At 41.3% G+C, this 243793-nt stretch overlaps 2 protein-coding genes across 7 annotated transcripts; one reads left to right on the top strand and one right to left on the bottom strand.

The window, feature by feature from the left end:
• Positions 1–10367: 10367 nt before the first annotated feature.
• Positions 10368–120761, bottom strand: tln2b (talin 2b). Of its 6 annotated transcripts, none has more exons than XM_061678107.1 (57): positions 120678–120761; positions 79134–79304; positions 78943–79040; positions 78677–78806; positions 76814–76969; positions 75767–75909; positions 68710–68837; positions 68355–68418; positions 68079–68183; positions 63651–63806; positions 62892–62993; positions 62722–62798; positions 61248–61431; positions 59760–59873; positions 59261–59369; positions 58073–58278; positions 57230–57328; positions 56681–56848; positions 55827–56121; positions 54720–54886; positions 53946–54074; positions 52993–53106; positions 52717–52830; positions 52472–52606; positions 52142–52270; positions 51924–52026; positions 50653–50861; positions 47493–47612; positions 47134–47331; positions 46529–46668; positions 45855–45948; positions 45411–45500; positions 45175–45297; positions 41874–42017; positions 41333–41518; positions 41064–41204; positions 40231–40412; positions 36178–36310; positions 35967–36068; positions 35685–35855; positions 33615–33761; positions 32241–32342; positions 32036–32155; positions 31191–31337; positions 27928–28094; positions 27237–27420; positions 26291–26416; positions 25491–25607; positions 25041–25226; positions 22956–23063; positions 22205–22310; positions 21162–21286; positions 18398–18523; positions 18098–18160; positions 17827–18009; positions 17629–17754; positions 10368–14276 (listed from the first exon to the last, which is right to left on the bottom strand). In XM_061678107.1, exons 2-57 carry the CDS (start codon positions 79267–79269, stop codon positions 14148–14150), a joined length of 7656 nt encoding a protein of 2551 aa, XP_061534091.1. In that variant the 5' UTR covers positions 79270–79304; positions 120678–120761; the 3' UTR covers positions 10368–14147. The 6 variants fall into 6 exon arrangements, with proteins under 6 accessions (XP_061534091.1, XP_061534092.1, XP_061534089.1 ...); XM_061678108.1 differs by lacking the exon at positions 120678–120761 and adding an exon at positions 96033–96097; XM_061678105.1 differs by lacking the exon at positions 120678–120761 and adding an exon at positions 84299–84508.
• On the top strand, positions 120194–125296 carry c2cd4a (C2 calcium dependent domain containing 4A). Its single transcript, XM_061678112.1, has 3 exons — positions 120194–120665; positions 123739–123847; positions 123945–125296. The coding sequence occupies exon 3, from the start codon at positions 123974–123976 to the stop codon at positions 125294–125296; it is 1323 nt and encodes a 440-aa protein (XP_061534096.1). The 5' UTR covers positions 120194–120665; positions 123739–123847; positions 123945–123973.
• The last annotated feature ends 118497 nt before the right edge of the window (positions 125297–243793 follow it).

The raw sequence follows: 243793 nt of genomic DNA, 5'->3' as shown, positions 1-243793 counted from the left end.
AAGGTGTAACTCAAAGAGAATACTGCAGTGGCGCTGCCTGATGGTTATAGTACATACAGTACTGTATGAGGATTGTTGAATCTTTGATATTATTATTCTTGTCTGCTGCCACTGTCCACATTGTTGCTTTGCCTGAATTTCCCCATTTCGGAACTAATAAACATATATTCAATTGAGTACAATTCAGTCAGTTCAACTTTATTCCAGTAAATTAATTCAGAATCAAGCTAACATTGCAGTTTGGGGCCTTTAAGGAGTTAACTTCCTTGGCTCTGAAGGTCAAATTGTTCCTCTGCAGGTGCTCCATTGAAGATGGTGAGCATCTGCCAAGAATGTTTTTTTTTTTTTTAAATTTTTTTAACACGGTACAAGTGAAATGTCATTAAATGAGACGATCTGTCATCCCTCACATTGTTCAGAGGATTTTTTTTGCTTGCCAAGAATAAAGAACAAGAGGTCCAGTTTTTGTTTTATGTGCACGCTCTATTTGAAGCATCCTGCCAAGACAACATAAAGGCTCACTGACAGAAATAGGAATACATATGAACCTTTTGGCACAATTTACGCTGATGTAGCATTAATGACTCGACTCATTGTAACTATGTCTACCTTTTCTAGGGGTCAAAAATGTACAGATACAATTTAAATGTTTTGTAGGTAATCAACGGCATAGGGGGCTAGGTGTATGTTACAGGTGAGACTTTTATTAGGGAGGGCTTTATTTATATAACGCATCCTTCCATTTTATATAGCACTTGTGCCCATTAGGGTCACAGGTGAACTGGAGCCTAGTCGAACTCACTTTGGGCGAGAGGCGGGGTCAGAGACTGGTTGCCAGCTAATCATAGGGCACATCTAGACAAACAACAATTTGCCCTGACATTCACACCTATTGACTATTTTACAGTCTGCAGTGAACCTGACATGCATGTTTTTGGAATGCTGGAAGAAGCTGCGGTACTCGGAGAAAACCCAGCAAAGCACATACATTGAACATGTAAACTCCACAAGGGCGGGCCTGAGCTGAGATTCTAAACCTGGACCTCTCCACTAACCAGAACACAATCTATTGTATAATGCATTTTTATAAAATATATTAAGATCATTATATCAGCATTATTTATAACATATATTAATATCATTCATTTTCTATACCACCTGTCCTCATTAGGGTCACATGTATTATTGTATTTACGTAATATTACAAATGTATATATTTAAAAACATTTACTATAATAACAATAAGAATGTTTGTGATGATAATAATATCGATTCAAAGATGTGTCAAGTCTCTACACGTTAAACACGTTAATGTCAGCTTTGGCAGGTCCTGCTGTTCTGGTTATGGGCAGAGTCCGCAAAGTTCAAAATGGGCGAAGCAGTTAACACATAAATGCCTGTGTGCAGTGACGATGACCTGAGGTCATGACAGTTACCACCTGTTAGAGGTGTTTATTTGGGGAGTGGTGCATACATTTCAAGTGGACCATCTGGTGATCATTTGAAACACCATTCAATGAGAAAACCTGCCAACATTTAGAGCGACTTTGATTAACCCCAAATGAAGTTCAGATGTTCCGGAAGCTTTTCCCTGCCATTTTTGTAGACACATCTTACAGCACAAGCCATAGTCCACAGAGAGCTTCCACAGCATCAGAAGCATCTCATTGTTAAAATGTACTCGTCGAGAGAAGGTTGGGAAATAATTCCCGAAGTATTAAATATACAATGGAACACAGTGAAGACAGTCATCAAGTGGAGAAAATATGGAGCAGCTGTGACATTACCAAGAACTGTAAGTCCCTCCAAAATTGATGATAAGACTCGAAGAAAACTAGTCAGCTCGGCTTCCAAGACGCCGAGAGCAACATTGAAGGAGCTGCAGGAATTCCTGGCAAGTACTGGCTGTTTCGTACATGTGGCAACAATTTGCCATCTTCTTCATATGTCTGGGCTTTGGGGTCGGGTGGCAAGACAGAACCCTTATCTTCCAAAGAAAAAAAAAAACCCATCCCAATCATGTAAGAAAATCTGTTATGGTCTGATGAAACCAAGGTAAAACTCATTGGTGATAATTCCAAAAGGCTGCAACTAGGGTCTCAGTCAAGGTGGAGGGAATTATGAACAGTTCCAAATACCAGTCAGTGTTAGCACAATACCTTCAGGCTTCAGGAAAAAAGTACGAGAACATCAGAACTTTATTTGGTGTTATTCAATGACACTTTAAATGGTGGCAGGTGTGTGCTGACTCCCATTTAACATAAGTTTGAATGTGATTGTTTAATTCTGAACACACACATCCCCAATGATAAGAGGGTGTGCACATTTGTGCAACCACATTATCTCAGTTGTTTATTTATACTTCCGCTTTTTCCTCTCTACAACTCAATTGGAAAAAAATGAAATCCTTTTTTTCCCCCCAATTGAATTGTCTCTACAATTTAAAGAGAAAGACAAAGAGATTTCAGTTATAGGTCACATTACTAGTGGAAAAAAGTTGGAAATGATTTCTTGGTTTGATTGTTTTATGTAATAAAAACAACGTTTGAATAGGTGTCTGTAGACATTTTAAAGCCACCGTATGTTCCTCAGCTGGAACGGTACAAAACCAGGATAATTGACAAGACAACATCTGCTTAAAGTAAAACTAAACATTTTCTTTTTATCTGAGCATGTGTTGATTTAAATGAGAAGGTTGGTTAAATGAGTTGTAGGACTACACAGTTTTGACTGTAGAGTCTGGATTTTAGAGTGGACACACACAAAAAAAAGAAATCTACAAAAAAAGGCTGAGCTTTGCAGTAACAAGACCCAAAGTGAAGCTTGCCAGTGCTGCAGACACAAAATGTGCAGAGAGGTCATGATGGTGAAATATTTGTGGCCTCTGGAGGGGGGACTCCGCCCACACTGTTTGTTTGTGTTCCTCCCCAACAGATGGGGACACATCGAGAAGCAGGAATGTCGGCCATATCTGATGCTGCTCACTCGGCTTTGACCGAGAGTGCTGAAGGAATAGGAGGAATTGGGGGGGTTCATTGGAGGGGAACTGTCATGATTCATTTAAGACTCACGCAGCACTCAGGAGTCCTGGCGGAAAATTAAATTCCAGACCTGACAGAGCGGGTTAGCAAAAATCTCTCTTTTAAGCATTTATTTGTATGCAGGGATGGTCAAAAGAGAGGTAAAAATAAGGATTAAGTAATTTGTAACTGATAAAAAACTTTTCTCATTTTGTTTATATAGACAAAAACAGCATTTTGAAAATAACTCTCAAAGTAGACGTTTTTGAAAATGACACTGTTATTGTGACAACACACGTTTTAACGGGAATTTAAATAATCTGTCACCATCACAAAACCTTTAACTGTACATGCAGTGTTTTAAGTAACATTCTTAATGATCATACAAGAGTAAAAAATTGCCAATAAAAATATTTAAAAAATGTATAATACTGTATAGGCGGCACAGAGGACGACTGGTTAGCACATCTGCCTCACAGTTCTGAGGACCTGAGTTCAAATCCGGCCTCGCCTGTGTGGAGGTTGCACGTTCTCCCCGTGCCTGCGTGAGTTTTTTCCCGGGCACTCTTGTTTCCTGCCACCTCTCAAAAACTTGCATGGTAGGTTAATGGAAGACTCTAAATTGCCCGTGGGTGTGAATGTGAGTGCGAATGGTTGTTTGTTTATATGTGCCCTGCGATTGGCTGGCAACCAGTTCAGGGTTTACCCCGCCTCTCACCTGAAGACAGCTGGGATAGGCTCCAGCATACCCGCGACCCTAGTGAGAATAAACGGTCTAGAAAATGGATGGATGGATAATGCTGTATTTTATACATATATATATATATATATATATATATATATATATATATATATATATATATAAAATCAATCCATTTGTCCTCTTTCGGTTCATGGGTAAGCTGGAGCCAAGAATTAAACCCTGAACTCCAGAACTCACACATGCTAACTACTTGGCCACCATTCTTTAAAAGTAATGTTATAAAATAAAATAAAGCTACTCACCCTTTGACGACGTGTGGTTGTGGCTTTTAACGAAGTGGAAAGGGAAGACCACAACCCTAACTGTCAAGTGTAAAAAGAAATGATCTACTGTTTAGTCAACCTTAAACCTTAAAACCAACGAATTGTGTACGTAACTCAGATGATGTAGTAAAGAACATGCAGAGGCAGCAGTACTGTACTGCTTTAGAGGTGAGTCCCTTCACATTAACAGCTCACTCTGTTGCGGTCTCACGAAATATGTTACCTGCGAGTTGTCAGAGTAGTAACGTTTCCAAATTTAGAATTTTTAAGTTACTTACAAACAACTACTTACTACTACATAGAACACTTTTTACATTTTAAACCAGTATGTCGATAAAGTGTGACTTAACTGTCTTAAACCATCAAATAGAAACAAACAAACCGAAACCATCAATACATCATCCTCCACAAAGAGGCTGATTATTAAATGTATTATTCATGTGTGCAGATCGATACGGATGTGTTTTGCTGAAGTTGGGTGAAGCAAGTTTTGCTATGACCAACCCGTTACATTAAAAAAAAATGTTAATACAAACTGCCAATGTCATCGAGGATGAATTTTGAAATCTAATTGGCTGAAGAAACTGTCCCATTGCTAATATAGTTTAAATACATCGACCAGCAATTCTGATTGTGAAAGCCGTGGCAGATTAAATTGAAATGGCAGCACACAGAGGCTGAAATCTGATTGGACAAAAAAATCCAACACCCACGTACACACACTGGAAGCAGTGCAGCCAAGAGTAACGCTACACAATGAAGAGAATCAATTAATTCAAGTTCATTCAACAAATATCACAATTTAGGTGGTAAGCGTAAGCCCGACTTACTGTCTTTTGCACTTGGCGACAGCGCCCCCCCCCCCACCCTCTTACAGTCTAATTATTGCCACACGCGCACAATGGTGGTGTATCTCACAGGAGCACAGCATCTTGTTGAAAGCTCTCTTTAAATATTTGCCTTCAATCATTTACTTCTGGTGTCACGGGCCGAGAAGTTTCAGTGTTTGCGTGCTAAGGGAGACGCTTTCATATAGAGTATGTGTCCATATATGGACTCTGTGTCTTTCTCTCACTGTGTATAAGCCAGACAGGCAGCAGAGACAGTGGAGTCTTGCAGGGACCCTTTGTGCGATCCAAAAGACAATCTGTGCTTGATATTTCTTTCCACTCCAGAGGGCTGTAAAATGTCTTGACGTGCACTTCAAACCAACTGGAGGATGAGGATGATTTGCTTCCGCCTGTGTTTATTTTGAAGCTATGTCAAAATTGTTTTGGGCAACGAAGTCATCTTAAGCGGGGTGCACAGATACTGAAAACTGAGATGAATTTGAGCGTTTCCCCACCTTGCGATTAAAGTCAGCAAAGGCCCGATTATTGGATGCCTCTAAAAGATTATCTTGACTGATTATCCTGCATGTTGTGTGTGCTGAAGGTTAGTTTTCCTCTGCTGATTTGCTCGGAAAATGTTGAACAAACTCAGTATTACGAAACGCAAATGACAAATGATTGCCACTCTGGTTTGGGGGGAGGAGACTCTCGATTGTGGGTGGACATATTGTGTGAGCAGTAAGCACACTTGTCGATTTTACTTCCCATCGTTTGTGGGCTCGCTCACATTTAAAAAAATCGCTTATGATGTTGTCTGTATGTGTGTAATCCCAATTAAAAGAGTGATGAGCGACCCTCATCAAAACATCCCCAAAGTACATTTTTAGTCAGCGATCTTTTCTTGATTTATAAAAGGAAGTGGACATGGCCACACAAATTACCCTCACTTTGCGTGAAGCATGGCCTTTAGATGTTGTGTGGGAAACAAAGGCGATGGAGACATTCCAATGTGGTTTTGTGTGGACAGCGAGTGGGCCGTGGTGGTTTGGCCGCACCGAGGAACGCCCACGTCTCCACTCCACCTGCATTCTTACAGTGAAGCCTGCCTGCAGTCACGTTTGATCGCCTGGCGTGACCGTTCAAAAGAAAAAGAAAAAAGTCAGGCCTAGACAGTGCGCGGTTAGTCAGCTTGGAAATAAAACAACAGATGGAACATCCATCCATCCATCCATTTTCTGAGCCGCTTCTCTTCACTAGGGTCGCGGGCGTGCTGGAGCCTATCCCAGCTATCATCAGTTTGCAGCAATTGCATTACCCATTCAGAAGAGTAACACAAAAAAAGATGTAGAAACCGCACCACATTGAACGCATCAGTCGGAACGAGACAAGTCAACAAAAAACAATAATGGAGAACGATGGCTTTTGTATTTACGTCTCAGCATGTCACTGCTGGTTACGGTAAGAATTTAATTTGAGGAGAGACTAAGGGGGCGTGGGGGGATCACGGTGGACTAAAGGTTAACACGGCTGCCTCACAGTTCTGACGTTCAGAATTTGAATCTAGTCTCAGGCTCTCGCGTGGAATTTGCATGTTCTCCTTCCTTTCCTGTGCGTACGTGTGGTTTTCCCATGTACTTTGGTTTCCTCCCACATTGCAATAACATGCGTCGTAGGTTCACTGAAGACTAAGTTGTCCATATGTGTGAATGTAAGTGCGCCCAGTGATTGGCTGGCGACCAGTTCAGGGTGTACTGTAGTTTCTCTCACCCAAAATTGAGGACTCTAAAGTGTGCACTGGCTGAGCAAACTGTGACATGACGAAGAAAAAATTCCTATTAAATACCGGTATATCAATTTATTGTCATGAAATACACAATACGAAATACTTTGTAGAGTTTACTCAAATTCACACTTTAGTTGCTGAGAAACAGTAATATTGAAAATCTTTTCAGTCGATGGATGTGGAGGGGCTCATAACTAGGCTTGCCTTGGGCCCCCAAATGACTACATATGGCCGTGATTACATATGTTGGCATTGTTTAGTAAATTGCCATTGAAAGATAAGTTGGACTGCAGGACACCCGCTAAGAGAGAGGAGTACTGTGTACTGTGTTTTCCTGGTATGCTGCTACTTGTTGGGGACCTTACAGTTAAGTGAAGACACGCTGCTATGCCCACACAGTATCTTCTCCTGAACATCAGCACCGCTGCGCGCGGGCCCACTCTTTGTTCCACCTCTAAAAGGGGCGTGGTGGCCACAGACTGACGGTCATCTAACAAGCCTCAAGCAAAGTTTCCAAATTAAGACTTAAGAAGGTTCGGAAGGACTGAGTGTTGCATTTCACTGTGCTGTGATTTATATCCCAGGAGGTGCTGCAGATCAGTTCCAGTCAGCACCAAGGTTCGTCTCTGGTCCACACACCACCTTTCAGCACTGATTTGTAAAACAAAACAAAACAAAACAAAAAAAAAAAACATAAAACATATCTGATATCAAGAGGAATCCTGTTAGAACTCAACTATGGGATAAATGGGGGTCAAATGAAATGGTTTAATAGATATTCCTTCTGTTACTTGTCCAAATTTAGCTAGGGAGGTTTAAGTCTCAGCTCTGTCCCAATATAGACCTGCTGTCATTGCTGACATGCTTGCTAAGGAAGCCTACTGCGCACACATAGCAGAAGACGGGCCGCCACCAACTCACGCCCTTCACACGGAAGTGCCCCCCCCCCCCCCCGCCCCCCCCCCCGCTCGTTATCTGGCGGAAACTGGAAATTATGCATGACGCTGGCACTACATAAAGAATGTTGGAAAGCCTTCGTGCAATTTGACACTCGCAATAATGATATTTGATAGGGAACAATCGAGTAGCAGCACCACAGAGACTCATGTTACAACCTCCTCCTAAATCCAAGCCTTTCCTCTGGCCTTTTACTATGCTCCATAAAGCAGAGGAGCTACAGTACAGTATGTGACCAACGCATTGCTGGATGACCTAAAATAGTCATGAGCTCCAGACCCGAGAAATAAGACGCTCCATCAGCTGATGAATATTGGGTTTATCTTGGGAGTGCATTGCTTCAATGGAATGTGACTTCGTTTGAGCGCAATGACCTCACGCTCTTGAAGTTACAAGGTTCCTTCATGCAGAATGCCAAACACAGTGCCACTGTATCCGTAGTGTATTTACTTGGTCTACTTGGTCTTTTTCTAAACAGTTTTTGTGCCTCCTCTATGCGCTACACTATGTTTTGGGTTTGCAACAACTTCCTGGACAAAATAGACTGAAAGCCAAACAGTGCTACTTGTCGGCTGGAAAATTCCTTGGCTCGCCACAGGACAAGTATCTTCACACAAGAATTTAGCAGGATTAAATGTGAAAAGGAGGCAGCACGGCTGCTAGTGGTTAACACGACTCTCTTACAGTTCTGAGGCTCAAATCCCGGCGGAGGCCTTTTTGTGTGGAGTCTGTGGGTACTCTGACTTCCTCACACATTCCAAAAACATGCACTGAAGAAGCTAAATCGTTCATAGGTGTGAATGTGAGTACAAATGGGTGTTTGTCTATGTGCCCTGCGAAAACAAAATAGACAAAGAACATTTTTTGGAACAACCACATTGTTTGTGGTGGTGGTGGGGGGGCATGGTGCTTGAGAACAATTTTAGGGGGGGCTTCACCCCCCCCTAAAATAGGTCTAGCGCAGTGATTTCCAACCTTTATGAAGCCAAGGCACACATTTTACAATTGAAAAATCTCACGGCACACCGACAAACAAAAAGTGGATACATTACCGTAATTACTGTGTGTACTTCCTGCCATACAATAGAAGAGCATTTATTTGTTCTGTCTGTCACTATGCCTCACTGGCATAGATAGATGAACATCCATCCATCCATCCATCCATTTTCTGAGCCGCTTATCCTCACTAGGGTCGCGGGTGTGCTGGAGCTTATCCCAGCTATCATCGGGCAGGAGGCGGGGTACACCCTGAACTGGTTGCCAGCCAATCGCAGGGCACATACAAAAACAAACAGCCATTCGCATCCACATTCACACCTACGAGCAATTTAGAGTCTCCAATTAATGCATGTTTTTTTGGGATGTGGGAGGAAACCGGAGTGCCCGGAGAAAACCCACGCAGGCACGAGGAGAACATGCAAACTCCACACGGGCCGGGCGGGGATTTGAACCCCGGTCCTCAGAACTGTGAGGCAGACGCTCTAACCAGGCTAGCTGGCAACCAGTACAGGGTGTACCCCGCCTCCTGCCCGATGATAGCTGGGATAGGCTCCAGCGCTCCCGCGACCCTTGTGAGGATAAGCGGCTCAGATAATGGATGGATGGATGGACACCTGGAGCGCGCTCACGGCACACTGGTTGAGTCACTGGTCTCGCGACACCACTGCTGTACATCTAAAATAATTACAAAATGTATTTTCAAAAAACTGAGGTGAATAAAGGTTTCCTCCAAATAAGGTCTGATTTGAGAACATATCACATTAACCTGCTTTAGAAATGGTCAGCTGACTACAGATTGCTCTTGTTTTTGTTTGGTATCACCTTTGACAGGAAGTATAGGAAGTAGTACAGTATAGGAAGAATTTATTAGAAGTTATTCTTACTCATCATCCTCTGATTCTTCTGAATGCGGCCCACAAAAAAGTATGGACATCCCTGGCTTCATCTCCTCCTCTATTTTCGTTGATGCTCGCTGAACTAAGCTCTAGTGACTTATGCCGAGGTCTCATGATGTCATACAGAGGTTTTGTAAATTTAGTCAATTTTGGTTGAATTCTGAATTGCCCCGTTTCATGGGCGTTTGAATAGTGTGTTTTAAATGCCTCGAACCTTTCACCCTCCAAAATTTGTGACTCAGAATACTAACATTTGGTTGTTGTCTTTTATTAAATTACCAAACAAGAACACAGCTAAATTGAATGTGATTTCTCTCCACAGAGAAAAAAAAAAGCTGCCAAACATCCCACTGAGAGAGAGAGGTGATTCCTACTAACACATGGCGTCACTTGCTCCTCTCCGCTGTGTCTGCTGCTTGGCCTTGAATGAGGGCACACAACCAAATATGGTGTTCACGGGAATGTCTCAGGAGACAATGAGACAACACTCAACATCCTTTACAAGCCCTGCACCTTCCCACGTGCCTGCCATTATGCTAGCACCCCAATATGGGAGAAGAAAATGTAAACAAAAAGATTTAAGATTATTAATTGGAGCATCATGAAGTGGTGTGGCGCATGAGCTCATCAATGGTTCAAACATCAATATGGGAATGAGTGCATGATGGCCTCGGCGTTGGACAAAGAAGAAGGGAAAAAAGCACATCTAATAAGTCTATATTTGGTCTGACTTGCCAATGTTTCCACTGGAAGGACTTTAATCCAAGGTCAACTTCACGGAACAATGCTGACACCTGGTGGAAAGAATGCAAAAAGCTGTCCAAATCATCATAATAATTAAAAAAAAATCTGCAGATCTGCTTGATTTTTATTTTTATTTTGTGATAAATACAAAAAATATTTTTGTGACCAGATAAATATCATACGTAGAGCATCAAGTCATCAAACTAAACGCGGTTTAGCACAACACCTATTCATAACACAATCACCTTCCTGCCCCACCATTTGCTTGAATATTTGCACAAACCATTCAGACAATAAATACACAGTGCTGGGCAAACATACTGGCCTATCACTAGTTTGGTTGTTTTAGCAAACTCTTTTTAATAGATGCCATCATGACTCAAATGGGGAAACAAGTCCAAACAGAATATTATAAATAGAACGGAATAAAATCAAGCAACGACAACAACAACAACAACATCAACAACAACAACAAAACAAGACAGAAAACAAAACAAAATGAAATAAGATTAAAAGAGAAAAAAACAATAAAAAAGTAAACTGAATCCAAATATTTGTCGAAGGTAGATATGGGCTTCTACCAAAAAAAAAAAAAAAAAAAAAAAAAAGACATCTGTATTTTTGTATTTGTCCCGTATCCAAATGACAACAATGTAAGTGGTCATTAAAACAACAAAGCTAGTGTCAGCCTCAGACATTTTGCCCAGTACTGTCTGTCAGGATAATTCTTACTTGTAAAAACAGACATTTTAAAGTGGTTCGATGACAGACAAGGAAACAAGAACAGCCCAACTTCATGATTTTTTTTTTTTTTCAAACAACTTCTCATAACTTCAAACACAAACATGCTCAAGGAATGCAGTTAGTATTCCATCATAGTTTCTAAATCCCAAGGTATCCATGACAGCAATATAGGCAGGTATAGGCCAGCAGCCAAGGCATTGGATCGTATGGCAAAGGACTCCTCTTGTTGCGCTCAGGCCTTGATGGAGATTGGCAAAAATGTTCTCAAGGCTCAAGGCCCAACCGGGACTCATCTTCAGCTGCTTGCACGACACACTCGAGTAAGGCACTAAGACACAACGCAGGAGATAACCTGCTTGGAAATTCCCAATAAATATGACTTACTGAACCGGGCTTCTGAACCAGAGCTTTAGTTGGTTACCTTTTCACTGTGTGAAGGAATGTCTAAGACTCAAAACAACCGAAGCTTTATGAAGCAATTTCAGTGCATCCAATAGGCTCATTTCATTCAAGATAACATAAAGTCAGTCCCTGTAACAGTGCAAGACCTCCATCATCACCCTGTAACAGTGCAAGACCTCCATCATCAGCTCGCCAGTGTATCGATACAGTGAGTCTACATGAACGTGAGTGACCATTGAGGATAAATGTGGATGCTATGTGCTCTTATGAGATTGTGACGGTAATCATTGTTAATGTAAATATTTGACAAATAAGTCCTTACACTCTATATTTAAAATGCACAATCCTCACAAAAGGTTATCCTGTGAAATTTCAAGATGAGCGTAAAATGCTGGATAACCTTTACAGGTGAACTTATGGTGGTAACTTTATCTAAAATTTAGAATGCAAATGTGCAACTTGCTGTTCTCTAACAAGGAGCTGAACAGCAACATTCATAACAGGTACATGAGCCATGAAAATTTCAAAGACATCCACTTCTATGCCTTTCTGTGACTCTTCCAGTCATTCTACATCGCTGTTGCAATCTGCTGATAACACCGTGACACTCTAACAGCACAGGACACTTCCCTCTGAGAACATACTTGGCAATGGTGAGGTGATGTCGATCAATTGTTTGGTTGGCTTAGTCTCATGATGTCAAAATGTGAACAGCATGTTTAAATACCAATTCTGATTGTATTCTTCTGCCACTTCTTCTGTGTACTGGTCAATTCATGGATTGAACACCTGTGAATTTAGCAATCAAGCTCTGTGTAGAAAACAGCAGTTGTTTCAAAAAGTATGGAAACATTGGACATGTGCATTCAAAAATTTAAGGAAGGCCAAATTAAATTCACCTGTAAATCCTACAGAGCATTTTAGGCATGTCGTGATATGTCATCCCAAAGCCGAATATCCCTAACTTTTTGTGAGTAGTGTACGACCAAGACACATTTTGAAATCTATTCTAATCATTATAGTCTAAAACTGGTCACATGTACATGCCAGTGATGCAAAATCAAAGCTTGTTCTCGTAAAACTTTTCAAAATGTTTTACACAAAGTAATGCACAGGATTCAGTAAAAGCCGTCATAGTTACAGGTCATTTGAAAAAAAAGATTTGTTTTCTCAAACAAATAAATGTTATGAAAGTGAAATGTCCTTTTAAAGAAGGCAACATAGAGTTTTCATGGCAAAATATAATAATTTCCCCATATGTCAGCATACAGTATTTGCCATTTAGTTTTTTTTTGGCGCATGTTGCCGCATTGGTCTGCGCATGCAACTGGGCTTACACGATGCTCGTATTGCTCTTATATTTTTGCTAGAAAATAGTTCATTTGGAATACAATACAGTATAGTATATATAGTATTTTATTGTCGCACCTCCTACCTACTAAATTACTCATGATGACATATTGCTAATCACTACTTTGTAATTACTTGTGCCTTGCAAATTTTGCTGATAGCTTGCAGGTATTTTTATTTGCTATAAATACAGCGAAACCTCCGAAAGCCCTTGAGGTCGTAGAATTTGAAGGAGAAATGGTGAAAATACACATCTTAAGTCGCACATGCACAGTTGTTGTCATTAACAGTGGTGAACCTATTTTTATTTAATGTAACTTCCATATGGGTTTTGTGATAGCGAAAATTCTACTTCCATTATAGCCATTATTACAAATCAGAGGTTGACCAGAATCCCAGGACAAATTATGTTCGACCTTAGAGGGTTCACTGTAATACTTATTGTATTGTTATTAGTGCAAAAAATATAAGTTTGAACATGACAGATAATGCCAACATGATTGTTGCACTGCTCTGTGTGAGTTGGCAATTTATTTTTATTTTTTTAAGATGGAGTGAAGTGATAAGCAAGCAGATCATTTTTGGTCACAACAAGACACAACTTTCTTGTTCACTCTTTAAGAAAAACTACTTTCTTTTAAAATATCAATCCAGAATGAATATATATTCTTTTTTTTTTTAGGTTTGCTGGCATCTCCAAAGTTCACATCAGAAGGATTGTTTTCCAAAACACTATAAATCTATTTTGATTATTCTGAGACAGAAAATGGTACACAACAGAACGGCATTGCAAGGTCTTTTTTTCATTCTTTTTTTTTTTTTTTTTTTTTAAATGTGGCATTTATCGCGTTTTGGAACGAGCGCTTCATTTTAATATCATATTAATAAGTGACATTATGCTCTACTACTGTATTGGTTAGTAGCTTCATTGATATGTATAAATTTGATGGTGCGTGCGAGCCAGTGGTGAAGTGAGAGATCCCCCTCCTGCCTTTGTTTTGGTCCTTTAAAATATCATAAGCGAAGCTATGGACCCTTAGCTTTACTCTGCCACGATCATCTGGTCACTACTATTTGCTCATTGACTACAAAACATTCAGTAACAATGATAGATTTAGAACTTCTGCATTCTTCACGTCATTTTTGGAACGGTAATGATGCAGTAACACTCACAAAGCGACGTTTCTCACGCGACTTAATCGTGCTATCTCAAACATTGCCATTATTTACTAAATGTCAGCACACGCACACACGCACGCACAAATACACGACAAAGCACAGGCACTTGGTTGTCTTACCAAACAGGCCTGTTTCAAGTGCTGTATAATCCTCGGTTACATGAGAGTAAAAAAGAGCCAATGGCGCTGGCGTGACAGCGTCCCATCTTGGCCGCCCGTCAACCTTCGTCCTCCCTCAGCTCGGTGGGCAAGAACTTGTACTGCTGCTGTCGGATCTGAGCCAGCTTCTTCCGGGCTTCTTCCAGCTCGCGCTCCTTCCTCAGCATCTCCTCCTGAGCCGCAATGATCTGACGAGGAGAGGAGACAAACAGCTGACACGTTTGCTGTGTGGACAGTGACAATGGCTTCTATCCATCTATTTTCTATAGTACCATAATTTCTCACGTATAATGCGCACCCATGTATAATGCGCACCCCCAAAGTTGACCTAAAAATTCTGGAAAACCCTTCTACCTCTGTATAATGCATTTTTACAATGCATGATTTTGCTTCTACCCATATGATCAAAACGAAGTATTTTTTCAAAGAATTATTCTGAAGTTAAGCACTTTATTTGAACATGTAATACTTTTTTTAATTTACTTGCTCTTATTTTGAAATTCACAGCCTTACTTTTATTTAGTAAATGAGAAAAAACCCAGTTGTGCTCATATGTTTGATGACCCAGGCAGAATTTGTGAGATGGGTACAATTCTTTAAAGAAAAAATGAAGGGCGAGGCGAAACACATTTACTTTTATTTATCCATCCATCCATCCATTTTCTGAGCCACTTCTCCTCACTAGGGTCGTGGGCGTGCTGGAGCCTATCCCAGCTGTCATCGGGCAGGAGGCGGGGTACATCCTGAAATGGTTGCCAGCCAATCGCAGGGCACATACAAACAAACAACCATTTGCACTTACAGTCACACCTACGGGCAATTTAGAGTATCCAATTAAGGCATGTTTTTGGGATGTGGGAGGAAACCGGAGTGCCCGGAGAAAACCCACACAGGCACGGGGAGAACATGCAAACTCCACACAGGCGGGGCCGGGGATTGAACCCGGGTCCTCAAAACTGTGAGGCTGACGTGCTAACCAGTCGGCCACCATGCCGCCTTTTATTTTAATGGGATTCAAATTAATCAGAATCAGAATCAGAATCATCTTTATTTGCCAAGTATGTCCAAAACACACAAGGAATTTGTCTCCGGTAGTTGGAGCCGCTCTAGTACAACAAACAGTCAATTTACAGAACACTTTGGGGACATAAAGACATAGACAAAAATGCAAAAAGATGCAGAGTCCTCTAGCACTTAGAGCAGTTCGAACGACTAATATTGCAATAGTCCGGTGCAATGACCATTGTGCAAAGGGCGCTGAGACTTCAAGGAGTGTATGCGGTTTAAAGTGACGAGTAGTGCGATCATCTGGGACAATGTCGGTTGTGCAAATGTTACAGATACTCCTCAATCAGTGTGCAAATGGAGCAGATGCTACTCTGGCATGAGTGGCCAGTATATGCAAATAGTGCAGCATGGCGAGACAACTACAGTGAGTGCACAAGTAATACATAATTGGCCCCACAGAAATGTGACAACGAACTCAAGTCAAAAAATTGCCAGCTTGTTGTAATGGAATTATAGGTTAGGTGTTTAAGAAGTTGATCGATCAAGCATTTCAGAAAAGCATTATCATTAAACAAAACATAACCACAAAGAAATGAATGATGGTTGTCGTTCAGTCATATTAAAAAAAACAACAACAATATTTCACAAATTCTGCCAGGGTATGTAAACTTATGAGCACAACTGTACATATATGCACTCATATACCCTGTCATATTGGAATGAAAGTGTAGGCTACACCTTTCTCATAACCTCTAGGTGGCGGTGACATTGGAATGAACGTGTACAGCTTTTTCATAACCTCTAGATGGCAGCATACATTTATATAATGTGACAGTTTTTTTTAACCCATTTTCCCCTATACCTATGTACAATGCACATTATTGAATTTTGACAATTTTTTTGGGAAAAAAATTCGCATTATGCACAAGAAATTACGGTATTTGTCCTCATTTCCCAATATTCCAAGCAAATGGGAGGCCGACAGAACAGAGATTACAATTAAAATTTTCCCGATTTTTACCCATTACAGTTTATGATGGCTTCATATTTATCCTTGCATCCAATTTCTATAACACATGAGGGTCATGAGTGAGCTGGAGCCTATCTCTGCTGACTTTGGCTGAGAGGCAAGTACACCACCTTTACTGGTCGTCAGCCAATTGCAGGGCACACTGACATTGATACCAACAGACGATTTAGAGCAGGGTTATCAAACTCATTTTTGTCGCGGGCCACATTGTAGTTATGGCTTCCCTCGGAGGGCCGTTGTGACTGTGAACCCAAATAAAATATTGTCTCATATAATCACATGTACACAACAAATTGATGGATAACTAGTTTTAAAATCAGAAGCCAATAAAAAAATTTCAACTACTATTACATTTACTTCAAGGAGGTTATTGGTAACATAAAATGCTTGCAATATGTGAACATTATACAAGTAAAGACACCAATTTTGGTATTTTCACAAGAAACATGAAGTCGACACACATGAGTTGCTTTTGCGGGCCACAGAAAATGTTGTTACGGGCCGGATCTGGCCCCCGGGCCATCAGTTTGACATCTGTGATTCAGAGTCTTCAATTAATCTGTTTTTGGAATGTGGGGGGAGACTGGAGTACATGGAGAAAAACCACGCGAGCACAGGGAGAACATGCAAACTCCACACAGGAAGGCCTGAGCTGAGATTCAAACCTCTCAACCTCAGAAGTGTGAGGTGGACGTGCAAACTACTAGTTGTGCCTGTAAGCTGCTTGTAAAGACAAATTTAACAGCTGAACATACACTAAACAGCTCTGCAGTGGTGGATGATAATCATTGAACTTCTCTGAAACTATTTTGACTTCATGTATGTACCGTAGAAAGCAACAAATCACCATTATACACAAAGTCTTCCAATACAAAATTCCCAAAAATAATGATAAGCTTTTTCAAAGAAGCCTTCAAGAAAAGTGAAATTTTGAAGCTGAGTACGTGTAATTAATTTCCTAAACTCAAAAGTATTAAGATTAAGCAAGTAATATGCACAAATTTGGCACTTTGCAACATATTGTCCTGACATTTAGCACTACGGGGAGTCCTCGGTTTAGGGCGGAGTTTCATTCATAAAGATGGTATGTAGTCAGACTGCACTGTACTGTATAATTACAGTAAATATGAGATATGAAAACCACTTGGGAGGCCATAAATATGAAACAATGAGTGTAGCTTCTTCTCCCACATGACGACGTATTCTTATGCTTCATAAAGTAACCGAGTTCATTGCACACATTTCGGAGCTGAGGAACCGCTGTATATTACTTTCATATAATACAGAGTTGGGTTCATGTGGCTAAAGTAAAGCACATTATTTTCATAAAACAAAACTAAAATATAAAATGTCGTACATGTATGACAGTTATAGTGTTTGCAACAGATGATCGAAACCAGGGGTCCTTTATCATGTAACCTATACGACTGCTAAATTCTTGGGACAACAGGCTGCACTTAAAATAACTTCTAACACAACATAAGCATGTCTGTATGTCTCACCTGAGCGATACCTCCAACAAATTTGGTCTTGACGACCACACTGTCATCTTCTGTCTTTTCAAAGGCTGCCTTCTGTGCCGCCTTCACCAGGTTGTCCGAGGCTCGCTTCACTGCGTTACCAGCAGCCTTTAGAAAGTAGAAGACGATGTGGCAGAATTAGTATGCGCACTTTTAAAGCCTTGCAGCAGCATGTCGTACCTGTAGTCTCTTCATGGCCTCAGAATCCTGGTCCGCCTTCACCTTGCAGGCCACCAGCAGCTGAGCTGTGGAGGCAGCCACCTGCTTGGCTGAGCAGATGAGTTTCTCCTCGCTGGCCTGACCCTGCACGGAGGCGTTGGCCGCCTCGCACAGGTTACTGGTGGCCGCGGCGACCATCCGGGCCTACAGCAAGTGGCGCATCCAAAAAAGCTCACACTCCGTAGGGTCTGGGTTTAGTTTGTCTGATAGAGGGTAAGACATCAATACTCACCGCGGATATGAGTCCCTGCGACCACTGGCCATCATCCACCGCATTGGCTAGATTGGATCCAACCTGAGATTGACATTGGGTAAATTAGGGATTCCCAACCACTGTGAAATTATCCAATTGCACATAATTGGCCCCAAAATTTATATTTATTTACAACAAATAATGTATCTTTTTTTCTTCCATGTATGCCAGCGACGTATTGCGATGAAAGGCTTTTCCTCTAGATGGCCTCAATACAGACGCTCCCTCGCGAAATCAACATCGGCGACTTTGAAGCCTATTGAGCGACGTTGGACTGACCTTGCCCTGTGCCACCAGCTCTCTTTGAGCTGCTGATGCAGACTTGACAAGAGCGCTGGTCGCTGCAGCGATGGACTTCGCTGCTTCGAGAATCTGCTCCTCGAAATCCAGCGTCTCGTCTGCCTGCTGGAAGTCAAAGGGGAGCGAAATTCAGACAAATATTACATGACATTCTCAGTATGAACATTATATGAGGCCTTATTACAGCTACATGGACTTCAATTAGATCCCCACGTTCATTAGCAGTGACAAGAGTATAGTAATGGGAAACATTAACTGGTTCAATTATGGGTTATTGTAATGCGCAATTATGGATATGTATGTCATTTACTGTAAGTTCTATCATTTTCTTTTGTTTTTTGTTTCACAGTACAGTGGACCCCTGCATATTGGCAGTTCAGCATTCGAGAATACACCTATTTGTAAACCCTTTTTTGGAATCTATCCCGTTATTTGCAGAAACAATCGCTTATTTAAACATTTTTCTTTTACCCGATTCCCTGCTTATTTGCATTTCTTTCATATTTTTTCATGGCAATTATATTATAAGGAATTTACATTTTTTCGTGGATTTTCACTATTCGCAGCCGTGCTCGGTCCCTATCGTCCACAGTTTGCCGTCTTAAAATGTGTTCGCCTCTGTTGGTTATTGCGAGTTTGATTTATTCCTCAAACAGTTGAACTTATTGTGTGTGGGAACTATGCATACAAATACTTGGGTGAAGCTTAATAAAGTAACCGTAATTAAATAGTGTATCTACACACCAAACACATTTGTAACCAAAAGCAGGATGATATATAAAATATGTTCGAACTAAAATAATAAAAAATATACATATATAACTCATTGGCGGCACGGTGGACGACTGGTTAGAGCGTCAGCCTCACAGTTCTGAGGACCCGGGTTCAATCCCCGGTCCGGCCTGTATGGAGTTTGCATGTTCTCCCCGTGCCTGCGTGGGTTTTCTCCGGGCACTCCGGTTTCCTCCCACATCCCAAAAACATGCATCAATTGGAGACTCTAAATTGCCCGTAGGTGTGACTGTGAGTGTGAATGGTTGTTTGTTTCTATGTGCCCTGCGATTGGCTGGCAACCAGTTCAGGGTGTACCCCGCCTCCTGCCCGATGACAGCTGGGATAGGCTCCAGCACGCCCGCGACCCTAGTGAGGAGAAGCGGCTCAGAAAATGGATGGATGGATATAACTCATTAACCATACAAACAATATCCAGAATTTTGCATACAATTTCTTAAAATTCTCCCCAAACAATCAAAATTTGTAACCTTAGTGTCTTTGTCTTTGAATGACCGCACAGGACCTGAACTAAACATGATCAGTTCAGGGACCGTCAAGGAAAGGTCACATGATTGTGTACCTAGACTCTCCAGAAACACAAAAGGCACAGGTGGCAGGAGACATGGCGGGACACTGTAGGAATATGTTTGATATATAGTTGGACTGAATAACAACCTAATATATCAAACATATCAGACAGAGCCCTGCAGAGAAGTCTTCCAGGTCTACAAAGGCTCTGAGAGGGGTCGGGAGGCAAGGAGACATGCATGCCGGGGTGAGAGAACCAAACTGCGCCCAACCACCCCCCTGCCCTGCTAAGGGTGAGAACAGATGTGGCGCGGAGAGGAGAGGAGAGGGAGTAAAGAGGATTAAAACGGTTGGATGGAGGCGACACTGGGACGAAATCAGGGCGCTATTTTATGGAGTCGTTTCCTCTTGAAATTACACAGGAGTTGCCACTTTACTAGTTCTGCCTCGAGACAAAATAATTCGGTTAGAACTAACTGAAACATCAATGAGGAGGACTCAAATTAAGTGAAACATTATCTTGATTCTGAAAATAGAGGACATTCAGTCGTTAGGGATTCAATTAAGAAACATCTCGAACTATTTCCCCCTTAAATGGTCTTTGCATGCATCCAATGAGATCACTAGAGGGAGACACTGACATCTACAAGAGGGAAAAAGCCTTTTACTCACTAATCTCCTTTTGTATGAAAAAAACAAAAACAGAAGCCAGATAATAAATGCCCTCATGGAATTAGAGTATGAGACAGAGCATTACGGTTTTTATTAAAAGTGGGCTGACCTAAATATGCGTTCCTTCATATGACACAGACAGGACGTTGATCTGACAATTACTGAGTGCACTAGAAGAAGTAAATGGGAAGTAGGAAAGCACAAAATGGAGATGCAAGAGGGATTAAACTATACTAAAAACAAAACACACAATCATGTCATTGCACGTCACACACAAACAACAGGATTTAATCATCTCCCATCTCCTTTCTCAATACAGTTAAGTAGGCAATACCACAGCATTGAAGGGGGGAATACTCAGCTTAGTTTTTAAATGAGAAACACTGCAATAAAACAAAAGAAATACATTTATGAAGAGGGAGGGCCTCTCTTTAGGAAAAAGGGTCACGACAGTCCATCGCACCCATTTAAACCCAGTTCAATTTAAGCTTGAGAACCCCGCAGGGTAATTACGTCACTTGGCAACGGAGCTCAAAATAAAAAATGTTGAACAACGTTTACAGAGGACCAGCTGTGTGAATCAGAACAAAGAAACATTCATCAGCAGAGATAGCAGCATTGAAAGAGAAGACAATGTCACCTTTTCCTACGGTGGGGCAATGTGGCTGCTTGCTGACTAATCGCAAAAAAAAAACAAAGAGAAGAAAAAGCTTTGTGTGTACGCCTGTGAGTTTGTGTGGGTGGAAAGGGCCGAGAAGGGCACATCTACCTTGGGCTTGGCTCGGGGCTTCAGCTGCTCTAGTTTCTTGGCCGCAGCTTCAATGGACGCCGCCGCTCCGAGGAGCTCGCTCTCTGCGATGACAGTCGGGTCCTCGGGGTCCACACACTCTGATCCTGAAAGGCACCAGCACGGTTTTCTTCGAGCGCTGACTCACCTTTTATTTCACAACACACTCCAAGTGATGCTCAGGTTTGCGTGCTTGCAATGCCTCAAAGTTAAATACGAGACACGAAAGGAAGCAATTCACTTTTGATGGGCCTTTTTACAGAGGTCTATAAAACACAGCACTTTGGGAACAGCTTGGTAGGGCAGATGGGACCGTGTTTTCCTAGATTACGTTGAGCTCGGGGGAAATCTTGCCCTGCACCCCCCATCTTTCCAGCCATATATACTCCTCTACCCCTTTCAGACTCTATGAAAGTTGATCCAGGGAAGAAAACACACCATAGCCCACTTACCTCCATCTGAGGCAGCAAGGGAAGAAGAGGGGTGAAGGAAAGAGAAAGCACATGGAAGGTTAGAGAGATGAAGTAGATAGCCCCAGCGGGTCTTGCTCTACACTCTGAAATGTAATTCTCATTCAAACACAATCAATTACTGCTGTCAGACGCAGCAGTGCAGCTTCACGCCAACATATTTGTGTCATAACTGCAGTTGAGCTTAATTTGGAGCAATTTTGCACAGCAACCAATTTCAATATTCTAATGTGATTGTAGTGACCTGACTCAGACAGATTGTAGTGCATCGCTGATGCGCTGTGACAAACAGTGATATTATTCATGCACAAAGGATTAGCACTCTTTCTAGTTAATCGCTTGCATCTCTGCAATCCTGTTTATGAAATTGAGTTCATAATGGGAATCTTTGGCAGATTTTCCCCACGGTGTTGATAATGTCTCACTGTCAACATACAAGGTTCAACTTTTACAGAGGAAAGTGAGTCAACACCTGGAATATTAAACACCACAAAGCTAATTGTGTTGTGTAGGTATGGGAGTTTGCGAGCATATGTATGCGGCGGTCAGGCCCACCCTTCATGGACTCGGCTGTCTGGATGAGCTCCGTCACACTTGCCGCCACGTGCTTCGAATGGATGCCCAGTTGATGCTTCTGCTCCAACGTGGGCTTCTGCAGCACCTGAACACACACACAGCAGTACATATGGGTGAAAAAAACAAACATTCGAATCTCAGGTCCAGCCTTCCTGTGTGGAGTTTGCATGTTCTCAGTGTGCTTGTGTGGGTTTTGTCCAGACACTTCGGCTTCCCCCAATATTCCAATAAAATGGGAGCATAGGTGCGAATGTCAGTGTGAATGTTTGTGTATACCAGTATGTGCCCTGCGATGGACTAGCGACCAGTCCAGGGTCTACGCCTCCTCTCACCCAGAGAATGTATGGATGGATGATAATTGAGTAGGAAATCCGGAGTGCACAAAGAATTAGGAACACTCAAGAAGAATCAGTAGTAATTGTGTCCTGTAGAGGGCAGTTTTTGACATTAATAGATGCCCCCCCCAAATAAATTCATTTTAAAAAGCACCGTTACAATAAAACATTAAACTCAAGCTATGACCAATGCTGTGCTGGAAATGGTAGATGATGCAAGTAGAGATGATTAAAGAATTAAAAAAAAAATCCAAGCTGAAGATTTCAGTATATTAATCTGGTGTGTATGATCTGTTGAACGTGTGCTGCTGAATGCAACACAGAGCCACTTATAATCTAAAGCAGCATGTACATACAAACTTCAAATACAACAAATCTGACAGTCTCATTCCAACCTGTAGGACTTGTTCCAAAAGGTTGACATATCCCGTAGTGCATTCCGAGCCGTACTGCAGGGCCTTGCTTTTTAAGTCCTCACTCACTTCTGTATGGTGTGCCGCTTTCTGAATCGAGAGAGAAAACAAAGGATTCTGGGAAACATTTAAAGGAGACCAAAATAAATGCCTCCCAGTGGGATGTCACGCAGCTCAAAATATCAAGGAGGGAATGAAGACAATTTTTTTGAAATAAGCACTAATATTTGCAGTACTTTTCGGCATATCATTGCAATCCATAAAAAAAAACATCAGAAGATAATGAAATACATTTACTGTATACAGTATATTACAACCCCAATTCCAATGAAGTGTGTTAAACATTGTTAAACATAATTGTGTTAAACATAAATAAAAACAGAATACAATGATTAGCAAATCATTTTCAACCTACACTTAATTGAATACACTACAAAGACAAGATATTGAATGTTCAAACTGATAAACGTTATTGTTTTTAGCAAATAATAATGAACTTAGAATTTTATGGCTGTAACATGTTCCAAAAAAGCTGGGACAGGTGACAAAAAAGACTGAGAAAGTTGAGGAATGCTCATCAAACACCTGTTTGGAACATTCCACAAGTGAACAGGCTAATTGGAAACAGGTGGGTGCCACGATTGGGTATAAAAGGAGCTTCCCTGAATTGCTCAGTCGTTCACAAGGAAAGATGGGGCGAGGTTCACCTCTTTGTGAACAAGTGTGTGAGAAAATAGTCGAACAGTTTAAGGACAATGTTCCTCAACGTACAATTGCAAGGAATTTAGGGATTTCATCATCTATGGTCCATAATATCATCAAAAGGTTCAGAGAATCTGGAGAAATCACTGCATGTAAGCGGCAAGGCCGAAAAGCAACATTGAATGCCCCGTGAACTTCGATCCCTCGGGTGGCACTGAATCAACAAAAAACCGACATCAATGTGGAAAGGATATCACCACATGGGCTCAGGAACACTTCAGAAAACCAATGTCAGTAAATACAGTTCGGCGCAACATCCTTAAGTGCAACTTGAAACTGTACTATGCAAAGCAAAAACCATTTATCAACAACACCCAGAAACGCCGCCAGCTTCGCTTGGGCCGAGCTCATCTAAGATGGACTGATGCAAAGTCGAAAAGTGTTCTGTGGTCCGACGAGTCCACATTTCAAATTGTTTTTGGAAATTGTGGCCGTCGTGTCCTCCGGGCCAAAGAGGAAAAGAACCATTCCGACTGTTATGGACGCAAAGTTCAAAAGCCAGCATCTGTGATGGTATGGGGCTGTGTTAGTGCCAATGGCATGGGTAACGTACACATCTGTGAAGGCACCATTAATGCTGACAGGTACATACAGGTTTTGGAGAAACATACGCTGCCATCCAAGCAACGTCTTTTTCATGGACGCCCCTGCTTATATCAGCAAGACAATGCCAAACCACATTCTGCCCGTGTTACAACAGCGTGGCTTTGTAGTGATAGACTGCAGGTACTAGACTGCCCTGCCTGAAGTCCAGACCTGTCTCCCATTGAAAATGTGTGGCCCATTATGAAGCGTAAAATACGACAACGGATTCCCCGGACTGTTGAACAGCTAAAGCTGTACATCAAGCAAGAATGGGAAAGAATTCCACCTACAAAGCTTCAACAATTAGTGTCCTCAGTTCCCAAACGTTTATTGAGTATTGTTAAAAGAAAAGCTGATGTAACAGTAGTAAACATGACACTGTCCCATCTTATTTGGAACGTGTTGCAGCCATAAAATTCTAAGTTAATGATTATTTGCTAAAAACAATTAAGTTTATCAGTTTGGACATTAAATATCTTGTCTTTGTAGTGTATTCAATTAAATATAGGTCCAACATGATTCGCAAATCATTTATGTTTAACACAACGTCCCAACTTCATTGGAATTGGGGTTGTAATTAAATCTGTAGTAAATCACATTTGTCTGATGTTTGTAGTCATACATCGTATTCTGCAGGTGACATGAGTGGCTTAGAGTGTAAAGTGGCAAACTGGGCCTGCACTGGTCTGTGCGTGTGTAAGTTCTCATTTGGCCTCGAACCTTGCAGGCTGTCAGCATATCAGAGATAGCTTTGCGGCTCAGGTTGGCCGTGGCGATCACGTCCTCTTGCTGAGCAGAGTTGCCCGCTGCCACGGCCTTGGCCGTCGCCATGGTGATGCCCTTTGTCACGCGGATGAACTCCTCAGGTGTGGTGGACTTGTCCGGGACTTCCTTCGACAGGAATACCTGATGGAGATGAGTCATACACATGATAGTGAGGAACAGACATGCTCTCATGTAAAGCTGCAGAAATAAAATATATACATACACAGTGGATGATAAGATTTGTAAAACACACAATGGCTGTGAGGAATTGAGCTGGATAAAGAGAGCAGTTGTTGGGATTCTGAATAATAGACAAATATCGCTGACCCACTTTAAGGCCGATTCACTGCGAGGCTACGTTTCATCACCAAAAAAGACTAGATCCGGACTGTCAGGAAGTCTTACTGTCAGCTCTTGCTTGATGAACTCAATGGTGGCCTCCAGTGCCCTCGTCCCGCGAGTGGCTTCATCTTCCACTGCCTTCACCGTTTTAAGAAGAGACGTCACGTTGGTGACCATGACCTGTCAAATAAGGGGAGTCAAGGGGATGAGGGTTATTATCAAACCAGGAGGTGGTGCTCTTTCTCCTTAAATACAGAACATATGCTCACAAAATAATTGGTGCATTTTTTTTCTGAATGTGCTTATTTTATTATAATTGCACAGCTTATAATGAAACCGAAAACAGAACATAATTCAGTGAGCATTCATGATCGCCTTTTTTTAATGACAGCCAATTTGGAAATTTTTTTATTTTTCTCGAGTTGATAGATTTTGAACAGGCCCCTGTCACCTTCCGCAACAGGAGCCTTACAGGTTGGTAATGTGAGCAAATGCACAGCAGGACTTTCAGAGGGTCCCATGTTTGGGGTAAAGGGAGGCACCATATGTTGGAAGAACAGCCCCAATCTGTCGATGGGACCGAGACCCTGGGTGGGCCTCATTCTAATTAGATGAAAAGCACTAGAAACCATATGCATCAGTTAAAGTTACATGAGGAAGTTTGTGTGTATGACAGCTGTGAGAAAGACAAATACTGTCTTTCTCTCGTTTCTTGCCCGGGTTGTTCAATGCACTGATGTAAACTGAGAGAGTTCTGGTGTGTACTTCAAAACCCACTGCAACCCACCTGTACCAGTGTTGAAATGGATAAATATCACCAACAGATATGGCAGCCATTTGTTCGACTGGCCTGCTCCTTTTACCTTAGCGGCGCCTTTGAGCTGATACATGGACGGGTCATCGGCAGGCTTGCCTGCGGCACACTTAGTGGCGCTGATGAGTTCGGCCAGAGCCTTGGCCACGTCGCGCACTGCGTTTATCAGAACCACCTGAGGAGATGAAGCTGGAATCAATAAAACACAACGGTGCGAGCAGAGACTCATCACACTAGCCTGGGGAGAGGATTTCCTCGTGTAGCATTTTTCACTCCCATCAAGTCATGATATACTGAGTGGGCGAGATGAAGTTGTATGTCAAAGGCCTGTTTTGGACTCTTGGCAGACTCTTGCCTTGCCCTTCTCCTTGATTAGTCTGATTGTATTTAGTTCTTTTAATCAGGTTTTCCACTAGTGTGTTTTCCTGTCAATCAGCTCTTTACCTCTGTCTCATCTTCTTGATGAGTCAATGTATTGAGTTCATTCAACCAGGATTGTTTCATTGTTGCTTTTGGTGCCAACCTGTGTCTCATTTTTTAAATTAGTCAGAATGTATTAAGTTCTTCTAACAAGTCAGTTGTCTATGAGTCACGTGCCTGCCCTTGTCTCCCAACTTTGGCTTTGTGTTTTAGTTCTTTTAATTGGGTTTCCTCAATACTGTCTACCTATTAGCTGCCCTTGTGTCCCCCTCTTGTGTCTCACCTTTGCTTCCCCTTGTTCATCTGTCTCAGGTTGAGTCTGAGTATAACGGTTTTTCAAACCAGATTTGCAGTTGTCTTTTTCCTTGCCTATTACCTCCCTGCCTGCCCTTGACTTGTTCATCTGTCTCGAGATGAATCTGAGTGAATTTTTTAAACCAGTTTGCCAGTTGTCTGTGTCCTTGCCTAAATCATCATATTTGAGAGAAGAACACAAAGTATAGTAATATGGCTCTGCGACTACATCATTTTGCAATAATATCAAATAAGCAGAATTTACATGCTTTACAGGTCACCTGTGTCTCGGGGTCCTCGGAGCCCATGCTTGTCGCTCCCAGTTTGACCACCTCTGTGAGCTGTGTGATGGTCTTGGCTGAGGACTGGGCAGCCTGGGCCAACTTCTCCTGGCTGGATGCGGCTCCAGCAACTAGTAGCTTGGTGTCCTCCACCAGCGCCTTGGCTGTCTTCAAAATGCTTTCCCTGGGAGATGAGGAATACTGTCACCGTCAGCACTCTCATTACATTCAGGAACAAGCTCTTTGAAATTCAGGTGCGATTTTTGGTCAGCATCTTCAGTTGTCTGTTTCCTTCCAGTCCTGTGCTTCTCCTGGGTGAGTCACTCAGAGAAAATAGAAAACTGGCATTTGTTGAGAACCCCCCCCAGCAGATACAATCTCTTTGTTTGAGTCCACATAACAAAATAAAACCATTTTGCACAGCACTATGGTGTTAAGGGTCATCGGGAAGCTGGAGCATATCCAACTTGATTTAGGGTGACAGTAGCTACAGTAGTGAGTTTGCTACTCACCCTTGAATCAGAGAACCTAACCTAACTTAGCTACACAGCCCAGAGAGAAAATATTTAATAATGCAAAAGGTGATTTTGCAAGACTTCTTGCTCCTTGTAGCAGTGCTAACCACTCTTCCACTGTACTTATACTGAATGTCCTTATTTGCATGATTAATACGTGATAAGGTCACAGACACCTGTGGTCAGCAAAGGACTCCTCATTCTCAGGGTTTAGTGTTCCCGCCGAGGCGAACATGATGGTCGTGTCCAGGTCAGCGATGATGCCAGAAACAGCACTTGCTGCTGTGATACATGCCTGAGTGCCTTTGTTGCCCGCCTGCAGCGCCGACAGCACCAGTGACACCTGCAACACGAAAAGCGTTGCATAACTACATAACAATCATAAGACACTTCATTAGACACACATTACACTTCCACAGTCTGATGCAAAGTCTGTGGTAGAAGAAAAGCTGTCCCGGCCATTTATCTGTCAATCCATCAGTCTATCTGTGACACAAGCATCGCTTTAAATAAGTTCAACCAAAAGGTTATTTATTCTGTTAAAGCTCTTATTTTGTGGTTAAAATGTGGTTTAAGAATTTCATAACCAGCAAAAGGGAACACAAGAAATATCAGTGATGAGGTACTCCCTTTTTAATTATACTTATTATAAAGTGGTACCAAACCATTGAATTGAATTGATTGATTGATTTGATACCTCTTTACAGTGTCAATCAACGCTCAAATGTACTATTTTTTCTTTAAAAATATTTTTTTTTCACACAGGTCTTTTATTGAAGAGCATTACAGGGCAGTGTACCGAACGTGACGGACATATCAGTAAATTAGTATATGGTCGACACTTAATATGAAAGTGATATTATGATTGATTGAGCTTTTAACGGTTTGAACAATTTCGTAAATGCTTAAGATAAGTGTTCTAGCTGGATAAATGGCAGAAGATGGGAGTGAGGAATGGAGGCAAGGTTAAACATGCATTAAATCCGAGTGCACTACAATCAAAACAAATTGATGAGCCATACCCCGCAAGTAACATAGCTCTGCCAGCATATCTCTCATAAGCAAACCGAGAGCCCCGAGAGGACCTCTTGAACGAGGCACAAGATTCATATCAGCAAGTGTGAGAACTCAAATTTGTCAAGTTGGGTAAGAGCGTTGAATTAAATCACAGTCTTCTAGTGGAATAGAATTACTAATGTGTGACTAGCAATGCTCCTTGCTGCCAGGGTCATAGCAGGGACACATTAGAATTACTATTCAGTGCGCAGTGGTGCAGGATAGCTTTACTTTCATGACCTGCATTACCGGTGCGGTAAAGTCCTTTTTTTTCGTCACCCAAAATTACATATGACATTTATATTCGACTAACCTTTTACAAATTTAAGACTAACGTTATTACTTCTTCATCAGATGATATAAAGAGCAGCCGGTTTTACATGAAGCGTCACATATTACAGCAATAACAAAGTAAACCGTATGCATTAACTACCAGATTAAGGTTTCATTAAAATCAGAGAAGCGTAACATCAGCCGAGAGGGAACATTTTACTTTTCTCGGCAGATCCAGAAAACCACACAAAAAAATAAAGGATCCAATTAAGGAGGTACTGTAGATCAGAATCAAAATAATAATTTTTGTTTTCGTTGACCTTGGCTGAGAGGTAGTCACTGAATGATATCTTTATTATTTAAATTTGCAGTGGTGTGCAACTGCCGTGCATCACACTTACCCTATATGCAGAGCTGTGCAAAAGTATTGACCCCCTTCTCAAATTTTTGTATAGTTTTAAGATCATCAAACAAATATAAATATCAGACAAAGATAACCCAAGTAAACATAAAATGCAGTTTTTAAATGTTGATTTTATTTATTAAGGAAAAAATAAATAAATCAAAGATACCTAGCCCTGTGTGCAAAAGTAATGCCCCCCTAAACCTTATAACTGGCTGGGGCATCCTCAGCAACACCAACTGCAATCAAGTGTTTTCTATAACTGGCAAAGAGCCTTTCACATCTCTGTGGAGATACTTTGGCCCACTCTTTCTTCCTGAATTGTTTTAATTCATCAACATCGGAAGGTTTTCATGCATGAACGGCCTTCATGCCACAGCATTTCAATTGGATTCAAGCCCAGGCTTTGACTAGGCCACTCCAAACCCTTCCTTTTTTTTCGTGTGCGTTTTCGTGTGTTTTCGTGTTTTAAGCCATTCAGAAGTTGACTTGGTGGTATTTTGGATCGTTGTGCTGCTGCAGAACCCAATTGTGCTTCAGCTTGAGGTCACAAACTGATGGCTGAACATTGTACTTCAGGATTTTTTGGTAAAGAGCAAATTAATGGTTCCATCAATTACAGCAAGTCATCCAGGAGAAAAGCAGCCCCAGACCATCACACTACCACCGTGTTTGAAAGTTAGATTGATGCTCTTTTTCTGACATTCTGCATTACATTTACACCAGATATAACACATACCTTCCAAAAAGTTACATTTCTGTCTCCTTAGTCCATCGAATATTTCCCCAAAAGTCTTGGGTATCATTCAGATGTTTTTTTTGTTGTTTTTTTGCAAAAGTAAGACGAGCCTTATGTTTAGTCAGCAGTGGTTTTTGCCTTGGATGCCAATTTTGCCAATTCCCTTCCTTATGGTGTCGTCATGAACACTGACCTTAACTGGGGCAAGGGAGGCCAGCAGTTTTTCAGATGTTGTGCTGGGTTCCTTTGTGATCCTCCTGGATGAGTCGTTGCTGTGCTCTTGGGTTAATATTTGTTGGACAACCACACCTGGGAAGGTTCACCACTGTTCCATGTTTTCTCCATTTGTGGATAATGGCTCTCACCAAAGTTCGGTACAATCATAAAAGCTTTAGAAATGGCTTTCTTTTTGGACTGATAGATGTCATTTGCATTATTTCTCATCTGTTCTTAAATTTCTTTGAATCGTTGCATTTTGTTGCAGCTTTTCGAGATCTTTCGGCCAACTTCATTTTGTCAAACAGCTTCTATCTAAGTGATGTCTTAATTGAGCAGGCCTGGAGGTAATGAGGCTTTGGTGTGTTCAGTGAAAATGAAGCAAAAAATGTGATTAGCCACAGTTAATTCATGATTCAACAAGGTGGGGGTGGGGCATTACTTTTTCACACAGGGCTCACATAGAGCTGAATAGTTTTTTCCTCAATAAACAAGATCACCATTTAAAAACTGCATTTTATGTTTCCTTGGGTTATCATTGTCTGATAGTTACAATACATTTGTTTGAAGATCTTAAACATTCAAGTGAGGAAACGATGCAAAAATCTATGAATTTGAGAAGAAGAATACTTTTTCACGGCACTGGAGCTACATGAGCGGCACAAAATATTTAAACGACCTCTATGCAAATCAAACAGTAAAACAGTGCCACTGAGAGAAAAAAGAAAAAAGATACTTGACCAGTGTGGTACCTTTTCAGTGACTGCACGTGCACACTCGATGAGCTCTCTTTTGGAGAAGCTGTCTGTGGGGCTGAGCTGCAAGGCTCCAGCTTTCTGGACCAGGTAAATACAGCCATGACCCAGCTCTTGCACACGTGTCTTGATCTGGAAACCAACCTGAAAGCATAGCCAGTCATTGGTTCCCATACAATCATTGTGTGTGTGTGTGTGTTTAGTGTGCCTCTGTGTTGAAATGTTTTTGTATTGTATTCTGGATTGACCTTTAATTACGATTCTGTATTACTGGTGATTATAATTGTGTTGTAAGAACCCCCTCGAAAATGAGATGATGCATCTCAAAGGACTATCCTTGAAGCAAATAACTAAATAATACACTTTTCTTTTACCCAGCATGGAAGATGATGTAAAACACTCTTTAAAGAAAGCTGGCAGTACCATTTAATTTCTAGACTGAGATACATGGGTGGGTGGGTGCTCTTTCATAAGCATCACTGTAGGCTTTTAGACTTGTCGAGGCAATGTGTCGCTATGGTAACCAGTAGGGTTTGCAGCAGCCTGTTATGTACAAGTTACTGATAAGAGCTGTGAGCTTATTAGGGTGATGTTTCCACACATAGCTTTCCTGCAGACAACAGAGGAAACTTTTAAGAAATGACTGTGTGGGTGCTTAGAGTGACAGATGCTTTTACTTTGATCTCAAAGATGGAGAGTCATATCACAGAGCAAATATCTGCCTTAACCAGTGTGTGAGCAAAAATATCTGAAAGCCTTTTGGGTCCAAAAAGCTGCTATTCCAAAGTGATATTTCAGAAGGCACTCTCCTTTTTTTGGAGAGACACTGCATGCCGTCTGACCTCTTCATGCTCTGCTGTGGCTGCAGCGAGGCGCCCTTGGTGTGCAAGCTGCCCATAGTCCACCGTCGCCTGAGAGGCAAGGCCGCCGAGCTCTTCGGGGCAGGTCACTGACTTGGTCATCTAGTCAGAGCGAGAGGGAGGGAGCCTCTTCAGCTAATGAGCATCTCTGACGCTTAACAATCATCAGAACGGAAAAGGCACTCACCATCTCCTGTGCTGTGATGGCAATGGCCTTGGAGAACTTCACCATCGTGGTCTGGTAGTCCACAAAGGAACCCTCAGGTTCAGGAGGTGTTCCTTCATCCAGCTATGAAGATCAAGAATGTCATTATTTTCATTTAGACATACCACATTCTTTCATTCTCTATTCTATTAGGTTTTACACCAGCTCTGCTCTACAAGCTGTAGATATCGGCATAATGTCAGTATAATAATAATATAATTCACATTGTACATTTTGCACGCAAACTATAATTTGTAAACAAAGCCACATGCGTGACGATCGTTGCTCCCATTGGACAAAAATGACGAGGGCGGGACAAACCAAAGACCCAGAGATGACCACGGCAGCTTTGTTCTGCAAGTTTGCGCTGTTATTAGAAAATAATTTGGAGCATCCTATACCAGGGTAGGAAGAGCAGCTCATTCAATGAAAGTGTTGCAACGTTCTATTTCTAATTTTGGAACGCTGTCTACAAATGCGTGCTGCCACAACATGCAAGGAGTTGCGTTGCTAAGCAAAAGACGGCGGATCAGGTATGACGTACAACATTCACTATCTTTATAAGCTGTGGGTTATTGACTTGTTGGGTTTGATCGAGGCTGGTTTATATTCAAACAACAAACGAACCGCACCGAGTCAGTTTTGAAGCGGACCATGACCACCTCAAAAAGTAAGTTTTGGAGCAGTTGTTTGGCGCGCACACCTACACAAAAGACCCAGGAGGAAACGAACTGTGGTTCGTTTAAAGTAGACCAAATTTGGCAGGTCAGAATGTACCCTAAATACAGTTCTTGATTTGCTCACGAACTGAAATAATTTAAGAGCCAAGTAGACACACTCCTTCCCACTTCCTTAGGTAGACCTGGACTATATAATGAGACCCAAAGCAAGATCTGTCAAAAACTGTGATTATAATGTTTAGTTTTTTTAACTCACTGCATCATACGGAAGGTGTTTCTCATATTTTGCCCACTGTCATATACCAAATTAAGCGAACCAACCAACCAACCAACCAACCAATCAACCAACCAACCAACCAACCAGAAAGTGCTTTTAGTTTGATGAGGTACAGTTTTTTCCCCAAAATTAAATTGTTTGCTCATTAAATTGTGCAGATGTTGCTAAAGAAGTGTGCGGTGAGTGTGTATAGTGTCAATTATTAACCTCCAAGTCAACACAGTCACGTATCCCAGCAGGCGTGAGTGACTGCTCATGCTTTATCATCATTTGCCTGAGGATATTAAATGGTTTATCCATAGGAATAATGAGAGTCAGAGATAAGGAGACATTTCAAACATGCCTGCTGTGAAACCATTGGGACAAATGAGGTTGGGAACAAGCGTGGGAACTCCTCACCCTGCCCATGGCCTCGGCTATGGACTCCACCATGCCCCCGACCATGCCCCCTTCGCTGGCCGCCTCATTCAAAGTCACCATGATGTCGTCCACAGCCTCTTTCATCAGCTGGGCCGCTTCTGAGATTGCATCGTGGGTGTGTGAAGCCTGGGGATGTCGATGATTAAAACCAAAGTTACTATAGCTCATATTGAGCTGGAGTATTCTTTGAGGCTGCTGTAATAGCTATATAAGAGCATATTGTTTCTCTAATGGACGCAGACGTTCTTCATCAGGCAAGCAGGCCATTTTTTAAACAAGAGAGAAAATGCTGAACCTGCCAAACAAATGAAGTACACACTGGTAATGGTAAAAATGATATACAAGAGTGACTCCACTGGGTTTGACTTCTACTTTGATCTTGTATACACAGACTGTGTAACACTAAAGGCAGACTGGGCCAATTACTTTAAGTGTATACTGTCTGCATCATTAGAGCACGGAAGAAGAGCCGCTATACCTTGACAGGTCCCAATAAAACTTGGTAACAACTGACTTATAGCTGCACATAAGACAGAAAGGAAATTCATGGATTAAGAGTATCTTCTTTGTCTCCTGGCAGGGAAGGAGCCCAAGCTAGTGTGTGAGGTTGAGAAGTTCCGACTAGACATAGTTGGGTTCGCCTCCACTCACAGCTTGGGCTCTGGTACCAGTCCTCTCGAGAGGGGTTGGACTTCCACTCTGGAGTTGCCCATAGTGAGTGGCGCCGAGCAGGTGTGGGTATACTTATTGCCCCCCGACGAGAGGGTAGCCTCAATCCGCCTTCGGGTGGGGGGACGGGTCTTGACTGTTGTTTGAGCCGAAGGAGCAAACAGCAGTTCAGAGGACTCACCCTTTTTGGAGTCCTTGGAGGGCGTGCTGGAGAGCGCTCCCACTGGGGACTCCATTGTTCTGCTGGGGGACTTAAATGCTCAGGTGGGCAATGACAGTGAGATCTGGAAGGGTGTGATTGGGAGGAACCCCCCCCCCCGGTCAGAACCCATCATGGATTGTCCATAATGAACACCATGTTCAAGCATGAGGGTGTCCAAATGTGCACTTGGCACCAGGACACCCCCAACATATTGTGAGGGTCTGCTGGGAACGTCTGGCATAATCCCCTGTCAGAAGGAGTTTCAACTTCCACCTCCGAGAGAACTTTGCTCACGTTCCAGGGGAGGTGGGGGACATTGAGTCCGAGTGGACCATGTTTCACGCCTCCATTGCTGAGCCGGCTGACTGGAGCTGTGGGCGTAAGGTGGTTGGTGCCTCTCGTGGCGGCAACCCCCAAACCTGTTGGTGGACACTAGCGGTGAGGGATGCTGTCAAGCTAAAGAAGGAGTTCTGTCTGGCATTTTTGGCCTGTGGCTGGCCAAGTGGAATGCAGCTTCGGTGGTCGCTGAGAGCGTGGGAGGAGTTCGGTGAGGCCATTGAGAACAACCTCCGGACGACTTCGAAGAAATTCTGGTCCAGCATCCGGCGTCTCAGGAGGGGGAAGCAGTGCATCATCAACACTCTGTATAGTGGGGATAGGGCGCTGCTGACCTTGTTGTGAGTCGGTGGGGAGAATACTTCGAAAATCTCCTCTATTCTGGGATCTCTGAGGTGGGCTCGCCTATCTCTGGGGTTGAGGTCACCGAGGTGGTTAAAAAGCTCCTCAGTGGCAAGGCCCCACCGGTAGATGAGATTTGCCTGGAGTTCCTAAAGGCTCTAGATGTTGTGGGGCTGTCCTGGTTGACACGCCTCTGCAACATCGCTTGGACATCGGGGACAGTGCCTCTGGATTGGCAGACTGGGGTGGTGGTCCCCCTTTTTAGGAAGGGGGGCCAGAGGGATAATCCAACCTCGGATAAGCGGAAGAAATGGATGGATGAAAAACATTTACGAACAATAAAATACTTCCCCGAAAAAGTGTTTATTTGCGTCAGTGTGGGACACGGCTTTCGACACCTGTGCAAATAGTCAGAATGGTACCACCTCTGCCTCAATTTGAGCCAGGAAAAACCCTGCACATACATTCAATCAAGATGAGTGCAATGGACTGCTTATTACCTTTGGGTTGCCACCACCTTCCTTGGCAGCGTAAAGCATCTGCAGGGCAGACTCTGAGAGAGTCTTGGTCTGGTCCAGAATGGTCATTTGCTGTTGGTGGTCTTGCAGTTTGGAGGTCAGGCCAACTGATGCTACAATAAGTGGATCAAAGTAGCTGGCCAGCTGAGTCACCTAGGTGAAATAAGGTTATAGGAGAGTCACACAGGGAAGGATTGGTGGACAAGATAGAGTTGTATTTATCTAAATCTATTAGGGAAAAGGGATATATAATCAGAGCTGCACCTTGTGTCCCAGCTGGGCAGCTTCACCCCTGGCGGCTGTGGAGACAGGATCAATCAGATGCCCAATCTCTTGCACGGATGAAGTCAGCTGTTCCTGTAGTGCCTGGTGATTTACAAAGGCAGAGCGAATTATGGTATAAATCACAACAGAAAGACTACAGATCCTATTAAGCTCTTTCTCTCAGACAAGACAGAGCTGATGGGTTGCTTACTTCCATGGAGATATCATCTCTGCAGGGCAGGGTCTGTCCAACAGCAGCCAAGGAAGCTTGCTCAATGTCCCGGATACATTTATTGATGCTATCTATAGAGTAATCACACTCCTTCTGTCCTGGTGCCTTGTCCCTAGGGGGGAGAAAGTTTGAAAAATCTAGGCCCTCCTGTTCCATGTGGGTGCAAACAAGTGTTGAATTTTTAATACTGTATTAAATATATAACATATTAAAATTCAAGACTGAAAAAACAACAACTTGTTAGTCGTGTTTAATAGTTTTTTTTAAAAAAAGCAGCATACACTGGTTTATCAGAACCTGTTTGTTTAAACCATGTAACAAGTGATGTGTGAAGACTACAAACTGAAGGGAGCTTCACATTGCCTTCTTGGACTCCTGTCATTTGTGAGGTTGCCTAGCAACAGTGGAGCCCAGCCGTCTGCTCTCATACCCTAACTGGTTCGTGGCTGTACCTCATAGTCAATTAACACAGTTAACTTAAATTTTAATTGAAATTTCCCAGACTGTCTTACTATTCCTGAAAGGTATCAGCAATCATTGACTCCATCCCTTAAGGGTTGAATAATACTTACAAGGATAGAAACCTGGTCTGATCTAAAAAAGTTGGGCTCGACCTTTGATAAAATATGTTACTATTCTAATCATAAAAGCTGTCACACAGCTGTGAAGTGCAAATGACAATGACAAATTAGGAATGTTCAGCAACACAAAAGAATACAAGGCTCGGAAAAAGAACCTGAATCATACAAATATTGCTGAGAGGAATAAGATGTTGCAGTTTGTCATATTTTACATTTCCATCCATCTATCCATTTTCTTCAGCTGAGCCGAGGTCAAGTCGCAGGGGCAGTAGCTTTAGTAGGGAAGCCCAGACTTGTTTGCCTGGAACACCTCACCAGGGAGGCGTCGAGGAGGCATCCTAATTAGATGCCCGAGCCACCTCATCTGGCTCCTCTGAATGCGGAGGAGCAGCGGCTGTACTCTGAGCCCCTCCCGGATGACCGAGCTTCTCACCCTATCTCGAAGGGAGAGCCCCAACACCCTGCGAAGGAAACTCATGTTGTCCGCTTCTATCCGGGATCTTGTTCTTTCGGTCATGACCCAGAGCTCATGACCATAGGTGAGGGTAGGAATGTAGATCGACCGGTAACTTGAGAGCGTCTTTCTGCTTAGCTCCTTCTTCACTACATGGGACCGATACAAAGTCTGCATCACTGCAGACGCGGGACCGATCTGCCTGTTTGGACTCCCGTTCCATTCGTCCCTCACTCGTGAAAAAGACCCGAAGATACTTGAACTCCTCCACTCGGGGCAGGATCTCATCCTCGACATGGAGAGGGCACGACACCCTTTTCCGACCGAGGACCATGGTCTCAGATTTGGAGGGGCTGATTTTCATCCCAACTGCTTCACACTCAGCTGCGAACCACTCCAGTGAGAGTTGGAGATCACGACTTGATGAAGCCAGCAAAACCACATCAGCTGCAAAAAGTAATACCGAGGTCACCAAACTGGACCTCCGCTACGCCCCAGCTGTGCCGAGAAATTCTGTCCACAAAAGTTATGAACAGAATCGGTGACAAAGGGCAGCCTTGGCGGAGCCCAAACCTCACTGGAAACGAATCCGACTGACTGTCAGCAAACTCTGACACTGGTCGTACAGGGAGTTCGGTACCTCATACTCCCGAAGCACCCCTCACAGGACTCCCCAAGGGACACGGTGAAACGCTTTCGCCAAGTCCACAAACGCATGTAGACTGGTTGGGCGCACTCCCATGCACTCTCGAGGACCCTGCCGTGGGTGTAGAGCTAGTCAACTGTTCCACGGCCACGACGAAGACAAAAATGCTCCTCCTGAATCTGTGATTCGACTTCCCGACGGACCGTCCTCTCCAGCACCGCTGAATAGACCTTACCAGGGAGGCTGAGTGTGATCCCCCTGTAGTTGGAACACACCCTCCGGTCCCCCTTCTTTAAAAGGGGGCCCACCACCTCAAACTGCCAATCCAAAGGCACTGTCCTCAATGTGCACGCAACGTTGCAAAGGTGTGTCAACCAGGACAACACCACAACATCCAGAGCCTTTAGGAACTCGCCACCGAGGAGCTTTTTAACCACCTCGGTGACCTCAACCCCAGAGATAGGAGAGCCCGCCTCAGAGACGCCAGACTCTGCTTCCTCATGGGATGGCGTCGGTGGAATTGAGGAGGTCTTCGAAGTCTTCTCCCCACTGACTCACAACGTCCCGAGTCGAGGTCAGCAGCGCCACAAACCCCACTATACCACGGTGTTGATGGTGCACTGCTTCCCCGTCCTGAGACGCCGGATGGTGGACCAGAATTTCCTCGAAGCCGCCCGGAAATTGTTCTCCATGGCCTCACTGAACTTTTTGCCTCAGCGACCACCAAAGCTGCATTCCGCTTGGCCAGCCGGTACCCATCAGCTGCCTCAGGAGTCCCACAGGCCAAAAAGGCCCGATAGGACTCATCCTTCACCGCTGGTGTCCACCAACGGGTTCAGCGGTTGCCACCATGACAGGCACCAATCACATTACGGCCACAGTTCCAGTCGGTCGGCTCAGCAATGGGGGCGCAGAACATGGTCCACTCAGGCTCAGTGTCACCCGGCTACCCCGGGACGTGGGTGAGGTTCTGCCGGAGGAGGGAGTTGAAACTCCTTCTGACAGGGGATTCTGCCAGATGTTCCCAGCAGACCCTCACAATACATTTGGGCCTGCCATGTTATTCCCCCACCATCGGAGCCAACACACTACCAGGTGGTGATCAGTTGTCAGCTCTGCCCCTCTCATCACCCAAGTGCCCAAAATATACGGCTGCCAGTCCGATCACACGGCCACAAAGTCGATCATTGAACTGTGTCCTAGGGTTTCCTGGTGCCAAATTCACTTATTGACACCATTTTGCTTGAACATGATGTTCGTTAGTGACAATCTGTGACGAGCACAGAAGTCCAATAAAAGAACAGCGCCTGGGTTCTGATTGGCAGGGCCGTTCCTCCCAATCACGCCCTTTAAGGTCACGCTGTCATTGCCTACGTGAGCATTGAAATCCCACAGCATAACGATGGAGTCCCAAATGGGAGTGCTCTCCAGCACTCTCTCCAAGGACTCTAAAAAGGGTGAGTACTCTGAACTGCTGTTTGGTAAATAGGGACAAACAACAGTCAGGACCCGTGCCCCCACCCGAAGGCAGAGGGAGGCTACACTCTCGTCCACCAGAGTGAACCCCAATGTACAGGTGTCAAGCCGGGGTGCAACAAGTATACCCACACCTGCTCGGCGCCTCTCACCGTGGTCAACTCCAGAGTGGAAGAGAGTCCAACCCCTCTCGAGAGGACTGGTACCAGATCTTAAGCTGTGTGTGGAAGCGGGCCCGACTATTTCTAGTCGGAACTTCTCTACCAGCTCAGGCTCCTTCCCTGCCAGAAGGAGCCTGAGCACACACCACATCCCTAGAGCCAGCTTCTATAGCCTGGGATCAGATCGGTGCCTTTGCCCCACTGCCCAGCGAATACTGCACCCGTCCCCTATGGCCCCTCCCACAGGTGGTGAGCCACTGGGAAGGGGGACCCACATTACCATTTTGGGCTGTGCCCGGTCACCCGCTCGCCTTCGAGCCCCACCTCCAGGCCTGGCTCCAGAGGGGGGTCCTTGTGACCCATGTCCTGGCAAGGGAAAACGTCTTCCAGTATTTTTATACATCATAGGGGACTTTGGAGCCGTACTTTTGTCTGGTCTCTCAACTACAGCAGGACCTGTTTGTCATGGGTGACCCTGCCAGGGGCATAAAGCCCCAGACAACTTAGCTCCTTACCACCATGATAAGGTGACAGTTTAAAGAGGGTTATTTTCCCTTTGTTAAATTTGAATTGGTTGTTTTGTTTTTTCTACTAAGTACCTCAGTTTAGTTTGGTGCTATTATGTTTTTTGTTTGATTTATTCACACCTCTAAATTAACAGGACAAATGTGTTTGAATAATTGAATGAAAAAAGAAAATGGGTTTGAAACCAACCTAATGGAAGTGATGAGGCTCTTGATGGAGTCAGAAACTGTTCTTGAGTGACCAGCTAGTATAGACCAAGTGGGGGGATCTTTGGGGTTGAGGACCAACGACCGTGCTGTTTCTAAGAGGTAAGTGGAGCTATCAAGCATGGAGCGGGCTGAACGAACAATCGGCTCCTGGGCGACTGAACCCTGTGGAAAAGTCAACATTGGAGGAGATGAAATAACAGCTATGGTTTAAGGCTAACAGTGAGGATCTAGCTAGTTTGGTATGACAATGTTTTTAATATTCCTTATACTATGGCTGAAAGATCAAGTGAGCAATTGAACTGAGAGATGAGATTAGAAAGACATCTTTACAGAGACACAGGAAGAAACACCTTCAGTCTTTATGATGCGAAGCAAAGCCTCTGTCAACAATTAGATTAACAAGATGAAGATTAGAGCAGCTGTAATGGCGTGAGTGCTGTTAAACACTGCCCTTCAACAGATTACAGCCATAAAGCTTTCAGAGGACTGTGCGAGGACTTTTCCACTCTGATTGAAAACATAAAAATGCATCTTTGTGATCCGTTTCTCGACATTACAAGAAAAGAGAAAATCAACTCCCAATTCCCAGAACATTTACAGCACAAACCTTTTCGTAATGTTTATTTTTAGGGCTATTTTAAGCAACTAGCTGTGACACCCTCAATAGGATGACATTTAGTAATACAACCTTTCTGAAAATAGAAGCACTTATCAAGCACTGAGATCCATTTCAGGCAAAAAGTGTTTGCGCAGCAGGAGAAGTGAAATTACATACATTTGGCATTCTAAGCAGGCATTTCAATGACTGGTTACCTCGTTGCTGATTTGAGCTGGGATACTCGCAAAATCAGGGTTGTTGGCAAAGGTAGACAGGTTTTCTACAGCCTCAAGGAGCGGAGTGGTAGCAATTCGACATTTATTTCTGTTGTCTTCAGAAAAATCTCCATCTAGAGCCTAAAAACAAGACATTCCATATGAACCTATGACAATCTATCACACGTAATTGCTGGATGGATCGACTTTTACACAGAACTACTCACGTGACGAAATAGATTTAGTATGGTAACAAATTCACACTCAACATTTTGATCAGTTGGGGAGTTGACCTTGATGGTCTTGACCAGGTTGGCGGTGGTGTTGGCCACCTCTTTGGCTGACTGAACAAACTGTCTCCGAGCAACAGGGTTGGAGGTCTTTGAGGACGCAAGGCGGCAGGTATTACACAAAGCTGATGTGTGCTTCGCTACAATCGTTGCTGCAGACAAGACCTGACAAACCAAAGGACACCATGGAGAGTTGTATACAATTGGAATGCATTTTCACGATTAATTGTCCAAACCAGTTTGGGCAAACCTTTGTGCTAAAGGGTCACATTTTATTTTTACTCATTTAATAATTCCTTCGAATTGTTATGTTTTTATTTTGAAATGATTTAACTATAATAAATTCACCAATAATTTAATGAACAGCTTCACCAATAATTTAATGAACCGCTACAACAAATATTACAGGGTTGTTGATAATGTAAATGCTGGGTGGGCTGGATTGAAGAATGGAGCAGGCCGTAGGTGCCCCGAGGGCTATACTTTGCTCACCCCTGGTCTAAAGTCTGGACTTTCTTACCTGTGAGGGACTACTGGATGGGTCCACTAAGCTCTGACAAGCCATCTGTATGGCTTGGTGGGCTCGTGCAAACTGGATGGGGTCTACCAGCCCCTCATAGCCTGACTGACTATTGGGATCAGACACACCTACAAGATAAGAGGCCTAGAAAAGAAATATATACAAGTCAGACCAAAGTATAAGCCTGCTAGAAGACCTTTTATACTCATGTTGTCACAGTTAAGCTTCCTACTGTATGGACAAGCAAATAAAGTGCCAATTTGGCTCATTGGTGGCACTAGACAGTGCACTGAGGTGACTGGTCAACAGAGAATTATCACTTCCATGCAACACCCTGGTGTTCTTCGTTAACTGTCACATTGCCATTTGTATTTATATTTTTTTGCCGTATCACATTGTGGCTCACAGCTACTGTATGATGTCACACTATTTCCATAGTTCATCAGCCACTATAGTGGTGGAAACACAAGTCAAGGCTTATCATTCTCAATTGTACCTTAACAGAATGAACTGAACTATACAGTGATGTCTGCATATTCCCAGTTCAGCATTCACAGATTCTTTTTTTTTGGGGAACCTATCCTCTGTTATTCGCTGAAAATATCGTCTATTTGCTGTTTTGTTCATGAGACAACACAATAAAAGTATTACTTTGGCCCCATCTGGTGGAATCTTGGTTTTGTTGTTAGTATAATTAATTTTTTGTCCGTGTTTGAAATTTAACGAGAGCGAACCTCAACCTCTACATTTCCGCCACCTCCAGCTCTGGTTCCTGTTGTCTCTTCAGTGCCACTGTCTCTAATCCATCCATCATGGCTGGCCTCACCACTGTTTTATAAACTTTGCCCTTCATCCTAGCAGAGACTCTTCTGTCACATAACACACCTGACACCTTCTTCCACCCGTTCCAACTTGCTTGGACCTGTTTCTTCACTTCCTTACCACAGTCACCATTGCTCTGGATTCTTGACCCCAAGTATTTCAAGTCCTCCACCCTTGCTATCTCTTCTCCCTGTAGCCTCACTCTTCCCCCCCACACCCCTCATTGATCCACATATATTCTGTCTTACTTCGGCTAATCTTCATTCCTCTCATTTCCAGTGCATGCCTCCACCTTTCTAACTCTTCCCCCACCTGCTCCCTGCTTTCACTGGAGATCACAATGTCATCTGCGAACATCATGGTCCACGGTTACGCCAGTCTAACCTCATCTGTCAGCCTATCCATCACCACTGCAAACAGGAAGGGGCTCAGGCTCATCAACTTTATTCCTCTATAGTTCCCACAGCTCTGCACATCACCCTTGTTCTTAAAAATGGGCACAAGCACACTTTTCCTCCATTTTTCAGGCATCTTTTCACCCACTAGAATTCTATTGAACAAGCTGGTCAAAACCTCCACAGCCACCTCTCCTAGATGCTTCCATACTTCCACAGGAATGTCATCAGGACCAACTGCCGTTCCACTTTTCATCCTCTTTAATGCCTTTCTAACTTCCCCCTTACTAATCATTGCCACTTCCTGGTCCACCACACTTGCCTCTTCTACTCTCCCATCTCTCTCATTTTCCTCATTCATCAACAAGTATTCTTTCCATCTATCTAGCACACTACAGGCACCAGTCAACATATTTCCATCTCTATTTTTAATCACCCTAACCTGCTGCACATCCTTCCCATCTCTATCCCTCTGTCTGGCCAACCTGTATAGATCCCATTCTCCCTCTTTAGTGTCCAACCTGGCATGTCATCATATGCCTCTTGTTTGGCCTTTGCCACCTCTACCTTTGCCCTATGTCGCATCTCAATGTATTCCGATCGCCTCTCCTCGGTCCTCTCAGTGTCTCACTTCTTCTTAGCTAACCTTTTTCCTTGTATGATTTCCTGTACTGTGAGGTTCCACCACCAAGTCTTCTTCTCTCCTTTCCTGTCAGACGATACACCAAGTATTCTCCTGCCTGCCTCTCTGATCACCTTGGCTGTAGTGGTCCTAGTCTTCTGGAAGCTCCTCCTCTCCACCGAGAGCCAGTCTCACCTCTTCCCGAAAAGTTGGACAACACTCGTCTTGTTTCAGCTTCCACCACATGGTTCTCTGCTCTGCCTTTGTCTTCCTAATCTTCCTCCCTACCACCAGAGTCATTTTACACACCACCATCCTATGCTGTCTAGCCACACTCTCCCCTAACACTACCTTACAGTCAGTAACCTCCTTCAGATTACATCGTCTGCACAAAATGTAATCCACCAGCATGCTTCTACCTCCGTTCTTGTAGGTCACCTTATGTTCCTGCCTCTTCTGGAAAAAAGTGTTCACTCCAGCCATTTCCATCCTTTTTGCAAAGTCTAGCGCCATCTGTCCCTGCAAGTTCCTTTCCTGGATGCCATACTTCCCCATCACTTCTTCATCACCCCATTTCCTTCACCAACATGTCCATTACAATCTGCACCAATCATGACTCTCTCTCTGTCTGGGATGCTCAGAACTACTTCATCTAGCTCCTTCCAGAATTTCTCTTTCACCTCCAGGTCACATCCTACCTGTGGGTAATAGCCACTAATCACATTAAACATAACACCCTCAATTTCAAGTTTCAGCCTCATCACTCGATCTGATACTCTTTTCACCTGTAAGACATTCTTAGCCAACTCTTCTTTTAAAATAACCCCAACTCCATTTCTCTTCCCATCTACACCATGGTAAAACAATTTAAACACTGCCCCTAAACTTCTTCTCTTGGACACACAATATATCAACCTCTCTCCTAATCATCATGTCAACCAACTCCTGTTTTTCCTGTCATAGTCCCAACATTCAATGTCCCCACATTCAGTTCTAGGCTCTGTGCTTTCCTCTTCTCTTTCTGCCGAAGAACCCGCTTTCCACCTCTTCTTCGTTTTTGACTTCTGCTACTAATACTATTAATGAGCCTCATGTGTAGGTCATTTGTTTGTGTTGAATACTTTAACTACTAAATACAGTTATGTAACATGGATGCATGTTTGAATACATGCCTGATAAACGGTGCTGTATGACCCTTTTGCCGCCATCTTGTGGTATCTTTATGCAATTATTTGTAGATTTTCACTATTAACGTCAGGGCTCGGCTCTTATATAAGGTATACATAACGAGACCCTATCTATACAGACAGTACCAGAGGTGAAGAGCAGAGTTCTGCAGAGCAGTTCAGTTTTGCTCTTTTCTGGCCAAGATAACTAAAATTTGCTTGAAGGGTAACATGCAACTATCTAGCTTGAATGGCGGCCAAACTTTTTTTGAGATGAGAAAATTCAGTAGTCTCACCTGTCCTGCAGCCTCCGTCAACCCACAAAGAGCCTTGGACGCCACGCCTACACACTCCCCAAAAGCCACCACGTCACATGTCTTACAATGCTGAGAGATGCCTGCCATCGACTCTCCGAGGACCTAAGGCAGGTCAAAACAACAAAGGTTTTAAAATATTGGGTCTTCATTGGTCTGCTCAGTCACCGAACACTCAGACTAGTTCATATAGTACAGGAATTTACTTTGGTATCTACCTTTGAATTTTCCATGACGCTCTCGATGCAGTCAAAGTAGGACAGTTCGTTGATGGGCTCACTGGGATTATCCAAGAGCCCTCTGACAGCCTATAGGCACATGCGCACGCGCGCACACACACAAACACCCATGCACACAGATGGTAAGAACTGAAACTCTGATATCAAAGACACTATTATCAGGTTCTGAATTAACTATGTAAAAAGCACTGTAAAATGAGATTACTGCTATAAAGGACATTGGTATTCACCACTGTTAATATGCAGCAATATTATCATTCTCATTCACTTGGGTAAGTTAATCTATCTTAATGCTGACTTTAATGTGCGTCTACAATGAATGATTCTGTTGATGTATCAGAATTTGGGCTGAAAGTCAGACTACAAGCAATCCATTTAAACACAAGGTTGAAATATGGTGTAATGGTATGGAAGGATGGCTACCTCCAACTCCCTCAAGGCATTGTCACACTCCCTTTGTCCTGCAGCTTGCTGTGTACAGAGTGTGATCAGCTGGTTGATACTCTCTGTCACCGCCCTGAAACACAGAGGCAACCTTTTCACTTCATACTGCCTGGCTTCAGTCACTCAAACGTGCCTTCAGCTGCCCGATTCATGCTAACAACACATTGCACAACAATACACGGGGACGTGGGGGAGTGGCAGAATTGTCTCAGGTTTGTGGTTCAGCCTTGCTGAGCACAGTTAGCTTCCAGCCAAGGCGTCCATCTTCCTAATTAGACAGAGAGAAGTCAGTCAGGCCCAAAGCCCTTAGGGAGCAGCTGCCTGGCTTCTCTCCACCACGATGAAGACGACTCCCTGAAGCAACACTGAAGACAAGGCCGTATTTTTCACAAACTGCTACAAGTTTAAAATGGGTTTGGGAATCATAGGATGGAGGATACACATGCACAATGTAATAAGATCCAATTCAAGGGTAATATTAGAAAATGTATGTAAGCATTCTTACAAGCATACCTGAACATTACCGTATTGTTTTTGATTAACAATAGTCAGAGAGCATATGTTTATTATTTGCACTGGAGTATAATTGCACCGCGTCATTATTTTGGATTTCATTAAATTGTACAGAGTAAATGATACATGTAGTAGCTCACCTTGCTGCAACCGCAAGAAGATTCTTTGCATTGGCTGCACCTGGATCTACAGACAGAGACTTGGCAGCCAGCAGAAGCTTACTGGATGCCATTGAGATGTTCTTCAGATTACCAATGACTTGGATCTGATCGTCCCTGCTCTGCAAAACCAAGAAAAAGAAAAATAGGATTTTGAAGCGCGGTTCCAAACTGTACGGAATCGTCAAACTATAGACATTGTATCAACTAATAAGCTATAGCAACAAACGGTGACATTTTGCAGATGATGTATTTTGGGATCCTCACCACCTGTTTCCTGTCCTAGGCTTAATAAAGATTGAGTTTCATGCTACATCAGCTCAGATCCCTAAAGATATTGCCACACTAATGAACAAAATAACCAGAACATGAACATCACAAGATCTCATTATATTTGGCTCTTGGGCAAAGTAATGTCCCTAAGTGAACTTGAGTTATCTAATTAGAAAACAAATTGAACAGTAGGTAATAAAGTGACAAAATTATAATGACTTAGGCTTTGTGTTAGTGGTCTTTGTGTGTCAAATGCAGTGACAACAGAATCTATACTGGACTGTTCAGTGAGGTTGTATGATGATGAAACCTACTTGTGTGTGTCCTGCCATCTCTACACCAGCATCCAGGAACTCATCAAAGTCTTGGCTGAACTTGCCAGAGGCAGCAGCCAGCTGGCTGCTCGATCCACGGGAGGAGTGAACGACCTCGCCTGCGGAGTGGTTGAGCTCAGCCGCTGTATGGTTCAGATCAGTCTGGGCTTCCTGGAATGTCTTATTGCAGGTAGGAAGCTTCAAAGACACATCGAAAAGGCCATCTTGTAGAAGCCATTATTGGATAAACTAAGCCAAATGCAATCAACACTTTCAATCAGGTCAGAACCTTTCAAGTACACATGCTTTTCTGTCAATATACATGAATAGAAACTCAAGAAAAATGCAGCAAGCCTCACAATATCCACCAGCAGCTTCTTGCTGGCTTCTCCGATGCTCCTGAGAGCCATGTCAACATCCTTCTGGCCTGGCAAGCAGTTTACGCAATTATTCAACGAGTGCGACACAGCTTTGGCCACCTGAAACACAGGACAATCAACCATTACTGGACTGCCATCAGTCATTCTAACAATGTACCACATAATGCAATGTCCCAGAGCAATGCTGTGAAGCATCTCAAATGCAAATTGGGCTCACAGTGCACAGTAATCTATGCCATTAAGACATGTCGCAGACAAATGCCAGACAATATGTTTATTCCCTGTATGGCTGGTGGAAAATGTTTTACTAAAGCACTCCTGAGAGAGAACACAAGGCAGACGACACAGAATGAAAATTGCAACAAATGGGCGTTATAATAGTTGTTGTGGGAAGGAGAACTGCTCTCAATTTAGAGCAAATGGAATAGACTTGATTGGGATAGTCCAATATTTGAAGGAAGACAAGTTGGATTGACTTCATGTGAAATATTAAAACCACAAACTCTGTGCTTGGACAAATAAAATTAGCTTTATATGTGCTTCCATCCATCCATCCATTTTCTGAGCCGCTTCTCCTCACTAGGGTCGCGGGCGTGCTGGAGCCTATCCCAGCTGTCATCGGGCTTCCAAAGAGGGTAATTGTAGGAAAGATATATCACGGGTACAGTTATGGAGATGACAGCCACTAACCCTGAAACAAAAAGCTGTCATTGAAATTTTTGTTGACAAAAAGGTGACCATATTTTGGTTATCTAAAAAGAGGACAATAATAGCCTTTACCAAGGAAACAATGCCAAAACAATAAATGTCCATTACCCTGACGTGATTAAAATGTGAGTTACATCCATCCATTTTCCATGCCACTTATCCTCACTAGGGTTGCAGACGTGATGGAGCCCATCCCCGGTATCTTTGGGCGAGAGGCGGGGTACACCCTCAAACTGGTCTCCAGCCAATCGCAGGGCACATAGAAACAAACAACCATTCGGACTCACATTCACACCTATGGGCAATTTAGATTCTTCAATCAATCTACAATGCATGTTTTTAGGATGTGGGCGGAAACCGGAGTATCCAGAGAAAACCCATGCAGGCATGGGGAGAACATGCAAACTCCACACAGGCGAGGCCAGATTTGGACCCGGGTCCTCATAACTTTTAAGCAGATCTGCTAACCAGTCATCCACCGTGCCGCCTGTGAGTTACAATTTCAACAATTTCACTCTCACTTTCTGTGTGCCATCATCTACTTGAAAATACCCTCTAACTGAGATGCTTTTTTTTTTGTATTAAACATTCTTCCCTCAAAACAAACAAAAGTTAACAATACATTTATTTGCCTGTGAATTGATGATAATCAGTACAATAGCTACCACTAAAATTATAAAGTTAAAGCTGAAAGCTTCATGACAAACCTAACAGAAAGGACTTGCTGTTAAACCATATGATGTATGTTGTTGTAGGTTCAGATTACCAAGGTGCTTTGCTTTTTCCTTTTTGTCTTATAACTCCATTGTCATTAATGCATAAGATCTAATGCATGTTATCATAACAATATGTGGTCATAGAGATGCTCAGTATGGACAAATCCCAATTCCAATGAAGTTGGGACATTGTGTAAAATATAAATAAAAATAGAATACTATGATCTGCAAATCATTTTCATCCCATATTCAATTGAATACACCACAAAGTCAAGGTATTTAACGTTCAAACTAATAAACTTTATTTAATTATTTATTTTTGAAAATATTCACTCATTTTGAATTGAATGCCTGCAACACGTTCCAAACACGCTGGGATGGGGTATGTTTACCAAGGTGTTACATCACCTTTCTTTTTAACAACACTAAATTAAGCGTTTGGGAATTTAGGGCTCTAATTGTTGAAGCTTTTTAAGTGGAATTCTCTCCCATTCTTGCTTGATGTACAACTTCAGTTGCTCAACAGTCCGGGGTCTCCATTGTGGTGTTTTGCGCTTCAGAATGCACCACACATTTTCAATGGGAGAGAGGTCTGGACTGCTGGTCAAGTACTTGCACTCTTTTACTATAAAGCCATGCTGTTGTAACACTTGCAGAATCTGGCTTGCATTGTCTTTCTGAAATAAACAGGGAGGCCTCTGAAAAATACATTGGTGGATGGCAGCATATGTTGCTCCAACATCTTTATGGTACCTTTCAGCATTAATGGGGCCTTCACAGATGTGCAAGTTACCCATGCCATGGACACTCCCACACCCATCTCCCAACTGGCTTTTGAACTTTGCGCTGTTAAGAATATGAATGGTCCTTTTCCTCTTTGGCCCAGAGGACACGGCCACCATGATTTCCAAAAACAATTTCAAATGTGGACTCGTCAGACCACAGCACACTTTTCCACTTTGCATCAGTCCATCTCAGATGAGCTTGGGCCTGGGGAAGCCGGCAGCGTTGTTGTTGATATATGACTTTCGCATTGCATGGTAGAGTTTTAACTTGCATTTGTGGATGTAGCAACGAACTGTGTTAACTGGCAATGGTTTTCTGAAGTGTTCCAGAGACCATGTAGCCTTTATACAATGATGCCGTTTTTTAAAGCAGTGTCACTTGCAGAGATTTCTCCAAATTCTCTGAATCTTTTTGGTGATATTATGGACCGTAGATAATGAAATCCCTAAACTCCTTGCAATTGTACGTTGCGATACGCACAATTCTCTTGGTCTTAAACTGTTGGACTATTTGCTCATGCAGTTCCTGATAAAGTGGTGAACCTTGCTTGTGAACAACTATTGATGATGCTCCTTTTATACTCAATCGTGACACTCACCTGTTTCCAAATAACCTGTTCGTCTGTGGAATGTTCCAAACAGGTGTTTTTTGAGCATTCCTTAACTTTCCGAGTCTTTTCTTGCCCCTCTCCCAGTTTTTTTGGAACATGTTGTAGGCATCAGTCATAAAAAAACAATGTTCATCAGATCATCATAGTATTCTGTTTTTGTTTACATTTTACACAACGTCCCGACTTCAGTGGAATTGGGGTTTGTAAAACACGCCCCCGATAATCCCCATTATGATTAGCTTCGGCATGAATAAACATACAACCAAAATAGAATTGTTGGAATTGAGAGAAGAATATCATATCCTCGAAGAAGTTCTACCTGTGCAAGTCGCTGTTGGCTTTCAGCGTCTCCTGGATGTACCAGGGCCTGATGGGCCTCATGGATCAGCATTGATGAGCCCTCCATGACACACTGGGCAGAGTCCAACATTGCAGCTGCAGCCTGAGGCTCTTTAGTGCTGGCTGCAACACCTCTGGCTGCTTGTGCCAGTGTCCTTAAAGCCTGCGCTGTTTCTCTAGCAGCCACACCTGTAAACAAACCAGATGCATAAGGGAATTACAGCAAAGTCTGGCAGTGAGCAGAAAGAAATTCCTGCGGGAAATATCACTATTTTGGTATCATGATAACTGTAAGCAAAAAACACATTCAGTATCAACGATAGATGTGCTAATAGCACAATAGCTAACAGATATAAAATATAGAAGCTCTCCCGGGAGATGATAAGTTATCCATAAAGGCAAGTGGAGAGCACACACACCATTTATCCACATGAGTTGTCTTGAGGAAATTCACAGAAGTTGGATCAGCCTTTCGACTCTATTTTGAAGATGATTCTGAATCCAGTGCTCAATTGGTTAATGATCTGGGTTTGCATTGATTGTTCTTAGCTTCCAACAGGAATATTTCATTCGTCCAGATCTGAGATATGCAATGTAAATATTTGCCTATATATATGTACCGTCTATATGTAGCAGACTGTGTTTCTGCAGCAGACTACAAATAACATTAATTGATTTTTAAATAATAATATGTTTTCGGCAAGACACATGGAGATTTGCGTATTACTTTTCATTCCCACAATCACGGCATTCTGCACATCAGAGGTTTGCAACACCACAAAAGGATTAACCCTGTATCATGAAAAGCCCTCTATCTCCAAGTAAATATGGTGTTATTGTCAAAATGGCCTCTTATACACACTAAAAGAAAAGCAGAAAATTGCACCAAATTGCCTTAACCAGCCAAAAGGAGCCATTTGCTGATTGAATGTTAAATCTAGTGAAAATAAGATTAATGAGTAGCCAGCAGCACCCTGGGCCACAGCATGATGAGCTGCCTGTGAGCATTCGTTGTTAGGAAAGACATTCTCTAAACCCTCATGACTCCTCTGAGATCAGCATTGGGCCTGAAAGAAGGCAAAGCAGTCTTCGCAGTATCATAATAGAGAAAAGTAATATTTTCCTCTCTATTTGGCAGAGTTGAAGGAATAAAATAGCAGTCAGTAATTGTTCTGATTATATCCAACCTAACCTGGACATTTAGACAGAGTATATTTGTTTAATGAAACAGCATGAAAACACCTCTCGTACCTGTATAATGTTCATTGCCTTGAGCAGCACAAGTCAGCAGTTGGGCCATGGATGAGCCCACAGCCTTCGATGTGCTTCCCAAATCCTGAGCACACTTCTCCAACTGTGTGAACAGCAGGACACACAAAAATAATCTCAATTAAACTTGAATGCCCCCATTGTGTGGTTTGATCACTTATCTGTGCAATGAGATTTCACTGGGGAGATGATGGGCTCACCGATTCCCCAGGGAGAGGTTTGAGTTGGCCGTCAATAACGGACATCTCGGCATCCTGCAGCTCACATTTGAGCGTCTGAACCGTTTTGAGGGCTGAATCGATCTCCAGGGGACCACACGCTTCATGGGCCTTTAAACAATGCAAAGATGAAGCCGTGACTTGCATGCTTCCCAACCGGACAGGATGCCATCATTCAGGAAGATGTTGAGCCTATTAGCTCTGGATAAGGTTAGGAGACTGAACACACTGAAGTGGTGCCTAAGATCAATGTGCCAATATAATGCTCGCATCAGTTAGATAACTTTTTAAACAAATGTCAAGGATAAATACCTTCTGGGTGGCTGTTCTTAGCTCTGCTAAGCAGGTCGCCAAGTTCTTGGCACATTGACCCAGTTGCATAGCAGCAGCTTGGTCAGCCACCGTCGGAACGGCTGACTTCACCGACACCACCATTTTACTTCCAGGCTGAAGTAAAATCAATCACAAACCAAAAGACAATAATCACACATCATCAGCATAAGCCTTGAAAGAGTTAATTTTTACATGATGTTACTGTACAAAAGAGAAAGTCTGACTTGTAAGAAACTCTGGCTGGCCATGATGAGGGCAAGCTGGGCCCCAAGCTCTTCAGGTTGGGCTTGGCTGCTCCTCATGCCTTGCACCAACTGAGGAATGCTGTCTGCTACTGCCTAAATGTGCACACGGCGCATGTTTGTAATCTACGGAAGCTAGCAAAGAATGCATGTATAGTGTATTCTCTGGCAATACAAATAATATGGGTTTTTCTTTTGGTGTTCCACATCTGACAGGGATTTTAATAGAGCCAAAAAAAAGGGTGATGACCATCATACCTTGCAGCTGTGTACAAGCTGTTGGTGTGAGGCTGTATTTTTGTTGGAAGCCGCAGCATTTTGTGCAGCTGCAATTGTTTGAGTAGCAGCCGCCGCCGCCTGCTTAGCAGCGATCTGCACAAGTGACACAAAGATTACTTGAGTTAATAGAAAATGAATGTTAACAGAAAAAGTGCCCGGTAAAGGGTTTTGCTCCATGCTGTCATGTAAGCCACAGCTGTTATATCTAAGCAACGTCTTCTCACGAGTATTTAGTAGGAAATCTCCAAGACATGGCAGGAATGTATTTTCTACAAATACTGGTGGTTAGATTTTCATCTGAAATTTGACGGAATACTCTTGAGGACAGGCTCAACTAAGGAAGACCACCAAATGAAACTCAAATAAGTGCATGCTGTGAAGTGTTTTTTTTCACAGGATAATGAGCACTGCTTTTATGCTTTAGTTTCCCTGTGCTTTATAGACTAAATATACACTGCACATTAATTGTCACCACCTTTGAAGTGATGACAGGAAAATGACATCTTGCACTGAGGTGATGTCGAGGCGTGGGCTTAATTTATCCACGGTATAACATTTGCGCACACGCATACACACGCACACACACATACACACAGCACTTCCTTCATGGGTCCGACTCCTGATGACGGAAGTGAGCATGAGCACTATTACAGTGATGGACGATGTCTGATAGCTGGGGCAGAGTGGCTCTACTCATTAGGGGTGATCTGATACCCAAGGCTAAACACACATTATTCACACCACAAATGAGATTTCATCTCACTATTGGGAACAAAAGTCAAATAAAATATATCTGCTGTAAATGTGATGTTGAGCTATTTGAGCTTGTGTTGACGTCATCCTCAAATGTTTATATTGCAGGGATGGAGCATGTACTAAGGAGTACACACAACCAATACAAAGATGCAAACATGCTGACAGTTTTGACTCACCTCCAGCCTGCTGACCAGCTTTTTCTTTATTGCATTTTGAGCGGCAGCATTAGTGGCGACACGCAAACCCTCAGCTGCCTCTCTGAGCCTCTGTTGCTGGTCTTCATTCTCTGGGTAAGCAGCCGCCCCCTGACGGCGCATACGCACACACATTTAAAATTAACCCTCGGCTCGGTATATGACAGCTTGAATCAGATCTTGTCAATAAAAAATAAACATGGTTATCACAGTGGCCCAATAGATGCTACTGTATTAGGCTGGTTTCCGATGACAGCGATTGTCAGATTTCCTATTCTCAATGATACCAGCACAGATGTGACAATTCATGATTAAAAATGATGATGATTAAAAATGACCGATAAGCAGCGTTTCACCTGCCGGGCGGGGTGTCTCACTCTGATAATATCCTGCTCACCAGGGCTGGGAGCCTATTAAAAGGCACGGATTCTGCACCCTTTTAAATAGGATGTGAAAATATATGTGTGTGCAGCTATGCCAAAAATATGCAGTAAATTAATGAAGGCAATACAGGAGCTTAGTTTAGCTAATTTTTAACGCTGCAATCAATATGGCATTACAGGCCATAACATCATGAGAGAGACAGAGGAGAAATAAATGCATATTGTTTTGCAATAGATTAAACCTATAAACGGAGCTGTGCTTTAATTAGGTATCCATTCCTAAATAAAATTAGAAAAAATGTAAATGTGACAAAAATCAAATCACCAATCAATACATTATTATGGAAAAAAATAACAACAAAGAAACGTGTACCTTAGCCGCCTCCACCATTCTAGCTGTGGCATCAGCCAGGAGTTTAGCTGCTGCTAATAGCTTCTTGGAGTTGTCAACATCCACTTCTGCCTCTGCATCAGATCGCATGGCATTGACCAAGTCAGAGGTGGCTTGTGCTAGAACCCGGGCTTGACGCACCATCTCACCTATTGAAAACACAATAAAGGAAACAAATTGCATTTGTGCCAAGTCACTGTTAGATTTAGTGCAAGTACAGTAAATGAAACTAAAATGAATATAAATTTTTCATCTTACCAAGATATTTTGGACAATTTTTTATTAGTTGGAGTAATTTGGAAAAGGTCTTATTTTGTGCCACACAACACAAAGCAATTTTGTGGAGAGCAATCCCGACCTCAAGCTAATAGCCCTCTCGTTCAACATCACTGACCTCTGAACTTCACAATTGCTTTTCTGGATGTTTTAATTTTATTGTATTTTTGTATTCAACTATCAATATTACACTAATACATACATATTTTCCTCTCTCATATAACAAAATACCTCTAAGTATGATCCAGTGTTGTTTTACAGCGCTGCTAACAGCAGCAATAATAGGCTTATTACACTACAGTAAATGTACCTCCCTTTGACACTGAGTGCACAGCTTTATGTTGATCCCAATAAAATGCACACATGAAACTAATGTGGCCAGAGAGAGCATGCGGCATCTTACCACACGTGCTATAAAAAGCTTCATTTCCCAAACACCCACCTCCAGTTGGAAATCACTCACCCCCACTCCTTCGAGAGACTAGACATCGAGATGTTTTATAGCCTACATGTACAGCCTTGGAGAATTTAGATTGCTAGGTGGGTATAAATCACTGTTGATTTGTTGTTGAAAAAGTATAGTCTCGAAAAAAATGTGTTGTTCTTGAAGGTTAAAAGCCGGCCACCATTCAGAACACAGGAGTGTTTTTTATATGAAAAGTTTGGTACTAAACCCCTGAAATTGGTGGCTTGGAATTGGAATTATTTTTATGTGTTGTGGTATAACACCAACAGTGGTTTATAGTTTGGACTTAATCCTAATTTATACAAATTATTCCAGATCCTGCTGCAGCCTCACTTCTGGATACCCACCGGCATCACCCATCGAAGTGAAAATGTTTTCGGTGACATTCATGATGGTGTCAGTGGCCTGGTCATAGCGTCCGATGGGCTCGCCGCAACTGGCGTAATGGCGGACATGCTGCAGAAGGTCGCTGAGGGCCTGGCTCACCACGCCGGCCGCTGCGCCGACCTGCTTCAGCAGCTCGCCATTGTCGCTGGCTGAGCGGCAAGCTTTGACGCACGTCTCCACAGAGCGATCCACCAGCTTCCCAGCCTCCACAAGCTGCTCCTGACACACAGGGGAGCTGATGGTCGGACTCACCACCTGCAACAAGTCAGAAGAATCCAATAATTCAAGACAATTCTGACATTAGACAATACTAAAATAATTAGTTTTTAAAATCTGTAATCACACACTAATACCACAGTAGTTTTGTTTTTGATGTATTTAATAGCACATCTTTGTTAGCAGAATTATGAAAAAAATAAAAATACTTTCAGGAAACCTGGAGGAGGAGGGATGTCTGTGCCAAGTAGAAGCCATTAAAAACAGTTCTGATCAAGTATTTTATTTTAAGATTTACATGCCTTAATTTCTAAGAACATAATGATGATGATGGTACAATTTGGAATGACGCAAGACGTGCACATCTCGTGCTGATCCAAATCTAGATTGTTTGCCCTCTTGGGAGTTCTGTGTACAAAGTCATTCTAGTTATCTATTAGCATTTGTCAAAACATGTACATGTATGTACATATACGTACATATTCACAGTGTTTTTTAATTTTAAAGGATTATAATAATGCATGTATTGTCATTGCAATTCTTCTTCAATGTCCTCTACCTACTTGGCTGTGCAGCCAAACAAGTTTCAAATCATTACCTTGGTGCACGCTACCAGCTGTGAGGTGGACAGGGCACACTGAGTGGCGGCCGCAATCACGCGGTTCTGCAATATGTTGTCCTCGGCCACCTGGGCCACATTCTTGGCCTTCAGAACCAACATAGCAGCTGCATTGGCCACTGCCTTGGCCAGGTTCATCAGGGTGTCCTGCAATGCAAGAACCAATGTCCTTAAATGAGAGGACGGTGTAGAGAAAGAGTTTTTGGGCACGACTACATCATATTTATCTTACTGAATGTGGCATTCAGATAGAACATTGCACTGATCTACAAGAGAAAGCAAATTATCCATTAATTCACATCTAGATGTATGATATAATCAATGCACAAGAAAGGAAACCAGTGGACTATAATATTATGTTTTAATATCTGGTTAAAAGCCGAAAGTCTCAATAACACAAAACTACATGAGGTAATAGTCCAATAATAAAGTATTGGCCAATTACATAACCATGCATTGACATATTCAGACTACGTCTTCTTGTTTGGCCAGCATTGTCATAGTAACAAGGAGTGGATGTGGGCCCACCTGGAACTTCTCATCAGTCTCGCCCTCCCCCATGTGACGGAGCAGGTCCCCGCTGGCTTGACCGATACTTCCTGCTGCAGTCAGCACAGTCTGCCTAGACTGAAAGAAGATGACATCATCACATTCACTACGCTAACTTGGCTTACTCTCACTAATGTTTCCAGGAGGGGTCTAGCACAGTATTCAGGTTAAAAAATCACCTCAGAAAAGACTTTGCCAGTTTGATTACAGAAGACATTTATTAGTGTGTGTAAAGTGAAAAGAAAATTCTGCTAAATTTGACACACCACAGAGAAGAGTGTTGTTAACAACCCTGCCATATTTGAATGATTAAAAAAAAAAATCACAAAGAATATAAAAAAAAATGTGGTTTTAAAAGCACAACAGCCCGAAGCACTGGTCTACATGCTGGCTGTCAAGTCGGACTTATTAAAAAAACCTTTCCCCACTCCTTGCTCTTTTCTTCTCTACATGATATGCGCGCGCTCAAAGACGACAATGAGCGGCTACGACAACCTGAAGCTCCGGTCCACACACTGGCAATCAAGTCTGACTTCGCCCCTCCTTGCTCCTCCACCTTTCTCTTTGTGACATGCAGACTCACGACCGACAACGAGGCACTCTAAAGTGGCCATGCAAGCCGAAGCCCCGGTCTACACGCTGGCTGTCAAATTGGACAGCCAACAGCCAACTTTTTTCAGCAATTAGTTTCAAACACACATAACGTATTTAGAAACAAATCTCCAAATTCACTTGACACTTTTCATTTTACTTTTCTTTGACGAAAATTTAAAGTTAAAGGCTGGTTGTCCAAGTCAGGATAATAATTAATGGGTGCCTCACCTCAGCGGCTGCAGGCTCAACAGATCTGAGGAGATCTGACACCGCTCCTGTCAGCATCCTGGCAGCACCCATTAGCTTGTGTCCACTGCCCACCTCGTCCATTAATGCAGCGAGCAGCTTTACGCCCTTGGACATTTCAGTCAGATTGGAGGAAATAGTGGTGATGGCGCAACCAACTGCTGTGTAGTCAGTTTCTGTGGGCTCACCTGTGGAGGGAAGTGCAGCGCCACTCTGGGTCCATGTCAGACTAGTACATGTTGTATAGTATATGTCATACAGTATGCTGTACCACAGTGCCACTTATTAGAGCTACATTTTGAACAGTCAGTGACGTTTCTATTGAGATAAGTAAATTGAGGGAGAAATTGCCTTCGATTTATACGGCGGAGGAAGTGTCACCAAACAGATGGTGAGGTAAGATTAAAACCCAGCAAAAAGGCTGGCAGGAAAATGACTGGAATTGTGCCAAGTAACATGAGGATCAAAGAGATGCACTGCCCATCAGTTGATCTTCAGAGCAATAAGATTTACTGGATCTATCTAGAGAAATCTGAAATGTTCTCTTGGTAGAGGAAACTGCTGTCCCATCATCATTGAATGTTCATGGGGAATTCACTATTACTGTATTTTTGTTTTTGGTTTTGGCTTTGCCATTTGTTAATCATACACAAGATACCTTTTGGAAAACAATTTCATTTTTTTGCTATTCAACATTTGGCTCTATAAAAAAACCACCATCTTTATATAGTGTTTGGTTCAAGGAATATCAAGCAAATACAACTGATTCATTGCACAATTTGAAGAAGCATGCTCACATCTTTCAAGACCTATTTCCCAAAAACCTAATAAACATCTTGATGATTGGAGAGCTAACTTTTTTCTCCAAGTAATAAGTAACCTTCAACATTTTCCTTGACCATGTAGTTGTGGATCAACTAAAGCTGCAAATGTAACAGTAATGATCAACATGACAACACACTGATTCACATCGTGAGCAATCAGTGGTGCTGTTATTACAATTGACCTGTGAGGTATCCCTATGTCAGTTATTAGATATTCAAATTTGACTCAATGATCAATCACAAGTATAGGAGAACAATATTTCTTCCTTTTAGTTTCTCATAAGGTGAATTTCGTGTTCATAGATACCTAAATCCTACTTTTTTCTACATTCTTCTGGACTTTTACCTGCAGTGAGATTGACCACAGATGCTGTTCCAGCAGTGATGGCATCAACCTGAGAGTGGATTTCATGTTTGGATTCATCCACTTTATTCTGAACCCAAACCCTCGAAGCCTTTTAGTGGAAGGAAACGAAAGGGAGCTTTAGACACAGTACAAGATCCTGATTCCGTATAAATGTTGGATTGGTACTGAAGCTATTGAACATTTGCAGTTAATACCAGAATGCATTACGCGTAGAAAAAGTAAAACAGAGTGAGTTGAGGACACGGTGGAATATTGTTCAATCATAAGCAAAACATTTATCATAGGAAATGTGTACTGAATGTACTGAATAGACCCTTCCTTAGGAACACTCTCTAAAGCAAGGGCAATAGCAACAACTCTATTATTATTTTGTAAAGGCAGAGTTTTTGACAATTGCTGTTGTATGGGACTCATTATATTGCATAGGTGGACCTTCTTTTGTGGCATGTGAGTGTGTGAGTGTGAGGAGAGGACAAACCAGGTCATGTCCAAGAGGAGGCAGATTATCGACATGACCCAAGTCAGCCTGGGCCTGCTGCACAGCATTCATACTGCTGTTGATTGTCCCCATCAGAGCCTTCTGGGCCAGATTCTGACAACAACAAAATACATGCTTTGTGAAGAAAAGCTAAATAACATATCTTCACTGAACAAAATTATAAAAGTAACACTTTTGTTTCTGCGTTAATTTTTTCATGAGCTGAATTCAAAGCTGTAAGACTTTTTGTACGTACACAAAATTATTATTTCTCTTCAACATTGTCCACAAATCTGTCTAAAGCTGTATTAGGGAGCACTTCTCTTTTTACCGAGATAATCCATCCACCTCAGAGATGTGGCAAATCAAGATGTTGGGCATGATTATTGCACAGGTGTGCCTCAGGCTGACAATAATAAAAGGCCACTTTTAAAACATGCAGTTATATGTCCTGGGTTGGTGTGGTCTGCAGTTGTTAGGCCAGATGGATGTACTACCAAATCCTTTGAAATGCTTTTGGAGATGGCTTATATGAGCACTGCATTCATTGGCAACCGCTCTAGTATATTCCTGCAGTAAGCATGCCAATTGCACGTGCCCCCAAAACCTGCAACATCTGTGCCATTGTGCTGTGTTAAAAAAAAAAAAAACCTGCACGTTTTAGAGTGGCTTTTTATTGTGAGCAACCAAGGCACATATGTGCAACAATGCTGCCTAATCAGCATGTTGAAGTGGCACACCTGTGAGGTCGATGACTACGCAAAGGAGAAGTGCTCACTAACACACACATGGATATATTTGTGAACGATAGTTGAAAGAAATGTCTTTTGTGTACATAGAAAAAGTCTTTGATATTTGAGTTCATCTCATGAGCATGGGAGCAAAAACAAAAGTGCTTCATTTACAGTATATTTTTATTCAGCGTATAAAACAGAAAAGAAGGATGACTCCTCGGTGGGGGTGGAGTTTTCGATCATTTAATTATTTTTACTGTTTGATAAGACAGATGAAAGTTGTACTGACGGAAGATATTATGCTCTTGTATGCTACTGGTTTACACATGCTGTATACATGTATGTGGAAATAACATGAATACTTAAAAGCTAAAATTTAACCTTTCTAAATGAAAATACAGCCGTGTTTCCCAACCTCTATTGAGCCAAGGCACATACCGTCTTATACATTTGAAAAAAAAAAATCAAATGGCAAAACAATAAAAATGTCACAAAAAGTGAATACATACATGAATTATTTACCTTCTGCTGTCTAGTGGAAGGGGATTTGTTATGCCTCTCACGGTACGTCAGTGGCATAGATAGTTGAAAAAGATACATTATTTGTAATAAATAAATAATCTTTGGACCAAATAAGTGAAAATGGATAATTTCTCATGCCACAGTAATGTGCCATGGCACACTGGTTGGGAAGCACTGAGCATTTACTGTGTCTGGAGCATCATATAACCTTAATGGTAAATTATGTACTCACTAGTGGTGGCATGTGTCCTCTGTGCATCTGTCCGGTGATGATTTGTTGTTGGGCAGAGGGCATGTTGCCCACATTGAAAGTGTCAGGGCCGCCACCAGACCCTGAGCGAATAATACCTGGAAGGGCTACAGAGCCATGCTCCACCCGACCCACCCGGTTGAACTGCTGCTGCAAAATGGTGGACCTTGAGACAGGAGAGACGAGATAGCAACACGAGCGTGTGGGTTTGAGTAGTCTTTGGGCATCAAATGTGAAATTCACAGTACTAAGTGAAGCTCAATAACTGCTGGTGAGACTCCCTGCACACCTTCTAAGAACATGTTCAATTATGAGAACAACTGTAGATCCAGTAAATGTAAAATTGCTGCTATGCAACTGGTGTTAGTTGTCACTGCTTGTTCTACAGTATGTAGTCATTGTTTAGGCAAACGGGGAATGTAATGTAATAAAACAATCTGTCACATCATGGCGTCTTATGAGTGTGTAACAACTAAAACAGAAAGCCTGAAAGAGCTTCTTGTAAACACTTCAGCTGTAATTAAAACAACGCTTACACTAATGACTGTTGCCATGGCGAGTAAGCATATCCAGACAAATTATTATTCTGAAAAATTAGCAATGCTTTTCTCCTTGGCACAAAATATAACTGTTGTATTAATGAGTTCATTTTTTGAGAGCGAAACAGCAGTTTGTTTGGTACTAAGAACCTCAAGTCAACTGGCCCGAAAGCAGCAGGGGCATGATGCCCAATTTTACCGGGGAACCCTGTGGATTTCTGGTGAATACAAACTTCCAAGTGTATGTGTGTGTGTGTGTGTGTGTGTGTGTTTGTGTATGTTTCTGTGCATGTGTATGTCTGTCTGATAAAGGGCAAAACAAGCATTGCATTTGTTTCCGTCAGTCACAAGGGCACATGGGAAAACTGGGAATAATGGCAACCAGCTGGGAAATGAAAATGACTGCATAAATCCATTTCCAAGAAGTCTTAATCTTTGTAACAGCTTAACCTCCAAACAAAGTTTTTCTTGCGAAAGAAAATGATAAAAGTGGCTTGTGCAATTACTTTGCAGGAATATTTTTTTTGTTTTTGGTTATTGCTCTGACAGACAAACCAGAGTGCTATGCAAGTAAATCACACATACCACATCCATCACAAATAAGTAGATATATATACAATACAGACAAAAGTATTGCGATACACCTCTTGATCAATGAATAAGCAATTAGGGGTTAAATTCAAACCCTTAGTCCACCCTTAATATTAATTACTCATTTTAACAAGATACTTTAGCTTCCAGAATACAAGATGGACAGAAATCTCACTCAATGGAAGATGTTATAGCTGCAAATGTGGAGCTGAGTCCATTATTTTCTTCCTGTCTGAACACTTTTGTCCACACAGTGTAGAAATGCTGGAAGAGGACACAAGTGACACGCAGGCAACAAACAGTATGGAAAGCGAAATGCTTCATACTTCTTCGGGGAAACAGATTCCTCCAGCATGGTGGACTCCTCATCTCCTTCAAGGCCAAAGCGATCCTTACTCTGCTTCTGTGAGCAGAGGAGGCCACATAAAATAATGAAGACAAATGCTTGGTAAAACAAAGTCCTATTGTTTAAAAGTGTGGCATATCTTGGGCTTGCCTTTTTCAGAATGATGTCAATATATCCGGCAATGAGCTGGGATATTTGTTCTCCCTCTGTAGTCTGGACAGAGTAGTAACTCTCCTGGTATTCACCAAAATCCTTCAGGCAAAACAAAGATTCAAGGCCAGTCAAATGGTGTTTAAAATAAGAGGATTTTAACGTCTACCATACACTCTTGGCACATTCTATATATAACTCCATCCAGGAAGCAGGCTCACAGATAAATAATAGATGTGAATAAAAGCCTTCATTATTCCTGCTCAATACGAAAGGACAATCAAGATGGCTTTCATGATGTATGTATTAGAGTTGATTAAAAATAGGATGAGGTGAATCTAGAAACTGCTAACTAACTGCGAGCACTCAGCCAAAAACATGGTATGATATGAGTCTCCATGTGATGTATTTGCTATGGTTGTAGCATCTATTAATCTGTTTAAAGGAACACTTCTTTCAGATATGGAAAGAAAACAGACCAGAATTTTTCAAATAAATAATACAACTAAAGTCTGCACAATCCTCCCAAGGTATCAATTGTTCTCTTCGATGAAATAGCCGGTCAGTAGATATAGGTCTCAACAATATTAGGAATGCTGTTTGAGCTGTAAAATGAAAACAGCAGGAAAGATTACATTTGTGATTCAGACATATCTCACTCAATCTAAGAACGGAATATAGATTGGCTACACGGGATTAGAAAACGGGAACATGTGTCTATGTGGTGCCGAGGACGTGATACTGAGAGTCAAACCGTACCAGGGTGAAGCTCTTAGGGGAGGCGGCCCATCTTTTGACAGTAGTCAGGGGCCACTCCTGCACCACATCTTTAGTCTTCTCCTCCACTCGCATCACAGACTCTTTGGTGATCCCCAGCAGGCGTGGGACCAACTTATTTTTACCCTTCATCTTTTCCTGCCGGATAGGAAAAACATCAGATAATATTCATGCCGGTGCTAAACACCTCCACAAGATGATTCATTTGAGACACAGATGCTGTGTTAATACACATGCTGTGCCTTTGGCGTTCTGAGCCCCCGACGGAGCGGAAGGGCAGCTGTGAACTGACCCAGCAGATTTCAGCCTTATTTAACTGCTGCTTTATCGAGCAGGGTCTCCACATGCTTTAGTCACTGTCAGCGCAGCAGCATTGTGCTTCAACCAGCACTCTGTCTGAGGAGCTCCACTTCACAGGGGCAATGGACATCCAGAGCAGACCTCCTTCAAGACCTAAACTGTTTTCACCGATGATATAAATGAGTGAATGGCTATTATTTTGGATCTTCATGCCCAAAAGGGGAGAAGGTTTCATCCAGATGTGTTTCAAGACTCCAGAAAGCAAAATGCAAAGATCCAACATAAAACAACAACAACAAACAAACCAGAAATGCAGTAGACAAGCACAATCAATCCTACTAGTAACCCTTCAATGTAATGGTACGTTTAGTTTTTCAACAAAATACTTAACTAACCTCAAATAAAATTGTTACCCATCTTAAATGACAAGTAATGTACTGTATGTGAAAACCCGCTCAACTTTAAAATGAGTCGTATAAAACCGTAAGCTCTGAGGTCTTAAACAGGTTAAAAAGAGTGTTAATTAAAATCACTTTCAAAAGCTTAATCTGGCTCAGGCACAAATTAAACGTGGTTTGTCATTACAGTTGTTGGCAGAGCATCCACGCAGGGACGCAGCTGATTCTGTCAAATTGGATGCATGACAGGTTTAGATATTTCATTTTGGGCTATTACTAGAAAACAATATTATTTATTTATTGTATAAAATGTTTATGATCACCCATAAAATCATTCTGGAAGAATACCAACCAATCATAAAAAAAATCTAGTAAATGAAACAATAAAACAAATGGACAGAACCCTCCATCCATCCATCCATCCATTTTCTGAGCCGCTTCTTCTTCGGGCGCGCTGGAGCCTATCCCAGCTGTCATCGGGCAGGAGGCAGGGTACACCCTGAACTGGTTGCCAGCCAATCGCAGGGCACATTCAAACAAACAACCATTCACACTCAGATTCACACCTACGGGCAATTTAGAGTCTTCAATTAATTAGTTTTTGGGATGTGGGAGGAAACCGGAGTGCCCGGAGAAAACCCACACAGGCACGGGGAGAACATGCAAACTCCACACGGGCGGGGCCGGGGATTGAACCCCGGACCTCAGAACTGTGAGACAGACGCTCTAACCAGTCGGCCACCGTGCCGCCTCAACCTGGAATGGTTGAGGAGGCACGTATGGTTCACGGTATCTGATTTTTATTTACCTCAAAAGGAATTCTAAGAAAAGCAAAAAGGGCACTTTGTGGGAAAGCCACAAGGTCAGCAACTCATAACAAAAACAAGGAACTTAATGTCCATGATAACAGCATAAACAGGTTTATTAAAAGAAGCTATTGTTTTGCATTTCATTACATGAGTCTCAATGTCAATTTTCTATTCAATCAGGAAGTTGATTTCTTTCTTTTCTTAAGTGGGTAGTTGGTTATTTTACAAAGGTGAACTTTGGTCAAGGTTTTCGAACACGGCCGTGCATGAAATCACAATAAAGGGGAATTTTATTTTGCGCCAACACACACAAACGCACACCGTGCTCAGGCACAATGTATTAATATCTGTGATGTTTACAGCAAAAGAGCCCCTGCCAGACAAAAGCCTGTGGTGATTAAAGACCGACAGAAGATAAATGGAAGGTTACAATAAACTCTGAGACCACACATCAACAAACCCAGGTGTGTGCTTCAGCCTCTGTTAGCAACAGCAGCAAAGTGCAGTTTCTCTGAATTATTTAACAGCGTTTTGAATCCTCCATCACTACATTTCCTCATCGAACACAGACGATCGCTTCTACATTTAGATGCGTGAGCACTCTTATGCTAGGCAAAGCAAATCTCAAACTTGTGGTCTGCTTTGTACGAGGGCAAAAGTTCCATTACTGGGAGCTGCACTCTTCCTGCTTTCCTTGAAGTTAGACAAATGTACAGCTCATACTCAAGCTTGTAATTAGTTGTAATAAGCCTGTGTAGTGTTTCCAATGAGCTTCAACACGTGTTGAAAATATGCATGAAAAACACACGTTAGAACATTTTCAATAATACATGTATGTAGTATGAAGGGCAACAAAGCAAGGGCAAGAGGTAAGTGATTTAGAGTCTCTCTCACCTGGCTTTAGGCAGGGCACACCTTCGACCAGTCGCCAGCCAAACGCAGGAATATGTCAAGTGCTACACAGCCGATTTCCATGAAACTTTGTGGAGTGGATAAAGAACCACTCATTATATTACATTATATTTTGGCATCCGGCTTCTAGGGTTTGAACTGACGAGTCGATTAGTCGACTTTATCATTCCGCAACGACAGGTATAGCTTGAAGTCGATTAATTAAAAAGTGACGGCTGATGTTATATTCCTCTAAAGCCACAATGGTTTCTTAACAAAATAGGAATAGAGGAAGTCCTCGATTTACGAACGAGTTCCGTCCCTACGCTGGCGACGTAACCCGAATTTCAGCGTAAGTCGGATTTCACCGTTAAGTCGAAATTTACGTCGAAATACTCCTGTCCCACGTGATTGTGACAGCAAGCTCAGTGTGTGTGGGCGTGTGCGTCCATGTGTGGGTGAGACGGGACAGTGAAGGAGAAAAAGGAGTGCGCACAGGTGCGAGTGTGTGGCGACCGGGGAAGAGTAGCGATTAGCGGAAGACCCATTGACGTTGAATGTGCAGAAGAGCTAATAAAGCCATTAAAGCAGCAAATCGCTCAGCTGTGCAACGAGAGAAGGGAGTTAACCCCGAGGAGGACAACTTCGGCACTGGCGAAGGCGTCTCCCGACCACGATCAGGTGACCGTAGCAGGAAAGGGTAACACTTCATATAAAGAATCTTAAATACATTAAAATAAAATAAAAAGATGCTGTACTTACCATTACTGCTGAGAGTGTGAAAAAAGGAGGGTGAAAAAGGCAAAGATACTCCCGGCGCACAAACACAGACAAGCACTCCGCACTAGCTAAGCAGAAACACTATGGTGCTGGGGACAAAATGGTACGAGGCACGGGCGGCGTAAAGTCGAAACGTCGTAGGTCGAGTACGTCGTAACGCGAGGACTTCCTGTACAGCCTTTGACTGGACTTCAGAAAAAAGGTATTTAGTAGCCCATTCTATATTAAACACGCGGCACTCACTTTCAACTTTTCTTTTCTTTGGCCCACTCTTAGTTGGAGAGGGGTTGAGAGCAGTAGCAGAGAAAAAAACAGAACATCCAACGTCAAGTCAATGTATCACTCTGCCTACTGCGCTACCTGGTGGAAGCACTGGGCATTACAGCACAACCTGGTGGAACCACTCGGCATTACAGGACAAGGTCAAATGAATATAGTCATGATTTTGATATGATTTGGGCGATTCTGAACCAATCTTTGGCGGGTCGGATTGAAATGATCAACGGGGCGGATGTGGGCCTTAGTTTGCCCACCCCTGGTATATACTGTAGCGAGTTGCGACCGTGCATTTGTGTTTTGTGAATTGGTGGCAGAGTTTTACAATTTGCGACTGTCTGCGAGACAATGAAGGTGTCCGAATGTGATTGGATGAGTGAATGTCAGAATGTGATGGGATAAAGGAGTCGGGGGGCGACAACTGTGCAACGGCCGGGAGAGCGAGTGAGTGAGCTTGTGTTTGGTGGGGTAGACAACAAAAAGCACAAAAAAAGTCATCAATTAATCCAAGTCGATTCAACTATCATCACCTTGGTGCACTTAAAGGGAGCCATTGTTCCGAGGAAAGAGAGCATTTGACTGTCCGTTGCCGGCCAGCGAGTTCACGGCTGTGTTTGTCACCATTGTTTACATAGTTGCGGGGGCTAATGCTAACGCTAGTGAAGCGCTTTACAAACAACGATGAGTCCGAGTACAGAGAGGAGGTAGAACATCTGGTGGACTGGTGCATAGATAATCTTTGCATCAAGGTGAAGAAGACCAAGGTGGTGGACTTCAGGAGGGACAGACACCCACGCCCCCCAAAAATAAGGCCCAATATTTTCAAGTTAACTTCATTATAGGTCAGTTATGTACTAATTATAATTGCATTACTTTTTATTCAAAAATCAGACTAAATGCATCCATATTTTACACTATTTGCTTTATACGCATAGTGTAGAGTTTTGGGTCCTTACCTTCACAAGGAAGAAGGACACTCCATATGTCTGCAATGATCTGGCCAGTTTCACGTATTTCACTTTGGCTTCCATCTCTGTTATTTCTCCACAGTTTTTATGATCCTGCACACAGAAGACGATGAGAAGACATCCTCCAGCATCTAATTTGTGTGTCATTTGTGTGTTTGTTGTTTGCTTTACCAATTAATACCTGAATATATAGTAAATCTATTTTAACAATTTTATTATTAGTAATATTTCCAACACACCCACTAAACAATGCAGTGTACATACTTGGAATACTTTCTTCTCTGACCCTCTTTGCTTGATGTATTCTTTCGGCAGGAATTCCTTCAGGCTATGGAAAGAAATGACATTTTTACATGCTTGCTGTTGTTGAGCTACAGGCAATTCCCTTTCTATTAACATAGCTCATCATATGAAGTCATTCTTGCCCTACTGCCTAAAGAGCAGAAAACAGTTGCAACAGCTGTTATCACCCTGGAGTTTTCCAGTAGGGGAAATAACATATGTAAGGGAAAACATCGTAATGCATACGCAGCTGGGAAGTGAATATTTAAAAGCATTAACGGTGTAGTGAACAATTGTAATCACTGGAGCTAAAAGCATCTGATTACAAAATGCTTACTCCAGAAATCCAGGCTTGTGTTTGAGCTCCACGTGGGGTCCAAACTGGATCTGAGCCTGGATTCCCGCAAACTCACAGGCTTTATCAAAGGAGACAGGGTGGGATCCATTCAATATGTCATCCCTGGCCTGGAGGAGAGACAAGGAAAAGGACGGAGAAGTAGTGAATGTAGTATACAACCACAAAGCTATGAGAATTAATTCCAAATGTACAATGCAGCCTTTATCAAACAGTATGCCTCGAATGTCCTCATAACACAAAAGTCAGATAATTTTGGAATCTATCATCTTCATCTGCTTATCACAGCACACTGCATGTTAAAAATATATACACATCAGTCTTTCAACAGCCTGTCCAAACTACATTAATGAAACTAAATCCATTTTCCAACTGTGGTTGTCCATTAAGCAAAAAGGGGAAAATGTCACCATTCCAGTGTCTATTTAGTCAGGGTGTCAACATGAAAATAAAGGAGGTTAGAAAGGGTGAAGCTTTTGTTGACATCCTTGAAAGGGTTTTGTGTGAGAGTGTATGTTGTTCTCTCCAGAGGCAAGTTAGCTTTCTCGCTTGCTTTCTAATTTAGTGCTGAAAAATTAATGCTTGAAAAGATGAGAGCATTGGTGATAGTGAGAAAGGCCTTTTAGCATGCGCAAGCCCACTGTATGCGCACACAGTTCTGACTGGACTCATTCTTATGTCTCATTACTTAAATGAACTAGGCGACGGCTTATGACTGTAATGAGGACAACAATCTCCTGTGCTTGTTTGTGCTGAAGAGTCCTTTCCCCCGGGCTGTTCGAAAATTAGCCCTCACCCATGCCACCTGTGAAGCACGCAACAGTGCATTGTTGTGTGTGACGCTGAAAATAATGGGAAGATAATTATTTGCATTGCATTAGCTTGCTCACTGCTCACAGTGTTGGCTACACCTGCACAATCTAATGAGACGCAATACAAGAGCGACATCAGTAATTTCACCAAAATTAAGATACATTCTGTCAGAAAATGCGACCCATGTCATTGTGGTTGTAGTTTTGAAATTGTGTAGAACTGTGTTGCATCATACTGAAAGTTTTTTTTATAAAGACTCATTGATTTATTTTTTTAATTTTGGGTACCTGAATCAGCTCCATCCAATGAACAAAATATCAGTGATAACTCTTTCCCCATTGAAATGAATAGAAATGCTATTAATCTGTTCCGGCCCTTCATGCCCCAAATACAAACATTTTTGGAATTTGTTTTTTTAAGAAGGAAAATAGCACTCTATGATATTTTCCTTTAGCGATATAAATAAATAAAAATAATAAATATAAAGTAACAACATAATTTTAAAAAATGCAAGGAATTAAATACGTTGTGTGTCATGATTAATTCACTGCGGTTCAGTCTGGTGTGTGTGACTTGATTGCCAGGCAGCAGTATAATTCAGTCAAGCAGACAAACGAAGAAGTGTTTCACTCAACTACTGTAAGTGGTTCCGTACGCTCCAGTGATATTAGTCGATATAGTCGTTCGTAGAGGATAAAGATGACATGTATTGTTATATTAGATACATGTGTTGCTGCACCGTTTGTGTTCAAATATTATCAAATAATAAATAATGTTATAACACCGCCACATCGATGCTATTCATTCGCGCATCTATGGCGTTTCATGTTACAAAGCATTTAGTTAGTGGACTAACGGCAAAGTTATGTGGTTGTTTTAAATACGCAGGAAGTAATTATCTTTGATTTTTGTTTGGGTTGAGAACAAACTTTGACAGATGCATTGAATAGGTTGAAGTCTCTTTTTTGAAAATTTGTTCATTATGTCGAACTGCTGCTTGTTGTGAAGTGAGCTGAGTTGATTTCACTGCCACCACACAGTGCTGGTATTTCAAATTTTTGCCCTCAAGTCAAAGCAAAAAAAAAAAAAAAAAATTCAGACAAACCACAGCTTGCATGTCGAAAATTCTCAATTGTGACTCAAGGCACGACTGCATTTCAATGAGTGCCAGGGATAATATTGGCAGACTCAAAACAAAATCGGATCATGTGACTGATCAAGGTATTCCAGACCGGCTCAGAATTTGCTCTTGGCAGATGTGGGAAGTGATACAGCACTCTGGTTGTATGGCTTCTGACCTGAGCTACACAAAGGGAAGTATGTAGCACAAGACATCTCAAACTATGAAGCAAACAGCCTTAGGTCACCCGGCCCAGCATGGCCCAGCACAGCGGAGTACAAATATAGAAATGCTGAAACAGGGATACCCGAAGCAACTGACAGCAGTGCTCACTAAGCATACTTGCTAATACGGTAATTCAGCATGGAAAAGATTTAAATACTTTGTTGTGTAAGTAAATATACTATATACCAAGTCTCCTTATTTTAGTCTCCAATTATCTAATGTATCTCCAGACATTATGGACTCATGGTAACTATAAATAACTATAAACTATAGTAACTATAAATAAATAAGTGGTTTGGAAAATGGATGGATGGATGAATCGGTGGTGACGCGAATTGGGATTCGAGTGGGCCTGAAAAAGCGAACAACGAATCGGAATTCTCAAGCTTGAATCAAAACTCATCTTAGAATATTATACGACTTAATTCTGACAAGAGCAGCAACTGCTGCCATGCCGCATTTACTTCCCAAAATACAAACCATTTCATGATTTTTAGCCTGTGTTTGTGGCTGATGCCATATTGACATACTACGCATTGTTTCTACCATTGTATTATTGTTTGATGGCCATTCGAGGTATATAAACAAATTTAAACTGATTTAAAAATTGTCATAAAATTATGATATTAAATATTTGAATGTTATTATGACTTATCTCTCAAGCTACACTGTATTTGGTTTCTCCAAGTGGAATTAACTCCACTGGAACAATAAATGATTAACTGTGGAAAAATCCTTATCTGACGCATTCCAGGCGTAACTCCTCAGCTGGCCCTGCTGTTCTAATAAAAGATCTTGTCACTAGCAGTTTGCTGTGGGAATTAGCTAAAATTAGGCAATAGAGTGGAAGCTGCAGAGTAGTACACTTGGGTCAAGTTATTGCCATGGGCGGCTTATCCCGTTCTTAGCACAAATACATGACAGAGAGGGAGTGGCTAACTTGTAGGGGGGATTAGGCCTATGCTGGCAGAGCGTCCAATATGTGTTGACATTAGACAAAACGATTAAGAAACATCTTAGCTAATCGCTGAGTCATCAAAATGGAGAGCCAAAAAATATCTGCATAAACGAGAGTTCTTGAAAATAACACAAATAATGAATCATGAAGTCAGGGGGAGAAAACAGAGGGTGTGATCACTTGAAAATTGTGGAAAAAGGGTGGAGCAAAGAAAAGAATCACAGTAATGTAAGCCTGGGTTTTGTTCCACTTGCATAATGATCTCTCTTCAGGGTCTTTCTGGCCTTTTTAACACTATGTCAAATTAGAGGCTTTCCTGTGTGACGAGCCGATGCAATCTGACAGTGCAACAATCAGAGTGTGTTGGAGACAATGAGGCAGAGATAAATGGAGAAGGGCAGCTGAGAGGCAGGAGCAGGAGGCAGAGTTGTTGTTGTGGGAGGAAATATGACTCTGCGTTGTGAGCGTGAGCGCCACAGTGCAGCAGTGTATATCCCAGGGTGGGGATGTGTGCGATTATGTCAGAATGTGTGGGAGATAGAGAGGGAGTGGACACATGAACTGGAAGGGAAGGAAGCGGGGGGTAAGAAAAATATTGAGGGAACAACATGAGAGATGTGAACAGCAGGCAAGCTGGCTAAATGAATACAGACGAAGTAACCGTTTGGTTTTCTTCCCTCTTTAGTTTTACAGTCATACTAATGATGTTGAAATGGTCATTTATTTTGTTGAAGCATTAGGTAGATACTTTATTTTTGTTTGAAAAAAAAAAACCTAAAACAAAACAGCATGTTGGAACTAAAACATCTAAATAATTGTGATGACACAGGCTTGGAAGTAGGAAAATAGCGGCTCTATCTTTGCCATCTGACCAGCAAGACCAGCATGATTTTCACCAGCAAGCAAGACCAGCACCAAAACACAACAAAAACAGCATGTGCTGGTTTTTGCTGGTTTTCACCTTGCTGGTCTATGGATTTGTTTTTAGCAGGGATGACAACACTTGATTACATCTTACAGGAGCACAAAATAGCTGTGGTCCAACCTGCACACGTCTTTGTTCGCATCAGCGGTTATCTGGTGCTATTGAGATTTACGTGAGATTATTATTACTCGGCCCATTTCTACCACTACAGTGTACAGTTAGCTGGCCAGCAATGCCTACATCCTGAAAATGCATCTTCCCTGCATGCCACAATTCACAGAACAGTTCGGTGCTGTTATTTAAATTCCTAAGCGAGGAGGTGACGCTGCCACGGATGAGCCCACCACCCGTCCGAGAGGAGCCCTGGAAGTGTGTTAGCTAGTGAGTAGGCCGGTAGCTAGCACCCCTAGTCAAGGTGCTGCTGGGATCTTTAAACACATATATATAATGTTTCACTTGCAACTATGTGAGTCCTGGGATGCACATGTCATGGAAACAATGAGTCCCAGCACTGGAACAATGAGTCCCTTAATTTAATCATCACATGCCACGAAATTATTTAGAACAATATATTTTAAAAACCTTCACCATAAACAATAATATCATTGCAGGTTTGTTTATTTATTTATTTGTTTGTTTGTTTTTCACTGCTGATATAATGACATCAGAGCAAGATAAAAAGTTTGACACATCTTACAAATTCTGACCTGCTAATCATATATACTGTATGAGCACAACTGCGTAATGTTCTTTCATTTACTAAATAAAAGTAGGCTTGCATTTCACAATAAGAGTAAATAAGTAAATAAAAGAGAAAGTTATACGTGTTCAAATAAAATAAAGTTTCCCCCCTTGTGAATGTTTGGCATCTTGACACACCAGTGAAGTCTCAAACAATTGTACTTATTTTAACAATGTTATGTTTGTTGAAAACCTTTGTTCTGGTTCATAATGGCGTTTCACATAAATGCACTTTAAATAAGTGCTCCCAGAGAGAACTTTCCACTGAGAAGTTCAAACAAAAATGACACTGACAATTTTAAGCACCATTTATTCCAAATGTTTAATTCCTTTTCTTTAACTCCACTTCCACGCTGAGTGTCTGTCTCCCCTGCTACGGTTCTCCTCGTCTCTGTCAGGGCTGCGCGCAATTAGTGATTACGGCCTGTGATGCAGATTTGATTGGTTGAAGGGGATGGCTGAACTCGCATGTGATTGGTCGGAGTGTTGCACTTCAGCAACACTCACATGCGTGGGTAAGCAATGTTGTGCGTTTGTGGACACAGATTCACCATGCTTTATGCGTCCCTGCTTATTTCTGTGCGTCTCAGACGCGGGACACACATCAAACCTCTTATCCTTTAAACAAATATATTTTTGTGGCTCAAACATGTTTGGATGTGTAGGCAAAAGAAAGTTGCTGTATGAAGTATCCATTTTTCAGCAGTGTGTGGTTTCATGCATTCAGCCGACACACCCACAGTCTTGAAGAGCAGACCAATGGCTTCATTTTTCACAATTTTGAAGCCTGATTTTAAATGATTGATATTTTTTAATCATTACATTTTGGCAGGGTTTCTAACAACACTCCACACTTTTTTTTTCTTCACTTAAAAGACCATACTGGATGTAAATATATTTAATATTGTTACATAAATAGTGAGATTTGAGGCATATCTGTGCCTGGAATCAATTTTGCATTGAACATGCTAAGGACTTGCTGTGTGGAATTTCCATGTTTCCCATGGCTTCCTATCACATTCTGAAAACTTGCATGTTAGGTTAATTGAGGACTGTAAATTATCCTTAGGTGTGAATATGACTGCTAATGCTTGTTTGTCTATAGATGCCCTTGGATTAGCTGGCGACCCGACCTCTCCCTCTCTCACCCAAAGTAAGATGGGATAGGCTCCAGCTCACCGAGAGCCCTTAAGAGGATAAGCGATATAGAAAATCAATGGATGGATGTTTTTCCTGTCTTATTTTTACCCGTGGTAAACTTATTTTTACACTCAACACGTACTGGACATACTTGGAGATTGGCTAATGTGCCGCTACAGATTGTGTTCAACCTTAGAAGTTCCACTACACATACCTGTAGACTGTCTTAGCTTTGTTTGCTTTGGATTTAAGATTTATCATTGTAGTCATTGTAGGATCATGCCTTTGTTGGTAAATGTTCATTTACTGCCGTTCTATTTACTATATTGGCTTGATATAAAGTACACAACTGTAAGGAAAGCCATAGAGAGAGAAAAAACACCACTTTACAAGTAATTTAGCTTTACTTTAAAGCAGAAGCCTTTCCTGTTCCTTTAAAGTTGTCTGTTGCATCTATTTTTTACATGCATGAGTGTCTGCTGCTTCGTGAGTGTAAGAGGGATACTGTTCTCGCTGGGGAAGAGAGGCTAAGGGGAATGTGGTGATGTGAGCAGAGTGCAAACTCTGATGAGTAGCTAACACCCCTCAGGGAACCCTTTAGAGACTGCTGGGCGCCCGCCATTTATAAACAGTGGTCGACCCACACTTCAGAAAATAGAAAAAGAAACACAAAAAGGACTACACCAACTTAAATGGATGTTCTTATAAAGCTGAACTTCATCTTCCAAGATTAGTCGTTAAATTGTCTACTCAGACAATTTATCCACAAATTACAGTACATCTTCCCACAAGATATATTAAACACTCCATCACACTGTCTAGCAACTTCATTTTCTCGTCTGCCCATGTGGTACTTGTTGTTTCTGTTTCTTTGCTAATGTGCTGTATATTAGTTACTGGGTCAAACCGCCCTCTCTCATGGCGTGTTGTTATTACACCACATGGACTGTAAATCGCATCATGTCCCTTTGGCTCGATTTACACTGCGGGGCTTAATGCACAATTCCAATTTGCTGCCTATATCAGATTTAGAGTCTGTTCACAGCTATGGAGCTGTGTCACTTGAACCATGTTGTGTAAATCCACTTACACTTGCGTCGGTATGCCACGGTCTTACCTGGACATAAAGCAGGTTGAGCTGGACCGGGTCCCGCGAGTCCACATTCTGGTCTGAATAGAAGAACTTGCGTCTAAGCAGCAGTGTCTCACTTTCCTCCACTCCCTGCTCTCTGAAAGTCCTGCTATGGTCCAGCCAGTTCACTGCGCAATCAATACACATTGTGTTGGCCCACACACTCAAATAAATAGATGTTCATTTAACCAATATGTTGTTAAGAGGGCTATACTGAGGGTGAAATTAACCAGGCATAGACACACGATCTTAGTTGGATAATCCTCTTAATTAATAGTGAGGACATCCAAATCATTTTCAGGGTGTAAATAGTTTTTTTTTCCCCTGCAGAATTTAAAATGAGCTTCTTTTGATTGATATTGTGGCGTGTTGCATGTTTTGTCATCGTAATTGGCATTCTCTTGGGAAATGATAACCCGTTGTTTCTGTAAACCTTTGACACATTCATGCAATAAATTGAAAGAACACTCAAGCTAATGCATGTACAAATCATGGTGTTTAGTCATTGATATGAAAATAAGCAATAAAGACAAGCTAAGTAGGCAAAAGTATCGGTACACCTGGCAATTATGAAGCATGAAGTAAAAATGTATCCAGATGAACATTTGTAAGAACAGAGGCCCTGGCTAATTTATGTATTTGAGTGGGCCAGTTATGTTTAAGCCAAGCATGCCTTTATGGAGTTTGCTTTGTGTCATGCTGGAACACAAAAGCACCTTCACTAAACTGTTCCAACAAAGCAAAATAGAATTGTCAAACACGTCTTGGTAAGATGAACAAATAAGGTATTAGGTGTGCTAAGTCTTGTGTTCACTGGGGTCGTACACTCGTATTGTTTCATTGCCCTTGACACTTCACTTGAGAACCTATTTTTGGCCAGGAAGTATTAAAATTACCTTCGAGTCTAATAATTAACTATCGTGGATAACTGAATGCAGACTTGAGGGATGGAAATTGACTCCTACAATACCCTTAATTTTGGCTGGTGTAGTGCTATAACCATATTCAAAGCTATTAATGGTCCACACTTACAATCATCATCTGTATGCAGTTTGGCTTTGAGCTTCTCCATCTTCCTCTCATCTCGTTGTAACAGCGTTCTGTCTTTTTTGAGTGTTCCTATCCCGTCCTCCTTCTTGTCCTCCGTCACCTCCTGAATTAGTGAGTACTCCTCATAGTTGGTGATTCCTGAAAGCAGTTAAGTCAGGATGATTCTCAGAGGAGGAGATGCCTTTAGAAGGTTGTGTTGCTCTTTCTTTTCCCATTTCTGTTTTTTTCATGGAGCATAACGTGCACATGAAATACTAATTTGTGGCCACGAAGTAGCAGTGGCTCCTTACTGAACAGTTGGGTAAGCAAATCAAGCGCAGCTGCTCTAGAAACACTAGGTTAGAGGCAGGGGTTAAAGTTACACTCTGGATAATTGCATTTTATTTTAGACTGGAGACGAGCTACAAAGACATTCTGAAAAGCCTGGCTGGCATTGCAAGGAATCAGCATTACGGAGAGGCATTTAAACAGACTAATGAGAGCCAGGTTGCGTTACAAGCGGAGGTATAACCTTGAGGAAATCCCACTCTAGGGGTTGTACAGACTGGTCGACTAGTCCACTTGTCGATCTTACTACTTACTCCACAATAACGCTTGGAGCATGATGTCGACTAATCACATGTTTTTGACTTAACAAGGAGACAAGAGACGTTTGCAGAAACAGATGTGAGTGTGGTGAATGAAACGGGTCTGTCAAATTCATTTAAATCATATGCTATTTCTAAATGCACAGCTTTAGTCAATGAGGGAAAACGAGTAAAGGGGGAAAAGCTAGGCTGGAGCAGGATTTGAACAACTTCTACACTATCGACGTGGAAGGAGAGCGGGGAATTATTCCTCCATCGTAAAGAGGTCTAGAATTATTTGCATCCATCCATCTTCTAAACACCACAAATTCCCTGCCACCATGCAGAACCTGCTGCTGTGGTGGACTCGGAACAAGGACAGGTTTCCCTGTTTGTGCAAACGTTACGTGACAAGCCTTTCCCAGAACTACATCGCTGCTCTTGTGCTCTCATATTTATGTTCTGCGTAAATTCAGGGAATGAGCTGTCCATTTTTGGTAAATATACATTATTGCAAAAAATTCCCTCCTTCTGTGAATTTTTAAAACTATAGTACTGTCCTAATAAGGTATCAAATACATCATCAGCGACAAACAACTCAAATTTGACCACAAAAGCCTTAAAAAATCTGGAGTAGTTACAATATTGCACTTTCTAGCAAAGGTGCTCTCCCTTTGCTGACCCAGATATTATTTTTTTTATTAGAACGATAGTAAACCCACACAATATTTCGGGGGACCGTTTTACTTATTTCGTGACCACAAATTAGTATTTTGTTAGCATGTTATATTTACATTGTGGCCACAATTGAGTTTTGTTTTTCTTCCCATGTCATTTCTGGGGCTCTTTAGGTTCTAACATAAGCTAATGCGACGACATTGAACTCTAAACATACATTTTCCAATAATGCTATTTGTCAGATGCACGTCGCTCTGTCAGCTTGATAGCAACCCATAGTAATTAAAAGTGACAAGAGAAGGGAAAGAAGTATTGTCGTGAAGGGAGTCTGGGCCCTAAGAGGGATACTTCATCTTCTCCATGTGATGAATGATGCTCATTTTCCAAACAAGAGGCGATAAGGACTTTTTCCAGTGTAGTAACAACACTTTTACTACTTAACAAATGCTGCTATCCAAGTATAACTGAAACAACACATGATAACACATTCTGCATGTGCGAACTGCTATCCATAGGTCTAAAAATAAAACAGAACATGAATAATTGGCCGATGGGCAAAATAGATTCTTATTAGCCGCATTGGGAGAGGATGATCACTCACCTATTCTACTGCATATGGTTACAAGCAGCTCCCCGACGGTTTTGGAGTCATCCACCATAATGGTCTTCACTGTGCCATCAAGCATTTTGATCTTCTGAGGTCTTTGTTTCTTCTTATACTCCAAAACATCCTGCAAGGCAAAAGAGCAAATGGTTTCTCAGCAGAGGAATACCGTGCATGTCGCACTGTAAAAATGTAAATCACATTAACAGATGATACGTGAACACTGACAGTTCTCCACCTCACGCTGCACTACTTAATCTTACTCCGTTTCGCAGCATGTAGTAATCCAGGGTTCTTCCAGACTCCAGCCAGATTCCTTTCCTGGGATCATCGTCAGATAGGAAAAGACCATAGTCGGAAGCTGAAGCACAACACAAAGGGAAACCGTGACTGTACATGTAGATGAAAATAAACATCCATCATTGGATTTAGATTAACTAAATTGCATGTTAACCTTGTCCAGACTGCGCTTCTGGGACGCGTTCCCTTATGATCCTGCATGCGTCATACACAGGCGTGGATGGCTCAAACTGCATCGTCTTTACCACGTTGCATTGGTGCACGCAGATCTTTAGTGACAAAGCCACCATCTTGGAGGGTATAATGGTCTCACTGACCTACACACCTAAAAGACATAATGGATAATGGTTCAGCATGATAGGCAAACCACTTGAACCACAGATATTGTCACCAGGGGCCATCCATCCATCCATCCATTTTCTACCGCTTATCCGAGGTCGGGTCGCGGGGGCAGTAACTTTAAGCAGGGACGCCCAGACTTATTTCGGCCGCTTGTATCCGGGGGGTCACCGGGGCAATTTTATATAATAAACACTTTTGGTAAAATCAGCTTGATACCACAAACTGGAACTTTTAGGTCATGAAATCTAAGGTAAATCCTCAGTGTAGTCAAATTGTTATTCACTACTGGCTGTGCTGACCTTGGTAGTGTGACTGCTGAAATGCGTAATCCCTTACTGTGAACTCACTAAATCCTAACAAATTCAACTATTACAACGGAGCACTTTGCCAAAATTATTTTTCTCAGCCAAGGTGCATTCACAGAAAACAACGGTACAATCATGCAAACTAAACATTTAGAGGATTAGCGTGTGATAGACTTAGTTAACTGATTATTATGATCCCTAAACACCAGTGGGTTTTTTTTTAAGTGTGTCCAGATTAAATTAATGGGTGTATGAACCCCTACATGACATGCATATTTAAAAAGGCAAAGAATAAATAATTTGAACAATGCCCCTGCAGTGATTTCAAACTGGCGAATTGAATGTGTGTTCTGGACCTTGATGTCATCCGGTCCCCCTCCCTCCCTCATATTAAAGGCTCATGTACATGTTGTAGCGCATGTAGAAGTAACTGAAGCAAGATAAGAAAGAAACTTTCAGCTGAGAAAATAAGGGGAAAGCTCCATAATATGTGCAGGGATACCGGAGCAAAAACAATGCAAATGACATTCCACCACCACCACATCATTATTTTCTGCTAGCTTGCTCACTACCGCACAAGCAAGACTTCAACTGTGAGACAAATTAGTGGGTGTTTTGTCAAATTCTGCAATACAGGTCAAGCGGCTCAGGGCTTCAGAGACTTATATGGGCAAAAAAGGAAAAAAAGGACCCTTTCGACTTGGCCGTCTTTACCTCAAGCCTCTGTCATCCATGCAGTAAAATATATCATACAGTAAAATAAAGTGAGTATACAGTAATTAAATATTTCCACTGCATCATGGGATTTTGGTTGACATCAGAGTTAAAGTTTTGTTACTTTAAAACAAGTAACATACTGTATATCAATTTGAAATAAGATATTAATAATAAAGAAATGAAAAAAAATGAATAAAATGAAACTTGGGCAGGATTTAATGCAAACTGACAAATCCGGTAAAGTACTAGATCAATACTTTTACTGTGAAATCACCAATTTACTGCATTTTTTCTCAATAAAATATTGTATCAGACATCTTTTTTATGAAGACACAAATGAACGAAGGTGCCAAATGTTAAGCTAAGTTTGAAGTTGTGGTGCAAAAATGAATCAATTATTCAACAACTAATTATCAAATTAATCGATAACGATTTCTGATCATCAATTAACCATTAAGACACCTGGTTTAACTTCAAACTGTCTAAATCCTTGGAATTTCAGCTTCTCATCAGTAAATAATTAATAATTCCATTTATTATAATATAACCCCAATTCCAATGAAGTTGGGATGTTGTGTTAAATATAAATAAAAACACAATACAATGATTTGCAAATCATGTTCAACCTATATTTAATTGAATATACTACAAAGACAAGATATTTAATGTTCAAACTGATAAACTTGATTGTTTTTCGCAAATAATCATTAACTTCGAATTTTATGGCTGCAATACGTTCCCAAAAAGCTGGGACAGGGTCATGTTTACCACTGTGTTACATCACCTTTTCTTTTAACATTCAATAAAGGTTTGGGAACTGAGGACACTAATTGTTGAAGCTTTGTAGGTGGAATTTTTTCTTCCTTGATGTACAGCTTCAGCTGTTCAACGGTCCGGGGTCTCCGTTGTCGGATTTTTACGCTTCATCATGCGCCACACATTTTCAATGGGAGACAGGTCTGGACTGCAGGCAGGCCAGTCTAGTACCCACACTCTTTTACTACGAAGCCACGCTATTGTAACACATGCAGAATGTGGTTTGGCATTGTCTTGCTGAAATAAGCAGGGGCGTCCATGAAAAAGACGTTGCTTGGATGGCAGCATATGTTTCTCCAAAACCTGTTTGTACCTTTCAGCATTAATGGTGCCTTCACAGATGTGTACGTTACCCATGCCATTGGCACTAACAGATTCATCAATTAATTGAAAACAGTTTGTTTACTCGATTAAAATAATCGTGAGTTGCAGCCCGAGTTTGAAAGCAGAATTGTGAAGCTGCATGATTCCCATCATGCATTGTGCCGTGAAATGTTGAGCTGTTGCCGTAATAAGGATGTTAAACCTTAATGTTCATGAACGATAAGGATTATCGTAACATGAATCGTGTGTTCATGTTACCCGTAGTTTGTTGAATGTGTGTCTTAAATTTAACTGTCGGGTTACATTTATGTTGCACTTTGTTTCCATGAAATCCTGACAACCTGTGGGTTGTGGGCGATAGTGACATCCCAGTCAGTTCTGCTGTATGCTAAGCGGTTTATCAGGTATGTTAGATACTAGTGTGTACTTCCTTGTGATTGCTTAATTTGGCCTACTTCTGCAAGCCAAAAGAGCTCGTTTTCCTTGCGTTCATTAGCGCCGCAATAAATAGAAACATATATTTTAAAAAAAATGTCATTAAAAAAAACAGTAAATCTTTTTTGTAGTGTGTGACCGCAACCAAAATCCCATGATGCAGTGGAAACTACATTTAATTATTGTATAATCACTTTACAGTATTTTAGTGGATGTACGTGGTATATATATATATATATATATATATATATATATATATATATATATATATATATATATATATTAGAAGAAACACGCAAGAAAATCCATCCATCCATCCATCCATTTTCTGTACTGCTTTATCCTCATCCATCCATTCTCCGCTGCTCTCTCCTGTTCAGGGTCTCAGGCAAAAGAACATCATAAAAATCTATTGTGTAGAAATACTGAACACTCACAATGTGGCACCATTGCAGAAAAGCATTGTTGTATATCTTTCAATTATATACATGTGGTATTGATAATTCTGTGGGTGGAAGCTCATTGTAGAGGTCAAGAGACAGGAGCCAAATGCTGCTTTTGCAGATTGTCACCTGATTCAGGAGAGCCAGCCAACAGCAAATACTGCTCAATACTTGATTTGTGGCTGGTGGATGAGTATGATGTATGAAATGGTGCATGACTCCAGAACCCAATTCAGACTACTCTCCTCCCACTTCTGTAGTTTCTTTTTTCTTTTCATACAGTAACTTACTGCAAACAGTGTTGCCAGTAAGTTGCTGTATTTCTAGTTTCCTTGTTTATCAAGTCTATCAAATGGCTAACACTGTATAAGGAGGATTGTTTTCCCCCTGAATTTAAACAAAAGTGGATTCGGGATTTATTTACTAAGTTTTGGATAAAATTTGCTTGTGCTCCCTTGTGTATTGTTATTATTTTGAAGATAAGCCAACAACTAAATAGCTTGGGTATCAAGTTGAAATATGTTTTTAATGTTTATATATTCTACAGATGGAAAGAAAAAAATGAATATGACATGATCTCAGCCACTTTTTTGTCCACAGTTCATCAAGGAACTGTTCTGAGTCAGAGACTAGAAAATCTGGAAAGTACATTTTCCATAATGATCAAGTTGTGAATGAGGCTGCCTGCGCCTCTGTCGTGGGTTCTTTCCAACAAACTCTCCTTTTTTTTGAGTTTTTCTTATTTCAAAGTAGGAAAAGATAACCACAAAGAGGTAATGGCACTGCATGAGCTCTCCTTTTGACAGGATTGCTAAGAGGCACCACTGAGTTTTTGTCGAATGTAGTGCTTCCACAGATACTCCACCAGCAAGCGTCTCAAAATGACAACGCAACACAACCATACACGCATGTTTAATATTTACAATGTGCAGATAAAATGTCTGCATATTTTTGCTATTCTTAATTTATTAATTCTTTATGGACTAACATATATAGACAAAAGCTCATGAGATCTCTCTTTACTGATAAGCAAGGTTACGTGCGATGGTATCCATTTAAATTTACTGCACAGTCGGGCATTTCTAGATTATGTTGTCAGCATCATCCGTCACTTCAGAGAGCAAGTACACCAGGAATCACATGATGAAACCTTGGAGGATAATTAGAATCCCTCAGCATAAACAAGTGGGAGCACATTATTCACCAGCATCCTTCTGTAAACAGTTATATACAGCAAAGTACATGTTTAAGAAATTTTCAACTAATTATTTTCAGGGTGGGCTGAAAACTATCCCATCTGACTGCGGATAAGAGGTAGGTCCACCCTGGACTGGTCGCCAGTCAAATCGCAGGGCATATAGAGACAAATAACCCTTCACGTTCACATTCATGACACAGGCGAACCAACATCCGTTTTTCTTTTTTTCAAATGTGGGTGGAAGCCGGAGTGGCCAAATAAAACCCACGCAAGCACAGAGGGAAGATGCTAATGCCACAGAGAAAGGTCCAAGATACGATTTGAACATAGAACCTCAGACTGTAAGGCACATACTCCATCCAAATGCTCTACCGTGCTGAAAGATAGCAATTTGTTTGTAAATAAGCATTTGGAATGTAATGTTTTTGTTTTCTTTTAAATCACCAATGAAACAAAATATTCTGCAAGCATTGCCGTAACAGTCTTGGATCAGTAAAAGTACAGACTTACATATAGCTGACATGGGCCTGCAAAAAAATAATAAAAATAAAAATAAAACAAATAAAAACTGAAAACATTTTATGTGGAAAAGCATCATACGTCCATCATGAGACCCATTTTCAGGCCCCAAAATGCTGACTGAACAGCCAGAATAACTGATCTTTGTGAGATCAGTTTAATTCCTTTTTTTTTTTTTTAAAAGTGTTGCATAAACATCTCCAAAACTAGCAAAGATCACCTTGCTGAGGACCAGGAAACACAGAAGCCATCTGGAGAGAGAAAAGCTCTAATGACTGTGGTATCAGCATTCGCATGAAGCCTGATTCCTCAGCCAGTTAATCACCCTACAACCAAGAAAGTGGCTTGACAGAACATTTAAAGCTCTTCTTGGTCTTGCTCAGGCTTTATCCAAGGCTTGTTGGTTTGTTACGTCCAGAACCCACATGCCTCTAAGTGGAGAACAAATTATGTGTGTAAATGAATGGAAAACATTCCTTCAAGGACCATAGTTGTTACAACTATATTACATCATGAAGGCCTGTATAGTTCTTGTCTTGTATAAAAAGACTATAGGAAAAACGGAAGGAAGTAGAATGTGTCCTTTGACAGACATTGCTTTTGTGAGCTTTGAACATTATTGCTGTCATCAAGATGTAGTGCATTGGACAGCAAAACAGCGCAGTGAAAAGATTATCCCTCCAATTGAAATCTATTAGGCAAATAGAGGGTATTAGCACAATTCATCATAAGTCATCAAGAAGTTATGCATACTAATATTATTAAATTATTACTGGTTATTTCTACTGCGTTATTGCAATAATGAAAACAAATACTGTATCTCTACTGCGATAAAACAGCAAAGCTTGCCATTAACAGACAGACTAGCCACGTAAGAAATTATGCTTTACAAAGATGATAATTCTAGGTTTTGATTGACACTGTCAAGAGAAGTGTTAGGTGTGTGAATCTTCAAGACTCAAGCCACGTTAATGCATGCCAAAGCTATTGGTGAGAACGGCAAGTAACAAGGATTCACACATATCCTATCATGCATCAAAAATATCATACTTTGTTTTATTTCATTGTATTAATTAAGTGTACATATTTGTAATATTTAAGTGAACTTATTAATGTGGAATTTTGGACAATGAGCAGTGAAATGGAATAAGATGTTTCTAACATTGTGGAAAGGGCAAAGTACAGCTCATTGGATTTTAGTAGATTTTGAAAATGTACCGAACATTGTGTTATAGTTTTCTGCACCACCCCCATGCTGTTACATGATTTTCAAGGTCATCTGGAGATTACAGGAGACACAGTATCGATTGATTGTAAACAAGCATCTTTGTGCTTTGGATGGATGCATAAATGAATAAAATGTTTTCCTTCTGCACTCCAAGCAGTGATTACAATGAGTTTAAAAAAAAAGCGGCCCTGGTGGGATCGTTTACAAGCATGACTGACATTGATTAAAGTGTAATTTTAAAAAGCAGTGTGATACAAGGGGAAATGATTCCGGTTTTATTCCAACCCAACTTGCTCACAAGTTCCAGCTGAACATATACTTTTAAGCATGTTATATGTCAATGGTATCATATGACTGAATTTCATCCCAATCTCAGCAGTGCTTAAGAATGTTACAACAGCAGGATTACATTTGCAGACCACTGACAATATCTTAATAGGTTAAACTGCTCCGAGCTTCCTTTTCTACTCTTTTTAACACCCTGACTGACACTGAGTCCAACCAACAATAGCCTTTCATCCCTGTCCGATTGAAGGCAAGGTCAGCTTCCTGCACGCCTACTGCGCCACCCTTGAGGCCGAGATGTCTTTACAGGAAAAGACAGGTGGTGAGTCACATGGCCGCAGTAAAGGTATGCTTGCTATTTGTATTGTTCTTGTTTTGGGTGATGCACAAAATAGTCTGCATTAGCACGTCATATCAAGGTCAGGTGTGTTATTTTTGATCCAAGCTGCTTCTAAGTTTAATGACATATTTAACGAGCTATCTTTTTTTTTTTTTTTTAGCACTTTAGATAGGGTCCCATAATTTGTGTTTTAATCAGCTACCATAAATAAATCTTAATTACGAGCATGAGGCAGGCTTGATTTATGGCAAATAAATAGCAAATCATTACGCACGTATTTAACACCTCCAACCTTAATCTATGTAAGTAGCACATGAGTCCACAGAGACATTACTCTGTCAACTTGTCTTTACCTCATTAATAACATCAGGAGAAGTTTATTGTGGTACACTGATGAAAAAGTGAAACATTTACATGCGGCAGTGTACCCAATTATTGCAGTGTATTATCATTACTGTTTGTTTGGCTACGATCAATGCAGTGCAGCAAGTGCTTGCAAATCTATCACTGTGTAAAATGTGTTGGTGTTCTTCCCCAAATATTGCGCTGAGTGTTTTGTTGCTATGGGAAACAGATCTGGCCAAAAGGTTAGACCAATAAAACAGGTTGTGCTTTTAACAATCTTATTGATTACACGGGAAAACAATCAGCTCGAGAAATGTAATCAATCAAAGGCTTTTGTCTTTATCCTCCATCATCCACTCAGTACATTGCCTAAATTAATGAGCTCTGCTACAGTCGGCAATGGTCACTGTTAAACAGTGATATGAATTCTAATTTAAACTGGCATTCGCAACAAGCTCCTATAGGCTTTCAACATTTTGGACGCACAGTCGAACATCAAATCTCCAACGCCTCTGACTTAAGTGTTTGAACTACTGTCAAATCTTTGCATGCCTAACAGGGATGTCAGTTCAGCAACCATCAGTAAATTTACTTTGCACAAACCTTATGAAGTTTATTCCAAAAGAAAAGAGCAGCCTCAAAAGGGGTGTTAAAAGAAAAATGTGAGAATAGAAGAAGAAGAAGAATATTACAAGTTACAGGAAGGCGACACTCACTCAAAGCAGATTTCAGCATCATCACTTTTCTTTTTGAAAATGTTTTGCTATTAATAGTGATTAACTTCTTTTTACATATGTGATAATTAAGAATGATAAAAAGTCGGATACGACGCACCTGGAACACAACAGATATACCGTATTTCTACGCCACGGTTTACAGGACACTAGGACACACACACTAGCTTTTGTGATCACACTAAGTTATGAATGCACACACACACACACACACACACACACACACACACATGCGAAGATGCACACGCACACTTGTTCGGAATTTCTAACAACAGTATGCCTTAGAAACTCATGTTAAGACTAAGGGCTCTATTTTCGTTGATGGTGCATCTGTGGCGGGGCACAAATAATGGCGTATCGGGATTTTCGTGATAGCGCAAGACTGTGTGTATTTGCCAATACGGCGGACCGGTGTACGACAAGTTGGGTGTTCCGGCACATTGAGGGTGTGTCCTTGAAGGTGTGCCTGGCAGAGTGACAATATGGTGGCAGAAAGTTAGACCATACTTACGCCTGCACAGACCACGTCTAACTGCCAGCACAGGCTAGACCACTGGTCTAATATGACCGGGCACAGGCAAACAGATATTGAGGTATGTTGTTTTTATATTTAAGTCACCAGAAGTTATTACCAGCTCATTCTGTATTTTATTAATGGTACCTGCTCACATTGTCTGTTGCCACACTGACCAAGAGCAGTGACAATGCGCCACTCATGCACGGATCGCAGAGATTACGCGTCGTCCTCTTCCGCACAGAGATGTTTCTGTCATTTAGAGAAATAAGCCCACAGTGGCACAGCTCACCCACTCTCGGATCGGCCGGGCTACGCTGGTCTACAAAATTACCAATACCCGTCTAACCCGCCCCTGTCGCATAGTTTCGCCGCGCCGGATTTACGACGGTCACAGAAATAGGGCCCTAAGTGATTTATTGATTTTAAAAAGAAAATGTAACGTATGGCAGTACAGAATGTTAAAATGCTCTTTAAATATTCACTGGAAAGGTTTATAATGGGGACTGTGTGATCCTGGAATTGATTATTTCCTATGCGATTTTTGTTTTAAAATCAGAACAACATGTAGTCCAGAACTGTGTGCTAAATCTTTCATTGTATATTCAGAAAGTCCACCGGAATAAATTCAGCATTAAAATGACCTCTTTTTACAACAGCATTTACAAATGGTTCCTAATGCTATGACTGCACCAATGCTTCTCTCCTGGACTGCACACTCTGGTGTAATTCAATTTAAAGGGTGAAGATACGGTCAGAAATTATGAATGTCGCCCTTGTCATGGGGAAGGAGAGTGCAGCTCGTCTTACACTAAAAATATCCAGTAAAGTGGAGCATCCCCGAAGCGGCACCCTTTCCTACGGATTCACAATGCAGTCGTCAGTTCAATGAATGTGACTGTTTCACTCTTGTGGCATTGACTAATATGGAACAGCAGAAAAAATTATTTGTATTGATTCTAGTCCTAACTTCTTAAAGAAAGATAGATATCAGACATGATAATAAATGGCGCACACAACAAAGACAATGCTATTATTATAGTTATCCAGCTGTCTTATGAGACATGCAATCAATCAATATGTACCGGCTCTAATTCTGGGATTTTGACAGATGTGCTTCCAAATTGCTGGAGATAGAGATGTCTCCTACAGGATGAACGCCCCGCCCAACTGCCGCCTCTTGAGCACGAAGCTCTGGTCAGTGGTGGTCCAACACCAATCCCCCCTCCCCACAAATATTGCATTGCACATATGAAAAAAGAAAAATAAATCAAGGGAACCTTATTGCAATAATAAGACATATGAGCAGTGGCGGTAGATGGCTATGCATTATCTTACCAAAACATTTGAGAATTGCTTCTGATGTTGCATACAAATACAATATAATTTTGAAATGAAAAATGCATTGATTGAGCATGTTAATTCACATGTTGTTACCTTTTGTTCAGGGTGTACCCCGCCTCCCGCCCGAAGATGGCTGGGATAGGCTCCAGCAGCCCGCGACCCGAGAGGATAAGCGGTTAAGAAGATGGATGGATGAAAAAAGTACATGTCATTGATGGTGTGGTGGTACACTCGTCTGGCTTTGGTGCGGGCAGCGTGTGTTCGGTTCCCACTCAGTGACGGTGTGAATGTGAGTGCGAATGGTTGTCCGTGTCTATATGTGCCCTGCGACTGACTGACGACCAGTTCAGGGTGTAGTTCGCCTTTCGCCCGAAGTCAGCTGGGATAGGCTCCAGCGCCCCGTGACCCTAACCAGGATAAGCGGTGTTGAAAATGGATGGATGGATGAAAAAAGTACAGACACTACAACTTGCAATTGATTGTCAAACAATAACAAGACCTCCGTCACTGGTTAGCTTGTGTTTTTAATTAACCAAAAGGCAAAAACAGACACATGCAGCCATGACAGTCTCAGTCACTTTCTACCAACTAGCTCCTCCCCCAAATACAGAGATGTTCGAAGAGGGAGCATGTCATACTTCCTGGACATCGATGACCTCTCACTTTGTTTAATAGTAAAATCCTGGTGCAAATTCCCCACACAAATGCTGATTATTTACATGTCATGATGCATTGCCACTCTGTGCAGCCACACACATTGCACATACAAGAAACCGCTACTGGCTCTGGTCACTCTGTTGCTCAGTTTGTGCCGTAATGAGGCTTAGCTACTTAGTGGGCATTTGTCAATGTCTTCATATCAATCTTAGTTTTATTATTAATAGATGCAGATCCGGTTGAAACACCACAAAACACAAACATCTTCATCACATTTATAGCCATAATTATTTAAAGACTGTGTGGTCCATAGGCCTGAATCAAGTTTTAAACTTTGGGTCACTTGATTTGGGCATATCACTTCATGATATACAGTCGTTGTCTTTGAAAACACTATGTGCATCAAATTTGCTAAATAAATACCAGATACACTTTCGAGCACATAAATGGTGGATTTTTCAAAGCAACAACATGCAGAGGAAAATGTACACAAAGTAGATCCTTCGCTGCAAAATCTAATTTAAAAAAACACTTCACTGCCATGTTACTCAAGCTGGTAGTGAGACACATGCAATTTCCATGTGATGCACAACTATGCCAGCAATACATATATATATATATAAATAAAATGCTCCAGACAGAGCATGGAAAGATTAAGGGCTTTCAAGAGAGGATTGTTAATATTTCATGGTAATAAATGCAAGAATATACAAGTAAAAGGCAGACCCAGTCACTCTTGCTCAGTAGCCATTTCCACCCTATTCCCACTGAAATTTTGTGGGATTTTATACAAAAAAAGAATGCACGGTAATTTATGGTAATTGTACTTTTCTTTAAGGATCTTATGGAATGGTTCTATGCCTTGCTCCTTGATACAGTAACAGCTTTAAATCAGGACAAAAATCTAGTGTTTTTGTGACAAAACAAAGTGCTGCGATATACCTGCCATCTTTTTGCGGAGTGTTGGGACAGGACTGTTTTTTGGACGCTGTATCACTAAATTTGTTGACAAAAATACTTGCAGGCCATAAATATGAAACAATCAAATAAAAATCAGTCAGTACGGTGTTTACTGAGCATGCCTTCTTGTGCTGTGTGATGACGTATTCTTACACTGCTGTGCAACCATGTTCATTGCACGCTGTTCATAACATAGACCGTCCTAAACCAAGGATCCTCTGTTTTTACAGTGTGCCATTTCTTCTGTCACATGTCAGCCAATCACTTTCTACTAGACAGCCAATGTGTCAGCCAATCACAAGCCAGCCAATCTGTGAGCCAATCACATGCTACTAGCCTGAGTCAGTGACACCTCCCTATTTAAGGCCTTGTTGATGATGCAATCGGGGTTAGCATGTATTGACAGGGGGCGAGTGTGACTTCGGACCCAAATGGACACTGGGAAAGTTGGAAAGGATTTTAATAATCAAATTGATATAAATAAATTATTAAAAAGATTTGCATCATCAAATGGATATAAATTGTGACAGGTCAAATCAAAGCCAGCATCACGACTGGGCAGTCGCGCCAGTCGCCTGTCACTGGCCTGCTAGCCAGTCCCAGGCCGCCATGCCAGTCACCTGTCTTATGTCACGAATGACCGGCCAGGATGTCCACGTCAGTCTCCTGCTCACATCTCGACCGGGCAGTCTGGACTGCCGTGCCAGTCATACATCTCATCTGTCTCTATGGTGGTGCAAGTCCCGAGGCTGCCACCAGACGCTGCGCTGGCGGCACATGTCCCGCAGCTGCCAACCGACTTTGCTGTGGCGGCGCTCTCTGTGAATTGTGGATTAAGACAACAATGAAATCTGAGCGTTTCCTGTCCTGCTATGGGTGGATTACAAAGTCTTGCATCACACTGACCTATCTTTAAAGCATGACCCTCTCGATTGTGAATTGTGAAGTTGACTGCCCTTAACTGAATTGTATGCTCACAGTTGATCTCAAATTGATTATTAAAATCCTTTCCAAATTTCCTAGTGTGCTGCATGTGGGTCCTAAATCACACTCACCCTAACATCTGTACTGCACAGTGTTAAATACGACTTCCAACTAAATTCCGCTGACCTTTTTATATCCCCGCTTCAGTCTTTCTTTTTTTAAGCAGAGGTTCTCAAAGTGGGGGGTGCGTACCCTAAGGGGGGCGCAGAGCAATTGCAAGGGGTGTGTGGGACAAATGAATGAAAACATTGCATTCATAGCAATGTTAAATATTTAAAAAAAATAATAATCTGTTATACTGAACATAATTACAGTTAAGGTGCTTGAAAACCGTTACACTTATTCCAACCTGCAGTTTATGGCGGTTCACTTTTATTTTCTCAAAAATATATTAACCAAAGGGGTGCCCAGCAGAGAAGGTTTGGGAACCACGGCTTTAAAGGATCACCCATGCCATACAATTAAGTCATGATAAGAACAAACTTGAATCAAAATGTGTGCCTCAATAAAAGAGCTCAAAGCCTGCCAATCAGCAGCCTATGAAAAGAGTCCATTTGTAAACAGTACAATAGATGCCGGTGTAGGAATATTTACATTCCCTACGTGTTTCACCAGTTTCCAAGCACACCCGTTGATCGAACTCTTCCAAAAAGCCAATCGGTATTTGATAACTGAGCGCTCATGCGCTCTCCAGGCTCCTACAAATTGAACATTCTGCCTGAAGAGTCACGACCTGTCAGGTGACTGCGATCTCGTGTGGGCCGCCCAGGCTCTGAACCGCTCCCCCCTCTCTCATTCACTCCTCACTTCACTATAGCTGACTGAACTACATCCACTTGCACCCTGACTTTAGTATTATGAGCAGTGGAACGCGACATCGGTTGGAGGAGTGTGATACATTGAGGGACTCTATCAACAATTTATATCCGCCAGTATGTTGAACTGAAACACACTTTTTACAATTTATATTTTGCAAACAAAGCAGCAAAGTCGGCAGATGCATCAGTTTGGGTGTACGAGTATTTGTTTTTCCTGCCTCTTTGTGATTAATACGCTTTACTTACATTTTCTGTGAGCTAAGTGGAGCATGAAAACCAACACAAACTTAATAAAATCTGTTGTTAACGGTGAGTGAAACCACTTAGCTGTACGTGAGGAGGTTCAATGAGAGGCCATGTTTTAGGCCCATTGTTTCCAGATCAGTGACTCGGGCCTCAGTTGCTATGGCTGCTGCTGTGCCCACCTTTTCCTGGACATATAAGGCAGGACTGCAACACCGATTGCTTCGTGCACCATGTGGATGTAGAGCACACTCTCGCACAGCACTTCTTCAGCTATTTCAGCGAGTGCAAGCTTTTAAGAGTCAGTCAGAGAGTCTTCACAGCGTTAGGGTTCTCTTTATCTGTGCTGTGTGCAATCCTGAATTCATCCAGAGGGCCTCTCACCCATACTGTTAAAATTAGATAGATATGCTGAGCAGAAAAAGTGTTTCAGGGGGCTGATTTTGATCCGCTTTGATAGTACATGTCCGAAAAATGAAAACACTCCTCTGTGAAAGTGTCACTTCAGTTTGACTGCTTTGTTGAAGGTTCTGCCGGGAATTCAATTACCATTTTGTTATATTTTTATTAACATATACACAGAAAGTTGGATATAGATTGAACATGAGCAGCAACACTTTCATTAACTTTGACCAAAACCGGTTTCTTCCCATAATGATAATTGTTTAACACCCAATGATCAATGAGGCTTTCAAAGCAAACCGTGCATATGTAAACTCCATCACTTAAGGGTGCATTCCTAACACAGCATCATGTGTATCTCTATACAGCTTTTTATGTCTCCCAGTGCCAACTAAAGACACTAAAGCTTGAAATGTTTACACTGGTTGGAGGAAGCGTTGACAGAAAAAAATGAATTGAAATGCACCTAAAATCACAATTTATAGTGCGCCAATTTGTCACACAAAATGGGATGTTTCAGTACACTGTGATTCTCAAAGTGTAGTACATGTACAGTAAGACGAGTAGTATGCCGTCTCTCTCTAGTAGTATGCAAATAAACACTGAATTGAATGTCCAAACTCTGCATAATTTTACAATGGCTTAAACATTTTTTTTTTTTAATTCCAGGAGAGTACCTTTCTCAGGTACAGTTCAGTGATATTTAACTTTTAATTACATTTGCATTAAATCTTTTAGAAATGTTTGTCTTAAACATTTATTTAGGTATATTTTTATTAAAATTTTATCTGCAATACATTTTAATTGAATCTTTACTCAAGCACAGTTTTTTTTTAAATTCACCTATATTTAAGTGAATGTTCAAAAAGTGCACAATGTTACAGTGGTTTACAATAACATTAAATATACTTTTTAGGAACAAAGGCTCTGCTTTTTTTGATGAACACAAAAGTTGGTCATTTTGGTGATACATGGAGGGCTAAGTATTTTTTGGTGTAAGACGTTTGAGAACCACTTTCCTAAAAGATTAACTCTAAATCTGTTTTGCTTATAGTACTTCGGCCTTTTGAAGATGCTACCACAGAAGGGTTCCAGATAAATGTGATTGTAGCCATAGAACGGGAAATGGAGCAGTACATAAAACACGGCCCTGCAAAAGATTTACATTTGTATGTCTGTTAAACTACCATGCATGTTTTAGGGACGTGATAGGAAACCGGAGTGCCCGGAGAAAACCCACGCAGGCACGCAGAGAACATGCAAACTCCACACAGGCGGGGCCGGGATTTGAACCCCCGTCCTCAGAACTGTGAGGCAGATGTGCTAACCAGTCGTCCACTGTTTCACGGTCTCAATTTTGCAACTTCAAAAACATTATGCTTGGAAAGGTGTTTCAGAGGAGGACTTTGAATACTATTACTTCAATGTCAAAGGGCATGGAGCATTCTTGGTAGCAAAACTACAGAAAATACATGAACAACCAATCGCCTAACATAAGAACAAAATAAAAGTGCAGTTTGTAATATCGTAGACATACAGTACAAAGTGACAGAGATGATAATTTCTAGAAATCTTCTGACATCATTCTTTCCTTCTTCCCCACCCTCCTAACTAATTTTTCCACCCCCTGAATGATGCCCAAGTTTTCATGATTACTAGAAACAAACATTTCTGGCTTTCATCTACCTCATGAACATCTGCTCAACTAAAGATCCACCCACATACACCAGCAAACAAGCATGCAGTATATACGGTGCGACGGGGGTCAACTGACAGGAGCCAGACTGGCTATGTTAAATTATGCATGCTTCCAGAGTGGTGCATCACGACTGAACGAAACCTTTCGACAACATTACTCAGCCGAGCTGGATGAGCCATATCTCACAGAGCGGCAGCATGTAAGGAATGCGGCAATGCTTGGTTAAGAACTACCGTACACATTTTTCCTTTCCATGTCAATGGGTTTCCATAGCAACTCAGGTTTTTGGTAATTCCCAGATCAGGTGGCTTTTGTTCCAAGGAAAATAGATAAACAGAGCAGTTAATCAATGATGCCGTGAATTTCCTCTACGGTTCTCTAACTGATCATGGAACGTCTCTTCAGTAGCAGTACACGCCAACTGGAAACTTTATTATATACACCTGTGCAGTCTAATGGGATCAAAAAGAGCTGCATTAACACAGTTCACATAAGGAGTCACTTTCACTGAGCATACAGGTGTTTCTCATGGGGTTGATTTTAGCAGTGGAATTTTACTATATTGTCATTTTCTGTTATTACTGGCTGCTAACTTACAACTTTTGTGACCCGCGCAAAACAATACTGACTTTACCGAAAGCAAAAATAGAACCGAACAGAGATATGTTTTCTCCCCAGTCATGCCCCATCTCCAATTGTACTTTCACTGTAAAACTAATTGTTTGTTAGACAAGCTGAGGTCAAACTGCAAGAAGCAGTATCCTATTATAATAGGATTTTGCAATTTTAAATCTTTTTCTTTTCCGGCTACTCTCAGTCCCTTTAAATGTGGCGCAAAAGACTGGACGGAGACATCTCTGTTTGGAATAAAATGATGCGTAATCACAGCAATCTGTGCGTGAGTTGAGGATTGTCACTGCTCTTGGCCGGTGTGGCAACAGACAATGTGAGGGGGTACCCTTATTAATTACAGAATGACCTGGCGATAACCGCTGGCGACTTAAATATGTTCGCGGACCTGATACTTGGCCTGCGTGTGTCCCGATGAAATTTACCAAAATCACGTTAGACCAGCAGTCTACCTTGCGCCAAGATTTAGACGTGGTCTGAGTAAGTGTAAGTTTAGAACCATTTCCTGCCACCATATTGTCACTCCGCTGGGCACATCTACAAGGACCCCCCGCTGCGCAGAAATGCCCAGCATGGCGCAGACCAGTCTGCCAAATTGGCAAACACACACAGCGAGTTTTGCGGTTGCATGAAAATCTGAATCTGCCCGCATCCAGTCGCAAATGCACTTATTATGAATATAGAGCCCTAAATGTTATTGGTTTAAGCTTTATTTTTAGAATGTACAACCAATTAAAAAGCAAAAAGAGATGACAGATGTGATAAATTTACCTGTCGAGCAGAAATGTTGGTAATTACGCATCGCTTCTGAATCCTCTCAGCTGATTGTGGCCCCTCCATCTCTGAAAGGCAGCTCCTACAGCTCCTGTGATCACCCTTGTTTTGTCGCAGGATCTGTCTGATTTCTTCTTTTTAACTGTTGTTGCAACCGGAGTTGGATATTCTGCAATAGTTTCAGCTAAGCCCCTCAAGTCCAACTTAACACGTAACAGCACAAGACCGCGTGAGTGTGCCTGTTGTGAGTGTGCCCGTTGTGAGTGTGCCCGCGAGGTTGAGGTTTACTGACACCTCCACCACCCCAATGTTCTCTCTCTAAATGGTTGTTTTTCTGTGGGCATGGTGGTTTCTTAAAAATCTAATTGGAGATAGATCACAGATAGATCACACAAAAATGACAAAAAGTGATTTTTTTTTTTTTTACAATTTCCAACTTACTCTTAAATTATAGCTGAGGAAAAGAAAGACATTCCCGTGTTTCAAAATGACTTTAACACTGCAAGCTGTACATCAAGAGAATGGTTGCAGTTATACCCCCCTATAGTGGGTTTTATACAAACAAAGCAGTGGGAGTTGATCATTAGGAGCAGCCGTCTGCACAGCCAGGCCTCAGCAGCTCGGCCCGTGCTTGAATGAGAGGTTATCCATCTCACAGGGGAAGTCTAGAGGAAACATGCCCGCAGGCAAAATTATCCTCAGTTCCACTTTCTTTAACCTGATTACTGTAACGAGCTTAGCGACTGGTGGACGCACAAACATTCTGCATGCACTCACGCACTCACTCACTCACTGGCCATGGTTTTTGTTGTTGGTATTTCAATTCAACAAATGTATACAACAAATGTAAAAACGACCTAAATCGTTAAGAAAATCAGGAAAGGATACCTTACAAGGGCAGTTATTTTGAGCCCTGGCAAGAGAACTTAATGAAACATTTTCATCAGTGATATGCCACTGACTATGATGATGATGATTATTAAAAGGAAAACCTCTTGTATTGTTTCACTCGATATGAGCAGTTCCATCGGAGAATTCAAGGGAGAAGGGCCTTGCTCAAGGTCACATATTTTGTGGATACGGGGGAGGGGGAAACACTGCTTTTTGACTCCCACCACTTTAGTCCATGCTCAATGGTTGGATCTATTGTAGAGCTAGGTGACATGGCAGCTTCGGGCACTGCACAATGATAAAGACCTTCAACCATTTTCCCATGATTTAACCCAGTAATGTCCCACTAAAATGACACTCAAGAGCTTTAAAACGACCCAATTGTTTTTAGTGGCCCATTTGAAGCATCGGTCTGCTTCATGCTTGACAAGATTAATGAAGCACAACGACGGTGTTGGTGGCCTGCCTGCAGTGTGCCACAGAGATGTGAAATAAGCCATGTTGAATGAGATGCAACAAACATTAAGAGCAGGCCTCTTGGTCCTCAATACTTTAGTAATTATCGTACTGCACCTTGGAGGGAAGTGTGTGGTATAGAGTGGATAAGTAAATTGTAGCTTATGAAAAAAAACATGTAAAAGTCATTTTCTCAAAGATTTTGCAACTAACTTGAAGATCTGTGAAAATGTGCTCATGAGAACTTAGTATAAAAACACACTAAGAGTTCAGTAGTTATTACTTGCTCAAACCCGAGATGGACTCCAAAAATGCTTGCTCAAGTATGCTACAGAACAGAAAATGTGAGCGGGTACCCTTGAATACAGAATGAGCTACTGATAACCGTAGGCGACTTAAACAGTGGAGCTCAGTATGTGTTTGCCTGCGCCCCGATCAAATTCACCAAAATCGCCTAAGACCAGTGGTCTATCTTGCGCCAGGACTTAGACATGGTCTGAGCAGGCATAAGTTTAGAACGACTTTCTGACACCAAATTGTCATTGTGCCAGGCGCACCTCCAAGGACACTACTTCTGCTGCGCAGGAACGCCCAGCTTAGCACAGACCAGTCTGCTAAATTGGCAAACACGCGTAGATTTGCGCTTGCACGAAAATCAGGATCCATCGGCATTTGTGACCCGCTGCAGATGTGCTGTCGATGAAAATAGAGCCCTTGGTGTCAAAGTTGAGTACCACTTTAAATAATTTGCATTATTATGATTACTACTATGATTTGTAAATTATCATAATCATATGCAGTGGTGCCTTTTGATACGAGTGACCCCCACTTATGAGCTTTTCGAGATATGATCCACTGTGGCAGGTAACGCAATTCAACTCAATTCACAATACATTCAACAACAGCGACATACATCAAAAAGAATTACACGTTAGGTGAAATAACATGGGTCTACTGCCTCATGTCCAGTGTAAATCCAGCTGTAGTAGGGTATGATGGGTTCATTTTGAACAACCCCTCGTAGTTGATTGGAAATGAATCATAAGCCTACAGTAGTACTGGCTTGAGTTAGCATCATTGCCAGCAGTGTTGATCACTGTTTTGTTGTGCTACCTTTGTTAGGAATGAAAGGTGCACAGAGTGGACACTGGATGAGCACATGCATGCAGGCAGGCAGGCAGGCAGGCACAGAATTTAGCCCTGCTCTGTTCGATAATAACTCGACAAGCCATCAATTACATCATTGCAGCACTGCAGGTATCTGACAGGGTTGGGATCATCTGACAGGAGTACCGCCTGTAGCTAGGGACCATCTTGCCAGCGTTTACATGCAGCTCGCGTTAACAAGACAGAAAGATACACTATCCAAAGATCTTTGAGAAGCAATAAAGACAGCAGCATTGACCACCACCTCTGCTTTAACTCTTGCATCTAATCGTGAGACTGGGCACATAGCTGTGGCTCTCAAGCTTCTTTTAATCTCTCTTTTTTTATGGCATCATCATGTAATCAGGATCCGCCCACCGAGGGAGCAGCACAGAAAGAGTGCCAGGAAATGAAATCATTGTTATGTGTCCTCACTGGGTGTTATTTCATGGTATGGCACGGGCACAACAGGTGTAACTGTAAATCATGAAAGCACGACATTGGAAACAGCACAGACAAATCTTTATTTGCCAAGTATGTCCAAAAAACACACAAGGAATTTGTCTCCCGTTGTTGGAGCCGCTCTACTACGACAACAGACAGTCAATTGACAGAGAACACTTTTGAGACAAAAAAACATTGAGAAATACAGTCATTGAGCAATAAAGGGTTGCTAGTTACCTGGTAATGCCGGTACAATTTATTATTTTTTTTTTGACAATTGTGCAAAAAGATGCAGAGTCCTCTAGCATTTATAGCAGTTCGAATGACTAATCTCGCAATAGTCCGGTGCAATGACCATTGTGCAAAGGGCGCCGAGACTTCAAGGAGTGTATGTAGTTTAAAGTGACGTGTAGTGTGAACACCATGAAGGGGTTTATGGTGGGAGATGACAGTAACACTTTTCTTAATGCTGCTGTGATGTCATTTACTGCAGATTGCCGTGCAGTATTAGCATCAGTAGTATTGTATGCTTTTAGTCAGTCGTCACTGTACGAGATCAGTCACTTTGCTCTAAATTGCCTTAGAACTCTGCATCATTTGCACAATGCTATTATATCTGCATCACAACACTAGTGGCGTACTTTCATTGCCCAATGACTCTCCATATATATTTTGTCATAGTGGCTCTTGGTTGTCATACTAGAATGTTCCTTTTTTGTCTTGTAACATACTTGCCCAATAAAGCCGATTCTGATTCTAATTACTATGATAGGCATGGCACTGATCATGACGATAATCTTTGCAATGTGAAACAAAAATACCCTCCAGTAATATTCGCTAGGGGAAAAAAAAAAAAATTACTTCAATGCATTCATTTTCACTGTTGATTGGTTTGAGTTATTAGTATGCTCTCTACAGTCTCATGATACATAATGAATGACAATGAATTTTGTGTATGAGATGGAACAATTCAATAAAACATGTTTGATTTCATTCATTGACAGTTTTCACCATGCTCCTCTTCAGACTGAGCACCATCTGGGAGGAGTAACATTTAGCAGTAGTTGTCAGGTAAAGGGTCATTATTCTAAATTATCTGCAAATAAACTGTTACAATATAATAACTGAAAACAATTTCTGCCCGTCCAATGACACAATGAAAATAACCTTAACAGAATTATCAAGCCACAGCAAAACACCTTCCTAGAAACCAATGTTTACAATCTCTCAACTTAAAGCACAAATGTATGCCATCACACACGAGATGATAAATGCTGACATTAGGCTGACACATCTTTTGGCACATTCTGGTACTGTGTCAAAGTGCATTCATGCTAAATGGAATAAGTTTCATTCCACTTTAGATAAAATTAACTACAGATTTTAGATGTGGCATATGTCAAGTGATGTTGTATGCATTAAACGTGATCTATTTTGCTCTGGGGCAAAGTTGCGCGCAAGCCTTTGACTGAACTCTCCTTTAGCATGCAGAGTAAAAGTACATGCGGCCAGCCGCATTTTAGGGTCAATTAATTTCGTGGGTTTGCTACAAGAGAGACATCGACATACTTGCCTCTTGTGCTTGCTCAAAAACAGTGATTCCAAATGATTAGTTCTGTACTCTCTGGGGACTGGAGGCCGATGTGTAATTATATTAGTCCTCTATGGTTCATCTCCAGAGGGAGGCCGACACATCTATATCATTGAGACATGCAGGATGTGCAAGCCCTGTATAGGCACATTAGTTGTCGGCATAAATCATTACTGCTGTTGATTTCATGTAGAGGTAGCCTCGTTCACAGAAAGACTTTTGGGAAATTTAAAAGGCAGCAACGGTGGGAGAATGAGGAGTGTGTGCAGGCCGCTAAATTCTTTGCAACTGTGTCGAGGGTTCTGTCTCCACAAATTTGCATGCAGTCCAACTTTACATTGCATACGATCCTCAACTACTTTTTGTCCCTCCCTTGAGTAAGGAATGTATAATATTCACAAAGGACTAAATGATGTGCGTCACTTGAGATGTTTTCTTTTTAATATTTGTCAACCTTGATTGCATGTAATCTGCACACAACATGCAAATACAAAGCAAAATTAACTGAATCTGAATATGGCCTGCAAACACCTTTTTTTTTTTTTTTTTTAAATAACTACTTCTTTCTCTTTTGTTTTGTCAAACATCATTTTGGTCTTTTATGGGCACTGTCTTTGGTCAAATCTGAATCAACTATAGTGAGTGACAAAATTCGTAAAGTGCAATACTTATTCAGTATGGGAATTACAGATGTAGCGTATATTGGCATTTGGATAAAATGTAATTTATTAAAGAAATAAATTCGTTGAAGCAGCAACGCCTGCGTTGCTTCCGGTTTAGCGTGATTTGACGCTTAACGTTATAAATCAAGTTATTTTGTCTCGTAGGGGGCAACACGTCACTTTTTATATGTAGAACATTTAGGGAAAGCGGCAAGAGACCTTTTTATCAGTCTCATAATCTAAAGGTTGCTACAGTTTATGAAATACGAGTCCTAGATGACAGAGGTCTTCTTATTAAACTCAAAACACACACAAAACACAGAGCGGAATTTTATAGAATATTTAATGAAATCTACGAGGGATCTATAGGGAAACACAGAGGGGTATAACTACAGCAAAGAATCATGAATAATGGTGAAAGAAAGAAAAATTGGCGTACGAAAAGGTTACTGGACTAAAGTTGAAAACGTGAGCGTTTAATGCGTTCGGTCTGGACGAGAGATAGAGAGAAACAAGTTGGGATTTTGTGTGAAGCTTGTCGCCTCGGGGTGCGCTCGTAGCTTTCCTGCCAATTGACCATGTGGCGAGCCCAGCGCTTGTCCGCAGCTGCCTGCGTGACCGGTACGGGATGCTGGTAGTTCCTTGCTGAGTCTACGGCGACTGATCACGGCTAAGAAAAAAACGATCGAAGCCGCAAGGCCGGCTTTCTCGATCGAAAACGCCGCCGGCTAAGTTGAGGCGAGCGTTTGTGCACGTGGTGATGCCAGAGACGCCGGAGGAGAAAGGAAAAGGAAGGGGCGGCAGCATGGCCAAGCCGCGCCGAGGAAAAACAAGAGAGCCAGACACGAAAGAGGAGAGACACGAAAGAGAGCGTGGAGGCGGGAGTCAGAGGTTAAATACCCAGGGGGCGTGTCTAAGAGGACGGAAGACCAGACCAGACCACGCCCATCGACTTGAATTTAGTCTACAAATTTTCCATAAAAGTGGTGTAAAAATCATATCTTAATATAAAATACTCCAACTTTGTACTCTTTACTCATAGAAAAAAAGCATATAGAATGATTGTTTAAATTTTAGTCTTGGAAAATCAACTGTTTATGGTTCAATCATATTTCATGCTGCTTGGCTTCAAACTAAGACAAACAGTTCTAAACGTCTTGCAGCCGCACCTGTAAAGCTGACACACTGACACAGACATCAAAGCATACATTTGGAATATTTCTGCAGAGTTCATGAAATATCAAAACGGAAATTTTATTTTCAACTAGAAACAACTTTGAATGGAAGTTCACGGGTCACAGTACTCTCAAACACTAGTAGGTGGCGCCTTCCGTGCACGTTTGAATATTAAGCAAATAGTGAATTGCTTTATTTGTCGATCTGTCCCTTTTGACTGCTGTCAGTTCAAATGAAGAAAATGACTCTTTGATGACTGTAAAACAAGATTTTGAGGGAACCTGCTAATTAGGTTAAGGTCCAGTAGGCGTCTTCTAGTGGTTGTTTCGCACAGCAGGGCCGCTTGGAAGAAAGCAGCTTATCACGTTGTGGGGGAGGTTTTGGCAACTGGGTCAGAGTCACTACACAGACTAGCTCATGACAATTGCTTGCCTGTTATGCATTCAATATAAATACCAGGACATTCAATGTACAGGAAGTGAAAAAGGAATAAATTATGGAGTTCCCCTTAGCAGCCATAACAGCTTCCACTCTTCTGGGAAGATTCCAGATAATATCTTATGTTATACAGAGAAAGGCAGAACAGCTAGGAGGGGGAAATTTAACAAAAAAAAAAAAAAAAAAAGTCCTACTTGAAAGGCAGCATGTGGACTGGGGCTTTGGGCTATGTGGCTTCATTAGAGCGCCTCATAGTCTGCTGTGTGTTGCACGTTACTGAGAGAAGTGAAAGAGCGAAGCTGAAAAAAAACGTTCTGACGTGACAGCCAGCGAGTGGACTGGGGCTTCATGCTGGCATGCCAGCTTTTAAATGGTTCGCTGTCACGGCATGGGAAATTCCCACGATGATTTGTAGGATATATTCCAGCCACCGGAGGCTTGAAGCAGATATATTTTTGCGGCTTAAACATGGAGTTATGTGTCGGCATAAGAAAGTTAGGAAAGTTGCTAGATGAAATACGATAAATTTTTCCAGGTCGTAATACTGTTATTTGATTGACAGTTGAGCCGGGTGGGGTTTCAGCACATTCAAAAGACACGCCCAAAGCGTTTGAGAGCGGAAAGAATGGATTGATTTTTCACGATTTTGAAGCCTCAATTTAGATAATTGGTGATGTTTTTTTAATCATTGAAATTTGGCAGGGCTGGTAACAACACTCTCTCTGTGGTGTGTCAAATTTAGAAGAGGGACTTTAACTATAATAGTCAAATTTTATTTAATTGAATGTTTTTGTGCATTCCTTAGAACTACAACCAGTGTTGGACCAGTCAGAGGGCTTTGTCTTGCAATGATAATTCTATATCATCCCAAAGATTGAGGTAGGTGTTGAGGTCAACTTGTTTCAGACCAAACTCTCTGCATGCCTTCCCCAAACTGTGTTGGAAGCATACAACTGTGAAAAATGTCTTCGATAAATTATTTTAGCTGGTGCAGTACAAACCATGATTGGTTCATCATAATAAATTACAGTATTTTCATTGTGTTACTGATATTTTCATCATGTTGAGTTGTCCAGAGAATCAAACATGCAGTGCTGACACATTATATAAAATATTTTTTAAAATTTTTTCTTTGAAAAGCACATTCACTTTCCCCCAAAATGCACCTGGTGGGCTGTTTGTGTGCCTCTCACATCACTGCAATGTATCGTCAAGGGAGACGAGCCAGCATAGTATGATAGGGTTTTGTGTTACTAAAATAATCGTGCTTGAGTTGTGCTTTTGCAGGAAGTTTCCTTTAAAGGTATGTGATTCATTCCTTCAAAATGTTTTATATTGCCACAGATGTGGCATCTGTACTTCACTTACTAAACTTACCTTCGCAGTGACCCCTTTCTCTTGAGATACATGACAGTTATAATAGTCAATTCCCAGCTAGGCACCAATAAATCAAATCATACAGCAATAAGTATAGTGCATGTTTCTCAATATCAGCTCCTATTTGAGATCACAAATGCTAGCGATTATGCTAGTCATCGAATAAAAACGTCATTAATCCCTTATATGACAGCACAGCATTTGATACTGGATCACGAACCAGGCAGAAATAAACACAATGAAACATTCATTCATTCAACGTCCGTTCCGCTTAATCCTCACTAGGGTCGCGGGTCCACTGCAGCCTATCCCACCATGTCGGAGGAAATGAATAATCAGCCACTTCAAACAGAAAGCGAGGGGGTGTTTTTAAAGACATTTGACCCCAGACAAAGAAGGGAGCAGAAAACAGCTGTCAGAATGTGACAGACGCCTGGAACAGCAAAGAGTACCATAATATGTTAAATGTGTTGAAGCAGAATCACTTTGCGCAGAAGAAAATTAAAAAAAAATAATAATCTTGACGGGCAGGCATTTGTATCTATATTTTTATGTAGTATCGGTTGGAGACAATGAGTGCCTCCCAGTTCCAGTTTTCCCCTTCTTAACAGCACTTTAAAGAGACACAACACATTCCCCATGAGAAAGCACTTGGCAGGAATGAGAAGGAAAACTCCCCTTTTAAAAAGGAAAAAAAACAACCTTGAGCAGAACCAAACTCGGGGTGGGGTGGCTATATGCCTCCAGTGGTTAGATTGTGAAATAGCATAAGCATCTAGTACATGCAATAGCTAACCATTTGACCCCAAAAAAAATCATTCACTGCTTTTATTTATGCCTGTTGAGACCACCGCATATCCACAAATGCAATGGAATTACTGTAGCCTCAATAGGACTGCAAAAATAACACCACATTCTTCACCTACACCAAGTATAGTGAGTTTATTTCAGTGTCTTGTGTGAGGAAGCGTGAGCAGAACTTTAGTTGCTGCGATCCAAGCTGACTATTTTCATCTTCCTCCGTGCAAGAGCAAGGATGTGCCTGGAGGTGCTTGAAGAATCTGACAATATGTCTGATCCAACTGAATCCTTGCATAACTCAATTTCTGACCTTCGGTGTATCCATTCCCAAAAGAAAATACTAGTTGATACAATCCCATAGCGGAAAGGCTACCACGACAAAACCATTTTCTCCTTTTACTATCCCATTACTACTGCGCTCGTTCTTGGTTAAGCCCCAGAGAGATGTTGCGCCACACCTCTGGATGAAATAATATTTTGGACAATTCTATACTTCCAATCAGAAGTGGAATTCTATATGTTCTTCTATTTTGACTCCTCTAGCTAACAGTAACGTCCAGGTGTCAAAATAATTGTGTCCATATAGTGTACATGCACATGCCCTGCTGATAGATAATCCATTTAGGACACTTGCAGGATAATGCATCATTTTACACAGAATCCTGTCCACTTGTTGTGTGACGTTAAGAACGTTGTGTGTCATTAGAACAATGAGCACTTGTGTCTATGCCTCGCTGACATCCATCAAACATCCCAGAGATAAAAATGAAATACTGTATACTCCTCCCATACATTGCCCGACTGCTGTGCTGAGTGGCTGTTTTTACTGTTCCGCGCATGTTTCTCAGCAGCGTGAATCGCTGTCGCCAAAGAATAGCCGAGGAGAAGAAATTAAAGCACATAATGGAAGAGGAAACAATGATGTCTATTTTTGTTGCAGTTGTATGGTAGGCTTCAGTGTCTTTTCTGCGATATGTTTCATCGAGCTGAAGGCATGCTGAATGGTGGAGCATAATTGTATACTTAAAAAAAAAAAAAAAAAACATGACAGAACAATCTTTTGAGAACTCTAAGCTAATGCACTGTGATATGCATACAAGATGAAGTGCTAAAACATACAGCCAGTTGAGAGGTTGGACGACCATCTGCTTGACTTCTGGGGTCTAACATGGTTGCAGGAAATTGAACACAAACATTGATATTCAGCTCTCGCTCAGCTACCAAGTCAAAGCAATTGTTATGATATAAACCACCATTATAGCTGGGCTATAATATAGGCTCCAGCAGCCCGCGACCATAGTGAAGATAAGTGGTAAAGAAAATGGATGGATGGATTTTATATAAACAATACCTGTCAAAAATCAGTCACCTGTATTTGTTCAATCAGGCCAGGTGACCTTTTATGTTGGTAAGCATTTAGAACTGATGCTGCACTCGACCTTGAGACCTGGCATGATATCTGAGGATAAGGTCATCTCATTTACAAGGTCAGGTTAATGCTGGAAGATTAACAGATGGTAGCTTGTATGTGAACTAGCTGCAGTATAATGCAAAATGCATCTTGTAATTGGTCACCTTAGCCAAATCCTGGTGGACAATATAATGTGAATACTACAATAGGGTGACAAAATAGTGAAAACTCCATGACAAACAGCTTGACAGCTTTTCAGTAAATACAGTTGCCGTACAGGAAACAAAACTGGCGGCATTTGAGAACTGAATGCAAATTAGAAAGGCCTAAATTTGTAATTGATCCCATTAACACTGGCATACTTTCTGAGTATGCCAGTGTTAAAATAATCAGCAAAAATAATGACATTATTGAGCCAATTTAAATGGGTATGTAGTAGGGCTTCATTAAAAAAGTTAATGCATTGTAATTAAACCTTCTGCTATCTTGGCATTTAGTTGAAAATGTGTGTGTTTTTTTTTTTTAAAGCTGTTTATTCCAAAATGATGGCATGTTTTGGTTAATGTTAAGTGCTCCTTTCATTCCATTGTGGTAGCAACACAAAAGAGTTGATGACTTGTTGAGTGATCAATTGACCACAGTGTGTCTCGTTCCACCCTTTAAGAGTGCCAAAGAGTGGTATTTTACAGATTTCAGTAGAAAGGAATTGCAAAACAAATTGCGTACCATACCGAGCTAAACTACAAAACTTAGTATTTCCATAATTATTTCTAATAATTTCCATAACTAGGAACACCTCTTGCCAGGTTAGCTTGATATTTTAGCCACCCGTGATTTCCTGAAATGGGGACAGGCTCAGCAGTGCATTTCCTTGACACATTATGTTTTTACCCAGATGGCATCACGGTATTCATAAGAGGACAACCGAGGCGATCAATATACAACACAAAGCTTAATGCTGTCGTGAAGACAACGGTGCTGGTTTAAATTCATTCCAAAAAATGATCAGGAAATCAATGCAGAATTGTGCTGGTAAGCAGGATCAATGATGGCAAGAAGAATTCGAGCCACAAATCAACGCTGATTGAGGCCTTGGAAAGAGAGGTGCTCTAAGGTACAGTGGTTAAGAAAAGGACAATTTCCTCCATTTCCAAAACCAGGGTATTAAATGTAACTCTAGATACTGAGCCACTGGGGGTAAGTAGTCACTTTACCCTGAACAAGGTCAAGGCACACCTGATGAGCTGCATATACGTTGTACAAGGCTAAAGTAACACAATCACCATACATTAATGCATTCTCTGGGCCAATAATGAATCGTTTGGGTGAGAGTGTCAGAGTGGTTCACAGTTATTCGGCCATCTTCACAGCCGTGACTCTACAGCGTGTTCTCTCTCAGTCAGCAGCACTCAAAACCTGCGTGGCATCCCAGTTGAAGGTAGCGGGGACCGAATTCCCTTTGATGTCAAAATGTTGGCCTGTCAGTTTTCCAGAAGCCACGCTGGACTATGCCATTCAACGACAATATCATTGGGTTTCCTTTCTTTTTCTCTCATGTCTGTCATACCGCAACTGACCTTTTCTTCCTCAGTAAAAAGAAGTGAGTTAACCTCATATCTTCCTTGGCAATCTACGGCAGTCAAGTGTGTCACTTCTGACACATTCACACATTTCTGTAAGCCACAAATAATGCCCAATATCATCACTGTCAGCAGTAGATGATTTTTAACAAGACAAAAAAAAAACATTGCAAATCCAACATTGGAAATATTTTTGCCAATTCCAACAATTTTACCATGTGAATATATGTGCACAATATTTATCAAAGGTAAATTATGAATAAGTTAGTGGCACATATAAAATTATGTGTACAGCCGTGTAAATTGGTCAACAGGTACAGTAAACAATCATAAGAAGGTCTAATCTATTCAGAAACAAATCATGATTGACTGTGATCACAAGAAGGGTCAAAATCACAAGAAACACTGGCACTAAGGTCAATAGCTTGAGTATTCACTACTATTAGGGTGGAGTCCCTCCTATGTTTCGCATCTTTATGGTTCCCATACTAATAGCTTACATATGTTCAGCTACCCTGTCGCTTAACCTCCTTTTAGTAAGGCTTGTGTAAAAGCAGCCATAAGGATATTCCAATCGATATACGACACCAGTTGTGTTACAATTAATGAAATTGTTTAAAGTGTGCATCTTTACGCAAATACATCATTTTGACCATATTCTCACAATAATTGCAGTTGCCACATGCAGGGAAAATTGCCTTTAGGTAGGTGTAACCTTGTTTCAAATTGATCCATTTGTGGATGTTCTTAATGATAATCTGGATAGTATGTTAGGATTTTCAGATAGTTCATTTGTTAGTCGTAAATTGATATTTTATATCATTCACTGTAATTCTAATGCCTTGCAGTGAGTTGTGAGGGCGTCATTTTGAACACTCACTTAATTTATGAAGATGATTCCTGTCTCTGGCGTCAACAGTACAAACATTTGTGTTTTCAAGTAACTTGTTGTGCTGTGCTAACACAGCCCTCGTGGTCAGATTTGTATGTGACGTACCACGGATGTGGATCAATCACGAGCGATCATCGCTGCCCATGTCACCAACCTTTGATTCTTGTGGTATTCTTCAGAGACTCCGTTAAGCCTGTGAAGCATTTGCCATGCTAATGAAGGGGACAAGCCCATCAAAGCCTTTGCCAGAACATATACCTGTGTAATACAGGTATTTGGAATTACACTTCTCATTTCAGAACGAATTGGATGAGTCTCCTTCAGACAGTAACCAAGAAGATCATGTTTCGAGCATCGCTCCAGACATTATTCACCATGCATAGGCAGTCATTATACCAGAATAAAGAACACCAGGTGATTAAATGTTCAGTGTAACGAACAAGACCTGCAGCGACCGTTTGTGCTGAAAAAGACAAAACACAACGAGAAAGTATTGACTCAAACAGAAAAGCATACATTACATCCCCAAGTGCAAGTGCAAACGAAACGGCCAACATCCTTCTTATTAGCAATCATTCAATTTGGAGTGCACAAACATGTCTGAGACAAAGGGGCTTTGGTTCCGCCACTCAACACGGGCTCCCTCCTCAGGCTATCACATGATTTTTAGCAGACATCACATGATCTGTAATGCTGATCATCAGTTTGCTTCAAAGTGGAGGTGCATGCTCCTGTCTTCAGTACTCTGCATAATGCATCTTCGAAAACACAGATTTTTCCCTCCCGCATTCATTTCATTCAACAAATTAAATACATCAAAAATGAGTTTCTTCATTTTTTTAAATGAATGAATTCTTCAGAACAAATAAATAAACTGTCATTCATTACAATCGTGATGAAATTCAATTGTAGGTCTAAATAAATGTTATCGTAACATTTGTCACAACCGCACATGAGAAACTGCCATCATATATACCACATCAACTCTCTTGGCTAAATTGTAGTCAACTATGCAATAAACTTAACGAAATATACCACCATTTTGATAAATGCACAAATATTTATGTAAATATTTATAGCTAAGAGCATCCAGCCATGAAAAAAGTAGATTGCTATTTATTTAAACTGACATCTGCCGCTGGGGGAACATTCAGTAATGTGCATTAGCTGTGAGTCTACTAACCCACTTTAGGCCCACGGCCCGTGTTGAGGACGGTGACGTAGACAACCTGTCGTCTGCGTACTCACACTGCCCTCCCATCTGACCGGCTGATGAGAAGCGCCACAGGCTGGGCAAGTTCTGCTGTCCTGAACCACACCACACATCTAATGACCTACTTCTGCATTGTGCTAATGTAACACCAGCACTGCCGCATCCTTTTAGACGACATGTGCAGTAAATACTGGGAGGCGTAGTAAATCATTTTTAAGGGAGGTGTCTTCACATTTTGTTGTTCAACTTCTTGCATAAATTCAAATAATAAAATATATTTTATTCTTGTGCCAGCAGACTATCTTGTTTTAATGCAAAAAAGGGGTGACTTCGACGCTTTTTCTTTGCAATGCAAAAACTCATCCAGAAGGTAATGTAAACCAGGGATTCCTAACCACATTAGCATGCCGAGAAAGAGATCATGAGGTTTGTTGTGGGAAATTCAATTTCACTTAATTGGTCCCAAAATTATTTATCTATGCCATCGACGTTTAGTGACAGGCAGAACAACTAAATGCTCTTCTACGAGATGGTAGAAGAAATGCAATTAACCTGTGTATCCACTTATTGTGACATTTTGTTTGGTAGTGTTCAGTGTGCTTTTTTTCTAATATGAAATATGTACGTTGGCTCAATAAAGGTTGGGATTGGGTAAAACTGATGAAGACAGTCCATTGAGCAGTGAATGAAGTCAGCCAATGAAGGTACGGTCAGAGCGTGCAAGAAGGTGGGAGGTAACCATAAACATTAGTCCCCGCACAACCGAACAATACTAGATCCAGCCCGTTCTCTGCTGTCTGCAGCCAGGTCAGCATTGCAAATGCTAATCTGCTCTCAAGTGCCTTTCCTGGATGAATAAAGGTTAAATTTAAAAAAACAACCAAAAAACACAATGTATTAGTGACATATCCACCCATCAGTGGTACTGTGTAAAATAATTGCCATGTGGACTCCCCAATTAACAATTAACTCCCAGGACTTGCAGGAAGGCAGAACTGAAAACAGAAACACGAGCAACAGAACAATGGAAGAATAAACGCTGACTGAACGAGCAGAAACCTCGACAGTTTTGTCCGAGCTGGACACTTTTTGTCCAGCAGACAGATTTGAACAGTGAAGCAGCAGTGCTAACCATTTCACCACTGTTCTGGCCAATCCAGAAATATTTTCTTTTTCTCTATTTCGTTTAAAACAGAAAATCCAATCTGCTTTCATTTTAATGCAATCCAACAACCATCTTTAATTACAAATGAGACCATTCTTTAAATCGGAAGGCAGGGAGAGGTTGCTAATAAAAACAAAATGACCCATGTGCAATAAATTCCCCCCTACATTGACTACCTGCCACATCTATCTGCTGGGAAATACACAGGAAATCATGAATTCCGATTGATGGAGCAATGGGAGAGAGAGAACGGCCGCCTGCGTCTATACGTCTAACCGGTGTTGTGTGGGGAAAGATCTGGAAGAAGGCCAGGCCCAGAAGTGATTGCAGAGACAGCAGCGAGAAAACAACACAGGACAGATCTATTTAAGCTGTAAACATAAAGCCGGGGTCACGTCGACAGCATGGGGTGTGTTTGAGTTCCCACCTCCTACACGCTCATGCATTAAATATGGTTCAACAATCACATTCTCCAGTGACTCCTAAAACTAAATACATTTAAAAAATAAAAAGAAAAGAAAAGAAGAAGAAGCTTACTTCCCACCCTCCAGCTGAATATCCTGAGGAATTCCAACCAGATGATGATGGCGCAACAGTTGAGAGGACAATCACGTTCTAATGAGCTGAGCAGAATAATAGTTGGTGTCTATTTGGAAAACATTAGCTATTTCTTTTATTACAACATTATATATACATATAATATTCATATATTATATTACATACATAGAAGTGTGCTGGGCTTTTTCCACAATAATTTAGCAGAAAGTCCTTTTAAAAAAACAAAGAAAAACCACTATATTGTATCAACACTGAACAATTTTTTACATGACATCTTACGGAATTATTTTGAGAGCAAAACAACTATGTAAACTAAATCCAGCCATCCATTTTCGACATTGCTTGTCCTCATTAGGGTCACATGTCAACTGGAGCCTATCACAGCTGATTTTGGGTGAGATGCGGGGTACACCATGGACCGGTCGTAAGTCAATCGCAGGGTACATATGGAAAAATAACCTAACATGCATATTTTTTAAATAAAGGAAGCTGGACGACCCAGAGAAAACCCACTCAAGCACAAGGAGAACATGCAAACTCCACACAGCAGGGACTGAGCCGAGATTCACAACGTGAACTCTTGTGAGGCAGACGTGCTAACCACTACCACAACGTAGTGCACGTGAACTAAATGAACACCTAACAAATCTTAGATAACTGGCAATGTCGCAATGACCACTGTCACAACAACTGTCACTTTAAACTAGACTTCTTTACAGTTGCAGACGTTAGATTTACAGTGAGTACTGAAAGTATTCAGACCACCTTAAATTTTTCACTCTTTGTTATATTGCAGCCATTTGCTAAAATGGTTGACGTTCTCGAACTTTCTCCCATCTCCTGACTGCATCTCTGGAGCTCAACCACAGTGATCTTTGGGTTCTTCTTTACCTCTCTCACCAAGGCTCTTCTCCCCCAATTGCCCAGTTTGGCCGGACGGCCAGCTCTTGGAAGGGTTCTGGTCGTCCCAAACCTCTTCCATTTCACGATTGTGGAGGCCACTGTGCTCTTAGGAACCTTAAGTCCAGCAGAAAATTTTTTGTAACCTTGTCCAGATCTGTGCCTCGCCACAATTCTGTCTCTGAGCTCTTCAGGCAGTTCCTTTGACCTCCTGATTCTCATTTTCTCTGACATGCACTGTGAGCTGTAAGGTCTTATACAGACAGGTGTGTGACTTTCCTAATCACGTCCAATCAGTATAATCAAACACAGCTGGACTCCAATGACGGTGTAGAACCATTTCAAGGATGATGAGATGAAATGGACAGCACCCGAGTTAAATATATGAGTGTAACGGCAAAGGGTCTGAATACTTATGGCTGTGTGATATTTCTTTTTTAATACATCAGCAAAGATTTCAACAATAAAATTTTTCCATCAATATGGGGTGCTGTGTGTACATGAATGAGGGAAAAAAATTATTTAAATGATTTTAGCAAATGGCTGCAATATAACAGTGAAAAATTTAAGGGTGCCTAAATAATTTCCGTAACCACTGTATAACCTTGATACCTGTGAATAGCATCTAGGGTTTTGTGCAAAGGAACTGACTGAACATTGCAAGTGAACCTGTGTGCGGGTGCTGTGGCCAAGCACTGATTCACCGTGCTTTATGATTTCAATAAAATTAGATTTAGAAGCGCACACATTGTGTCCTTGCTCTGGCAGAAAAGCAAACATATATTACATGCAGTACATGCACACACAGCACATCTGTTATTTATAGATGGGACATCTATACATTAATCCTACTGACAATGCCGCTCATTTCAATTATAGTAAAGAGGTTGTGGAAAAGCTTTACAGCAGAGCTCCATCTCAGTAATATTTGTGGTCACATTTTGACAATTTCCTATTCCGCAAACTACAGACACATGCCAATGCAGTTTTCCCCTGGTATAGTTACAGCCCATGTACTGTGCATGCATTTTAGGTAAACTGATTCTCTCCATTTTCAGTAAGAGATGTATGGGGATGGTATTCTGTCACTACACTCACCAGCCACTTTAGCAGGTACATCTTCACAGTCTGAGATGCACTACCAGATGATAATGCTTCGTTTTAATTGACACTGGCAGAATGTATAACAAGATGGTGGGATTTCAGTTTGCAGTGTTAGTAGTGTAGTGCATTACATCATGCCGAAAGCTGTTTCTAATAATCAGCTGCTGACTCTATTCGTCTACACAAGGCAAAATATTAGATCATTACATTGTGCAGTTTTACCTAATTTTATCTCCAGGCATATGGTCCAGCAAAATAATGATCACAGATGGGTAGTACATTAGTGTTTTAATTAAGTTACTGCGGCTTGATAATGGAGCACAAATATAACATTGTTTTAGCAACACAAAATGGTTCAAATAGAGGTTATGTCTTTTTTAAGATTTGTTCACTATGCTGCTGTAGAAGTTCCACATTAGTCCTAGTCCTACATGGTGTGGTAGCTTCTATCCAGAAGACATACAGTATCACTGAGGGACAGCCTTTTTGCAAAGCGTCCTCCCACCCAGGATCCGGAGCCTTAAAGCTATCGGAGTCGCAGCTGTCTGCATCCTGCTGAGACAGCGTGATCTTCCTTAGTTGCGTCACTCGGGTAAAACACACCACATTTTACTTTTTATCGCCCCCACATCCCTAGTATCCGTGAGCTGACCCTGGATATCCAGGAGATGACGTCGCAGCAGAGGAAGGGGGGGGGGGGGGGGCATTTTTCAGTCAAACATAGCTGCCAAATGAATGTCATGACAGGATAATGCATGGTCAGTGGAGTCTGGCATAGTAAGCTACCCTTACGTAGCAATTCCATAAAACAAGAATACATTGAAAGCTCCGAATTTCAACACACTAAAGGTCATACAAGTTGCGAACGGACCAATGTATAGGCCAGAGAACTAAAGTCCACAAGTGTGCTTTTTCTTTGTTTTTCATGTTTTTTTTAATGCTCCAGCATAAAGGTACTACTGACAACAAATGCGAAAAATGTGATGATACATGTACTTGACGATAGAACCAAAGTGAAACTTACTGCGACAAATGTGGTACACCACTCTCAGGTCTGTCCCGGCTGCTCAGTACAGTATGTCGTCGGCGACACTAAGTTGACAATAATGGAATGACAGCAAAGTCAGCTCTGTTGAGTTTTAGGGTCCTATTTCCTTGACAGGCGTAAATCCGGGGTGGCTGGCAGCGTAACTGTGTGACAGGGGTGTATTAGACCGGTGTTGGTAATTTCGTAGACCAGCAAACCCCTGCAAATCCAAGAATGGGAAGGCTGCACCACTGTGGATGTGTCTCCAGCCGACTTCATTTGCCGCCAATCAAAGTGGCTCAATGCATGGACACGTCTCTGTGCGGAAGAGGACCATGCGTAATCGCAGCGATCCGTTCGTGACTGGAGCATTGCTACTGCTTTTATTTTATTATTTTTTAAAATATAACAATGTTGATAAAAATAATCATATTTTTTTTCCTCTGCATTTGACTCAGGAGTGGACACAGCAATAACACGTTATTAGTGACACACACTGAAGAAGGGGGCCACTTTAAGCACCTGGGATATTGCTGTCTTGCTCAAGGGCACCAGATCCATGGATCCCTGGTTGCCATAACCTCTCAAGCTCTGACGTTTGTTTTTTGCCCACATTCTTCTGCCTGTTGGTGACTTGAACCAGGGTACCCACAGTGGCAGGCAACGATCTTAACCTCTGTTGTCGTACTAGAGTGGCTCCAACTACCGGAAACAAATTCCTTGTGTGTTTTCTGGACATCCATCCATCCATCCATCCATTTTCTACCGCTTATCCGGGTCGGGTCGTGGGGGCAGTAGCTTTAGCAGGGACGCCCAGACTTCCCTCTCCCCAGCTACTTCATCCAGCTCTTCCAGGGGGATCCCGAGGCGTTCCCAGGCCAGCCGAAGGACGTAGTCTCTCCAGCGTGTCCTGGGTCGTCCCCGGGGTCTCCTCCCGGTGGGACGTGCCCGGAACACCTCAACAGGGAGGCGTCCGGGAGGCATCCAAATCAGATGCCCCAGCCACCTCATCTGGCTCCTCGCAATGCGGAGGAGCAGCGGCTCTACTCTGAGATCCTCCCGGATGACTGAGCTTCTCACCCTATCTCTAAGGGAGAGCCCGGACACCCTGCGGAGGAAACTCATTTCGGCCGCTTGTATCCGGGATCTTGTTCTTTCGGTCACGACCCACAGCCCATGATCATAGGTGAGGGTAGGAACGAAGATCGACCGGTAAATTGAGAGCTTCGCCTTTCGGCTTAGCTCCTTCTTTACCACAACGGACCGATACAAAGTCTGCATCACTGCAGACGCTGCACCGATCCGCCTGTCGAGCCATTCTTCCCTCATTCGTGCACAAGACCCCAAGATACTTGAACTCCACTTGGAGCAGGATCTCATTCCCGACCTGGAGAGGGCATGCCACCCTTTTCCGACTGAGGAGCATGGTCTCAGATTTGGAGGTGCTGATTCTCATCCCAGCCGCTTCACACTCGGCTGCGAACTGCTCCAGTGAGAGTTGGAGCTCACGGATTGATGAAGCCAACAGAACCACATCATCAGCAAAAAGCAGAGATGCAATACTGAGGCCACCAAACCGGACCCCCTCTACACCTTGGATGCGCCTAGAAATTCTGTCCATAAAAGTTATGAACAGAATCGGCGACAAAGGGCAGCCTTGGCGGAGTCCAACCCTCACCGGGAACGAGTCCGACTTACTGCCGGATATGCGGACCAAACTCTGACTCCGGTCGTACAGGGACCGAACAGCCCGTATCAGGGGGTTCGGTACCCCATAATCCCGAAGCACCCTCCACAGGACTCCCCGAGGGACACGGTCGAACGCCTTCTCCAAGTCCACAAAACACATGTAGACTGGTTGGGCAAACTCCCATGCACCCTCGAGGACCCTGCCGAGGGTGTAGAGCTGGTCCACTGTTCCACGGCCAGGACGAAAACCACACTGCTCCTCCTGAATCTGAGATTCGACTTCCCGACGGACTCTCCTCTCCAGCACCCCTGAATAGACCTCACCAGGGAGGCTGAGCAGTGTGATCCCCCTGTAGTTGGAACAGCTCCTCCGGTCCCCCTTCTTAAAAAGGGGGACCACCACCCCAGTCTGCCAATCCAGAGCCACTGTCCCCGATGTCCACGCGATGTTGCAGAGGCGTGTCAACCAGGACAGCCCCACAACATCCAGAGCCTTTAGGAACTCCGGGCGGTGCCAAGTGCACGTGTGGACACCCTTATGCTTGAACATGGTGTTCGTTATGGACAATCCGTGACGAGCACAGAAGTCCAATAACAGAACACTGCTCGGGTTCTGATCGGGGGGGGTCGTTCCTCCCAATCATGCCCTTCCACTGTCATTGCCCACGTGAGCATTGAAGTTCCCCAAGAGAACAATGGAGTCTCCAGCGGGAGCGCTCTCCAGCACCCCCTCCAAGGACTCCAAAAAGGGTGGGTACTCTGAACTGCTGTTTGGTGCATAGGCACAAACAACAGTCAGGACCCGTCCCCCCACCCGAAGGCGGAGGGAGGCTACTCTCTCGTACACCTGGGTGAACCCCAACGTACAGGCGCCGAACCGGGGGGCAATAAGTATACCCACACCTGCTCGGCACCTCTCACCGTGGGCAACTCCAGAGTGGAAGAGAGTCCAACTCCTCTCGAGAGGACTGGTACCAGAGCCCAAGCTGTGTGTGGAGGCGAGTCCGACTATATCTAGTCGGAACTTCTCGACCTCACACACCAGCTCGGGCTCCTTCCCTGCCAGAGAGGTGACATTCCACGTCCCTAGAGCCAGCTTCTGTAGCCGGGGATCGGATCGCCAAGGTCCCTGCCTTCGGCCACCGCCCAGCTCACACTGCACCCGACCCCTGTGGCCCCTCCCACAGGTGGTGAGCCCATGGGAAGGGGGAACCACGTTACCCTTTCGGGCTGTGCCCGGCCGGGCCCCATGGGTGCAGGCCCGGCCACCAGGCGCTCGCCTTCGAGCCCCACCACCAGGCCTGGCTTCAGTGGGGGGCCCCGGGTTTTCTAGACATACTTGGCAAAATAAAGATGATTCTGCTTCTGATTATTTAGGGCACAGGTGTCAAACTGAAGGCCTAGGGGCCAGACACAGCCCATAACGCTATTTTTATGTGGGCCGCTAAAGTAAATCATGTGCGTCTACTTCATGTTTCCTGCTTAATTCTTCACCAAATATTGAAAAATATTTGGTAATATGGGTTAATGGCAGAGGTTCACTGTCCTAGACCCCCTAAAACCGATCTCCAGCCCCCCTAAACAAAAATTGTTCTCCACAAAATGCCCTCCGCCCTCCCCTGACTAGCAAATCCCTGTATGCAATCGTTGCATTGCTTTGGATTTTGAGATCACGGTTTTTAAGTAGAAGAGAATAAGATTAAGGGTGAATCTTGGCTCGTCACATCATTTATGAGGGAAAGAAATGCAAAAACGTTGAAAGTCAGATAAATTTAGGCACTGCACATTCGAACAGAGTATGTATATGAATGGTATAATTACAGTTGCCGTAGGTAGTAGAAAATGTTTGTTGTGATCACAAGGAAAGATGGCACAATTTATGGAGCGAATGACAAACGATGTAAAAAACATGGACTTTCAACCCGAGCTATGCGGTGATTCAACACCACTCAAGGCGCATTTCATAGTTGTATATCTGTAAATAAATTTACTCTTCGAATTGTCCCTGCGACTGACTGGCGACCAGTTCAGGGTGTAGTCCACCTTTCGTCCAAAGTCAGTTCGGATAGGCTGAACAGGATAAGCGGTGTTGTGAATGGATGGAGGGATTGATGGATGGATGATGTTTTTTTCATTTTTAACAAAAAGCTTGTTTTCTAAACCTTTTGGTCAGAAACCGGTGTTTTTGGTGAAACCAAACTGCTGATTACTAAAGAATCGAAAAAGCTAGAAACAAGGTTTTTTTCTGGTGAAAAACAGAGACTCGACTCTTTCTTTTGGTAGGTTTGGTGTTTATACTGTCACAAAACACAATATTCTATGGGTCTTGAAAGATCAGTCAAAATGCTCGAAAATGGCTGGCAATATGTGGAACTCTGCTTTGAAAATGGCTACCAGTACATGAATAAATATTATTCTTGTATGAATGTTGAGGCTATGTTTGGCTGGAGACCATTCCAGGGTGTACCCCACCTCTCACTCAAAGTAAGCTGGGAAAGGCTCCGGCTCACCTGAGAGAAGCGTTACAGAAAATGGATGGATGGATGACAGCTGAGGAAAAAAAGCAAAGCATGAAGTCAACTGCAAGGCTTACATCATGGATCATTGAAAGGTGAGCAGTTTGATGTATTTTAGTTGTATCCAGTCTAATTAGACAGTGGTTAACTGAGAGTGGCTCCAACTACCGGAGACTAATTCCTTGTGTGTTTTTTAGACATACTTGGCAAAATAATGATGATTCTGATTCTGATTATTTAGGACACAGGTGTCAAACTGAAGGCCGAGGGGCCAGACACAGCCCATCACACTATTTTTATGTGGCCCGCTGAAGTAAATCATGTGCGCCTACTTCGTGTTTCCTGCTTAATTCTTCACCAAAAATTGAAAATAGTCTTTCATTTTAATAGCGCTGAAACACTGCAAAGATGTTTGCAACCCAAACCCTTTATAAAATAAATTGAACAATAGGTTTATAAAGATAGAAAGAAATTTCTGGACTTGTGATTTCAAAGCTAGTCCATCCATTCATGTTCTATACCGCTTGTCCTCATTAGGGTCACGGGTGTGCTGGAGCCTATTCCTGCTTATTTAGGCACATATAAACAAACATTTACACTCACAATCAGACCTATGGACAATTTACAGTGTAGACTTCAATTACACTACCGGGCATTTTTTTGGAAAGTGGGGGGAAGCCAGACTATGCAGAGAAACCCCACACAAGCATAGGGTGAAACTCCAACCTCCAACCTCTGACTAAGATGGATGTGATTGCTAACCACCAGTCCAACGTGGAGTCCCAAAATATTTATCCATCAATATACAGTATGCATAATAATATGCTGAGGCGATTACACAATTACAGTATGCGGTTTCACAGTCATAACTGGCTTCCCCCCCTGAGTATTCAATGAACCTAACATGCATGTTTTTTTTTTTTTTTTTTTTAATGTAGGAAGAAGCTGGAGTACTGGAGAAAACCCACACAAGCAAGAGCAGAGATTTGAACACTGTACCTCAGAGCTGTGAAGCAGACATGCTAACCACCAATCCACGGTGCTGGCCACCTTTCAAACTTGACCAAAACGCCTTAAATCACTGGTCACTCACATCAGTGGATACATCCAGGCACGCCCACTACCACAACCTTACACTGGCAAAATGTCAGCTGCGATCAACACAGCATCCAGGTCAAGTCCAAGTTAGTAAACCGTGACACATTTCTTGTGCAGGGCAGCGAGGATGCTGAGGGCTGCAAGCCCCGTTTTGTCCGTACCGACGACTGACGACACTTGCAAATGCGACGAGAAAACAAGTAGGTCACTCATACTCCTCTTAGCACGCGGTGCCAAAAGCGGACGGTCCTCCAGTTTGGTGGAGAAACCCACTTGAGGGGCTTCGCGATTCTAATGGAGCGATGTTAGATCCAAAGCGAGAGCGCGCTTGGGAGCAGTGAAGTGAGCCATTAAAAGCCCGCTCCGCACGGGGAGAGGTCGTCTGCAGGCGCTCAAATGTGCTGCATAAAAAAAAAATAAAAAAATAAAAAATAAAAAAAAAAGAACAACGCACCGGACCCCTCCGATCGGAGCCGTCCACGGAATCGAGTTAAGGTGAGCTCCTACCTGATGTCGCTCCGCGTCTTGTTGAAAGCAAGAAAGCTCACGGCGGAGCGACACGCACATCACGCACACACACACACGCACATTCACACGCACGCCTGCCTGCTTCTCAGCATCAAGCCCCTCCTCATTCATCTACACATGCAAGGGGGATGAGGAAGAGGAGCACGTATCCTTGCGTCTCGTTTTTAAAAAGCCCGATCGTCACCGAGATGGGGCACACATTGCGAGATTGAAATATAGTCAGGATGAGTCGCGTGATGCATGCACGCACCCACACATATTTGCCACAATGTGGAGAAAGAAATTTTTTTTATAAAATGCACCTGCCAAAACTGTGCTCATCCAAATATAAGATGTGACAGCATACAGGAAGTACAACCCGGTCACACTTCTCCAACGCTGACACGAGGGATTGGAAATTAATACTTTTTTTTTTTAGTCAAATGATTCATTAAAAAAAAACACACACACACACACACACAGACAAACAGCTTTAAATCGGGGTAACCAGTCGAATATTTGATGTATGTGTCAAACCGCGTCCTCAGTTTAGCATCTCAGTGGGTGGATAAGTCATACTAAAGAGGTTGTATACCCCCCCCTGCCGGAATTGATCATGAATTGTGTTTTTCCATACCGCCCAGCTTTTTGACCTTGATTTCAATTTCATCATAAGAACTAAAAAAAAAAAAAAAAAAATTAAAAAATCATACTTTACTGTTATTATTAAATAGGATCATTTGTAATTGTTATTATATGATTAGAAATATTCTGGTTGCACTCACTGATTGCAGTACATTCGCCTGACTTTGGTCCAGGCAACGTGCGTTCAGTAGTTTCCAGGTGTGAACGTGAGTGTGAATGGTTGTCCTTCTCGATATGTTCCCCGCGACTGGCTGACGACCAATCCAGGGCGTAGTAGTCCGCCTTTCGCTAGGGTCCAGCAGCCCCTGGAAAGGATAAGCGGCACTGAAAATGGATGGATGGATATCCGGATGGTCCAGTTTCTCATCTATTCGGCTTTGGATACAGAGCGTTACAATTTGAGTCCCGTCGCAGACAAAAAGTCAGGTGGCTAAACTAGTTGTACGAGAGTTGCTGGGGACTGCCGAGGTGCCCGTGTGCAAGGCACCAACCCCGAAGTGCCCAGCTCAAGAAGTGCAGCAATGTTTGCACGACTCTAACTCTGACCTCTTGTTGCACGCCAAAATGTGTGTGTGTGTTTGTGTGTGTGTGTGAACTGGTTCTGTGTGGTGTGTGAAACAAAATGTCCCGTTTTGGGAATATAATGAGTAAAAAAAATAAAATAATAATTGACATATTCATATTTAACATGGCCTTCTAAACACTGAGAACACAGCGTGATGATGGATTCTTGGTCTCAGATTTCATTGAATTAATAAATGTCCTACTCTACAACAGGACTATTAGCAGAAATTGTATTTTTGAAATGTTTTTTTTAAATTATCCTAACATACTACAGGTACAATAGATCCTGTGACTAATTTCAGTCCATTGATTGGAAAATACTGCGATTGTCTGGCGACCAGTAGGGTGGGATGGGCTCCGGCTCACCTTTGACCCTAATAAGGGCAAGCCCTATTGAAAACTGATAGGTGATTCAAATATTGTAATGCGGAATAGAAAATGGATGGCTGGCTCTACTCATTTCAAGGCATTGCACTTTATGCACTTTTTTGGACATTCACATTTGGAGCTCACAACGCATAAAATACTGCTCCTGGAAGGCAACTTTCTACATTGTGCATGTTATCTTACTGCAGTATTTTCACCTGGTCTCTTGAGGCACACTCCCTTGTATCATCCAATCAGATTGTAGCATGCCCACGTATTGTACTCGCTGCATTATGAAGGCCCCAGTGCAATTTGTCCATTTGTTCCTTTGTGTTTTGTTTGAAAGCATAAAGCCTTTTGGAGTTTTCATACCTGCACTCATGGTTTTTGGTTTAGGTTCCACTTCCATCCAGCCATTTCACCACTTGTTTTTGATACATGCTTGCAAAGACCTGTTCAAGCATGGAAGAGTCAGTATGTTAATTCACTGATCACCAGTCAGTGACAAACGTGACACTGAAATCAACATTTTTATGTAAATATTCAGTTTAACACAAAAACTGAAAACTTTAATATTCAGTTTAACACAACCATGATCTCTTCCACCACAAGAGGGCAAGCATTGTCAAGAGATCTTTATTGCATACAGTATAGCCCAGTGAGTCCATCCATCCATTTTCTGTACCGCTTCTCCTCACGAGGGTCGTGGGTTTGCTGGAGCCTATCCCAGCTCTCTTCGGGCGAGAGGCGGAGTGCACCCTGAACTGGTCGCCTCAGCACACTGGTTGGGAGTCACTGAATACACAGTACACAATATTTTTCATTGTACTACTCAAGAGGAAATTCAATTTACACTCTGCTGTATGTTTTTTGTTGTGCACATCATTTTTCTTTTTTAAAGTAATATTGACAAACATTCCATTAATGAAAAAATTTTTTTTAGTTGAAATTGTAAGAGGGGACTGATTGTAGGTCAGCAATGCCAACAGGTAATTTAGAACTGGACTCTATCATACTGTGAGCTTCTTCTAATCTTTTGGTTATTTATTTTAAAATTTGTTTTGTAGCTTCATGAGGATTTAACATATGTCACATTTCTTCAGTGAATTATAAACAAACACATCCTGAAAGGATGTGTGTGTGGGGGGGGAGAATCTCCACAGGGTGCTTCAGCCAAAGAAGATGTTGACTCTTTAAATCAGTATAAGGTCATCCAAAGACCGGTTTGGACTAGAGAGTTGCATCTTCTCAAACACATTTCAAAATCATCCCACTTATTCATCTAGTCATGATCTTACACTGAACACAAGGTCAAATTATAATATTTGTGAAACAAACAAGAGCCAAAACAGGAGCTCTGTTGTGCTTTCGGAAGTTTCCATGGCAACCGGGGGCCGAGGACAGAGGGAGGATCCAGCCGGAAGAGTGCAGGGGGTGTGTTTTACATTCACTTGCTTGATTTAACTTGTCTGCCTCCCTCAAACAGACCCAGAGGTTCAAAATCGCCGTTTGCAGATTTCTCACTACACTTTGACCTTTTATCTGGAGCTTTTGCTCAATCCTGCCCAGGGAAATCTGTATCTTAATAAAACAAGGTAAGGCAATATTTCCACAAAGTTTTTGATTTTAGATAATGTACTGCATTTTATTTTGATATCAATCGTATGCTGACAGGTATTCTTTTGATTGTAGAGCCTTTCCAGAATTCTGCTAGCACATCTATGTGGCTGGTGGAGAAGATCTGTGTGTCAATGGAGAGCTCCATCCTGCCCATGTCATCATCAGAATTCAGCTTCAAGATCGGTGACGTCATGTTCGGGGAAAAATCGAACAAACACAAAAGAATTTCCCTCTTCCCTAATGTCATCACCCCTGACAACATCCCAGAGTTCTGCATCCCGCCAACCATTCCTTCCCCGCCGGACCTAAAGAATACGGACCACAGCCGAGCTGTTCGTGTTGCCAAAGCGAACCTCTGCGAAAAGGTAGAGGTGGTGCATCATGAGCTCCTGAACCCGCATATTATCCAGGTGGAGAGCGTGGATGAGGGCCCCTGCAGTGATGAGGAGACAACAAACGCTGATCCTCAAAGCCAGGCTGCCTTGTCCCTCCCCCATTTGGCCAAAGCTCAGACCTGCTACGGCTTCTGCACCTTACTGGAGAGCCCACACACCAGGAGGAAGGAGTCCCTTTTCCACTCCGATCCAAGTTCCTCTCCCCTGCTGCTCCCCAGGAGCCGATCCGCCACCTGCTCTAAAGTCACCTCACCCTCCTTGTCGTCGCCTTCCTCCGTTAGTCTCAACAGTCTCACATCCAGACGTTCCCCGAGAGGACACAATGTCAACTGGCAGGGGGCTCTGGACAGCGATACCTCCTCTACCGAGTCGTCTCCTTTCAGTTCGCCCCTTCTGACCAGATGCCCCACCAAGTCGTCCCTCTTCAAGGCACTGAGCCATGAACTGCTGCTATCGAAGAACATAAGGAAGGCCATGGTGTCCAGGAATAATTCCCTCTCCACAGATGAAGGCAGCTCGACTGACAACAGTCCCAACGTGATGAGGAGGACGTCAGAGGGCTTAGCTGAGGGCCTCCCCAGCTGTTATAGCCTGGCACCCCCAACTATCTTCCCCATGGATTTGACCCTGCACAGGGAGCGGGTCATGAAAGAGAAAAATGTGCCGATAGGGAAGGACGGCTGCCTGAGACTCTCCGCAGAGTACTGCCCAGACAACCAAAGACTGAGGGTCCGACTGATCAGTGCAGAGGGGCTGTACCCTCTGTCCGTAGACCCCAAGATTATTAACTGCAGTGTCAGCATCTCAATGGCTCCGGGGAAAGTCCAGAAGCAGCGCAGCACCGTCATCCGAAAAAGCCGCAATCCCATCTTCAATGAAGATTTCTTTTTCGATGGCATCTCAGAGGAAGACCTGAATATGCGCTCCCTTCGCTTTAAAGTGGTCAACAAAATGTCCACCCTCAAAAGAGACTATCTGCTGGGTAGCAGTGATCTGCCTCTTAGTACCATTGTCAGCTTAAGCCATTAGTACTTCCAAGTATGTTATTAAGGTATTATTTCTTTTCTTTTTTTTTGTGATTTTTTTTTATTAATAAATTAAGGCACCCCTAACTTGGTTTACATTCAATTCAGTGTTGTTTCTTGAAAACCTCATTAATTAGGCAAACACCACAAATGATGAGTAGTACAGTTTTAGTTTTAGAGGTCAAATGTCATCAGCTAATAAAAAAAGACAGAGCCAACAAAGAAAAGCATTTCCCTAAATTTCCTTAAAAATAATTTTAAAAACATAACTGCATGTCTGCTTTCATGTTTAGCTGTGCTAAAATGGCTTCTGAATCAGCCGGTGTGAGAAAACAATCATCTCATGTTTCTTCCTAAGCCAGTTGTTTGCATCCTGGCCTTTTCCTCTGATTGAAAATATCGCTAGAAAGCAGTAACCTCTGAGGGCAGTTTTTTCCCCCACCATTGCGTATGCATTTTGGGTTGAACACCGTAAACAAATGGGGCTTTTTACCTGGATATTGTCCTGGCTGTCATAAAGACATAGTACTGTAAAGACAACTTAGCAACCCGAATACGAAAAAAGTAGCATGACACCTGAATTAGACTCTAACAGATACCGCAGCTGCAAGACACATTTTCTCTTAGATTTCACAAACTACAATAATATAATTTGCTAATATTAAGTAATATTGCACCTGGAACCTCAAATTAAACTGGGCTTTTTATAAGGCTTTGTGTACAGTATGAAATATGGTTGTTCTTTTTCGATGACGCTATATTCAGAGGAATTGAGTGCATTTCATTGCAATATAGACACACATGGTACCTTTCGTTTGAACAACTGAGCAGAGCCACAGAGCCTAATGTACACTCCAAACATATCATGCAGCCAGCAGCAATAAAGTGCAGGCTTAGAAGGTGCCACTATAGCTGCTGGTTAATGTTTAATAGGTTTCCCGCAAGGCTCGGAAATGCTTTGATAGAGAACTGACATCACTTGGTAATGACACAGCATAATGTGATTATTGAAAGACTATAATGATCCATAATTTGTAATGCAAATATTTAATTGTAGATTTGATACTTTGGATTATGCATTTGGGAAAAGGACAAATATACCTCGTTATGATCCACTTTCAATCTGAACCAATCATTCATGCAGCCACAAAGAGACACAATCCAGCCTCAGCCATTATGATGGAAATAATGGCTTGTCTTTCTGCAGACATGGCTCGATAAACCAGCTTTTGAATACTGCAATTAATATGTGAAGCATGTAACTGACAAAGAAAAGAAAATACAGCTCATACAAACCAACAGCATGTATTTCTCAACAATAGCTCTTTGCACAGGATGTTTTCAGGTCTTCTGTGGAGGCAGATCCTGTTGGACACTTCTGTGCTGAGTGTTGACTCAGCTGCGAAATACCTGCAATAAACAATAAATTACGTGTGATTCGCCTTGCTGCTCGACACCTGATAGTATCTGAGGGCTTTCCTGATTTTCCTGATTTACACTTTGAAAGAAGCAGGCACGTTGCTTTTAGCCCGTCGGCTACAGCTGCATTAAGGCTCACAGGCCAGGCTGTCAATAGGAAAGGTCGAAGCACTGTGTAGCAAACTACCTTTAACTTTGAATTACCTTAGTTGGGAAAATAATGTATATTGAAAATACACTCACTGGCTACAACATTAGGCACACTTACACAATCTGTCATCTTCTACCCGTTATTCTGTTCAGGGTCACAAATTAAAATTAAATTACCAAAGTTAATTTAAGGTGACGGCATCACTTTCCTTAATGAGTTGGAAACTGGTCACCACTCAGTCGAGCTACACAAATTAATGAGATCCAGAAGCAATCAAAACTGCTGAAAAGATTGTCGGTACCCCTCTACCCACCCTTGAGGACTTGCACGCTGCCAGAACTAAGACAAGAGCGTGCAAAATCCTCTCGGAGCCTCCACACCCCAGTCACCTTCCCTCAGGTAGGCGCCACCGATCAATGCAAACTAGAACTAGCAGACATTCCAACAGCTTCTTCCCTCTTGCAATCAACTTCTTAAACAGCTAACCTACGATTGCATTGCAACACGCTGCCTTTTTTTTTGTCTTGAGTTTGTTGTCACATTTCTGTGGGGCCAATTATACGTTACTTGTGCTCTCACTGTAGTAGTCTCACCACGCTGCACTCTTTTCATATCTGTTGTTGAGCAATACTGGCCACTCATGCCAGAGTAGCATCTGCCCCATTTGCACACTGACTGAGGAGTATCTGCAACATTTGCACAATCAACATTGTCCCAGATTATCGCACGACTAGTTACTTTAAACTGCATACATTCCTTGAAGTCTCGGCGCCCTTTGCACAATGGTCATTGCACCGAACTATTGCTATATTAGTCATTCAAACTGCTCGAAGTGCTCGAGGACTCTGCATCTTTTTGCACTATTGTAAATAGCATGGCATTACCAGATAACTAGCAACCCTTTATTGCTCAGTGACTGTTTTTGTGTCAATGTATTTATGTCTCAAAAGTGTTCTCTGTCAATTGACTGTCTGTTGTCGTACGAGAGCGGCTCCCACTACCGGGGACAAATTCCTTGTGTGTTTTTTGGACATACTTGGCAAATAAAGATGATTCTGATTATGATTAGAGCTGTATCATAATTTATGCCTTTACAAATGATGTTCAGTTTTAATACAGAGATGAACTGTAAATGACTTTGTATTCATTATTGTGGCTGTAGGCTTCAGTAATGTAGAAAATATTTATTGTACATTAAACTCAGATCTAGATGCAGAATACCGGTACTTCTATGGTGAAATTCTAAGCCACGTAATACCATCGGCCATATTCTCCCATGTGGGTAAGCAGCTACGCGCTTTTCTGGCTGTATCGATCCTTCCGTCAACCTTCTTGCCACATAGGCAGTCTGGGTGGAGCAACCCTAAAATGTGGGCACTCCCTTTCAAACTTGAACTTGCGTGCATTCTGTCGTCAACTTCAGCGCCTTTTCTCTTCTGCACTTCAGAGGCTGTCGTAAGTCCAGCTTCTTGGAAGGATGAATCACCATATTGCACTTGAGATTTTACAATATATCCCGCCACACATAAGACACTTCCAGAAAACTGTCAAATGTATGTAGAGCTTGAAAAAAAATATATCTTATTGAATGTTGGCGCTGTCAGTCGGCTATTACAACAATTTAGCAATGATATTTATACAGGCCAGTGGACTTTTTTTTCCACCTACAACTGCAAGGAGCGTCAGGATTTGCTCCACTTAAAAATGAAAGCAGAGGATGCTCAGCACAGGAGTTCCTGGAGGTTAAAGGAAAGGGCAGCCGACTCTGCAGTTTAGTGGGAAAAGGCGAAGGAAAAGAAGATGAATGAGATGAGCGATTCCGCTTCAGATATGGTGGCAGTGGGCGGGAAAGCGCAGTGCTCCCACAACTCCAATAACATACATCGTAAAGGTGTAATGTTGAGTCGTATATTTCATTTGTATCATTTGTTTTTGTTTCTCTGCTCGTCTGTCAGAATATGTCCATGTTAAAGTGATGCCGTGGCATGAAAAAGTTGACGAACACCGATCTACGAAACCGCAGGCAAAACCCCGTTTTTTGATTGATGGAACTCCAAACATGCATTCGGACATACACTGTAAGCACAGTATTCAGATGAAATGTATTTTAACTAAAATTATTTCAGGTGGAACGGTGGACGACTGTTTAGCACATCTGCCTCACAGTTCTGAGGACCCGGGTTCAAATCTGGCCTCGCCTGTGTGGAGTTTGCATGTTCTCCGCGTGCCTGTGTAGGTTTTCTCCGGGTACTCCTGTTTCCTCCCACATTCCCAAAACATGCGTGGTAGATTAATTGAAGACTCTAAATTGTCCGTAGGTGTGAATGTCAGTGCGAATGGTTGTTTATTTCTATGTGCCCTGCAATTGGCTGGCGACCAGTTCAGGGTGTACCCCGTCTCTCCCCCGAAGTTAGCTAAGAAAGGCGCCAGCACACCCATGACCCAAGTGAGCAAAAGCAGTTCGGAAACTTGATGGATGGTTGGATTTATTTCATAGAGAATTTAAAAAAACACGCTCTACTTCAAAAGTGTAGGTTGCCGGAGCGGTCAACAAGTTGCGACTGGCCAGTGTGCCATATACATTTTTACCGGATTTAAATGTTTCCATGTTTTGAAGCCAGCCTCAGCTGTCAATGAATCCCGCCTTTTTTGTTGTTTCCGCATTAATTCCCCGCTGACACAATGGGTGAGTCAAAAGTCTGGATGGGAGAATACGCATAGATGAAAAGTTCGCAAGCCCAAGCGCATAAAAAAAGGACTTGCATGCGAATGGGAGAATATAGGCCTAATAAATAACAGTTCAACCTCGAAAAGTACCTTTCGGAATGGGAACAAGATTTTTATGACACTACGCAATATGATAGAGAAGGTAGAGTGTTTCATTGCTTTTACATTTTAAACTTATTTACTCACTTGTGGGAATTATATGAAAAAGTTAGAAACATTAGGTTCATTTGCGACGCAGCCCACCCTTGAATTATGCCTTTATTTTTCTGCTTTGTTTTTTCCAGTTACTACTCAAAGTGGTTAACTGTACACGTGTATAATGTTAAAAATGTTAAAATTGTCTGCCTATATGGACTAGATATAATTGATGGATATATTTTATGCATACATTCAAGTATTTCCCATGATCTACTCAGTCAAAATTGGAGGTTGACCAGCATCCTGCTACAGCCTGTGAGACCAAATTAAAGTAATGTAAATTGTGGGATATTTATATAATTTACTGTGGGTTTTAAAAAAAGTCTATCTTTTTATGAAGTACAAAAACATAGCAATATTCAGACATAAACACCTAAGTCTGTATATACAGTATCAAAATGGAAACGTGTGGCACTTAAACCTGATCATGAGAAGTGATATTCTATTATCTTCAGGAAACATCTGTGCGTCATAAATGTAAATGCACCAAAGGGGAAGTGCACTGGGTTACTCTTGAGTGCCTGAAAATAGTTGCTTGGTTACCTTCAGTTACCTGGATGCCTTTGCCATCACTAATGCATATTTACAAAGTAATTAGCTGGAAAAAAGAAAACAACTACATTTAGAACATTTTATGGATGTATTTTTGAAATGTCAGACTTGCTATTTGTGCCAAATCTCTGGTTGCTAGAAAACACAGTGATGTTTTCATGCTGAGATCAACAAACCTGGCTCCTCCCCTAGAAATATCTCACGTCCACTTTCCAATGTAAACGACTGTGGTCACACTGGCTCAATTATCGGGTCTTGTGTTTTACCAGGTTCTCTAAACACGGCACATAAAACGTCAGTGTAAACACATAGAACCGATTAAATCAGTTCAATCTTTGTTCTCAAGGCAAGCTGTTTGACATTTGGGTTGATAAAAGCTTGAGAACCATGAGTCGTTACCATGATGCCACTGGGGCACCAATGTTGACTGGTCAAGTAGTGACAGTCACTGGATGTACAACAGCTGATCAATACAATAGATGAAGATTATGAATACGTACAGAAACGAGTACATCAAGTGCTCCATATTTTTTAATTAATTAGGAGGGGACACAATATACCGTGATGTCACCGTTGTGTGCTGTGAGCTGTTTTAGGGCCATGAGATCATTTTTTATTGCTCCCCCTTCCAAATGGCAAACATGTTCCGCTTTGGTGATTAGCACAAGCAATGTAAACAACCACACAGTAGAGTATTAGGAGAAGTGCGTCACAAGTCAGATTGAGTACATCTATGGAGACGAAACTGTGTATGACTGAGACATTAATATCATCAACAGCTCTCTTAGAATGTCAATTTCAGTGAAATGCGATCAAACGGTATTGATGTCAGACTCTTGAGACAAAGGAGCAAAATGCCTGAAGCAGCATACATGTATGTGTGAACAATTTGTCGATAACTTGAAATATTTAATTTGAACCAAGAGAGGAAGAAATATCTTTTTTTCACTGCACATTTTTTTACAGACATTTTACTGAAAAATGTGTCCTTTGCATTTAACCCATCACTGTAGTTAACACCAGAAGAAAAGGCGTTTTTGCTCAAGGACACCAGAGCAATGAGTGTAAACCGGGGTGCCCAAGGGTGCTGTTCTTAACCACTCAGCCACCGCTGGCCAACAGAATGGAAAAAACAAAACAACACAAAGCAAAACAAAAATGCTACCAAGAAACAAATCACAGATTCCCACATTTGGAGAATTCCATCCAGTCATCTATTTTTTGTACTGATTATCCTGCTCAGCGTCATGGAGATCTGGAGCCTATACCAGGTGACTTCAGGTGAAAGGCAGACTAGACTCTGCACAGGGCACATATAGTCAAACAATCACTCACATCCACGCCATCAGTGAGTGGGAACTGGACCCACAGTGCCTGGACAGAGGTCACACAGCTGAACCACTACAATGCCAGCGACTCATTTGGGGAATTCATCAGCATCAATACAGCCGCCCCCCTTGGTGAACAACTTTCTGCTCAATACTATTGACAACAGAAGGTGATCTGAGTTCATCATGGGGGCACGATTTCAATGCTGCAATTTTAAGGTCACGTGACAAGCTTTAATGTAAACATTTACTGAAATTTACTCTAATCTCTAGGGCTTTGACCACAATTGTATAATCTGTACACCTGCCTTGTGGAGCTCCACCCTCCCATTCCCTTCAGGCACTTCATTGAGCTGAGCCAAACTGTGATCTGTTTGGTACATAACAACCACGCACAGGTGGACCCGGACCTCCTCTCATTTAATCACACTTGTGTAAACAGAGTTGTGACGCTTGAACTCATGCAACTCTGGCTTTGCAGTGCACGAAAAGCCCACTGATCAACGTGACAGTGATGGTCGTTCATTGGGTTTTAACGTCATGTCAAAGTGGAGGCTAATAACACCTCATCAGGAGTCTGTCTGTGTTTTTCCCTTCACCCCAATTCCATGGCAACAAGGCCCGGCTTCAGGGGAAACCATGGAGATCCTGCCTTTCATGTATGAGATGCTTTTGTTTGACGCATACGTTGATCCAGGCTGCTCTTGTCTGGGTAATTGAAGTGTTAGTGCTACTTCCCATCCAACGGCAGCTGTCAATACATCGTGCAACCACTTTTTAATTGTAGTACTTTTACTTATTCACACACAAAACATAGTTTAACTTGCCACGTATTGTTGCAAACTGAAGAACATGGACAAGATTTGTGACTCGGGAGTATCTGTTCATTGAAGGAAGTCATTATTGCATTTACTAATTTGTATATTTGGACATGGATGTTCTCAATAAGATATTTCAAAACACTGATGTCCATGCAAATATATTTAGGTTGCATAAACATCTGTCAAATAAGTTGTTTTCATGAAATACTAAAACACTTTTATGCTCCTGAAAGGAGAAATGTAAAAACATACTTGGTTGTAATAGAACAAGTATATATTACAGAATGTTTCCATTTTCTTTGGTCTCATTGAAAATCAGTGTCCACAGTTGTAAAAAAAATAACCTGTGAGTTGTAGGGTGAAAGTCAGAGGCATTTCCCAATTTCTCAGGAACAAATTGCAAAATGAAAAATATTAGCTGATTTTCACTCTTTTAGTTTTAATAATAAATGTGTACGTGACTTGTCTCGTCCATTTAAATGACTGAGACTAAATATTATCTAGGATTATTTATCAACAGATTAAGTTGTAGAAACACAGTTACTAATGCTAAAAAAAAAAGTAACATTTGCCACAGGTTCAGGATTTTGTTGATACTGCACATCATTAAGTTTTTACTATCCAAAATAGCTGTAAAAATAACATAACGTGTATAACAGGGATGACAAAAATTTCCCAGGCCTCTGGCCATGGTGTTCAGCTCAGCTAAATGAAGATTTTGTTTACCAGTCTTGTGGACAGGCCAAGCACCTGATACAGAACAAAGTAAATTTCAGTGTGATATTGCCCATAACAATCAAAATCTAATCAAACGAACTATACTTTAACATCAAATACAAACGTAGATATCAAATTTTCCAAGCCACGCAATTGATTTCTTATTCATGACTAAATGCTCATGTTCAAAATAATCAATAACTAAATGTAATAGATACGGCACGGTGGACGACTGGTTAGCACATCTGCCTCATAGTTCTGAGGACCGGGGTTAAAATCTGGCCTCGCTTGTGTGGAGTTTGCATGTTCTCCCCGTGCCTGCGTGGGTATTCTCCGGGCACTCCACTTTCCTCCCACATCCCAAAAACATGCATGGTCAGTTAAATAAAGACTCTAAATTGCCCGTCGGTGTGAATGTGAGTGCGAATGGTTGTTTGTTTATATGTGCCCTGCGATTGGCTGGCAACCACTTCAGGGTGTACCCCGCCTCTTGCCCGGACTTAGCAGGGATAGGTTAGCAGGGATAGGATAAGCGGTATGGAAAATGAATTGATGGATGAATAAATGTAATAGATATCGCTTTGCATGTTGCACTGACAATATGTGAAGGCCAGACTTGGCTGGAAAATCGCCATGGATGCAGATTTTATATTTGTATTTTTGAGAAGTGTGGCCAGTTTTAATTACTGTATACTACTCAAAAAAAAGTTTGGGATTGTTAGCCTTCGGGCAAAATCTCATGATGAACCCGAAATGCACAATAACCTTTACGGGTGAACTTCATTTTTCCTTCCATAAACTTTTGAATGCATGGTCAACTGTTCAATGTCTCAGTGCTTTTTGCACAACTCGCTGTTCTCTAACGAGGAGCTGAACGGCAAAGTTCACAACAGGGGATTGAGCCACGAATTCACCAATACATTTCCTAGTTCAAGTAGAATTTTTATTTAAAAAGCCTGAAGCAAGTGCCAGTTTTTTATGTCGTGAACTCTACTGACAAGATCTAACGGTTGTAACTCAACTGTTCGGAACACAAAGAAGAAAAAAAAAAAGAAAAAACAATCAGCTCAGCAACGGTTCCCATCTTCATAAACTTGTAAGTTGGGCCAGTCGTAAGTCGAGGTACCACTTTACTGTAATAACTATAAATGGACAATGAAACACGACTCAGTCGACAGCTAGCTAGATAGCAGGAAGCATCAGAAGAGGAAGTAAAATGGGCGACTCCACTTTCTGGCTGTCACCATCTCTACTAAGGACGTTTCTAGAAACCCCTGTGGACACAGGAAATAAAATAAAATGCATGGCGTTGATATGGAACAATATCAGCCATCTCTCGAGGACCCCTACTAGTCACAAGCCAGCAATAGCTAGTATGGGGCCCTAAGTGGGGGATTTTTGACACTTTGTCATCGCAGTGCCATTATTTTGTCATGGCTACGGGCCAATGTCAGCTGTCTCTCAGGGTCCCCTTCAGCTCGGGTCCCTCGCCAATTGCCTGGCTTGTCTTCGCTGTTCTACAGTGTCTACATCTGCATAATGCTCACTCAACCCTGTGGCTCAAAGCCGCATCATCTCTGGCCGTCACGGCAGTGAAACGCTGATGCAATGCTACACACTCCACTGTTGTCTAACTGCTTTCAATGAGAGTCTGCCCATTTCACGTAACGTCCGGTGTATATTCGCCTTCTCCTTCTTTTTGCATTCAACACCCACAGCGTTAAAGATCTTTTTGAAGCTGCGTCGCAAAAAAAGTCACATAAAGACCCCCGAAAGGCAACACACACTGCCGGGTAAATCCTTTGATGTTGTCTCGTGCGATATGTTGATGTCTCACAGGATGGCTGTGACTTTTGAGGTGTTTGAACTTCAATTTTCCACAAAGTAATCACATGATGACGTGCTCTCTAACAAGTAGTCGACATTGATTGTGAATTCATGACTTTCTCTAACTTTTAGTTTAAGAGTCACTGTTTTTGTCATATCAAGGCAGTTGTTGAATTACTGATTGAAGGTCCTAAGCAGCATGAAATCTTAGGATCATGCAGCGAATTGAGATGTCAGCAGGACCCCTGTTACTCACCATGTGACATTGCAAGTGTGAGTACATGTCTGTGTTACAGCACTCGGCAAGGATGCATGTTCAAATGTTCATACAGATCTATGCCTGCATAAATGCAGTGATTCTGTTTGGCATGTTAATTCATCTACTGCAAACTTGCCCAACCAGTATTGAGCCAAGGAACATTCGAAAACTCTCACAGCACACCACCTAGCAAAAATGTCACCAAAAAAAATACTGTATTTACCGAAATAATGATAATCTCATCTCAAATTACTCACAAAATTACTTAGTGTATTAAGTGGGAGTTCTGGACCTGTTTAGATGAACACACATTTTTTTATTATTCTGTTGTATTAATGGCTAAACTTAATTGTACATTCTGCTATCTTGTGAAAGAGCATTTACGTAATTGTTCTTTCTGTCTCTATACTTTGCTGGTAGAGATAAATGACAAACAAAATACTTTGGAGTAAATAAATAATTTGGACGAACTCAGTACAATTGGATAATTTGCCGTGGCACATTACACACTGGTTGTGAATCACTGATCTAATGTTCTGTTACTACTACTGACATTAGTAAGAAGCACACTCATAACTACAATCAAGCACAAGACTGTCGTAAGAGGGTCTGTGAAACTTATGTCACAACGGGATCATGTGTAGCAGAGAGGTCCAGCTGTCTGGTTTGGCTGGTTTAAACAACACACGATATCTGATATGCGTCAATCTCAGTAATTGCCTGTAAATGTAATCTCCTGCATGCAGCAGGCTTCATGTGCCCGGCGAGTCAATTTTAATGTTGACTCACAGTCCTGCCCTTTGCTGGATGTGTTGAATATGGAGGTGAAGTCACACTCACATTCATAGCAACATCTTTGCTAATGGTACTTTATGTTGAAAAGAAAAGTGTTCAAAATTGATATTACAGAATCATTTCAATAAAGGATAAATCAATTATCCATTTATCTCTCGAGTTGATGGTCTTTCTTGGTTGCTACACACCCGCACGACCCCCGCCTTATTCACTCTGGCTCACACACCTCACTGTCACAGTTTCCATGTCCGGTTTTGAGAGAATCAAGAGCACTGCCTCAGGCTCCGCCACGACTTCACATGCTTTAAAAAGGAAAAGAAGGAAATGACCTGCATCTTTGCCACATTAATGCAGGCTTGCATACTCATGGAGACACTCCATTGAAGGGCCGGGGGAAATCATTGCGTCAAGTATCTGGCTGAGAATAGTTTCCAAGAACATGGCAGAGAATGTTTGTTGCGTTTCAGTGATTGTAACGCAAGAACGAATGTAGAATTTTGTCGATTGGATGCAACTGAGGAAAAGGCAATCATACGGCGCAATTTAGGTTACAACTCATAATGAAAAAGAGCCGCAACATACAATAGTTTTGGCTTTACAAAATAATGAATAATAATAGTTTTTGTCTTTGGTTGTTACAAAAAGAATTTGAAAAGATAACGATAATAATAGACAACAGTACTTTTAATGTGACGTAAGTTGACTCACATTCAACTACAGCACCAGCATATTTGCTGTTAAACTTGACTGTTTTATTGTTTTAATGTATTTTACTTCTGAATCAAATGAAAAATGTTACTTGGAAATTGTCTGTACAATTGATAAAGGCTTTATAAAAGGGGGCGTTTGACCCTGAATCTTGTTATTTGTGTGTCTATTACTTCCTAACGGAACAAATTCTGTCGAAATCTGAACAAATTGGACACCAACTCGTGTCTCAGAAATCATATCTTTATAAAGACAATTTTAGAAGGAGTAAGACGGAAATGTGTCACCTAAGGCTGCGTCTGTTTACCGTTTAATTCACTCATTAATCACATTCATCTTCTGTTCTTGGCAAGTTCAATTATTTGAAATGAAAACAAAAAAGAAAATGTTCCCTTGTTTTGTATGCTTACCTTGAGTGTTTAGAAAGGTTCCTGTAAATAAACTATTATCGTATAATCGATTTGTGTGCGTATCGGCTAAGCTTACTTATTAAATGATTTTAAATGGCAAAAACGCAGCTTTTTAATGGCTTCAGACTGTAGGGAAACAACCAAATGAAGCTTGGTGTGTGCTGCCACCTGCTGGTGCATCATCCCCCCCCCCCCCCCCCAATTGTTTCAGTTTCAATTGAAACCTTTTTATCCGAGGAAACAAAATAGAACCAATATTTGAACGTTCATATTTCTGTCTGGTAACTCTAAACACTTCAATTATTAAAAACTAATGCACACAAAAGGGGCTGTGTTATGACACACACCTTCACCTTGGATATATAAGCTAAATTAAAGGATGCACCTTGCATACATACCTACGGTAGTTTAATAAGTGCCAGTGTAATTACTCATAAGTGTATGTTCTCCTCATCGAGGCACGCGTGCACAACCAATCACGGAGACAAGGCTCATGCATGTTAGGAAACGCACTGTGAGACCCTTTCTCTCAATCTGCTATTTTTAGTAGACACCAATGCCTTCAGGCAAATATCGCATGAATATGGATAGCGTGCTCGGCTGTACGCAATTGATTTTGCGGCAAGACAGCAATGATGCAGACAGACAAGCAGCGAATATTCTGTGTGTTCAATAAATACTCAAGCAGTGTATGGAAAGGTTGACATATTTTTAGCCATATCAACTATATGGACACCGATTTTGATTTTTAAACCATGAGATCTAAATCACAGTCTGTTTGTTACCCATTGAGAAATCACTTTTCAACAGTACTTCTCTTCATCTGTCATTTCCATCTTGAGTTCAAAGGATTTATTTCATATTTCCCTTCCAAACGACACATGCACTAGGACGATTCAGTGGTGTCATATTTTCATCCACCTCCCAAACATGTTATTTTTGTGATCGTCAGAGCTTGTAACAATAGATCAGCAACACACAATGAAGATGCTACACAATAACTCACAATAATAGTACATTGGATTCACGTTATTAATATGCCAGTATTCCCTCATATTATTATTGTGTGTAAATTCCAAAAGGCGAGTTTAATGACTTAAAGCTAAACTATAAAGTGGACTCATCCGGATATTTGTTTGCTCGTGTGTGATGTCACATCGGTTTGTGCTAGCGTGTTCGTTAGGCTAGCACGCTAGCTAATAATCTTGTTGAGCCTCGTATGAAGGTAGTTTGTTGTGTTGAGTAATTTAACTACTGAATGCAGTTGTTTATATAACATGGGTTCATGATCGTGTCCAGGTTAGATGCACAGCAGTGGTGCCTTATAACCCTCTCCGTTTTATGCGCTTTGCCGCCATTGGCATCTATACTTAATTACAAACCCCTTTTTGTTTTGCGGGGTGGCAACAATTTTTCGCAGATTTCCGCTGTTGCGCTGACAGTAATAATATCACGTAATATAAAAACAGTACAAAAAAATGTATTTAAAAAAATCTAAATACACTACTATTGTGAAACACAAATTGAGCATTTAAAGTTGCATGTTGCATACCATTAGACATGATCATATATTAATGAATAGTGTTTTCTGCTTCACCGCCCTAATGTTTTAGTTTTTCCAAACCCTGAATAAAATAGCCTGAGACTTTTTACATGCACTTGCGTAAGTCCAAAAAGGAACCGGTGGTCCTTTCCATCAGTCTCATGCCAGTTATCGCTCTATCTAGCTGGCTCTCCTTGACCTCAGCATACTTTTCAAGTCAATATTATTCCAAGGCTGTATATGGTTATTCCTTTAAATAGGCCAATTTAGGCTTGGTGTGCATGCATCTTGCGAGACAGGTTTATTTTGGTGATGCTCAATTTTTCTCCAGTCTCCTTGGCCGCCAGGAAACATCCTTGAGAAGGAGGCCACAAGACGCCTGTACTTTTCTATACAGGTGGGACCTCCACCACCATTTTTTAAAAATAGATTGCAGGTCCTGCAAGGTTTAGCAACGGCCAGTAGGGAGAGCCCCAACTCTATTCAACAACCGCTACAATTAACATCACGTCACATTGTTTGTGTAACTTACAGAAGAGAATGTAACTACTTGAAGTAACTAATGCTTGTGCAGTTCTGTATTATCATGTACTCTGTAGAAGCATGTCTCAATCAGCCAAAACAATGCAATGGAAATAGCTACCACGGTTCTGTAAAGCTTTCAATTCCGGCCATTTAACTTCTCATCTTCAGCTCCCCCATTCTCACTCTGAAAAAGAGAAACAGAAAATGAATGAATGATTTCCATAGAATGTTGAAAAATACACATCAAATCCTAGAGAACATTCGGCTTCTTTCGCTGAGCATCTGTACAAACAGAGAGAAGAGCTTCTGCCCTTAGGTACAGAAGCATAGTAACAACTCAGATTTTCTCAAATTTAGTTTTAATACAAAAATTTGTGAGTTTCGTGTTATAGAATGTGGGTGTGGATGTTTGCACGTCTGCTCCCTAACCTTCTGAGGTTCTAACTTCGTATCCCAGCTCAGGCTTTTCTGTGTGGCATTTGCATGTTTTCCCCGCGCTTGTGTGGGTTTTTATCCGGGAAGGCTACTCCGGCTTCCTCCCAAATTCAAAAAATATGCATGTTATAGTAAATGGACTGCACTTATAGTCTCGCATTCACCCATTCACACACCAATGGGCAGCTGCTGCCATGCCCATTGGGAGCAAATTAAGGTTCAGTGTCTTACTCAAGGACATGCAAACAGTTTGAACCAGCGACTCTTCGGTCACTCATCCATTCTTCCAACCGATCCACAGCCGCTCTTATGTTAGGTCAATTGAGACTCATAATGGCCCTTGGTTAACAATGTGAGTGTGACTGGTTGTGCCCTGCGATGTACCCCACATTTTACCTGAAGTATCAATAAAACTTTATTCTGTCTGGGGAATTAAGGGGGACATACTGTATATGGTTGGTGACTCAATAGTAATTTGAAAAGAAAGTCGATTGATTGTGTTTTTCGGAAACATCGTCTTTTCCTCTTGTTTCTTCATCATACATTTAACATGTAAATAACAGCGCTCAGAGGCCAAAGCGTCTTCATCGTTTTTTCATCATTCTATCCAAAATGTAACTGGTTAAATGTTTGCCATACGAAGAGATTCTTGTCTACATATAGAAGAAAATAAACATCTTGATGGGCCAGACAAAAAAGAGCATCGAAACATTTATATGTAGCCTAAAGGACATTATCGTTATCATATTCAACATGCAGACGACAATTGTATAAAACAGTAAATAACAATATATATTAGCTCTTTGTTTATTTGACAAAAGGTTTTAAGGCAAGATTGTTTATGTTAATTAGACATTTTATACAGTAGCTCCATTGTGATGTTATGCACACCATGGGTAAAATAACCTAAAATGACAGATGACGTTCTATTATGCACAGCTTCACAACACTAAAATATCATCTACATTCGTTGCATTTTGTTGAATTATTCATCCACTTGAATCCATTTTGTCAACTGGAAGGAAAAGTGAGCTTGTGCCGTTTGACAGCAGGTTGACTGTAAGCTTAGTGCCATCTAGAAAACTGTTTCTGTCTTACACGAACACAGGAACTGTGTTCAGTTTTCACTCACTTTAAAAAAGTGGACATTCGGTACATTATTTTAACACAACTTCTACGTCTATTCCATTTTTATCTCTTTTGAAGGATTTTTATGTTTTCTTGTATTCAGCAAATGTTGCAATGTATAAGTGTAAATGCAACCAACTTTATCTTGTTATAAGTTGTTCTTTTTTCTTTTAGATTTATGTTTAAAAAAATGTGGTTCAATATAATCCGCAGCAGACAAATAAAAGGCAACTTGGAGAGATGCTAGACCTGTCTTCCCGACGTCTGTCGAGGTGCACTTGAGCAAAGCACTGATCACCCACCTAACCGTAGCTCAAGAGGTGCAGGACTATTTGCAAGCCTCTATATTCTGACATCTCTCCTTGCATGCCATGAGTGGTTCTCTGTGTGGTATGGTACAACAACAAAATATCGAGAGCAGAGAGTAAATTGAATTTCACCTTGAGGGTTGAGCTGCTGGAATGTCTGCTGGTTTTAGTTTGCATTGTTCGATAGCCCCTACCTGAGGAAAGGGGCGGGAAGAGGTGTAGACCGAAAAGAGTAGTGGAGAGAGGACACATCTTTGGGGGGCCCCGGTGCTGATGGTGCACGTGGATGAGGCGGTGTCCCCCAGCCTCACCTGTTGTGTCCTGCCAATTAGGAAGCTGTAAATCCCCTGGCACATGGCAGACGAGACTATGAGCTGGAGAAGCTTGGACGAGAGTAGTTTGGGAATGGTGTTGAACCCATAGCTGAAGTGCACAAACAGGATTCTCACATAGGTGTTCTAGGATGAAGTGCAGTCCCATGTTGACTGTGTCATCCACAAACCTGTTTGCTTGGTAGACAAACGGCATTGTGGTCCAGCATGGGTCCTATGACGCTCTTGAGGTGTTCCAGCAGAAGGCGTTCGGAGAAGAGGACTTTATGACCACAGATGTCAGGGCGACAGGCCTGTAGTCATTCAGACCCGAGATGGCAAGTTTCGGGCATACACCCTGAACTGGTCTCCAGCCAATCGCAGGGTACATATAAACAAATTTGCACTCACATTCACACCTACGGGCAATTTAGAGTTTTCAATTAACCTACCATGCATGTTTTGGGGATGTGGGAGGAAACCGGAGTACCAAGATAAAACCCACGCAGGCACGAAGAGAACATGCAAACTCCACACAAGCGAGGCCAGATTTGAACCCGGGTTCTCAGAACTGTGAGGCTGATGTGCTAACCAGTCGTGCCGCAACCTACCATACATGTTTTTGGAATGTGGGAGGAAACTGGAGTACCTGGACAAAACCCACAAAGGGATGGGGAGAACATGGAAAATCCACACAGGAAGGCCAGAGCCTGTATTTGAACCCATAACCTCTGAACTGTGAGGCAGATGTCCTAACTATTTGCCCACCGTGCTGCCAGATAATGAACAATTCTTAAAAAAAGAGGCAAATCGCTTCCTTCAAGCTGTTTATTGCCAAACCCAGTTGAAGATTTATGTCAAACTATGTCAATCGTCGCCTGTAGTTGGTTAACGGTTGTAATCCACGCCAGACTGACCCAGAGTCGTTCCCAGCAAACTGGTTTTCCATCTTTTCTGCATAATTTCTCTTTGCAAGTGCTAATTTCCTTTGTCAGCTGGTTCCTGGTCCAATTGTACAGGGCTCTGTCCCCACTCTGATAGGCGTCCTCTTTAGCCTGGCCATACACGGGAGAATAAACAGCATCCATGACCCAGTGTTATAACCTTTTAAGCAACAAATATTTGAACCTAAAAGGTGCAGCAACACATGCAGACAGAAAATATAACAATACTCACATGCAGACAGAAAATATAACAATACTCACAGGCATAAATTGTTTATCCTCTGCGAAAAACGACTAATATCACTGCAGCTAACTGAGGAGTTTTGAGGTTTTTTTTTGCGTATATCCGTATGGCTATATTATGCCGCTCCTGGTGGCCAAGGCATACAAACCAAAAGGAGCCTCACAATTAGTAAATCATTATGTTCAAACTGTTTATTTCTTAAATGATATTCGTGTTATTATTGTATGTTTTTCTAAAGTACAGTAGTGTAAAGTGCTATTTTTCCACAAACACTTGTTTTAGGGGAGGCTGGAAGGGATTAACAGAATTTCCTTTCATTTCAATTTTAAACTCGCAATTCCAGGCACAACTGTATCTGTAACCAAAAGAAAACCAATAAAGTGCTTGTTAAAGGCCAAAGGTTAAAATTATTTTTTCTCATCTCATCTCTGCAGTGTTCGTATCTCCTTCACGCGCTCCGTGTTGTTCTCTCCCCAAAGAGTGGTCTTGTTCTCCTCACTTGCAGCTGATGTGCTCGGGGCGTCCGGAGCTGATGCAAAGTGACAAGTCTCTCCATCAGAAGAGAGGAGCTGAGGCTGGGCCCCTCTTCCCCCGCACTGGGCTGTTTTTGTTCGCCGCAGCTCATGCGGATAATTTGCCGGGATGCGGTGGAGGGCTGTCACAAGGACTTGGCTCAAGGGGTGTGGGAAAATAACAGAAGCGTCTTCCATGCTCCGGCCCTGCCTTAATGATGAGCATTAAATATGAACATCTTTGTGTAAGCGATGCATTAGGCTGCTCCGGCATGTCCTCCTCCCTGCGTTGGCTTTTTATCTCCTTTTTTGGCCCCTCTGCAGCCTCGTCTCGACTCGTGTTTGCAAATCAGTTGAATAATCTGATTGACAAGCCGCCTTAAGGTTATTGCATCTCTGTTCGGAAAAAATTCCCATTCTTTATGAAAGCGCAGCCCAAACACTGTTGTGTGACTGTGCTCATGCTCCCCTATGAATACATGCAGTGGCTTTGTTTAAGGCATTGCATAGCGTCGAATTTCAATGTTAAAATGTGCTTAGAGGGACTTTCTGCCAAGTTGCATTAAATGGTACTGTAAATTTGATAATTTTGAGTACGTCCATCTTCGCACCTATTAAGATAACTTGAGCTGTTTAAAATAAAATGGTGAAATCTGCAGACCCATTTCCCTTCATCAAGGATCCGTTACATTGACAGGTGCTGATAAAGTGACCTCAGTCATTTTCAAGATGAAAACACACCAAGCTCCCTTAAAATAATCCTCCCTGGGTACAGAGCCAATGACACAATGACTTTGTGAACGCTAACATCCGTGCAGAACCTTGCTGTAGCAAATGCCCCCCACCCCCAAATTTGAGCAGACATCCTCCGAGGAGTAGGCTTTTTGGAAAGCTCTCCCGGCACAGATGTTGCATATTTAAAATAAAATAAAATAAAGACTGGAGAAAGTGCTGTGTCGAGAGGAGGGCCGCTCTTCGGTGGGGGTTACCTGTGCCTTCATCCGAAAAGCAAATCCAAGGGAGGCCACTGTCTAACCAACCAAAAATAAAGTGATATTCATGATAAAGTCACCCTTCCGCCACTTTGACCCTGCAAGGTGTTCAGGGTCGTGGACAAAGCATATCTTGGAAATGATCACTTGTACAGACATACAGTGTAAACATGCACCAGTATAAATATGTGAGTATATGAGTATAAGGAATAAGAGTAAGGAACTATCTCTTGCGCCCCTTTTCTACTGCAACGTACCTACTAATTTTGCCAGGGCTCTAGCCTCTACTGATGCTTTTCATTTGCAAAACAATTACGCACAATTTACAGTGCCAGGCTAGCTGGGGTTTCAAGTGTGTCGAGCTGATACCATAACCGTAAATATACTTTGTAACTTTTGATGAGATTAGTCTAAAAACGATTTAAAAAAAAAAAAAAAAAAAAGTAGTACTCTTATAGTGAATAATTGTATTTATTTTTGGCTCACAAAATATGCCCAGCAACAAGTGTTACGTAACCACGAAAAAGGTTCTGAGCAATTGGTAGATCTTCTTTGCTGAAGCAGCCAGTGCTAGCGGACTAAAATGGATGACGTTATTTGTTAGGTTTCGGAATCACATTGCTTGATAGTTTTTGTCAGATAGAAACCAATATATCGTAAGTTTTCAGTTATTCTATGAAAATGCTATGCTATGACTTACTTTATTATTTTTGAAGTTACATTAAACAGACCTGTCACAAATGAGAATTTGCATCTAGTGTTGCAATTAGAATTTGAGTATACTACTGATAATTCTATCGAATAATCACTTAATCGGAAAAAAATATATTTTTGTTTGGTTAAAGAGCAATTATGAATACACAATATAAAATGAGACATTTCACTTAATAATTAACGACCAATTGGTTTCTTCTTTTAGATACTGTAAGTATTTTTCTTAAATTCACACTGTGGATAAAGCTGGTACTGCATTTTCTTGTCTACAAACATTTCTAGTAGGGCAATTTCGAACACAAATACAAATAAATCAAATGAATATAAATTGATTTTAGTTTAAACTTGGCATTTCTTGTGAGTATCAAAAACATAAGGCATTAAGTAAAAAAAAGAAAACAAAAGAAAAGAGCAACACAACTGTCATCTTGTTCTCAAGGCACAATTTTCTCCTACTGTGGTATCTCAGTCAGCCCACTAGGGGGCACTGCATAAAAATATTACCTCAAAAGGAAGCGAAGGAGGACACCAAGAACAATGTGGCTTCATGTCGAATAGATGCTGCTGCGTACTGATCAGTAAATAAAGTGAATTAAAAAAAAAAAAGAAATACAAAACTGATTGTTGAGAACACAACCCAGACTGTATTGAACAGGAAGACCAGACATCGCACGGGTGGCCCGCCGTGTAACTATTTCCGTGATCACTCACAAAGATGGCTGCTCATGCTCAAGAAAACAAGCATACTTGACGTCACGCCGCGCCATTCCCACAATGCAATATGGATTATTTTTTTTTTTGCAATAATTAATGTCCTTATTGTGACGTTAATTGTCGTCGTTTCCGTGTATGTTACCAGTACTTTGTGGAATGTGTACCCTATGTAACTGCCACATTTATTGTTGATTTGTGTTGCACTGTGTTTTTTATTTATTTACTTTTTAAAAATCAAGCTATTACTTTAAGTAGTGTCTGAAGGATTGACCTGCTGATCAATTCCTCTAGATGAATGTGCCCAGCAGGACTGTTAAAAGAAATATGTTCTAATTAAACTTTAATATGGTGGGATACTTTGAATTGAGTGATAACCAATGAGGACATCAAGTTCATGGTTACATTATTCTCATATCCCTGCCATGAAATAAAAATTGGCATGTTGATCTATTGAGCGAGAGCTGCAGAGTATTTGTTACTCAATACTTTGGTGGAAGTGGCAAGAATTTTCAAGCCAATGGGCTTGAGTCCTATAGTGAAGTCTTGAGACATTCCTGATCAAGTTCAAGTCCAATTGCAAGTCTAAAGAATCTAAAGTCAAAAAATTCATAACACGAGTCTGACTCGAGTCCAAGTCATGTGACTGGAGTTCACGCCTCCATTGGAATCTAATTTGTTGTTGACCATTGCTTAAAGAATCAAGGAATACCTTCCTCTTTGCATTTCATTCAAAAAGATGTCCACAAGATGGAGATATTCACCAATTTAATGCAGTTCCCACATGGGAAAGACGAGATGTGAGTGAGAGCTGCAGACAGAGTAATGCTCTACATGCCGAGTGTGACAGATTGTGTTTGTATGAGACAGTATGTTATGCCCGGATAACGTCTGAGTGTGTCTTTTTGTTTATGTGTACAGTCTATGTGTCAGTGTGGGGGCGTGTTTGTGTGCTTCACTTGCCATCGGACGCACTGATCGGGCAGACTGTGCTAACAGGAAGGTCCCACAGCTGATTGGAGCGAGTCCCAGGTATCCAGAGTGGAGGAGAGGTCAAAACAGGTCAGCTTCCATGTTTGTGGCTGGGCCCTGAGGCCAGGCCTTTGTGCAGGCGAGGGTTCAGATGTGTGGCTACCCTCTGCTCCACGTAAGTAAAGAGTTGAGGTTCTGCTGCTCTTGCTCAAGAGGGAAGATGATGCCGGAGCTCTGGCCTGGACCTCTGCCGAGCAACTTTACCTCCCACTGTAGAGCCAAACTATCACCAGAAAACACAAACAATTGAGATAAATGGTGGTTGTAACCGTATTTCAGAGAGAGCTCTAAAAGGTCATCAGTGGGAGGAGGTCATCCAACTTACAATATTCACCCTGTCATGTACAGTACACGAATGAAAAGCTGCGCAATGAATGTATCTCTTTGCTTTTAACATTCACAATAAAAAGATAATTTAATTTAAAACCTGACTTTACAAAAAAATCGGAGACATTCTTCAAACGTAACAATTTATGTATTTTATATTGTGTATCTTACTGAGAGCTAACATTCGGATCCTCTCATGCAACAAATTAAGATGACCAAACTCGAAGAAACACATTGACACATTGCATTTCTACACCACTGTAAACTACAGCCACAACAACAAACCATTTCATAAAAGAAAATCTTTGTAATGGCAGACTTGAACAATTAGATTGTGCAAGTGTACCTAATGATGAGGTGAGCGTGTGGAGGACGTTAAATGGAATAAAGGAATAAAAACAACAGAATAAAACATGGCTAAGATACAACTGAAATAATATTAACAAACGAGTTTGTTTACTCCACAAAAATTCCAAACTATAATGTCTGGATTTGCATTAATATTCACATGAATGATCAGTTGACAGCATGAGTCATAGTCATAATGCCGCAGATGTATGTATGTATTTATGTATTATTTATTTCTTTATTTAAAAGGCACAATGCACATTAATTTAACACTAGTACGATACACTACATTAAATGTGCCAAAGTTAGCATATAGCCTATTTTACGTTCGTAGTCCCTAGGCAAGTGACTTAAAACAGACAAGACATATCAACATGTACATAAAATCGTTCAATAAATAACACTTTTTACATTAATACAGCGTCTAAAATGCCTAATTTATAAAGTCCAAGTGGGAAAGTGCTTTCAGAACTTTAAAAGTGGTACCGTTTCTAGTAATGATTTATAAATGAGTAATTTACAATTTACTGCGATTGGCTGGCGACCAGGTCAGGTGTACCACACCTCTCGCCCGAAGATAGCTGGCATAGGATCCAGCAAGTCCGCGACCCGAGTGAGGATAAGCGGTACGGAAAATGGATGGATGGAAAATTTACAATTTAAATTTGCAGGAAAGTCCAGATGTCTTGCCCAACCCCACCCCCCCTTCCCACACCTAATTGGAGATGACCAAGACATGAGGAACTATCAAAGTTGATGATGTATGACTGAAACAGAAAGGGATTAGTTGTTTCTTCAGTCAAAAAAAAAAGAAAACCCAAAAATTCAAGAGGTGAAACAATGCAAGTGCACAAAATTATTATGGTTGGAACATGTCATCTTACTTTAGTGATTCCCGTTGTGGATGAATAAAGTATGCGTGTATATGTCTATTAGAGAAATAGTGCACCCTTTTGGAACAAAATAAAGATTTAATGTCAAATACAGCAATCAAAGCAATTTTTTTTATAGAAAACGCTGAAAAACATCATTAGAGACTTGCTTAAAAGAAGCTGAAGAATAAAAAAGACATTTCTTGCATGCAGCATAATGATGAAAAAGCCATTCTAATGATGCTACAACTATGCATATTTTTGTCTGACTGGTTCTCACATATTCATCTCTTTTCCATTGTGTTTTCATGTGACTCATTCAAGGATGCCAACTGGCTAATTCATGATAATAGTTGATGCCTGAGCTAATTAACATGCATGTTTAAAAACCCTAACAATTAAAGCGCTGTACCAACAATAGCACCACAATAGTGAATGTTCGCCAAATGGTATCACTGCAATGACACCTGGTGCTCAACGGATATGTTTGGCTACTGCGACTTATTGCCCTCAAGCCCGGACCATCTGACCAAAGTAGAGGGCTCTAAACACCAGACTAATAATAGGAGTGAGAGCCAGGCGAAGGATTTTAGTAATTATGCCCCACTGTGGGACATGATGGCTGAAGAGAGCGGAGGATGTGGCTGAGCGAAAGAAGACAAAAGAAAAACAGCACAATGGGGGCTATTAGATGAGTTTCCATACATGCCTCAACTAGAGAAAGTTTATCTGATGCAAGGGTATGAGAATCAGAAAAATTAAGGGCTCGACTTTGGATGGCTCAAGTATCAGTTTCAGTAGCCCGGCCGCATGGTCAGTGAGGACTACTATATGTTCATGTCAGGCGCAAAACCAGCTTGGCCGTTTTGGGGATCAAGAGTCTCTATCTGTAGACTAACGCGGACCTGCCCTTGAACTGAGTTCCCAGGGAATAGACTCATTCTTTCTCCAAAAGTAGAGAAAAGGAAGCTATTATCTGACACAGCCTGTGGAGGAGACGCCAGGGATGATAGAGGACTCAGCCAGGAAAATTAGGCCGAGGCGGACCACCACACCAAAGTTTGTTTGCGCAGTGACTTTCATATTGTTTGTGTATTTGTGTGTGCTTGGCACCGTGTACGTGTGTGTGTGCTTAATTTGCTGCATCCCAGTGTATGTGAGCTCCTCACTCAGAGCAAAGGAAGGAGGCAATTTACATTTTTCCTGCACATGCACATACAGGAGCGGCAACAAATAAAAACCTGTGCCTAAAAATAAAATGACTTGAGAATTAATTAAAGTCAGAGAGTGTGCAGCAACAAACAGTGTCGCCGTATTTAGGGCTAATATCAACTTCAGCTAACTAAGTGTGGGGAACTTGTGATTGATGGCGTCTGTCACTGTTCCTGCTCCGGCATACCTTAATCCTATGTAGCCGTTGCACAGCAGCCAGATACACAATGCCTGATCTTTTATTCCTTTATTCAAATGCTGATCGATTGAATGGAGTGATCAGAGGCGTTGCCCTCTTTGGAAGGGCTTAATCTCTCGCTGACACATGGAAGACTTGCTGGACTTTGATGATGCAGCTGCATATCCTTTCGGGCTTTCAAACAACTCGGCGTGCGTCAGTTGTCTGGAGAACAATCATTCAGTACAAAGCACTGTCAAGGCTTCAGCAAGCACAAGCCTCACCCCGCCAGCCTCTAATTCACCCCCCCTGCCTCTCGCTCAGCTGCAATGCACTCTGGGATTGGATAAGCAAATCCCATATGCAATTAGTGGTGCTTTCAGAGGCCATGGTTTAAGCAATGTGTTGGAATATGCTACCACAGTGCTCTTGCGCTTTGGCTTTCTGGCAAGTGGTTCTATCAGGTGGGCATTGCTCAAGACATTTGCAACTACAGCAGGGAGAAATTAAGGATAATTTTCAAACATATCTTGCAAAGATATAGTGTAAAGTAGTGCATCCCAAACTTGATTGAGTCAGGGCACCCGTTTGACATTAGAAAAATCTCACGGCACACCACCAGAAACTTCACAAAAATATGAATACTGAAATAATGACGATCTCACCTCAATTTACACACACATTTCCTTACTTAGTGTGAAATCTGAAGCCGTTGCATTGAACACAAAGCAGATATACTCGCAGGAAGCCATGCCTTATTCTGTTGTCGGAATGGCAACGGGTTTATTGTACCTTCTGCCATCTAATAAAAGCACATTTAATTTTCTGCCTGTCACTATAAGTCTATGGCATAAATAGATGAGCAAATATATATATGTGTTATGAATAAATAATAATATTATGACAAACAAAGTGAAATTGGATCGTTTCCCGCAGCACCCTTTATGTTCTCTTACGGCACACTTAGGTGCCGTGGGCCTCACCGTGTGATTTCACCCAGCTAAACTGTGAAGAAAGCATGATGATGAAATAATATCCATCGTGTCATGGGTAAAAAAAGCTGTACATTTGACAGTACCAGCCCATTTAAAATACATTGCATCTGTAAAAGTAAAATAGTGGACTTGTTTTCTGAGAGTGCACACTTGTGGTACTAAACAAATGCAGTCCAGGGGGTTGTTTTATTGATGGCTCTTTTGCTTCTTTGCACTCGTTAAGGATAACATAATTACACTCTTCATTATCCCTCAGTGGTTATGTTAAAGAGGTTGAGCATATGCGTGCGGATGCTGCTAAAGCTCACTGCTGTTGTTTACTGAAAGCTTTTATGGCCTACAGGGCCAGTGCAGCTGTAGTTTTGAGGCATCTTAAGGTAGTCTTCTTGAAAGAGTCAGCCCTGAGACATTCGTTCGAAACCGAACGAGTCGATGATATATTTATCCCTCAAATAATCCTCAGGTGTGACTACTTCTCCATTAGAATGATAGATTTGACTTGAATAACACCCACACGGCAATGGTTGTCATGGCGGAAAAATGAGCCTGTGTTGTCACAGCAGGGATAGAATGTCATCTGTGTATCAAATGTGATCATCTTCATGGGTGTGTGTACTGTGTGTTTGTGCACAGAGCCGTGTGCAGCGTCTCGTAATGTTTTGTGACAGCCGCGCTCAACTCATCCCTCAATCTGCGCCCTCCTCCACCTGGGAAATGACCATCCAAATTTCACCGGGCCTGTCATCTACTCCTTGTCAGTGTAGGTTTCACTCCATCCACCCATCTATCTACAGTATCTAGCTCTCTATCTATGTTTATTCTTGTGATTTAGATGAAGACCATACTACATTTATACCAGTTTATACAGACATTTATGAAATTCCAAGGGGCTCATATTATCTATCTATCGATCAACCGATGGACCGACCTCCCTCTCAAGGTATCAGTAAAATGTTGAATCTTATTTGATTACTTGTTTACATGTCAATGAGAAGGCGCCACACGTGTTGCACGTTTTGTGCATAAGTGTGTATGTAAAATTAAGCATTGACAGGAGCACCAATTGATGGTCTGACAACATTTGGAAGAAAAAAGAAGACACAGATTGTGGGCCTGTGAATCACCCCCTGATAAAACAGTGAGGATTAGAATAAATTACAATAAAACAACTAGAAATCCAATTTTGTGTAATACACCAGGACTCACACTACAGAGGGAAGACATAATTGTATTTTTCTGTCAATGTGTACTTTCTATGCAGTTTTTGTTTTTGTTTTTGCAAGGGATGCATTTTCTCTTATTAAAAGTAACACCTCACTGTTTCCCTTCGTAACAGGTGACATAGTTGCATCGTGAAAAATATTCATATTCATCTTGTTGTTTGCATTTTGCAGCGTTGATCATATTTAAACATCCCTTCAAACAACTGCACTTCTTCTGTCAAGGAGCGTCGGTGCATTGTGTTGGGTGATGCAAAACTAATACCCCATCCTTTGACTGTGGGCTCGGGTTTATAAAATAAACAAGTTTTCTCTCGGCTGCATTGGTAGACATTGTCTGTGCTGACTTTCACTCTTTTCAAGGGAATTTTGCTACAATTAAAATTGCCTTTTTTTGCGTTAAGCAGTTTGCCTCCTGGGCTCAAAGTGGGGACCTCAGCAAAGTTGTTGTTTTCTCAGTCTCCACCATTTACCTCAATTCTATCATCACTGACACACTGCTCGCAAAACTTCAAGGCCGAGTGTGCATAAAACAAATCATTCCATGCTGTCAGCAGATAATGTGGGCTTGTAATGCAAATCTTTTTGCCACTTACTTTCCGAGTACATTAAAGTTGCTTTTGTGGCACATGCTTTGATGACATGTCACCGAGCAAAGACGAATAAGTGTGTGCGTGTGTGTGTGTGTGTTCCTGTAATGAAGAAACATTGCAGAGAACCTGATTAAGTGGGTGTTTGTTTATGTGTGTTTGTTCTAAGTTTTGGGCTGCTACATTTTGAGTAAGCATCTGTTTTTGTGAAGTTTAACAGCATATCCCCCCCCCCCCTGCCACCCTCCCCACAAAACAAGAAGTGATTTTAAGAGACCTTTGAATGTTTCCTTTGTTGTAAGAACACACCACTAAGCTTGGTTTCATCACATCTTATTGACAGTGTTTATCGTTGAGCGAGCTGATTCGCCCTCATGTTCAGCCGCCTGCTCTTTAATTATGATTAGGCTTCTTTACACAGCTCGCCTTCATCATCGCTCAATTACTGCACAATATTGATTTGTTCCTGCAATAACCATCAAGGATGCACGACCAGGAAATCACTGATATGCGCTATAATATGATGAATGAGCTTTAATCCAATGTTACATTAAAATGCCATCATACACCGCTATTTGTCACTAAATTAATGATGGAATTAAGCAGCTTGGCAGCTGGAACAAGACTGGCTCTCCTTTTTGCTTTAAAACTTCTCATAACTACTGAGCCCATTTGTGTGAACAGAGCTTCAAAAGTATTGCTGCACATGAGGCGTTTTATTTCCCTTATGACGGAGAGGACGCACCATATACTACATTTTAAAGCACTCTCATAGTATGGTACTGCACAAGCTCGGGAGCATGTGGCACCGTCAGCAGCCGAGTGTGCGTGGCCAGCTTTCCTGGGGCGAGGGCTGTGCTGTGCTCCATACGGAGGGCCTGTGCCGGGCGCCCGGGGGCCACGCAGTCCCAGGTCAGCAGATGGGCCTGTGATTATTATTTCCAGGCTTGTCTTACCTGACCACTTCCTCACTGCATGAACAGCTGTTTCATTCGCTTCAGTGAGACGCTACACAATCAGCCATTTTTCTTCTGTTCTTTCCTTTGTACATGTGACCCTGCTCTGGTCTCTGTCCTCCTGTGTCCAAGACCTCAGGCCAAAAGTAAACCCAGGAGGGTTTGGTCCTGAGTTGTGTTCCTTGCTTTCTTTTAATCATCCTAAAAAAAAGATTATAGGTACTATTTTCCTGGTAGTGCCAAAAGAGTCAACTAAAATCACCAAATGCATACAATTGTTGCTGCTCATTACATTGTTTTGTTTTTAAAAAAAAAAAAAACACTCATGCACTGGACTGTTCAGATGGATTCCAAAGCTGAACAATAAAGCAACATTGTGGTCCCTCCCAAGGCCTGTAGCCAGCTAGATTTCAGAAGTAATTGTTATTACTGTCATTACTGTTATTGTTGTGCATCTGTGTCTGTGAATGGACAGTCAAGTTGTGACAAAACCAAATGTGATGTGGTTGAAGCGTTTCAATTTGAAATGCTTTTGCGAATACTTATATGTCCATGATTAAACTAAACGGGCAACCATACCTTCATCTGAAGTGGGAAATTTCCACCAAACCCCCCCCCCCCTCCAAAAATCGAATATTTGTTAAAATAGTAATCATCGGCACGGTAGACGACTGGTTAGCACATCTGCCTAACAGTTCTGAGGACCCAGGTTAAAATCCGGCCTCGCCTATGTGGAGTATTTTATGGTTGTTCTTTTAATTTATATTTAAAGTTTTGGTAATTAAATAAATACTACTCATAATAATATTAAATCAATACATAATCGTGTTTATTAATCATGATTTCAATTTAAAACAAATTTTGATTATTATTTTTTTCCCCATAATCACCCAGCCCTAATGAGTGTGCCTGCAGGTGTGCGATAAATTACTGTCAACTTGTAAGGTACACCTTCTGCCTCTTTCCTCAGGTGTATTGGTTTCTTGTATATCAAATCAGCGGCACAAGACGGGGACATAAACGGCTGCTTTTCTTCACAAAGCATATTCATCATGTACTACTGTCAAGTTATAATGACTGTATGATGACAACATTGACAAAAAGTGATTTATAAAAATTGCAAACTTCCCTTTAAATGTCAATATAGTGAAGTGTTGGCAATAGATCACATACAGACTCATCTAATGCCAAATGTTACACACAACATTGCGCATACTGTTGTCGTTTACTTTTTTTTTTTTTTGCTTTAAATTAGAATAAACATGAACGACAACAACGTAGCTTTTCCATTATGCTGGTTACCAACATACCTATAAATACAACTTGGTGGATACTTTGTCATAAAACAGATAAAGATGATCATTTTTACTTGACAAAATGCTCATCTTTCACTGTGATGTATCAGACGTAGGAAGAACATTATGTTTCCCAGAATTTTTGGTGGGTCGAGAAATGGTGGTGTGGATGAAACCCCTCTTTACTCAACCAATTCATTACACTGCAGGGGATGTTGTTGTACAGCACCTGGTGTTCGCACTATTTCTGTGCTCTAAGCGTGCTTGGTACAAACCATTTGTTCTCCATCCCACAAAGCTTGCAAGCCCTCATTACTGCCCCATTCTTCTTCTTCAAGGCTTTGCTCCCATATTGTACTGTATTATATTTTCCGCTTTCCAATTCTAATCGTAAAGTAGTAAGTCATTTTAATGCTTATTTGAAATTAAATTGGTCTTCTTGTACGGTAAAGTAGGGCATGTACAAAAAGCATCAAACTGCCACTTGAAAACATCCAACCAGCTTAATTTTTTTACTACATCGTTTCTGAACCTGTACAATGGAACATATCAGGCTTTGGTTTAACCCACCAGCAGACACAAACACTCTTTGGTCTGAGGGAATTGCATCAAAAGTCATGTCTACAATCTAAACGAAAAACCCTTTTCCAGAGAGAATACAGAGAACAAATGGTTCAAGTAAAACAACAAAATACATATATACATTTAATAACATATCGACATATGCATCCTTCAATCTTTTTCCTAGCACTACTGTTCAGGGTGACAGATGCGGTTGAGCCTATCCCAAATTACTTTGGGCTAGGAGTGGGGTACACCCTAGACTGGTTGTCAGTCAATCAAAGAGCTGTTATAACCTTTCAGTCACACTGACACCTATCGGCAATTCAGTCATCAATAAACCTAAAAAGTGTGTTAGGGAATTTGGGTTGAAGCAGGAGTCGTTGGAGAAAACCCACTCAAGCACCGTTGAGAACATGCAAACTCCAGAAAGGCTCGAGATGAGGATCAAACCCAGTTTCTTTTGACTGCAAGAAGGACATGCTAGTACCACAAGCGTCAAGGCACACAAACAAAAACAGAAAATTACTAGCATACAGTACGTTGCACTTAACTTTTGAATGAAAGGGTAACATTGTCTTATTTACTGAGGATAATGCAATGGGTGAGTGGAAAAAGCAAAAAAAACAAAAGATAAATGCTCTCAACTCTACAAATTCATTGAAGATGAGACACATTTTGACAATCCAAAGTCCCTGGGTGATGTGTTGGGGGGAGAAAAAAAAAACTCCTTGTAGAAAGGTAGAATACACCTATAAGGTCTTGTGGCTGCCTTTCAACACAAAGCCTCAGCCACAGAGCTGTTGATCCAACACTTTTCATGCAGCCGCTACATTTAGATTCCTGGTGCCTCCCTTAAATCCCCCAGTGTGCTCTCAAGGAAATGTGTGGAAATGAATTATGGAAATTGTTGATGGGAAACTTGGTGCATTAGTGTTTCATTTAGCGTGCTCGTATCCAGAAGCGCTGCTCTGACCTGCGAGGGACCGAGCTGGAAATATAACTCTCCGTGGCAGGGGAGCCCACAGGGGTGCATCTCCCAGTCAGGGCACGGGCTGGTCCATTTATCTGCCAGTGGCCTGTGCCTGTCTGATACAAGCTCTCTCACAGGTGGATTTATCACCGCTGCCCGCAGCTGCAGGCCTACGAACTCAATTCAGGCCTCAATATTTTATACTGGCTAAGCATGGCAACCTCTGCTGGCTCTCCTCAACCTCTCCACCTCTGGGTTTCCTCCTCTGGACTTTTCCCCTCTCTGCTCTATTTTACAGCAAGCTTAGAAACTGTGAACAAAGTGTTCTTTAACTTTCTCGTTTGTTTGATGTTTTACCAGCTGGAGAATAAATGTGACTCTCCACTGAACTACTGTATCTTTAATATTTTTTAATTTTCACTGATTTGGCCATTACCAGTGGTGGCTGGTGCAGTTTTCTCCAGCGGGGGTGCTATATTTCCGCACCTGGTACCTCAGTGCCAACCATCTCGTTATACTCACAATTAGTATGTATGCATTGTGTGTGTGGGGGGGGGGGGTCTTTTTCCATTCATTCTATTGCTGTGAAGCACTTTGTTATGAATTTTTATCTATGAAATGTGCTATACAAATAAACTTTGATATATGAAAATGTGTCTTTTTTATATAGTGTATGTAAACTTGAAAGAATATAGAAAATAGAAGTGTGAATGTTTTGTTGACAATGAACTGATCTGCTAGAAATTATCTAAAGTTGAAAAAATATATATATTTGTGGAAAGGGGTTGTCACATTTCTAGGAATGTAAATTCTGTCCTTCAACAGTGACATTACAATAATTTTTTGGGAAATACTACTTAATCAGGGCGGAATTGTTTAACAGGCAAGAAGGGCTTATGGCTATTCTACTTGTTAATTTCCTCATGTCAATGACTGTCAATGAGAATATGTGAAAAATGTATACAGTTTACAGTTTAAAGTGGGTTTCTCACATTCACTCAAATCTTTTCCTAATTCCAATTGCTCATGCGAATGTGCCGTCAGCTTTATTTTGATAAAAGACAAAATTATTTTGAGGAATACGCTTACACAGCCAACTGGTCCTCGTGTAGGAGGCAAAGCCTTCGGCCAGTGGCAAGCTGATCCAAGCCGCTTGAGCCACACCTCCACTTGCAGTCCTGCGGTGCATACCTGGCAAACGTCACAGCAGCGTGCCCAGGAAGATTTATACCTGGTGTTTGACCTACTTGAGTTTGTGTCTATATTAGCAAAGAAAAGTGCTTGATCGAGGGGAAAGAGAAAGGTCACCAATATCCCAGGTCTTCCTCTGATGCACGAGGATGATGGAAGCAGCTAATTTAATGAGCAACAGTTGTCCTCTTGGCTGCTACAGATGGTGCACCGTGGCTCAGCTCAAAGCCGCCTGGAAACATTGGCTTCACAGTATACACCTCATTCCCTAACAGCCAGCTTCTAATACTGCACAGATGCAAAGTGAATTCACTCTAAATTGTTCGGAGAATGTCCAACAAAGAAAAACACCATATTTCATAGATATTCGAATTTAGCCAAGCAACATGAGCGTCAGTTTACTCGTGTCTAATCTTGTGGAAATTGGCACTTATTCCATAGTTCTGGATTTACAAATGATATCTGCAAATAAATAAAATAAAATAAATAAATAAATAAACATTAAAATGTGATGAAATATTTGATTTTCAACCAGGTTTTGGCCCGCCCACAATTTGGACACGTCAGCCTGTCACTGCCTGACATGTAACGAGCAGGAGCCTATGACATATCCTCATTGAACTTCTTTGTATTATGTGGTGTCATTTTTGCCTATATTGCAAGTCAGAATGTTTTTTGAAACACAATAACGAGTGAAACAATCAATTATGCATTGGTTGAATCACAAATTCCTCTAAGATGTTTGAAAATAAATACACACACACACACATATCAATATATATATATATATATATATATATATATATGCACACACATATGTGTATATATATATATATATATATATAAATATATATATATATATATATATATATATAAATATATATATATATATATATATATATATATATATACACACACACACACACACACAGTGGGCACGGAAAGTATTCAGCACTCTTTTTTATATTGCAGCCATTTGCTAAAATCATTTAAGTTATTTTTTTCTACATTAATGTACACACTGCATCCCATATTGACAGAAAATAAACAGAATTGTTGAAATATTTATTTATATTTATTTAAGAAAAACTGAAATATCACAGCCATAAGTATTCAGACCCTTTGCTCAGTATTTAGTAGAAGCACCCTTTTGAGCTAATAAAGCCATGAGTCTTTTTTTGGGAATGATGCAACAAGTTTTTCACACCTGAATTTGGGGGATCATCTGCCATTCCTCCTTACAGATCCTCTCCAGTTCTGTAAGGCTGGATGGTGAACGTTGGTGGGCAGTCACTTTCAGGTCTTTCCAGAGATGCTCAACTGGGTTTAAGTCCGGGCTCTGGCTGGGCCATTCTAAGAACAGTCACGGAGTTGTTCTGAAGCCACTCCTTTGGTATTTTAGCTGTGTGCTTAGGGTCATTGTCTTTTTTGAAGGTGAACCATTGGCCCAGTCTGAGGTTCTGAACACTATGGAGAAGGTTTTTGTACAGGATATCCCTGTACTTGGCCGCATTCCTCTTTTCTTCGATTGCAACCAGTCTCCCTGTCCCTGCAGCTGAAAAACACCCCCACAGCATGATGCTGCCACCACCATGCTTCACTGTTGGGACCGTATTGGACAGGTGATGAGCACTGCCTGGTTTTCTCCACATATGCCACTTAGAATTAAGGCCAACAATTTCTATCTTGGTCTCATCAGACCAGAGAATCTTATTTCTCACCATCTTGGAGTCCTTCAGGTGTTTTGGAGCAAACTCCATGCGGGCTTTCACTGAGGAGAGGCCACTCTGCCATAAAGCCCCGACTGGTGGAGGGCTGCAGTGATGGTTGACTTTCTAGAACTTTCTCCCATCTCCCGACTGCATCTCTGGAGCTCAGCCACAGTGATCTTTGGGTTTTTCTTTACCTCTCTCACCAAGGCTCTTCTCCCCCAATTGCCCAGTTTGGCCGGACGACCAGCTCTTGGAAGGGTTCTCGTCGTCCCAAACGTCTTCCATTTCAGGATTATGGAGGCCACTGTGCTCTAAGGAACCTTAAGTGCAGCAGAATATTTTTTGGAACCTTGGCCAGATCTGTGCCTTGCCACAATTCTGTCTCTGAGCTCTTCAGGCAGTTCCTTTGACCTCATGATTCTCATTTGCTTTGACATGCACTGTGAGCTCTAAGGTCTTATACAGACAGGTGTGTGGCTTTCCTAATCAAGTCCAATCAGTATAATCAAACACAGCTGGACTCCAATGAAGCTGTAGAACCATTTTAAGGATGATCAGAAGAAATGGACAGCACCCGAGTTAAATATATGAGTGTCGCAGCAAAGGGTCTGAATACGTATGGCAGTGTGATGTTTCAGTTTGTCTTTTTTAATAAATCAGCAAAAATTTTAACAAATACGTTTTTTTTTTCTGTCAATATAGGGTGCTGTGTGTACATTAATGAGGAAAAAAATGAACTTAAATGATTTTAACAAATGGCTGCAATATAACAGAGTGAAAATTTTAAGGGGGTCTGAAAATATTCCGTATCCACTGTATATATGCATACACAATATTATATATATACATACATACATACACACACACATAGAGTATATTGTTTTTAATGGCAGCATTAAATGACTACAGGTAAGTCACTTGGCACTGAAGCAAACATAATTTAATGTCTGCATGCAGAATGAGACACAGTAGAAATGTGTTGCTGCGCTGGGTAATTTGTATGATAGAATAACCTTCCTTGTGTTTGGAAGCAAAAGAAGCTAATGTATTCACTGTATTTGTGGTCATGCTCCTCAGTTTTTATCACCCAGAGACTAGCGTTAAATCACCTCACTGGGGGAATGAGTTGCAGGAAAGGAGGAAGAAATGAAGCAGCTTCTGGATCTAATGAATTCCTGGGAGAATAAACATGCCTTTGAATAAAGCCCTAATCGCAAATTAAGTGGTTGTTGCCGTCATACCTTTGTTGAACATACCCGCAGACGCAGGCCTGCCAAAGTGTGTTCTCAAATTATTTCCTCAGCTCAAGCAACAATGAAGCAAAGAGGTAAGCTAGCCAGTCCTCAGCCAGTCTGTGTTTAAAGATAGGATGGGGCTCATTTCCAAACTAATCCCTTGTTTCAAGCCCCAGTTCATTTGCTGTGTGCAGACCCAGGCTTGAAGGGTCAAATCAAAAAAGGAAACTGTGGGAAGGTCACCCCGGAAAGCCTCCACTCAGATCTTCCAAATATGCATTAGAGTGTAGCATTATGATGAATCACAATGTTCAGCATCTATAGAGCGCCTGTTCATTAGCATGTTTTTCTCTTCACCAACATTGGCCCCAGACTTGTTACACTGAACAAGGTAGAGCAACCGTTGGAACAAATACTAGGCTAAGTTACTCTTAGTGATATAATCCCATTGAGCCTTCTTTGAAGGAGTTCTTACACCAGGAAGGTGGAGAGGGCAGATTTTAATCAATACAGGAAAACAAGGAGCTCAGGGGACGTGAGGAGCCTACCAGTCAGGATGAAGATTAAACGATTCTGTCTAACGCACGCTTGGTTGATGTCAAAAAGCTGGGGTAACTTCAAATCCATCTATCAAAGGGGTATCAAACTGTGTTTTTCTAACAATGCAGTGTTATATGACATGTATTCTCCCTTACAGCTGTAGGTGAGCGGGCGGCTCATAAATCATAGGCAGACATAGCTCAGCTTGACCTCTAAACGTTTGTATATCAGGCTATTCTGATGCAGCGTGGATCTCTTTTGGCCTCAATAGAGGCCATACACTTACTTTAGTTTGAACAATGGAGCCGTCGTCCCATAGGGCTGATTCTACATAACAAACAATCTCTGATTCGCTCTTTTTCTGTACTTTTCACTGCCTAAGAAGTAAGGATGCAGTGATCCACTTTTCAACACTCAACGGTACATAAACTATAATTGCACAGTTGAGTGTAGACCTTAGCCATGTAATTGTATTGTATTGTCACCAAAAAAATCAATTAAATCTAATTCATCTCATTCCACTTCTGTTTGGTTTACCACAGGACACTTAAGGTTATGATCAGGTGGGCATTTCCACTGCAGGGTGTTTATTCACGTTGTTGATAATTGTGCCAGCTACATAAATAGTGTGACATCATCGACAACTAATCAGTGAATTCAACAAAGATAAGAAATTCAAAACATCTGTAAAACGAGACAAAAAAAAAAGGTGTCGAAAAAAACTCTCCAGCAGGAGAAACAACATGGATCATATGCATACAAGTTCAACTCCCAAATCTAGTAAGCATGTATAAATCTATCAGACTAAAAAAACAACCACCTCTGGGAACATAGAGAGATTTAAGATGCAGTGATTGAGGCTGTTTAAGGACTTTGTGCAAGCACTTTGCCTTTCTTTTGTGTTAATTAGAAGCTTGCAGCCACGTTGGCTCCAAGGCTGGATTTGCCTTTGATTAAGCAGCACTCATGAGAAGAAGGCCGGCGTAATCAAGTGACACTCGGGCTGTTGGGACCCCCCAGCTGTATAAGAGCAAATGTTCCTCCTTTACACTTCTCTCCACAGATTAGGGTTGAGCAAGGAGAAGAACCTAGACAGCCTCACCACCTCGATTCACTTAACCAGCTGACTGACAGGAAGTGTAATACTTGAACCCGGGTGAACAGCATGAAAGGATAGAACCACACTGGATACAGAGCTCAATGCAATAGGTGAAGAAAATGTCACAGACCAGTCTTTGGATGAGAAGACCAGAGTCTTTGCAGAGAACCGAGGGTCACACTCAGAGGGACTCTGCTGAATAATTGATCAATGAATGTACAGTGAAAACAGAAACACAGTTTAGCACTATATTTCCCCTCTCCCCCTTGTAACGTGCATCGAATCCCACGGATCCATCAGCAACATGCAAAGCTCCGCTGAGCTGAGCTGAAAGGCCTTCAAGTTCACTTCAATTATTCAGCATCCCTCCAAGATTATGAATTATTGAGCTAAAATATGTTCCATATACGAGCATGTGCTGGTGCTAGCTGTAGAGAGGGGCCCGTGTACTCTGTAGATATGCGGGAAGTGTGTTTGTGTGAAACAGCAAGCATACAGGAGCCATTAAAGCCAGGAAGAGCCACAAATGTGGATGAAACCTGCTTCCACCCTCATGGCTTCTAATCTGAGCAATAATGAGGTAGCGCACGGTAATCAAGAACCTTTTTTCCAAACCTTGGCAAACTTGTGCACTCCTGCTTCTGTGTTCTTATAGGGGCCGAGAAGTAAAAGGCGCCCAGTTTTATCTGTCTGCTGACAGCTTGCATAGCCAGCTTCCATCCGATCAGCCGTTCCGGTGGTACAAAATTCACCCAGGCCTCAATTTGCAAGTTATTTTTGTTCTTGTTGTTGGCTTGTGCGAAAGGGGAAACAGATGATATGATTAATTAGCAATAGGTCCCTCAGCAAATCAAAGCCAATTTGGCAGCCGATGACCCAAAAAAAAAAAAAAAAAAGACCAAAAGCAGCGCCTGCGAGTCATCGCCATCTCTTCATTGCCCATTCTCAACAACTGCTCACTGGCCATCCGCCTCCAGTACCATCCACAAGCTGTTTGAATAGATTGTTCAAATATTTTCATTGCTGATTCTTGCTCACATTATGAACTAGAAAGGCAGTCAGTCGAGCACAGACCTCCACCATGGTACAATGATTGTGGTCTGCATAACACAAAGAACTGCCTAAAACATTTCTAATCCTCCTGTTAAATGTATAAAAGTGTAAGTGTATTCCATATAGAAAAATGGTACAAAGGGACACTACCAGTTCTCAGAACGGGAGGCGGGGGAAGTGTTATGAAATAAGCACGTTCGGTCCATGCAACGACGGTAATGTGGATTTGTCGTTGACTACTATCGGCTATTGTAAAGCCTATATGTGACTATACCAACTTTAAAGTGCTAATGGCCACACAGTAGAATGCTAAAAGAATAAAATAATAATGTAATCAAATTATATGTACATCGTGACCAAAATGTAGTAAAAATTAATACTTCTCCACAATGTTATGCAAAGTCACGGTTGGTCTCATGCGCTGGATGGTGCCTTAGAGGGAAAAGGGACTAACCGACTAACAAACCAACTAACTGATAATAATCTCACCATTGCCCTTTTGTTAGTTTTGAGTTTGGAAGACCGGGGACTGATTGCATTCAGATTTCTGCCCATCATACAGACTCTCATGAACTGGTTGAAGCATGGACACAGGCATGCAGATAGTTGCTCATTATCCTCCCTAGCGGCGTTGGCCTAGCACTTGTTTGCGGTGAGACTCTTTTTCTTATTGTAGGGTAATCATTTACCCAGTGGAGACAGGCCTTGACCATTAGACACTGGGGAGCTGCGGTAATGGAAAGACGGCCCTGTGCAGTTGTGCCTACACTCCTCCTCAACATTACAACTCTCTCACGCTCACTTTGGCATGGATCTTTTTATTGAAATTTACAACTATCCGGGGACATTTCTTCAGCAGAGGTTGAACTCTACCTTTGCCCTTACAAACCAAAGGCCATAAATGTGTTTTTTAAAAGCTTAACAGACTTTGTAGGCAAACCATGAATTTTAAAACTGCCACGGAAAATGTGTTAACAATGTTGTTAAACATAGAAGACGCTTCTGTCTTTGTCTACCTTTGATGGACAGTGCAATAATATTAGGGTACTTCTTTTGAGAAACTGATCCCTTGAGTTATGTTTTATGAACACTCACTGTCCCACCAGATGACGCTGTTTTACCTTCTCCCCTATAGTTGTTTTACGTTTAATACAGACAAGCGCTTTAATTTCGAAATTGTGTATAGATCGGTAAAATAATTTATTACAAAAATATCATACAAATTCACAAAACCTTAAAATGGTGCAGCTACATTTTTGCATCAAATCCCATTAATGAATTTGAAAGGACTTTGTAGCACTTTATGTAGTTGTCCCTCAATACCAGTCCATGTTGCTAGTTAGACTCAACATATAATGGAAAAGTGACATTTTAATTGTTTGTATACAAATAGTTGGATCTCTGGAGGGCCTCCCTACAAGTCATCATGCGTGAAATTAAACAAACTAGCACATCTTTTGTCAGCTGCGTACTTCTGAAAATCTGACTGTGAGTGAGTCGTTCTGAATTTTGCAGTGTTGTGACGTAAGAGTGGGATAACTACATAATACCGGCCCCACACGCAGAGTTTCACTGTCTACGACTTGGCAGCGAAACTGGGAAAAGACCTGCTACTTTCAAGCCATGGCCAGACTACACGGTCTAACTGAAGGGTAAACCAAGTTGCATTTAATTTTGTTGGATGGATTGATTAAAAGTTAACAGTGTTTGCTTCTGATCAGTGGCACATGCAGTACTTGATTGCTTGGTGAGGTTTTCGACATGGTGGGGGTGACAGGGGTGTTTGTGTTTGGCAATCTATGTATCCACTGCATACGCCACATATACGCACACCGATTGACAAGTGTAATTTATGCCTAGATCAGACCACAGGATTTTAGCCGTGATACTGGCCCGATTAGCTATCGCGGCCGATTTCACAGATCGGGCCCGACATTTTTTGTCGGGAACAACAACACAACAACCAACAATTTGGCCCTATGGCAGCCCTACGACGCGAAAATTAAAGATCTAGCATGTTTGATTTTTGGGATATCGTCTGTGTAGTGTGACATATCAACGACAACTCTCAGATAGCGCACCTTGACGTCGACCAATAGGATTGCGTATTGTGACCGGTGCGTCATCTCCCTGTTGTCAACATGCTTGTCAACATTTATTCACACACACAAACCAATGGTTTCTGAAGGTTTAGAGAATGATTCAACAGAACGCCGGCACATTTACGTACAGCCGCTAGTGCTAGCACTAGCTTGCTAGGCTACATAACGGTTTGTTGCCTGCTTGCGAGCCGTATCGTATTAAAAGTATGTGAACATATCTCAAACAATCCTTGGATGAATGTCCTTTCCTGCGCACCGGTGACGACGACCACACGTTTTTCCTAATTTTGTTCCCCTTACCGCACACAATACATTGGCGGGGCGCATTGTTGTTGTCGTCGCCATTGTAACGAGTGTATCCGGTCGCGTTGACCGGTGACACGTTTTCTGGTTCCGCCTATCCGACAGCATTTGATTTGACAAGACAAAGCACAGTGAGCGTGAAAGACGGGATACGGTGCTATCGTAATATACGTCGTGTAGTTTTACTACTGTCTGCCCGAGATATTTTGTTCTTATAATACAGTCAGCGCGATCCACTGTTGTTGCCGTCGCCACGGTAACGAGTGTATCCAGTCGCATTTGAGTTGACAAGATAAAGCCCAATGATCGTAAAAAACGGGTTGCGGTGGTATCGGAATACGAGATTTTATGGCAGTAGTCTGACATAGTGGAATCATGAAAGACCAAATTTGTCTTGTCGTCTGATCCAGGTACTAGTTACTTCAAGGCTCCAGATTTTTTTCCTTTTCTTTTTTTGTGCCCCTATTTAAAAAATTTAGGGGCACAATCAGAAAATTTATCAAAATAAATATTCACATTTCCTCTTATTTTCACTGCATTTCTGATAAATACTGTGACCTCATGCAGAAATTACAAAGTTTCAAACTTGCATTTTTATCGTACAAGTTTTGACAATGAATTGTACAACTGAAAATTAAAAATGTAAAGTTAATGTTTAGGTCAGGAGTGCCAGTATCAGCAGATTTCATGTTGCCTGCCTGTTTTGGGTATCGACTGCAGACTGCACCATTTTCTCTAACACAAGTTTCTTCTTTGGTGGTCGTCTCCTTTCCTCTTCTTTTGGAGTTAATGTCGGTTCGCAAACCAGCTGATTAGTCGGCAACAAAAACATATTTTTAATAATAATAATAAAAAATAAAAAAAAAATCTACTGCTCGCACATGCGTGAGTAGATTGAAAAAATACTCGCAATGTCTCAAATTTTAGGGGCAAAATGTGATCGTTTAGGGGCAGTCTGGAACCCTAGACTTGGTGATGAAGTGCTGATGCCACGCCAAGTTACAATGCATGCTGTCTCTGTCGGGGCTCGCATTTATGTTGCAGCTCACATTCGATTTTTCACACTTGGGGCTAAATGGGCAGCCACCCTTAGCTACATCCGTGGTTGTCATGGAAACAAAATGCATATTCGCAATTGGCTCAGCAGAATACTGGATAAGGTGGACTGACCAGTGGCTCACTATCATTAGACAGGGTCACTCCATCAAAACTGTCTCATTACAGCAACATGAACAAATGGCTTCTTGGGGTAAGCATGTCACAGACATGTTATTAATGTTTTAAATTCTGAAAATGCAAAGCATTTTGTTTTGATTAAGTACTGTATATGTGTGCAAATATCCACAATATAGAAAACGATTGCATTTTCATCAGCTTCCCCATTGTTTGTTGGAAGAGCAACACATGCAATTGTGATGGAGTAGTTGCGATCCTTCATCCATCTATGACAGGCTTGTGGGGGAGCAGTAGGGTGACCTCTCTGGAGTAAAAGAGGCTCATTAGGCAGCCACTGCCTCCCAATAACCCAGCTGGGTCTGAGTGCCAGCAGACTGGGCAGCCATGCCTCTCTTCATCTAGCTCCTCGCCCACTATTTATCTCATTGCATTACACACACAGAGCCGCCTCATTTGTCTGATTGGCCAATCATGTCAGGCCGCAAAAGGTTATTTACATGTGCATATACATGTATGATGACTAGCTGAAGTCACATTTGCATTACCAGATAAGTGGCACCAAAGGAAAACGAAATAACCATGGTTCTACAAGAAGCAGCTGCAGTAACCCTCACCACTTTTTGTGATTTAAATTATTATTATTATTTTAATAATGCCACATAAACGTATAGAATTCTCTCTTGGGTGCTCTACTTTCACCATAAGGGGGTTCTCATTTCCAGGATGAATGATTCCTTAAAGAGGTTCTCAAAGAGCCACTGGTCACATGCTTGTTAGTGCTCTGATGACCCACTTTGCCTCCCCTCATGTTCTGGTAATTATATACTCAATTAGCAACCTCTGTTGCCTCAGAGCCACTGTTTTATTATTGATACTCTTGCTATTACCACTTAGAGTTACAATGTATTTGAATTAATGACAATAATATGATTGAGACGTTTGTGATCCAACAGATCTTTTTTTTTAGTGTCCTTCAGCAATCTCAACCCAAACACTGATCATGTACCTCTGCGGGAAGCAAACAGACAACACCACCAACGCAACAAAATTGAATATGACAAGACAATAATACAGAATCTAATGGAAGTAGTGCTTGTTGCGACAAATTCGATAAAGAAGGAACCATGAAATAATACTTGATGCAGCAATCCGGTGGGAGTGCGGTGATGGGGGTCTGCTCAAATTACTGCCTCCCTTTTTTAAATGTTGGAGACTAGCATGTCTTCAAATTAAGAGTGCTAAGCGCTGGAGTCAAATTGGAATTCGCTTTCTATTAAGAAGTCATGCCCGGCAGCAAATAATGCCAAATGGGCCCTGTGCAAGAGGAAAGAAGACTATTATAGTGCAGAAATATGAACGTACTGATCTATTTGCTGAAGATAAACTTAGCATATGTCTCCCAGTGCTGTCTTTGCAGGATCTGTAACAATCAAAACGTCTTTTTGGGAACTTGATTAAAAAGACGTGTTGAGATCAAAGTGTGGTGCTCAGTGCAGATGTGATGAAATATTTTTACAGCGAGAATAGAATAATACGTTTCCTTGACAATGGAACATTAAACAATGCAGACAGTCTGTTTCAGCAGTTTTATAATTAGCAAGACGCTGTAGAAGGAACATGAGCGCTTACTATTCCACACACTTTCATAAACAGGGGTACATAGGAATCCATTTCTGCACAAGGTTTAATCTACCCTAGTAACTAATAGCACTATTCATTGTATCAGATTTTTAGGTAAATACTTGTAGCATTTCTGGGGGGGTGGGGGGAGTGTTACTTAAAAGCTTCAAAGGCTTTTTGTTTAAACAACAATTGTGTTTTGTACACTGAAAAAGCAAATAGTCGAAGTGGAAGTCTTGGAGAGAGAAAAAAAAAAATATATATATATATATATAAACTGTTGTGGTTTCTTTATAAATGCTGAGAATAGTGTCTGTGAAAATTGAGTACATATTATGCATGCTGTGTGTGTGGTATAGGCATGCATACTTCAAAGCCAAACAACAACGGTGCACCACAATGCATTTGGCTGTTTGTGTTTATAATGCTTCTCCAGCAAAGTTGAAATTTACTCCACTGCCTTGCCATTAAATTCAACAAATAACTAATGCAACACAGTACAGTGCTGCAAGCGGACATCTACAAACAGATACCTAAGGTGTAAATCCCTTTCTCTGTCAGAATCTATATATTTTTTAATCCAGTGGCTATACCACATATAACCTCACCACAAAGGAACGTTTGTATATGGTGACATACAGAAAGGAGTCATACTATCATATTGTTTGTCAAATTCAACACACATAGAGCTAATAAGGGAATTCAAAGACTGTTTTGGAAAAGACCCATGAGGCTAATCAATTGTTTTAGAGTAGTTCTTTCAGTATGCTTTTGTAGGTCTGTGTGAACAGAAATCAATGTCCTTCGGCAAAAAAAAAAAGTAAATTAAGTTTACTAGATTGTGTACATGTAAACTCGAAGACTAAAGCATACAAAAGAGGTCATTTTAAGGCTAGCATCCCAATGACAAACCCTTATGGGTGCAATGACATACAGTACATTTAGTTAAGGAAGGCACAAACACGCCATTTTCTTCCCTCTTGAGACGAGGTGTCCCGGCATCCCAGTGCATCTATTACGTTCCCCTTATGCCACTCTTTTCTGTCTTTCTCATTTAATGCTGTTAGGAGACTGACAGATCATCAGGTTTTCATCTGGAGCCAAAGGGATGTGCCATCATCTGACCACATCAGACATGGCGAGGCAATCACAGCATGGGCCTTGTTTAGTAATCGTATGTATTCCGCATGACAAGGCCACTGGTGGCGCTGTTCTGGTTGCATTTGTCAGTCGGTAAAAACAAGAGATGGATTCACACATACTGGGCTCTTTCATCTGAAACTATACTCATGCAGTGTTTCACACCGGTCCGTTTCACTATCAGCTTGCACCGTGCTGAGAGATATACCTGAACACTGTCAAACTGTGACACATGCTACCAGGACACACAGATGGCTAATTTAGTTTCGACACAGAAGGCTGTCAACTGCCCTGTCATAGAGATATGCTACGTCTACTGCTCCAGTTTATTGCAGCGCGGACCTTTTCCATTAGATTTTCATTCAAGATAAGTGTTGACATGAGAAAAGTAAATGCACAGTGAGGTGGCAACCTGTAGCAAGAGTAGAACTAAAGTTTACTCTTGGACTAAAATCTGGACTGTTCACCAGGGAGTCGATTGTGTAAACGGTATTAAGTGAGGAATCTACACCGGCTGTATGAAAGTAAGCTATGTGAATCACTACACTACAGACAGGTCTGGAAATGTTTATATTCTGTGCAACATGTAGATGACAAGTAACCAAAGATCAAAGCCATCTCTTGTTGTTCTTTCAAGAATATACTATATAATGGCAGCACGGTGAACCTGTGGTTAATATATTTGCCTCACAGGTTCAGGGTTCAAATCTCAATACCTGTGTGGAGTTTCCATGTTCTCCCCGTGCTTGCATAGGTTTTATCCGGATAATTCCCAAATTCTCAAAACATCCATGTAAAGCTCAACAAAAACTCTATTAGGCTTTACATGATCAGGATCTTTGGGGCCAATCACTGATCAGCGAGTTTAAAAAACCGAAAACCGATCACTGATCCGATCACGCGATGGAGCAATGTGTCTATTTAAATGACCTGTTCATTTACTCTATATACTTGTGAACTTAATTGCTCAAAAAATATATTTACAATAAATAATGTATCTTTGTTCATCTATTTATGCCACTGAGGCATAGTGACAGACAGAACAAATGAATGGTCTTCTATTAGATGGCAGGAAGTACATACAGTAATTAATGCATCCACTTTTTGCTTGTTGGTGTGCCGTGAGATTTTTCAATTATAAAATCACTGCTCTAGTCAGGTCATGTATTCTAATCAGTCAGGTCAGACCAACATTACAAGATGACAGAAATAATGGGTGCTAACTTACTGTAATTCAATTACTTTATTGTAATGAAATAACTTCACCCACACTGAAACATTAGAGCATGATTCGACAGGACGGCAGCATGTTTACGCACAACTGTTAGTGCTAGCACTAGCTTGCTAGGCTACATAACGTTTTGTTGCCTGCTCTCGAGCCGTATCGTATTAAAAGTACGTGAACATACCTCAAGCAAGTCTTAAACGAACGTCCTCTCCTGAGCACCGGTGACCACCAGCACACGTTTTCCCCCATTTTGTTCGTATAATACAGTCAGCCACTGTTGTTGCCGTCGCCATGGTAACGAGTGTATCCAGCTGCATTGACAAGATAAAGCCCAATGATTTAAAAAAATGATTGAAAAAAATGGGATGCGTTGGTATCGGAATACGAGATTTTATTGCAGTAGTCTGACATAGTGCAATCGTGAAAGAGCAAATTTCTCTTGTAGTCTGATCCGGTGTTGTCTGTCTCAGACGTGTTGTCTGTCCCAGACCGCTGACATGTTTTTTTTTTTTTTCTTGTGTCTTGTCTTTTGCGGAGCCATTGATTGGCTCGACGAATTATGACATTAAACCCGATCAGCATCCATCCATCCATTTTCTGAGCCGCTTCTCCTCACTAGGGTCACGGGCGTGCTGGAGCCTATCCCAGCTATCATCGGGCAGGAGGCGGGGTACACCCTGAACTGGTTGCCAGCCAATCGCAGGGCACATACAAACAAACAACCATTCGCACTCACAGTCACACCGACGGGCAATTTAGAGTCTCCAATTAATGCATGTTTTTGGGATGTGGGAGGAAACCGGAGTGCCCGGAGAAAACCCACGCAGGCACGGGGAGAACATGCAAACTCCACACAGGCGGGGCCGGGGATTGAACCCAGGTCCTCAGAACTGTGAGGCTGACGCTCTAACCAGTCGTCCACCGTGCCGCTGCCGATCAGCATAAAATACTAAATATCGTCCGATACCGATCAGGCCGATCAGATCGGTGTAAAGTCTAGACGCTATATTGTCTATAGGTGTGAATATGACTGATGGTGTAGTGGTACACTCGCCTGACTTTGGTGCAGGCAGCATGGGTTCAGTTCCCACTCAGTGAGGGTGTGAATGTGATAATGAAAATGGATGGATGGAAATGGTCTGAATACGAGTGTTTGGATTTCTATATGACGACAATAAATTGGTGACCAGTCCAGGGTATACCCAGTCTCTCGCCCAAAGTCATCTGGGAAAGGCCACCTGCAACTCTTAAGAGACAAGCTGTATAGACAATGGATGGATGGATATAATCCTGCACATCTTTCTCGCCAAATGTGATGCTGATGAATTTATTTCAACAGATGATCAGAAGAGGAAGCAACAAAATCGTGTACAATTGACATTTCAACCTTACATGTTTAACATACTGTACCTGTACCTTATTGGCCCTGGAGAAGATGGTTACATTTGAGTCCAACAATTAGCCCAATGACTTAGTGTAGCTTGTACTTTGAGAGGATATCTACTGTACAACTATATCTCACAACGTACTACTCTTCATTTTCATTGTACTTGTGATGGCTTGTATTGGATGCGACAGACAGCTTGTTCGTCCAAATGTATAAAAGTTTGATTATGCTGTTTGTGAAAGGGTAACCCTTTTCCAAACTGTTTCTATGTCCTCAATTTATGCACAGCTATACGGTAAATTCAATTTCAAAACTGTTCATGTAATAGAGTTATGGGGATACAGTTAAACTGGTGAAGATAGCATTTCATCTATAAATGTTATCACTTAAGGGAACTCAGATGCACTTTGCATGTGCTGAGGATTTTTTGCTATTACCAAAAGGATTATAATTTCTTTCCACTGTAATAGAATAAATCTAGTTGAGCTGAGTCAAAGAGAGAAGCTGATGCTGGCGGCTGTGTCTTTTTTCTGGCAGACCGCTCTATCTGGGGCACTGCAGGTGTAAAGGAATATTATTTTAACTGGCTTATTCATGGTAACAGGGCTGTACGTTCACAGGCTATCAAAGGTTTGCGGAAAAACAGAAATAGGCAAGTACGATTTTGAGCAGTGCATGGCCGATAGCCAGGTTACTCTGAGCGTGTAAACACAGTTTTCTATATGTGAGCTGTGTGTGTGCACTGCACAGGTGTGTTTTCTCCAGCCTGGTGTTAGAGAAAGTGATGATTTTATGAGAGTGAGGAAATGGGCGCAGATGAGGCCGATAAATTCTGTCTGCACACACAATACGCGTGACCAAGTATTAAATTACTAACTAAATAAACTTCCTCTGACATATTTATTTTTTACTTAATTGAGTCCTTTGCACAAGTTTTCTTCAGCTGCCACCAATTTTATGTTAGATACATGATGTGCAAAATAAAGAAAAGTTTGGTCATAATGGAGATTCTGTATTTGGCGTTGGGCAGTGGTCTACCAGATTCCGTAGATGATGATGTTTGTATCAATCATATATGATTACAAAGCAGTAACACAATAAAAAAAATAACTAAGCCCATGAGGCATTTATTTATTTTTAAATTTTTTTACACTTGTCCCGTTCGGCGGTTAGGTCAAGCAGAAAGGAAGATGTGTATGCCTTTTTTGCCGGAACAGTTTTACTGTGTCACAGTGGAATTTTTTAGCTGCCACTGTGGTTTCTTTGTAATATGATGAATATTTATTGAGAATTACAGTTGTTCAGTCGAACAAAGTTTTTAATGGGGAATGATGAAAAAAAAGAGCGAGTGAAAAGGTAACTAAATATAGGAAAAGAAAACAACAAAAGACAAAGCATTAGCTGTAAACAAGATGAGGAAAGTAAAGCATTATAAACCTAGTACAATGAAACATTGGATTCGAGTGTTGTATGGGTCAGTAGTGCTACACCCTGTGAGGGAAGGACAGGACAGGGACAGGAAGGGAAGCATGCAGGACAGGGGTCGTGGACCCGGCTGTACGACTGAAGTGTGGTGGGAGTGGCTATGTAAATGATAAACATCTGTAGGACCGGAGTGTAAGTGAGGGGATACCCAAGAAATTTGCATAGTTATAAGTTATTTATCATAATCAGTGAGTAGCCCCACACTCAGCGAATAAGTCCCAGGGGTGTGTGTCTGCGGACACGTGCAAGTGAATTGACACCGTTTCGCATGTACAATAAACCTCCCACACCGAGGGATCCAGGGTGGTTCACCGGCCCCACCCCCGAAAACCGGGCACCCGATGAAGGCCGCAGGTACCCAACGGGTCAGGTCGGGCCCTTTCGGCGCAACAACCACAGGGAGAGAGAGCAGCCACATCCATCCCCGCAGTACTGACCCCGGGAGTCCCCCCCTCCCCCACTCCAGCCAGCACCCGCTACCCGCCCCCGAGTGCGGGAAGTGGACGCACCCCTAGACCAGGCAGGGACAAAACCACACAGCAGGCCCTACGGTCCGCAGGGGACCCCCGAGAGAAGAGGAGGAGACGACTGCAGCCTGACGCAAAGACTGGAGAGAAGAAGAGGAAGCAAGCTCGAGGAGCGACACTGTGCACTGACCTTGGTTTATTGTCTGTCTCACATTAAGGGGGAAAACTTTTTGAAATATATCTATGGGGACATTTGCACCCTAACCCGCGGTGGGCACCGTTCAAACTAAGTGCAGGGTAAAGGTTCCTTTCTAAATAAAGAAAGCTGTGTGAACCATTACACTACCAATGGTGCTGTAAAATAGCATAATAATGTTGATGCTGCTTCTTCATCATTTGACATATTGAATCACAAATAATTGTAGCTTTCTATGCAATTCATAACATTGCCAATCGAAGAGAAATCAGAACTCAAGAAAAAAAAAACACAACAGACTAAATTCACCGGTTGGTGTGTCGCACAAATATAATATTGCACTTAATGTAGTTGAAGCAATTGTCATCATTGTGCTTTAAAAGCCCTGTGTTGTGTTGTTCAGCCAAAAGTAAAATACTAAAATACAAAACTTGGGAGTTTGAACCATCTTCATGCATGACGTGAGTAAATTAATGAGACTGCAGCTCAGTGAGCATCTAAAGGACTAACTCCAGTTTGTGTTCTGCTTTGCAAGTTTCACTGGACTACATTTTAAGTACATAGTGTGCACTGTGTGAAGAAACTAGATTATAATCTAATGGCGCTTGCTTTTCAAATCATCTTTACAGGCACATCTGCAACCTCATGAAAGCCACCTGGTGAAAAGTGAATCCGTACAATAAACAGACAATCCTGAATAAAGTTTCACTTTGAGAAGCCGCCCATTACTTGTAGACTGACTTTTTTGTGTAGCTACCTGGGCTTCGGGTTTATTTTTACCCTCCCTATGTCCCTCCTCATTCTTTAGCTGCTTCAGGAGATGGCGTTAGTTTGGCTTCATCTCTGACAAAAGATAAATGAGCTCTGGGTCTTTGGTGATCCACTATGGCTGCCAGGGGGTTCCAAAATAGCAAACTATTTTTCATATGGAGGAGGGAAGGGATACAGTGTGCGATGGTGCAGCCGCTAACGTTTACCATATAACTGCAAGCTGGAATATACGTTTCATTTTTCTGCCTTTTCTTACTTTTTCTCTAAACTTTCTATTTATTTTGGATGGGTGCAGCAATTAAAATTGATGAAGTGCTGCTGAGTGCAAGTCTACAGTGCATGCTGCAGAGTTTGCGGTAAAACGATTCACCACGGTTTCAAATGTACAATGTCATGTGATATCTTACTCCTCCTCTGTGCAACAATCAGGGTGTATTTGCTTTGATATAATCACAAAATTGGTCATTAATCACCTCTCAGTGTGAGGCGGGAAAACAACCATAGTGATGTGTTTTTACAAGGGGAAAAAAATGGCCCATGTCAACAGGAGATCCTCCATTGCTTGCTAGCAGCCAAAAGAAACTTTCCTATTTAAATGAGGAGCTACAGAGCTTCTGAGACTCTTTGAAGAGAAGCGCTTGGCACAAACAAGAACGGCAGCCTCTCCTGTGTTTTTAACAGGCGAAACATCGCTGACACCTGATGGGTGATCAAACAGCAGCCATCTCTCCCAGCATCCTCGTGGGAGCTCATCTTTGTACTGTGCAGATAAATCCGCAGACCACGCTGCTGGGACACCCCTATACTCAATATTTACCAAAGGCTCCATCACCTAGCTGGCTACACTATATTTGTAAAGGCAAATATATTTGTTGGTTTTGTAGCTTTTGCACTTTTGACTACAAAGCTGTCAGCGCCTGGGATATGAAGCCACCCACAAGAAGAAGAGGTGATGATTTGCCAGCTAAATCACCTCAGGGGTGGGAATGAGCCTCCATTGCACATGTGCGCCAAGAGATTTTGCAGGCTGAACTCTCTGTGATGCTCATACAAAGGTCAAAGTGTACGCTTTGCTTGTGGGCCTTGATTTTCCCTTCCTCTTCCCCTTCTCACTTCCTTAACGATGCCTTCCTGGTGTGCTACACGCAAACTCATTAGACCTGTATTAGCATGGGCTTTACGGGACTGGGTGATCAAATGAAGTCTGACTGGTCACAGAGGAGATGTACTCTGAGAGGACCTTTGCCTGTCACTGAGGTGAGATGATTTATGATTTATTTTCTAATAAATCCCAGCTGGCACGCTGCGCTGGGCCCACATGTCAACAAATGCTGGGCTTACAGCTTCCCTCTTGAAGCTTTTCTGGAGCTACCTTTCTGGGAAAGGCTTCCACATTTATTGATACAGCTTATTTGTACATGTACATGTCTGTAGCTGGAACAAGGGAAGAAATGATTAAAAAGCAATGAATGACAGAGCTCCAGTGGTACTGATGCCGCAATGAGGCTGGCAGGCTCCGCACACCTGGGCCTCCAGGCAGATGGTGAGGGTTGAGGGTTACATAACACCAGACGAAGCCATATGTCTCCCAACCACACGGAACCTTTAGGAGGCCCACAGTTCGCTTCCAAATCCACTCCATGAGAGACCAGAGGGCAAACATGCACTGCTCCTTGATCTCAGACCAGGTGTTGGGCAACTTGCTTCTCTGCATTTGTTAGGAAGGAACCAGAAAATTGCTGGCTGGTCGTGTAATAGTGGTTTATTGTCTTATGTTTTGCATTTAGTGGATGAATCCATATTGCTTGTGATACATACTCACTGACATAATAATGTGAACCAAGACAAGAGTTTGCAGTATTGTAGGGAGAGTATTGTATTTAAAAAAAAAATTTTTTTTTATGTTTCCAATATTGATCGATACTTACAAAGTGAAGTAATCTAAACAATTCAAAAGGCTCTGAGTAACATGGAGCATAATCTAGATTCTAGATTTAGAACAATTGACGTGCCTATATTGAGGGTACATACTGTATAAATGAATTTGGATAAGAATGTTTTTGTCGCAATAGATTTTTTTTATTATTGTCGCTCACCAGTTACAAGTTTCTATACTAACTTTTAAAATTGTGCACATACACAGCGATTTTACAGGAGTAGTACTTGAACTTTTCCTCTGAATTTTCTGGTGGTTTTAAAGCATAAAATAATCCATAAAGCCAGTTGTTATGGATATTTGTAAAGGAAACCTTCAGTTCAATCGTATTTTCTACATTCAATGTGTTGTTTACAAAAGACCCAAAAAAGAAAAGCTTAAGAGGTCTGTTCGGGGAGAAACTCGAACACCTTGAGCAATCGACTTCCCCAATCCTCATTCTTAACTAATTATTCATGGTAGATTTCCTTATTGTGATACATCTCTTTCACAATAAAAGGATTAAAGATACAAATGCACAGCAAGTCCTGTATCTTTTACACAAACACTTTCAGAGTGACATTTGAGACGGTTTCGGATTGTTATAATGAAGAGTTGGAGCATCCAGAGGAGATTAGGGAGCTAAATGGGAAACAATAGACACTACAGAGCAGGACAGGAGGATATGATTCTTCATTGTGTTAATCACAGCAGAACAGCCCTGTCGTCTTGGCCAAACAATGCCATGGGGATGCTAATGGTTACTGCCAGCCAAGACTAAGTGTGCTCTAAATGATTGATAGTCAGAATCATAGCAAGGTGACTTTCAGCCAGCTCCTTCAGATTACTTAGTTTGATCGATAATAACTAGCACATCTTGAGGTTGACTTTCATGCAAAGAAAAACTCATTTATCAGCTTTAATTTTTTGTCCAAAGAGAGAAATAGGCTATCCTCATTTTCATTTGTCACAACATATTTGTATATTCCTTAAAGTAATATTTACCATTGTAATTTGCTGTTTAAATTTGCATTCATACCCCAACCAATTAAATGTCTACAAAGCAACATGGAGGTTTGATCACATCCACTCGTAAGCGTACAAGTGGGCCAGGCCAGCTGCAGACGCCAGCGCAACGCCTGCGTCCGCTTGGCCTGCTGCCCCCGCTGGCGCACACAGTACAGTGCGCCTTCGGGCTAAAGCGACAACAACACACATCGAGTGCCCCATGTGCGACATCACAAACGAAACATCAAACATCGATGCTCTCCATCGACTCTCAGAGCATACTGTTGGTCATAGTCACTTGGAATATGTTCCATCACTCAGAGAGTTGTACAGATTAAATGCGCTCATGCTGATGAGTTTATGTTTGTTCTATTGGAAGTCTCTTCATTACAGTGCACATGTGACTACATAGCTCAAGTAGATGAGGATTGATGGGCATCAATGACCACAACGACAGGATAATCAAATACAATCCAATACAATAACTTTATGGTGCAAAAAGGCTGTCTTTCCAAGTATTAATAGTAAGCCAAACTATTAACAAAAGGGATTAAACGATTTAGTGTATTTGCTAATTAGCAAGTTTTGTTCATTGAGAATGCAATTTGGATTCTGACTGTTGCATTCTTGCCACAGGCGAGAAGGAATAGCACTTTTACTCAACTTGTACCTTTATCTATAGTGACACCTTGATTTACGAGTTTCATTTGTCCCTTGACCAAGCTTGTAACTCAGTTTACTCATACATCAAATCAATTTTCACCCATTGAAATGCCACTAATCTGTTTCAGCCCCCCCCCCCCAAAACGCCACATTTTTTAGTTAGTTGTAAAATAAAGTTAAAAAAACATAATAAAAGAGAACGTAAAGAAATTGTTTTATAACATTTAATTAGGCCGAATTCTCTCTCTCTCTCTCTCACACACACACAGTAGTATATTCATCTGAGATGTGTGCCTACAAGGGCTGTTAGTTCAATGTTAGCTTCTCCTACTTCTACTCTTCCTTGTGAGTGTTTTCATATTGAATTTGTGTGTTTGACTGTTTTTCCCGTTCAATAAACAGCTCTGAGTGCATCTGTGATTGTTGCTCCCCTTATTCGTCCACTTCACTCGAGTGTCGCTGTTTGTGAAGCTCAAATGTACCTAAGCTAACTAGAAAAACTTGCAGCACTTGTAAGTCAAGGTAATGTAATGGGTTCTTCCAAGCAAGTTCTAAAAGGTTGTGTGTGACTCTATCATTTGTATGTACTGTATGATACAGTAAATTCATGTATGCATTTGGGTAATAATAATAGTGTCATGTTGCAAACTGATAACAGCTTTAAGAAAAACTTCAAATCTGTGAAAAAAAAGACGACTAAGAAAATTGTACCCTTTTGGCCTTCATTGAGTAGAAGGAGTACTGTTACGGACGTAAAAATATGAACGTGATACCAAATAATGTGACCCGTGTTCTGCAGTGACTAATGTGGCGGATGGATGATAATCAATCCAGTGTTTGACTGCCACTCAAAAATGAGCATGAATACATTATTTTGTAATGTTATAGGAGATTAGGTGACAGTCAATTGGCCTTATTCATATGACAGAAAAACCCGAAAGAATGCGGCATTATGTAGGTTTTGAATGCAAATTTCAATGCCACTCGAATGTGAGTGCTCACCGAGAGCCCACAACCGAGCGTTCAGATATCAAAATTTAACAGACAGCGTGATTCCCCTGAACGTGGCAACAAATTGTACGACGCAAGCGTGTCATCACGTTGAGAGGCTTATGCAAACCAAGGGGGCAGGTGGTGGATTTTCTTTCACCTACAGTGAAAGGAGCAGATGCTCTAGCATGATTCTGGACGTCACCAGAAGTCAAATATGAGTACATGTAAGTAGGTGAGTGTGTGTGTGTGTGTGTGTGTGTGCGTGTGTGTGTGTGTGAGAGAAACAGTAGTTCACGCTAAGCAGAGTTAGGAACTCTTTTTGAAGGGGGAAAAAAAATAAAATATGAGATCACTGTATGACATCTACTTATTGATTTTACGATGATGACAGGTTTTTCTATTATACTGTGAGTATAATCCACTCTAATCGTCTACATGTAAGCATCTATTTAAAATGTGTTTCCCCGCTAATCAAATAATAGTTCTACTAAAACTGTGAAAGCAAAAAGTTTAATTAGTCTCTCTAATCACTTTTTTAAGGAGCAAGAGAAGGAGAGAGCATGATCAATCCAAACATTAAAGGCATTATACAGAATGCTGAAGAGAGCTTGATTAACTCGCTCCGCCTCGTGCGCATTCTTCAACGCGAAACATTTAACTTTTCTATTCATATCTAACCATTTTTCAGCTGCGGTAATGCCGACATTGTTTATTTTGAAAAGGTCATTAGAGGCATTCGGTAGAATTAGGCTGTGATTTGATGGAGGTAGAGGAGGGAACTCTGGTACACTGACTTATGGACATCCAACAGAGAGGGAGCCTCTTCATTAGTGCAGTGATTAAAATTGATGGGAAGCTATGCAGCCCCAGCTCCCTTGAACTCCCTGGAGCATAGCTCTCTTTCTGCGCTCATTTATTTGGGATGTTGTGTTGATCAATAAAAGGTGCCTGCTTCTCACTATGGGGTCTGGCTGGGGGAGAAAAACTCACAGAGGAAAACAAAGAAAAGACAAACATTACAGAGAACATTCGGGATTTCGGAAACCTCTGGGAGGAAAAACAAATCTTTGACTGTTGTCTGTGTAATTTTGTCACTACTGTACTTTTGTTCTATTTTACTTTTCAAACTTTCTAGACGGATAATTTCATAAAGTTGGCTCATACGCATTAGGCTGAATTTACACTACGTTCCTGGCGACCACAGCAGCCCCATTTTAGGCCGCTGTGAACTGTGGTGAATTTAAATATGGTGAACAGCACTTAACCTGGTTGTATCAAAACTTGGAGGCGTTCTGTAGTGGGACGAGAAGCATATTTATTCCCTGGTATCAAATAGTCCTTCCAAGTTGTGACACTTTCTGCCGTGTTTGGTCCATGTTTTGGCCTGTTTTGCCATGGTTCTCAGGGAAAACTCGGGTGTGTGGTAGCCGTTTTGTCCCGGCGTGAGAGAGTTTGTGGGCCTGTCGAGATCCTACGCATTACATTGCTATGGTCTGATATGGGATGAGGTGTCTGCGAGGCTCGGTCGTACATACACAAAAGTGCACACACTTGCTGCCTACAACTCTTCCAAAGCTAAGCTATATGTTTGATTTACTTTACAATGCCTGCCGTTGCGTACCTATTTATAACACTTAACATTGAATATGTGTGTGTGTGTTTGAGAGAGAGAGAGAGAGAGAGAGAGAGAGAGAGAGAGAGGGAGAGATAGAGCGTGGACACTCGCATTATTTATTTATTTTTTTTGCAGTGTGAGCACACTGCAGTGTTTATGTGAAAAACAAAACTCTTTTGCAGATTTTAGTAGGAAATTAGTTGTTGACAGAAAACTATTATTATCAAACGTTCATTGAGCAAACGGTATGTGTGCTGACGCTGAAGCCAGGCCCAGCAGAGGAGTTTCATTTGAGTCTGATAGGGCCACAAACGTGCTCCAAAGTTGACAGGAATTCCATTTTCAATCCGTAGAAAGCCTTGATAAAACGTAAGACGCGTGTTGGACCCAATCAGAACATGATGGGCTAGGAGGGAACGCACAGGCATCCGGCGCCGAACCTGAGCAAACCTGTAGTGCACCTCTGAGCCAGTCCTTGAATACGGAGTAAAAATTGGCCAAAATCACATGGCAGACTACTCGGACGCAGCTAGTGTAAACATAGATTTACTTGCAATTGCTCTGGGTGCTCGGGTATGGAACTAGCATTCACTCTTGTTTGTATTTTGTTGTTGATGTTTTTTCATCTTGAACGTAATTGCACTCTATACAGATGTTTCATTTTTAACTTGAAAATATATTTGATGATATTTGTGCTGTATTGGAAAGGGGTGTACTTCACTAAGTCAATGTTATCTCCAGGAGAAACGAGTCATATTGGTTTAGGGCATATTAATTAAAATTTGGTGCAGCCTTGGTGGATAGAGTAATGTACTAGCAAGAGCACAGAGCCACGGGAATTAATTTCTGTGCACTGGACCGGAGCCAGATAATAAGCACACATGATGAACATAGTCCAGACTGTCTTTGTCTGTCCACTTCTGCTCATTTTAGTGGTCCGTCGCTCCCTGCTGCTATGCCTAAACAAACACAGATGATCAGGATCACAGGTCAGATGATCACAGGGAACAAGAGTGGCTGCATTTGCGAGGGCTCGCAATGTGCAACGTACTGTACGTATGAGCAAAAAGTGAATTTGGAACTGCAGGTTTCTATTAAAATGCTATAAAGGTTGTTCCAAAGTGGGTACAGTGCATGTGGAAAACCAACAGATTAATATTTCTCTTGTTAGAAATTAATTCAGTACCCAATTCTTGTTAATGATGTACCTCCCGGATACACACTCATATCATCAATATTAATGTCATATACACCACAAATTGAATCTGCCTAAAAAACGATCTAATTAGTGAGTTTATAACCAACAATCTGCAGCTCATTGGCGTACTGGTTAAAGTGTATGCCTCACAGTTCTGAGGTTCATGGTTTGAATCTCAGATCTGTCCTTCCTATGCGAATTTGTATGTTCTCGCTGTGCTTGTGTGGGTTTTCGCAGGGCAATCTGGGTAATACCATTCACTGCTTTGTTCCACATTCCAAAAGGATGCATGTTAGGTTAATTGAAGACTCCTTGTAATTTTTCTGGGCTTCTGCTCAAAATTAGCCATAAAAATCCTGATATCCAAATGCAGGGGCAATTACGTAATACGATGGTTTGATTATTAGGGTTCCCACACAGGACATATTAGAGAAGAGACAAGTAGTGTAACTTATTCGGACCCTCACCACATGCCTTTCGTGCATAAACAAATGCAGTGTAGCTCAGCTTCTGGCTAGCAGACGTCACGGCTAGCAGTATGTTTGTAAAAACAACTAACAGTCTCTTCCGGGCTCTTCAGATGGAATGAAAACAACAACAAATGTCATTTGCTTTTAATAGTGTTGGGCTTATAATAATTTTCTCTGTTTGTATTGTTGCATTTGTCTCCAAAAAAGATCGAACTTGTTAATTTCTTTATTTTAAATGCCATTAAATCGGTTGCTGTTTCTCAAAATATTTTCGTCTTACACTGTATTCCCTTAAAACCAAGGTCTGTACCGAACCATGATTTTTGGTGTGTGGTTACACCAGAGTCTTTCACCGATTATACATTTACAGTGGATTAAAAAAACGTCTACGCACCCCTGTTCAAATGGCAGTTTTTTTTTTGTGACATAAATGAGACAAAGATAAATTATTTCAATGTGACCTATAATCTATACAACTCAATTGAGAAAAAATATATATATTTTCAAGAGGTGAAAATGACTGAGATAAAGTGGGTGCACAAGTGTGCACACCCGCTAATAAATGGGGATGTGGCTGCTCAGAATTGGCCAGTTACATTCAAACTCATACTGCCACCATTCAACATGCCTCTGATTAACCCCAAATCAAGTTCTAGTAGGCTTTTCATGACATTTTTATATGTATGTATGTAGATGGTTTCCCCGTTACAACCGGTTGTCTGCAGGCTACCATAACTATGATGTGGCTTGTGATTAAATCAAGTTTAACACGCCTGCTTTGTGGTGTGAAGGTGAGTGTGAAACGTTGTCTGCGATTGAGTGATGACCCGTCCAGGGTGTACCCCAGTAGCTAGTTACACCCTTAAGAGTATGAATGTTAGTTGTTACTTCCTTGACAGGGTCCCAGTTATAATGGACATAATGTTACATTGTGCTGTTTGAGAGATGGCATCAAGGAGGCTAAAAAATGTCAACGTTAGCTAAACGGCATCCATATTCAGATGTGATATAAAGTGATGAAAAAAACATGGTGCTCCAAGGTTTATGACATCTAAGTTGTGAACAATGCTATTTAAGAGAATGAAAATGACTTCTTTTGACTTGAGCCTTGTGACGCCTCTGTGTGGACAATTCAAGCCTTGCGAAGCCAGCGGGTTCCAGAGAGAGAGACGGAGTGCGAGAGAGAGCTTTGAGGAAAGTCTTTTTGTGTTGGAGCCTTTGTATAGCTATTCTTTATGATCTCTATTCCCTCTGCTGAAGTTCACTGTGTGTGTGAGCGGAGAAAGGGGAAGGGTGGAAATCATAACGCTGATGATGAGATGACACCCAACATACTTTGGAGAGCAATTTTGATTCTTAACACATTTTCCTAAAGTCAGACAAATATATCCAGAAGCCATGACTGTATTCTATAAGGCGGTCGGATGGTTGTTATGACAGCGAGCCGTGTCAATCAGACATGGTGGCTTGAAGAAGTAAAATAAACATGAAACGAGGCGAGTTATATAAAGCTCTCCTTGATGTTCAGCATCATACCTCTTTACCCCTGGTGTGTGTGTTCTATAATGGCACAAAGTAAGGACGGCTTGGTGCTGTCTTTTTCATCTCTCTCTGCCTTTTGTTAGTTGCATCGAGAGCGGCAACGAGCCAGGGAGAATGAGAAAGGAGGAAGACGAAGAGGAGGCTGCTTGGGATTGGACCCGGTCCCTGCACACCCAATTAAAAGAATCTTCTGCTCAAAAGACAGTCTGGCAACATGTGTTCTGACATTTGTCTTCCTGAGTGTTGTGATTTACTGTACCATAGAGCTAAAGGCTAAATTAGCAGACGTCCAACATCAGAGACCGCACAGTGTCGTCGGATTGGCGAGTGTTATCAGAGAGGATCAGAGAGGCAGCCGGATGCCGCCGTCTTGTTTTCATCATCGTATGCAGCGAGAGAGCGCTGACGACTCTTTTGTTGACTGATGAGTCCGAGTCGTGTTTGCTGCAATGATACAAATACAAATGATGCTTGTTGAAATGATTACGTTAGCAATCAATACCATATCAGCGAGGGATGGATGTTTGTTCTTTAACTGTTCCGCAGGAATTTACAAAATTTCACAATAATTCATCTGAGAGGTCTTTATTTACTACAAATAACGTACAGGTATCGATGTTCATCTATGTATGCCAGCAACATATACAGTATACTGTACAGAGACACGAAGAACAAGTAAATACTCTTCCATTATATGAGATTTTGCAAGTAAAATAGGTGCCTTGGCTCAATAAACACTAAATGCTTGATAATTTAAATAGCGTTGTGGTGTGGGATGACTTCAGACAGGATTGTGGGTCCATACATTTTTCACATTACCATGAATCCCAAAAGGTACCTTTACTATGCTGCAAGATCAAATCTGGCCAGTTATTAGTGCTTAGGCCCCTCCACATGATGCTATTGTTGTTTGTGAATGGCCGAATGCCCCTTCTCCAGTAGATGGATGGGTCATCATGGGCCGCAAGTCCTGAATTAACGCTCTCTTACAGCCTACTGTAACAAACCAAATAATTCAGAAGAACTTGAAAGGCGAATATTGACAAGTTATGACTTCCATTCCACAAGGGTTTATGGTTAAATCAGTGGACGTGATTCCTGAGCAGCTCCAGAAGTTGGTAGCGAATTCTCGTGCCCATAAATAAAACCATGTTTAACACTAACTTTCCTATCATATCATCCATCCATTTTCTGTAACGCTTATCCTCAATAAGGTCGCGGGCGTGCTGGAGCCTATCCCAGCTATCTTCGGGCGAGAGGCGGGGTACACCCTGAACTGGTAGCCAGTCAATCGCAGCGCACATAAAAAAAAACAACCATTCGCACACACATTCACACCTCTGGGCAATTTAGAGTCTTCAATTAACCTACCATGCATGTTTTTGGGACGTGGGAGGAAACTGGAGTACCCGGAGAAAATCCACGCAGGCACGGGGAGAACATGCAAACTCCACACAGGCGAGGCCGAGATTTGAACCCCGGTCCTCAGAACTATGAGGCAGATGTGCTAATCAGTCACCCACGGTTCCGCCTCTCTGATATCAATTTCTTGTAAAAACCCATGCATTAAAGAACTAACACCCAAAAAAGAGGATTAAATTACAATGAAGAAATTATTCGTTTTCTAAAATCTATATATTGTAAAGGACCCATTTCTACCCATTTCATCGTGCAGATGTACCTAATGTTGTGTCTTGTGGGTCTTGCTTTTTTTTTAACTTGCTTTTACTTAAAAAAAACCAAAAAAAAACAATGAAACACCAATTGACAACTTAATGTGTTAATCAATCCTGTTGTCTGTTGTCACTGTAAATGCAATATATTATATATCGTTTCTGTCCTGGGGAGTAACAACATTTCCTAATTTAATCTTTAGCTAAAATATTTTACATGGTTCTTCTGAAAAATAATACTTCTGTCCACATTTATATCAACATTATTTATATCCCTGATGATTTGGAGGACTGACTCCAATGAAAACAATGAAAAAATGGATGAATGGGTAAAATTTCCACTATTCTTAAAGATCCTGGTAACTTCTGTCACAATCCAGTCTACAGAAACCTACTGAGAGAGTTTGATACACATGTAATGAGAAAAAGTATGAATAATCTTTTTTTAAATGTACAAATACAGTATATTAAAATGTTACCTCTTAACACAACACCTTAGTCTTTGCCACTTTGGTCATTCCCAACTAAAAGAAACTAATTCATCAAATTACAATTAACTGTAACAAACAATCTGACAACTTTATGGATATTTTTTTTTTTTTAAATGTGCATTTAAATTAAGACATAAGCGGGTTGTGGCTAACATATTGCTTTAAGAATCAAGAATATCGTGAAATGTTTCTCCCATGTGTATCGCAATTAAGTGTGACATACATGCAGGGCCAAAGTAGAGTAATGAACAAAAGAGACAGAGTTATGTTCCAGCTGAACTGATGTCTCTGTCTTGTAAAGTTTTGGCTCTGTCTGAAATATTGTGTTATGAATGTGAGATTGTTTTCCCCCTCTCCGTACCTCTCAAGCGCTAATAGAGATCCTTCTTCCCCAGACACTGCTTTGATGTCTTCCTGTGGGACATGCTTGTGCCACACAGGATCCTCTGGTAAGCCTTAGAACCAGGCTGTAACAACACTACTAATTACACAACTACAAAAAACCTCGGCCTTGCACTCAATTTACCTGCCTCTTTGCTAACTCGTCTTAGAATTCAACTTTTGTCGCAGTTTTCACTCAAATTTGTGAAAGTGGAATGCAAACACCAGAACAAGAGTTCTCAAACCAGAGAGAGAAGCGGGTGCGGAGTACTGTAAGTGGAATGGCTGGCGGTAACATGAGAGTGAGCTGGCAAGGTGAGAGGATGCTGCAGCAGCAAGAAGGCTGCCTTGCGGTCAGCAGGGGGAAGAAGACATCGGGCCTCAGGGAAAAGCTCTTAACTTCTGTCAGGCACCAATAACCACGCCATTTTTCACCTCCCCGTTTTTAACAGAGAAAATCATCCTGCTCTCAAGTCATATGAACTCTACTCGCACACCATCATGAGTCAATTCCAGCCTCGACATCAACGAGTCCTCTCTCAGAAAGTAATTTCTACTTGTTATTTAATATCATTTTACATGATCCACACACACACACACACACACACAGGTCCCGATTTATCAAAAAGTCAGACTTTTTTTTATGTTTGTTTGGATTTACAGTATACTGTAATAGAAGTATCAGTAATACCGTAGAATGTTTATTATTGTGGTACAGAGTGTTTATTCTTATGTTTTGATTAGCTTATTTATTACTATATTAGAAACAACTTTCATTATGATACCATCTAGGGCTATATTGTTGCAAAATAGAACCACAATAATACACACAAACTAGATGTAAAAATGTACTGTAATCAATGCAGTGAGAAAAAGTAGAATTGTAGTTTTGCAGTTGTGTGCTCACTGAAACGCCAATATTAGTCAATTATAACTGAGCGTTATACTCTTAAATGTCAAATTTGTGATCCAGCTCTTGTATTGGATCTTGTGCAGATGTACCTAATTATGTGGCCACCAAGTGCAGTTAGCAATTAAAATGGTGCAACATCACACACTTTCATGATGAAAGCATGCATTTGGCCCTGACAAAATGTTACTTTTACGTACTGTATATACACATACAGTATTACATTTCAGGGCAAGAAAAATATTACTGCTCTGTGCTGATATACTTTATTTTCTAAATGTTAATTTCAAATCTGTTTTGCTTGAAAAGTGGCCATAGTGAGCCACTGTGGTCAGACTGCAGCTAGGTGGTGCTATTGAAAGCCATGCCTCTGAGCAGTAACACCAATAAGTGCATCAGAGCTCACAAAAATGTTTTAAAAAAACATCAACCGCCCAAACCATCATAAAAAAAAAACTCAACTGAACAGCATTCTTCGACATTGATGTGCACAATGTGTGATAGTCTGCAATCGTCCCTCCTTAAGTAGTAGCAATGACTATTGTGCTCTCACACACTGCAAGTCTTCACCCAAAAGGCTCTGACAAAAGGCTCACTATGTAACAAGAGTATTTTGCCATACATCGCAACGGTTAACCCTTTCAACTGTCACCGACATTTCACTAGGCCTCCCTCGCGACATGTCCTGTCAGACTGAAATCATAAATACAATAATTTCCCCAACTTTGTCTCTTTACTCTGTCAATTTTTTTCAAATATGACTGTGCCTCTTCATTTCCGAAGCATGAATAAGTGAGAGGACATTAATATGTCTCTTTCATTACACTGGGGCACACGGTACTGCTTGCCAAGACATGCATTTACAGGGTTCGGGCCACTGATGTCCGATTTGCATGGCTATGTCACCACATCCTTATCGAAATAATTTGCATACATCTAAAAAAATAAATAAATCCTTCACTTCTAATATAAATCGAGTAAGCATGGCAGTCAATTTCATTTACAGTGTTGCATCGTTTTAATATTACATTAAACACCCCTCTTAAATTTGTTCTGAGGATAAGCAATTAAAGATTAACAGCCTGAATGTGACTTAGCCTGATTGTCAGCATGGATTTAAATAAAGATTGCCTTATATAATCAATGTAAATACCGGCTAACGTTGACATTAGCTTGCTAGTTTTGCCAACACCAGCTTGAACAACATTTAGAGTCATTAAAACTAGTTGAACATCAATGAATTATCTTCCCAGAAAATGAAAGGTCAAACTGTATCGGTTAAAACATATTCAGTAACATCAACAAAAAGGTACGTTTGAAAGTTTCTAAATGCTGCACCAAAGAGTCCTCGGCTCGAGCTCACCCGCAACCTGAATGAAGACAAGCACTTTAGAAAATGAATAGATGGATGTTAACATTGCTAACGTTAAAAAAAAGAAGTAAACCTGTATTAATATTAAGACAAAAACACAATAAAGCCCTACGTGTTAACCTAATTCATACTGTACTGTGTCTTGCATTGCAATATCAGGTGCATGAAAGGGCTACTAGGGGACAGGGCAGTAGAAGAGGTGGGAGGTCATTAGAAGGGCAACAGCGTTGTGCTATCTGCCCCTTTGTGCAAGGAAGAACAGGAGGCTCACGAACAAAGTCCTATAAATCGCAGCCATGCCAATTGTGTACATCTTTGAGGCAAACAGTCAGAAACACTCAAATTTCACGACCCCAGAGGCATGAGACTTTATTTGCTCCACTCTGTCTTCTGTCCTTGTGGTCAGATTTGTCCAACTTATTTCGAGAGTCCTTTGACAAACACGCTGTTTGTTCCTTCTATTGAAGCTTGCCAGACAAGATTAAAAAGGAAGCTCATCAGTCTCCTTGGCTGTTGTCTGATAAAACTTTTTATTTGAAGGGTGTCCTATCTGCTGTGTCTCTGGTGTCTTCCTCCAGTGCACAACCTGATTTGAAATATAGCCTTACATAATAAGGGAGAAATATAGAGTGGTGCTGCACTCGAGAGCCGGTGTCACCTTAATCAATCATTTTTAAATGCGGGCGGGCGAGCTTACTTCGTTCACTTCATATCCTTCCTTTCTCTTCTAAACAAAGTGACAGCGGCATAATTCATTTTTACTCCAAATTAAAACTTGTCCTTGTGTCTTTCTGGTTCAGACACAAGGCAGTGTTGTGAGTGCATGTGCGTGTGTGTGTGTGTGTGTATGCGCGCGCGTGTGTGTGTGTCTGTAGGGTTGGGCATCGGGAATCGAGAACCGATTGTAACTAACCTTTCCGGTTCTCCCGGAATCTTTCAAATTTAAAAATTTCAGTTCGCAGTATCGATGCCTAAAGTCCGCCAACCCCAAAGAAGAAAGTGGCGAAAACCGTGTGAAGTTACTTTTCATGCCAAAATGCTGAGTTCCGGTGCATACCCTTCAAAATAAAAGGCTACAAGCTTAAAACAGGAAGTCAAGTTAAACCTTCCACATATAAACCGTTTGAAGTGATAAAACAGTCCCAAATAACGATTTTAACAATTTTATATTTAACTTTTCGTGAAAACATTAATTGATGAATATTAAGTCAATTGTGTTAGTTCCACACACATTGCCTTTTAGTTCACAGTTTTGATTTTGATACTGATTATAAATAACCTCATCATTTTAGTCTATGCTGCAGACTGCTAAAAAATGGATGTTTATAATTTGGCCCCCTAAAAGAATCAGAATCGAGAATAGTTTGGAACCGGAATCAGGACCGGAATTGCTCAAATTCAAACGATGCCCAATCCAATGTGTGTGTGTGTGTTTGTGTGTCTAAAGTAGGGTATACACATTGACAGTTAGGTTGAATTTGAGCATTTTCCCTCCTTTCTGAAGTCAGCAAAGGCCATATTGTTGGACGTCTCTGAAATATTTTCCTGAGCAATTATACCCTAGTGTGGGACGTGTTAAAAGTGACTTTTTCTCCCCAATCTGCTCATGGCCGACAATTGAAGATGTAAAACCTGATCTATATTTACGATCACAAATCATTGTGTGTGTCGAAACCAAGGTCGGCCGAACCACGGAGTTCATGATTTTGACATGAAATCAAACGATAGCCAGTTAGGAAGCGAGCCAAACTTCGCTCTGTTATCGGACACAAATAGAGGAGCGACTGGTTGTGTTGGTCAAAATGGTTATTATACCCATTAGAAAAGCTTTTTTCAAGTTGTTCGCTCAATTAATAAGTAATAAATATCCATGACTAGAAGCACAATATTGCAACTGCCCAAATCTCTAGGAGAGAGAGCAGCAATATTGCCCAACCTTTTACACTAGTATTAGTCTTGCAATAGTCATACATTTTTATACTTGATTAATAGCACAAAAGACAAATGTTACCCTTCATGGAAAGAATCGTTAGTCGAAATTCCCTACACGATCTGGTCTGCTCTCAACTCCCGTTGACTACGTCCAACTATTCCACCAACCCAGTGGTAACTAACACTGTCAAAATCTGGATTCAGATTAAAAAAGTCTAGGTCTTGACATGGTCTCAGACCTTTCTCCTATTGTAAACAATCACTTATTTTTACCCTCATGCACTGCTTTGACCTTCCAGACCTAGTTTTGACAAAGGCATAACCATACTTAAGGACCTCAACGATCAAATAGCTTTTATGTTTTTCTCTGAGCTCTCAAGGAAATTTGATCTACCTAACTCACTTATTTTGATTTTTTCAGATGCGGCACTTTATTCGGAGTCAAAATCCCAAATTCCGCAGTCATCTTCTGGAAACTTCAATCGACTTGTTACTAGCTCTGGATCCTGGAAAAATTAATCGATGAATGAATGAATCAATCAATCAATCAAGCAATACGTGTCTGACGGTCGGCCACTCATGAAAACTAATTGCCAAACCCCACACAGTGCGTGACAGTTCACTCAGGTTCAGCTGCATCAATTGGTGTGCAGAGGGCCGAAGCTATCTCACTGGTGACTCACGAATGACTCACTGAAGTCGTTCACCACAATAAAAAAAGAAGAGGGTTTGTCACCGCAATGTAGTTACCCAACAAATTAAATAATGTTAACCTAGTTTCTTCTACAACTAATATTTCGTCTTTTTTACATTTTCCTACAGTCTGAATTCCCTGTGACACTGTGCTGCCTCTCACAGGTCATTCTACGTACTACGACAATCTGATTTGGAGGAGGAGTGTCGGTTGAGATATTTTTATGTGTGGTGTACTGTGTTGGTCATTTTGGTACACCTCACACACACACTATAAAATCAGTAAGAAAAAAAAAATCCCTCAAAATTTCCTCCTCGTGTGTCATGCAAAAATCTGGTAAAATGTTAAATTGTTATGTGTGTGTCACACTTTATTAATAGTGCTTTTGATATTCCCTCAAGTTCCAGGTCAACTTGGATGCAACAGGCAAGGAGTGCAAGGGTCACACGGTCGAATTGCACCGGGGGGAAAAGGTCAAGGCAATTTGGAACAGCTTAAGTTAAGCAGAGGGAAAGAAACTTGGCTTGCTTGCTTGGCAGTCAGAGCTTCCCACTGGCTCTCTGACAAAAAGTAGGCCCTCGCCGCAGCGCAGCTCCTAAAGTATACCATAAAATAGTCTTGTTGGTGTGCTATACAAGCTGCTGTGGAAACATAAAAAACAGCTGACAGGCCAATGATTTATAGATCCTCTCTTCTGGTGCTCGTTTTCATCCTCTGCACCAGTCCATCATGGGATATGCAATGAGTACAATAACAGTCTGATGGGAGCATATACTGAAGAGCTGTATTAAAATAATTAAAAAAAAAATACAAAATACAAAACAAACCAGGATTTACAAAAAATAATGTTCAAGTTTAATTGACAGAGTCAGACAGGTATTTATATAACTATATGTTCAATATTGTGATTAGGAATCTTGTATATTATAAAGAGCAGTGGTGTCAAACATACAGCCAGTGGGCCGAAACCGGCCCGCAGGATTAATTTGATAGTGAAAAAATACAAAAGACATTGTGGTGATGGGAAATAAAGATGATTTTGAGAGTTATTATGCTCCTGAAAAAAATTGAATGGTAATAATTCATAAATTGATTTTAAAGTATAATACGGTATTTTTCAGTTTCACATACTTGTGATTTAGGACATTTGGAATTCCTGCGCATAGTTTCTGCGCATGTATGCAGTTGTAGCTCGGAGTCCTCCACCTGCCGCTGAAGGAGGCGTGTATTAGCCTACACTCTAATAATTACAGTATTTTACTGGCAGCAGTGATCCTGTAAAATACAGTAAATTAATCCAGCATAATACTGTAAATTAATATCCAGTAAAATACTGTATTTTACAAGATCACTGCTGCCAGTAGAATACTGTAATTTTTAGTGATCCAGTAATGTACTGTAATTTTTTTTAAATAAATGAATATTTAGAGTATGTTGACTGTATTTTTATCATTAATAATTATTTCATCAACATTGCTATTGAATATAATTATATTTGTATATCCTATTATTAGAACCCCAATTCCAATGAAGTTGGGACATTGTGCTAAACAAATAAAAACAGAATACAGTGATTTGGAAATTATGTTCAACCTCTATTTAATTGAATACACTACAAAGACAAGATATTTAATGTTCAAACTGATAAACTTTATTGTTTTTAGCAAATAATCATTAACTTTTAATTTTATGGCTGCAACACGTTCCAAAAAAGCTGGGACAGGTTCATGTTTACCACTGTGTTACATCACCTTTTCTTTTAACAACATTCAGTAAACATTTGGGAACTGAGGACACCAATTGTTGAAGCTTTGTAGGTGGAATTATTTTTCATTCTTGTTTGATGTAGAGCTTCAGCTGTTCAACAGTCCGGGGTCTCCGTTGTCGTATTTTACACTTCATAATGTGCCACACATTTTCAATGGGATACAGGTCTGGACTGCAGGCAGGCCAGTCTAGTACCCGCACTCTTTTCCTACGAAGCCACGATGTAACATGTGCAGAAAGTGGTTTGGCATTGTCTTGCTGAAATAAGCAGGGGCGTCCATGAAAAAGACGTTGCTTGGATGGCAGCATATGTTTCTCCAAAACCTGTCTGTACCTTTCAGCATTAATTGTGCCTTCACAGATGTGTAAGTTACCCATGCCATTGGCACTAACACAGCCTCATACCATCACAGATGCTGGCTTTTGAACTTTGCGTCCATAACAGTTCGGGTGGTTATTTTCCTCTTTGGCCCGGAGGACACGACGGCCACAATTTCCAAAAACAATTTGAAATGTGGAGTCATCGGACCACAGAACACTTTTCCACCTTGCATCAGTCCATCTTAGATGAGCTTGGGCCCAGAGAAGCCGGAGGCGTTTCTTGGTGTTGTTGATAAAGGGCTTTTGCGTTGCATAGTGGAGTTTCAAGTTGCACTTACGGATGTAGCGCTGAACTGTATTTACTGACATTGTTTTTCTGAAGTGTTCCTAAGCCCACGTGTTGATATCCTTTACACAATGATGTCGATTTTTGATGCAGTGTCGCCTGAGGGATCAAAAGTCACGGGCATGTTGGTTTTCGGCCTTGCCGCTTACATGCAGTGATTTCTCCAGATTCTCTGAACCTTTTGATGATATTATGGACCGTAGATGATGAAATCCCTAAATTCCTTGCAATTGTACGTTGAGGAACATTGTCCTAAAACTGTCAGAATATTTTCTCACGCACTTGTTCACAAAGAGGTGAACCTCGCCCCATCTTTGCTTGTGAATGACAGCAATTCAGGGAAGCTCCGTTTATACCCAATCATGGCACCCACCTGTTTCCAATTAGCCTGTTCACCTGTGGGATGTTCCAAACAGGTGTTTGATGAGCATTCCTCAACTTTCTCAATCTTTTTTGCCACCTGTCCCAGCTTTTTTGGAACGTGTCGCAGCCATAAAATTCAAAGTTAATGATTATTTGCTAAAAACAATCAAGTTTATCAGTTTGAACATTAAATATCTTGTCTTTGTAGTGTATTCAATTAAGTATAGGTTGAACATGATTTGCAAATCATTGTATTCTGTTTTTATTTATGTTTAACACAACGTCCCAACTTCATTGGCATTGGGGTTGTACTTTTGCCAGCCAAAAGTGATGTTTCATGGATCCAAATTTTAGGGGTTGATAATTTTCTATGTACACAAGGGATGTTTGATTCTACTTTTTTTTCAGACGATACCAGTATGAATATTCACTCGAGTGCTCACTGATAACGATCCCAAGTACTGATACCACTATTACTTTTGATACATAAAATTTGAACAATGACAGATGATTGTGAACAACTTCATGAAGTAATTCATTGTGTGAGCCAGGTTAAAAAAATGGTGAAGTAGCAGGAGAAATATGGATACAAAAACACTGAAGCCCTTCACAAAATGCTTACGATCTGCTGAATGGTTATTCATGTCAATGTGTACTGGACTGGTCAACCCCAGTGCAACAGTTGCAGGCCTTTAAGATTTTAGTTTCTCTGTATTGGTTTTGATGGCAACTGCCACTCCCAACTCTGTATGAAAGCTACAGTAGTAGCTGTTGCTGCCCATATTTTATTCTCATTGAAAATCACATTCAATTCTTACCTGATCAAACGGGTGTTGGGCAAGATGGTCAGTTGCACGTTATATACTGTAGCTGGTATGGGCCATGTGGTATAGCAAGGGCAACCTTTATAAAAAGGACAGATAATATATGGGTTAATAACAGGAATGTTGAATGATTATAACATACCACGACACGGCTTCGCCACAGAAACAGGGAAAAAATATTTTCTCACTAGTTTAGGTAACGCATGTACGTGACATGACCTATTCAGAATCAGAATCATCTTTATTTGCCAAGTATGTCAAAAACACACAAGGAATTAATCTCCGGTAGTTGGAGCCGCTCTTGTACGTCAACAGATGGTCAATTGACACAGAATACTTTTGAGACATAAAAAAAAAAAATAATAATAATAATAAACAGTCACTGAGCAATAGAATGTTGCCAGTAATGTGGTAATGCCGGTACAATATATATATATATATATTTTGGACAATTGTGCAAAACGATGTAGAGTCCTCTAGCGATTAGAGCAGTTTGAAATGACTAATAGAACAATAGTCCGGTGGAATGACCATTGTGCAAAGGGCGCCGAGACTTCAAGAAATGTATGCATTTTAAAGTGACTAGAAGTGCGATAATCTGGGACAATGTCGATTGTGCAAATGTTGCAGATGCTACTCAGGCACATGAGTGGCCAGTATTGGTCAACAACAGATGTGCAAATAGTGCAGCATGGCGAGACTACCACAGTGAGTGCATGAGTAATGAACATAAATGTCACAACAAACTCAAGACAAAAAATTGGCAGCATGTTGCAATGGAATTGTAAGTTAAGTGTTTAAGAAGTTAATGGCAAGTGGGAATAAGCTGTTGGAATGTCTGCTTATTTTAGTTTGCATTGTTCGGTAGCGCCTACCTGAGGGAAGGAGCTGGAAGAGGTGGTGACCAGGATGTGGAGGTGTCCAGGAGGATTTGCACGCTCTTGTCTTAGTTCTGGCAGTGTGCAAGTCCTCAAGGGAGGGTAGGGGGGGTACTGACAATCTTCAGCAGTTTTGATTGTCCGTTGCAGTCGGAGTTTGTCTTTTGTGTAGCAGCACCAAACCAGACTGTGATGGAAGAACACAGGATTGATTCGATGACTGCTGTGTATACCTGCCTCAACAGCTCCTGTGGCAGGCCGTGTTTCCTAAGAAGCCGCAGGAAGTACATCCTCTGCTGGGCCTTTTTGAGGATAACCAAATGCAAATTCAATTAAAATGTGCTGACAAGAGTCTGCTAGGTAGCCAACCGGATAGCTAGAAAGGCCGCAGCTGGTCAAGGTTAGTGACAATTGCACCGACAGGCGCAACCAACCTGCTTTTGGCCACGGTAACGTGATTAATCCTGATGAAAGTAAACCATTTGAAACTAAAAAAAATAAATAAATACAAATAAAAAACTTTTTGGGAGGGAGAAGCGGCGGCCAAAACATGCCAGTGTCCTCCCTTTACAGTTCAATAGATAGTTTTCAAAAAAATCTAATTGGATGTTTTATTTCTTTGACTATTATTTCAGAATAGCACAAGGAGTAACGATTCAATTCTGACTCGGAAGTTATTCATTACAGTCAATACGAATAGCGAATTGTGTTTTAGAGAGCGAGACCAAGCCCTAGTTATTACTGTGTTTATAAAGTACAGTACTATAGGGTGCTGTTTTCCCTATTAAACAAAAATGTGGGGATTGGGGAGGCTGGAACAGATAACGGCATTTGTATTAATTTCAATGGGGTAAGATGATTTTAGATAATATTGTTCTGAGTCACAAACGCGGTCACGTATCAACAACTCTGTATCAATGAATTTGACTGTTTTATCAAATGTTTTATTATAATAAATAATAAAGCAATTATTATCTCTAAAATAAGATGCCAACAGTAGTTATTTGCAGCTCTGCACAGAAAAAAAATGCTTTAGTGGTAGAATATTATGTTTGATTAATCACACATCTCAGAGAAGCCCAGTAAGTCACCTGAAATGCGGCCATAAAAAGGTAGAATAGAAAACGGTAGATAGAAATGTCCCAAACCTGAAGAGCAATATAAAGATAAGTAGTTGCCCTTCTAGAAAAGCTGCAGTATTTTTTTCCTCTGTGTGGTGTAAATTCATAAAGATGGTGAAAGAGTTTTCAAGAGGGCAGAAGCATGTCACAGTCCACCCCGTGCGCGTCTCGTGATCACATGATGCAGCATGCTGCTTTGAACCGTAGCAACATGCCACGCATGGGCGTGCTGGTCGCCACGGCGACGCCTGACGGCAGTCGTTTACGACACCTTCTCTCATAAAGCAGAAGTCTCCTGTCAAACTGCTGTCAATCTCGACTTTTAGTGGAGAACCCCTGCGTGTGCTCGGCACTTCACTTAAGTTGGTATGATTTCACACGCGTTTGAAATGAGTTTCTGCTCCGTTGCACGTTTTTGAAGCATTCATATCCACTCTGAAGAGTTTCGTTACAAGTGCAGCCGTACCCTGTAGGTGGCATTAATCGCAACCACTTCACCTCCTAATTTAAACGATGCGCGAGCGAAAAGAAGAGTTCAGTGACGTGACGTTAACAAGAAGGTGCCATTGCCCTGTAAAAGTGCACCGGCTCGACCAGCGTGGTTTACTTGTAAGGCCTTGAGTGTGTTCCTCGTTCTATTGACAACCTCTCCCTCTTTTTCTTTTTTTTCTTTCTTTTTTTTCTCTTTAGTTTGCATGAGTGGAGCGCTCACTAGCGCTGCCAGTGGACAATCAAACCCGCACACCCACCTCCACACACGCTCGCATTTGTCATATTGTTACTTCTACTCCAAATTACATCGCCGAGGCTTGGTGGAGCGGAGCAAAAAAACAAAAACAAAAAAAATAATAAACACAAGGAAGAGAACATAGTTTGAAGTGCACGCCGCAGCTAGGCAGCGAACCACCACATCCAACATGGAGTCCCCGCCTGATCCAGCGAGCGACCCGGGCAACAGCGCCTCGGAGCCGGCTACCCCGGTCAGGGAAACCCCGGTAAGCCTGGAGACGCTCCGGAAAGCTGACCATCCGGCCCCGGTTCGAAGGCAGACCTGCTCGAGCACCAATAGAGGTGAGTGAGGCTGTGGAGAAATGCGGCGAGCGAGAAACTTCCAAATGAATTAAATAGCTCCGGTGAAATAACTGCACTGGATCAGCATGGGGCTGCGTTCATTTGGGTGGGTGCAGCGGTTTATGATTTCTTTGTAACGTCTCGTTGCGTCTTATCTGGCGTTCAATCCACAATGACAGCTCAAATCACATCATATATGTTATGATCAATCACATATGTTCAACCAATTACATATGCATTTTTTTGTTTGTTGTTTTAAAAAAAAAAAAAATTATGGCCAGCAAATGCGACCCAGGCAGGGTGTCAAAAGTTTGCAAACTGCGGACCGCTTTATCGATCGATCTTCGCGTGGACTTGTGTCGCGATCCAGCACTCAAGCGTGTGATTGAAATGACATCTCCAATACATGGTATTACTGTGGGTTTAAAAAAAAAAAAGGCGTCCGGCAGCTGGATTTGGTTGTCTTGAACGCACCGCGCCTTTCGCGTGGAAAAGCTCTTGTACTGGGCCTTCTATTGAAAGAAGTGTGTGTGCATCTCTTTTGGATTTATCCGTGTTGTACAGTACAGTATACAGTTTAACCCCCCCCCCCCCCTGTATTCCTCGCCTTGTTCAAGTTAAGAAAAAAAAAATAATATATATATATATATATATATATATATATATTTAAAAAAAACAAAAAAAAACGTATGCCCCCCTGACAAAGCTCAGTTTGTCAGTCAACGTGACACAAAAAGGACAAGATGAAGTGCTGCACACTGACAATGAAGTCATTGCGCTGTTTTGTGTACATGTGCACGCGCCCTGGTTTTCCTGCCGTGTATATTTAGAGTGTGATATGGGGAATGTGGAATGTGAGCTGGTTATGTAACAGGTTTTAGCCATAAACACAGGCGCGCGAGCCGAGGGTTCGTCGCATAATCGTCAGTTGCAGATCTTTTCCTTTCTCACCACTTTACGGGCACTTTTTGGGAGCTGATGTTTGGTGAAATTTAAAATCACCCCTCCAGTATTTACACAGCACCCAGGGGTGGGGGGGGGGGTAAGTGTGTGACTTGTGGCTTGGCAAAGGCTGACTGAGCTCTTACGTAATAGCGGGGCAAAGACAGGTAGTTCGGAAGCCTGGATAGATGATTTTTTTTTCTTTCTCTCTTTCTTCTCCCCCCTCTTCACGAGTCTGGCATTGAGAGTCTCCTAACCTGCTGACCCACATTCAACCCCCCCCCCCCCCCCCCATACCACCCTATTTTATGCACGCGATTCAATTGTGTCTGGGAAAGAGAAGAAACGACAGGGGGAAAAGATCGCCTCTTGCCTGTTATGTAATGCTGAGTAGGGAGAAAGAAAAAGCTAACGCATGTTTAACCCCCTCCTGCTTTGAATGAGTCGTCCAGCTGTTCAGTTTGAAGTAAGGTTAAACGACTACAAGAGAAAAGACAGTTGGCTTGGAGAACTTATTATATATAACCCCCCCCACACCCCCTCCCAAACTTGGCATAACAACTATTATGTGAAATACATTGCTATATAGATCTTTTGAATTGATTGTTTTGCTCTCAGAGTAGTTCAGTGAGCATTCCAGTCAATCACATAAAGTTTTTTTTTTTTTTTCAATGCTACATAGCCTCAGGTTTGAAGCGTTTGTGGAAAGAGTAGACAATTGATTCGTAGCTCATCTCTCCGGATCTTTAAGTGGCTGTCTGCAAATGTGATCGCTGTAATGGCAATCTGTTGTTATTGTGTCACTGCCACTTAATCAATAGTCTCTTAAACGGTGGATTGCAGCACACACGTTGGTTTGAAAAAGATGTCTCATTTGGATTGTGAGGCAGTCAAGTGGAAGAAATGTTCATTCGTAGGTCAAAGTTAGAACTATTGTGCATTCAAGAGAATTAAAATTAGGGATGCACCTAATGCTACTTTTTTTTTTTAAATACCAAGTAGGAGTACAAGTAAACTGGAAAAAAATATCACTTAATTTTCGGTTGCACATGATTTAAAAGTAGTAAACTGATTTCATTTCCCCCTTTTTCCTTGAAAATAACCAAATAATATATGTTAGTTTAAAACATTTTAATCATGTTCAACTGATGTAGGGCTACATGTTCAAATTAAGTAAAAATAAATAAATAAATAAAAAATAATCCTGTGTACTTACATTTGAGTATTTGCCTTTTCAGTGCACTGATACTTTATAATGCAATTGTGATGGAAATGTTTATTTTAACACAAACCTTTATTGAGCATGATATACATTTTGCTCAAATATAAAATTTCTTATATACACAATCAAATATTGTTAAAACACAAGAAGAAAACTGACATTTATTGAACATGACATACATTTTACTCAAATAGAACACTTATTTATGTATTATATTATTAATAATATTATTACTATTTTATTTATTGTTTTATTTTTTTATGTATGATCTTGTACAGCACAGTTGCGTTATTTATTTATTTATTTTTTTTAGAAATAAAGTTGAGTTGAGTTGATGTGTTTTCCTTTACACGTAGAAAACTCCGATTCCACTTGCCCTGGATGTACACCGTATGTGCCGCTTCTGTTGTGCGCACCTCGGCCTCCAGGGGCACAGCGTGGTGCAGCCATGCAGATATCACACGTAGATCTGATGAAAAGACACACAATAATCTCTATCTGCCAAACTGCAGAAAACACACTCAGGGAGAACCGAACAGTAGATGACAGGTTGGTTAAGGGTATGAAGTGTCGGTGGTACAGGAGCGTTGGGAGTACGAGTACAGATGTACAGCATTGGATGGAAATATCGGTATCAATGCATCACTAATTCAAATGCTGATGGTTAATTTAGAATTAGACGAGCTATGAGGTGAGTGTCAAGCTCGCAAGTTGGGCCTTTTCTATTTTATTTTGAAAGGGATGTGAGAATTTCTCCCTGAATGTTTGGAACTCCTCTTTTGATGCTGTTGTCGTATTGAGTGTAATAATGCTGCCCAGAAGAGTTGTCATAGTTGGATTCTTCGTTGTTGTAGCTGAACTTGTCATGGTATTCTTTTTTTGACCCAGACTAATAGTTGAGACTGAATCAATAGCACCTCTGCTGGGTGAAGCCGAGTAACGTGCACCATTTTGCCCCAGTTGCTTGAAGACATGCTTAGTTAACTGTCCAACACAATTGATATCATTCTTAGAAGAATTCTTAGCAATCAACTAATCGACACCCATTCATACTTTAAACTAAATAATATTCCAGGTCACTGGTCGACCCAATGACTGGATTTCAAAGCCATTTTTCCCTTGGATAGCAATGGAAAAGGAAATAGACTTATCCAGGGTCAAACATTTGCCTCCATAAAACCTTTACTAACTGTACAGGCAATTTTTAAAGTACTGTGTTAATATTATTGACTTTTATACACATGTAAAAATACATTTACCACATTGAACCTTAAAAATGATAAAACATTGTACGTAACTGTAAAAACTTTAAATGTTCTTCTTTGTTATCACACTATGTAGTGTAGAGGAATTTGTGTTGTAAAAAAGCCACAAAAAGTACAGCCAGAGATAATCGTTGGTTGCTGAACTGAGCTCTCGTGATGTATGCTGTCGTCGTTTTAAAGTTTAAAATTTAGGGCAAGATTCAGGGAATTTATCCATCCATCCTTCTATTTTCTATACCGCTTATTCTCCTTAGGGTCTCAGGTGAGCTGAAGCCTCTTCCAGCTGACTTTGGATGAGAGGAGGGGTACATCTTGCACTGGTCACCAGTCATTCGTGGGGCTCATAAACAAACAACCATTCACACTCACATTCACACCTATGGACAATTTTGAGTCATTGAGGAACCTAACATTCATCTTTTTGAAGGAGCTACCACAGAAAACCCAAGCAAGCACGGGGACACAACTCCACACAGGATGGCCTCAACCAATATTCGGGGGTGTTCCACTTTTGAGGCATGTAAATATTCTGTTATTAGAAACAATCAAAATGGATGTTTAGGTTATGCAAGTGGGTTATCTCTCTAGCAGCCTGAAATGTAATTGATTCTTCACTACAATTATTGCACGTTAGTCACACTTGCGCAATATACTTTCACAAAGAAACTGTCAGAAAGGTATGCGTTGAACAATAGGTTTATCATTGTGGTTGTAGTTTGCAGTGGCATAACTGTCAACTAATTTGACAATAATATTGATGTCATTTCTTTGGAAAAAATCCCTCAGCAGACTGTTAATTGAATCAATCAATGGGTTCTGTGCGTAACACTACCTTGTAGTTAATATTTATATTTCAGAGGTTTGTGAGATTTTTAAAAGTAGTCTTAAGTGAGTTGCTTGTAGAAAACAAATCAAACCTGACATTACAGCTTAGTGGCTGATTGATGATAAAATCATCTCCTGTTAACAGACGTATTGCCAGACTTTCATCCAGCAGTTTTATTTTTGGACTGTGAAATGAGAGATCTCAGCTCTCGCGGAAGCAGTGTTTATTTTGTTGTGCACGCTTCTCAGTGGACGTGGTGGAGCGAAGCAAAAATAAAATTAAATAAAATGCTTTTTTTTTTCATAATTTTTTGGGAAAATCTCAAACAGCTGTAGATGCTTTGGCGCTTTCACACCACTTAACCGGACAGACTTCACTCAGTGACTTCTGAAATTCAACGAGTTAGCGCTAAAAATGATACAGATGTAGGCGCTTGGCCTGGACTGAGCTCTGATGTGACTTATTATTATTATTTTTTTATGTCTTTCTGCCTATAACATCATACTGAATTTCATTCCTCCTGTGTTTTCATTTAAGAGGCGATAATATCACATTTTATTGGGACCTCTTGTGTCAGACACTTACATTTTTTAAAGCCAAAGCACAGGAATGATTTATGATACATTCGCGGCGTATGTCCATAGGCAAGCAAACATCTGTTAGTTCACCTGACAAAATTTGTTATTTTTTTCCCCTCTTTCTCTGCTCGCTATGTGGGCTATGACATCTTGTCCCAGTTTAGACTTTTGTACTGCTCCTGTGGAGGAGTATAAGGTATTCTCATCTTATAGATTTCAAAGGTCAATTTGCATTTGAGTGGTGGAGTGCTTATTTAAGGAGGATGTGAGTTTCAATGTAACATCAAGATGAAATGTGCTCGATTCATCTTTTTCCACTTGTGAGGCTCTCGCTGTTCTCATCCTGTCTGTTTGAAGACGAAATTTTAGAAGTCTTGTCTCTGTTTCTGCTATTTTGCATTCATGAGGTTTTGTGATTAATTTGCAAGACTTTTTGCTTTTTTTGTAACACTCTCAAAAGACGTTTGGTTAGGTACAGATGCAGAATCCAAGGTAATAATGTTTTTATTTTTTTTAAAGGTCAGATTGTTTTTTGTTTTGTTTTTTTGGTGCTGGTTACCCTCCCTCTCCTTTTCTCCGCTGCACTAAATTACTGCCTGGGAATGTTAACATGTCAAATCATTTCACGAAACAACACTATTACTGAAAATTTCCTGGTTAGGTTATTTACCATCTCTACTATGATTATCATGCTGGAGAACTGCATGTAGCACTCACACTAAGGGATGCACTAATACCGATATCAGTATCGCAAAAATTCTCTGATACTCTACACACCAATACCGCATCAAAAGACAGACATTGACCTTCTGGGTAGGAGTTATGTGTTGACATACTTTAAGAACATGCCTGACAACATTTACGTGAATGCAAATTATGATCAGCAAAATGGATGATGAACTCCTCGTGTGGCGATGGAGGTGGCCGCCCTACGAGTTGCGGTGGCCAGTATTCATATTCTGTGCTTGTTTTGTATTTTACCGTGTAATGTGCTCACAGCGGCTTTCAGGAACTGTTATGAAAAGTGAAAAATGAAGTGAAACAGACAATGATTTTAGTCAATTATTTTCCAGAATGAGAGTGCTTAAAGAGGAGGATGGTATTCATGTGGCACAGTTTGAAGCAGGCATCAGGTGCAGATGTGCCTGGCCAAAACAAAAAAGCAAATAAATGAGGCAAATTTAATTATAATCTTAAATTTGTAGCTCAACATGTCCTTGAGCGGTGTAAATAAATGTTTTTCTGCGTGAGAGCAATATATAAGGCAACATTTTATTGTACTCTTCAGAGCCTTCCAGATTGCTTAATTTATGTTAAAATCAAAATAATTCTCTGTGGGGGGCCCAGGCTCTAATCCTTCCTCCCACATCCCAAAAACATGGATGGTAGGTTAATTGGAGACTCTAATTTGCCCATAGGTGTGAATGTGTGTGTGAATGGTTGGTTGTTTGTGTGCCCTGCGATTGGCTGGCGACCAGTTCAGGGTGGACCCCGCCTCTCGCCCGAAGATAGCTGGGATAGGCTCCAGCATGCCCGCGACCCTAGAAAGGATAAGCGGTATGGAAAATGAATGAATGAATATGCAGAGGTATTAAACCTAATTTTTTACTGTGTTTAGTGCACCAAAGGATGCTGGAAATGCCTGCCTTGCATTCGTCACTTTACTATTGATCCCACCCAGCCACAAGAATGGAACACAGTAATCCTGTGTTTCAGACTGTTTTTTAATTTTCTTTTTTCTTGAAAAAACATTGCGAGTTCACACATAAATTGAAAAATCCCAGCGCCTAGCCTCAAAGTTCATTCATCAATCCATTTTCCATAGCGCTTATCCTCACTACAGGGTCTAGGATCAAAGTTCATTTGAATCGTAAATCCATAATGTGTCATTCTGGAGTCCATATGCTTTTAATCAGTGTGGGTACTTGATTTGAGTGTTGTGGGTGTCACAGTTAATTCAAGCTGACATGTTACATGGCGTTTACACAGTGCAGGAAACGTGGGGCAGGAAATGACAAATTAATGACCCACACATACAACAGTATTGTAGAGGAGCTGCATTTATTGGCTTATTTTGGGTGTGCACTGTAGGTAATAAAATAATTAATAGTCTTATTAAAGTAAAGTACAATTTTAGTAAAGTTGTACTGAATGATCGATACTCTAGACCTGATCGAAATGTTTTATTAATATGGGACGCTTTCTTATTTTGCAGATATGTCGTGACCTTCTGTAGAAAATGAAGCTGTTGAACGTTGGAGGGAATCAAATTGGCTTTGAATCTAAATAGAAGTTTAGCTACACATATCGAAAGGGCTCTAGACCAGATCTAAATGTTTTACTCATGGGTCTAGTGTTTAAAATAATGTTAAGGTTAATTTTGCAATTATTGTTTGTTGAGACCTACAGGTTTATGATTAGTTAGGTGTTAACTGGGCTAATGCTAGCATTAAGAAACTTAATAATCTGATTGAAAGTTGAGCTATACTGTAATAAACTTACTAAAAAGCAGGTCTAATAGATTAATCAATGCTCGACAGTTTCTTTTTTAGTCAGAAACAATATTATTGTAGTAGAATATTGGGGGCGGCATGGCAAATGGACAAACTGCGCTTATGTTGTGAACTGAGACTTGATAGGATTAATTAAGTGTGCTACCCTTTATGTGCTATTTCATTTAAATAAAGGTTCAGCAATACTATGTCATACTTACTCTATACCAGATGTAAAAATTGTTCTAATGTGGGACAGTTTATTTTGGAGTTTGAATCACCAGTGGCTTCAAACTGGGGCTGGCGAGCAACTTTTGACTGCTCATAGAAACCAGATTTGATGCAAAATCTCCAGTGGTGAATGACAGCTCAGATCTATGGCCCATTTACAGAAGTTGCTATGCAAGATGAAGAAAAAAAAAAGTCTGAATAGTAATGACCAGAAATACTCCATATGTATTTTTGGAGGATGTTAAAGGCGTCTAAATTTAATGTGGTACACTGTGACCTGGGCACTGGTGGTGCTTGGCTCAGAGTTGCTCTGCGTCCCTGTGACACCACATGGGCCTCTCAGAAGGGGTCTGTGGTGAAAACGAGATGCTGAGAGGGATGTAAAGGCTCAGTCAAAGTGAGACTTATGTCACATCCGAGGCCGAACCTTTCATATCCTCAACGATGTGCGGAGGGTGCAACGTTCCCTAGCAGGTAGGTACGCCTGTCAAGCTCCAAATCCCAGTGCTCGCTTGGAACGTGTGGCCAGCAGTATCTTTCAAGCCATCATGTCTTTGAACCACATCACACTGTGCAGACATGTTCTGCATGGTGTCATGTGTATCAAGTCATATGGACTTCACAATGTGAACACACACATTGTCTGTGTTTGCATTATTGTGTGCGTTTCCAAACAGGAGACCTCAATGTTGTAAAGTCTAAAGCATGCTGTTGAAACCACTCACATCAAATTTCAGTAGCCTGTTTGACATGCTTTGAGGAATGCTCCTTGCCGAGTCCATCCAAGCTTATTGATCATGTGAAATCATCTGTTGCATGTTGTCACATGTGCAAGTGCATCTGCTTCTTTTATTAAGCCAAATACAGTGGCGCCTTGAGATTTGAGTGACCCGATTTCTGAGTTTTTTGAGACACGAGCTGTCATTCGGCTGATTTTATTTATTTATTTATTTTATTTTTTTGCCTTGACATGTGAGCGTAAACTTGCGATGGTGGCAGTGAGTTCAATTTAGCTCACTTCAAAATAAGCAGCAGTTTGGCAAATAGTGAACATTTCTTCAAAAAAGAGACTTCAAGATGTTTAATCCCACATTTGGAGTTTACTGTCAGACTAAACATAAAACAGAATCACACATTGTGTATTTAAAACAACCTAACAACTTTGCCTTAAGATTGCCCCCGCTAGCTTAATGCTTATACAAGGATCTCGTTTGATGTGTTTTCCGCATCTGAGACGCACAAAAAAGAGCAGTGACACATAAAGTAAAATCAATCTGCGTCTGAGGACGCAATGCTGCGGATTAATATTCCGGCGTGGTGCTGGAAATCTGCCGAAGGCTCATAAAATCATCATCCTTACCCTTAAGCTAATGTTAACGTTTACAACATTAAGCAAGTAAGCTCACAACCGTTGACGCTAATATTAGCAGCTAACTAGCCAAATTGCTTACTGAAATGACAGTGAAATTGAATCAGCCACAACGTACTTCCTTTTTAGATGCTTGTGTATCACTGTCGCGCTGTCATGAAAGGGAAGTTCTGTCTCGCAGGTTTTGCATCGCATTCCCCTTCAGTATTTGAAATGCTCAAATGTCCGAGCTTTGTTGCTAATGCCGGACGGCGGTTAACCGTAGTTTTTCTGGGTATGTCACACGGCTAACCCGGTAGATCACTACTGCGCGTGTGCCTCACTGCCAGAACCCAGGCAGGCAGAAAACAGGCGAGCTAGCAGGAGGATTCAGGCACTTTTGAGAGAAAAACAAAGCTTAAATCATAAACAACGACTAATAAATTAATAGTCAATGATTTTGATCGTCGACGTAGTCGTGACTAGTCGATTAATCTTGGCAGTCCTAATCTCAAGGTACTTGCCGCAAGAATGCATAGATTTGGGGATTCATTCCTTTTTTGTGTTTTTTTTCCCCTTGAACAAAAGGACGACTGGTTAGCACATCTGTCTCACAGTTCTGAGGACCGGGGTTCAAATCCCGGCCCTGCCTGTGTGGAGTTTGCATGTTCTCCCCGTGCCTGCGTGGGTTTTCTCCGGGTACTCCGGTTTCCTCCCACATCCCAAAAACATGCGTGTAGGTTAATTGAAGACTCTAAATTGCCCTTAAGTGTGAATGTGAGTGCGAATGGTTGTGTGTTTCTATGTGCCCTGCAATTGGCTGGTGACCAGATCAGGGTGTACCCCGCCTCCCGCCCGAAGAAAGCTGGGATAGGCTCCAGCACGCTAGTGGAGGATAAGCGGTAAATAAAATGGATGAACGGAAAAAAATTGTTTGCTTTTCATTGGTCTTCATCAAATAGTTTAAACTTGCACGTTGCCTTAATAACAAATTAGATTTTTACTCATTTCTTTTACTTCTTCGAGTGTGGTATAGTAATATTATATGCGATCCTCATCCATGCTATTTGTCATTGTCGTTTTCAACACAACCAATTTGATGCTATTAATGAACAAACTTTATTAATCACCTGCAATAAAGAAAAAAAACTTAGGAGATAAAGCAACTTGAAAAGCAGTGTCATTTCTCTTGGCTTGATTACTTATATTGGAATAACAGGCGCGATTTAATCTCATAAATAAAAAGGGGAAGCGATACAGATCCGTCCCCTCCAGGTACTGGCGCCACTTAATCGAATTAGCTCCACTTGCAGGCTTGACGCGCTCTTCAAACACCCCTGGTGACTTTTGAGTGCCGATTACAATCAGCTACTATTTTCAGCTTTGATTAAAATCTGGTGAGGTTGGTCACTGTTTTTTTTTTTTTTTCTGCGGCACAGAACTGACTAATGTGGTTAGTTAAACAATGCCAATGTTTAAGCGTTAATCATGTGTGCATAAGTCCTATTCAAATAGAATTATGAAACACACTTTAATTATTAACCTTGAGTTACTCTTTTGGCTTGAATATTTTGGGAAGAAGATATTTTGTTTGTTTCATAATTTAATATTGAATTAATGAATAGTATAAAGCTTTGATCTAGTTGGCCCTGTACTTTTCTTCATTTGGAATATGACAATAAAGCTCTAGTTGGTTGTTTTGCAATTGCCGTCAAAAACAATTCAGTCTCATTTGTCAGTTCTAGGAGCCTGCTTTGAATATGAATAAGTCGTATGGTTATTTGGATTGAGCTAGTGTTTGCCGATTGATCGCTTTAAGAGGCCCACCCAGACGCCGTGCAGCGGTGCCATGGCGCTCCATCAGTGACGTGATGTCGCCGTGCTGCTTTCTGACAGTGATTGAAAGAAGGAGTCACTATCCCCGCTCCCTCTCGCTGCAAAAAATCCTCGTCTGATCAATCACTATTTGCTGCTTTATCTGACTAATGCAGTACTTAAGAGGCAATAATTAACTGCGCACGGGGGTTGTTAAAAGCCTATTTTTACGTGACAGACAGAAATAGGCACACTGAAAAGAGACGGCGAAGGCCTTGGGGTGAAGCTGATAGTGGCGTATCACGCAGACGTCGCTCGTGTGGTGCACTGTGAACTTATCAAGAGCTTGACAATCGGTGTTACAAATACATGATTATTGCACTTACTTTGAAGTTCTAATAAAGTCTGACGCTGTAAATTTGCTTTGTGAAGAAAAGGTGACTCAAGAAGAAAAGTTTCATTTCATTCTGTGATAAATTCTCAGCACTGTTGTCTGAAAGTGTTCATTGGTTTTGTGTTACATTTGTGGCTTGTGACGCTCATTAATTTCTGCTTGCTCCACTTGCAGCGTTTGTACACTCTTCGCTGGCACCGTGCCTCAGTGTCTTGTGAAGGAGCCACTTCATCTCTGTCAGGGCCAGGTGGAATTTTGTTGCACACTTCTAATTGGACAAAGTGCCTTTCACACACTGAACTATCCCCCACACATCAAAAAAATCATACACCTCTCGCTTACTCTTCTGCACTTTTTTGTTTTTTGATTCAATCTGATACGATATTTCCTTTTTGCTTGTCTTGCCTTTTGTTGACAAAGTTGTTTTATTCATTATTTACTTTTAGTATTATATGTTTTCTGTTTGTTTTATTCATTATTTACTTGTATTATTATATTTCTTATTTATTATTTATTCATTATGAAAATTTTTATTTTTTAAGATGAGTTTTAATTGGCTGGGAGAATGTTGGGAGTTCCCGAAACATGCATGTACGTAGCTCAACTTCCCAGAGCTGATGTCATGTTGTTTTTTGGTCACCAAACTACTTGAAACTACAGTAAATCAAGTAGTGCACCATTTCATCTACTTACTTAAAGAAGCTCTGAATCCACCTTCATTTCCACACAAGCATAAGAATTGACTTAAGTAAAGTAAAATGATATCACAGTGTTGAAAATGCTACATTTTACCACAACAATAATGCTATAGCTATCACAGTGGTCAATGTTAAAGGGTTAAAGGTTGAAGCTAAACATTATTTAATGAATTTTCAGGTAGACAAAAAAGTCATAGATTTTATATGAATTGTATTGCATTCATTGTTGTACACATTCAGACTAAATATAATTTTATATCTTTTTTTTGTCATTTATGAAACTGGGAAGGGGAAGGGTAGGTAGTCTGATTTTAAGTGGATGTTTAAAATTGTGAACCCATACACATCCACACATTTATGTGCTATCACTAAGATAGATGGCTGTTTGTTTTCTACGTCTTTCTCCAAGTGACCCCAAGTGAGTTGAAAAAACACGAGACATTATTTTGCATTTCCTGTTATTACTGTAACCATGGAAGTCAAGATTTTGACTCAGCTCAAACTAATGATAATCTACAGTGCTAGTTTAGTATATTATTTTATAAAGAGGATAACCTAAGTTGATGGGACTGTACCATTTTTGATTCTGGGGTTGAGGGGAACAGTTTAATCATGACTTAAAGAGTAAAAAAAAAAATATTTTAGGCTAACATAAGTTTCAAAATCTGTTTTCGAAAATTATGTTTGTTATGCATCGATGAATTTTCCATCGGTTTGTATTCTAGGTGATGGTAATGGTGGCAAACAAGAGCAAAATGTCACCATTCTGAGTTTTTATGGCAGCCAAAACAAGACCTCTCACACGTTCACATTTGAGATAAAAGTCAAATTCTGAATAAGCTTTATTGAGTATCAAGCATTTAAGGGCAAACAATTTGGCCATCTTTTGTCTTCTGTGCGGCACTGAGAGGGTGAATTTGTGGCTGCAGGCGAGCTCGCAGGGGGCTTTAATCTTTGCAGTGTAGCTCGGAGCAAGACCTCCCTGTGATTTGTGAAAGTATCTTTGGATCAGTTCCTTGAATAACTGGTATTAAAAGCAGGGTGAATCAATTTAAAACCTACCTGCTGCATTTTGAATGAGCCAATGAGACTAAACGGGCGCTCAAGGGTTATCATCTCGTATTGTTTTTAAAGGCAAGTGAAGATGATTTCTTCCTTCCCCAGACAAATCTAACCATAAGTATGAAAGGGTTTTGTTCTTTGTTCGGATCATTATCTCTGCCAAGTGCAAAGTGCAAGGCAGTATGTTACTCTTAAAACTACCTTATCAATTTCCAGAAAAGTTGGATAGCTGATTCGGGATAAAAAAATTTTTTTTAAGTTAATCAATTTTAGGCTTCTGAAAACTATGACTCACATGACCAACATTTATAGTACAGTATATGACACAGTTGTTTTGGCCCTGGTGGAGGTCTGCACTCTACCGATTGATTTTGTTTTCAGTTATATTCGTGTGTGTGTGTATATATATATATATATATATATCATACATACTGTAGACAGTATTTTGTGACGAAAAAAACTACTTTTTGCCACATTACAGAAAACAGTGACTGGGCAACTTTTTCTGTGAATAACTGAGGATAGTGTCCACAGAAAAGTCAGCAGGTTGGGGAATTTGTGAATGCTGAGCTGCAAACATCCATTGTAATTTGTTCTGTATCAAACTGTCAGCATCATGAACATCTTAAGTCTTATTTTTAAAAGTAGCATTATAACACTTGAAATTTTTAGTGTGTTAAACACTGCGAATCGCAAAGTAGGTACAAATACAGTCACTGATGATGAAGTGGTGCATTTGCCTGACTTGGGTGCATGCAGCGTGGGTTCAGTTCCCACTGAGTGACGGCAAGAATATGAGTGCGAATGGTTGTGTCTATATGTGCCCTGCGACTGACTGGCGGCCAGTTCAGTGTGTAGTCCGCCTTCCGTGCGAAGTCACTTGGGATAGACTCGAGCACCCCGCGACCCTGAACCGAATAAGCAGTATTGAGAATGGATGGATGGAGGTACAAAAAAAAACAAAAAACAACATTAATGATAACTGACAACTTCGTGATAAGTTGATTCACATCGTGGATGCACCTCGTGGTTATTCTCATAATTGTTACGTGTTAATTGTAAAAAATAGTTAAGCACTGTTAACTTTTCATAAAAAACACAATGAAGCACTAACTTAACTTTAATTTCATAACAAGTGATGGCGCATATGTCTTTATCTCCCTGTATGTTAAGGCAAAGAAAAAGTGAGCTGGACCTAGAGCCTATGGCAGACCACACCCTGGACTGGTATCCAGTCAACCGCTGGTCACATATAGAGCCAGACAACCAGTCACACTCACATTTACACCTATGGACGATTTAGAGTCTTCAATTAACCTATCATGCATGTTTGTGGAATGAGGGAGGATGTTGGTCCACCTGGAAAAAAAACCTACAAAAGCATGGGGGGAACATGCAAACTAATTGAGGCAACACCTATCTACCTACCTTTGAAGTCTGGACCAAATTTCTGTGTCACTAAGCAGGAACTGAACCCTCACTGCCTGCACGGCAGTCGGAAGAGTGAACCATTCCACCCTTGTTGACAATTTGACAAAAAGCAAAACACTCAGTCAATGCTTTGATGCTCACTCAAAAGGCAACGTTTTTGCAATTTGTAACTGTATGGCCTCAGGGGCGTTTGCCTTGTTATTTGAATGTGCATAATACTGCATGCGTTTGGAAAAAAAATTGCATTCAGCTTTGTGGAGCATCCATTGGTCATTGACAAGGAGCGTGTACAAATAAATATTTGACACATCAGAAAACAGCAAGATTTGGGCATACTAGATTGCTTATCTTGTCTGCATGTCGTCAGCACAGACGTATTACCCTGAGCTGATTTGATTCTGGGCTAGGGAAGGTGGGCAGGAGAGATTGATGGCGTTGTCCTCAGTCAGACTGATAACGCCCGATTCGTCCTGCAGGGGGTTGGAAGCTCAGTGCTCTCCTGCACCTCAGATGTGCGCACGGCTGTGCTTAGGAAGCGAACCGTTCCCTCACTCAATGCAAATTTTCCCGGGGCTACGTTCTGAGATGATCCCGATGATCCCCCGGCGGTCTGCATCACATGATCCATGCATCAGCCTCACCTGCGAGAGAGCCCTGCAGGCACAGAGGGGGGTGTGTTTTGGGTTGTTTGTTTAACACGGGTGCATCTTGTGCTGGGCGCACTCAAACGAAGACAAAATGAACACGCTTGAACACATGCACGTGCCACGCTGCACACAGATTCACAAGTGTTAATGAAATATTGTCTCGACAAGTATTGGAAAACTGTCTCAGCAGTCCTCTCGTTATTGTCATGGCCTGTTTTTACCGCATACAATGTTTAAGTAAGTATGAACAACTGTGTCCTAGTACTCAATGTGTGCACAAAATCATTTTACACACCTCTTGATTAAATAATTAATCAAATGTGTAGAGTTTGTGCCGTTAATTCACCTGGAAACTTGCCAAGACATTTGGGATGCTTTCAACTTCGTGGGGACAGTATAGTTTCAGCCTGATGGCGTGGCAAATTCCATTGTTTCAGCCAAAACATGATATATATCACAATATCTTGACTATTCTGCCTTTATAAAGATAACAGCACTTTGATTGGTTGTACTTTGCACTGGTGTAGAACTGTACTGCATCATACTGAGAGCTGTTCCTAATATTTTGGACTCTCATAACTCAGTCATCCATCAATTTTCAATTCCGCATGTCCTCTTTAGGGTCGCGGGTGAGCGGGAGCCAAACCCAGCTGACTGCGGGAGAGCGGCGGGTTACATACAGCCTGAACTGGTCGCCAGTTAATCTCAGGCACATACGTATAGGCAAACAATCATTCAGAGCTATGGACAATTTACATTCTTCAATTAAGTTAACATGCATGTTTTGGGAATGAGGGAGGAAGCTGGCGTACCTGCAGAAAGCCCACACAAGCATGGAGAGAACATGCGAACGAATTGAGGCAACCAAAATGTTAGACACACAAACTGTATCATTAAATGTGGCAATGGTGGGGCAATACATTTAATCATATTTTATTTGTATTTGTTTTTACATTTTTAATTCTGTATATATACCAAATGTGAAGTACATGTGTTTTTATCTGGAAACGTTTGGGGAAACGCTGCTCTTAAATTATGACTATGACATTTATTATGAATTATTAAGACTATTGTATTTGTTGTAAGTAGGGCTCCACAATTAATCGAATTTCAATCGTGATCATAATTTTGGCTGCCACTATCAAATGAGCCTGATCGTCTGGGATTTTTTTAACGTTTAAAATGCGGGCATGTGGGATGTGGGAGGAAACCAGAGAGAAACCCCACACAGGCACGGGGAGAACATGCAAGGCCGGATTTGAACCCGGGTCCTCAGAACTGTGAGGCGGATCTGCTAACCAGTCGTCCACCATGACGAACAATCATGACTAATAATTGTGATTACAATATTGATCAAAATAATCACGATTATTATATAGTATACAGTAAAACAGTGTTTTCGTGTTTTGTATCATCTCTTTACTCTGCAAGAATGCAGAGGATATAATAGGGAATCTTTCATCTTTAACAGCTTGTTTGATGCAGTTACATCATTTCCCATCTATCTCTAACATCAGTGTCTTATGATCCACATGCTTCAAAAGGCACTCCTCCAGCCCTAGATAGTTGTGTAGTGCAAGAGAAAAAAAAAAATTCCGTCTTTGTTATTCAATAACAAGGTTCGTCGTGCAGGTTCTCAGTGTGTGAGCAGATGGTGAAAGGCTGGTGCATAATAGATCTCCGTATTAACCGTCGCACATGCTGCGGGCCTGTCGTGGATGTCGCGCAGCAGAGTAAAAGAGAAGCAGTGACCTTCTGTCCCATCATTTACCCCCTCGTGCCCTCCATATTGCTCTCAAATTACTTTGTTTTAGCCAATTAAAGCGGCCAACTGAGCATCGAGCAGGCTGCTGTTTTACGCTCACCTGGACCTTGGTGACATTATCGCTCTGTCATGGGAAGCAATGGCCGCAAGTGGGGGGCCTTCAGCATGGCACCATGCCACCTTGGACCCCACTGTGTTTGCTGGGATGAATGGAGTGACTGCCTGCAAGTCGCAACAATTTCAGTCTGCATGCTCACTTTTCAATTCCCACTGTGGGCTTGCACACATGCTCTCAACATTTACAAACTGGAAAGTAAATGTACGTTGTATGTCATGTGTACAATGTACAGTAAAATTGTATCCTTGTATCCCTGAGGAGCAGTGAGTGGAAAATGTGTAACGCAGCTATTGTGGATATAATGCTTGATGAACTATGCATGGCCTGATTACCTTATTATTAACAATCGTGCCAATTTTGTGGAATGTAGTTGTTGTTGATTAACTCAGTCACTGCCAGCTGTTTTCAAAGCAGATTTCCCCATATTCCCAGAAGCTCCAACTACCAGAGACAAATTCCTTGTGTGTTTTTGATATGCTTGGCAATAAAGAGGAATGTGATTCTGATTCTGGTGTTGACAATTCTCTCCCTCATAATCAACGTGAAAAGCCGAGATAGCCTCCCTAATCTATCTTGTACTCAGAAGCTGTGCTGATCTCAAACCCAAAGAGATGCACCACCGCTATCTACAGGAATCTGTTAGTCAGTACTTTACAAACCTAAATTTCACAGATAATCTGGGCAAGACCCTCTTCCACACCTACCCATTGTGAAGCATACTTAATGAATATATACATCGGTGGCAGTCAATGGTTGGATTTCCGTTGATAAATATAAATGACCACGGCAGTGAATGTGTTAATCATGTCTTGAAGCAACTGGCAAAAAGGAGTGCTACTAGGATGCAACCTGAAAATAAACTAGCTTGTGTGCTAAATAAGAAGTTGTCAGTCAGCTATTTGAACTTGTACAGTATGGGACAACAATTCATCTGGGCAGTATTGTTTTGCTCAACAAAACACTGGCATCAAAACATAAATTCAGAACATTCAAACAGATTCTGACATTCCATTAACTAATATTTATAAATAACAGCTAATCAATGAATTGATTGTTCATTTTTCCTATACTTTTTTTTTGTTAGTTTAGTCATAGTTTTTGTCCCATAGTTTGTCATGGATATTTCAAATACTGATCCTAATATGTACACACCACACTCCAATGCATCTTGTTTTTGTATTCCACATCCTATACATGGTTTCAGTTGGGCTGGAACCAAGCTGAGAAAACATGAAGTGTTCATCCTGCACCAATAATCTACAGAGTTCAGTTTCCTGATACCTGAATTACCCCAAATGACCTCCAGTGTAACAAATGCATTGTGTCTAAATGTGCAAGGACTTTGTCATCTATCAAGAAACAGTGGTGTCACTGATCAAAATACCATATGTTGACAAATTGTTCTAGTCGCAGATCCTTTTTTGGCTCAGTTAAGGGAGGAACAATGCTAGACATAACAATAGCAGGCGAGAATGTGTGAGAGGACCGGAGAGTGTGTGGTACTCAACAGCCAATATGAGCACAGATTATGTGCTTCAAGGGTTTGTATTGAGTGCCAACATTGACAGTTGGGCTGGGAATTGAGAGTCGGGCTCGTCTCCTTTCGGAAACACCACTGGGTCCGGGGCTCATCTCGGTAGTCCTCCACCTCTCTTCTTCCGTGTGGCAGCATTGTAGCTCTGCTTCACCCAGGGAATGGGCGGGCCCCCAACAGCGCTTGATGAGCTCTCACTAATGGCTGCTGCTTTGAAAGCCGACGGGCCCGTTAGAGGAAGAGGGTCTTTTACTTCCCTCCAGCTCAACTTGGCTGGGCATTCATTCAGCAGGCTTGCCCGGCTTTGCTGTCCTGCCCACATGATGGTACGCCAAGGGGCTGAAACGTCTGTCATTTGTTTCACTTTCAAATAGATGTTGATGATTTACCAGTAAAAAACTACAAATAATTGTTTTATGATGTCTGGAGGTATGTTGAAAAATGGTAGCAATACCAGTATTTTCTGCACAATTTTCATGCTAAAAAATAATAATATCTCCTACTTCTGCTGTTCCCATTTGATTGTGTCCATCGTTTAGCGGTCGGGCTCAAGAGCATATCAACCGTGCTGAAAAGTGAGAGCAAACTGCCATGACTCCAGCAACTACGCAGTCCCTATTCCCATATTCTATTTTTTTAGTTTGTGGGGTCCACTGGGCTTTCTGACTGTTCTGCTTTGTTGGTCTGTAGTGGTCAGTTCAGAACCTGAAACCTTACTTGCCAAAGTTCTTAACGAGCATGGTAGTTTTAAGTGACATTAAAAAAAGCTTAGAAAAACTCATTTTTGATCGTATATGTCACTCCAAGTAACAGTATGTCCATCAAATACTTTGCTTTCAATGTTTGTGGTTCAAAACCTTTAAGCTTGGTACTGATTAGTATGTTGCATGTTTCACAACTTTTACGTCTGTATGGCATATTTATCCCACATACATTTTGGGGATATAGGCCGTTATGTTTTCTGAGCATATTTGAATAAAAAAAAGAATGATGACTTGAAAATCATGAATAATAGGAAGCAACTGCTGGGATTATGATAGAAAACAAATCTGGCCAGTCAAGTTACAACTGACATAATGCTAGTAATAAAACAGCATTCCTCTAATACGCAGTGAAACACTGACTCCAGCATTCTGTACCTGGTTCACAACAGGTAAGCAGAGCCCCTATTCTCCTTATGTTATTGATATATAGAAGCTAAAAATGTACAGTGATTGGATATTAAAGCCTCCATTTTCGAGATTGACATGATGATTGGTACCCTTAGCCTTGGCGGCTCGGTCCGCTCATCCCAGATTTTTTTTTAATCCATGCCACATTCTTCAGCCTCATAGGTCTCTTCACAAACTGGACTTGTCCTTGAAAATCTCCTTTCAAAAGTTTTCTCTTTTCTCCCCACCGGCCCCCACTTGAAACTAGGGCATAGGCCAAAATAGTGAATTTGATATGGAGCACCTTGTCAATTAAAAACAATGGCTTTCCAGGAGCTGTTAGCCCAATAAAGAATGAGCTGAAATTCCCAGACATATGTCCCTGCTAGACGTTCCCAAAAGAGAACACTTGTCTGCATACATTTCTACACTACTTGGCACCCAAATTAATTCACCACTTTTTTATTGAATCACTTTCTTCACTTGGGAGATCATCCATTTTAACATGTAACAACATTGATGCTTGTGAGATTTGATTCCATCAAAACCATCTTATTCCGCTTAGCTGTTTTGTTAGGCTGCACCTCATGTCGGTGGTGAAGTAACAGATGTTCATAGTTGCGTAATGGCGAGTGAGTTAGAAAAAAAAAAAAAAACAGCTGGCTGCGTTGTTGTGCAGCGGTGTGATCAAATAGTTTTAATTTGATCTGACCTCTTTGTCTAAGAGTTTCTAAGCTCCAGACTGTCATCAAACAGAGGATCAGCCTGGTCCAAATAAATTCCACTCACAAGCTGGTAAACCTCTCTACCAAATCCTCACAGTAATTGGGGTTAGTACTTTTTGAAAACAAATCTTTGCTGATAAAATAATACACATAAAGCAACAAAATGTACCGATGGAGCATGTTAAAAACAAAGTGGCTGTTTTCATTTTATTTATGAGAATATATTACTGGCCGTTGTCACCGGCAAGTTTCTCACGAATAAATGTTTTTGGAGTTGTGACATTTTAATTGGAACTCTATTCCCGTTAATTGGACACATTAGAGAAATGTCTGCTGGGGGAAAGTTAATCTGTCAATGTGATGATTTAGAATTTGCCATTAAAAAAAAAAAAAGGAATTAAAAATCAGCCATTCTACTCTGTTTGTGTATGTAAGCTAGTTGCAGCGGTTGTGCTCGCTGTATCTGCGGCACTCAGGACTCACAGTGTCTTCATTAAGTGATTAAAGCAATGGGTCAATTTAGTGTGCTTGCATGCTTGGACTGTCATTTCCTCTCATAAAATGTCTTCATCTGCCCGGTGCGCTGCAGGCTTGATGATCCATTTCATTTTTATGCATGTTTAGATTTCTGGTTGAACATTGTATAATAATATTTTAATTTAGTGTGCTAACTTGTGTTTCACAGAATAGGCCTTGGTGTTGGTATACTGTAGTTCTGCTGCAGCATGGTTGGTGTCTGTGAACTAAAGAGTTGTTGTGTGATTAGCAGTGTAAGATGCACAGCTATAATTATTGTTTATATAAATTGTTATAGGGATGGATGCCGGACTATATTTACTTGATTGGAAATGGGGAAAGCGAATAATTATTGACTCGATTAATTATTTTTTTATTTGAAATGAAATGGAGTCTTTAGAATTTTCTGAACTCCTGTTTCTGTGTTGAAGTAGTATTGAGGAGGATAATACTGCCTTAAAAGACTTGTGCAGTCGCAGAGGTCCGTGAGGATGTAGCTAAACTTTCCAATATAGCTGACTTCATATTATTTATCTTTGCGCAGCAAATTAATTGAGACTGAATCGACAGCATATCTGCTTTTGTTGCCAAGTAGTACACTCAGGTTTGACTAAAATATATCAAGACTTAGTTCAATCATAATCAAATCTACACTATTGACAGAGTTCATATGTCCAGCCCTATACTGTACACTTCCTCATCATAACAGAGCATGGTACAACATTTGTAAAAACAGAAAAATTTATCCAGCTCTCACATTGGAATCGCTTTAGATTTTACAGGTGTACCTAATATTGTGGCCAGTGAGTTGCCTTAATCTCTGTTGGACTCCAACTCATCACTCATAGGTTTTCTTTATAAACATTTAATAGTTAAAAGCGAAAGTCATAATATTGCACAGAAAGAGGCAGTTTGTGCCCACCAAAAGCAACATGGTCTGCTAACATCTAATTTCAGGGTGGCCACCTCTCAGTTTAGGTCGACCGACTAGTCAGCCAAGTGGGGAAGCCCAAGGACTGGAGTGTAAATAAATGTTTTAACAAACAGTATGTCAGCAACATGATATAGGGCATTTGCCATTTGCTATTTTTGCTGTTTGTTTAAAGGCAACATTCCTAATGAATGCAGTGTTAAAATCGCAAAACTATTCTCTTACACCTACTGTTTTCTGTTACCGGCGACATTCATATAAGTCTGTATACAGCATTGAAATGTCATTCTGCAAAACGGAGTACACTACTGATGATATCGGTTTTGTGAAGTTGAGCTAAAGACCTGTGGTATGAAACAACTCCTCTCGTCAGCTTTATTCTTCTCATCACAACGGCATCAGACAGGAGATCAAAACATTGAGAGAGATTCTCCCACCCCATTAAAATCTAATTTCATTGATCAAATTCAGTCAAATACACATTCATCATTTTAATCAGGTGGTTTCTCAGCTCGCCTTTGATGTCAACAGCGACAAGAGCACCTGAAACTCTGTAGCTGGATACCAAGTGTTAATTGATTGTGACATTTGTTATTATGTTCCATGTAGACATCACTGAAATAAAATAAATAAGGGCTATAATGATTGAATTAAAAACACTGATATCACTGACATGAAGTAAGAACCGAATGAAAGAAGTATAATTCCTTGGCGTGTACTGATCATCCAAAGTAGTGGTGAAGTCTAATTGGAAGGAAGAGCAGCAGATACAGGAAAGGGAGCAAAGCAGACAGACGGGGCTCCTAGATTGTTGGGCCAGGGGGGAAAAGTTCCCCCATGCTTGTCAGAGTTTGAGCAAGTTCAGAATTGATGGAGCCCACAGGCAGCACTGCTAATTTTAGTAGAAATCACCTAAGTGGTTTGGCTAATTTATCCAGGCTCCTCTGCCCCTGCTTTCTCTCCTTCCTCCTTTCCTCTGCCTTCCCTTCCCTTCCCTGATCTATGCAGAAAGCGTCAAGGTACCAGGAGGTGACAGAAGCAACAGAAGGATATTTTGTGCCCAGCTGATTTACACAGGGCCAACTGGTTCCACTGTGTTGTACATTTGGATAATGGTTGACCTTTCACAGCAGCCCAGCCAACACACACACACATACAAAAAAAAATAACAATTTGCACTTAATTGAAAAAGCACATTCTAAATGATGAAACTGAAATTAAAATGTTCATTGTCTTTAAAAAATGAGTTTTTAATCTTACACATTGCAATCTACTATTAGATTTGGTGCAAAACAAGCATCAAGTAATATTGGATCTTAATCATCACCAAAGAAGTTCCACTGATATCATTGTTACTTTGTTCACTCGTGCTGCAGTGTACAGTATTGACAAAACACAGTAGAAGCCATTGTTTTAGATGACAACATCTGCTAAAATTAAGCCAGATCAGCCCAAAAGCTAATTCTTAGTATTACTGCTTGACATCTGGAACTCAAACATTTTGAAGAGGAATCAAAACTGTATTCATCCTTCATCTACAAAAGTTGTGGAGACATAAAAAGCTTTGCTCTTCTCAATGTTTTAATTTGCAATGAAATATTAATTCATGCTGCTTCTTGTAAGGAAGTTCAAACACATCCAGGGGCAACATTAAAAGTAAACACAACACTTTCTTGGTTTATATATTTATATTTTTTTTCTGTACATTTGTATGAACAAATATAGTTTTATTTTTGCAAGTTTGGTGTAAGTACCAGTGACAATGCATGATATATATTTTACACACCCACACTTTTGTATTTGAAGAGGGAATGCAGCTTTTTGACAAGCACATTTTGCGAGCAGAGTGCACGAGGAAATGTATGCTGTATTGTGTGTGAGCCAGCACTTCTTGGCAGATGAATGCACTGTTTGTATGTGCCAAGCACCTGGTCAAACTGCAAGCAAGGAGAGACTTACAAATTCTCTTTAGTCAACAATGCTTGAGATGATAGTGCCTCGAAAGTTATAGCCCTCATGGCCACATCTGAATACTGTGGGAGTGATTCGGAGTCGTAGTTACCTGTCATTCTTCTTAACAAAAAAATATCAGTGTTTTTGCTGTTACAGTATTTCACTTTTACTGTTGTTTTTGAGTAAGGTTGTAAAGCAAAATGAGCCAGTATAATCGTTTGAGGATGTCTGCTTGGTTTCATTGTGCATACTCTTGCGTGTGTCTTTAGCGGCAATCCAATAATGAGTTCCACAGATGGGCTTATTGGCGGCGGCTCGCCGAAGTCCTCCGTGTATGCGGTGGAGAGTGTCAAAGTGTCTCCCGTGTAGGATCATCTCCAGGTTTGGGGGAATGGATGGTGTGGGCCAGACAAGCTGGCAGTCATTGCTCCTGCTCTCCTTCACTACCTGGTCTGGAGCGCAGCCAGGGTTAATTATAGGGAAGCTGCAGAGTCTTGTGTCACTTAGGCTGGAAGACAGAATTTTGTCATACTGCCATGTCCTACACTGACAAGAGTAAAAAAGCCCACCTGCTCAGCTACGGTTTCAGTAGCGCTCCTCTCTATTAGTTATTCCGCTCTGGAAGGGAAACCTCTAAAATGCCAGATGTGTCCGTGCTTTCAGCCATTTTGATGAGAAAAGCACTGCTTATCTGTTTTGCGTGTCATTGTAGAAAATCTGTGTATCCATTTTTATTTCCTTATGTCCAAATGGTTTGACTTACTGTACAAGCCTACAATTATTCATGCACTGATATTCCCTCTTTCATGTATTATTACCACCTAAATGATAACCATTCACCAAAAAAACAAATCAACTCAAAATTTGGCAAGGCTATGAGTAATTTTGGGCTGAGTCTGTTGTTTTACTCAAATATCGTGTTTTATATTTTGCATATATTAACTCATATATTAACTCAGACAAAGATTTCTACTTGAGCGCAAGAAGGTAGTATCCTCTGGTAAGAACATTTTTCTACACTGTAACCCTATGACCTTTATTTTAGTTCCCCCTCAGGCCAAAATTGCCACTTGTTCAAAACATTTCTCGAAGTTTAACTGGCATATTACCGTCGACATTATACCTAGTTATATTTCCCAGAAGATTTCAGTCCATTTGGTCATTGTGTGACCTTTCTTCTGGTCCCACTCCTCTGGTAAATTAGCCAAATAAAGTACAGTAACTGTAGTATAATAACTAGCAGCCTGACTTCCTTCAGTTCTCTTAAATTATTTTTTCACTAGTTTTCAGAAGACAAACCCATCTGTGATGATTCCATTTATCTGTGAAAGACTGAGGTAGGCTACATGGTTTCAACTTCAGTCATACATTCTTATCTTTATAAAAAAAAATCTAAAGTAATTCAGTTACCATTTTATACTCAGACAAGTGTCCGGTCATGACACGTTGGCTCAAGCTGACCTTAGAAAAAAAAAAAAAAGAGAACAGCATGCATCGTTGAAGTTTCTTCTCCTGCCGAGTTATTTTCACAATGACCTACAGTATTTCTGTCATTGGTGTGGCATTGTTTTGACCTTACACAGAGAAATTTTCCCAAAGTCAAATTAGGTTTCTCCATTCAAAGAAATGTGGTAATGTAATGGTTTGACGGTTCTGCCTGCGAAATATAAAGAAATGGAAGTGCATGCCACTGGGGTTAATAATATTCCTTCTCTTCAACAAGTACCTTGGGATGCCAAGTGTCCTTGAAAGCAAACTGCATCTCACTTATGCTGGGTGGCTAACAGCACTCATGGGTAAAAGCAGTCTGCGCACATTGTCAACAACCACATTCTGAACTGTTCACCCTGCCACTATTTTCCAGGCCAACAATAGTTCCAATCAATGGAGATAATTGGTTAGGTTAGAGCTTTCCTATTATTATGAGCATGAGAAAAATAATTTACTACAATAGATCAATAGCAGTTCATTGGTCTTTCTTATGCACCGGCATAAGAAACCAAAGGCAGCCCTCATGCAAGTCAATGAGCACCTGGAGTGTTTTTCCCAGCGGCCGTTTAGTGTGCACGGCGAGGGACTACCAAGGAACTGTGGCGAGGTCCCCCAACCTGCTTTGATAGGACAGAGTCGGCGAGGCTTCGCGTAGAGATGCAGGGCCCCGCCGGGGTTTGCGGCACCCGTTTGTCTCGCTTCTCCGCAGTGGCACTCTCTCTTACATGCCTTTCAGTGCCTGCCCTGCTGGGAATTGGGGCGTTAGGTACAACAAAAAAGGTGACTGAACAAAGCGGAGTTTGGCTTATGATTTATTAATCTAGATTCTTTTAAATTCCAAGTTACCGGTTTATCGCTGTGATGTACACTCAGGGGAGTAATCTTAAAACAATTCAAATTCACCAAAACCCATGCCTTTTTTAACTTCTGGAGAACCGGCAATGTGCTGGAATTGGGCAGCCAAGGGACGTTCGTAATCTCTAAAACCAAAAGAAAAATAAGAAAAGGGAAGGATAAATCAAAAACGTTTTCTTTCTTGCTGGGCTATATCTTAAGTAGTACGTCAACACGCTGAGATGGAATGCTTAAAATGTGGAAGTTTTGTTGTAAAAGTGATATTTGGCTGCATAAAGTCAAGGCAATTATACCATAGATTTATTTGGGTGCCAACTAGCAGCAGTTAGGGGGTTTAGTTTAATGTTCTCCTGGGATCCAGGGGTTAAACCACTAACCTCTGCTTGATGAGACGGCCTCTCTCCCTTCAGAGCTTTGCTGCCAAAGTACTGTTGCACACTTTGCCAGGTGTACTTTTCTTCTATTGAGGTACAATGGAGCTGGAGAGGAATACTTTTTACAGACGTTTCCACATTATTGCCTTGGGAATTATTCACTACATAACTCTTGTGTGCTCTGGCTGAGCCAAGACGATGGTTAAGAAAAAGCCACAATGATGAAATGTAAGAAAGTACTGTGTATACTGTATGTCTTTATCTTTTGAAGCCATATTCGACAAATTATTTCTTGACATGAATGAAAGAAGTAAGTAGTAAGTTGGAGTGGTTTGAACTTCTTTTATACATTATCAAATGGTGCTGTCACAAACTGCGCATGTTGTTTTTAAGTAATGAAAACTGCATTTTCTGCAACTGCTGTGCATTTTCTGAGCCGCTTATCAGTTTATTTTTGAAAGGGGACAATGCAATTTCATAAAACACATGAAGTACACATGGTTAAAAAAGCCAGAATTAGCCAGAAGGCTAGTTTTCATCTGTAGTCTCCTGGCCATGATGTAAAAAAGCAGTAGAATACATCTACAAGACAATATAATACAGGATACATAATCAAACTATATTATTAAGAGAGAATAAAACCATATTTTTTTTAATCATAACAAAAAAACAACATAACATACTTGTCTTTTAGTGTTGGCAGCTATAGGTGTTAACTACCCACATTTTCAGTTTTTTTGTGAAGGCCTTGTATGTTGTAAGCAGTTTAACCTCCTCAGGTACTGAGTTCCTCACAAGGGTTGCGGGAGTGCTGGAGCCCATCCCAGCTATCATCGGGCAGGAGGCGGGGTACACCCTGAACTGGTTGTCAGCCAATCGCAGGGCACATAGAAACAAACAACCATTCACACTCACATTCACACCTACGGGCAATTTAGAGTCTTCAACTACCATGCATGTTTTTTTGGATGTGGGAGGAAACCGGAGTGCCCGGAGAAAACCCACGCAGGCAAGGGGAGAACATGCAAACTCCAAACAGGGGGGGCCGGGGATTGAACCCCATTCCTCAGAACTGTGAGACAGACGCTCTAACGTTCACCGTGCCGCCGCTGTGAAGAACATTGATAGAAAATAGCTAATGGCAACTCCCTCAGTAAAGTAGCTTGACAGATTACTAATTAAGTAAAGTTTGAAAAAAAAAAAAAAAATGTATGAGGTAGGATGTGACGTGAAATATTTGACAAGTTGACATAAAATAGCTTGGCCATACAGTCTTGGTTAAAATTAAAAATTACAGGGGCCCTGGCTTTACGACGGCCCTGACATACGAGGTTATGAACTAATTGGTGTAGAGGCTCAAGAAGCCATGTTCAGTTACCACATTACTTTTATTTTATTTTATTATGATTGTTTTCTATCTGTGGCCTACAATTGTATTTTTATGAACAAATATTCACTGTGATTATGACTTTACTACATCAGAATCTAGTGATCGACTATGGTGCGTTCCAACTTAAGAACAACCTGTTTGGTGGTTTTTCTCAAGTAAAGCCTTGGGTCAATAAAGTTGAGGCAACACTGCATTTTATATATTCAAGGGGGGGAAAAAAAAGAGTGCCATAATTGTCCGTCTGAGTTCAGCTGATGAGCATCATCTCATCTCAAATGACCTCGCTGTCACCTCTTTAATAGACTGTGATGTTTCCAAAGTGATTATTACTTGTGAATGTTTTTTGTTCTCTGTGGGATTTTCTTGTAAGTACTGCTTGTAAGCAAAGCTGCTCCTCTGGCCAGCAGAGCAGAACTTGACTATCCTTCTTGACCTGACAGTGAAGGATTGCAGAGTTTGGAAAAGGACGCGGATGTTTCCAGTTCACTTCATTGAGCGCCGCTTCACTTTGCCTTGGGAACCAAAGTTTGCGTTTTGAAGAGTGGACGGGAGGGCTAAATGGGGCGTGGGCGACGGGCCGGCAGGGGTTGGGGGTTTAGATGAGAGGATACGAATCACAGCAATACAAATAGACAGCTCAAAATAAGAAGTACCCCCTTGGTCGGGGATGTGGCAGATGGAGGCTCATAGGAGGAAGTGATGCCAGCATTCTTTGTGCAGTCGGGTGCCAGCGTAGCACCGAGTAGGCCGCCTGAGAGAAGCATCAACCCTCGATGAAAAGACAGCTGCCTGAGCTTGAACCTCCACAAGGTCATTGAAGAAGATAGCAGAATGATGGATGAAAGTCAAGCCAGTCATGATTTTTTAAAAACTTAAAATAGTCGTTTCAATGACAGTTTATTAAGGTTTGCACAATTTGTCGCGGGTTTTCTGCAAAGAAGTTGTAATGATGGTGAAAGTTTGAAACATCCGCACTGTGAAGTCAGCTTTAAATGAGATATGAGTATATCAAAGCAAAAATTAGCATGGAGGAAGTTTGGAGGTGCTAATGACTTTGACTGTCCCTGTGGAAAGGCTTACTGTTCCCGAAAAGTTGTGTAGCAACACACACTGTCTCTCTGTGTGTGCGGTGCAGGAGCAAAGAGTGATTCACTAGTTAATAAATCATGCCAGATGAGTTTATCATGGAGATACAGAAGCTCCTCTGGGTCCTGAGCTAAGTGTCTGGGAGCTGGTACAACACATGATGAAATGCCGTTGTCATGTATATCATTTTTATAGCCGCTAACGTTTTTTTTTTTAACTTATTTATTATTATAATTATTTATTTATTTATTTTGACCTTCGTTGCTTTGAAAAGGGGCAGGATGAGAGTATCAAATATCCCAATGCATTGCTTTAAGGAGGACTTACCAAACTTGGCTTACTCTCAGTGCCACAATACCTTTTTTATTTATTTTTTTGAAATCACTTTTATCGGCTTAATCCTATTTGATTATCTGCTGGCAACAAATTAACCTTTTTTTTTTTTTTTGTTTGTTTACTGTAATTGAGTTCTTCGATGAGTACTTGGCATTTTTGATGAACTTTCTCATCATCTCTACTTTCAGCGGGGCATTGATAACATCTCCCCAGTGTGCTTGAAGATGCTCTTATCTTTCATGCTGATGATGCAGCTTGTCATCCGATGGTTGTGTGCTCGGATAAGTATCGTTAAATTAACTTGATAAGCTTCGATCGTAACTTTTAACAGCGTTCTTTCAGTGAAAAAAAAGAAAAGAAAAAGAAAGCTCTCCATTAGTTCATTAATATTTCTGTCACCTTATTTTGTGACCCTTTTTTCTTGGCAAATCTTGTTTTAAGACGAAACACTTTGGAATGACTTTGGAGGCAGCAGCGGGCAGCGCACCTCCTTCCTCCTCTGTGGGTAGAAAAGTCAATGTAATGGCTATCTCAGCTCATGACTTGGGAGAACAAACATTGGTCTCTTAACATCTCAGACTTATTATTTTTAGCTCCAGCCAGTGCTGAGCGTATCCCGCTTTCAGGGAGCACGATTGGCGATATCAGATGTGGAAATTAAAGCTAAATGACTTAAGGGGAAGCCAGCCCACACTGCAAGTAGGTTGCTCTGACCTTCAATAAAGCAAAAACTTGACCTGACCATTTTACCCCCTTTGTCACTCTACGGGCTTCTCAAATTGACGGCCTTGTAACATGATTCCTGTAAAATATAATTTTCTGACATTGTTTTTTGACGTTCTATCTGTCTATCTGCGGTCCACATTTCATTATTCTGTGTTGATTAATTAATATTTTTAAATGAACTTTTCTCTTAAAAGCTCTTGATTTTAACCACAGCATATTTCATGTTGTCATGAGAATAAAAATACATATAATACATAGTTGTATTTTATATGTCAGAATGTCCAGTATTTCAAACAACATCAGAGCCCCTCTCCATCTGCAACACAAATGCGGCAAATATCATGCCATAGAGCCCCCATTTTGCCATTAAAACACTGTATTTTATACCAGAAATGGGCACGTTTAGTTCCCCCCCCGCGAAGGCCAGAAGGTTTTAATCCATAGTTCCCGAGGTCCAGAATGTGTGTGTGTGTGTGTATATATATAAGCAAAGCTATGAAAGCCAAACTATACGAAGCACAAATTCTGAATAATCTGTTATACTAACGTGTAAATTCCATAAATTTCAAGTGCATAATGTAATCATCAGTAATTCAATTGAACGAACAAACTAAAATTTCTCCATTGAGTGAAAAAAACATTTTATGACTTGTATTGACCGCACCCATTTCCATAACTCGTGCACTTCAAATGAACTTCCCCTTATATTGTTTTTACGTTAGCAACAATAACGTATTTGCCAGGTTGGTGTGTGGTAATGTAGTGAATCATATCAAAACAGACTAAATTCAGTGTGACCCTTACATACAAAAGATGTACTTGTTGTGTTTGTGTGTATCTCATTTCAGCAGTTTTTATAAAATACCTTATTTGGGGTTTATTCTATATTTCTTCTAATACTCCCACTCTCACTCGAGCTTTAAAGTCCCTGCTGATGCTTTGGACTCCTTCTAGTAATGAGATAAAGTTTAGTACACGGAAATGAAGTGATAATTCTCAGGATGCATTTCCATAGGGAGCTTGGAATAAATTTGGCAAAATGTTTATGATGCCAAAGACCGGGGTCGGCTTCTCATTAGCCCATCTTCCCAGTTGAAGTGTTACAGCGCCATTAGTCTTTTGGGTTCGTCTTCAAACGATCCCATATTTATACCCATCAAATGCCAGTGACTGCCCCGCGACACCCCTGTGTGCGTTTGCAGGAACTTGCTTAGTTAAACGCCTCAGAATAAATGCAGGAATGTGAGCTAAACTTGACGAGATCAAACACACTTGTGGATGCACAGACGCTGGCCACTGTTCTAAGTGCGCTGCATTATTTATGTCCTCCATCATGGGCTTCCTAATGAGAGTCTGGTGGCTGTTTTTAAAAAAAAAAAAAAATTCTTTAAAGAGTTCTACTGATGGTAATCACTGTGACCCGTACTTAGGTATCTGGACAAAGTGTTGCCTTTATTGTGCATTGAAAGCAACACTATATATTTTAGGGATTTCTTCAAGTTAGACTACGCAAGCGTCTTGTTTTTCTTTTTGGCCTGTCTCCATCATAGTTTGACGTTGTTTAAAGTGTGACTCTTGCAGATAGAATCGTGGGAAGAAAAAATGAGAACATTAATTTTCAACTGCATGCTTGGTTTCTTCAAGAATTCTTTTTTTTGAATAATTTTTCGCCATTATGTGTTAGAGGCCACTGTGTGATATGCTGCCGACTCGACGCCGCCACTGGAGGCTCTCTCTCTGCCACATCACATGGCAAGGGCCCTGTGGTTCAATGCAAAAAATGACTGCTGGCATTGTAATAAACCAATGCAACAAAATAAGGATTATCACCCAGAGGCACGCTGGTTCAGTCGAAGGACGCTGAACCAAAAGGCTGAGCATCCATCCTATTAACACACATCACATATCACTTGAAGAGTAAGCAGCAGGCTGCAGTCGAGCATGTTGTCTTCATCCTTGAATCAGAGCTGGCAATAACATATTCAGACTGAAGGGCCTCAATTAGACACTTTAAAACTCTGTGTAATTGGTGTCTTGCTGCAGATTGCCTGTGGATACGAGGCGCACAAATTAATGCAGCCCGACTTTCTGTCTGTGGTGCTGTGATTGTTGTGCAGCGCATTTTTAACAGGGTAACAGACTTTTGGATTCATGAATTGTGGGCTCAGCTTTGTGTACTGTACTGATTGTCTGAGCTATGTTTTAGTAGAATTTGATCCAGTATTTAGAAAATTCATAGCCTCTATGAGTTTTCCTATCCACACCACCATAATAGATTTGACAGCAAACAATTTGAATGAGAACGTTTGTGGCAAAAATGAAGGCATCAAGAATGTCACTTGGCCTGACAAAGCATATCCAGAAAGGAAACGTTGCATCTCGTGACTGACTCATTGGGCCGTGCGGCAAAAATTTTTGCTGCGCGTAGAATCCCGCGGAGATCATCTCTCATCTCAGCGTTCCCCTTAGTTCTACATACCATCTACGCCACCGCCTTCTTGATTGATTTTGCAGTACAATTAAACGTATCATCTGGTCATCTTGGTCCATTTGTTCTAGCAGACACTGTTCCACGGTCGACATTGTTGTTGCTTTGTTCCTTGTTCCGGAAAGGAAAGTAAAAACGGCTATCGCAAATGGTAGACGTAAAATTCAGAGGAAACTCCAACCTGTGGTGTCCTAGCCATTACCAGCCGTAGCGACACACCCGACTTGGAGGAGAACTGCAGGACATTTTCAAAACGGCGTGTGTGGGTGGCGCTCGAGTATAAAGGCAAACCGCGCGTGGGATAGCCGCAGTGACGTCAGCGCGGTCGCCGCCCGCGCGAGTATCAAGAAGCCTTAAGTCCTAAAAGGTCCATATTTTTGTGAAATCTCAAGAATCATGATTTTCAAGCATACCCTTCTAACACGTTTTGATTGTGTTTTTTGTCGTCCATTGTGGTGCTTTATAAAGGTAAAGGTAAAACCTCTGTGACTGTCCGAATATTTATGGACCTAGCTGTACACATCGATGAAACTTTGTTTCTGTTGTTTTTGAAATGCTCACACACTATCTCAGTATTGTTTCATTATGTATTTTTACTTGAAAGTGAATGAGAAGGTAAGCAATTAAATGTTCACAGATCAAAGGAATACAATTTTAAACATGTTTCTTTCTTGTTTGAGGTACATACATCACATGGTTTTACTTACTGGTTTTAGCTTTGCTCTTTAAAAGGATGATTGTAATAATGGAGGGAAAAAAGAACATCTATTATTCCATGACAGACACACATGACTCATGAATCCCAGAAACTGTTTTACAATCAATCACTAGGTTGGATCCTGACAGATGCATCTGGAGGGAAAAAAAAAAAGAACACTGACTGAATAAACTGGTGTTAGGGAAAAAATGGTTTTGTTATAAGTCCGGTAATGAACGGTGGTACTTCCAAGTTACTGTCAGTATTTCAACATTTGTGTTATTCTAACAGTGTCCATGAGCTAGAGTAGGAAAACAACCTGGTCCTGGTTTCCGCTGTCAGACTGAGCTGAGGCCTCTGTTGCGACCATGCAGACGGCACTGACCGCTCTCCAATCCAAACATGTCAGCTTCACTGTGTCGAGCACAAGCGGCTTCACCGTTCATCCCTCACAACCCTGACACATGTGCAGAAAAGTCTCAACTCTGACTCTGTAATACCACATTCCTTTGTTGGACGTTCCAGAAGCTCCCAGGGGGCACATGGTTAGTGGTCTAGACCATGCTGTGTTACCTTAGTTAAGGAGCAGCTGGGGTCCATCTCAGGAAGAGGGTGCCATGCATAGATCAGAGGCTGACCCCTGTCTCTGGGCCTCCATGCTGGCAACTTTATAAATGTTGCAGCGGAGTGCCTGAGCAGAGACGTTGCTTCACCTTGCCAATGTGCCGCTGCTTCTCATCAAAGCAAAGATGTGGTCAAGCAGATGCCGATACCAAAACTCCTGGGGTCTACTTTCGTTTTATCCCCTGTGTACAGATACAGCAATGAGGATTAGAGCACCCGGGCTTCCATCATCTCTCTCTCTCTCTCTCTCTCTCTCTGTCTCTGTCTCTCTCTCTCTGTCTCTCTCTCTCTCTCTCTTTCTCTCTCTCTCTCTCTCTCTCTCTCTCTCTCTCTCTCTCTCTCACACACTCACTCACTCACTCACTGTTAACAATCCCTTTATCGAAATCCTGTCAGCACACTGCTTTGTGTTTTCCATTAGTATTTTGTTGTGGTGTGCATCTTGAATGGCTCTTTACGCTTCCAAAACCACAATCTGGCAGGCGTCTTTAGAAATAAGGTGATATGTCCAATACTAATGAGGGCTCTTTCTAAATAAAATTGCACTGGCACCTGTCACCGTCACAGTTGTGCTTTGTTTTCTCACCATTCCTTCTTTGCACCATGACAAGTGGTTGGACAAACGGGCACAGGCGAAATCACACAGGCCGAATTGACTAAGATTTCAAATGGCGGGCGCTAAATTAGTGTTCACTCACGTTTACATATTGTGCGCGCTGTTGGCAACAGGTGTAAAAATGGTCGCACCCGCTGTATTAAAAAGAGGGTTTAGTGCTTTACGAAGCTATGATGGTGTTCACCATGGAAAATTGAGGAGAGCACTGCTTGCGCAAAATGAAGTCACATGTGATGGAATTGGAAGTGTTAGTGGAAGAGGCAAAGAAACATTACCAGTTACAGAAAATAAATCTATTTCTCCAATAATTTTGAGGAAGCAAGCAATCACATAAAAGCCATGTTTTGTTTGATTTAACTCATCTTGAGAATACATGAACTAGGTGCATCTGCCAATCCTGTGTAATTGCATTTAAAACTTGGGATAGTGTTTACGAAAAACTGCTCGTGGAGAGCCAGCGCCAATTGTCACTGTGTGCTAAATTTAATTGATCCATGCGCAAGGAAATACAGAGTTGAAACCAGTTTTGTCAGATATGGCTTGACTCCCTTTGACTTACAGGCTGCCCTACTTTCATCATTCAGAAGCTCTGAAATTGCATTGATCAATACATATGTCAAATTTTGGGTTGTTTCTGGCATTTCAAAAATTTTTACATGAGTGGAGAAGGTTCTCCTCGCCACCTCTCATTTCACTTGGGCTACGCTGGCACCACTGTGCATGCCAGTTTGCACTTGCCTCACGCAGAATTTAAAGACGCAAAAATCAGCCACTGCAGTTCATCTCAGTTTGGTTGAATCACATTGCCTGTGCTGACTTCATCTATTTCCATAAACCCCTCCAACAACATGCAAAATGAACTTCAAGGAAATCCTGTGTTAGTAGATCAGCTTTCATATACACCATGTTTGTGTGAGTAATCAAGTTCATGCCGTTTTTGCATGATTAAAACTTTAGAAAATTGGGCCTGAAGTGTGAAGGTTTTCATTTGTGTGTAGTCTGTAATTGGAATGTCAAATGTCAAAGGTTGGCAAGATTCCTTTACAAACTGCAAACTCGAAATTTCCCATCGGTAGCTTAGTTGTTCACAAATAGTGCGATTTGGTTTCGTTCCGTATGGCACATTTTTTATGAACTATCCAAGCGCCAACAGTCCTACTTTTAAGCACTCTTTGGTAGGGGGACCAATAGTGCCGTACATGTTTGCTTGTGTAGGGTGGAGCTTTACAGGCTATTGTCTGTTGAGAATACTCACGTCTTTATTAGAATTGAATATTAAAGTTGAATGGGAAGAAAAACACAAAGCACCATTGGGAAAAATGGAGACAAGAATTCTTGCTTTTTGTGTGGTTGTTGGCGAATAACAACAATGTGCAAGACTGCCCTTTTTTCTTTGCCGAATTCATGTATAGGCAAATAGCAAGGATACTATTATGTGCAGTATCATCATCACTATCCTGCCCTGATTGGGATTTACTATTTCGAACACAGTGTGGCAAACTGAAATAAAGGTAATAAAGGAAATAAAGACAAGCAATGTTCCATTTCCTTTGTCACATGGAAGTGTTGAGCAATCATTGGCCTGTGGTGCTGCACTCCTTCAGTCCCACACACTTGCAGTTGGTGCCCAAATCGAGGATGCCAATTTGGAGTACTTTAAGGATCGATGTTATATGTACCCCTCACAACATTTGACAGTGCAAACACAAAAAAGGCTTCTTGCATAGTGAGGAAGGGATCTCCCTTTCTTTGTTGTCTTTGATTTAAGCATATCAATTTCTTGTTTCTGAAGAAAGGTGATGTGTGTGTGTGTGTGTGTGTGTGTGTGTGTGTGTGTGTGTGTGTGTGTGTGTAAATGAAAACAAAGGTAGCTTGACGAGAGTCTCCCGTGAGTGCAAGGTGGCCCTTGCCCTGTAGAAAGTGCTGGATGCGTATACTGCCCACTCGCTGACTAAGTAAAGGCTACATTTACATAATTATCTGTTTAATTGGTGTGCCTCTGCCAGCACACTACCCCCCATCCCTGACTTTTTTTTTTTTTTTCTTTTTTGGTCCACATGAAATTTGTTACGTTGATATGGGGGCAGAGATTACACGCTAAGCAAGCAAACTGTCAACTCGTTGCTTTCTTCTGCTTAACCTGATAATGCTTTCGGCCTGTAAATGCTTCTCTGCCTACGCATGTTTTTGGAGATAATTTGTGAAATTTATTATTAAAACATCGTTGCGCAGAAATTACAAGATTGCAGGGACTTTATATCATTACTTTTGAGATGCAGTGGTTTGTCTACAGAAGTCTTAAAATTAGGGATTCAACTCAATATTTCGGGAAAAATGACGCTTTAACCGTATGGGTATTTGTCAGATACTGTATATGATTACAATTAAAAGTGTTAAAATATTTCTTCCAAAATTACCTTTACAGTTAATAAAGGTTTTATGATGGAGGCAGTTTGACCCCATAAAATATTTCTATTGCCATTATTTCCTCTTGATTTTTTTTATTTTATTTTGAAATCTAAACAAAATCTGACCCTTGTCCAGAATCAATTTTGTTCAACCTTAGCGATGCCATCCATTCAGATTTTGAGGAGAAAGGAGGATGCTCACGAATGTTTACTGCTAAACACAGTCAAGTAATATTACAATGCCAGTGCTGGGGTGTGCAAAGCACCTAATTGATCTAGGTTATTGTCATGAAAAGGAATAATTAAGACCACATGTGAGACTTTTTGATCAAATCATTTTGGATAAGGGGATTTTCTCTCGGCTCAGGAAGCGACACGACGGGGTCCCATCTGCGTTTTACAGTCCAGTGACAGTACAGGAAGCATTAGTACCTCCTCCCCCGTATTCTAAACACCCCGCAACACAAACACGCACACACCTCCATCCTGTTTTTATCTCCCAGGCTTCAGCTGTGGCCCTGTCCAAACTCTCTACAGCAGAACAATCAACGAGACGCATGCAATAAATATTTTGTAAAAAGAACTAGAAGAAAAACCCCAAATGGTCATTTTAACTGCATCAATCCCTAGGAACCGTCTGGAAAGCAAGCTAAATGTATGCCTGCTATCCTGTTACTGTCGGCCTGTGCAAACATAAAGGTGTTTGTGTAATTCATTTTCGGTAATAACACTGTGGCTACACCGAGTCGCAGTTCAAGTATGCACATATCATTTCTCCTCAAGCCATTTTACCATAGCGGCAAATGCAGTATTTAGGAGGAACTATGCAAGAGACTGTCGGATCACTGACTGTGTTCCACGCTGACACTGCCTCAGCTCCGAGTGTTTGGCGTGCGGGCTCCCTCGGTGGCGACGCTTGCACTGGGTCTGTGTGTAGGCTATCAGTGTTGGGTAGAGGGCTGCTTTGAAAGCGACTATAGTGCGAGTGTTTGTGCCCACTGCTGCTGCCGCATTCGGCGTGCCGGGCAGCCTCTGATCAGCCTGAGCCTTGCCTGCAGAGAGCTGGCACAGTCTCCAATCCTATTCTATGTTCAAAGGTAAAGCGGACCTCTCACAGCCCCCCGCTCCCCCTCGTCTTTGATGTGCTCTTCAGCACCACAGTCGTATCGCTGCCACTGCACATCTCCTGGCAGACGACACGAGCCAGTCCGAAGCGAGCTGCGGGAAGTGGGGGAGTATGTTGGGCACCCTCTGTTTGCGAGTCACAATGCATTTCTACAGACATGCTTCACATTCAATTGCTGTTTCTTGAGCCTATTTTATTTATGAGTGGAACAAAAACAATGGGTGCCCAAAGTAGAGAATTAAACGGGTAGCTAGCTTCATTTAAGCCCGCAGCGCTGGTTGGTGGAGAAGCAGAGTTAGGATTAGCAGAAGAACAATGGCTCCATTACAATGAACATCCTCCTCCATCGTGCGTATCGCCGCTTCAGAGGCATGGTTCACCTAAAGCATCGAAATGAGCTCAGTCCACCCTGTTTGCTCATAAGTCTTTGCTTCATAAATGACATTTAAGAGGCGTGCTATAAATCACCTGATCTCATTTATCACCCCCGGCTTCCAATCCCTCAACAACCATTTTACAGATCGGGTGTACAAATGAGCTGGAATACGAATGCAAATGATCTCAACAAGGGGTTAAATTTGACATCAACTGGCTTGTTATGCGCTGCAGAAATGACTGTGTGTGAAACAAATGAAATCAAATGCATTTTGCCTCAAAAGGTGCATGACCACTGGAGCATCTCCAAGGAGTTTCTGTCTTAATGATTTATATCGCCCCAAAAACCTCTGAGAATTCACAGTTGAGGGTGATAGTCACGCTGTTGCAAATGAGTGTCCCCCGGACGCCTAATGAGGGAGCTCGCTTGTTCTGTAAAATAAATCCATTTTTACTGTTACACTCTCTTCTGGATCACAGAACACCTTTTCTAAACACGCTCTCTTCATCGTCATGAGGGTTGAGGTATTCAGGCTTCAAGATGGTGAATGATGAATCAGAGTGCAAGGATTGTTTATTATTGGTTGCCATGCATACAAAGCAGCGGCTATTGAAAAGGCATTATTTAAACGCAGGGACACACCCAGGCTACAGTTCAGTGTGGAGTAAGGTCAGTGCAGTTACTCAGAGATGATGAATACAGTGAGGATTGAAAGAGACATTACATAAAGTTTGTTTCCTGTCTGACGCCATCAGGTAATGTTCGTCAGCTTCGCACACGCACGAAATAATCATGCCGTGTGTCAGTTTTCATCTGCCACGCTCTCAGCGTAAATGCTTACCTGGCTTGCCGCTTGACAAGTTGTCATGTCAGCCTGGAACCATCGCCAGTGGGATTTCGAAAGAGATTTGCCTCCTGCCACACCCATCCTCTTTGGTGGGCTGCCAAAAAAAATAGAGTTGTGATGTGGAAAAACACATTGAAAAGCAGTAGTTAATCCTCTGTGATAAGCTTTTTGTCAGCTGTTCCTGTGAGTGGAACAGTCGAGAGAATTCGTGCACACGCACACACACGCCCATTCGTATTGCAAAAGTGATGTCTGTGCAATGGACACATGAGAAGGTATGGTAGATCCTGAGAGAATTTGCAATGTAGATGTCTTTACTTAGAATGTGCAGTTTAAGCCAGCAATAATGTGAACTGTTTTTACTGCATGATATGAATATAAATTATTTCTGACATGAGGTTACATATTTTCAAAAACTTGGATATTTTTCCATTTCCTATTTTATATATTTTTATTGCAAATAGCCATGGTGGCCATTATCATTTCAAAATGAAACCAGAAAACCTTTACATAACTTCATGTTAGTCGTTAAGTCTTCAGCCCGTTTTGTATGAATAGGATCACCTATAGTTGTAGGTTTTAGAAAGAATGTCAATGAAGGGTCTGGACAGAAGAGAAGTCTCACTGTGACTTCACTTCATGTCTTAGGTCAAACACAGAAGATTCCTGGACCATGGTCGACCTCTGTGTTGTGTGGTTTTGGAAACAATATTTCCTACAGGAAATCAGGGTTAAACTGGCATGCCTGTAAAACCTTTGTTTACAGTTTTATTTACAGTCATTTAAGTGTGAAAAGAAGTTACCGTATTTTCACGACCATAAGGCGCACTTAAAAGTCTTAAATTTTCTCCTAAATGGACGGGACACATTACAATGCGGCGTGCCTTATGTGTGCACAGAGTTCCAAAATCTATAAATGTTGTTGTGTGATGAGCGCTCTGCTTGACTGACCGGGAGCATTTCCTGCCGACAGAGTAAAAGCGGACGTGGCTGAGGACAGCATGCGGCCGTTAAAGGGGGAAGGGTGCGCATGAAGGAGGACGGTAAAGGCACGCCCCCAGTAGGTATATAGCGCCGGTATGTGAATTGTGCAAAACAACATCGGTTTGGCTAAGGACCTCCGAAAATGACTGCGGTCAAGCCAGCCTCCACTCGTAAAGTAGCAATCAAGCCAGCCGCCCCTAATTTTGTTCATACTAGGCATTATGGTAATAAGTCGCCAACTCGCGGCGAAAGCCACCTTCAAAATAAAAGCTTCCCAATAATACGGACGTCAATGCTCTTCGGTTAAGGAATGCAACCAGCAAGGTTAATTTGAATCTTGAGATGCATTTAAAAATTTAGTTTATGTGATATCTTGTGAAAAATAAATGGTAACTGGACTGCACTTAAATAGCGCTTTATCTACACCATCACAGTGGCCAAAGCGCTTTACAAAGCCTCACATTCACATACACATTCATAAACCAATGAGCAACTGCTGCCATGCGAGAAAAAAAAAAAAAAAGCCTACCGCATTTTCACAACCATAAGGCGTTTACATACTATATGCTTAAATAAAATTAAATATTGCCCCTCTACTCTATCTTGTCTATCTATTGTATATTCCTATAATCTATCGGACAGTTGAACTTTACAGCGACCAGCCACATTTAAACCCTTTGGAGCCAATTGTGAGAGGAAGGCCGTCTTGGGATGGGCTCAGTGGAGAGAAAGTGAGGCTCATTAGTTAAATCCTCACCATGGGCTAATGCAGCCCTCCAGGAGGGAAGCAAAGAGTGGAGAGAAGAAAATGTTTCCTTGAATTCTTCTCAGGGCATTCTTTCCCACATTTTCTTGCATGCAGCAGCAGCTAAGTAATAGATGCGCATCCCCAGTTTAAAGGTTGCCTTTAGTGTTCTCTTGAAGCACTTTAGTGGGGCTTTTGCAGTGATAGGTGCTGTGTAGGTGGTCACAAGTGCTGTACCTATTACAATCGAAGTGCAAATATTGGCACAATATTTCCTGTATTGAAGCATGAAAACCCTCAATGAAATACTTTAGATTTTTGTATAATTCGTCATGTTAATTAGAACAAAAACAATAGTTCCTCGCCTGTTGAGCAGCCTACCTGCAAACCTGAGAGCAGCCGAGAGTTTTGGTATTTTACAAAAAAAGCAAACTTAAGACATTCTGTGTCTGTTTAGCCTAGCTTTTAAATAAACAGTCAGGTTTTAGTAGATTCTATCCTTTTATTGATCTTTTTAGCATATTTATTGATTTCATCTTGGTATTTGTATGTCCCCTGTTAGCTTTTTTATTTATTTATTTATCTTATTTTTTTTGACTATATTTTAGCTTTAATTGTCTCAATCGTTTCATTTTTGATTCTCTAACTTCTAATTCTTTTTTAACTCTGGTATTTCCTCATTACAAATTACATTACAAATTAAGTGATTTCTTATTTTAGGTTTTCATTTATCACTCTGCATGTGTAAATGCACAAATGTGCGTGCATCTCTGTGTTTGTGTTTGTGTGTGTGTGTATGCTCATAACATTTATTCTGTTTTGTTACTGTTTTACTATGTACAGCACTTTGTCCTGCATTTCTCTTGCATAAAAAGTGCTATATACTGTACGTAAGGTTTTCATTGATGGATTGCACTGCATCAGTGGTGATTCTATTTTAAGATCAGTTTTCATTCAAGACCCTGTAAAGTAAATTCATAGATCTGTTTCTAAATACATAATACATCTTTAAATATAATTGTTGAAAACATGCGAAAAGACTGAGAACTATGTAGTACTGAATTGTGGTGATTTAGCGTTGAAGAGAGTTTCACTATTTCTGTGTCCCTCATTTTTTTGGGTGCCATTTTTCAGGTTGCAGTAGTAGTACAACCCCCAATTCCAATGAAGTTGGGACGTTGTGTTAAACGTAAATAAAAATTATTGTGATTTGCAAATTATGTTCAACCTCTATTTAATTGAATATACTACAAAGACAATATATTTAATCTTCAAACTGATGAACTTTATTGTTTTAGCAAATAATCATGTACTTAGAATTTTATGGCGGCAACACGTTCCAAAAAAGATGGGACAGGGTCATGTTTTACATCACCTTTTCTTTTCACAACATTCAATAAACGTTTGGGAACTGAGGACACTAATTGTTGAAGCTTTGTAGGTGGAATTCTTTCTTATTGTTGCTTGATGTACAGCTTCAGCTGTTCAACAGTCCCGGGTCTCTGTTGTCGTATTTTACGCTTCATAATGCGCCACACATTTTCAATGGGAGACAGGCCTGGACTGCAGGCAGGCCAGTCTAGTACCCGCACTCTTTTACTATGAAGCCACGCTGTTGTAACACGTGCAGAATGTGGTTTGGCATTGTCTTGCTGAAATAAGCAGTGGCGTCCATGAAAAAGACGTTGCTTGGATGGCAGCATATGTTTCTCCAAAACCTGTGTGTACATTTCAGCATTAATGGTGCCTTCACAGACGTGTAAGTTACCCATGCCATTGGCACTAACACAGCCACATACCATCACAGATGCTGGCTTTTGAACTTTGCGTCTTTGGCCCGGAGGACACGACATCCACAATTTCCAAAAACAATTCGAAATGTGGACTCGCCGGACCACAGAACACTTTTCCAGTTTGCATCAGTCCATCTTAGATGAGCTCGGGCCCAGAGAAGCTGGCGCCGTTTCTGGGTGTTGTTGGTAAATGGCTTTTGCTTTGCATAGTACAGTTTCAAGTTGCACTTACGGATGTAGCGCCGAACTGTATTTACTAACATTGGATTTCTGAAGTGTTCCTGAGCCCATGTGGTGATATCCTTTACACATTGATGTCGGTTTTTGATGCAGTGCCCCCCGAGGGATCGAAGGTCACGGGCATTCAATGTTGGTTTTCGGCCTTGCCGCTTACATGCACTGATTTTTCCAGATTCTCTGAACCTTTCGATGATATTATGGACCATAGATGATGAAATCCCTAAATTCCTTGCAATTGTACATTGAAGAACATTGTCATTAAACTGTTCGACTATTTTCTCACGCACTTGTTCACAAAGAGGTGAACCTCTTTGAATCGTATTGAAGATGTCGTTATTGACACTGTGTGTCTAGACGTGTCGAAACGGCCTCATGCCAGAGATTCCCAACCCTAGCGAACATGCCCACAGCTATTGCGAGTGGAGACGAAGGATTGCATTTAAATTATTTTTTTCTAAGCCTGATTTTATATACTTGGCAATTTGTTTAATCATTTAAATTAGGCAAAGCTGTCAAATTTACAAGACAAATATTCTTGCTTTACAGGGACTCTAACCTTTACGTGCATACATGAACTTTGACTTCTGCATTTAATTTGTTGCACTGAACTAAAAAGCACACTGTTGGTGACACACTAAATTAGTTAGGTGGCTTTTCAACTATATTTATTTTATGTTGAATATGATTTAATAAAATGCAGTACATATTTTATTTAATATAAGTAATTAATTAATATTTCACTATGTAACATACCCATCAGGTCTATCCCACTTCAAATTACAGCCACGATAATAAATACATTAATACGTTAAAATTCTGCATTTAAACTATTGTCATTAACCTTTTCAAGGTATCTTAAGATATTTAATTTTATGACATACACTGATACCAAGCAGTATTGTAAAGTTTCTTAATACGAACACAAGCCGTCTGACCTTTTCCATTAGTGACAATAGCTACTATAAAGCTCGTGTTTTGCTCATAATAATTTGGGAACTGGCGGACACAAAGGAGGCGGGTCCTCCACTTAACCAGAATTTATCTTTTTGGCAGTAAGGGGAGGGGTTTGGAGTGCTGTTATCTATGGCCTCCCCCTTGAACGAATAAACATCCTATTTATTATTAACTCAGGTTTAAGGTAGTACATTAATCCTCTCTGACAGTTTTCCTACTTGTTAAGGCTTTGCCCTCCGCAGCAGATGTCTCTCAGCTGCTCGTTCTCTATTACGTAGACCCGCTAAGTAAGGGCTATGAACACGTGTAAGCTTTGTACTGAAAAGTCTCAGGCTACCACTGCTTTCACTGGAAAGCAATCGCACCAAGTTACATAACAAAGTTTACCTGATTCATGGTTGGCTGCTGGAACAACACTCTTCTCTCACTGCCATGGTAAAACTTGGGTCAAAGTCTAGAAAGTCCCAGTTTTTCTTATTGGACAAACATGGTGATTCAAAACAGCAAATTCAGCATTTGAATCAAGAAGCAAATAATTAAACCCATAATGGCACAAAATCTGAGTACACTCCAAGTTTGTTGTGTTGCAGGTTCTCTGAGAAGTTGGCAATACTGTATATTGGCCACATGAACAAAATTTAAAGTACAATGTAAGGATATTGGCGTACATGGGGCCACCATCTATTCTTCTTACCTCATACTGCTACACTACATCTCCGAGCAATATCTTTCTTGGCTCGTTTTACATTTCAGTAACTTTATGGGTCAAACTCAATGATTTACCTTACCCACCAAGCCATTTTATGTGCCCTGCAAGTAAAGATCAGTGCTGGGCAGCTACACCTTTTTTGCCAAAAGTATTTGCTCACTTGCCTTGACTCACATTTGACTTTAAGTGATATCCCATTCTAAATCTATATGGTTTATTATGATGTTGGTATAACCCTTTGCAGCTATAACAGCTTCAACATTTGTGGGAAGGTGTTCAACAATGTTTAGGAAGGGGAAAGTGTAATCCCCAAACTGTTTGACTTTCCAAAATCTCTTGGTATGCTGAAGCATTCAGAGTTCATTTCAGTCGAGCTCGGGGGCTAATATTTTGGCATTTTCAACTTTGTGGGAACAGTTTGGAGATGGAACAGTTTGGAGATGGCCCCTTCCTGTTCCAACATTCATTCATTTTCCTTTTCACTTATCCTCACTAGGGTCGCGAGACCATTCACCCTCACATTCATACCTATGGGCTGTTTAGAGTCTTCAATTAACCTACCACGCATGTTTTGGGGATGTGGGAGGAAACCGGAGTACCCGGAGAAAACCCATGCAGGCACGGGGAGAACATGCAAATTCCAGACAGGCGAGGCCGGATTTGAACCCGTGTCCTCAGAACTGTAAGGCAGATGTGCTAAGCAGTCGGACACTGTGACGCCCTGTTCCAACATAACTGTGCAAATTTCTCTAAACTGCTTGAGGAATCTGCATCATTTGCACAATTGACATTGTATCAGCATCAACGCAATAGTGGTACACTTTCATTGCTCAATGACTCTCCATACTAGTGTTTTTTTATGTCCTAAATGTATATTTTGTCATAATGGATTTTTCTGTCA

This window comes from Phycodurus eques, chromosome 5, assembly GCF_024500275.1.
Source record: "Phycodurus eques isolate BA_2022a chromosome 5, UOR_Pequ_1.1, whole genome shotgun sequence".
Taxonomy (NCBI): Eukaryota; Metazoa; Chordata; class Actinopteri; order Syngnathiformes; family Syngnathidae; genus Phycodurus; species Phycodurus eques.
The sequence above is the reverse complement of the archived record's forward strand: the minus strand, read 5'-3'. Positions and strand labels throughout refer to the sequence as shown.

What these genes read in the sequence shown, in the direction of transcription:
- tln2b (XM_061678107.1), bottom strand. Translation starts at nt 79,269, where the DNA reads ATGGTGGCTTTGTCACTAAAGATCTGCGTGCACCAATGCAACGTGGTA. An exon ending in CAGCTCAAATCAGCAACGAG is followed by an intron (nt 40,413 to 41,063) that starts GTAACCAGTCAT and finishes ACTTTTCCACAG; the next exon opens with GGTTCAGTCGCCCAGGAGCC. An exon ending in AGCTGGTGGCACAGGGCAAG is followed by an intron (nt 18,161 to 18,397) that starts GTCAGTCCAACG and finishes TGTCAATCTCAG; the next exon opens with GTTGGATCCAATCTAGCCAA.
- c2cd4a (XM_061678112.1), top strand. Translation starts at nt 123,974, where the DNA reads ATGTGGCTGGTGGAGAAGATCTGTGTGTCAATGGAGAGCTCCATCCTG.